General features: G+C 45.0%; 7 protein-coding genes and 1 non-coding gene across 15 annotated transcripts in view; 3 read left to right on the top strand and 5 right to left on the bottom strand.

Moving 5' to 3' along the window:
* The window catches only part of CLEC3B (C-type lectin domain family 3 member B), a 13,986-nt gene extending 847 nt beyond the window's left edge, over positions 1 to 13,139 (bottom strand). Inside the window, exons 1-4 of the mRNA XM_038761489.1 lie at positions 13,121 to 13,139; positions 11,884 to 11,960; positions 7,538 to 7,901; positions 1,166 to 1,264 (exon numbers count right to left, since the gene is read on the bottom strand). Coding sequence (XP_038617417.1) covers positions 1,166 to 1,264; positions 7,538 to 7,901; positions 11,884 to 11,960; positions 13,121 to 13,139 — 559 coding nt within the window. The remainder of the gene's footprint in view (positions 1 to 1,165; positions 1,265 to 7,537; positions 7,902 to 11,883; positions 11,961 to 13,120) is intronic.
* Positions 13,140 to 26,508: 13,369 nt separating this feature from the next.
* EXOSC7 (exosome component 7) lies at positions 26,509 to 73,894 on the bottom strand. Its single transcript, XM_038768548.1, has 8 exons — positions 73,833 to 73,894; positions 52,711 to 52,812; positions 52,140 to 52,234; positions 41,315 to 41,480; positions 36,501 to 36,571; positions 33,016 to 33,139; positions 31,808 to 31,963; positions 26,509 to 26,731 (listed from the first exon to the last, which is right to left on the bottom strand). Exons 1-8 carry the CDS (start codon positions 73,887 to 73,889, stop codon positions 26,627 to 26,629), a joined length of 876 nt encoding a protein of 291 aa, XP_038624476.1. The 5' UTR covers positions 73,890 to 73,894; the 3' UTR covers positions 26,509 to 26,626.
* Positions 73,895 to 74,070: 176 nt separating this feature from the next.
* ZDHHC3 (zinc finger DHHC-type palmitoyltransferase 3) lies at positions 74,071 to 130,348 on the top strand. Of its 8 annotated transcripts, XM_038765952.1 has the most exons (9): positions 76,131 to 76,271; positions 83,416 to 83,553; positions 84,681 to 84,755; positions 89,503 to 89,832; positions 103,589 to 103,713; positions 111,076 to 111,172; positions 112,424 to 112,505; positions 115,077 to 115,207; positions 126,339 to 130,348. In XM_038765952.1, the coding sequence occupies exons 4-9, from the start codon at positions 89,527 to 89,529 to the stop codon at positions 126,576 to 126,578; spliced, it is 981 nt and encodes a 326-aa protein (XP_038621880.1). In that variant the 5' UTR covers positions 76,131 to 76,271; positions 83,416 to 83,553; positions 84,681 to 84,755; positions 89,503 to 89,526; the 3' UTR covers positions 126,579 to 130,348. The 8 variants fall into 8 exon arrangements, with proteins under 8 accessions (XP_038621899.1, XP_038621880.1, XP_038621908.1 ...); XM_038765980.1 differs by lacking the exons at positions 76,131 to 76,271; positions 84,681 to 84,755 and adding an exon at positions 84,569 to 84,648 and having other exon boundaries at positions 83,397 to 83,553; XM_038765943.1 differs by lacking the exon at positions 76,131 to 76,271 and having other exon boundaries at positions 83,397 to 83,553.
* Positions 130,349 to 132,785: 2,437 nt separating this feature from the next.
* Positions 132,786 to 165,226, bottom strand: TGM4 (transglutaminase 4). The gene is made up of 16 exons (XM_038761491.1): positions 165,135 to 165,226; positions 164,851 to 164,885; positions 163,800 to 163,871; positions 161,761 to 161,940; positions 160,384 to 160,490; positions 158,322 to 158,454; positions 157,030 to 157,148; positions 151,849 to 151,956; positions 147,478 to 147,652; positions 147,125 to 147,263; positions 145,545 to 145,648; positions 143,029 to 143,280; positions 140,833 to 141,120; positions 138,072 to 138,241; positions 134,855 to 134,991; positions 132,786 to 133,188 (listed from the first exon to the last, which is right to left on the bottom strand). The coding sequence occupies exons 1-16, from the start codon at positions 165,224 to 165,226 to the stop codon at positions 133,047 to 133,049; spliced, it is 2,253 nt and encodes a 750-aa protein (XP_038617419.1). The 3' UTR covers positions 132,786 to 133,046.
* A 13,563-nt stretch (positions 165,227 to 178,789) lies between these two features.
* TRNAK-CUU lies at positions 178,790 to 178,862 on the bottom strand. The gene has a single exon. It is a non-coding gene; the product is annotated as a tRNA-Lys (tRNA).
* A 3,784-nt stretch (positions 178,863 to 182,646) lies between these two features.
* Positions 182,647 to 188,407, top strand: TMEM42 (transmembrane protein 42). Its single transcript, XM_038761492.1, has 3 exons — positions 182,647 to 182,754; positions 186,031 to 186,177; positions 187,763 to 188,407. The coding sequence occupies exons 1-3, from the start codon at positions 182,647 to 182,649 to the stop codon at positions 187,907 to 187,909; spliced, it is 402 nt and encodes a 133-aa protein (XP_038617420.1). The 3' UTR covers positions 187,910 to 188,407.
* Positions 188,408 to 190,415: 2,008 nt separating this feature from the next.
* On the bottom strand, positions 190,416 to 247,420 carry KIF15 (kinesin family member 15). The gene is made up of 35 exons (XM_038761498.1): positions 247,402 to 247,420; positions 242,041 to 242,083; positions 241,293 to 241,476; positions 239,312 to 239,388; positions 238,005 to 238,042; positions 237,568 to 237,665; positions 237,041 to 237,220; positions 234,946 to 235,155; positions 232,964 to 233,089; positions 232,048 to 232,170; positions 231,471 to 231,591; positions 228,830 to 228,906; positions 228,400 to 228,609; positions 227,929 to 228,106; positions 227,090 to 227,231; positions 224,483 to 224,624; positions 222,920 to 223,117; positions 221,382 to 221,489; positions 220,915 to 221,020; positions 218,206 to 218,371; positions 217,590 to 217,740; positions 215,357 to 215,442; positions 214,265 to 214,334; positions 210,980 to 211,066; positions 208,900 to 209,004; positions 205,314 to 205,436; positions 202,239 to 202,385; positions 199,266 to 199,367; positions 198,832 to 198,996; positions 198,247 to 198,356; positions 196,029 to 196,104; positions 195,094 to 195,131; positions 192,370 to 192,535; positions 191,953 to 192,084; positions 190,416 to 191,684 (listed from the first exon to the last, which is right to left on the bottom strand). The coding sequence occupies exons 1-35, from the start codon at positions 247,418 to 247,420 to the stop codon at positions 191,598 to 191,600; spliced, it is 4,191 nt and encodes a 1,396-aa protein (XP_038617426.1). The 3' UTR covers positions 190,416 to 191,597.
* A 271-nt stretch (positions 247,421 to 247,691) lies between these two features.
* Positions 247,692 to 272,548, top strand: KIAA1143 (KIAA1143 ortholog). The gene is made up of 3 exons (XM_038768337.1): positions 247,692 to 247,815; positions 254,750 to 254,891; positions 271,198 to 272,548. Exons 1-3 carry the CDS (start codon positions 247,708 to 247,710, stop codon positions 271,410 to 271,412), a joined length of 465 nt encoding a protein of 154 aa, XP_038624265.1. The 5' UTR covers positions 247,692 to 247,707; the 3' UTR covers positions 271,413 to 272,548.
* Positions 272,549 to 288,358: the final 15,810 nt, after the last annotated feature.

Here is a 288,358-nt window from a genome sequence, read left to right on the forward strand (position 1 = left end):
ACCCTCCGGCCATGAATTATAAGTTGAAAGTGTGGGTTTTCTTCCCTCTGGCTGCCCTGTAAATTAGCCTGAGCCTAATCCTTGTTTGTTTGTTTAGAATCAGCCTCCGCCTCTAGACTGGAATTTGAACGTCGTACTGGAAACTCTCAGTGGGTCCTTTCTGGGAACCGAATCCAAAAGAGCTGCAAGAGGACGCTATCAACAAAGTTACACTCCGAGAACTTGGGTAACTGGAACACACACATTTGAAGGTACAAAAGGATTAAGGTATTGCTCATTGTCCAGATGTGCCCCAGTTAAGGGGAATGGGTGGGTCTCTTTCTCTCCCTCTCCTAAGCCTTGTACTCGGAGAGGAAGCTGTTCTCACCCTCCGCAGAGGCTCCTTGTTCACATGAGCGGGCTGGCCCACAGCTCTGTGATCTAGGGATGATGGATCCATTTGGAGAACTGAATGGGGCTGTCATGAACCCCCCTCCTGCCTTCCCACCCCTTGGGAAGATGTGGCAGTGGATCCCCTGTCACGGAAACTGAGCAGTGGTCACTATCGCCGGGTTAAAAAGGTCTCCCTGGTCTGGGTGGGGTCAGTCTAGGCATCATTGAGGCCATTTCCTTCTCCAGTGTTCCCTCTGGGAGCAGCAACAACGGTTACAGCGGGGGGTGGCTGGGGGGGGCGAGAGAGTGGCAAGCCCCACCAGTCCCCTGAACACACAACGCCTCACCAAATGACCCCAGTCAGTGCAGGGGCAAGGTTTGGGATGGTAGCAGGCAGTAACTTACTGTTCCCCGCTTCCCCCTCGGTGGGTGATTCCGCGTGTCCGGATGCGCTCTTCCTGCAACAAGCTAGGCACCTCCCCCGTTTCCCTCCCCACCTCTTTCAGGAGCAGAAAAAACTGCCCGTGTCAGGGGCTGGGTACCGTTTCCACAGTTTCTAATGAGGAAAATCAGGCCTGGCCATCTAGGTGTAATGAGTTTAGTTTCAGGCCGATTGCAAGCCGCTGACTCTCCTTCCTGGTCCCAGTCAGTTCGCAACCCCACCGACCAGGGGCTGTCGTGGGGGGGTCGCAGAGGGGACCAGCCTGCTGCCCGGTGGCTGTGGTGGCTGAGTGGAGGGGCTCCCGACCGGCCTCGAGGGTCCCCGGGTGGGGAGGCCGGCATCTGCTCCTACCTGTCTGGAGAGCCTGCTGCTCCTTCAGCAAAGCCACCTCCTGGGTGAGGCTGTCAATCTGGCTTCTGAGCTCTTCGATCACTTTGGGGCTCACGACATCTGACAGCAAACAGAGACGGAGGATAATAATTGTATTTAAGCGCTTACTCTGTGCCAGGCACTGTACTAAGCGCTGGGGCGGATACAAGCAAATTGGGTTGGATCCAGTACCTGTCCCGCACGAGGCTCATAGTCTTAATCCCCATTTTGTAGATGAAATAACTGGGGCCCAGAGAAGTGACGTGACTTTCCCAAGGCCACACAGCAGACAAGTGGTGGTGCCGGGATTAGAACCCATGACCTTCTGCCTCTTAGGTGCGTGCTCTATCCACTAAGAAATGCAGGAATCACTGGGCACTGGTGGAGTGAGGCTGACCCCACCCTTTGCAAATAGGAGGAAACAGTCATTGGAAAAGCCTCCCTTTCTCTTTCTCTCCTTCATACTTTCCTCTCTTCCTGGCTTCCCTCTCTCCTGCTTCTTCATTTTGATCAGGCAGTTTAATCAGTCAGTTAAAGGTGGCTAGCAGAAAGAGCATGGGCTTGGGAGACAGGAGACCTGGGCTCTAATCCCAACTCTGCCTGCTGTGTGACCGAGGTCAAAGTTACTTCACTTCTGTGCCTTATTTTCCTCACCGTAAAATGATGATGATGGTATTTAAGCGCTCACTATGTGCCAAGCACTGTTCTAATTGCCGGGGTAGATACAAGGTAATAAGATTGTCCCACGCGGGGCTCACGGTCTTCATCCCCATTTTACAGATGAGGTAACTGAGGTGCAGAGAAGTGAAGTAACTTGCCCAAAGTCACACGGCTGATAAATGGCAGGGCTGGGATTAGAACCATGACTGCTTCTACAAATGGGGATTTGTTCCTGTTCCCTGTTCCCCTTCTCCCTTTGACCCATGTGGGACAGGAGCTGTGTCTGACCTGATGAATCTAATATCCACTCCAGCAATCAGCACAGTGCTTAGCAGATATTGGAATATTTTCCTTTGCAAAAGCTCTAGCAGAGAAGTTATAGTCTAGTATAGAAGTCTATAGTCTACTAGAAGTTATAGTCTAGTAATCAGGGAAGTGCTTACTTTGTGCCAAGTGCTGGAGCAGAGATTTAATAATAGTAATATAATAATAACAACAGTAATAATCATGGCACTTGTTAAGCACTTACTATTTGCCAAACACTGTTCTAAGTGCTGGGGTAGATACAAGTTAATAAGGTCGGACCCAGTCCCTATGCCACGTGGAGCTCACGCTCTTAATCGCCATTTTACAAATGAGGTAACCGAGGCCCAGAGCAGTTAAATGACTCGCCCAAGGTCACACAGCAGATATGTGGTGGAGCCGGGATTAGAACCCAGGTCCTTCTGACAATCAGGCCTGTGCTTTATCCATTCAGCCAAGATACAAGATAATCAAATCAGACTCAGCCCCTTTCTCAACACGGAATCTGATTTCCATTTTAACAGTTGAGGAAACCAAGGCCTAAGGAGTCGGAATGACTCGCCCGAGGCCTCACACCAGGCCAACGGCAGAAAGGGGATTAGAACCTGTGCCTCCTGACTTCTAGTCCATCTTTTTTTTCCAATAAGCCACCCTGCTTCCCAAGGGAATGTTACTGTCCCTCTCCATCCCCTTCCTCCAAACTCTAGGCTGAAGCCTAGGAAGCAGCCCCTGAGGGTTCCTAACATCGCAACATTCCAGGAAGGTAAACTGAGGCAGGTGAAAGGTGTCTGAGGTAGAGTCCACATTCCAACACTCCCCATCTGCCAGCCAGTAGATTTCCCGGTGGCAGCCTCCCCCTAGACTTCACTGCTTCCTTTGCTCCTCCCGAAGCCAGTTCTGTTCCAGGAAGTGTATGGAATTGGGGCACATGAAACGTCTCACTGATGTTTAACTGGGAAAGCCAAGGGTGCCCTGTTGTTGGTGTCCTCATTCATTTCATTCAGTCAGTCGTATTTATTGAGCGCTTACTGTGTGCAGAGCACTGTACTAAGCGCTTGGGAAGTACAAGTTGGCAACATATAAAGTCCCTTCCCAACAATGGGCTCACAGTCTGATACACTGTGGTCATCCTGTGGGCATCCATGCCAGGGCTGTGGGCTTTGGGATGGGCAGGAAGACGGGCTATTTTCTGGCTGGCCTTTTTCCCCCTCCCCTAGCTGAGTGAGATGGTGGCAGCTCTTGACGAGGACTTGCAGCTGAGCCCTTGAGCTGTTTCTCTTATTTCAGATGCGGTTGAGTTTGGCATTTTTCTGCTACTGGGTAGGCAATTTGGTTTCTGTGCCAAGGGACCCTCTCCCCAAAAGGAATTTCTCTGTTTCACTATCATCATCATCATCAATCGTATTTATTGAGCACTTACTGTGTGCAGAGCACTGTACTAAGCGCTTGGAAAGTACAAATTGGCAACATATAGAGACAGTCCCTACCCAACAGTGGGCTCACAGTCTAAAAGGGGACTATCAGTAGTCCAATTCCTCTGGCCCCTAGTTCATCTCTACATTGGCCTCCACTACGTGTGGCTATAAACAGAAGCAATGTGGCCTAGTGGGCAGAGCGTGGACGTGAAAGTCAGAAGGACCTGGGTTCTAATCCCAGCTCTGTACTTGTCTGTGTGTGACCTTGGGTAAATCACTTTACTTTTCTGTGCCTCAGTTACCTCAACTGTAAAATTGCAGCTCACAGTCTGCAATGCAGCACTTAGAACAGTGCTTTGCACATAGCAAGCGCTCAACAGATGCCACTATTATTATTATTGTTATTATTAGTATGTTGGACATGTACCGTGTCCAATCTGACTACCTTGTCTACCCCATTAATGTAGTACAGTGCCTGGCACTTAACTAATACCATAAAAACCCCAGCAAATCCTCTTCCAGAGGGAAGGCTACTGATCCCCCTGCTGCCCTGCCAGCCCCATGACTCGAATGATTGTGGGTCATTCTGATACACAGAAAGGTCAGCAAGGGCTAGTGCAGTGCTTTGCACACAATAAGCGCTCAGTAAATACAATTGAATGAATGAATGAAGCAGGGGCTATGGATCTCAGTCAATGAATGCCCTCCAAATCAATCAGTTGTATTTACTGAGCACGTACTATGTGCAGAGGCCTGTACTGGGTGCTTTGGCTCACACATATCTACCATCTTTTTTTTTTAGCTGAAGCCAAGCACAAGCACTGAGAGAAGGGAAGGGAAACAGAGTCATAGAGCTCGGAGGATTTTATCCTGTTCAACTGCCTTTTCAGTTTGGGGGAGATCCCAAAGCTGTGGGACCCAGTCATTGAGTTATACAGTGTTATGGAAGGAACCCCAGCCTGACCCAAATATAATGCTCTTAGTACCCACACTCCTTTGTATTTGACCAATTTCCCCCACAGTTTATGTAACCTGAGGCATTTTTTTTTTTTTCTGAAAATCCTGCCTTCTCTCAATTTAAATTCCCTTCCTCCAGTCTTTGGCCCGCCTGAGAGCTGAATTCTGCCTTGGTAACATCACAGTTTATTTCCATGGCATCGGTTCATGTTGTCACAACACAGGGTTGTGACCTCACTGAGCCAGATGAACAAGTTTGACTGTGAGGGAAGGGACTGTGATTCCAAGCCAAGTCTCCAAGAGGACAGCAGAGGGAACTGGAGCCATCCGAGGCCAACCGAAATACCGCTCTGCTGCCTTCTGGGTTTTATCTTCTTTCAGATTCATTCCCAGATTTCCATTTCCCTTTTTTTTTAAATGGTATTTGTTAAGCATTCACCATGTACCAGGCACTGTTCTAAGCACTGGGGTGGGTACAAGTTAATCTGGTTGGACACCGTCCCTGTTCCACATAGGGCTCACAGTCTCAATCACCATTTTACAGATAACTGAGGCACAGAGAAGTGAAGTGACTCAGCCAGGGTCACACAGCAGACAAGTGGTGGAGCTGGGATTAGAACCCAGGTCCTTCTGACTTTCAGGCCCGGGCTTTATCCACTAGACCACACTGCTTCTCACTCGGCTTCCTTCGGTTTTCACCGCAGACAAAGCCCCTCTGATCTCCGGCAGGCCATCCCAAGCTATTTTGGCTGCACAGAAAGACCAGAACAAACTAAAAAGCAGCACAGCCTAGTGGGTAGAGCCTGGGCCTTGGAGTTGGAAGGACCTGGGTTCTAATCCCAGCTCTGCCAACTGCTTGCTGTTTGACCTTGGACACGTTACTCACTTTCTCTGTACTTCGGTTCCCTCATCTGTAAAATGGGGATTAAAGCCGTGAGCCCCATGTAGGACATGGACTGCGTCCAGACCGATAAGCTTGTATCTACTCCAGCACTTAGTGCAGTTCCTGGCACATAGTAATAATAATAATAATGGCATTTGTTAAGCGCTTACTATGTGCGAGGCACTGTTCTGAGCGCTGGGGGGATATAAGGTGATCAGGTTGTCCCACGTGGGGCTCACAGTCTTAATCCCCATTTTACAGATGAGGTAACTGAGGCACAGAGTATGTAATAATAATAATAATGATGGCATTTGTTAAGTGCTTACTAAGTGCAAAGCACTGTTCTAAGCGCTGGGGAGGATACAAGGTGATCAGGTTGTCCCACCTGGGGCTCACAGTCTTCATCCCCATTTTACAGATGAAGTAACTGTGGCACAGAGTATGTAATAATAATAATAATGATGGCATTTTTAAGCGCTTACTAAGTGCAAAGCACTGTTCTAAGCACTTGATGGCATTTGTTAAGCGCTTAAGTGCAAAGCACTGTTCTAAGCACTGGGGAGGATACAAGGTGATCAGGTTGTCCCACTTGGGGCTTACAGTCTTCATCCCCATTTTACAGATGAGGTAACTGAGGCACAGAGAAGTTAAGTGACTTGCCCAAAGTCACACAGCTGGCAATTGGCAGAGCCGGGATTACGTAAGATATGTACAAAATAATAATAATAATAATAATAATAATAATGGCATTTATTACGTGCTTACTACGGGCAAAGCACTGTTCTAAGCACTGGGAGGATACAGGGTGATCAGGTTGTCCCACGTGGGGCTCACAGTCTTAATCCCCATTTTACAGATGAGGGAACTGAGGCCCAGAGAAGTTAAGTGACTTGCCCAAAGTCACACAGCTGACAATCGGTGGAGCCGGGATTTGAACCCATGACCTCTGACTCCAAAGCCCGGGCTCTTTCCACTGAGCCACGCTGCTTCCCATGGTAAGCAATTGGTAAGCACTTTGCCAATATCATAAAAACAAAGAGCTGACTGATAACATTTCCTCCTGGATCCTCCTCCTTTTAATGAAACCTACAACAGGAGCTGAGCATTAGAATCGAGCCTGCCTGCTCATACGCTGTGGGGTCCTTCAGAGCGCAGAGGGAAATGAACTCCATCCTAACCCACGAGCACTGATTCCCCCCTCTTGTGAGCAAGATGCACGGAGAAGTAAGAGGAGCAGTTGAAAAGGCCAGGGAGAGCCAGCAGCTGGACGTGGTGCCCTTCAGGATGATGCAGAGGTTTTGCTCGGGGGAAACTGGGATTTGTCAAAAGGGAAACAACTCGAAAGAAAGGATTGATCTGTGTCACACGAAAGAAGGGCCCACCTTGGACATCTGAGCACTAGAGACGGGGAAAAATTCACCACCGTCCGCTGCCGTTCCGTAAGACACGGTTCTGTTACCTTGCATCATCATCATCACCATCATCATCATCATCAATCGTATTTATTGAGCGCTTACTATGTGCAGAGCACTGTACTAAGCGCTTGGGAAGTACAAATTGGCAACATCTAGAGACAGTCCCTACCCAACAGTGGGCTCACAGTCTAAAAGGGGGAGACAGAGAACAAAACCAAACATACTAACAAAATAAAATAAATAGAATAGATATGTACAAGTAAAATAAATAGAGTAATAAATATGTACAAACATATATACAGGTGCTGTGGGGAAGGGAAGGAGGTCAGACAAACATCAAGATAACAAGGCAATCACTTTGAACTTACTATCAATCATCAATCGTATTTATTGAGCGCTTACTATGTGCAGAGCATGTACATCTGCATGCACTCAGAGCCTTCTGTAGGACGTGACACGATGGCATGTGGATGTCTATCAGACCCGCTGAACCTAGAGGGTTTGCACAGGGTGTGGAGGGGGTGACGCCACCTCCACTGCTCCAAGAGCCATCGTGGTCAGGTACGGCTAACAAACGGGGGCGTGGAAATTTTTACCCACCCCTGCCTCTGCACCGCCAGTCCTTCTGAGGTCACACCCTGTGGCAGCCGCTTACCTCACTGATCGGACGGTCCCCCACCCTCCCCCAGACTCCCAGCCTTGCTGTGCGCCTGGCCCGTACCTTTCTTGGAGTTGGCCGCCTTGGCGGTTTTGGACGCTGACTGCTGGGCGGCGATGTGCACGAGGGAGAAGAGGCCCAGGAGCAGATAGCTTGCTCTGAATCCCATGCTGCCGCGGACGGCCGCTGCTGCTGCTGCTCTCGGGAAGCCTGGGAGTGGACTGGTAACAGGCTGCGAGGGGCTGGACTTCTTAAGGCAGCTGCGATCCCCAACTCCCTGTCCAAGGAACCCTTCCAGGCTGGCTGCTCGCCTGCCAGAAAAATGTGAGAGTTTAAGATGGGGAGAGAGGGAGGGAGATGGAGGACAAGCGGCCCCTAGTCCCACCAGCTCCCAAAATACACCTCGCTCCGCCTCCTGTAAGAAACCCTTTTATCTGGGGCCCTGAGAAAGGAGAAATTAAAACGGTGTGTCAGGGGCCAGAACCCGATTAGGCCTTGGATCCCTTCTCCTGGAAAAAATGGGCTGCTCAGTGGTTCTCTTCTCAATCAATCAATCAATCAATCAATCGTATTTATTGAGCGCTTACTGTGTGCAGAGCACTGAACTAAGCGCTTGGAAAGTACAAGTTCTCGGAAGATCAGAGCCCCCGGTCAGTTATCCAAGCAGAACTCTCCTCTGTGCTCCACAGTGTTACTTTCCCTGGGCACTGAAAACTTAATCGTAATAAGGCTGTTTCATAAGCAGGCTAAAATCGTGTTTCACTGTTTAAGGACTCAGAGCCCAGTGGAATATTTCAGTTGGTTCTCAATCAATCAATCAATCGTATTTATTGAGCGCTTACTGTGTGCAGAGCACTGAACTAAGCGCTTGGGAAGTACAAGTTCTCGGAAGATCAGAGCCCCCGGTCAGTTATCCAAGCAGAACTCTCCTCTTTGCTCCACAGTGTTACTTTCCCTGGGCACTGAAAACTTCATCGTAATAAGGCTGTTTCATAAGCAGGCTAAAATCGTGTTTCACTGTTTAAGGACTCAGAGCCCAGTGGAATATTTCAGTTGGTTCTCAATCAATCAATCAATCGTATTTATTGAGCGCTTACTGTGTGCAGAGCACTGAACTAAGCGCTTGGGAAGTACAAGTTCTCGGAAGATCAGAGCCCCCGGTCAGTTATCCAAGCAGAACTCTCCTCTTTGCTCCACAGTGTTACTTTCCCTGGGCACTGAAAACTTCATCGTAATAAGGCTGTTTCATAAGCAGGCTAAAATCGTGTTTCACTGTTTAAGGACTCAGAGCCCAGTGGAATATTTCAGTTGGTTCTCAATCAATCAATCAGTCGTACTTATTGAGCGCTTACTGTGTGCAGAGCACTGTACTAAGCGCTTGGGAAGTCCAAGTTCTCGGAAGATCAGAGCCCCCGGTCAGTTATCCAAGCAGAACTCTCCTCTTTGCTCCACAGTGTTACTTTCCTTGGGCACTGAAAACTTAATCGTAATAAGGCTGTTTCATAAGCAGGCTAAAATCGTGTTTCACTGTTTAAGGACTCAGAGCCCAGTGGAATATTTCAATTGGTTCTCAATCAATCAATCAATCGTATTTATTGAGCGCTTACTGTGTGCAGAGCACTGTACTAAGCGCTTGGGAAGTCCAAGTTCTCGGAAGATCAGAGCCCCCGGTCAGTTATCCAAGCAGAACTCTCCTCTTTGCTCCACAGTGTTACTTTCCCTGGGCACTGAAAACTTCATCGTAATAAGGCTGTTTCATAAGCAGGCTAAAATCGTGTTTCACTGTTTAAGGACTCAGAGCCCAGTGGAATATTTCAGTTGGTTCTCAATCAATCAATCAGTCGTACTTATTGAGCGCTTACTGTGTGCAGAGCACTGTACTAAGCGCTTGGGAAGTCCAAGTTCTCGGAAGATCAGAGCCCCCGGTCAGTTATCCAAGCAGAACTCTCCTCTTTGCTCCACAGTGTTACTTTCCTTGGGCACTGAAAACTTAATCGTAATAAGGCTGTTTCATAAGCAGGCTAAAATCGTGTTTCACTGTTTAAGGACTCAGAGCCCAGTGGAATATTTCAATTGGTTCTCAATCAATCAATCAATCGTATTTATTGAGTGCTTACTGTGTGCAGAGCACTGTACTAAGCGCTTGGGAAGTCCAAGTTCTCGGAAGATCAGAGCCCCCGGTCAGTTATCCAAGCAGAACTCTCCTCTTTGCTCCACAGTGTTACTTTCCCTGGGCACTGAAAACTTCATCGTAATAAGGCTGTTTCATAAGCAGGCTAAAATCGTGTTTCACTGTTTAAGGACTCAGAGCCCAGTGGAATATTTCAGTTGGTTCTCAATCAATCAATCAATCGTATTTATTGAGCGCTTACTGTGTGCAGAGCACTGTACTAAGCGCTTGGAAAATACAAGTTCTCGGAAGATCAGAGCCCCCGGTCAGTTATCCAAGCAGAACTCTCCTCTTTGCTCCACAGCGTTACTTTCCCTGGGCACTGAAAACTTAATCGTAATAAGGCTGTTTCATAAGCAGGCTAAAATCGTGTTTCACTGTTTAAGGACTTAGAGCCCAGTGGAATATTTCAATTGGTTCTCAATCAATCAATCAATCGTATTTATTGAGCGCTTACTGTGTGCAGAGCACTGTACTAAGCGCTTGGGAAGTCCAAGTTCTCGGAAGATCAGAGCCCCCGGTCAGTTATCCAAGCAGAACTCTCCTCTTTGCTCCACAGTGTTACTTTCCCTGGGCACTGAAAACTTCATCGTAATAAGGCTGTTTCATAAGCAGGCTAAAATCGTGTTTCACTGTTTAAGGACTCAGAGCCCAGTGGAATATTTCAGTTGGTTCTCAATCAATCAATCAATCGTATTTATTGAGCGCTTACTGTGTGCAGAGCACTGTACTAAGCGCTTGGAAAATACAAGTTCTCGGAAGATCAGAGCCCCCGGTCAGTTATCCAAGCAGAACTCTCCTCTTTGCTCCACAGCGTTACTTTCCCTGGGCACTGAAAACTTAATCGTAATAAGGCTGTTTCATAAGCAGGCTAAAATCGTGTTTCACTGTTTAAGGACTTAGAGCCCAGTGGAATATTTCAATTGGTTCTCAATCAATCAATCAATCGTATTTATTGAGCGCTTACTGTGTGCAGAGCACTGTACTAAGCGCTTGGGAAGTCCAAGTTCTCGGAAGATCAGAGCCCCCGGTCAGTTATCCAAGCAGAACTCTCCTCTTTGCTCCACAGTGTTACTTTCCCTGGGCACTGAAAACTTAATCATAATAAGGTTGTTTCATAAGAAGGCTAAAATCGTGTTTCACTGTTTAAGGACTCAGAGCCCAGTGGAATATTTCAGTTGGCTTCATCTCCAAGCCGGCACGCTGACATTTTAGCATCGTTCCCTTGCAGGGCCCGGAAGCAGCGTGGCTCAGTCGGAAAAGCACGGGCTTTGGAGTCAGAGGTGATGGGTTCGAATTCTGGCTCTGCCAATTGTCAGCGGTGTGACTTTGGGCAAGTCACTTCACTTCTCTGTGCCTCAGTTCCCTCATCTGTAAAATGGGGATGAAGACTGTGAGCCCCATGTGGGACAACCTCATCCCTTTGTATCCTCCCCAGTGCTTAGAACAGTGCTTTGCACATAGTAAGGGCTTAACAAATGCCATTATTATTAGAGCTGAGCTTTTTGGGTGGTTTAATGTTTCCCTTGGGGAGAGCTGCCTCTGGATTTTTGTTACTCGTTTGGGTAAAAGTAGAAGATGGTTGTGTTTGGGGTTGACAAGGATTTCTTCCTCCCTCAGAGAAACCAGCTCAGCCATCCACCTCCCCAAGGGGTGTCAGTTGCGGAGTTCTGTGGGCCAGAACCAAGGAAGAGCTAAAAAGATGGACGAGAGGACAACTCCTCTATAGCTATGCATGAGGCAAGGCCTGTGAAGCTTGGAAATACTGTACAGCCTCTTTCTGTCAACGCAGGTAAGTTTGGAGAGAGGAACTAAAACTGAGGGAGCACATGTGGAGGATATGGGGTGCCTGTGTGGGCAGCGCTGTGTGTATGTGTGCGTGAGCACGCACCTGCCGATCTGTCCTCGCTGGATATCTTTCAGGTTGAGCGTTTTCCATGAGCCCTGCTCTTTTCTGCACAGTACTCCCTTCAGCCTCCAAATCAGAATGAAAGCAGAACACATTGACTCCATCGGGCGGGACTCAGAAGTCTAGCCAAATTCCTGGCGTGAATCTTTTTTTGGCTCCTAGAAACCTCATTCGATTAACCTGATGATTCCTACGTCCCAACTGTTAGATCTCGGCCGATTGGGCTCCCGGAGTCACAGGGGCCCAGTGGGTCCTTAATGAAGAGATTTTTGAAAAAATAATTAACCCTCCATCGATTCCAAAGAATGAAATTTTGCCTGGCCCTCTAACTGCCATATTGGGTTTCCATGACAGAGAGGAGAAATAACCATCAAAGTCCTCAGCCCCAGGGTAAATGTCCAATTTGCCTGCGGCATACAAGAAGGGTTCTTGTCTGGAACCAAAGAGGACTTTGAGTTCCCTAAGCTATCTTCTGGCAACCACCAGTAGTGTTTCATGTGGCCCACCACCTCCCCTCCCCGCCTTCAAGCCTTCTTTCTGTGGATTAATTCAAGTCCACAGAGTCACACGGTCCTAGGGTCCACTGACCTCCCCCGAGCCTGAAAGAACTCAGGAGAAACAATGACATAAAATAACTTTAAGTGGCTCTCATCCGAATGCAGTGCAGTGTGGTGGCCTCAGCATTTGTCTTTTGGCATTTATTATTAATAATAATAATAACAATAAGCACTTACTATGTGCAAAGCACTGTTCTAAGCGCTTCCTATATGCCAGGCACTGTACTAAGCGCTGGGATAGACACAAGCTAGTCAGGTTGGACATAGTCCACGTCCCACATGGGGCTCACAGTCTTAATCCCCATTTTATACATGAGATAACTGAGGCACAGTGAAGGTAAGTAAGTTGCCCAGGATCACACAGCAGACAGTTGGCGGAGCTGGGATTTAGAACCCAGGTCCTTCCAACTCCTAGGCCGGTGCTCTGCCCATTAGGCCACACTGTTCCTCATTATCATTGCTACCATCCTTCACTTTGTCTTCTCTTTCCACTACTTAATCCGGGACATCTTGTCCCTCCTAAAGCCTTCAACTAAAGAGAAAAAGGGGTGTGCTCCACCAAGATAATCTGTTTTCAAATTATCCGCATCTCCCTCTCTAGGGAACAAATTTGGAGCGAGACTGGTAGCAGTTGACCACTGGGGTAACCGGACTGTGAGGACAGAAGAAGAAAATATCACAGAAGCAAAATCCATATTACCCAGAGCGGAAAGAAGGTTTTGGATTCCATTTCCTAAACAAGAAAAAGTGAGTGCATTTTGGGTTGTGTATATGACCCATTTTTTTCCATCTCATTCTTGGGGGTACAGGATATTTGAATGACATTTTAGAAAACTGAGGAGGGCAGCAGCAGGAACTGTGGATTTGGAGAGGTAAGACTGGTAGCCGAAGGGCAGTGGAGAGGTTGAGGCAGGAATCAAGGTAGGAAGTGATGAATGCTTGGATCAGTGTGGTAACTATAAAAAAGTTGGACAGTGTCAGAATCAAAATTGCTTACAGTTTTCACTTACTCAAGGTGCCCCGAGTCATGCCCCGTGTCTGATCCAGGACAGTCGATCAGTAGGTATTTATTGAGCATTTAATGAGGGCAGGCAAGAACTCGTTTGAGCGCCTGAGTTTGAGACTGTCTTCCCAAGCCAGAGACAGAAGGAGGTTATTGAGGAGCAAGTGGGCACACCAGGTGTAGCCTATGTTTGTTTTATGGTATTTGTTAAGCACTTACTGTGTGTGTCAAGAACTGTTCTAAACCCTGGGGTAGATACAAGCTTATCGGCTTGGACACAGTCCCTGTCTCACGTGGGGCTCACAGTCTATGTAGGAGGGAGGAAGATTTATGTCGCTCTTTGTCGCTGAATTGAGCTCCCAAGAGCTTAGTACAGTGCTCTGCACACAGTACGCGCTCAATAAATACGACTGACTGAATGAATTTAAATCCCTATTTTACAGTTCAGGAGACTTAGGCACAAGAGAAGTTAAGTGGACTGCCCACACTCCCACAGCAAACAGCTGGTAGCAGCGTTATTAGAACCCAGGTCCTTCCAGTGCTTAGAACAGTGCTTTGCACATAGTAAGCGCTTAAAAAATGCCATTATCATTATTTGACTCTTAGGCCCATGCTCTTTCCACTAGGCCACGCTGCTTCTTGTGCTGTTCTTCCTTCCCCCTAGACTATGGGGCGAGGCTGTGTCCAACCTGATTATCTCATATCTACCTCGATGCTTAGCATATACTTGGCACATAGTAAGCACATAAAGGCCACTACTACTATTAGTACTTCCCAGTGCTCATTTCCTTCCTGGAAGGAATAAAAAGGTAGGTGTCACCAGTAAAGCAGTAGCAGTTTCAGCTGGTAGGGACTGGTTAGAGCATCGCTGGAGTCCAGATGCCTCAGTGGCAGTTGGTGGAGCCCAGGCTAAGACTGATTGAGTCTAGTTCAGAGTTCACGCCAAAGCTTTTGAGAGGGAAACAGAAGGGAAATTAAGTTAGAGTAACTTATGGTACTCTGGATTTGAATTTTTTAAAAAAGAAAAGCAAGTCCTTTAGTGAGTACCGGCAATGGGGTGAGAGGTGGCTAAGGAAATAAAGGTGGAAAAACTCTCCCAAGACCTTGCATTTCCTCAAGAGGATGCATTGAAAATAGCAAATAGAACAACAGAGGCCAAGGAGGGGAAAAAAGTTGCTGAGTCTTAATAGGAAACACTTGGAAAAGCTGGGCTATTGGCGAGAGTTGGGAAAAAAGGGATGAGGCTAAAGCAGTGGGAAGAAAACACAGATTGCAGCCAAGATGAGAAATCGGTCCTGAGAAATGATAGGGCGGGTGAAGCAGAGGAAATGAAGAGTTGTCTTCTCGGCTGCTGCCAGGCCAAAGGCAGCGTTCAAAGAGAAGAGCTAAAGTGTTCGCACTGAGATAGGGCCTGTTGAAAACCAGAGTTCTTTCTTCGGGCTGCAAAAGGATTCCAACAGCAGGTGGAAGTTCCATGAAGCAGCTTGGGAAGCAGCCAAAGAGCACGGGCCTAGGAGTTGGACGACTTGGGATTTGCCACTTGCTTGTTGTGGGATCTTGGGCAGGTCACTTAACTTCTCTGTGCTTCAGTTTCCTCACTGTAAAATGGGGATTCGTTACCTGTTCTCCCTCCTCTTTAGACCGAGCCCCGTATGGGACAAGGGACTATGTCCAACTTGATAAACTTGGATCTACTCCAGTGCTTAGGACAGTGGTTGACACATAGTAAGCGCAGTGCCTCAGTGCAGGCGGCATTAGAATCAGAAGAGGCTCCCGGGGAAATGATGAAAATAGGACTAGAAATTGGCAGAAGCTTCATCACCTGCTCCTGCAGGGGCTCCAGGGGAGGAGCACAGTGCTGTAACAAGGCAGGCGTGTTCAAAAAGCCGGATTACTGGCCACCTGAGTGGGTAAATAATAATAATAATAATAATAATAATGGCATTTGTTAAGCGCTTACTATGTGCAAAGCACTGTTCTAAGCGCTGGGGGGGATACAAGGTAATCAGGTTGTCCCACATGGGGCTCACAGTCAATCCCCATTTTCCAGATGAGGTAACTGAGGCTCAGAGAAGTTAAGTGACTTGCCCAAGGGGTCACAGCAGACGTGGCAGAGCCAGGATTCGAACCCATGACCTCTGACTCCAAAGCCCGTGCTCTTTCTACTGAGCCATGCTGCTTCTCTAAGAGAAAGATCCACAGGTCATTGGAGCTCCAGGACGGTGACCAAGGCTTCAGTTGTTCTGGAACAGAGAGGACAAAAAGGACTGGCTTGGCTGAAATCGAAAAGCAAGGGGATGGACCTCAGGCCCGGGAGTCAGAAGGACCTGGGTTCTAATCCCGGCTCCGCCACTTGTCTGCTGTGTGACCCTGGGCAAGTCACTTCACTTCCCCTGTGCCTCAGTTGCCCCATCTGTAAAATGGGGATTAAGCCCGAGAGCCCCATGTGGGACAAGAACTGTGTCCAACCTAATTAACTTGTATCCACCTCAGCTGTGACACAGAGGAAGCATGTCAAATATCCTAAAAGAAACAATAAAAGCAGCACCCCTTTTCAGGAAGGCCCTGGGCCCTTTGGGGTTGTGTACTCCGGGAGGAAAGATGGGAGGCCAGGCACTAGCGCACTGATGACAAAGCGGGTCAGTAAGGAGGGAATGGCTGGCAGGGAAGGAGGGAGGCTGATGACACCGTCTGTCCTGTAATAATAATAATAATAATGGCATTTATTATGCCATTATGAACCCATAATGTAGACTGTAAGCTTGTTGTGAGTGGGGAATGTGTCTGTTGATTGTTAGTGTACCCTCCCAGGTGCTTAGTACAGTGCTCGGCACACAGAATCACTTAGTAATAATAATAATGGCATTTATTATGCGCTTACTCTGTGCAAAGCACTGTTCTAAGCGCTGGGGAGGTTACAAGGTGATCAGATTGTCCCACGGAGGGCTCACAGTCTTAATCCCCATTTTACAGATGAGGGAACTGAGGCCCAGAGAAGTTGTGACTCGCCCAAAGTCACACAGCTGACAAGTGGCGGAGCCGGGATTTGAACCCATAACCTCCGACTCCAAAACCCGGGCTCTTTTCCACTGAGCCACGCTGCTTCTCAGCAGTAAAAAGATTGAATTGAATTGAACTGATTTGGCCGTGGTTGTGCTTTCAGAGCTGTGGAGGATACTTCCCTGGGAGTAAGGAGGGAACGGCTGGCAGGGAAGGAGGGAGGCTGATGACACCGTCTGTCCTGTAGACTGTAAGCTTGTTGTGAGCGGGGAATGTGTCTTGTTGGTTGTTATAGTGTACTCTCCCAGGTGCTTAGTACAGTGCTCGGCACACAGAATCACTCAGTAAAAAGATTGATTTGAATTGAACTGAATTGGCCGTGGTTGTGCTTTCAGAGCTGTGGAGGATACTTCCCCAGGAATAAGGAGGGAATGACTGGCAGGGAAGGAGGCAGGCTGATGACACCGTCTGTCCTGTAGACTGTAAGCTTGTTGTGAGCAGGGAATGTGTCTTGTTGGTTGTTATAGTGTACTCTCCCAGGTGCTTAGTACAGTGCTCGGCCCACAGAATCCTTCAGTAAAAAGATTGAATTGAACTGAATTGGCCGTGGTTGTGCTTTTAGAGCTGTGGAGGATACTCCCCCAGGAATAAGGAGGGAATGGCTGGCAGGGAAGGAGGGAGGCTGATGACACCGTCTGTCCTGTAGACTGTAAGCTTGTTGTGAGCAGGGAATGTGTTGATTGTTATAGTGTACTCTAAGTGCTTAGTACAGTGCTCGGCCCACAGAATCCCTCAGTAAAAAGATTGAATTGAACTGAATTGGCCATGGTTGTGCTTTCAGAGCTGTGGAGGATACTTCCCCAGGAGAACCGGGCTGCCCCGTGACACGGAGCTGGCCACTTCTGGCCACTCCAGTGTGGGCTCAAGGGGGAAGGGGCTTGTTGGGTAGGGCTCGCTCCCCTGTTGGCAGAGGCTCACCCTACCGGCAGCGAAGTCCACCAGAATCTGTTCCTTTAGACTGTCAGCGCCTTGTGGACCGGGAATAGGGCGTCTACCAACTCGGTTATAGTGTCAGTACTTAGTCCGGTCCTCTGCCCACACAGTAAGTATTCAATAAATACCATTGATTAATTGATCCCTTTCATGTTCTCAAGACTTTTATGAATCTCTCCTGTTTCTATCTCTTGTGCCTGCATCTCTCAATCTCTCTTTCCACCTGTCATCTCTGTCTCTCCATCTGTTTCTTATCTCCATATCTCTTTTTCTTTTTTTTTTTACCACGTCTCTATGTCTTTGCCTTTGGGTGCATTTCCCACGCTGAGAAACAGCCCGGCTCACTGGAAAGAGCCCGGGCTTTGGAGTCAGAGGTCAGGGGTTCAAATCCCGGGTCCACCACTTGTTGGCTGTGTGACTTTGGGCAAGTCACTTAACTTCTCTGTGCCTCAGTTCCCTCATCTGGCAAATGGGGATTAAGACTGTGAGCCCCCCGTGGGACAATCTGATCACCTTGTAACCTCCCCAGCACTTAGAACAGTGCTTTGCACATAGTAAGCGCTTAATAAATGCCATTATTATTAACCTCTCAGCCTTTCCAACTACAGATCTCTGTCTCTGTCATCTCCATCTCCCTCTGCCATCTCTGTGTTCCTCTGTTTCTGCATCTGTCTTTTTTCTCCATCTCTTTCTCATCTCTGCATCTCTCCATCTTTGGTCTCCATCTCTCGCCGTGTTAATACGGTCACTTGTCCTTCCTGGATTACTGCATCAGCCTCCTTACTGGCCTCTCCCCACTCCATTCCATATTTCACTCTGCTGCCTGGATCATTTTTCTACAAAAACGTTCAGGACATGTCACCGCCCCCCCCCCATCAAAAAACTCCCCTGGTTGTCCATCTACCTCCGTATCAAACAAAAACTCCTCACTATTGCCTGTAAAGCTGTCCATCACCTCGCCCCCTCCTCCCTCACCTCTCTCCCTCTGTAACCCAGCCCACACACTTCACTCCTCTAATGCTCACCTTCTCACTGTACCTGTCACCTGTCTCGCCGCCGGCCCACGTCCTGCCTCAGGCCTGGAACGCCCTCCTTCCTCATATCCGACAATGACTCTTCCCCCCCTTCAAAGCCTTATTGAAGGCCCATCTCCTCCAAGAGGCCTTCCCAGACTAAGCCCCACTTTTCCTCATCTCCCACTCCCTTCTGCGTCTCCTTGACTTGCTCCCTTTGCTCTCCCCCTCCACCCCGAGCCCCACAGCACTTATGTACATATCTGTAACTTTACTTGTAATGATGTCTGTCTCCCCCACTCTAGACTGTAAGCTCATTGTGGATAGGGAAGGTCATTTTATTGTTGTACTTTCCCAAGCACTTGGCACAGGGCTCTGCACACAGTAAGCGCTCAATAAATACAACAATGAATCTCTCCATCTCTTTGTCATCTGTCTCTCTGTCCCTCATCTCCATGTGTTTCTTATGTCCGCATAACGCCATCTTTTCACCTATTCTCTGCCTATTTCTCTCATCTGTCTCCACCTCATCTGTGTCTCTCCATCTCTCTCATCTCTATGTCTCATCTACTCATCTCTCCAGTCTCCACAACTTTCCATCTGCCTCACTCATCTCTGCAACTCTGGTCTCTATCTCATCTCCATATCTCTCCATCTCTCTGTTGCCTCTGCATTTCTCCATCTCTCATCTGTTTCTCATCTCCACGTCTGTTTTTCTCTCATCGCTGTGCCTCTCCGTCTCATCTCCCTCTCTCTCTCCTCTGTATCTCGTCTCATCTCTGCATCTCTGTCTTCTCCACATCTGTCTCTCATCTCTGCATTTCTCCATCTGCGGCTCTCATCACTGTGCCTCTCCACTTATCTCTAATCTCTGCATCTCTCCCAACTCTGTCCCTCCATCTTTCTCATCTCTGCATTTCTCGTGTCTCTCTGATCTCTGTATCTCTCAACTCTGTATCTCTCCATCTCTCCCTCTCACCTCCACATCTCCCCATCTCTCTCAACTCGTCTCTCTGATCTCACTGCCTTTCTGTCTTTGTAATCTCCACATTTTTCCATCACTCATTTCCACATCTCTCCAACTGTCTTTCATTTCCATGTCTCATTTCTCATCTCCAGGTCTCTCAGCTGTCTCATGTCTCTTGTCTCTGCATCTTTCCATCTTTCTCTCATCTCTGTATCACTTCACTTGTCTCTCACTCATCTCCACATCTCTCCACCAGTCTCCCTCATCTCCACATCTCCCTGCCTGACTCTCATTTCCATGTCTCTCCTGCTTCTCTTTACGCCAAGTCTCAGCTGTCTCTCATCTCCATGTCTCTGTCTCATCTCCAAATCTCTCTCCTCTCTTATCTCCATGTCTCTGTCTTTTGTTTCTCTCACCATGTCTCTGTTACTCTCATCTCTGCATCTCGTTACTCATCTCCATGTCTCATCTCACATCTCCATCTATCACTTCTCTCATGTCTGTCTCTTGCCTCCATGTCTGTCATCTTCACATCTCTCCATCTCATCTCCACATCTCTCATCACCATCTCCCTCATCTCTGCACCTGTCTCTCATTTGCATGTTTCTCATCTCCCCGTCTTTTTGATCTGTCTCTCCAGCTCTCATTTACACATTTGTCTCTTGTCTGTCTCATCTCTGCATCTCTCCATCTGTCTCATTCCCACATGCCCCAGCTCCACGTCTCTCCATTTGTCTCATCTGTCTCCCCATCTTTTACCTCTCTGCCTCTCCAACTGTCTCTTTCCATCTCACCTTATCCCTCTGATTTCCAGGTCTGTCTCATCTCTGCATCTCTCCATCTTATTATTTCTGTCTTTTGTTTCTACATCTCTCAGCTGTCTCTTGTCTGTGTCTCTCTTTTGTCTCTGCATTTCTCCTCCTGTCTCTCATCTCCATATCTCCATCTGTCTCTTGTCTGTCACTCCATCAGTAAGCGCTCAATAACTGATTGAATGAATGAATCTCATCTCTACATCTCCCCATCTTAGCATCTCTCACCTTCTCTCCTATCTCCATGTCTCTTACCTCTACATCTCTCATTTCCATGTCTCTCATCTCCACATGTCTCGTCTCTGAATCTCTCCATCTCTCATCTGTCTCTCCATTTGTCTTTCATCTCTAATCTCCACAACTTTCCACATCTGTCCTCTCTGCATCATCTTTCCATATCTCTCATCTCCATGTCTATTTCTGTCACCTCTGTATCTCTCCATCTGTCTAATCTCTCCTGTCTCTCTGGTCTCTATGTCTTTTCTGTTGCTTTCATCTCCATGTCTCTTCATGTCATCTCTCCATCTCTCGTCTCCGCATCTCTCTCACCTCAGCATCTCTGCCTGTATCTTTGCATCATTCTGTCATCTCCACATCTGCCTCGCTCTCTCATCTGTGTCTCTCCATCTCTCATTTCTCATCTCCTTGTCTCTCTCCATGTTGCTGTTTCTCTTATCTCTGTGTCTCTATCTCTGTGACTCTGTCTCCAAGTCTGTCTCTCATCTCCACATCTCTCCTTCCCTGGCTTTCCAGAACCATGGGCGTCGGAGGGCAGGAGTCTGTTTGTCTGGTCTGGCCTGGCCCGCTGTCCTCCTCCTCCCCAGCCCCGCCCTGAAATCAGCTTTTCAGGTGTCTTCCCCACCCAACAGATAGAGTCACTTGGTCCCCACATTTACCAGAAAAGGCAAAGCATTGCCAGTCACCAAATCTTTCCAACTCACCTTCACTTCCTGCACCCAGCTTTTGGTCCAAAGAAATGTTCGTGTCCTGCGAAGTTAAGCCATTTTATGGGCCTGGGGAAGCTGTCTGAACAGAAATATCCCCTCTCCCATAAATTGGGGCCCTGTGGCTTCCCGTCCTCTGAGGCCCCCGGGATCGCTCTCCAATTTACGGTCCCCACCGCCCCAAAAACAGGCCTGGGGCCCAGCTCGCTTTCCGCATCCTCGGTTCTCTCTGAGCCACGGGTCAGGCAGCACTTGTTCGTTGAAAGAAAAAGGGATGACTTTGGCCAGCCATCCGAGATGCTTCCGACATCATTTTTCCCCTCCAAGTAAGCCTGAGACACATGAGCTAGAGCAGAGAAAACGCGTGGATCTCGTTTACTATTAAGAAGCCAAGGTAAATGGAAATTTCCAGAGTTGAGAATTCAGTTAACATACTGTAAAACCAGTGTCTTTCCAAAGAACTTCACCTTCATTAGAAGAACCGTGGGAGTCTCACCTAGCGTATTCCTTACAGCTTTTTGCTTTTCCCTGATGGTTGGGTGCAGGTGAACTGAAGAACATCCGCTGCGCCGCTCCTGGTCCAGACGGCCGGCCCCCACCCCTACTGTTAGGGCCGAATCAGCGGATGAGCCCAGGTAACAGCTTTTCATTTTGGATGGGAAAAGGGAGCAGGGATTTTAGGGAGGGTGGGGAAGGGCCAGGCCAGGCAAACACCATTTTGGGCTTTGGAAACCCCGAACGGACGGACACCCACTCTGCAGACCTGGGCTGAGCAAAGCCCAGGCTGCCCAGCTAAGGAAAGTGAGGCAGAGCAGGGGAGAAATGGGGGAAAAACAACATGGGGGATGGAGCTGTTGTCCCCAGCATCCCCTCAGATGCCATCCGACACGTCCAACTTTCCCACTAGTTTCGGCCGTGATTTAATTATTTACCAAAGACCCCCCAGGAGCCATCTAAAATGTCAGTTTGCATAGCTTTCTGTGATCACGAATTCCATTTACCACCTGCTATGGGAAGAAGGGCTTTGTTTGCTTTTCATTCCCCACCTTGAAGCGATAACAGGTGCCAGTACCCGCCTCCTCTAGGGGTTCATTTTATGTTCTCACATGTCTTCTCCCAGACGGCTTTAAAAGGATGAAGCATATGGAGACCACAGCCTGCACGCTTTTGGTTACCATTATGTTCTTGTCCAACAACGAGAAAGGCAGTTTTACAGAGCTGGTGTTGGAACCCTTCAGGTGCCACACGTTTGCTTTTAAAACAAAACAAAACTGCACAGCCTAATCTGTAAAATGCAAAGAGTTGCGAACGTGGGAGAGTTCTACTGGCAGAGTGAACACACAAAAAATTATACAAGGGCTGGGTGAGTTTCTCTGCCCTGAACAGGGATGTCGTGAGGGTAAAAATAAGACAACGGAGGTGACGATGATTGGGAAGACTAAAAACTATATCCAAAAATCAGGTATTATTATTACCATAATACAATTGCTAATTGCTTTTGCGCTTTCACTATTTCCATTTCAATATTGTTTTTCCTTGGCGTGTTGATTTAAAATGTCACAGGCAACTGTAGTTCTTTTAGCTGAGAGTGGTTCTTTTCTATGTATTATTCCCCTCATATTTTCAAAATAATAACCGATGTACTGGTCAAGCTCGTTTCTAAGCTCTGGAGTAGGTACATCGTAACTAAGCTGGATGCAGTCTGTGCCCCTCTTGGGGCTCACAGTCTAAGTAGGAGGGAGAACAGGTACTGAATTCCCATTTTACAAGTTGAGGAAACTGAGGCACAGAGAAGTGAGTTGCCCAAGGTCAAATAGCAGGCAAGGGGCAGAGCAGAGATTAGGAAACGTGTCTGCCAACTCTGTGTAGCGTACTCTCCCACGTGCTTAGTGCAGTGCTCTACACTGTATCTACCCCAGTGCTCGGCATATGGGGCTTAACAAATTCCATAATCATCATCATTATTAATAATCGTTAAGAATTAATAATAATAAGCACTCAACCATTGATTCATTACAACCCATTAGGTCCTCTGACTCCCCTCTTTCCACTAGGCCCCACTGCTTCCCTTTCATCCCCTGCCCTCTGTTCCTTATGGATTAAGGAGCTATGGAGAGGTTTAGTACAGTGAAGCAGCATGGCCTAATGGATAGAGGATGGGACTAGAAGGCAGAAGGACCTGGGCTCTAATCCTTGCTCCACCATTTGTCTGCTGTGTGACCTCAGGCAAGCCACTTGACTGCTCTGTGCCTCATCTGTGAAATGGGGAATAAGACTGTGAGCCCCCTGTGGGACAGGGACTGTGTCAACCTGATTAACTTTTATCTACCTCAGCGTTTAGTAGAGTGCCTGGCACACAGTAAGGACTTAATGAGTACCATTTAAAAAAAAAGTGCCTAGTATAATGCTCTGCATTTAGGAAGTGCTCAATAAATACCATTGATGACTATCTGGTGTTAGTTCATTCTAGAATAATAATAATAATGATGGTTTATGTTAAGCGCTTACTATGTGCACAGTTCTAAGCACTGGGTTAGATATACGTGTCCCACGTGGGGCTCACGGTCTTAATCGCCATTTTAAAGACAAGGGAGCTTGTCTTTAACGTTGCTGCTTTGGTTATTATTACTCTTAATTACTCTAATATTGTTACTCTATAATATTATATATTATTATTATTACTCTATTTTACTTGTACATATTCTATTTATTTTATTTTGTTAGTATGTTTTGTTTTGTTGTCTGTCTCCCCCTCCTAGACTGTGAGCCCGCTGTTGGGTAGGGACCATGTCTATATGTTGCCAACTTGGACTTCCCAAGTGCTTAGTACAGTGCTCTGCACACAGTAAGCGCTCAATAAATACGATTGAATGAATGAATGAACTGAGGCACAGAGAGGTGCAGTGACTTGCTCAAAGTCACACAGTTGACAAGTGGCGGAGCTGGGATTAGAACCCATGACCTCTGACTCTCAAGCCCAGCTCTTGTCACTAAGAGTACAAACACTTTACTCATGAGCGAGAAGCCTCTGCCAACTACAGCAATAGAAGCACAGTTCTGTATTCATATTTGCTCCCTTCTCATCCCTGTAATGATTCCATTAGAACCACAGCAAGTCATGTAGAAGGTTTTTTGTTTCTCCTGGGTCTAATCTCCGTGCCTTTCGGGTGGCTGTTGTGGGCTTAACTGTCCAAGAGTCACTTTGATTAATGCATCTGCAAAAATTCCCGAAATTTATCATCCAAGTCCCGAGACGGCAACTTTTAATACTAGTGCTGACCTTGCACTATTAGGAAAAACCCAGCAAGGACCTAGAGAAGGTCTGTTGATTCCCCCTTGGTAAACTGCTGTATTTGGCGGCAGCTACTTAAGGTGGGGTCTGAGCAAAATGCAGATCAAATGAATAATGTTGCTTTCAACACCGTAGCCTGCACCAGAATTAATCCAGCAAAGTCTCCGAGCGGCTAAGGTGAAAGGCAACTGAACCCAACTACTTTCCTCACTGAAGCGACCCTCGACTCGGCAGACCTGCTATCACAGTGTCTGTGGAACCCGTCAGTCAATAGTATTTACTGAACACCTGTGCCCAGAGCACTGTATTAAGTTCTTAGGAAGGTCCAATTGAGTAACCCACACAATTTACAATCTACCCTAGGAGAGGCTGACACCCACGAGGCCATTCACAAAATGCTACAGCAGTTACTAGTAAAAGTATAGAAAGATGAATGCAACACATACACACTCATATACATGCAAGACTTGCATAATTACCCCCCTTTCCCTGAAGCTTTCAAGCATGGGAGGAGGTAGCAATAAGGGGAACAGGAGGAAAAAAGAAAGAAGGGAAGGAAAAGGAACAGAAAGGTAATGAGGCACTTTCACTAAGCAGTCAAGGAGTTACTATAATCCCCTCTTCACCTCCCTTCCCTTTCTTTCCTTCAGTTGTGCTCACAAATTTTCAAAAAAGAAAACTTCAGTCAGTGTGGCCCACTGGAAAGAACACAAGCCTGGAGGTCAGAGTACTTGGGTTCTAATCCCAACACTCACTTTTCTGCTGTGACCTTGGGCAAGTCGCTTAACCTCTCTTTGACTCAGTTTTCTCATCTGTTAAATGGGGTTCTAATACCTGCTCTCCCTTTCCACTTAGGTTGCAGGCCCCTCTATGGGACAGGAGCTACATCAGAGAAGACCTCCTTGCATCACTCCCAGCACTCGGGACAGTGCTTGAGACATAGTGAGGACTTAAATACCAGCGTCATTATTATCATTCAAGGCCGAAGGCCGTATCCCTGGCCAACCAAGTCTTCCAGTGCTGGGGAATCACTGCTGAACAATCTGAAAAACAGGGCACATGTCACGGCTGCTATGTATCCCTGTCGCGAATCAGCACCTTCTTGACTGCTTTTTTTTGCAGAAAAATACGAGGCTGCACCGATCTTACCTTCACACTGGCATGCATGGACATTTCCAGGAAGTATATTCTGACGGCAATCCGGCCAGGAACTCCTGACAAGTTCCTGGCTTGCATCACGGAAGGAAAAGATCTGGTCATCTCAGGCAGCCCCCCAAAAGAACAAGGAGCTAACAGCCTTAGTGACAGAGATAAATGATATTTTGTGAACGGGCTGTAAGAAGCAGACTCTTTTTTTAAGGTATTTGTTAAGTGCTTACTCTATGCCAGGTACTGTACAAAGTGCTGAGGTAATCAGGTTGGACACAGTCCCATGTCCCACATGGGGCTCACAGTCATAATCCCCATTTTACAGATGAGGAAACTGAGGCAAAGAGAAGTGGAAGTGACTTGCCCAAGGTCACACAGCAGGCAAGTAGCAGAAGTAGGATTAAAATCCAGGTCCTTCTGACTCCCAAGCCTGTGATCTATCCATTAGGCCATGCTGCTTCTCTCCTCATTACCCAAAGGGACCTGGTCCTCCCAGGCCACAATACGTGGGAGCACCAAGTTGGTCGCTGTTAGAAAACCTGGGAGAGATGGAAAATTGTAGGCTTGAACAATCTAGGAAAAAGTTGAAAAGAGCATGATCCTGGAAGAGAGGAGAGCTGAGTTCTAATCCTGGCTTTGCCCCTTGCCTGCTGTGACCTTGGGCAAGTCACTTTCCTTCTCTGAGGCTGTTTCCTCATCTGTCAAATGGGGATTCAATATCTGTTCTCCCTCCCTGTTAGAACTATGTCCAATCTTCTTCGGATTGTATTTACCTGAGCACTTAGCAGACAAGTGCACTCAATGAATATCACACATTTTAATTTTTGCAGTTGTTAGAAGCACACTTCTCATCCCTTTCAACCTTCATTTCCTAACTCCATCCTCCTAATTCCTCTGGGCAGAATTTTATCCACCCCATCCGAAGAGAGCCACCTATAGTCTCATTTTTATAATCTTCAGGGAAGGAATTCAAACAAATCAACATTCATAGCCCTCCCTGTGAATTCCTTTTGTAACATGCACTTCAGACTGACATTTCCACCTACAAAATGGGGCTGGAGTGTGTACTCTGTTTACATTTCACAATAAAACAGATCCGATGACTCACGTGACAGCCGCCCTCCTGAGGTGGAGGGATTCCTTGGAGGTTTGCTACTGAACACGAAACTGCTTGGCCATTGAGTTTAAAAATCTCCTTCCAGTAAGACTGCAACCAACACTGAAGCCAAGATCAGAAAATATACTTTAATATTACATCCACAAATGCTGCCTCGGCTGCACATCTTCCAAGAAAAAATACATTACACGCTTCTGTTCAAAAAAAACAAAAAAGCATTCGGAACTTATCCCAGGAATCCAACCTTCTGTCGCTTAGGGCCCAGGCTTTCTTCTTTGTGTAAGACACTCTGCAAGGAGGAGTGCACCATCTTTCCCACGCGTTTTCCAGTCTGGAGAGCAGCGGAGAGGGAGGGAAGGAAAAGGATACAGGAACGGTGAGGCAGGCAGACGATTCATAAAGGAGAATATTTCCCCCTTCTGTAAATCTGAGACCCTAACCCTCTCTATGCCATCCTTCCCTCTGACCTGTACTTTTTGTATGGTTTCAGTCTTGTGTAAAAGCAGTGGCAGAAAATAGCCCCCACCCCTCCAGGACTCACAGACGTGTCCGGCCCAACTGATGACAGGTGAACACCCTGATCATCCGAAAGCAACTCCGAATATCCTGTGGAGAAACGGCTACGTTTTCCTTTTCCCTGGTAACGGGGGACAGGACAGCAGGGATAATTATTGAAATTCATTCATTCAATCGTATTTATTGAGCGCAGTGTGCAGAGCACTGTACTAAGCGCTTGGGAAGTACAAGTTGGCAACATATACAGTCCCTACCCAACAGCGGACTCACGGAGATTTCACCAACAAACCAAACCTTCTACCAGAGCTGATGACATGCAAGTAGGCAATCTAATTGGAGGCGATCTCTTTCCCCTCCCCTAGACTAAGGAGCATTGGAAGGGCCAAGTGTCAGGCAGAAGACAGGGGAAGGAGGAGTGGCAGCCGAGGCCTGGAATAAAAATAGACCGGCAGCATCTTCGGCTTAGGCGGATTCCGGAGGCGGGAGTTTGGATCTCAGTTGTCCTTCGGCCTCCTCCGTTCCCTTTTGACAAGCAGCCCTGGGCCTCGTGGTTCGGAGACCCTGGGACCCTGAAGCAGTAAGCCCAAGGGTTAGTTCTAGACCCGCCACGGGACTTTGGACCACTCACCCTCTAAACTTTGTCTCTGCTGCCTTAGCTGTCAAACGGGAAGATGAAAATGTGAGCCCTCTCTGGGCAGGGACCGTTTGATCGTACTGTCTTGGATTTACCCGGCACTGGGCACTTAGTACTACTGTTATCAATAAATACCAGTGGTGTTATCATTACAGCAGTGCAGGCTGTGGCTTTCCAAAAGGAGGTTTTGACTTCCTCAAACCAGACGGGGATGGAATGTCTGCTGGATCCCAAAGTGAAACTCTTGAGTGGGATCAGTCCACTGAAGCTAGGACAATCTTTCAGAAGGGCTATAAGAACTGTCGTGTTAATTTGCCTATCCTCTCTGTCCCCTAGCACGGAAGAGTGTAACAATCTAATCAATCACCCAGTCTCCATCCCAAAGTTAGCTTTTCCCAAAAGTTCTGTCTCAGTGAACTGTCTTTAGCAGTTCATTAGGACACTCAGATAAGCACTTAGTCCAGTGCTCTGCTCTGCACACAGTAAGCATTCAATAAATATGACTGGTTAACAAGAAGCAATATAAAAAAGCAGGGGTCAGCAAACCTCTGGCTCAGGAGCCATCTGGACCTGGTTTTCTTGGAACCAAAAGTGGTTTATTTGATGAACTGATTCCCTTAGGCACTCTGATACACCCTCCAACCACACAGTACTTATGTAAATATCCTACTACTCTCCCCTACCCCTAATCTGTTTTAATGTCTGTCTCCGCCTCTAGGCTGTAAACTCCCCATGGGCAGTGATTGAGTCTACCAACTCTGCTTTACTGCATTTTCCCCAAGTGCTTAGTACTGTGCCCCATGCATAATAAATACTCAATAAATACTCATGACTGATTGAGAAATAATGTATCCCTGGGCCATCTATTACAGTCTGTGCACCTACCTGGAGAAATTCAACATTTCCTCCTTTTCCTAATTCATACCCTCACTTCGCTATTACAACTTGAGAGGATTGTGGATGGCGGAGTCCACAAAAGTGGGAAATCGGTTTTGGAGAAACTCAAGGTTCTTAATGACAGCGGGCCTGTTCACACTTCTATTTACGAAGGGCTGTTCTCTGCGCAGCCGAAGACATTTTAGAGACAACTGTCTACACAGAACAGAAGCAATGCCATTACACAAGGTCTCAGTCCATCCATCACCATTTCTTTAGCTAGAGAGTGCCCTTTGTCTGTGTAGTAAGAAACTGCCAAATGCACTGCCCTGCTTCGCCAAACACTGGTAGAATAAAGGGTACAAATCAAAGAAATGAACACAAATTTAACGTAAAACGGGCGCTCTGAGGGATCTAAAAGCTAGGCTTCAACAGATTTTCACCCATTACCCTGCAGGGAGGCCCCATTTGCCTAGTGGATAGTGAGCCCAGGAATGGGAGTCCATTCTCAGAGCTTCAGTCCACACCCTTCCGTAAGGGGCCTCAATCTCTTCACCTGTAAAATGGGGAGAAATGTTACCCAATCACCCCACCTGCTATAGTCAAGATGGCCTTCACCTAGGAGCTTCTAAAGGCACCACAGAGAGGGACTAAAGGCAAGTAAAAGTCCAGCATTATTCGGGGGCGGGGGATGGAGGAGGGTGTCCAGAGGCTTTGGGGAATGAAGACAAAGAGGGGCAGCAGTAGTGTGCTCTCTCTTGCTCTTTCTCCCCAAGCACAAGAAAATAGGAGCGCTGAAGAATTCCAACTGGGAGATTTATAATAATACTGGGCAGCAAATATGTAGAAGAAAAAGGATTAGCTAACATCTCTAATCTGGAAAAACAAACCCAAAACAACAAGAAGAAAATCTGTTTCCAGATGGAGATTCCCTTCCTGCAGGAAGAGCAGTGTTCAAGGGAGACTGTGATTATGTAACAGAAAAGGCGAGAGGTGCCAAAAGATCATGAGGCAAAGCTTTTGGGTGAGTTATGTAAGGAATCAAGAATGAAGGGTTTTGACCTCCCTGCGTGGACCAATGCTGGAGAGTTCAGGGGGAGAGGAGGGAAAGGGAAAACCAGAGAAATGGACAAAAATCTAACTGTAAGGAAACATCACTGTTAGGGAATGGAAAACAAGGACTGGGTTTAAATAGAACGACCCCTGGCAGTTTTTTAAATGCAATCTGGAGAGAGAACTGATAAGATCCATGACCCAAAGCTAGATTTTCCTTAAGAAAAGGAGAGGGAGAACATCAAGACCCGGAGACCTGAACCACTTCAACTCCGAATCTGCTGTCTGTGGAAAAAGGGTTGCGGTCGGCAGCGTGATGGACGAGGTTCCAGCCTGTGCCTTATGAAGGGAGGAGAATGGCCAATTGCTCAGCCTCGTGGCTAGAACAGTATAACAAGTTAAGCATGGCTGGGTTATTTAGCGAAACCAAGTCAAGGTTGAGAAGCAGCGTGGTTCAGTGAAAGAGCCCGGGCTTTGGAGTCAGAGGTCATGACATCGAATCCCGGCTCCGCCACGTCTGCTGTGTGACCTTGGGCAAGTCACAACTTCTCTGAGCCTCAGTTCCCTCATCTGTAAAATGGGGATTAAGACTGTGAGCCCCCCGTGGGACAACCTGATCACCTTGTATCCCCCCAGCGCTTAGAATAGTGCTTTGCACATAGTAAGCGCTTAACAAATGCCATCATCATCAAGGTAACGCAAGATGAGGGAGCGTTTTTGGTGATTTCTGTGAAAGGGCATCCCAATGGCAAATGGGAGGATTGGACAGGAACTAAAGATCACAAGATATGGCAACACAAGATGGGCAACATTTCCATGCAGCCCACTGCTGTGGGCAAAGGTGAGGGAACCCTCAAAATAGTAAACAGGCAGCAGAATTTAGACTGGTACCATGTAGAAACAAAAAAAAAAAAAAAGCAAAACAGATGGCAAACCCGACTGTAGTGCATGCAAGTGACAGAGGCAGAGGGAAGAGGATCACTGCTTTCAAACCTATGAGGAGTGTTGAAAAGCTACTCTTCTACATTTTGTCCGCAAAGTAGATACGAACGGATGCTGTGTGGGTGGGAACTGGCGTTCTTTGTGCCCTTTTCCTAAAAGCACCAGGGTAAGTCTGAATCTACAAAATGAACTTCCTTCCTTTCTCCCAAGACCAATATTGTGGAAGACACAAATGCGCACTAGCAGGAAGGAGAACACATTATCTGTGAAAGACAACTCCCAGTCTCGCCATGAAGGCTGAAAGATCTATAGTGAATATGAGCAGCTACTCAGAGTACAAAGTGAAATAAAAAAAACTTTCTGGGTGGAATACAAGAAATTAGAGTTGGAAGAGGGTACCATGAAGATTTCCACGGTGTATCTGGGTCAAGAAGGCCATTCTAGTCCGGATGGGAAGGGAAGCTAGAGAAAAGTCAGAGAGAGGCCAGAAGAAAAACACGTGGTGGGGGATATGAGACAAAGACCGCTTAGATCAACAGTTTTCAATTCTGCTTTCTAAGCAGAAATTCTCTTGAAAAAATTCTTACTGTCCTATGGAACAGTATTGGGATAAGCCGACAAGTCAGGCCAAGAGGGGAAATGTAGCAGATTATGAGGAGGCTGGGGCTTTAATCCAGAAGGCTTCCTGGAGGATGTGGCCTGGAAGGGACAGCCACCCTCGGGCCACGTACCCTGGGAAGGATAGGGACCGGGTCTTAACTGCTTTGCCCAGTTCTAGTCCCAGCTCTGCCACTTGGCTGTTGTGTGACCGTGGGCAAGCCCCTACACTCCTCTGTGCCTCAGTTTCCTCATCTGTAAAATGAGGACTAAATACCTATTCTTCTTTCCCCTTAGACTGTGGGGCCCATGTGCGACAGGGACTGTGTCCCACCTTATCATCTTGTATCTACCCCAATGCTTAGCTGTTATGCTTGGCACATAGTGAACGCATAAATGCCACTATTATTAGCCCTCTGCTGGTTTCCTCCATGGAAAGGAATGAAAAAGTAGGTGCCCTCAGAACAGCTTTAGCACTTTTAGCTGGTAGAGACTGGTTAGGGCATTGCTGAAGTGGCTCAGTGGCAGCTGGTGGGGCAGACCTGCTAGCTGGCACATTCATTCATCCATTCAATTCAATCGTATTTATTGGGCGCTTACTGTGTGCACAGCACTGTACTAAGCGCTTGGGAAGTACAAGTTAGCAACGTATAGAGACGGTACCGACCCAACAACGGGCTCACAGTCTAGAAGGGGGAGTCACACGTGCCTGTGCCGAGGCCCGGGCTAAGACACGATGACCGCCACTGCTCCTCTACTGGGCCAACCACGTGTAACCCGCTGCCTTACCTCTATCATCTCGAAGATGCTCTCCGGATCCAGGCTGCCCTTCCCCACCTTCCTCATGCACGTGAGGATCCCTTCGCTGGTCACGGACACGAGCAGGCGGGCCAGAGAGCAGGCCTCTTCCTGAAGAGTGGCATCCACCACGTGCCTATAGCCGATCTGGAAAGCAAGCAAGTTCGTCAGAGCCACAACACAGGCACGGAAACCCAAAGCTACTTCTCTCTTCAAGGCAGTGAGAAGCAACGCGGTCTAGAGGCTACAGCGTGGGCCTGGGCGTCGGAAGGTCCTGCGTTCTAACCCGGGCTCTGCCATTTGTCTGCTGTGTGACCTTGGGCAAGTCCCTTCACTTCTCTGTGCCTAAGTTACCGCATCTGTAAAATGGGAAGTATGACTGCGAGCCCCATGTGGGACCTGATGATCTTGTATCTACCTTAACGCTGAGAACGGTGCCTCGGCACACAGTATGTGCTTAACAAATACCATAAAAAAAGGGGAAAAGGGGGTGTTGATTTACCTTCCTCGAGGATAAGGAACGTTCTCTGCAAGGTCTTCAGCAAGCACTAACTTGCAATCTCTGTGTCCTGCCCCACTCCTATTCTCTTCCTTTGCCCTCTCCGTGTCCAACACACTTTAATAACATGCCAAATTCCCGTACAGCCTAGCGACTGGATATGTGTAAGATGATGTACGATAGGGAAAAGGAGCTTCTGAGACACCAGAGAAGCAGAGTGACCTGGTGGAGAGAGCACAGGCTTGGGAGTCAGAGAACCTGGGTTCCAATCCCAGCTCTGTCACACGCATGCTGTTTGACCTCGGACAAGTGACTTAATTTCCCTGTGCCTCAGATTCCTCACCTGTAAAATGGGGATTCTTAGACTCTGAGCCCCTTGAGGGACAGGGACTATGTCTGATCTGATTTACCCCAGTCCTTGGCATATAAGCAGGCACTTAAATATCACAATTACTAGTAATTGAAGAGACCACTTGTTTAAGAGCTTGGAACAAGTTTTCCAAGAGCTAGGGGAAATTAAGACCAGGCATGAGTTTTGCTGGGTACGCCTTCCTAGTTTCCCCGATGCTCTTGGTAAAAGGCTCAGAAAAATGAATTCTAACAGCCCCAACTGAATAAGGACTTCCCACCCCTTTCATGAAGCTACTTCTTTAGCTAACTTACAATAAATCCTCCCACCGAAATATAGACCAAACCTTACTTTGCTCAAAGTAATGATGCAAGGCACATTCTCCACATTCAGTCGAATACAGTCATAAGGGTCATCAGAGAGCTCAATATCCTTTGACCCTTCTTCATCCTCCAAAACTCGGACACGTGGAATGCTAGGGAACCAAAGAATAGGCAACTTTCAGTAGCTTAAACAAATACAATTTTCAGGCTCTTACTGACCCCTAGAGAAAGTCATGTACAAAACATCTCAAGAGAGAAACTAGTACATACAAAAATACTTTAGGAATGAAGGACCCCTCAACGTCTAGAGGAAAATGTGTGTCACTGTAATTTTTCTGCGTGTCGAGTCCTCTGTTACAGAACTCCAGAAGAAATCCTATTTCAACGGCGTAAACCCAACAAAATTCCAAAACATACTTACGACCATGTCAATTTCCACCCCCATGCCACTGTAATGAAATTTTGTTGCTAAGTACTGCAAGTTGTGTACTTCAGATCTTTGCTCAGCACAGCATCCTTCCTACCTAGCTGCTCAACTCCCAAGGTCCTTTTTACCTGGCTCAATCCCAAGAGAGGGAGTGTTTTTTTAGATGAGGGGCACGGTGGAAGGACCCAAAATACGATTTGAAATCCAAGGTTGGAGAAATCAGAGGGCTTTCTGGAAAGGAATGTTAATTATCTGACCAGACGACAACAGTCTTTGTACGTGGCATAAAGGTTGGTCCCTGAAGCGTACAAAATAGTTTTCAAGGTTAAGGCAGTAAAATATTTTCCATTAATAACATCTTTTCCCATTACAACTTTAGTTTTCGATTGTCCTTAACTCTGCCCCTACTTAAAATTGTCTTCCTAAAAGATGTTAAGAAAGAACAAGCCTCCACAAAGATGAATTGAACAGTCTGCTGAAGGGATTTAAATCTCTAGATGGTTTCAATGGGCCCCCTGCACTCATCCCAGTTTACAAAACATATGCTTTCATTTCTGCTGCTTTTACATTCCAGAAACCCTTATTTATTTATTTATTTTATTTGTACATATCTATTCTATTTATTTTATTTTGTTAGTATGTTTGGTTTTGTTTTCTGTCTCCCCCTTTTAGACTGTGAGCCCACTGTTGGGTAGGGACTGTCTCTACATGTTGCCAACTTGTACTTCCCAAGCGCTTAGTACAGTGCTCTGCACACAGTAAGCGCTCAATAAATACGATTGATTGATTGATTGATTAAAAAGATAAAACAGAGCTTACTGATGACCCTAACTATGGTGTCCATAGGCAGGCAAGGAAAAAAAAAATCTACATGCAGGCCCCAAAATCACTCACATCCAGACTCCTTCCCATTTCCATCTTAAACTGAGAGCATTCCACTTGGGTGCTGGAAATCCAAAAGTCATCTAAGGGGAATTTAAACACTGCATTTTCTATGTGGAGCTAGCAATGCCGCTTCAGGAATTCAGATTAAAAAACAGAAGTTAGAGAAGGACAAAGGGATATTCCCCAGGGTGGCTACTTATGACTTACAACTTGTACTTCCCAAGCGCTTAGTACAGTGCTCTGCACACAGTAAGGGCTCAATAAATATGATTGATTGATTGATTGATTTTCTGCTGAGGCTCAAAAACTAAAAGGAAAGGACTCGAGCAAGATCATCCATTCAAAACTAAATGGATTCCTCCCACCACGTAGATTATCATCCCCTATATTCCTTAGAAGATGTCATGGGTGGCTGAAAGAATGGAGGCCAGAACGAATCCAACTGACATGCCAGCAATTTGATTTAGGGTGGAAAGAGATGGTACCGTAGGCTCCGGGTTATGGAAATGACTTGGGTGGTTTTGCCCTGGTCTTCTAACATCACCCTCCGTTTCTGCACAGTTCGAGTGCCCCTGAAGGTAGGCAGGTCTGAAACATCAATACCCAGGGAATCCGAGTCGGGACCGTGACAAGCTGGCAGTGCCTGGGGTGTTTACAGTCTACACACCATGTATCCCCGGCCTTGCTTAGGGATTAGCATGCGACACCTTCAAGAATCCATTTCAAATGTAAAAGAAAAACTAAGCCCTTGGCCTGAATAAATTATATTTGCATTATCTCAGGCCTGAACTGCATATCAACATGTTTGCGTTCGTTCTCTCCCCGCACCCCGCTCTGTTCTTCACCTGTTAGACACTGCCCAGAGAGTATGTAACATTCTATAGGTTTCAAAAATAAAACTTTTTACACTACATCATAAAGAAGTCCAAAGGTGAAGTGTCTCCTTGTTAATTAATAACTGTGACATTGTTAAGTGCCATTTTTGTGCCGAGCACAGTACTAAGTGCTGGAGTACATAACAACGTAGTCAGGTCCAACATGGGGCTCCCATTCTAAGTAGGAGGGCCCACAGGTATTCAATCTCCATTTTGCAGTTGAAGGAACGGAGGCACAGAGAAGCAAAGTGACTTGCTCAAGGTCACACAGCGATTAAGTGGCGGGGCTGGGATTAGAGCCCAGGGAACCCAGGCCCTCCGCCTCTCAGGCCCGTGCTCTTTCCACTAGGTCCCGCTGCTTCCCAAGATAACAACAGGTCTATTTTAAGACTGGACGAAGACCTTTGCTCATTCCCCACACAGGAATCTGCCATGTCTGTGCGCCCGTAATGTATATAACATCCCAACATATGGTATTTACCCAGCAGGTACTCCCACAGTCAAACAGTCTGCTCTGTCTCACATCTCCTCCTCTTCCTTCAGTGTCCATGGCAACAATCAGTGGGGGTGTACGGGGAGAGAAAGGGCAGAGGAATTTTTGGAACCTCGCTCTGCAACAGATGGCCACTCGCTTCCCGTCTCAGATAGAGCTGCTGCTGAAGTCCGTACTTGCTTCCCAATGTACCAACCCTCCGGAGTCGAAGAACTCCGAACCAATCCTCTGAAAGGGCGATACCACTCACCCTGCTTCTGGCAGCTGCAGCCCAGCAGTTGCTCGAAACTACGAAAGCCGAGCTCGAACTGAGGAGTGGCTCGTCAAAGCTGCCCACTTCGGCACCGACAGTGGGCACGGCAGTTCGAAAAGATGAGGCTAATGCATCCTTGTTAACGGCCCAAAGGTTACCGGCTTTGCTTTCAAACTACGGAAAGGAGATTCTAAATTGAGAAGCCAGGACCACACGCAGGTTTTTTTTTTTGGCCAGGACACTGTGCCTTCACGGGGGCTGACTGATTAGCTTAGCTTCTGTCTGCAAGATTGACAGTTGCTGCCCGGAGAGGCTAATGGCCGGTGCTCTCTCCTCCTCTCCCCGTTGCCCACCTGACGGGGGACTCTGGGGGTGCTGCCCAAAGGTCCCTCTGTTTGGAAGTGGAAGGGACTGTCGGAACTTATGCTTTATAACCTCTGTCACAGCCTGCCACCTTCGCCGTCTGCGCAAGAATGAAAATCCTCTCTCACCATGCAGCCTCCTCCATCCTGAATTCATTTCTGCTCCCGCTCCGGCACCGACAGCAACTTGCGGGAGTTCCGGGATGTGGGTCCCTTACCGTGTATTGAAGAGAGCGGCCTTAACAGCAATGGAGATGGCGTCGAATAAATTTCCTCCACACTCCAACAACTGCGGTCAAGACGGAAGGAAAAAGGAGATCGCGGTCAACAGAGGAACCGAGTCCTGCCAATTCCAAACTAAGTCCATCACTGAGAGATGGACAAAATAGCCTTAAGCTGATTAAATGAATGCCCCTGCAATGGTTTCGTCGAGTGAAGCCGATGCTCTTCAGGACTACTGTGTCCCATCTCTCCTTCCCATCCTTAGAATTCATTTAAACACAGAACATCTCCTCTACACAGGTCTCCCAGAAAGCTTCACTTTGACAATTCTTTAATTAGCCTCAGGTGGGCCTGGTGAGAAGAGTTACTTCTTTCTTTCCCCATCAGATGCCTGGTGATGCTTTTGTCAATAATCATGAACCCGACAGAGAAGGGTGCCTAATTTAGATTCTAGATGCAGATCACCCTGCATGATCCATTTTTAAACAGACCAGGTAAGATCCCTGCTCCTCTCTCCCAACCCCTGAGGGTCTTGGATTGATGGACTGGGCCCTTGATCAGCTGGGATCTATATGGGAACAGCAGTTGGGCTAAAATTAGCTTTTTGATCACGTCACCCCTCCCCTCAGTTGTTTCCCAGTGACAACCCTAAGAACCTCAGAGCAGCAAGGGCCTGTCACAAATCACCATCATAATAAACCTGCCCCAGCCTCAAACTCTCACTTCTATGAACACCCAAATATACGGGTGGCTCAAAATCTTTACAAAAGATTCATATTATACACACACACACACACACACACACACACACACACACACACACACACATTCATTCAATCGTATTTATTGAGCGCTTTTCTGTGTGCAGAGCACTGTACTAAGCGCTTGGGAGGTACAGGTTGGCAACATATAGAGACGGTCCCTACCCAACAGTGGGCTCACCCCCCACCCAAACCTTGTAGTTTGAGGGTTTTGTCAAACTACAAACCTCAATGTTTATTCATTAAATTTTAACATGAGAGTAACCCCATTTTACAGATGGTATTAACCCTAGTTATCAATACTATAGGACCAGTATATTAAGCACTATGTTTTTATCAAGAGCAAAAATGTCACTGCTGCACAAAAACAAACAGTATACACCCCATTCTCTCCAGAGCTGATAACCCCTTTTTTAATCCTCTTCTCTCTTCTCTGGCCATCGCTGTTCCCAATTTTGATGGCCAAATTAGCAGATACATTTATAACTGCATTTTGGTCTCAATTCTCTCTTTGAAAAACTACCCAGCCACTAACTGCATACAGTCTTCCGAATTGGAAAGGATTGCCACTACTGTCTCAGTTTTCACCCTCCTCCCCCACCCTTATCGCTATTTACTGGGTGCTTCCTGCAACTTACTGGGCAACTGGGAGCATAAAATCAAAGTAGGAGACGTGGCCCCTGCTCCGGGGAGCTTCCACAACATTGGGCAGAAGCTACCTGGGGGGTCGTTATCCTTCCACAATGTTCACAAGCTCACTTCTTTGGGGTACAGCAATTCCTACAGGGAAATGGCTCTAAAACATCAGCAAACCGCACAGCCCACAAAGCAAGAGAAGAGGCAGACTGCTCTTCAGGGTCCTACCTAAACACTGGCAAACAAGCAACGCATTAATGAAGCATTTCACATTTTGCAATTTACCCAGTGTCATTCTTAGAGAAAATAGCTGTCAGCACTGGAGGGGGGAAAAGTGCTTCTACGTCTTACATTGAGGTGAAGCTGAATTTTCTACAAAACTTTCCTCTGACCAATCAGTGGTCTAACTTGTGGTAAGCATACAAAACCCAAAATACAGTTCCAATCTTTTACTGGAATTTCCTGAAGTTTATTCACACACACACATATACACACACACACACACACACACACACACACACATATCTACCAACACTCACCTATACAATCTGAGTAAGGTTTAGGCTTGTTAATCTGAAAATTTGTCATACTGAAACTAAGTCCATTTAGCTTAGCAACACATTTCTCAAAATGTATTTTAAAACTGAAAAGTTGGTTAGAATCCTTCGTTAACTTGTTTTGGTTTGGTGTTTCATTATACGCTGCTGGGCGGTACGAAGAAATGAATTCCACTAAAAATAAAATGCTATAAAACAAGAAGCACTTGTTATGTCCAATGTCCTTCCTAAGACCTAGCCCAGGCTTGCAAGAGCTGCTTGCCAATTAAAGCACGGATGCCAGGCCAATAGCAAAGAAGGTTGATTTTCTCATTTGTTTCCCGGAAATGGTAACAATAATAGTGATAATGATGATGATGATGATAATAACAATGGTGTCTGTTAAGTACTTAATATGTATCGAACACTGTACTAAGCACTGGAGTATATACATGGGACTCCTCCTTCCTCTCCCCCTCCCCATCCCCCTGCCTCCTTCCCCTCCCTAAAGCACCTGTATATATGTTTGTACAGATTTATTACTCTATTTATTTTACTTGTACATATTTACTATTCTATTTATTTTATTTTGTTAATATGTTTTGTTTTGTTGTCTGTCTCCCCCTTCTAGACTGTGAGCCCGCTGTTGGGTAGGGACCATCTCTCTATGTTGCCAATCTGTACTTCCCAAGCGCTTAGTACAGTGCTCTGCACATAGTAAGCGCTCAATAAATACGATTGAATGAATCAATAAATGAATGACTCAAAATCTAAGTAGGTGGGAGAACAGGTACTGAATCCCCATTCTGCAGATGAAGGAACTGAGGCACAGAGAAGTTAGGTGACCTACCCAAGGTAGGTAAGTGGCAGAGCTGGAATCAGAACCCAGGTCATCTGATTTCCAGGCCTGCGCTGTTTCTATTAGTCCATGTTGGGTAAACTACGTGAGAGTGGACAATTTTTTGCCTTTTTTTAAAAAAAGGTGAGCTATTAGGAACTCAGAATTGCAGAAAAACATTAAAGCTGTGATTTAACTGACTCCATTTACATGGGGTGATATCAGACTTTATGATGGAACCTTCGTAAAGTCTGTTCTGTCACTAATGAAACTTGCATCGCTCCCATCAATACTAACGGGAATCGCTTGCTTTGTCGAAGGGAAAAATAGCATCTCAAAAGAACTCATCACTATTCAGCAGGTATTAATTACCCTTGCGATGACAAGAAAAGGTCTACTTAACATTTATAATAGCTTTAATGCATACTGCCATTATAATTCACCATTAATAAAACATTAAATTACACCTCTAGCAATAGCAGCGGCATTTCAAACCTCTCACAGTGTCCTACAAAGAAAAAAAAAAAGGAACCCCACGAAAGCAGCGTGGCCTAGGGTCCGAGGACCTGGGTTCTAATCTCAGCTCCGCCACTTGTCTGCTGGGTTACCGCGGGCATGTTACCTAACTTCTCTGTTCCTCAGTTACCTCAACTGTAAAATGGGGATTAAGACTGTGAGCCCCGGGGGGGACACGGGACTGGGTCCAACCAGATTAACTTGTATCTTCATCATCGTATAGTACGGCTCATAGTAAGTGCTTAAATACCATTTAAAAAAAAAAAAGGAAAGAAATCCATTGTCTTTCCATTTCCAGAGCCAAGCAGCCCTTGAACCGCATCCAGCGCTTACAACAGTGCTTTGTCCATAGTAAGCACTCAATAAATGCCACTATTATTATTATTATTATTATTATCCTATTTTGCTGGCCGGCGAATCCCTACTACAGAGGCAGAACTGCTACATGCGCAGCCCTACTTGAAGGTGGGCAGCATCCAAGGCAGCAGGTTTTCTGAACAAGTAACGGCAGTGACTGGAAGCAATATGGGGCAGGGCCCGCTAGGCTTCAGAGAGATAGTGAATCTCGAGCTGAATCCTGAAGGAAAAGGGAATGGGCAAGGCTGTGTGGGGAGGGTATTCCGGGAAGAGAACACTTGGGGAAAAACAGGAATGACGATGAGAGCGAGCTGTCTAGCCTGTGAATGTTTTGGGGCAGGGGGAGAGTATAGCATGCCCGTCACCAGCGGACAAGGTGGGAGATGGGGAAAACTGAAGACACCAGGTCCTCCAAAGAAAAAAATAGGCAGTTCAAAGGGGAGGTGTCTATCCTACTACATGGATGACATAGTAAGCGCTTAATAAATGCCATTATTATCAGCGCTTAGAATAGTGCTTTGCACATAGTAAGCGCTTAATAAATGCCATTATTATTATTATCATCATCATCATCAATCGTATTTATTGAGCGCTTACTGTGTGCAGAGCACTGTACTAAGCGCTTGGGAAGTACAAGTTGGCAACACATAGAGACAGTCCCTACCCAACAGTGGGCTCACAGTCTAAAAGGGGGAGACAGAGAACGAAACCACACATACTAACAAAATAAAATAAATAGAATAGATATGTACAAGTAAAATAAATAGAGTAATAAATATGTACAAGCATATATACATATATACAGGTGCTGTGGGGAAGGGAAGGAGGTAAGATGGGGGGATGGAGAGGGGGACGAATGCACCCAAGCCCCCAGGCTGACTGCCTTTTCAGAAGGAAGCTGGGGCCAACCTAAGCTGTAGCTGTCATCACCCCTCAGCCCCCAGGGATTTCCTAGGCTTTCCGTTGTCGCTTTACTAACAGAGAGAAAGCTCTCCAAGCTCTCCAAGTGGGAGAGGTTTTTACGTCATGCTCACCCAGCTCCACTGACCCCGCACAAAGGGATGCACCTATGCTCCCGGCCGGTCCGTTCTGTGGCCGGCGGCGCCCCAGTCCAATCCGGCCCGCCTAGGCTGCTTTTCCTCACGTCCCGGGGTTGCGGAACTCACCAAGACATCCACGTAGAGGACCCAGCAGTGCTCCCTGGGACTGATGCAGAGGGACTCCAGGTCTATGCTGCTTTTGTTGTTAAATAACCGGTACAGGGTGTTGGCGATCTCGGTGCCGAGCTCGTCACCTCCTCGACCTTCGAATTCAGGGGCGGCATTGGCCGAGCTACACCGCAACGCAAGAATTGGGGTTAGGTGCTTTCTGGTGCGATCTGAGGAGGGGGGCACGCGTAGCCTCACCTGAAAAAGTGAGATGAGAATCAGGTGGGCCTGAGATGCCCACTGACCCCCAAGTGGAGTTCTACCCAAGGGAGAAAGAGGAAGCCAGGAAAGGCCGCAGATCCTGGGAGAATCTCACTGCTCGGGAGACCCAGAGCCGTGTGTACTTGGAAACTCTTCGACCAGAGTCTCCGTTAGCAGAAACGGTCCTCTGAGGAGAATGCCATGAAGAAAACTGCAATTTTGAATGGCACAAATCTCCTGGACTGACTCGCAGTGGGCTCCAAAGGTTAAGGAGTTCAGGCACTCCAGGAATACCCTGTAAGACTCAGAGGCCTAACAGCCAGAGATAATGAATGCCACTCGCCCCACCTCGCCCCCTCCTACCTCACCTCCCTTCTCTCCTTCTACAGCCCAGTCCGCACCCTCCGCTCCGCCGCCGTCCCTCGCTCTCGCCTGTCCCGCCATCGACCCCCGGCCCACGTCATCCCCCGGGCCTGGACTGCCCTCCCTCTGCCCATCCGCCAAGCTAGCTCTCTTCCTCCCTTCAAGGCCCTGCTGAGAGCTCACCTCCTCCAGGAGGCCTTCCCAGACTGAGCCCCTTCCTTCCTCTCCCCCTCGTCCCCCTCTCCATCCCCCCCATCTTACCTCCTTCCCTTCCCCACAGCACCTGTATATATGTATATATGTTTGTACGTATTTTTTACTCTATTTATTTATTTATTTATTTTATTTGTACATACCTATTCTATTTATTTTATTTTGTTAGTATGTTTGGTTTTGTTCTCTGTCTCCCCCTTTTAGACTGTGAGCCCACTGTTGGGTAGGGACTGTCTCTAGATGTTGCAAATTTGTACTTCCCACGCACTTAGTACAGTGCTCTGCACATAGTAAGCGCTCAATAAATACGATTGATGATGATGATGATGCAATGATGTTAGGATTAAAGTTTTCCAAACTGCCCCTTTTGCCTCCATTCATTCATTCATTCGTATTTATTAGGTGCTTACTGTGCTCAGAGCACTGTTCTAAGCGCTTGGGAAAGTACAATACAACAATAAACAGTGACAATCCCTGCCCACAGTGAGATTGAACTTTCAAACATCTTGGTTGGAAAAACTCTATTAGTTCCCTCTTCTATCTCCATCTAGCCCAAATGCAGGACAGAATCCAAAAATTATCAGGCTGGACCATTTTAATGGTATCTTTTCTTCTCTAATTTCACTATCTGAATCATTATTGACCACCCGAAACCAGAATTTACAACCCACACAAGCAACTTCATTACTTCTAGACCGACCTTAGAGGTACGGCCACTGTCCACCTCCTGCACTAATTAAGATTCCTGAAGAAAATCCCTTTCGGCAAAACATTCAAATTACCAGGGATGAGGCAGAGTTTACCGCCATCCGGTGAAATGCATTTCTAATTTTGACACGATGCCTTCAACATTATCAGTGGGCATTCTCAAGTGCTTAAACAGGGTATATTTCGGTACTGCCTGTGCTGATGTAACAACTGCCACAAAAATACAGATTGTCTATTCTACGGTTTTTCCAGTGACACTGTATGGATCCAAAAGCTGGACAGTGAAAAAGACAGGAGAGAAAGAACATCGATTCTTTTGAAAGACAAACAGAAACGCCCAGGGCTGGAAATGGTCACATTTACTTGCCAGGGTGAGTAATAATTTGGGGCAGACTGTAAGCTTGTGGGCAGGGAATATGTACTGGCCCAAGCGCTTAGTACAGTGCTCTGCATCAGTAAGCGCTCAATTAATACTACTGAGTGAATGAATGAGCAGCAGGGAAATCTGCCCGTTGCTATAAGGGCTCCAGGAGCCCCTCCAGGGCCCATTTCCAAGCCTGATCCACCTCTCCAAGTTCTGGGGGAGTCCTCCCTCCCCTGGCAGCTGCTGGGGAGTGGAATGCCAGAAACTAGACGGGGGGAAAAGTGGTTTGGTATCGCCAACACCGGTCCGTCCCGAGAGGCCCAACACCCTCGGAGCTCGGCTTTTCTGAACCCCAGCCGGAGGCCGGACAGGGCTGGGAAGCTGGCTGCTCGGGTCGGGGCGGAGGAGATACTTCTGCCACCGAGGGAGACAGGGTTGGGCTCAGAAGGGGCTCTGGGGGATCCTCAAACCAAACTTCTAAGCCCTGGACTGCCTCTTGCGCAAATCGCTTGCCTGGTGGGCGACTTGGGCCCAGAGAAGGGACTTGCCCAGTTTCTTCAGCAGCAAAATGTGGATTTCAACAACTGAACCCCCTCCCGTTTGAACTATGAGACCCATGTGGCACAGGGACTGTGTCCAGCTGGCTTGTCAGTGCTGAGCACAGTGCTTAGTGTGCACAGTAAGCCCTCCATTACCATAGTTATTACTATCATCCTCATTATTAATCAGGTGCCCCAATAAAGACACCCCACCAGGAGGGGACTCCAAGCTGGTTCCCTGCAGTTCTTTGGGGCACCCCGATCCCAACGACACCAACATCTTCTGACATGGCACCCAGTCCATACACCTATTCAAATCTCCTCCACCCTTGATCTATGTCCTTCCGGCTGCCGCAGTTTCGCATCAAGAGATAATACACCAAGTTCAGTTCGTTCTCCGAAGGTGTGGTCAAGTGCTACGGTCCTAGGGTCGCCGAAGACTCGCTGCCAGGGATGAGCCATTTGGGAATATGGATACTGTGGCACAGTTAAGGCTCAGTAGAAAGAGCCTGGACTTTGGAGTTAGAGGTCATGGGTTCAAATCCCGGCTCAGCTGGGTTGCTTTGGGCAAGTCACTTAACTTCTCTGAGCCTCAGTTACCTCATCTGTAAAATGGGGATTAAAACTGTGAGCTCCCCGTGGGACAATCTGATCACCTTGTAATCTCCCCAGCACTTAGAACAGTGCTTTGCACATAGCAGAAGCAGCGTGCAGCGTGGCTCAGTGGAAAGAGCACGGTCTGGGGAGCCAGAGGTCATGAGTTCTAATGCCGGCTCCGCCACTTGTCAGCTGTGACCTTAGGCAAGTCACTTCACTTCTCTGGGCCTCAGTTCCCTCATCTGTAAAATGGGGATGAAGACTGTGAACCCCATGTGGGACAACCTGATTACCTTGTATCCCCCCACAGTGGGGGGGGATACATTGTATCCTTGTATCCCCCCTTGTATCCCCCCCTTGCATCCCCCCACAGTTCTTAGTTCCAAGAACTAAGGTTCTTGGAACATAGTAAGTGCTTAACAAATACCAACATCATTATTATTACCAACATAGTAAACGCTTAACAAATACAATCATTATTATCCAGCACTTAAAACAGTGCTTTTCACATAGTAAGCGCTTAACAAATACCATCATTAATTACAGGGAAACCAGATCTGGGTCGACCACGTGGCCCTGAGCCTGGTGATGTTGAGGCTCTCCAAACTATGGCAGCTCCTGTGGCAAGTATAAAAAACCCCACAGGCTGTAACTCTAGTCACCCGTGCCCTTTTTGTTGTGGTATCTGTTAAGGGCTTACTACGTGCCAGGCACTGTATTGAACACTGGGGTAGAAACAAGCTCATCAGGTTGGACCCAGCCCACGTCCCACATGGAGCTCACAGTCTTAATCCCCGTTTTACGGATGACGGAACTGAGGCACAGAGAAGCGACACGGCAGACGAGTGATAGAGCCGGGACCAGAATTCAAGTTCTTCGGACTCTCGAGCCTCTGCTCTATCCGCTAGGCCATGCTGCTTCTCATTCCTCATTATGCATTACGATGGAGCCTTTCATTTCACAATCAGCCTCCTCTGGCACTCTGCCAAATGCCTTGCCCGCTGCCAATATTCATAGCCCCTCTAGCAGCTCAGCAACACGGTGCTAAACGGAGTTAGCCCTCTTCCAGCATAGTGGTAAATCATTTGTCCGCAAGGACTGCGTAGGAAGGGAAAGGCAATAATAATGATAGTGATTAGACTGTGAGCCCGCTGTTGGGTAGGGACCGTCTCTATATGTTGCCGATTTGTACTTCCCAAGCGCTTAGTACAGTGCTCTGCACATAGTAAGCGCTCAATAAATATGATTGATGATGATGATGTACATATTTATTACTCTATTTTACTTGTCCATACCTATTCTATTTATTTTATTAGTATGTTTGGTTTTGTTCCCTGTCTCCCCCTTTTAGACTGTGAGCCCACTGTTGGGTAGGGACTGTGTCTATGTGTTGCCAACTTGGACTTCCCAAGCGCTTAGTACAGTGCTCTAAACACAGTAAGCACTCAATAAATATGATCGATGATGATGATGTACATATTTATTACTCTATTTTACTTGTCCATACCTATTCTATTTATTTTATTTTGTTAGTATGTTTGGTTTTGTTCCCTGTCTCCCCCTTTTAGACTGTGAGCCCAATGTTGGGTAAGGACTGTCTCTATATGTTGCCGATTTGTACTTCCCAAGCGCTTAGTACAGTGCTCTGCACATAGTAAGCGCTCAATAAATATGATTGATGATAAATATGATTGATGATGATTATTATTAAGTTAAGGACTTACTACATGCCAAGCACCGTATTAAGCAATGGGGTAAATACAGGATAATCAGATCAGACAGTCTCTGTCCCACATGGGACTCACAGCCTAAGGGGGAGGAAGAACAGATATTTCACCCCCATTTTGTAGATGAGGAAATTTAGGCCCACAAGTGACTTGCCCAAGGTTACAAAGCAGGCAAGTGGTGGCCTTCCACTTGTGTTTTCTTTCTATCAGCGAGCTCTTCCCCTACCTCTCCTCCTTCCTGTCTGCTGGGTGCAGCTAATTCCTACATCTGGTTGCAGAAGTAAGGTCTTGAAGTTGCCCCCCTACCGTGCCCTACCACCCTGCTCGGCGTAAAGCTCCCCGCTGCCTCATGGCAAAGGGGCATCATCATCATCATCATCAATCGTATTTATTGAGCGCTTACTATGTGCAGAGCACTGTACTAAGCGCTTGGGAAGTACAAATTGGCAACATAATTGCCATAATTGCCAGGGGCAGGGACTCTGCATAGGATCGGGACTGGGATATGGGGAGTAGGGTGGAGGTGAGGCGACTGCCCATGGCATGAGATTCATTCGTTCATTCAGTCGCATTTATTGAGCGCTTACTGTGCACAGAGCACTGTACTACGCGCTTGGGAAGTACAGGTTGGCAACATATAGAGACAGTCCCTAAACAGCGGGTTCACAGTCGAGAGGGGGTCTGTTCCATCCTGCCAGATAATTCACCACTGACAACTGCCTGGCTGTATGCCACGGGACCCAGGATCTCACGATCGTGTAATGCCAAAGCCCAAGGCCGGGGACTTGGGTTCAGGTGGAAAAATTCCAGCCAGCTGCCATGGCACCCATGAACACCAACTGGCCTTGACTGAGGCACAGAGAAGTTGGGTGCCTTGCCTAAGGTCACACAGCTGACAACTGGCGGAGCAGGGATCTGAACCCATGACCTCTGACTCCAAAGCCTGTGCTCTTTCCACTGAGCCACGCTGCTTCTCAAGTTGACTTAAGAGGGGAATGGCAGCATGTGAAAAAGGGGTCATCTCATAATTTTGCCAGTTAAACGTAGCCTTGGCCAGATGTTCTGCATCTTTGTGTTTTCTCTCATGACCTCCCTGCGTCAGGTTGTTTTAGCCAAAGCATGTGGCTCTATTTTCAACACAATTTTTTTTCCTTGCTAATCGATTACGAGCAGTGTATTGATTAAACCTGTGTATAGGACGTTCTAGACTGTGAGCCCGTTGTTGGGTAGGGACCACCTCTAAATGTTGCCGACTTGTACTTCCCAAGCGCTTAGTACAGTGCTCTGCACACAGTAAGCGCTCAATAAATGTGATTGAATGAATGAATGAGTGAACGGGGAGCTGAATGACTGATATAAAAGGGTGCAGGGGTGCCCACTTGATTTGCTAACACTGCTGAGGCGCATCTCCCCATCTTATAAGGAGCAGCGGCCAGTGCCATACTAAGGGCATTCACCTCTCCTGGCTCCTTGCTTCTCTCTCAATCATCTCTTCCCTCAGTGTTTGCAGGCTCCACGTCTAACACAGGAAGGGACGGGGAGGAAGGGAGTAGAAGTGGCAGAGGGGAAAGGATTCCACTTGACCCTCCTTCACTACCCTCCCCGCCGCCTCCTTTAGCGGCCTCAAATTCATTCATTCAATCATTCAGTCGTATTTATTGAGCGCTTACTGTGTGCAGAGCACTGTACTAAGCGCTTGGGAAGTACAAATCAGCAACATATAGAGACGGTCCCTACCCAAAGACGGGCTCACAGTCTAGAAGGGGGAGACAGACAACAAAACATGTAGACAGGTGTCAAAACCGTCAGAACAAACAGAATAGAGAAGGCTTATTGAACATACGAGCACTAATGGCCCCCAGAGGTGCTTGGAAACAGATTATGAAGTCGTGCCCTCAAGGACTATGGAAGAACCGTGAAAATACTTGCTGTCAATCCAAGGGATGAAAAATCCAAATCCTTGGGTAAACACTAAATTCACAAAGGCCAGGGGTCAGACAATTGCACACTGAGCAGCCCAGCGCTTAGAACAGTGGTTTTCACATAGTAAGCACTTAACAAATACCATTATTATTATTATTATTATTATTACCACCCGGTAGTGGCCCAGAGAGCCATAAGCAACACTGAGAGCCAACCGCTTCTCTTTGGCTTTGACAAACCCTCGCTACTGACACGATCACCTTCTCTGACTCTACCCCAATCAGTCAATCGTATTTACTGAATGCCTACTGTGAACACAGCACTGGACTAAAGCCCTTGGGAAAGGACACGTTCCCTGCCCACAGCGAGCTTACCAGACAGAAGGTCCAAAATTAGCCCCTGAGAAGACACACCTAGGCTTCCATCCTGAATTTCTGTCTTGGGGAAAGTGCTCTGGTTTGGAAGTCTTTTCTGAATCCAATTTCCAGCTCTGTAAATTAACTCAAAGTGGCTATACTAAACAAGCCAGTGACTTGAGGGAGATGTGGAGGTGATCCTTGTACAGACGAGGTAACTGAGGCCCGGAGAAGTGACTTGCCCAAGGTTACACAGCAGACAAGAGGTGGTGCCGGGATTAGAACCCAAGACCTTCTGACTCCCGGGCCCATTCTCTATCCACTAGGCACACAGAAACTCCAGACCACTGGATTTAAGTCACCCCATCAGCTCTCTTTCTTATCCACTCTCTTCTCCCACTTCACCTCAGCTTGCACTCTTCATCCCTTCTCATCGCGCCCCATTATCGACTCTCCCTCTCCGGTGGCTTGCTCATGCCAATCTACTAATCAATCAACAGCACTTAGAGACCACCTACCATGTGCATTGTATTATACTAAGCACTTGGGAGACAACAATAAACATGATTATACATGACCCTTGCCCTCCAACAGTTTACAATCTAGCAGCGGAGGCAGGCTCTAAAAGAAATTACAGATAGGAGGAAGTAATTTAGCATAAAAGATAAGACTATGAGGGCTATGGGGAATTGTGAGTACTTATGTGCTTATTAAGTGGTGCAGAAGGGTTAAAGTGGCAGTTGGGGGATAGGAGGAGAGATTAGGAGAGATCAGGTACGGCCTCCTGAAGGAAATGTTATTTTAGAGGGCTTTAAAAACATGGGAAGAGCTTGTTTTGTCAGAGGTGAAGGGGGTAGGGGGAATTCCATGCAGGGAGAGATAACTGGAGAGAGTGATTTCAATGGAATGGAGGGGACAAAAGCCAGATTGCAGAGGATCAAGAAGAGAGTTGGAGGAAAGCAAGTTTAGGCAGAGGGTGCATACAAGCCATCGGAGATCTGAAGGCTTTGGACAGGAATGGGTGCAGGAGGATGGGCTGATGAGAGCCGGATGGTGCACTGGGCCCACAGAAGGGGTTTGTTTGCTTGTTTATTTTAAAAGGAAAGGGTAGACTGGGCATGTTTGAAGGCAGAAAGAAATGAGCCAGCAGAGAAAGCAATTAAAGATGGAGGTTTGGGAGGGTAGAAGATTGAGCACAAGTGCCTCATCTTCCCACCCATACCTTTACCTCTCCCATCACTGGAGAAGCAGCGTGGCTTAGTGGAAAGGGCACGGGCTTGGGAGTCAGTGGGTTTAAATCCCGGGTTCGTCACTTATCAGCTGTGTGACTTTGGAAAAGTCACTTAACTTCTCTTTGCCTCAGTTACCTCATCTGTAAAATGGGGATTAAGACTGTGAGCCCCACGTGGGACAACCTGATTACCGTGTATCTAATAAGGCGCTTGGAACAGTGCTTGGCAACTGTAAATGCTTAACAAATTCCATCATTATTATTACCATCATCACTGTAGACTCCACCGCTATCCTCCCTGTCTAACAAGCCCATAACCATGGCATTATTTGAGTCATTTTTCCCATTCAATCTGTCACGAAGTCCTGTCGGTTCTATCTTGACAACATCTCTAGAATCTGCCCTTTCTTCTCCTGAACCACCATCACACTGACCCAACCACTCATTTCCCACCGTCACTGCTGCATCAGCATCCTAGCTGACTTTCCCTGCCTCCTGTCTCTCCCCTCTCCAGTCCACATTCTGCTTCGCGGATCATTTCCTGAAAAGCTGTTCAGTCCATATCTTCCCTCTCCCCAAAAACCTCTAATGATTGCCCTCCCACCTCCACATTAAACAAAAACTCTTTACCATCAGATTTGAAGCACTCAATCGGCTCTCTTCCTCCCACGTCCACTCTCTGACCTCCTATTACAACCAAATCTACCCACTTCCACTCCTCTAGGGCCAACCTACTCTCTGTAATTCGAGCTCTTCTACCCAGCCAACGACCCCTTACCCAAGGTCCTCCCGAGCCTGGAACTCCCTTCCCCTTCATATCCGACAATCCACCGTATTCCCCACCTTGAGAGCTCTCCTAAAGATCACATCTCCTCCAAGAGGCCTTCCCTGACTAAGCCCTCATTTCCCCATCCACTCTCCCCTCTGCACTGACTTGGCTGTGTACTTATGAATACACCCTTATACTCTACTATTTCACCTTTCTGAATTTTACTTTAATGCCTGTCTCCTTCTGTAGACAGGGATCACGTCTACCAACTCTATTATACTGTACTTTCCCAAACACTTAGTACAGTGCTCTGCACTCTGATTGACTGATTAACTTGCTAGAGCCAAAAGCACAGGCGTAGGGGGTAGATCTGGAAAACAGGCAGATCTAGTCTTGAGGGTGTAGCAGATGAGAGTGGATGTGGGGGCGGGAGGGAGATTAGGGGCGTTCTCGGACCCGATGAATTTCAATTTTGTCATCAACAGAAGTTGGCTGGCCGAGTCATCGTGGGCAAGAGGTGGTGGGGAAAGATGGGGGGCACGGCTAAAGGTCTGAAATATTTGTGGGGAGGAGGGGGAGAGGAAATGGTCATGTGAGTTGATGAGGGAGGAAAGTTCTGCCCAGAACTCTCCCACTTCATAACCGGAGAACTTCTCTACATATAGATACAAGCTTTTCTACTACTGAAACACTTGTTCATCCACGCCCCTGTTTTTCCATTCTCATTTTCCTTTTATCTCTAATTATTTTGTGCATCTTTCCTGCTAGACTGTGTCTTCTCATTCTACTGTATTCTGCCAAGTGCCTAATTGCTCTGGAAACTGTGGGTGATCAAATAATAATTGTAATTATGGTATCTGTTAAGTGCTTACTATGTGCCACGCACATACTAAGCACTGGGGTGGATACCAGCAAATCGGGTTGGACACAGTCTCTGTCCCATGTGGGGCTCACAGCCCTAATCCCCATTTTACAGATGAGGTAACAGGCATAAAGGAAGTGAAATGACATGTCCAAGGGCACACGGCAGACAAGTGGCAGAGCGGGGATTAGAACCCGTGACCCTCTTGACTCGCAGGCCCGTGCTCTAGCCATTCTGCCATGCTAATTCTACTGATTAATAAATACTAATTATTGCTAATTGATGCTGCTGATCACCTGATATAGCCACTCCCCAACCCTCTTCTGGCAGGAGACTGACTGGGACGGAAGCAGAGAGGTTCCTGATCATCTGTGTGGTGGAGTAGAAGGTCCCGGAGGGCAGGGCAAGGGGCGGGAAGAGAGACGGAGACGGAGGGGGTGAGGGAGAGGGAGACTGACTCTACTCTACACCTCCCGCAAACAGGGGAGTGATGCTCAAAAGGAATAAGGGGCCACAGGAGCCAGACGAGAAGTGTAAGAAAAAGTCACCTCTCAATTTAAGGGGCTTTAAGTGCCCTGAAAGGGTGGGCAAATAATATCAGCCCCATTTTATAGATGAAGACCCTGAGTAACAAGAGGAGTTAGTTATCCAAAGACATACCCGGTGAGTCAATCGCGGTGCCAGTAGGGCATAAATGGCTTCTGCTGCCCCATCTGCTCCCCTTACCTCCCTCGCCACCCTCCTACTGCAAATGAAAAAACCTCAGCTGGCTTCTACAAAGTTTTGAGGAAATATTCAGAGAAATGACCACGGACATGGAGCTACAGCTGTTTCATAAATACTTCTATTCACTTTCCAGAATAATCAGTTACCAACAATAAAGGTTCACTTTTTAAAATGTCTGTTTATTTGGACTCACCCCATACTTACCAGTCCACAAAGAATTCCAAAAAACCTTCTTTTGGCTTCTCCAACTTGGGCGCTCCCATTTCTGCTTTAACTCCAACCAGAATGTCAGTGTGACCCTGTAAAAACATCCATGAATTGAACAGTCTTCATCTCACCTCTCCGGCCGCACTCTCCCTCCGCCTCTCGTCAGGCAGACCGCCACCCTCCCTATCTTCGTATCTCTGACAAAAGGCCTTCCTTGACCGATTTCTAATCTCCCCCAACTGTCATTTTGGCACTTCTGCACCCCACAAGCACACAACTCACTCACAACGCCCAACCCCCAGCACCCAGCACATACGCACACTACCTTAATACTCTACCGTTTCCTCTTATCTGTAATTTTTTTCCGTGTCCGTCTCCCCCATTAGATTACACGCGCTGTTGGTTCACGGAGCTGACTTCGGCTCTTGAGCCTGAGTTTACCCCAAACCAGATGTGGATTACACCACCGTTGGTGTTCACGATTCGCGGAGATTGAGGGCAAAGGGGGTAACTCCCGGTCATCTCATCCCTCCCCTCCTCCTCCCACTTCCAATGCCACCTTACTCACAAGCTTGACTCTTGCCGAGCCACTGGTGTTGGACACCACATCCGTTTCTACTTCAGCACATCGGTAATCTTCGCAACTCCGACCGTCCACCCGGAGGTCTTCCTGGGGGCCAAAGTAAAAGTCTGTTCAAACCAACCCAGCTGTTCCATCAGGCCAGGTCAAATATCAGATTTCCCAAGGAGAGGCCAACATTGAGGGGCAAGACAAAGGATGACCAAGCAGGTAACGTGACTAGATCCAATCACCTCATCTGTTCATCCCCACCGAAAGCCAGAACCTAAGCTTCTCTAGTCAATTAATTAATTCTATGTATTTACTGAGTGCTTACCGTGTGCAGAGCACTGTAATCCAGTAGTAATACAAAAGTATAAAGAAATCGCTTGAGTAGAATGAATCAATCAACAATCCCTCTCGATGGACTCCTTTGTTTTAAAATCCAGAGGAGTAACCTTTCTTTGGAACAGATGTCACTTCACCATCACCCTGTGTGGCTGGCAGAATATATTTAAACACTGTGGGACCCTCCGCAGTGCCACTATGCCCGGAGGAGGAGAGGCTGTCAGGGCCCAAGAGACTTTTGAGACTGACCACAGCAACCTCAGAGTGTGTGTGCAAATTGATGGGATGGTTTCAAATGTGACCAGCTGTGACTAAGGGACTCTCAACCAACAGCCCAGTCCAAGCCAGTTCTTTAGGGATGTTAGCTTCAATACCATCGTGTCTGAGGAGCCAATCAAGTGGAGAAAATTTGCCAAGGTCCCCAAACCTGTACAGCTAGTTTATTCCTTGCACTCTCTCCTGTTGCTAGCCCCAGTTTGCACAAAAGGAAACAAGGCCAGTGCAGGGAAGTGATTCGGCCAAGTGAATTGGTTAGAGAAACCGGACCCAAAGTGATGCCACAGTCAGACACCTGAGCCTCGATGGTTTTCCATGCAAGAGAAACAAAGGGCTCCCAGTTTTCCTTTCCAAATCCACACAGGTGAGCCAAGCCCCGGGAACCAGGAGATGCACAGTGGGACCAAACAAAAGGTAAAAACCTACAGCACAAATGTGTGAATCATTTCACTTGGGTCTCTCCTAGGCTGTTGACACTGAAATACGAAAACGACACGCGGCGTCGCTACAGCCTGGCAGGCCTGGCCCTCGGCCTTACATCTTTACCCCGGGTTCTTGGGTCTGTGCTGCAACTGTGGCAGAGGCACGATGATACACATGCCGCTTCACGAGGTGACGTGCCATCCTGGAGGAGGGTCAGGTCTCCCCGCAGGACTCACATCTGCCCGACTGCTCCACGGGTGGGAGCGAGAACAGGAGTCATCGCACGGACTCGGACCTGGTATAGAATCACTCGACCTCGACGAGGAACAATTTATGCCAATGAAACAGGCAAAATAAACAAGGATTGCATTTTCTAGTGCACTTCCTGGAGCCAGGTGTGCTGATAACGGTATCTGCCTGGCTTTACTCGATGCTTGAAGAAACCTACAAACATGAGGTGGTGAGGGGGGTGATTCCAACATTTATTTATCTGCAATTTATTTATTTTATATTAATATCCGTCTCCCCTCCTCTAGACTGTAAGCTTGTTGTGGGCAGGGAATGTCTGTTATATTGTTATATCATACTGTCCCAAGCACTTAGCATAATGCTCTGCACTCAGTAAGCACTCAAAAAATATAACTGATGGGCTGACCGACTGACTGGATTTGCACAGGGTGAAACTTGAAGCTCAGAGATTACCTAGAGCTCAGGTCAGGATTTAGGCCACACTCTCAGAGAACGGTGATAGAAGAAAGGGGAGGCTTGTGGAGGTTATATCCTCAGACACTTGTAAGTTCTAACTTAATAGAAGGGGTAGGTAACTGTTTTCTGCAGAAGAGCCAAAGTGAAACCCCTGAACATGAGGTGCACAAACTGCCAATCAAACTGTTCAGTAATAATGATGATAAATAATAAGGGCATTTGTTAAGTGCTTATTATGCGCCATGTACTTTACTAAACATTGGGATAGATACAATACAATCAGATCAGATACGGTCCCTAATGTACATCCTGGGATAGGGAAGGGGATGGTTCACCAGCTTTCCCAAAGTCGGTTAATTAATACTACTTCTACTACTAGTAATAATAATGATGGTATTTGTTAAGCGTTTACCATGTGCCAGGCACTGTCCTAAGCAACGCGGTGGATACGAGCAAATCAGGTTTACAACTGCGAGGCAGGGAGTACTAGAGAAGGCCCAATCACTGTACAATGTTTGTAATTTATTCATTTATATTTACGTCTCTGTCCCCTGCTCTAGACTGTAAACTGGCTGTAGGCGGGGAATGCGTCTGTTTATTGTTATGTTGTCCTCTCCCAAGTGCTTAGTACAGTGCTCTGCACATAGCGCTCAGTAAATACAACTGAATGAACATGGAGGTCACAGTCTAACAATAATAATAATAATGATAGCATTTGTTAAACGCTTACTATATGAGAAGCACCGTTCTAAGCGCTAGGGGGATACAAGGTGATCAGGTTGTCCCATGTGGGGCTCACAGTTAATCCCCATTTTACAGAAGAGGTAACTGAGGCTCAGAGAAATTAAGTGACTTGCCCAAGATCACACAGCAGACGCGTGGCAGAGCCGGGATTAGAACCCACGACCTCTGACTCCCAAGCCCGTGCCCTTTCCACTGAGCCACTCTGCTTCTAATGGGGAAGGGGGAACAGGCATTTAATCCCCGTTTGCCGGGTGAGGAAGCTGAGGCACAGAGACAGTAAGTGACTTGCCCAGGGTCACACAGCAGGAAAATACCACAGGTTTCCCAACTCCCTAGTCCACGTTCTTTCCACCGGGCCATGCGGCTTCATGCCAACACATATTAAGATAGCTGCCTTCACTCTATATTTACTGGTTTTAAAGGCTTTGCCCCCTGCTTCCACATTAGCGCCCCATTTCCCCTTGCCCCTGGCTTCCCCGCCGATGCTTGGCAGTAGCTGAGCCAGATTAAACTTCTCAAGAGGCACCAGGGTTATTGCTGGTTGGAGGTCCCCATGCGACGCTATTATGTCACTCTGCAGAGAACGCAATGAGATGGCATCATTGCATCTCATGGTGGCTGCCAGGGTGGAGGGGAGAGGGAAGGGGCACGGTGGGGAGAAGAGGAGAGAGAAGAAGGGAGGCCCGTGGGGCCGGCACTGGCCAAGGTGAGCTCCTTCCCTCTTCCCTCCCTGGTCACAAGTGGGTCACGATGGAGGCCCCCCTCCATTGCCGCAGGACCCGCCAGCCCAGGGCAGGAGCCCCCACGGAGGCACCCGCGAGGCCCGGCTCTCCCGGCTACAAAATGGGCAAGAATACCTGGGCCCCAAAGGTGTAGGACGGGCGTGGTTGGGCCAGCCGCGGACCCCACGGAAATCCAGGGGACTGGGGGAGACGACTAGGGAGCAACGGTACTAAAAAAGAAACTTGGATCTTCTACTGGCTCTGCCACGGACTTTTTGAGCAACCCGGACCACTGGACTCTCTCTCTCTCTGCCTTGGTTTTCCCATTTGGAAAATCGGGACCCTAGTAGCTATTGAAATATCTGGTGTACCTTCCCCAGGACATCAGGAAGGTTAACCAGATGGGGTCTGTGAAGATCTTGCGACTTGGATAAACAACGGTGTTACGTGTCGCTACCATCAGAACTCTAGAAGAGGAAAGGAAAGGAGAGAACGCTGAAAGGGACCAGAGAAAAGGGAACATAATCGCCCCAAAAACCCAGGATGCCATCTGGTGTCGCTGGCACCGTCGGAGAAGACTCCGTAGCAGGGTCATTCACTCGCTCGTTCGATCGTATTTATTGGGCTCTTACTGTGTGTACAGCACTGTACTAAGCGCTTGGAAAATACAATTCGGCAATAGAGACAATCCCTGCCCACACCGGGTTTAGCCCCCTTCCAGTTCAGCTTCCCTGAAAAGCCGGCATGACGGATTCTCTCGGCTCCCTGGGGACCAAAGCAAAACCATTCCCACTTGGTGCTGATGAGAGAAACCGGGAGGAGCAGAGGTGGGAGATGTCAACAAGCTGGAGGAGAAAGAGAAAGACCCTAAATTTCAGAGGAGCCCAGAGAGGCAACCAATCAGGAAAACCAAGATTTGTACTTCCCAAGCGCTTAGTACAGTGCTCTGCACACAGTAAGCGCTCAATAAATACGATCGATTGATTGATTGACCATCTGAGGGCTGGACCTTGCCGGCGATCAGGCTATGTCAATGGACGAGGCTGACTGGCCACCTGAATCATTGGCAGAGTTTTGCTTCCCTAACAGGGAACTTCACATTTGGCCGTCCTTTCTTTTTTACATTTATTTATTTATTTATTAAGTCATTCATTTAGGTATTTATTCATCATTCATTCAATCGTACTTAGTGAGCGCTACTGGGTGCAGAGCACTGTACTAAGCGCTTGGGAATTATTAAGCGCTTACTATGTGCAGAGCACTGTTCTAAGCGCTGGGGAGGTTACAGGGTGATCAGGTTGTCCCACGGGGGGCTCACAGTCTTCATCCCCATTTTACAGATGAGGTAACCGAGGCCCAGAGAAGTGAAGTGACTTGCCCAAAGTCCCACAGCTGACAACTGGCGGAGCTGGGATTTGAACCCATGACCTTTGACTCCAAAGCCCGGGCTCTTTCCACTGAGCCACGCTGCTGGAATATGACAGGGAACTGTCATCTAGGTAATAATAATTATGGTCCTTTTAAGCACTTACCATAGTTCTAAGCACTGGGGTAGATACAAGTTAACCGGATTGGACAGAGTCCCTGTCCCATATGGGGCTCACTCTTAATCTTCCCTTCCCCACAGCACCTGTATATATGTCTGTGCATATTTATTACTCTATTTATTTATTTATTTTACTTGTACACATCTATTCTATTTATTTTATTTTGTCAGTATGTTTGGTTTTGTTCTCTGTCTCCCCCCTTTTAGACTCTGAGCCCACTGTTGGGTAGGGACTGTCTCTATATGATGCCAACTTGGACTTCCCAAGCGCTTAGTAGAGTGCTCTGCACACAGTAAGCGCTCAATAAATACGATTGATTGATTGATTGATTAATCCCCATTTTACAGATGAGGTCACCGATGCCCAGAGAGGTGAAGTGACGTGAGGTGAGCAGGGGCCGTCTCGGCGCTAGGCCGGGAGTCGGGAGGTGAGGGAGAGGTATCCCCGGGGCCAGAGGGAAGATTTTCTACCGCATCTCATCCCACACAGTTCGCTCTTGTAGCGCTAGGCTCCGCTCCCAGCTCCGCTACTTGTCAGCTGGGTGACTTTGGGCAAGTCACTTCACTTCTCTGGGCCTCAGTTCCCTTATCTGGAAAATGGGGATGAAGACTGTGAGCCCCCCGTGGGACAACCTGATCACCTTGTAACCTCCCCAGCGCTCAGAACAGTGCTTGGCACATGGTAAGCCCGGGCTTTGGAGTCAGAGGTCGTGGGTTCAAATCCCGGCTCCGCCACTTGTCAGCTGTGTGACCGTGCAAGTCACTTCACTTCTCTGGGCCTCGGTTCCCTCATCTGGAAAATGGGGATGAGGACTGTGAGCCCTCCGTGGGACAACCTGATCACCTTGTAACCTCCCCAGCGCTCAGAACAGTGCTTGGCACATGGTAAGCCCGGGCTTTGGAGTCAGAGGTCGTGGGTTCAAATCCCGGCTCCGCCACTTGTCAGCTGTGTGGCTTTGGGCAAGTCACTTCACTGGGCCTCAGTGACCTCATCTGTAAAACCGGGATGAAGACTGTGAGCCCCCCGTGGGACAACCTGATCACTTTGTAACCTCCCCAGCGCTTAGAACAGTGCTTTGCACATAGTAAGCGCTTAATAAATGCCATCATTATTATTATTAGGCTAGTCGCCGTACCTCCATTTCATCCACCCTGCCACTGGCTGCGGTCTGCGCCCTGTCTCCGGCCCGCAACGCACCCCTTCCCTTCGTATATAACAGGCCACCACCCTCCCCGCCTTTGCAGTCTTACTAGAAGCAGCATGGCTCAGTGGAAAGAGCCCGGGCTTTGGAGTCAGAGGTCATGGGTTCAAATCCCAGCTCTGCCAACTGTCAGCTGTGTGACTTTGGGCACGTCACTTCACTTCTCTGTGCCTGTTACCTCATCTGTGAAATAGGGATTAAAACTGTGAGCCCCCTGTGGGACAACTTGATCACCTTGTAACCTCCCCCAGCGCTTAGAACAGTGCTTTGCACATAGTAAGCGCTTAACAAATGCCATCATCATCATCATCATCATCCCCAAGACGCCTTCCCCGGCCGGGCCGTCATTTCCCCTACTGGCTCTCCCGTCTGGGTCGCCCGTGCGCTTGGCTCTGGGCCCTTCAAGTGCTCGACGGTCATCCCACAGTATTTGGGAGACGCGGCATGGCTTAGCGCCTAGAGTCCGGGCGTCGGAAGGACCTGGGTTCCAATCCCGGCCCCGCCACACGTCCCCGGGTAGGGGAGGTGAGGCTGAAAAGGCCAGTCCACAGATAGCAACACATTCCAAAATATGTGCATAGAAAGAGAATTCTTTGCTACACAGAGATATTTGCCACTTGTTGTGTCTGTCTGTTTCCAGCGCTGCCTCTTGGAATCTCAGCAATGCTTCCGCTCGGGGAGAGAAATATTTCTCCCTGATGCCGCTAACCAGGCTGGCCCGTCTGTTGGCAACGGGACGCTGTGCTTCGCTACGTCTTTAATACATCTGCTCGGCCCTCCCGGCTTGAATGTCCCAGTTCCGTTCACGGTATCCCAGCCGCTTGGGAGTCCTGCCAAGCTGGTTGGATGCAATTATCTCATTACAGAAGCTGGACAAAAAGGAAAAGTCTTCAAATACTAATCGTATTTACCGAGTACAGTGTGCACAGCATCGTGCTAAGCGCTTGGGAGAGTACAATACAGAACTGGTAGACACAGTCCCTGCCCCTGATGAGCTCACAGTCTAGAGGGGGAGACAGACGTTAATATAAATCATCATCAATCGTATTTATTGAGCGCTTACCATATGCACAGCACTGTACTAAGCACTTGGGAAGTACAAATTGGCAACATATAGAGACAGTCCCTGCCCAACAGTGGGCTCATAGTCTAAAAGGGGGAGACAGAGAACAAAACCAAACATACTAACAAAATAAAATAAATAGATATGTACAAGTAAAATAAATAAATAGAGTAACAAATATGTACCAACATATATACACATATACAGGTGCTGTGGGGAAGGGTTAGCACCTGGATTTAGGTGCAAGAAAATCAGGTCCCACATGGGGCTCACGGTCTAAATTATTCGTAAAGCCACTTCTGTCCATATCTAAAGTGGCCTTCCTCCTCTGCCCGGGTAGCCGATCAAGGAGATGGTCTGGAATGTGCTCCTAAATAGGAAATTGTTTCAGCTGATCTCTCCCCTGAAAGCCAAATATGATGTATAATGTCCCAGATCATATCAGGATGTTCACATCTATTTCAAGACTCCAGAATACCGAAAAGCCAGTTAGGGAGAAGACTCACTTTACTCTTCCAAGATCACCAATGCCCTCTTCTTCCTAATTCTCCTCAACCTCTCAGATGCCTTTCACGCCCTTCTCCTAGAAACCCTGTCCGTCCTTGATTTCTCCACTGTCCACTCCTACCTCTCTGGCCATTCTGCCCCTGACTCCCTAACTGTGGCTATCCCTCGAGGCTCAGATCTGGGACCGTTTCTCTTCTCAACCTATACCCGCACCCTTGGGGACCTCATCCAGTCTCACGGTTTCAACCACCCCCCAAAAACATTCAAAGCTACCTCACTAGCCCTAGCTTGCCTCCTCCGCAACCTGCAATCTCACAGCTCTTCCTGCCTCCAGGCTACCTCTATGTGGACGACCTGCCCGCGGCACCTCAGTTCAACACTTCCAAAACTGAACTCCTCATCTTTTCTCCCAAATTCTCTCCTCGTAACTTTCCATCACTATTGACACCACCGCCATCCCCCTCTCTTGGGCCTGCAACTCTTACGTTAACCTTGACTCTTCTCACTTTCAACCCACATATTCAGTCAGTCACCAGATCTTGTGGGATCTTTCTTCACAACATTCCCAAAATATTTCCCTTCCTCTCCATCTGACAGGCCATCACCTCGTTCCAAGAACTTGCCATGTCTCACCCCAACTACTGCACCGGCCTCCTCGCTGAACTCCCACCCCCAGCCTTGCTACTCTCCAATCCATACTTTCCTTTGCTTATAGATCTTTCCAACCCTCACAACCCTTTAACTGCTACACACCTCTCCACATCAAGCGGAAACTCCTGACCATTGACTTTAAGGACCTTAATCGGTCTTCTCTCCACTTTTCCTCGCTCCTCTCCCACTATACGTCAGCTCAGACGCTTCGTTCTTCTCCAACCAACCCATTCACCGAATCGCTCTCGTCTCTCTCGCTGCCGACTTCTTCCTCAACCCTTCCCTTCTGCTTGGAACTCTTTCTCCATTCACATCTGGCAGACCACAATTTTTCCCATCGTCAAAGCTCTTCTGAAATCGTATTTCCTCCAGGAAGTCTTCTTCCCTGGTTAATTTCTCAACTCCCCACCTTGGGTCCAGTCAACCACAGATAGGTGAAGCCACGAATGACAACGACGACAACAAAAAATCCAGGAATGCCATGGGACTATTGTACGTGCACAGCTGGTTCTTAGTGAAGTTGTTAACATTTACTGCCTGTTTGGGAATTTGTCTTTTGGGATCGTGATCGTCCCAAAGCCCCTGCTCAAGGAGTTATACCTTCTGCGTGCCTGTCCGCTGCTGTTGTCTCGCAAAAGTCCACCATCATAAAATCCTTCACACTGTCCTACCTGTGTGATAAATGGGCCATTTCACTTCACCGGAGGCTGTGTGGCTATTTTGCTCTCATCCATTCCCTTAGCACGGATTAATGGTAAAGAGTGCAGGACTGGGAGTCTGAAGACCCAGCTCTTAATAATAATAATAATGATGGCATTTATTAAGCGCTTACTATGGGCAAAGCACTGTTCTAAGCGCTGGCTTAATTCTGGCTCCCAAGATTTAGCGACAGGTTGAATGAGAGAGATGAGTCAAGGGTATCACCAAGGATACCGGCACAAGGATAATGCAAAGGTTGTGGGCTTGTGAGACAGGAAGGATGATAGTACTGTCTAAAGCGCTGAGAAAAATCGGGGGAAGGACGGGGTTTGGGTGGGAAGATAAGGAGTTCTGTTTCGGACATGTTAAATCTGAGTTGTCGGTGGGACATCCAAGTAGAGATGTATTGAAAGCAGGAGTTAATACGAGACTGTAAAGAGGGAGAGAGATCAGGGCTGGAGATGAAGATTTGGGCATCATCTGCACAGAGGTGGTAACTGAAGCCACCGGTGCAAATGTGTTCTCCAAGGGAGTGGGTGTAAATGGAGAAACGGAAGGAGACCCAGAGTTGAGCCTTGAAGGACTCCCACAGTTAGGGGGTGGGAAGCAGAGGAGGAGCCCACGAAGGACTGGTAATGAGAGACCAAGAGAGGAGGAGAACCAGGAAAGGACAGTGTCGGTGAAGCCAAGGCTGGATATAAAAAACTCCTTACAATAAGCTTTAAAACACTCAATCGCCTTGCCCCCTCTCACCTTACGTCCCTGATTTCCTATTACAACCCAGCCTTCACATCGCTTCTCTAATGCCAACTTCGATCTCTTCTATCTCGCCACTGACCTCTTGCCTACATAATAATAATAATAATGACGATGGTATCTGTTAAGCACTTACTGCGTGCCAAGCACTGTTTTAAGCGCTGGGATGGATACAAGGTAATCAGGCTGTCCCATGTGGGGCTCACAGTCATAATCCCCACTTTTCAGGAGGGGTGACTGAGGCACAGAGAAGTCAAGTGACTTGCCCAAAGTCACACAGCCGATAAATGGCGGAGCCGGGATTAGAACCCACGTCCTCCGACTCCCAAGCCCGTGCTCTTTCCACTGAGCCACGCTGCTTCTCTGCCTCGGGCCTGGGATATTCTCCCTCTTCATACCTTCTACACTGTACGCTTGTTGTGGGCAGGGAATGTGTCTGTCTATTGTTGTATCGTACTTTCCCCAGCCCTTAGTACAGTGCTCTGCACGCAGTAAGTGCTCGACAAATACGACTGAATGAATGACTATCTGACAATAACTCTTCCCACCCTCAAAGCCTTATTGAAGCCACATCTCCTCCACATGAATATACTGTATCTACCCCAGCACTTAGCTTGGTGCTTGGTACATAGTAAGTACTTTAAGACCATAACAATAAATATTATTAGCTACTGCCTTTCTGATCCCTCTGCATTTTTTGATGATTTGGGGGCTTTTCTCACCTGCTCTCTCACTCCCTTCCTCTCTAATCTCTCAACAATCTCTCTTCCTTTCCATCTGAACCGCTACCCTGCTCGTTCAATCTCGCATCCTCTCCCGACTGGATTACTGCATCAGCCTCCTCTCCCATCTCCCATCCTCCTGTCTCTCCCCACTTCAGTCTATACTTCACTCTGCTGCCCGGATCATCTCTGTGCAGAAACGCTCTGGGCATGTTACTCCCCTCCTCAAAAATCTCCAGTGGCTACCAATCAACCTAAGCATCAGGCAGAAACTCCTCACCCTGGGCTTCAAGGCTGTCCATCCCCTCGCCCCCTCCTACCTCACCTTTTTTCCTTCTCCAGCCCAGCCCGCACCCTCCGCTCCTCTGCCGCTAACCTCCTCACTGGGCCTCGTTCTCGCCCGTCCCGCCGTCGACCCCCACGTCCTCCCCCTGGCCCCGAATGCCCTCCCTCCGCACATCGGCCAAGCTAGCTCTCTTCCTCCCTTCAAAGCCCTACTGAGAGCTCACCTCCTCCAGGAGGCCTTCCCACACCGAGCCTCCCCATTCCTCTCCCCCTCCCCATCCCCCCCACCCTACCTCCTTCCCCTCCCCACAGCACCTATATATATGTTTGTACAGCTATATTACTCTATTTATTTTACTTGCACGTATTTACTATTCTATTTATTTTATTTTGTTAATATGTTTGGTTTTGTTCATTCATTCAATCGTATTTATTGAGCGCTTACTGTGTGCAGAGCACTGTAGAAGCGCTTGGGAAGTACAAGTTGGCAACATATTTTGTCTGTCTCCCCCTTCTAGACTGTGAGCCCGCTGTTGGGTAGGGACCATTTCTATATGTTGCCAACTTGTACTTCCCAAGTGCTTAGTACAGTGCTCTACACAGTAAGTGCTCAATAAATATGATTGAATGAATGAATCTTAGGTAACTTCAACCTCCATGTTGAAAATGCCTAACCTCCCTCCCGCAGAGAAGGGACTGCTTCTTTTCGTTCCTCAACTCCAAGCTGATCTCTTTGCTACATGCCAAGGGAAAGGGGGTAGGAGTTGGCAACAGGCAGCCAACCCAGAGACACCCACGGGGTGGGGTGGGTGGGTAAGAACCCCAAAGCCCAAGGACCATTTATTCATTCATTCGATCGTACTTATTGAGCACTTACTGTGTACTAAGCGCTTGGGAAGTCCAAGTTGGCAACGTACAGAGCCGGTCCCTACCCAACAGCGGGCTCACAGGCTAGAAGGGGGAGACAGATGACGAAACGAAACATATTAACAAAATAAAATACATAGAATAGTACCTATGTAGGAGTAAAATAGAGTAATAAATCTGTACAAATATATATACAAGTGCTGTGAGGAGGAGGATGGAGCATGTCACCCCATGACATGCTGACTGGGAAATCCTCACCCCAATGCAACCACGGTCACCACGACGGAACAGCTTCTGGGTGACGAGGCGCTCAGTTCATTCATTCATTCCATCGTATTTATTGAGCGCTTACTGTGTGCAGGGCACTGGACTAAGCGCTTGGGAAGTCCAAGTCGGCAACATATAGAGACGGTCCCTACCCGACAGTGGGCTCACGGTCTAGAAGTTGAGTTTAGTGGTCGAGAGCACTGGAGAGGGAAGCTACAAACTTGGGCTCTGGTCCTGGGGTCACCTTTATCTCCCCGCGTGACCTGAAACAAATGATCCGAATCTCTCCCGGTCTAAACTTCCTCCACCAGCAATTGAAGCAGCGTGGCTTGTTGGAAAGAGCACAGCCCCGGGAGTCGGAAGACCCGGGTTCTAAACCCGGCTGCGCCACTTGTCTGCTCGTGCGACCCAGGGCAGGTGACTTAACTAGTCTGTGCCTCAGTTACCTCATCTGTAGGATGGGGCGGAGTTGGGATTAGATCCCGTCTGACTCCCAACCCCGGGCTCTTTCCACTAGGCCACACTACTTCACTTCTCTGGGCCTCAGTGACCTCATCTGCAAAATGGGGCTTAAGACTGTGAGCCCCACGTGGGACCATCTCAAAGCAGAGATGCAGAGTCTAAACGTGTTGAGGAATGGCGGTGCGGAGAGGAGAGGATGAGGTGCATCAGGAATTGAGGGGACGCTGAGCCAATATGGCACCAGACTGCTCCCACTAAGCCTGTCCATGGTGTTAGAGCTGTTGAGTGCGGAAAAGTTAGTTGACACAACCAGTCTAAGGAGGGGGTTCAGGGTATGCTGAGGGACTACGCGCGTGGGATGGGGAGGGCAAGAAATCAAATACGTCTGCAAAAGAAAATGATGAGGAAAGATTACAGCCCCGCAAACCGGGAAACCGGTAAATGCAGAAGTGGGAAAAAGTCAAAGTAAAATATTCTCCTCTTACACCGATACTATTTATTTTAAGTAGGATAATGGGGTTTTTTTGTTGGGGGAGAAGGGGGGGATGAATGGACAGTCCTGAAGCCCCCACAAAAAGCAAAGGTGATAATTTGGGATTTAAGTCTTGTCAGAGGACCAGATCAGGGACCGGAGCTGTGTGTTATGTGCGAGAGAACCACGCTACGATAGTGACCAAAGTTGAGGATATTTAATCTTAGAGAAGGAGAGTGAAAAAAAAAAATGCACACCCCATTTAGGGAGAAACTAAAAGAGCTAGCTGAAAAAAAGAGGAAAAAACCAACCAAATGACTTTGGTGACTGCTAGAAAGCACTAATTTGCAGAACCACATAAAAAAAAAAAAAATGTGTGTCCAAACAGAAACCCTGCATGACCGAACGGGTGAGTGTCACTTCTACACCAGGCCACTTGATACCATAGATAATTAAGTTTAAGCTCAGGGAGCTCAGACAAACACTGTGGGAAAAACCACATGGCCTCTGTGAGGGGAAATTGTGCCTCGCTAATCTGCTACAGTTCTATGAAAGGGTCAATAAACAGGTGGGTGGAGGACCACCTGATCACCTTGTATCCCCCGCCAGCGCTTAGAACAGGGCTTGGCACATAGTAGGCACTTGACAAATGCCATTATTATTATTATTATTATTATTATTATCATTATTATTATTATTGGGATTAAAGTTGTGAGCCCATGCGGGACAGGGACCGTGTCCAACTTGATGATCTCGTCTCTACCACAGTGCTTAGCGAAGTGCTTGGCACGTAGTAAGCACAACAAATACCATTAAAAATACTCTACGGCCACACCTCTTTCTCCCTACCTCGCAGGGAAGGGAAGAAAATAAGACAATATCCACATAAATGCTTTGAGATGGGGCTCAAGGGAATGCAGGGGTGTTATTGTCTCTCCAGCTTACGATATCGCCAATCGGCAAAGCTGGCTCCATCAGTCGTATTTATTGAGCGCTTACTACGTTTGGAACCGAGAGTGTAATTTAAGAGTTGGCAAACACGTTCCCTAAAGGCCAAGGACCTTAGTACAGTGCTCTGCACACAGTGAGCGCTCAATAAATGATCAAATGAAATGAACCTTCTAAAACTGCAAGCACTTTTTTATGGTTATGCGTTAAGCGCTTACGATGGGCATGGCACTGTTCTAAACGCTGGGGTAGATATCATCATCATCAACCGTATTTATTGAGCGCTTACTGTGTGCAGAGCACTGTACTAAGCGCTTGGGAAGTACAAGTTGGCAACATATAGAGACGGTCCCTACCCAACGGTGGGCTCACAGTCTGAAAATAGAAGGTAATCAGGTTGGACGCAGCCCACGGCCCCAAAAGGGCTCACAGCCTTAATCCCCATTTTACAGATGAGGTCAGTGGGGCACAGGGAAGTGACTTGCCTAAGGTCACACAGCAGATGAGCGGCAGAGTCGGGATCTGACCCTCCAATTACAGTCCTCTAGACTGTACGCTCATTGTGGGCAGGGAATGTGTCCGTTTATTGCTATAGCGTACTCTCCCAAGCGCTCAGTACAGTGCTCCACACACAGTAAGCGCTCAATAAATATAACTGAATGAACGAAGGAATCCAGGTCCTTCTGACTGGCAGGTCCGAGATCAGACCATCCAATTACAGTCCTCTAGACTGTAAGCTCATTGTGGGCAGGGAATGCGTCTGTTTATTGTTATAGCGTCCTCTCCCAAGCGATCAGTACAGTGCTCCTCACACAGTAAGCGCTCAATAAATATAACTGAATGAACGAAGGAATCCAGGTCCTTCTGACTGGCAAGTCCGAGATCAGACCATCCAATTACAGTCCTCTAGACTGTAAGCTCATTGTAGGCAGGGAATGCGTCCATTTATTGCTATAGTGTACTCTCCCAAGCGCTCAGTACAGTGCTCCACACACAGTAAGCGCTCAATAAATATAACTGAATGAACGAAGGAATCCAGGTCCTTCTGACTGGCAGGTCCGAGATCAGACCATCCAATTAGAGTCCTCTAGACTGTAAGCTCATTGTGGGCAGGGAATGCGTCTGTTTATTGTTATAGCGTCCTCTCCCAAGCGATCAGTACAGTGCTCCTCACACAGTAAGCGCTCAATAACTATAACTGAATGAACGAAGGAATCCAGGTCCTTCTGACTGGCAGGTCCGAGATCAGACCATCCAATTACAGTCCTCTAGACTGTAAGCTCATTGTGGGCAGGGAATGCGTCCGTTTATTGCTATAGTGTACTCTCCCAAGCGCTCAGTACAGTGCTCCTCACACAGTAAGCGCTCAATAAATATAACTGAATGAACGAAGGAATCCAGGTCCTTCTGACTGGCAGGTCCGAGATCAGACCCTCCAATTACAGTCCTCTAGACTGTAAGCTCATTGTGGGCAGGGAATGTGTCCGTTTATTGCTATAGCGTACTCTCCCAAGCGCTCAGTACAGTGCTCCACACACAGTAAGCGCTCAATAAATATAACTGAATGAACGAAGGAATCCAGGTCCTTCTGACTGGCAGGTCCGAGATCAGACCATCCAATTACAGTCCTCTAGACTGTAAGCTCATTGTGGGCAGGGAATGCGTCCGTTTATTGCTATAGCGTCCTCTCCCAAGCGCTCAGTACAGTGCTCCTCACACAGTAAGCGCTCAATAAATATAACCGAATGAACGAAGGAATCCAGGTCCTTCTGACTGGCAGGTCCGAGATCAGACCATCCAATTACAGTCCTCTAGACTGTAAGCTCATTGTGGGCAGGGAATGCGTCCGTTTATTGCTATAGCGTACTCTCCCAAGCGCTCAGTACAGTGCTCCTCACACAGTAAGCGCTCAATAAATATAACTGAATGAACGAAGGAATCCAGGTCCCTCTGACTGGCAGGTCGGAGCTGCATCTCGGGGAAGGTGCCTGTTTATTCTGCTGTACTGTCCTCTCCCAAGCGCTTAGTACAGTGCTCTACACACAGTAAGCGCTCAATAAATATAACAATGAATGAACGAACGAATTAGGTCCTTCTGAATGGCAGGTCCGAGCTCCATCCATTAGGCCAAGCTGCATTTCCAGGAAGGTGTCTGTTTACCCTGCCGTACCGTCCTCTCCAAAGCGCTTAATAACAAAAATAATAACGGCGTCTGTTAAGCGCTTACTACGTGCCAAGCCCTGTCCTAAGCAGGGCTTTGTGAGAAGCAGCGTGGCTCAGTGGAAAGAGCCCGGGCTTTGGAGTCGGAGGTCATGGGTTCAAATCCCGGCTCCGCTACTTGTCAGCTGGGCGACTTGGGGCGAGTCACTTCACTTCTCTGGGCCTCAGTTCCCTCATCTGTAAAATGGGGATGAAGACTGTGAGTCCCCCATGGGGCAACCTGATCACCTTGGAACTTCCCCAGCGCTTAGAGCAGTGCTTTGCACACAGTAAGCGCTTAACAAATGCCACTATTATTGAGAAGCAGCTTGGCTCAGTGGAAAGAGCCCGGGCTTTGGAGTCAGAGGTCATGGGTTCAAATCCAGGCTCCGCCAATTGTCAGCTGTGTGGCTTTAGGCAATTCACTTCACTTCTCTGTGCCTCCGTTCCCTCATCTGTAAAATGGGGATGAAGACTGTGAGCCCCCCCTCCGTGGGACCACCTGATCACCTTGTAACCTCCCCAGTGCTTAGAGCCGTGCTTTGCACATAGTAAGCGCTTAATAAATGCCATCATCATCATTATTATTAGTAAGTGCTTAATAAATGTCATCATCATTATTATTAGTAGTAAGTGCTTAATAAATGCCATCATCATTATTATTAGTAAGCACTTAATAAATGCCATCATCATTATTATTAGTAAGCGCTTAATAAATGCCATCATTATTATTATTATTATTCTCTGTGCCTCAGTTGCCTCATCTGTAAAATGGGAATCAAGACTGTGAGCCCCCCGTGGGACCACCTGATCACCTTGTAACCTCCCCAGTGCTTAGAACAGTGCTTTGCACATAGTAGGTGCTTAATAAATGCCATCATCATTATTATTAGCAGTAGTAGTAAGCGCTTAACAAATGCCATCATTATTATTATTATTATTCTCTGTGCTTCAGTTGCCTCATCTGTAAAATGGGGATGAAGACTGTGAGCCCCCCGGGGGACCACCTGATCACCTTGTAACCTCCCCAGCGCTTAGAACAGTGCTTTGCACATAGTAGGTACTTAATAAATGCACTTACTACTATTGTTATTAACAAATGCCATTATGATGATGATGATGAAGTAGACCCAAATGCTGTGGGGTGGGTGAGGGGGGTGATGGGGGATGAGAAGCAGCGTGGCTCAGTAGAAAGAGCCCGGGCTTTGGAGTCAGAGATCACGGGTTCAAATCCCGACTCCGCCAATTGTCAGCTGTGTGACTTTGGGCAAGTCACTTCACTTCTCTGGGCCTCGGTTCCCTCATCTGGAAAATGGGGACGAAGACTGTGAGCCCCCTGTGGGACAACCTGATCACCTTGTAACCTCTCTAGTGCTTAGAACAGTGCTTTGCACATCGCAGGCACTTAATAAACGCCATCATTATTATTATTATTATTCTCTGGGCCTCGGTTCCCTCATGTGTAAAATGGGGAATGAAGACTGTGAGCCTCCCGTGGGACAACCTGATCACCTTGTAACCTCCTCAACGCTTAGAATGGTGCTTTGCACATAGTAGGTGCTTAATAAATGTTATTATTATTATTATTATTCTCTGTGCCTCAGTTCCCTCACCTGTAAAATGGGGATGAAGACTGTGAGCCCCCCGTGGTACCACCTGATCACCCTGTAACCTCCCCAGCGCTTAGAACAGGGCTTTGCACATATTAGGTGCTTGATAAACGCCATCATTATTATTGTTATTATTCTCTGTGCCTCAGTTCCCTCATCTGTCAAATGGGGATGAAGACTGTGAGCCCCCCGTGGGACCACCTGATCACCCTGTAACCTCCCCAGCGCTTAGAACGGTGCTTTGCACATAGTAGGCGCTTGATAAACGCCATTATTATTATTATCTGTGCCTCGGTTCCCTCATCTGTAAAATGGGGATGAAGACTGTGAGCCCCCCGTGGGACCACCTGATCGCCTTGTAACCTCCCCAGCGCTTAGAACGGTGCTTTGCACATAGTAGGCGCTTAATAATGCCATTATTATTATTGTTTTCTGCGCCTCAGTTCCCTCATCTGTAAAATGGGGATGAAGACTGTGAGCCCCCTGTGGGACCACCTGATCACCCTGTAACCTCCCCAGCGCTTAGAATGGTGCTTTGCACATAGTAAGGGCTTAATAAATGCCACCATCATTATTATTATTGTCTGTGCCTCAGCTGCCACATGTGTAAAATGGGGAGTGAAGACTGTGGGCCCCCCGTGGGACCACCTGATCGCCTTGTAACCTCCCCAATCAATCGTATTTATTGAGCGCTTACTGTGTGCAGAGCACTGTACTAAGCGCTTGGGAAGTACAAGTTGGCAACATATAGAGACAGTCCCTACCCAACAGTGGGCTCACAGTCTAAAAGATCTCGCAGTGCTTAGAACAGTGATTTGCACCTAGTAGGTGCTTAATAAATGCCATTATCATTATTATTATTCTCTGTGCCTCAGTTCCCTCATCTGTAAAATGGGGATGAAGACTGTGAGGCCCCCGTGGGACCACCTAATCGCCTTGTAACCTCCCCAGTGCTTAGACCGGTGCTTGGCACATAGTAGGTGCTTGATAAACGCCATCATTATCATTGCTATTATTCTCTGTGCCTCGGTTGCCTCATGTGTAAAATGGGGATGAGGACTGTGAGCCCCCCGTGGGACCACCTGATCGCCCTGTAACCTCCCCAGTGCTTAGAACGGTGCTTTGCACATAGTAGGGGCTTGATAAACGCCATCATTATCATTGTTATTATTCTCTGTGCCTCGGTTGCCTCATCTGTAAAATGGGGATGAGGACTGTGAGCCCCCCGTGGGGCAACCTGATCACCCTGCAATCTCCCCAGCGCTTAGAACGGTGCTTTGCACATAGTAGGCGCTTGATAAACGCCATTATTATTATTATCTGTGCCTCAGTTCCCTCATCTGTAAAATGGGGATGAAGACTGTGAGCCCCCCGTGGGACCACCTGATCACCCTGTAACCTCCCCAGCCCTTAGAACGGTGCTTTGCACATAGTAGGCGCTTAATAATGCCATTATTATTATTGTTCTCTGGGCCTCAGCTCCCTCACCTGTAAAATGGGGATGTGGACTGTGAGCCCCCCGTGGGACACCCTGATCACCCTGTAATCTCCCCAGCGTTTAGCACAGTGCTTTGCACATAGTAAACGCTTAATAAATGCCATCATTATTATTATTCTCTGTGCCTCAGTTCCCTCATGTGTAAAACGGGGATGAAGACTTTGGGCCCCCCCCCGGTGGGCCCAGTAACCTCCCCAGCGCTTGGAACGGTGCTTTGCACATAGTAGGCGCTTAATAAATGCCATTATTATTATTATTATTCTCTGCGCCTCAGTTCCCTCATCTGTAAAATGGGGATGAAGACTGTGAGCCCCCCGTGGGCCCACCTGATCACCCTGTAATCTCCCCAGCGCTTAGAACGGTGCTTTGCACATAGTAAGCGCTTAATAAATGCCATTATTATTATTATTATTATTCTCTGGGCCTCAGTTCCCTCATGTGTAAAATGGGGATGAAGATTGTGGCCCCCCCCCCCCCCCCGTGGGCCCTGTAACCTCCCCAGCGCTTGGAACGGTGCTTTGCACATAGCAAGAGCTTAATAAACGTCATCATTATTATTATTATTATTCTCTGTGCCTCAGTTCCCTCATGTGTAAAATGGGGATGAAGACTGTGGGCCCCCCTGTGGGACCACCTGATCGCCTTGTAACCTCCCCAGCGCTTAGAACGGTGCTTTGCACATAGTAGGGGCTTAATAAATGCCACCATTATTATTATTATTCTCTGTGCCTCAGTTGCCTCATGTGTAAAATGGGGATGAAGACTGTGCCCCCCCACCCCCCTGTGGGCCCTTAACCTCCCCAGCGCTTGGAACGGTGCTTTGCACATAGTAGGCGCTTAATAAATGCCATTATTATTATTATTCTCTGTGCCTCAGTTCCCTCATGTGTAAAACGGGGATGAGGACTGTGAGCCCCCCGGGGGACCACCTGATCACCCTGCAACCTCCTCAGCGCTTAGAGCGGTGCTTTGCACATAGTAGGCGCCTGATAAACGCCATCACTATCACCGTTATTATTCTCTATGCCTCGGTTGCCTCATGTGTAAAATGGGGATGAAAACTGTGGGCCCCCGTGGAACCACCTGATCACCCTGTAACCTCCCCAGCGCTTAGAGAAGTGCTTTGCACTTAGTAGACACTTGATAAACGCCATCACTACTATTGTTATTATTCTCTGTGCCTCGGTTGCCTCACCTGTAAAATGGGGATGAAGACTGTGAGCCCCCCCGTGGGATCACCTGATCGCCCTGTAACCTCCCCAGCGCTGAGAACGGTGCTTTGCACATAGTAGGCGCTTAATAAACGCTATTATTTTTAGTATTATTATTATTATTATTCTCTGTGCCTCAGTTCCCTCATGTGTAAAATGGGGATGAAGACCGTGGGCCCCCTGTGGGCCCTGTAACCTCCCCAGCGCTTAGAGCGGTGCTTTGCACATAGCAGGCGCTTAATAAACGCCATCATCATCATCATCATCATCATTATTATTATTATCATTATTCTCTGGGCCTCAGTTCCCTCATGTGTAAAATGGGGATGAAGACTGTGGGCCCCCCGTGGGTCCTGTAACCTCCCCAGCGCTTAGAGCGGTGCTTTGCACATAGCAGGCGCTTAATAAACGCCATCATCATCATCATCATTATTATTATTATCATTATTCTCTGGGCCTCAGTTCCCTCATGTGTAAAATGGGGATGAAGACCGTGGGCCCCCTGTGGGCCTTGTAACCTCCCCAGCGCTTATGAACGGTGCTTTGCACATAGCAGGCGCTTAATAAACGCCATCATCATCATCATCATCATCATCATCATTATTATCATTATCATTATTCTCTGTGCCTCAGTTCCCTCATGTGTAAAATGGGGATGAAGACCGCGGGCCCCCCGTGGGCCTTGTAACCTCCCCAGCGCTTAGAACGTTGCTTTGCACAGAGTAGGCGCTTAATAAACGCCATCATCATCATCATCATTATCATTATTATTCCCTGCGCCTCAGTTCCCTCCTGTGTAAAATGGGGACGAAGACTGTGGGCCCTGTAACCTCCCCAGCGCTTAGAGGGGCGCTGGGCACATTAGTAGGCGCTTCACACAGGCCGTGATTCGGACGACTAAGTGTGTCTGAAGAGAGGGAGGCGGGCTGAGGGGGGGGCCGGTCTGACCTGGACGCCGTGCACGATGAACACCTTCTCCGCCTCGCTCAGCGCCACCGCCGCCATGACGGCCGGGGGGGGGGCCCGCGCGCCACAGGCCCGCCTCGGCCGCGCGACCCACGCCGCGCCTGCGCCGCCCGCGCGCGCCACGCCTGGGCGGGCCGCGCTGCGTCATCCTCGCGCGCCGCGCCGCGCCTCCTCCCCCTGACGTCATCACCCGGCGCCGCCCGCCCGGCCGGCCGAGGGTCGGTCCCCGCGCGCGCGCGCGTCGCCCCGGAGGATGGTGAGGACGCCCCCCCCCCCCCCGCCCCAGTCCAACTTGCCCTTCCCGAGCAGCGCTTAGTACAGTGCTCCGCGCACAGTAAGCGCTCAGTACGTGCGATGGGCTGACTGACTGGCTGGCTGGCTGGACGGACACACACACACACACACACACACACACACACACGAGAACACCCCGCGCGCGCCCTGTGCCCTCTCCGTGCCCCCCCTCCGTGCTCCTCCGCCCTCCCTGTGCCCCTCCCGCGCCCCCCCTCTCCGCGCCCTCCGCCCGGCCGTCCCGTGCCCCCGGTGCCCGCCCTGTGCCCCCCCCCCCCCGTGCCCGCCCTGTGCCCTCTCCGTGCCCCCCCCCTCCGTGTCCCCGCCCTGTGCCCCCCGGCCCTCCCTGTGCCCCCCTTCCGCCCTGTGCCTCCCCCGAGCCCACCCTCTCCGTGTCCCCGCCCGCCCTCCCTGTGCCCTCTTTCTGCCCCCCTTCCTTCTGCCCCCCCCGCGCCCACCCTCCCCGTGCCCCCCCTCCGTGCCCTCCCTATCAGCCCTGTTCCCTCTCCGCCCTCCCCGTGCCCCCCCCCCGAGCCCTCCCTGTCCGCCCTGTGCCCTCTTTCTGCCCCCCTTCCTTCTGCCCCCCCGCGCCCACCCTCCCCGTGCCCCCCCCTCCGTGCCCTCCCTATCCGCCCTGTTCCCTCTCCGCCCTCCCCGTGCCCCCCCCGAGCCCTCCCTGTCCGCCCTGTGCCCTCTTTCTGCCCCCCTTCCTTCTGCCCCCCCGTGCCCACCCTCCCCGTGCCCCCCCTCCGTGCCCTCCCTATCCGCCCTGTTCCCTCTCCGCCCTCCCCGTGCCCCCCCCCGAGCCCTCCCTGTCCGCCCTGTGCCCTCTTTCTGCCCCCCTTCCTTCTGCCCCCCCCGCGCCCACCCTCCCCGTGCCCCCCCTCCGTGCCCTCCCTATCCGCCCTGTTTCCTCTCCGCCCTCCCCGTGCCCCCCCCCGAGCCCTCCCTGTCCGCCCTGTGCCCTCTTTCTGCCCCCCTTCCTTCTGCCCCCCCGTGCCCACCCTCCCCGTGCCCTCCCTATCCGCCCTGTTCCCTCTCCGCCCTCCCCGTGCCCCCCCCCTCCGAGCCCTCCCCGTCCGCCCTGTGCCCTCTCCGTGCCCCCCTTTCGCCCTCTCCGTGCCCGCCCTCTCCGTTCTCCTCCTCTGCGTGCCCTTCCTGTCTGCGCTGTGCCCTCTCCGTGCCCGCCCTGTGCCCTCCCCGCGCCCTCCCCGCCCGCCCCGTCCCCTCTCCGTTCCCCCCTCTCCGTGCCCCCTCCGTGCCCTCCCCGCCCGCCCCGTGCCCCCGTCCGTGCCCTCTCCGTGCCCGCCCGCCCGGTGGTTGGGGTGGGCAGGCGTTCCCTGGGCCCTGCCGGGCGCCTGCAACCGACCTTCCCCCGGGCCCCCCCCGTACCCCGCCACCAGGCCCCGCAGGCCTCCAACAGTTTCCTGCTGCCCTCCATCAGGACCCGCAGCCCTTCGGAATAATGATGATAATAATAATAATGACATTTGTTAAGCGCTTACTCTGTGCTAAGCACTGTCCTAAGCGCCGGAGGGGTGATACAAGGTGACCGGGTTGTCCCCCGGTCCCAGTCCCAGTCCCAGCGTCCCAGTAACGCTCCAGCAGTCCCAGTAACGCTCCTGCAATCCCGGCCATTTAGCAGCCGGGTGGGAACAGGGCATGGAAAACAACGGGCCTTATTGGAGTCCCAAGAGGTGTGGGATAAGTCAAGTGCTTACTATGTGCCAAGCGCTGGGGTAGAGACTTTGTCATCAGGTCAGACACAGTTCCTACCCTTTATTGGCTCACACAGCCCAAGGGGGAGGGAGGGCAGGTATCCCATCCCCATTTTACCTCGGGGAAACTGAGGCCCGGAGGAGTGACTTGCCCAAAATTACACCGCGGGGAAATGGCGGGGCAGAGATGAGACTGCCCGTCTCCCGACTTCCCATCCTGTGGTTTTCCCGTTAGGGAGCGGTGCTCTTTGTATTCCCCCCCTCAAGGTGAAGTTGGGGGTCATAAGGAGTCTGATCCGCTCAGGAGAGAGGAATTGGAAAAGGATTGAGTCGGTGGAGATAAAGAAAGGCAACCGAGATCGTCGGCTCAGAGGAGAGGCAGTGTTTGAAGTTGGCGAGAGATGTGGGTCTGGTGAGGTTTACGTCTCATTCTAAAATGTCTCATTCCTAAACGTGTCTTTTTGGACACGCATCTGCGCTCGACCCCGGCACCTCTGATGGTTTAGCTGTCCTTGGAACTCCACATCTAAGACCCCGGACCCCCAGGGTTTGTCTGGAACCACCCTTCCCTGGAGACGTAATAATAATAATGCCGTTTATTAAGCGCTTACTAGGTGCAAAGCACTGTTCTAAGCGCTGTGGAGGGTACAAGGTGATCAGATTGTCCCAAGGGGGGCTCACAGCCTTAATCCCCATTTTACAGATGAAGTCACTGGGGCACGGAGAAGTTAAGCGAGTTGCCCAGTCACACAGCTGACAATTGGCGGAGCCGGGATTTGAACCCATGACCTCTGACTCCAAAGCCCGGGTTCTTTCCACTGAGCCGCGCCGCTTTTAGCAAATCGATCAGCCAGCTATTAGACTCACCTTTCTTTCGGAGCCCTCTTTCAAGTGGGTGAACGAAACGTCCCGGGAAAGTTGGGCCGTCAACTGTCCGTTATATTCAGGATCATCCCGGTGTCGTTGCTTTGCTCCTTCTCCCCAAAGATGAGTCCATTGCAGTGCCGTTGTAGGAGGAGGAGGCCTGTCGCCCTCCTTGAGCCCCTGCAAGGTACAAGAGGACGTGACAAGTCATTTGAAATTTTTGCAGGCTAAGAAGATGAAATTAAGGACTGTAGATCGTAGGTTAGGGATTGTAGCCTGCAAATTTGTCTACCAACTGTTGTACTCTCCTAGGTATTTAGTACAGTGCTTTGCACACAGTAAGCAGTCATTACCAGATTGGTAGGGAGGGGCAGGGAGTTTTGGCGCTTCACCTTTAGCACAGTGGGTGGCACAGGTTCCCTGAGCATAGAGAAAGGATCATCGGGCATGAAGAATTTTTATTTTTTTTTCCCTGCAATAATAATAATAATAATAATAATAATGGCATTTATTAAGCGCTTACGATGGGCAAAGCACTGTTCTAAGCGCTGGGGAGGTTACAAGGTGATCATGTTGTCCCACCGGGGGCTCACAGTCTTAATCCCCATTTTACAGATGAGGGAACTGAGGCACAGAGACGTGACTTTCCCAAAGTCACACAGCTGACAAGTGGCGGAGCCGGGATTTGAACCCCTAACCTCTGACTCCAAAGCCCGGGCTTTTTCCACCGAGCCACGCTGCTTCCCCAGGGAGATATAATTTAAAGGTAGTGTGAGCTGGGGGAAAATCGTGATGTTGTAGAGAATCTGGCCCCAATTAGTAATTCAGACACCTGGTAGCTGAAGCCTCATTCAGGATGTTAGCTCTAAAACAGTAAAGAAGGGACCGCAAGGGGAGGCAAATCGTGTTGCCGTTGTTTTGGAAACAATTCACAGGATTCACCGATCCATTTGGACCCACTCAAATTTTCTCAAATTTTATTTATTAAAAACGTGACCTTGAGGAATGCTGTTTGGTGGGCAGCCTGTGTGATCGGTCTAAAAAATGGTTACTTTGTCCATATGTTGGCGGCATTTTCTGAATAATCATCTGAAGTATGATTAGAGGAGCAGCGTGGCTCAATGGGAAGAGCCCGGGCTTGGGAGTCAGAGGTCATGTGTTCAAATCCCGTCTCCACCAATTGTCAGCTGTGTGACCTTGGGCAAGTCACTTAACTTCTCTGTGCCTTAGTTACCTCATCTGTAAAATGGGGATTAAGACTGTGAGCCCCACGTGGGACAACCTGATCACCTTGTATCCTCCCCAGTGCTTGGAACAGTGCTTTGCACGTAGTAAGGGCTTAACAGATGCCATCATTAAGTATCAGGGAAAGATACGGTGTTTGGCCTTCCAGTATATTGGGCCTTGAGAAGTGGGATCCTTAGATGGATCACATTACACTCTGACCAAAATATGACACCCCGAAAGACCGGACTGAACCACGGCCAAACAAGTTTTTGAATCCGTCTGATTCTGAAAAAAATTCGTTTAAATCCCCAACGCATTGATTCCTGTGTTTCGTTTTCACGAAACCGTCACCAATTTAGTACAATATCCACAGAGTTAAACAAGGAATCAGAATGGATTGATTTGTGAACAGCGCATTTCATTTCAGTGTCATTTCGTAGGACATACTCTTACGCCCAGTGGTTTTAAATGTAAAGAGGATTAGCTGCTCCTGTCGTTGCTAAAATAGCCATTGTTCTCAGCAACTCAGCTTTTTTCCCGATATAATTTCAATTTCCTTTTCATTGTCTTCTTGGTAGACACAATAGTCTATATTATCCTATTATTATCCTCCCCGGTGCATTTCTCTGTTCTTTTCTTCTTATTTTTTTTCCCAACTTCCCTTCAGTTTATGTACAGAGAGTGAAGGGTCTGAGTGCTGGGGATCTGACTCTTGTGGATTGAGAAGGGTGATCGTTTGGGGCAGTCCTCAGAATTAGAGTCCACTCTGCAGCAAATACAAAAAGAAATGCACTTGATTCTTCGGATCGCACAAACCAATTAAAAAAAAATATTTTTCATCCCCGGGGCTTTATAATGCAGAGTGAATGATAGAAGTCTGTTTTTGAGTTGCACTGTCTGTCCCATGCTACTACTCCGGGAAAGAGAGAGCAAATTTTTTGGTGTGTGGTTTTTGCTAAGCGCTTACTACATATCAAGCATTGTTCTAAGCACTGAAGAGGTACAGTCCCTGTCCCACATGGGGCTCACAGTCTAAGCAGGAGGGAGGACAGGAGAATTGAGGCATAGAGAAGTTAAGTGGCTTGGCCAAAACCAGTCAGTCAGTTGTATTTTTTGAGCACTTAGGTGTGCAGAGCACTGTACTAAGCGCTTGGAAGAGTACGGTATAACACACTGCAAGCAATTGGCAGAGACAGCATTAGAACCCAGGTCCTCGGGCTCCCAGACCTGTGCTCTTTCCACTGAGCCACGTCGCTTCTCCTGCTCCTCCTTGTACAGGCCGAAGCCCCACGCCGGGAAAGTCTGGGAAGGCCGTGCTGATTCAAAATCAGAAGGGAGAAGAGGAGCAGTTCCTACGTTCTCTCAAAATCTGCCCGCGTGGATGTAGGTCCGCCCTCCGGTCTAGGTATAAACCTTCTATTAAAGCTAAATAATCCGGAGCAGTTCTGAGTCTCCGTAATCCAAGGCCGTTGGCAGTAGTATCGACCGGTAGCGTCCTCCTTGGGGATTCAGATCACTGTAGGGATAATCTGGACTGGCAATCACAGGGTTTGGCCAGATCCCATCCATCCTCCGTTGTGGAGCAAATTGAACGGCTGTTTGACTCACCTCTTTCTCCAGTGAAAGTCAGATGAAAGCAGGATGACCAAATATCCCGTAAAGCCTGATTGTCCTTGTTCCATCGCGTTGTCCCGTTTCATAGAAAGCACTGCCAGGAGGATGCACACCGTAGTCCCAGATTTGAGTGCTGTACAGTCTTCCCCCGGGAAGAGTCGGCGGAATCAGTTGACACCCTGGTGCCCGTATTCCCTAAACTGAAATCTGGCAACCTCCTAGGAAAGCGCAGTCCACTTAAAACGGGTTTCTGTTGCAGGGGCTGTAAATGTGGCCTCAGACTCTCAAAGACAGGCCTGCCCATCTTAAAGCTTTTGGGAAAGATTGCCACCCACCATCAGAGACGGGCAGGTTGTCAGGCAGAAATGTAGGCATTGTGTGCCTCCACAAAGTTAGAGGCCTTACCCCCTAATTAAAGCAATAAAATGCTTCTACTGAGGAGCCCCAGAGTCATGCAAAAGTTGTACCCATTATTGCCAGGAGGCCTTCAGAGCCTGAATAGTTCACCCTTAGAACCGTACTTCTCCTGGGTTCTCCCAGTATTCTCAATGTCAGTCCTATTTATTGAGCCCTTACTGTGCACAGAGCGCTGTACTAAGCGCTTGGGAGAGTACAATTTAACGGTAATAACAGACACATTCCCTACCTACAACGAGCAAACAGTCTAGAGTTTTGACAGTAAAACTCTCTGCATTTGCTACCCAGCACTTTAGGTTTTAAAGAACACCAGATGTGACTGATACTTCAGCTTCTGGGGTTTGAGCCTGCTGTTAGCCTAGCTGTTACTGACACCAGTTTTCTGGAGGTGAAGTTGCTTTCATTGCAAGTGTAGTGAAATATATATAAAGTGCCGCTTCTGTGGGAAGTCCCCATCTCCGCGATCACTTTTTCGGTTGCGTTATTTTCATCGTCATTCTATTTTATTAGTATAAATCTCAGCAAAGGACGTGGCATGATCTTGTGAAAGGACCTGCTTGTAGGAGGTGTGAAATCTGGCCCCTGTCCGTCTTTCCACTTTGTAATAATTAATCCTCCTTTTCTGAAATGCCCCGTGGTATTCCGGGGATTATAATTACGGCATTTACTGAGATGCCGTGTCCTCTCGACTCTTCTTGTCTTTGAAAGCAAGCGTGGTGAAGCCGCCTGTCGCATCGTATTTAGTCATTCCACCGGGATGGGCAGCGTTAGTAAAATCCATCTTTTTCTACTCTGACTGAAAACAGTCTGGTCCTAGAGCACCGCTCCAGCTGGGTAGTCTAGAAAACTCTGGCTGCTTTCCGTTCAGGGTCAGCTGAGAGACAGAGCTAATTGGATATCATTAATTTCTTCACCGTAGGAGAATAAGCCCAAGTATGTCAGTAAATATTAAAGAGACAGACGGTGGTTTCTTGTTGTTGTTGCAATAAATCATGTAGTTGATGTGTTTTCAGTGACCGTTGCCAAAGCATTAACAGTAATAAAGTATCTGAAAGGACAAGCTATCACAGTGCAGCCTGGCTTGGACCCCCGCCCCACCCGATTGCGGTGGAGAGCCGCTATATTCTATCTATAGGCACATTTTTATATTGATTGTATGTTTGTCATGCAACTCATTTAAGTTCCCAGTACAGCCTTTCGCACCCTGTGGTTACTCGGTGGGCACTTGCTGACTAATAAGAAACAGGCTGGGTATTTTGGGGTTTTTTTGAAAAAAAGGAAGAGTGAAAATGCTCAGTAAAAAGTGAGAATTACTGGTGATGGGTATAGAATGAGACACTTCTTGTATTCCTCTTAGCAAGGAATGTCAGAAAGATGAAAAAACAGTTTGGTGAAACTAGAGAAGCAAGAAGTAGACATAGATTTTTATATAGGACAGAAATACTGGATAAAAGCTGTAGCCAGATGCACTGCCAAATTCACTTTTTAATATTTTAATGGACAAATGCCATTTGTATTTAGATTTCCATTAAGTGTGGTGATAGCCTATCTATTGGCCTGTTGCCCTCAAGGTACTTAGCCCCATTAAGCACCTTTGACTTAGTCCACGGGCAGTGGTGGCTTCTTGCCGGAAAAACCTCACAGGTATTCCCAACACGCTTTTCGGGGATTGCCGTGTAGATGCCTGGATGGGACCGTGTGTTTGAAAATCTGGTGTCAGGTAATCTCTTCTTAGAAACAGTGTTCCTTAGAGAATACCTAACCAGTGGATATCAACTTAGAAGTCCATTGATGCCGTCAAAAGTTCTCTTTGGGTAGTGATCCAAACCTGGGGATTGGGAGAGTCTCAAGAGGGAGACAGACATTGCCTCTTGGATAAGGAATATCACTAGACTTTTGAATGTCACTCGACCCCTCAATTTTTGGAGGATCAGAGGTAGGGGACAGATCATTGAGGAGATGTTTTTGGCTGCTGGCAGGCCCAGCACCTCTGATTTCTGGAAGAACCAGACCCTCTGGTGTGAGGCTAGCGGTGGCTCTCAGAGCTGGTGGGCTGGGCTGAGGAAGAGGTCACCGCCTCCTCTTTCTATTTTTCCCAGCCTGCAAAATACGGTAAGGGAAAGTTAGGATTCTTCACGCTCCCAGTTTTTCCCCATGGTTTCTCTGGAGTTGTCTGGAACCCGTGATCAGAACCTATGAGGAAGGGCTTGGCGATCTGTTTGACAAAGCCACCCGTAGCCATCTAGGAGGAATTGGTGACCCGAAAGGACTACAAGTTCATCAAAAATACGTCGTGAATAGTGAGTTTCATTTCTTTTGAGAGCCAGCTTAGTGGATGAAACAAAGAGCACCTGATTTTTTTCATGATAGCGCAAACGAATCTGTCCAGTCTTAGGTAAACTGGAGAACCAGGCAGCTCATCAAAATGTTTTTTGAGGGGCATCCGTGACAGAGTTTAATGTCACACAAGGGCACTTGAGGAGCAAGAGACCCCTTCCTGGGTCTCCTGGGTTCTGGGTTCCATCTTTATGAACGATATTTCCACCTTTCTGGAGGGCCATTTGGGAATCTATGGCAAGCCTCTCTCTGTGGCCAGATTAGCCTATCTGAATCACCCCCACCCATTATCGCAGTTTCCTGAAACCCATCCCAGTTATAATCTGCCTAAGGAAGAGAAACAAAGAACGTAGGGAATTTATGAGTCCATTCTCTCACCCACAGGTGGGACTGCATATAATATTTTGTGAAAACCAATAAAAGGATATTTATACCTCTCTGATCTTCCTGCCTTTGAAGTGCAGTTTTCATTTTTTTTTTCTTTTTTTCAGCGATGCAAAATACCTAGACCGGGGAAAGTTGTTAGAAGGGTAGATTGAAAAAAAAAAAAGAAGAATATTCTTCTTTTTGTCTGCATCCTTCCCAAATACCGACGAGAAATAACTGGTTTACACTGCCACAAGGAGAATCTTGGTTAGGTATTTTAGGAGCCAGAATTTCAGGACAGTTGGCTGGCGGAGCCTGCTATTGAAGGAGTGTGGTATACCTACCTTGATGACCTAAGCCAGAAGCCCATCTAAAATGCTTAGAACAGTGCTCTTCACATAATAATAATAATAATAATAATAATAATAATGGCATTTATTAAGCGCTTACTATGTGCCAAGCACCGTTCTAAGCGCTGGGGAGGATACAAGGCGATCAGGTTGTCCCACGGGGGGCTCACAGTCTTAATCCCCATTTTACAGATGAGGGAACTCAGGCACAGAGAAGTTCAGTGACTTGCCCAAAGTCACACAGCTGACAATTGGCGGAGCCGGGATTTGAACCCATGACCTCTGACTCCAAAGCCCATGCTCTTTCCACTAGGCCACACTGCTCCTCGTGGTGGGTGCTCCCATAAATACCGTTGACCGACTGACTTTCAATCACCCCAGGCTTTTGGGCAAGATGGAATTGGTCCAGTGGATGCACCTTCATTATCGGGTAATCCGTAGGTGGTAAATGGTGTTTTAAAGAAGCTTCTTATGGGACAAGATGGAAAATTCAGCCCCACCAATGTTCTTTTCTTTCCAGTAAGTTTTACCATTTTTTTTTAATCTTTGAACTGAAGTTACGTGTGAGTGTCTGTGTGTGAATGTTATGTTTTTTTGAAACGGGAAAAGTGTCTCAGGCTTGTCAGTACCTTACTCGGCTGGTGTGATATAAATAACTCACCTTTTATCTGTTCGGCAGCAGAAAAAAGCGTCACTTTCTGTACCGCACCCATTCTCTCATTGAAAACTATTCACTATTCCCATTTTTCTGACGGCCAGCCAAAGTGTTGCATGAGATTTGTAAATCCTGTCGACTCCTCAAACAAATTAAAACAGACAGTGGACTTATACCGTGGGTCAGATTAATTTTCTACCTGATCAGATACATTTCCAACTCCGCCAGGGTGTGGACTGTTGATTTCTCTTTGGAAAGCCGACGTCCAGTTGCAAATGCTGAAACTCGGTACCCTCGGCAGGCAGGCTCTGAGGGAAACTGGGCTATGTTTGGCCGCCCCAAGGGTTACTGGGGAGCTACCTCATACTAGGTGCTTGGCCAGCATCACCTGACTGGGTTTGGAGCATCTATGCTTACTCAGAGCCCAAGATGTTTTCAGGAACCACCAGACAATGGCATGGAAGAGGAATAAATAACTCTGCCATCTTAGGAGCCTCCTCCCTCTCCTCCAGCCCCCAGAGAGTGACCCTCTTCACCTACCCTCAAGATGCCATTACTCCTTAAGGACCATGCACTTGAGGAGCAATTAAGTGTATTAATTAATTACACTGTGGGCTGGGATAGAAATTTCAGAAACTATATCCTGGCTTCAGAGACCATTGTAGGGGACGATTCAGGGCCATTCAAAATATTTGATTAAGAATTGTAGTTAACTGGTGGGAGGAAGAAGAAACACATACTCGGCCACGTCCAAACCGGAATCAGACAAGCAAAGGATAATTCAGTTTCTGTTCTAAGATTATGTACGGGCACATAAAGGAGATTTTGCGTAAAGAAAGCTTTGCATCGTCCCCATTAAGAAATTTGTCAACCGTTTAGGTGATGGAACATGTAAGGAAATTAGGAAGAATTTGGTTTTGATTGGGCAGTTGACGGCCAAGGACGGAAGCCTTAACTGGGTGAGGCCCCTTTTTTTTTTTGTCTTTTGCAGGAAACCTAGCTTTGACTTTCTCTAGCACAGTGACGGAAATGGTGGTGAAGATTCAGAAGGTTTTTTGAGGCATCTGTAAGTGCTTGAGGCTTCCAAAAGTCTATGGTAATCTTGTTTTTTCAGTTGGAACCACCGCACCTGGCCTCATTTCGTTCAGGCAGCTTGTGAGCAAGTCTGAGCTCAGGAACTTGGTTGTGTTGTGATTTTCTAATGCCGTTTTAAACCTTCCAGTTTATCCTTGTATGTGCGTATGGGAATATTGAAATTAGAGGGAAAATAGCCCTGCTTCCCCACCCACCCAGACTTTGAAATCATTTATGCACCTGGCAGATAACATTAGTCAATCCTTTGATTCTTCAATCACCCTTTCTACTACATTGTTAAACTGTCCTGTGCCGGTATTTACCTTTTATAGCCTTCTCTGCGAAGGAAGGGATGATTTTTTTGCTAGCCTGTATGGTCCACCAACAACAGAATTCTTAAGTAGACGGGAAAAAGACTTTAAGGTTTGGATCCCAACTTACAGAAATGCAGGGCCACGGCCCTTCAGAGAGAATGTACAGTAGTACATGGATTGATGGGGAAGAATCCACAATCTCAGCACACTTATCAGTCAGAATATTAAATAATTCTGTAAAATCGATGGGTCAAAAAACCCCACTAATAAATATATCCTAGCCTGTTTATTTTTAAAATAAAGAGGGGTGTGCTTTGGTTCGACAGGATGGAATGTGATAAACTGTCTATTTTAGGCATGGGGTGCAGCAGCTGTTTTTTTTTACAAAATTAGCTTGCTTGCCTTCACTGGCTTTCTCTTTTTGTTCTGAAACCCAAGAAATGAAAAGTAAATGATCTCCCTGCCCTGGATTTTTTTCTCCTGTGGCGGTCCCAGAGGCTTAGCAGCACAATGTGCTCTTTATTGTCATTAACCTTGGAGCAGCTCATGGCCTGTGTGCTCCAAGGCAACTGTTCTCTTCCACCACTAGCTCTCTGGTGAACCTGGCTTAACAGACCTTTCTGGGCTTCAGTTTCCTTCACGTAGACATCGTGAAGAATAGCTAATAAAAGTCATACAAGACAACCCTGCCCACAAAGTAGAGTGCAACTATAATTATATCCTCCTAATGGCAAAATAAAAAGGACGGTTTGTACTCCGTCTTTGAGAGCCAGACGGTCAGATGGTACAGTAGTGAATCAGCAATCAATCAACGGTATTTTTTGAGCAATTACTGTATGCAGAGCACTGTACTAGGCACTTGGGAGAGTACAGTACAATAGAGAGAGCAGACGCACCCTGCCCGCAGAGAGCTTGCAGTCTAGAGGAAGATAGACCAGTGTTGAGAAAGGACATTCCTCCCCCCCCAGCACTCTCCCTTTCCCCATTTAAAAATCCAGGTGGGTGGGTGAGAAGGCAGGGGAAGGTGTACAGAAGAAAGCAAGAGAAGCCACCGGCTCCCGATTCAGTCGATGGCTTTTAACAGCAAAAGCGCCTCACTCTCCGAGGCCTCTTCGCTCTCTTCCAGTCCCGTGGTTCCACTGGAATTGGCCAAGTCCCCTCAAAAGCCGTCACTTCGCACAGGCTACTGGCGTGGATTGAATGCCATCGGGGTCTACCGACACCCTTCACCTCAGCAAAAGAGGTTTTGAATTCTGCACAGTTACCAAAGTCTTGGATTTGATTTGATTTGAATATTCCTTGAGGGTCAGGGGCTGTGTCTCATCTACCTGGCCTCAAATCTACCACAGTACTTGGCACATAGTAAGCACTTAATAAATAAATGCTGTTATCGTGCTTCTAAAGACTTTTTAGTCTCCCAAGAACTGTCACAACTATTATCAATCAATCGTGGTATTTTTTGAGTGCTTCACTGTGGACAGAACACTGTACTAAGCGCTGGGGAGAGTGCAGTACTCTCATTTTATCCTTGTGCCATCCCCGTGAGGTAGGAAGAGGCATGTATTATTGCCCCTATTGTACATTTGGGGAAATTGGGGCACAGAGTGGGGAAATAGAGCTAGGAATGGAGTCTTCTCCACTGGGTCACACTGCCTTCCTAGACATGTAGGATGATTCAGGTGCCGTGGTTGGTAGTGGTGTTTACGTTGTTTTCTCATACATAACAAATGATAAAGTAACTTTTAGGCATCTTTTTAGAAAATCATTTAATCAGTGGTGTTTATTGAGCATTTCCTGGGGGCAGACCACTGTAAGAAACGCTTAGGAAAGTACGGTAGAGTTGTTAGACATGATCCCTGCCCGGAAAAATGTAAATATGTTTCTTGTACCTCCCTCAGTTGTAGTGATTTTGTAAATTTTTATTAGAGGTTGCAACAGCTTCTTCAAACTACCTCTAGTCCTAAAATCTGCTTTGATAATTCAATCCAGCTCCATTACTGTACTCTTTGAGAGCTTAACTCCAAACCCTCAGCCTAGACACCTATTCAAACTCTCATGAGTGTTGTTGGAAATCTGGCTTTGACCAGGAATCCCTTGCTGGCCTTGAAACAGCAATCAATCAATATTATTCTATTTAGTACCTACTTTGTTTGGAGTGTGGAACTAACTGCTCATGAAAATACAATAAAATTAGTAGACATGCTTCCTTCCCTCAAGGAACTTGTAGTCTAGCTAGGGAGATATAGACAATAAAATAAATTACAGATAAAACAACGCAGGGAAAGGGAGATATGTAAGTTAATAAAAGGGTATATAAAATAAGAACAAAAGTGGAATAGGAGGTTAAAAGTATTTAAGAACATGGGTGGCACAGAAGCGCTGCAGAGCCAGGAAGGGTGAATATAAAGGAGATTAGGAGTTCATCAGCAAAAGTCTCGTAGAGAAGGTGTGTTTTCTGAAGGGTGAGGGCTGTGGTCTCAGATTTGCAGTGTGGTGGGGAGTGCGTTTGAGGGAAATGAAGGGAAAGAGGAAACATCCTGGGAAATGAAGGCACAGAGTGAAAGCCAGACAGACCTTAGATATAAAGCAGCACTAAAAATGACAGCTCTAAAATTTCTTTTGCGCTTCAGAAGTTTTCCACCCAGAGGACAGCACAGATCGACTGTTCAGCTTTTGAATGGTCCGTGTTTAGCGCAACACACTGCGGTGATCATCGTCGTGAAAATTAGGTAGCTTCTCTGGGCAAAATGAGCTGGCATCACCGCAGCCTTTGCAACAGGTTGAAAAGATGGGGAAAACAGTTCTCTGAGGGAAATCCGTATTCACTTCCTTTTCCTGTGTGGCATTTGATCGGGCTAAGGTTTCCAATTTATTTTTAAGGAAGTGTTAAAGCAAATGAATTCATGCCCCCGGGTCTTTTTCTGTGCTTGTCACTCACTGCGTAGCTGGACTGGGTGTCCATTTTAGCTTTCAGTCAGTCATATTTATTGAACACTTACTGCGTTCAGAGCACTGTACTAAGCACTTGGAAAGTACAATTCAGCAACAGGTAGAGCTTTCAAGTCACCTGTTGGGTTTTTCCAATAAAGGATGTGACTGCCAATTGAACCACGGGACTGTGTTTACTGTAAAAAATGACCTAACTTCTCCTGTGAAGAGGTTATTCATCTTATTAATTATTAACAATAGTAATTGTGTTTGTTAAGGGCTTACTGTGTACCAAGCACTGAGCTCAACACTGGGATAGATATAATGTAATCAGATTGGACTGTCACTGTCCATCCTGGCGCTCACTGTCGTAGAGAGAGGGAGAACAGCTCCTCTTATCCCCATTTTTATAGATGAGGGAGTTGAGTGACTTGCCCGAGGTTTCCCAGCAGGCAGGTGATGACCCCAGGTCTCGTGACTTCCCATGCCCTTTCCCCTAGGCATTCGTTAAACACTTACCGTGGTGTCCAGCACTGTTCAACATGCTGCTGTAGAAACAACTTAATCAGGTTGGATTCAGCTCCTGACCCACGTCGGATTCACGGTCTAAGGAGAAGGGAGAACAGGTATTGAATCCCCATTTTACAGCTGAGGAAACTGAGGCACGGAGGCTAAATCAGTCAAAGAGAAGCAGCCTGGCCTAGTGGTTAGAGCACGGGCCTGGGCGTCAAAAAGGACCTGGTTCTAATGCCAGCTCCATCGCTTGTTTGCTGTGTGACCTTGGGCAAGTCACTGAATTTCTCTGGGTCTCAGTTACCTCATTGGTAAACTGGGTATTAAGATTGAGCCCCATGTGGGACATGGACTGTGTCCAACCTGATTGGTTTGTGTCTATCCCAGCACTTAGTACAGTGCCTTGCCCCTTAACAAATGCCATTAAAAAAAAAATCCATCAATGGAATTGAGAGTTTATGTGCAGAGCACTGTACTAAGCGCTTGTAAGAGTCCAGAACAACAGACGTGTCCCCTGCCTGCAACAGGTTTACAAAAAGTTAAGTGATCTACCCAAGGTCACACAGCAGGCAAGTGGTGGAACCTGGATTAGAACCCGGGTAATAATGATAATAATGATGGCATTTGTTAAGCGCTTACTATGTGCAAAGCACTGTTCTCAGCCCGGGCTCTTTCCACTGGGCCATGCTGCTTCTCCTGTTGATTCCTAGCTGGGATAGGGAAGGAAATGGCCCAGGCAGAAATATTTAGAGGCATTTCGGCTTCTTTTCTGCCAGGGGAGCAGTGTCCTCGGCCAATTTAGGTGGTCACTGCATGTTGTCTGTTGAGTGAGGAAGGAGCCTGTTGTTTAATCGTATTTATTGAGCACTTGCCGTGTGCAGAGCACTGTACTAAGCGCTTGGGAAGTACAAGTTGGCAACATATAGAGACAGTCCCTACCCAACAGTGGGCTCACAGTCTTATGTTTTATCTCCTGTCTTTCAGACGCAAGTATGGACATAAAAGCCTATGATGCTCACTCCAGTTCACCGTTTCAGAGACATTGAGAGGACGCCCGAATACCTCCAGCCGGAGAAGTGCATGCCGCCTTCTCGCCACGGTTCCCGGGGAGCCATGTGGTTTATCCGAGATGGCTGTGGCATCGCCTGTGCCGTGGTCACCTGGCTGCTGGTCCTCTACGCGGAATTCGTGGTCCTCTTTGTCATGTTGGTCCCATCGAGAGACTACATTTACAGCGCCATCAATGGAATAGTATTCAACCTGCTGGCGTTCCTGGCCCTGGCGTCCCATTTTCGGGCTATGCTGACGGATCCAGTAAGTTTGTCTCGCTGGTGCTTTTAAAGCACTCGGTCACTGCCCCCTCCGACCTCACCTCGCTACTCTCCTACTCCGACCCAGCCCACAGGTTTCGTTCCTCTAATGCCAACCTTCTCACTGTGCTGCGATCTCGTCCGTCTCGCCGCCTGCCTCTTGCCCACGTCCTGCCTCTGACCCGGAGCACCCTCCCTCCTCATATCCAGCAGAACTGCTCTCCTCACCTTCAAAGCCTTATTGAAGGCTTATGTTGCCAATTTGTACTTCCCAAGCGCTTAGTACAGTGCTCTGCACATAGTAAGCGCTCAGTAAATACGATTGATGATGATGAAGGCACACCTCCTCCAAGAGGCCTTCCCTGACTGATCCCACCTTCCCTCTTCTCCCACCCCCTTCTGCGTCACCCTGACTTGCTCCCTTTATTCATCCCAGCCCCTCCAGCTGTCAGCTGTGTGACTTTGGGCAAGTCACTTAACTTCTTTGGGCCTCAGTTCCCTCATCTGTAAAATGGGGATTAAGACTGTGAGCCCCATGTGGGACAACCAGATCACCTTGTAACCTCCCCAGCGCTTAGAACAGTGCTTTGCACATAGTAAGCGCTTAACAAATGCCATCATTATTATTATCCCCCTCCCAACCCCACAACACTTATGTGCATGTCTGTAATTTATTTATCTGTATTAATGTCTGTCTCCTCCTCTAGGCAGTAAGCTCATTGTGGGCAGGGAATGCATCCGTTATTTTGTAGTACTGTACTCTCCCAATTGCTCAATTCAGTGCTCCGCACACAGTAAGTGCTCAGTAATTACAGTTGATTGACTGGTGCAGGCAAAAAGCCAATTTAGGCTTCGCTTCCAGGGTGTGGGCAAGGGCAGGGTTGGCCAACGAGCCACCTCAACTTGAGTTACTGGTGCACGCACTCCCGGATGGTGAGAAGTCTGGCCCGGGAAATAAAAGCCACCAGCCAAATCACTGATGTTCCACCTTCCGGCATCAAAGATAGCAACTCTTAAGCAAGTCACCTGTGTCTTGTTCCCGTGCCGATCAATGATTTGGTCATCGGGCTTCCCTGGCTCGAAAATAATGAAACGAGGTTGGATTCTGCAAGCCAAAACACGAATGGGCTTCGTGGTAGATGCGGCCCTTCCTTTTCCTGAAAAGCTGGAAAAGCTGGTTTCGGTCCTCTGTGCCGCTTGGCAAGTGTCAATATCAAGCGCTATCGGGAAAGAGAAAAAGTCTCACACTGCTGATTTAGCTAAATTTACCAAGCTGTGGCATCAGTTACTAATTTCAGTCTAACCTGGCTTTAAATCCTCTAATAGACCTGGTTCCGTATTCATCATCTTGTATGGAAAAAGAGGGTGAGTGGTATAGAGGACCGTGACTCAGTTGTTGCAGTAGGTGGGATGGGTGTATGTTTTTAGTTTTAAAAAGGGAAAGAAAGCCAAGGCCGCTAATGACTCCGTGCAGACAAATTTAGACTCTCCGTGGACGTCGTGAGAAATATATTGTATGCTGTGTCCTTAGCCTATCCTGTTCTTGAAGTCTGTGGCTTCCTGGTAACTCAGATGGTAGATTTTGCATGCCGTCAAGCAGTGTCTTTTCCCTCCGGTTCAATTATATTGCAACTTTTCTGGTGTCAAGTGCATCTCTTCCATCCATACATTGTATGGGATTTCTCTCTTCAGCACATATCCCTCTGATCTCCTTGCCTAAATGATTTTTCAGGCTGCACTAACCAGTTGCTGGGGCTTTTATTTATTTTTTATCTCTGTTGCAAGGAAAGAGAGTACAAAAAGACCTTTGTTTAGTGAATCACCATGGTCAGGAATGTAAAAGCTTCAAAATGCAAGGACTAATGAGACTGTTTTAGAATACTGTCTCCTTGGTCACATCGAAGACATATTATATATGTGAACCTAATAAGCAGTAGATGTTGGTGTGATATGGCAGGATTCCTGTTGCTCTTGGAGGTAATTTCATGGCCGGTGGGTCAGTTTGCAGTGTACATAGCTGAAATACTTCTTCCCTTAGTTCCTATTTGAACTTTTATATATTGCTAGGAAAATGCCATCTGAGCCTCACTCTGGGTTGCTGATTTGTGAACAGCAACTCTGAAATCATTAGCTCAAGTTTAGAAAACTGTGGGCTTGATGGCTTTTTGGCCACTTTAGCTGAGATTTCCCGCGTTGCGGCTCTGTGTCAAAATGGGAGTTTCAGAAACAAAGAAAGGGGTAACGGTGACACAATAAACTGAAAGGCTAGGTAATAGAACCGCCCTTTGAGAAACACAGGCAAAGAGGATAAGTTGTCTTGCAGTACTGGATGGGGAGTTGCTGAAAAGCATAGGAAAGCAGCAGTATTGGAATGTCAGTCAATCAGTCGTATTTATTAAGCGCCAACTGTGTGCAGAGCACTGTACTAAGCGCTTGGGAAGTACAAGTTGGCAACATATGTCCTATTCCCGGGCTTGTGGGCAAATAGGGAGAAAGGGTAAGGTTAGTATTTGATTCTGGTTGTGGGCAGGGAACTTATCTACCAGCTCTGTTGTACTCTCCCAAGTGCTTAGTAAAGTCCTCTGCACACAGTAAGCACTCAATAAATACCATTGATTAAGATAATATTTTGCAGAAAAGCCAAGCCCCAAGCACCCACGTGCCGTAGCCTTTTAGATTGCACAGTGCGGGCGAACTTGCCTTTTCTTCTCTCTTCTCTTCTCTTCTTGTTTCCCCCTTCTCGACTGTGAGCCCACTGTTGGGTAGGGACTGTCTCTATATGTTGCCAACTTGTACTTCCCAAGTTCTTAGTACAGTGCTCTGCACAAAGTAAGCGCTCAATAAATACGATTGATTCTAAAAGAGACTGGATTTTCTCTTCAGAAGTTCTCCAGGTGGCTGAAGTGAGCAACTTATTCTCCTGGCCCACCTCTTAAAAAGATCTCATTTTTAGACATGGGTTCTGTCACGGTTTTCCCTCCTGCTTCTTTAGTCGGCCAGCCCCATCCACATCTCCACTTCCCACCTTTTAAAATGGTATTCTCCTTCCTCCGCCCCACAATCTTTGGCTCGATTCTTTCGTGGCTTTAGTTCCGAAGGAGGCGGGGACCTCGATCCTTTCGCATCTTGGCTCTTGACCAGTGGGTCTTTTGGAGGGATTTTGGCTTTGGGGGTCTGCAGATCACCTTTGAGCTACAGCCCAGGTGGGAGAGGTGGTGGAGAGGAGGTCAGCAATATGTGGAGGCACGTGTTCTTCTTCCCTCAATATCCCCCCGTCCTCTCCCTTCCCAGCAAACCCCTTTTCCCTCCCTAGCCCCCCCACACAGACACACGAACACACCATCTAACTTCCAGTTTCTCCAAAGGCCAGGATCCCGCTCCTTGGGAACAGAACCTGGGTTGTTTCTGAGCTTGTTTTGTTGTGCATCGTCCCCTCTGCCTGTTCAAACCCAATTCTGTGCATTTTGATGGAAACGTTTTGGAGTTTTCTTTTGGTCTTGCTGCCGGTAACTCCTCCTGTGAATTCCTAAGGGTTGGCACAGAGTCAGCATCCCCCATTGATCTAGAGTTCAAATGTCTGGCCATGTCTCACAATAATGATTTCGGTAAAAACGATTCTGATATTTGAATATGTAGAGCATTAAAAAAATCCCAAAGTACTTTTAATAGGACTTTGCTCATTCTTCCTACACCGCATCACTGTGAGGTAGGGACAGAAGGTATCGTCCGCCCCATTTTACCCTAAAGAAAGCTGAAACCCAACCAGATTAAGTGACTAATAATAATAATGATGATAATAATAATAATAATAACAATAATAGTTGTGGTATTTCAGTACTTACTGTGTGCCACACACTGTAGTAAACACTGGAGTTGATGCAGGATAATGAGATTGAACACCACAGACCTGTCCCACGTGGGGCTCACAATCTGAGTCAGAGAGGATAGGTATTTTTCCCCATTTTACAGATGATTTAAGCAATTTGCCCAAAGTCACACACCAGAGAAGTGTCAGCGCCCGGATTAGAATCCAGATCCCCGACTCCCAAACCCACACTCCTTCCACTAGGCCACACTACATCAATTTCCAGGGAAGTTACACTGCTATCCTTCCAAGTAGAATTAACTCTCTTTCTCATCTCCTCCTTGTGTTTGCATCCCTTCCAATTGTGATTCATTTACTGCCCATTACCACAATATTTTTTACACAAGCTAATTAACAAATTGCTAATAAATACATCCTTTTGCCTCTATAATCAGCAAAGCCAAACAAGTAATTATCAGGATCCAGAAGGGAATTATTGGCCAAACATGAATCCAGTTTTAGAAGACAGAACCAAATTCTAACAGTTCCCCCAGAGAAAAGTCAAAATGACCACTAAGAAGTTTTAATGTGCAGAACTATTAGTAATAATCCCCAGTGAAGGCCCAGTGTTTTCTGAAAAATAAAAAATAAACATAAATAAAAATATCCCCAAAGGGATAGGCAAAGATACTGAGAACAAAATCAGTAAGTGAATTCAGTTAAAATAGACCATTCATTGTCAGTCAGTCATATTTATTGAGCGCTTACTGTGTGCAGAGCACTGTACTGAGCGCTTGGCAAGTCCAATTTGGCAACATATAGAGACAGTCCCTACCCAACAACGGGCTCACAGTCTAGAAGGGGGAGACAGTAAAGCAGAACAAGTAGACAGGTGTCAGTACCATCAAAATAAATAGAATTATAGATATATACACATCATTAATAAATACAGTAATAAATATGTACAAATGTACACAAGTGCTGTGGGGAGGAGAAGGGGTAGGGCGGGGGGGGGAGTGGGGAGGAGGAGGAGAAGATGGGGGGCTCAGTCTGGGAAGGCCTCCTGGAGGAGATGAGTGCTCAGTAGGGCTTTGAAGGGAGGAAGAGAGCTAGCTTGGCGGATGTGTGGAGGGAGGGAATTCCAGGCCAGGGGAAAGTACGCTTAGTACAGTGCTCTGCACATAGTAAGCGCTCAATAAATACGATTGATGAAAGACATGGACTGGGGGTCGACGGCGGGACAGGCGAGAACGAGGCCCAGTGAGGAGGTTAGCGGTGGCAGAGTAGCGGAGGGTACGGGCTGGGCTGGGGAAGGAGAGAAGGGGGGTGAGGTAGGAGGGGGCGAGGGGACGGACAGCTTTGAAGCTTGTCCCTTGACCAGTAAAGGGACATCTCTTTTTATAGTTTGACAGTATTCAGTGGACCTTTTTTCCCTTCACCAGAATCTTTCAGGGCTTGAGAACTATTTTCTTATAAACCCATGGTATTTGTTAACCATTTATTATATGCCAAGTGTTGTACCAGCGCTTAGAACAGTGCTTGGCACATAGTGCTTAACAAATACCATCATTATTCCTGGAGTAGATAGATACAAGATAACTAGGTTGGACACAGTCCCTATCCTACAGGGGAGGACTGGTGTTTAATCCCCATTTTACAAACGAGAAAACTGAGGCACAAAGAAGTTGAGTGATTTGCCCAAGATCACAAGCTAGGCCAGAGCCAGAATTAAAACCTAGGTGTCCTGACTCCCAAACCCATGTGCCCTAGGACACGCTGGAAGAATTACTTAAAACTGATGAAAGAAATGTGGTGTGTCTTCCACCCATGTTAAAAAAAAGACAGATAAAAGAAGAATTGGGAGTTGCGTTTGGCTGAAAGACACCTGTGAATTCCCTTAGACCCATTTGGTCCCTGAGTATTCAATCATTCATGCATACAATTCAGTTGTATTTATCGGGTGCTTACTGTGTGCCGAGCACTGTACTAAGCACTTGGTGGGAAAGTCCAATATAGCAATAAAGAGAGACAATCCCTGCCCACAATGAGCTCACAGCCTAGGCCGGGCGGAGACGGGGGGAAGACAGACATCAATGCAAGTAAACAGACATCAATATAAATAAATAAAATTACAGATATATACATAGGTGCTGTAGGGTGGGGAGTGGGGGAAGAGCAAAGGGAGCGAGTCAGGGTGATGTGGAAGGGAGTGGGAGATGAGGAAAAGTGGAGCTTAATCTGGAAAGGCCTCTTGGTGGAGATGGGCCTTCAGCAAGGCTTTGAATGGGGGGAGAGTCATTGTCTGATGGATTTGAGGAGGGAGGGCGTTTCCAGGCCAAAGGTAGGACGCGGGCCAGGGGTCGGCGGCGAGACAGGCAAGATCGAGGCACAGTGAGAAGGATGAATGAAAGTGGTTAGGAAAGTGCAATTTTAAGTATTCTTTGTTTTTGGTATTCTTCAGTATCCAATTTTGTTTATCGAAAACAAATGCAGATTTGTTTGTGAAAATTTATGGTAATGAGCAGAAGTAGACGATTTATATTTCTTCAATTTTAAAGTAAATGGGAAGGTCTAAAATTATTCCTTTTAAAATCTGTTCCATTGAAAAAATGGGTTTGATTTGGCTGCCTAGTAATATTACAGGAGGTGGAACAAAGATATAGAAATGGGATTTTGGGGCCGTGGGACAAGAAGTTTGGGAGCCTTTGCCCTTAGTGACTGTTGAGAAGCCCACAACATCTACTTCTAACCACCAACTACAATTACTGGTTGCAGTCATGTACAACCCCCTAGGCCCCATCACCATTTTCTTTGAGGTTTCCATGCCTTTCTCACTTTCCTTCTCTCTGCTGATCCTTGGAGATTTTCACCCCCATATGGATGTTCCTCCTGAAGACCCCCTCCAGCAGCCCACTTCCTCTCCCCCCTCAGCTCCCCCGACCTCCCCCTCACCCACTGGGACACACAGTGGATCTCTCATCATCAGAAGTCACTGGGCCATCTCTAACCTCACCAGTTTTGAAATCCCACACTCCCATCACAACCCCCTAATGTGCCTTCTCTCCCACAGCCCCCAACTCCACCAGACTGTCTTCTCTCCCAACAGAGACCTCTGATCTCTCGACCTCTATAATCATCCCTGGACACCAAGCTCCATTTGGAATTTCTACCCCTCCTCCTCTCTCTTGACATTCAAATCCACTCCATCCTCTCCGGCGGAGTCAACCGCCTCACCTCCCTGTCCCTCTGTCAGGCCCGTCCCACCGACCCCTCCCACCCCCGCAGCCCCGGATCACCTCCACAGTACATTTCCTTCACTCCTGCCGTTTAATAATAATAATGATAACATTTATTAAGCGCTTACTATGTGCAAAGCACTGTTCTAAGCGCTGGAGAGGTTACAAGGTGATCAGGCTGTCCCACGGGGGGCTCACAGTTCTTAATCCCCATTTTACAGATGAGGTAACTGAGGCACAGAGAAGTGACTTGCCCAAAGTCACACAGCTGGCAGTTGGCGGAGCCGGGATTTGAACCCATGACTTCTGACTCCAAAGCCCGTGCTCTTTCCACTGAGCCACGCCGCTTCTCTAGCACTGTTTGTGGAAATCCTGGCATTAGGTCAACTTTGGCTATCTCAGATTCATCCGCACCTGTCATTACTCTGCCTTCTCCTCCATTCAGCGGCACTATTTCTCTTTTCTTGTTGACTCCCATGCCCAATTCCCTCACCAACTGTTCCAGGCCTTTAGTTCCCCCTGGAAACTCCCCCAGTGTCCCCACCTCCACCAACCCTGATGCCACTGCCAACTACTTTATTGACACAGTTGAAACCATCAGAAGTGAGCTCCCCAAAGTCTCACCCCCTTCTCCTCATTCACCTCTGAATCCCATTTCCACTCTCATCATCCCCAGCCGTTTATCAGGAGGTATTTCCCCAACTACCCACGCCTCTGACCTCACCCTTTCTCATCTCTTAAAAACACAGGCCCACCCTTCTGACACCCCTTGACTACATCCTTCAACTGGTTGCTCTCTGATGGCTCCTCCTCATCACCTTCAAACATACTCATGTCTCCTCTGACCTAAAAAAAGCAAAACAAAAAAACTCTCTGGATTCTACTGCATCATCTAGCTATCGCTCATCTCCCTTCTCCCATTCCTGTCCAGACACCTCAAAAAGATACTATCAGATGATTGACTGACTGGTAGAAGCAGGCTCTGGTGGGGGAAAAAAAAGCAACACATCGTGATCGTTAAAAGTCAGGCTTTGGTCGAGCTGCCACTCTCCTTTTCTCCTGAAATGGCTAAGTGAAAACAGGTTTGCATCTATAAATAGACCCCTTTGGAGCTGAATTTGAGCCAGAGCCAGGTGGAATTGACTACATCTAAAGATCTACTCTCTTTTAAATTGACAAGGTGACCCAGTGGGGTGAGAATCCAATGATTTGACTGCAGTCTCACCGCAGACGCGTGACTGGCTGATAGTTGCATTTCTGGCTGGACAGTTTTGACAGTATCCTTTCCGAGGAGGTGGTCGTCACCCCTACCGGGAGTAGCAGGTCATGGGGGTCCTTTGTCAGAGATTTGATGACAGTAAACTGGGCATCCAAATCAACTTTGAGAAATTTGGCCTCTTCATTCCAAAGATGACAGAGGATGATTGGAACTTGATTGTACTGCTTGAGTAGGGACTGCAGCTATGGCCTTTTTGGATTGGTCTTAACTTTTATTTCTCCTCAGGATTGACTCCCCACTTTGTTATGATATCTGTGCAGATCTGTAGCTGCCAGTAAGTAAAATGAAATTATCTATGCCCAGCTTCTTTCCAGTGGTTTGAAGACATTTGAAATGGGTTTCTGTGTATGCACATAGTCTTCACAACTCTATATGATATCTATGTGATGTGTAAACCTCATTATGTTTACAATGAACATTGCCATTTTTAGTTCAATTTCATTAGATGTACTAAGGAAGTGATTTTCCCCAAAAAAGTCTAGAAGTGGTGCTCCAGGGAATGTAAAAACAGAGTTTACTTTAAGAAAGTTGAGGATGTGACCTAAAAGAGCCCTAAAACCCAAACACTCCATAACTGAGGATTTCTGCTGGTGGGAGTGGGGGGAATGCTTACTCTTTTCCCCCAGTCCACATCACTTGCTTAGAAACATTTTATCGCTAATCAATGAATGGTATTTACTGAGCACTTACTATGTGCAGAGCACTGTACTAAGCTCTTGAGAAAGTTAAATCCAATAGAGTTGGTTGGCACCTGATCCCTGCCCCAAAGGAGCTTATGTTCTTCAGGGGGAGACAGACATTAAAATAGATTAGGGTAGGGCAAATAGTAGCATATAAGGATATATACGTAAGTACTCTGGGAGATTGGGTGAGCATCAAAGTTAATGCAAGAGCTTGGCTTCTTTTCCTTCTCTCCACCTTTCCATCTGCACCCGTCCCTATTTTCAGTCTCCATTTAGTTTTTAAGTTCTCACTTCTTCCTCCCTGAGCCGCTTCTTGCCCCTGTCAACTGCTCTGAGCATACAAGCCCTCTGCCTTTCTCAGGTCCTCTGCATCCTGTCTCTCTGGGCAGCCCTCTCACTTTTATTCTGGAATCCAGATGGAAGTCCTGTGTCTAATTGATTCACTTCTCCCCCCTCGTTCCTGTTCTGTCTGTTTTCCGCAATACTCATTTTAGATATAACATAGCCTCAGTGGGTTACTGGTATACATAACATTCTGTAGTATCACATCAGTTCACAGATATTAATTTAGCTATACTGATTAACACATACATGGGGTCTTCAGGAAAACTGACAAAGGGTCTACAAGAAATTGAATCATTGTTTCCACATCTTGTACTTAAAAGAAATCAATTTTTAGAATAATTTGCTTTTTATGGGAGAACTCCGGGTGTAATTATTTAGTCTGATGTGCAGATCAGCAGCAATGCTTGATTCGAAAGAGGAAAGGAAATGGGATTAGTAATAATAATAATAATAGTGATTTTTGTTGAGCACTTACTCTGAGCCAAGCCCTGGACCAAGCACTGGGGTAGATAAAAGATAATCAGATCGACTCAGCCCTTGCCCCAGACTCACAGTCAGAATAGGAAGAACAGGTATTGAATGCCCACTTCAAAGATGAGGCAGCCGAGGCACAGAGAAGTTAAGTGACTTGCCCAGGGTCACACGGCAGGCAAGTGGTAGATCCAGCAATTAGAACCCATATCCTTTGACTTTCAGGTGTGGGCTCGTTTCATTGTGTCTTGCTGGATCGGTAGGAGATGCACCGTAAGTGGGTTTATGCTGGTGAAAAATTTTGAAGGCCTGAAATGTTTTGACCTAATTTGCAAGGCTGACTAATTAATGAAGCCTTGCATTATGCTTGTTAAGTTGAAGTGTGAACGTAGGGAAAATATCATTGCAGCAACACTGAGGAAAGTTCTGGGGGCTCCCGCTAGATTGCCGGCTGTAATACAGCCAAATTCCAGCACTGGGAATCATTGGTAATTGGATACGTCTTTGAAGTATAGCTTAAAGAATCATCACTGTGTTTTAAAAATCAGTAGGTAGAGGAAGGCATGACAGAACATAGGAAGTAAAAATTGTAACCTTCGGTAACTGCTCAACCTTTAGACACAACTCAAGTGATCTCCAACTGGAGATATAAATTCAGATGTCTCTAACTGGTATGTGCTTCCTGGAATAGTCCCTCCCCCACACCTCATTTATGCACGTTAAACACTATGCTTTATAGTCTGACTCGCTCTCCTCACTGTGCTGCTGCGAAGTCCCAAATTTATGTAAACGAATTCATATTTTAAGGTCAGCTCTTCTAAAAACGGTAAGCATCTGCTGATGGCTCTAATTGTATAAAAGCTGAAATAATGGTGATTAGCCGACTAGATGGTGCTTGTCAGAGGATTCCTGCATTTTCGTGTATTCTGTGTGTTGTCCTTTCGTGCCGATCCATGTAATACTTATCCTCCTTTCCAGAGGCTCTGCTCTTCTTTAAAAAGGAGTTTTCCGTTTTTTGTCTTTTCGTGAAAATTCAGACTTTCTTCTTTACCCTTCTCTAAATCACCGCCTACGTCGATGTGTCCTGTCCAGACTCTCTTTGGAACCTGCTTTCATTCTGCTGCCATTTCTTTTTTGCCTCTATATATGGAAGTCTCCTCACCCTACTCCTCAGTGTTTTTTCAATTCTTTTCTGTTCTCGGGAATTCCTTGCCCTTGCCACTTGAAACACGTCCTCCAACCAATTTGCTTGACCCCCGAAGCCCCCTCGACAGCCCGAGCATGGGTCTCTGGAAAACCTCGCACAGACACTTTGGGAACAGTAGCGTTGAGCAATGCTCTCCGACTTCTGAAGTGTACTTTCATTTAAAGTAGTTCGAGAGCAGGCCAGATCCTCCACTGAAGGTGTGGTTTTGTGAAATCTCTTTATAAGAAACTGGGAAACCTTCAAAATAAGAATTTTAATGGCAGAAATCTGTGTATTCGTACTGCAAAGGAGAAGCCTGAATGAGCAGGGCATTTGAACAAGATCACAGAGGAAAAAGCCATTAAGAGCTTTCCATGAGGATTTGTTCTTGGGCTACCCAGTATCCCTTCGGGAGTCAGATGTCGCCTCGGGTTTCCAGATTTAGAGTGCTGGCCTGAAGGAATCTTTTCACTGCACATTACCGTTACCATACCGTTTGCTTAAATTTTACCCTTCTTTTTTCCTTTATTGCCTAAGTGTGCGCCTTTGCAGTTCACACCTTCTTTTCCCTGCAAGTGGGCGCTTAAAACTTCTCTCTAGATTCTCTAGAGAGGAAATAACACTTGCCGTTTTTCCCCTTAAACACTTTGTTTGGAGGCTGAGAGGTCGCTTGGCTTCATGAGAAGATTTTTCTCATACTGGAGACCCTATTATCCAGAAGAGAAACCTAATTTGACCCCACATTTTCTCTAACCACTTACTGCCACAATTCTCCCCACAGTAAAGGAACGGGAATGGGGAAACTACAGAAACCCCAAAGACAGTGTCCTTCTCTTCTAATAATAATAATGATGATGGCATTTGTTAAGTACTTACTATGTCAAAGCACTATTCTAAGTGCTGGGGAGGTTACAAGGTGATCAGGTTGTCCCACGTGGGGCTCACAGTCTTAATCCCCATTTTATAAATGAGGTAACTGAGGCCCAGAGAAGTTGTGACGTGCCCAAAGTCACACAGCTGACAATTGGCGGAGCCAGGATTTGAACCCATGACCTCTGACTCCCAAGCCCGTGCTCTTTCCACTGAGCCATGCTGCTTCTAAGAGATCATGGGGAAGATTCATGGCCCAGGGCAGTTTTCTCAGAGGGAATGATGAATGGGTTTCTCGGATGAAAACCATTTTATTCAAGTAACCTAACCTAAGCAATGGTCCACTGATCCCAGGATCTGATCTCCGACAGTGATGCTTGAAAGACCATGGTGGTCGTTGCCCTCCACATGGTTGGGAATTGTACCATCTGGAATCCCTAATTTTTCCTATGGACCTCTCATTCATGAATGCATTCAAATGACCCACTTCTGCCATAACTTGTTTTTCGTACACAATTCGTATACGAGATGGAAGACTGTGGGAATATTGTTCCCATGACTCAAGTCTGGTCTGCTGTTACACAACCCACAAGTTGGCACAAGTAATTCAGTTTAGAAAGAGACGCTTGTGAGCCTGCACGTGGTATGAGTCTAGGTGTTGTGCTGCTAAACCTCTCAGCCCTAACTGCACGGCACCATATTGCCCAATACTTGGTGTTTGTGTCTTGGCAAATTTACTGTATTTTATGCAGGAAAATAAGTGAATTTCAAGCATTCTGCTTAGATATGGGCAGAACAAAAATATAGAAATCTGCATAGGAGAATGTCACTCGCAGTGATGTCTCTGAAGCATCTGCTTTCTAACTCATTAATTCCCAGTGAATCAAAGGCTATTATAACACATTTTTTCCCGATAATGGCGGGTTTTTCAAGAACACAACCACGTAATACAAGTTCCTTTACTAGACAGATTTTTTTAAGGTATTTGGTAAGTGCTTAGTATGAGTCAGGCACTATACTAAACACTGGATCTTAGTCCTTAGTGGGTTTTTTCCTTTAACTGAGAAAGTAAGTGGCTCGTCAACTTTTTTGACTGAAGGCCCCATAAATCCTCTCTTTATTTGGGGGTAACACCCTTCCCCTTTTGGACAGTTCTTTTGAAACCCCATTATTTTGTGGGACAGATGTCGAATAATGTTTTACTATTAAAGTTAAACAGATTGTTCATTGCTAGTCGTTGCCCTGCAATTTTTTAAACACATTTTAAGGAATCATATTAGAGCAAGAATGTTCCAAATCATTGCAAAGAACATCAGTCTAAAGAAGTGTGAGTCCACGGGATTCAAAAAATTTAGAAATGTCTTTTAGTCCAAGACACTCCCGTATTCACATTTTCTACTCCAAATGGCTGAAGCCTTCCCCTCCTTTTCCAAGTGTTGAATGGCGGATAGCACCTTTTCTTAATCTAGTTTTTTTTTGTTTTAGTATAAGCAAATTTTCTCCCTGGCCCTTCTTTGGCAGGCCAGTGTTCACAGGCTCTCTTTTGGGACACTACCATGGTAAGATATTTGGAAGTTCAGAAATCAGGCAAACAGAGGCTAGGTTAGAATTCAGGATTTTCTGTTTCAGTTTTTGCTCGGCCTTACATGTGACCACATGGTGATCGATTTGCATCATTGGATGGTTGGATTTTTTTTGTGGCAGTTATACAGGTTCATTTTTAGAAGATTTCACAGGTGTTCACAATCCCTGGTTTCCGTGCACCTCTTCTTTAAAGCAAATTTAATATTGTCTGTGCAAATGTATTTGGAAGTGAGTGTCTTGAAATGAGGGTACACTCAGTTTTTCCCACCACTCCCTCTCAACCTTTTTTATTTGTTTCCAGGGTGCAGTACCCAAAGGAAATGCCACAAAAGAATTCATTGAAAGTTTACAGCTCAAACCAGGACAGGTGGTGTACAAGTGTCCGAAGTGCTGCAGCATCAAACCTGACAGAGCCCATCATTGCAGGTACCTCCATTGGCATCTCCCTCATCCAATCCACGCATCCGGCATTTGGGATCTCTAACCCCCAGGCCCCGTCTCTAAGAGCTTGCATCTTTTAGTCGCCGACTGAAGGTGGAAAAGCTAAGACAGGCATTTATTTTAATGTCTGTGTCTCTCCCTGTAGACTGCAAGTTACTTGTGGTCAAAGGCAAGGACCGGGCCTACCAATTCTGTTGAATTGTACTTTTCCAAGTGCTTATTCCAGTGGTCTGTACAGTAAGTGCTCAATAAATGCCATTAATTGATTGATCGATTAAGAGGCTCATTGTGTTATTTTAGGCCCTCAGTTGCTGTTTCACTCTGTTGCCAGTAATGTGCATGAAAATGGCAACTTTTCTCCACAGCCCTGCTGGTAAAAATCCTAATGCCGATAGCTTGCCTTGAGGTTTTTCCCATGTGTGTTCAATGCCACTGACCTGGAAAATGCTGTTTAGACCTGGAAAATGCTGTTTACATCAAATCAAAGTGAAGGGGCCCAGCCCAGAGAGAAGAGAGGAGGAGGAACTGGGGAAGGGAGAGTTGTATAGACTGACCTTTTCAGCCGTGGAGGAATGCTTGATCATATCTACCCCAACCATTTGTCTCCAGCCTCCTCTTCCTGCTCTTTGCCGTCCTTCTCTTCTGAAGGGCCCACGGTTTAGCCAATTTGGGAGGTATTGGTTAACCTTGGAGGTCTCTGAGGGAATTGAAGCTTTTAATGTTTGACAATACCTGGGCCGGACTGAAACGAGAACCTTAAAAAATATCCCAGAAGCAATGAGTAAGGAATTCAACAAAATCAGCCCTTTTTTTTTTTTTTTTTTGAGAGGGAGTAGGGAAGGTAGAGTTTGACTTTTTTATTTAGAGATGTTGAAGTTTGAGAGACTAGAAACCTTTGGCCATTCGTTACATTTTAACTGTCATTTGGGGAGTTTAAAATTAAATTCCCTTAGTATTAAAAAAAGGGTCAGCCTTCCAAATCTATAAAGGCACGGCTGTGGTTTGTGAAGGCATTGTAGCATTTTTGTTCAGGATTGACTCGAATGTTTGAGGTTTGCCATCCCAAGCTGGCCTGGCACGTGGATGAGGAGGAACTGGTAGAGCTTTATTGGCCAAGAGTTTCCTCGAGTTAGCATGCTTATTGCCAATTCATGGTGACTACTGACAGCAACTTTTATAGTAATTCAGCGCTTTCTTTGTCCCTGCATTGTGCCCACGCTGTTCTCCTCCTCCTTCTCGCCTCCCCCTCTATCCCCCTTCAATCAATGGTATTTATTGAGTGCTTGCTGTATGCAGAACACTGTACTAAACGCTTGGGGAGGTACAGTACAAGAGTTGGTAGACGTGACCCCTGCCCTCAGAGCTTACAGCTTTACAGACAGACATTAAAATAAATTGCAGATAGGGCAAATAGGGAAGAGGGCTATGTACATAAGTGCTGTGGGACTGGGGTGAGTATCAAAATGCTTAGAGGGTAAAGACCCTCTACAAGTTCCCCCTCGTCTTTCCCCGCCAAGTTCTAATGCCAAGTCCTCATTAAACTTTTCTCAGTTTGTGTTTGGGAAAAGGAGGAGTTCAGTGGCTTACTCCTACTTCTCGGGGAGGGAATGCACTCTGTTCTTTTCTAGCTGGGCAGTGGTTCCTAGAAACTGGTGATAGTGTAATCATTTTCTTACAACGTAGTCTGTAGGCTGTATGTGATGGTTTGTTAAAGCATTCTTGTAGGAAACCCCAAAACATTTAGCAGTCTTTCCTGCCTTTAGATTCCAGGTGGTAAAATAAAATCACAGTTTTCTACCTCTGATCCCAGTAATTCACTACCAGTGTCAGGCCAGAGGCGATGGCGATACTTGAAAGTGAAAATATGCCAGCAAAGTGGCTGTTCTTGGAATGCCATGGCCGTGTTAGAAAATATCACTATTCACGGGGACTGGGGAGGGACATTCTGTTGTGAAGCGCTGGCGTTTTAAAGGGAGTAGCCCGATATGTGTGTAACACTGTAACATTTGCCTATGAACATAACTCTTCCATTTTCTCCTCACTTTGCCACCCCTCCCTGATTTACATTCTCCTCTCTGACTCCCCGGAATCTCTCCACTCACTGGGCGCTCCAGATTAGGCTTTCTTTGGCTCTCCTGCAAACAAATCAGCTCAAGCAAAACAAGAGTCACTGATTCAGCCGAGCCAAAACGATGGTGCATGTCACTTATTCATGCCACAGAAAATGTGAGCCGACATCTGTGCAATTCTGAATGGTGTGTCAGAGCCAGAGCAGTTCTGTGGGCCAACAGTTTGGGATAAATGAAAGCCTGGCCTTCTAGTCAAACAGAATCCACCCGCATAAGAGATAGAGCTGCCTTGTGGGTTTGGCATTACAAGAAACCCTCTCTTTGGATGCAGAAAATTTAATGACCCTCTACTCTGCTTGCTTGTGCTCTGTGTTGGGAAACGTGGGCCCAGAGAACGTCTGTCTTTCAAACTGTCTTCGTAATTCCAAGAATATGACCTTTCCCTGGAGCATCTGTGTTTAACGCCAGCCTGTCTCAGAAGTGGAGTGTTTGGAACCTGTTGGGTCTGTCAATATTTGATATGAATTGGGGTCTGTATTTACAGGAAAATACCAAATGGCCAGAAACACACAGGAGTCACGGTGCAACTCTCCGTTCCAGTTCGAAACACCCTAGTGGGCTTGAAGCCCATTGATGGGTTGAGAAGGTCAAAGCTGATATGAGCCACTCAGCTCAGGTGCTCCGACCCGGTGATCCCACCCTTGTCGGGAAAACCTCCTTGTCGGGAGGGATGAAGCCTGGAAGCGGGGCAGGTTTCCAAGAGTTAATGGCCAGAAAGCCATCTGGGGTCTTTTCAGCCTCAGCTGGAAACCCCTAGGCCTTGTCAGAGACCCAGGGTGAGCTCAAAGATCTGTGGGGCCCGTGCTTCCCACCCTGGAGAAGACACAACGGGCAGGCCAGAGGCTTGGAACATTTGTCTTGGGACTTTTTCTTATATCTGGCCTGAGTTTCTCCCGGTTCAACTTACTCCCAGCACTGTTTTTGAACAATGGCAAGGCCAGTTACCTTGAAAGCCACTTCAGAGATGCCATCCGCAGCTTAGGGTAGCCTGATGGGAGGGGCATGGAGTGAGGGTAATAGATGAGACGGGAAGGGGAGGAACACTGAGTGCTCTTATGAATTCATTTCCTAGGATCTAATGATTAGAGACGGGTCCTCGAAAGGGTATTTCAGTGATGGAGGAGCCATGTTGGTAGCCGATCCCAGTGATGGTCTCGCCCTGAAAGTGGACTTTGTCCAACCAAATTCACCCATTTTAATTTAAGCTCATTTCCTGTTGTTGGATCTTTGGGGGCTATGGAAAACGTGTTTCCTGCCTTTCAGGAAACAATGGAGGAGGCAGACAGGCAAACTATGATTTAGAATCAGTAGAAGCAGGTGGGAGAAAAAGAATATTAAAACAGTTATTAAGTTATCCTTGGCTTTCTCTTCTCTAACCTAAACGAGCCTGACTGACATTATTCAAAGAATCTGTTTTCTTTTCCTTTTATCGGTAATATGGTCTGCAGCATTGGACCAACAACATCAACAACGTTATTCGTTCAGTGGACTCTATGAGTGCCGACTCTGTGAAGAACACTGTATTGCACACTTGGGAGACTACAATTAAAGTAAAAAACTCTACTCAAGGTCAGGCTAGTGCAGATTATAGAAGATTTCCCAACTCTTGAATGTTGACATCCTTTTGATACATCCAAGTATTAAATCGGCTTGTATAATAATGACCCTACCTTGCTGATTCCTTTTCAGCTCCTGGTTAGCCACAACCCCCCGGGTCTTTCTTCTTGCGCCCTTGTGTTTAGTTAGTATTTTCCCTTCCGGTATTTTGTGCCGTTTGCTTTTTGTCCTCAAGTATGTTACTGTGCAGTTGTCCCCATTGAATTTCATCTTGCTTTTATAGGACTAATTCCAAATACATCCCTTTGAATTCCATTCCTGCTTGCAGAGTGTTCGAAACCCTGCCAGACTGGTATCTTCAGCAGATTAGATGTGTGTTTTCCAGTTTGCCTAGGTCACTGATAAAGATGCTGAAAAAAATTAGCCCGTGGTAGACACTGAGTCATTGACGTCTAGGCAGGCTGATACCCATCCAGTAGTGCTAACAGTGATGTGAAAGAGCACCAGTCTGGAAGCCAGAGGATCAGGGTTCAGGTTCCAGTACAACCTCTGCCACCAGCCTGCTGGGTGACCCTGGGCAGGATATGTAACATCTCTTTACCTCAGTTTCCTCTTCTGCAAAAAGGGGATAATAATGCTTGCTTCTCTATCTATATCGCAGAGTTGTTGTGAGGCAGAAATGAGAGAAATAGTGTGAGAATGGTTTGGAAATAGAAGTGCTATCTAAAATCCAAGATGTTATTAACAGCATCAATTTCTTGTTTACTGATGATGAAGAAACACCAGTAGTTGCATCACATCTACTCCTCCTCCTATGTGGCCTGAGATTTCGTTTGTTTGGGACAATTTGCTCTTCCCAAAGTCATTTCCCCTCTCTGGACCCAGTTTTGGTTCAGTGCACCTTGCTTCTAGTTTAATCCCAGTCAGCAGGCACAGTTGTGGAGCTAAAACCAACCAGGTCATCTGCATAGTCTGACGGAAATGTCCCACCTTGTCCTGCTTTGCCACTCTGACTTTCCCGTTAGCCTCCAGGGTATTATGATCTTTGGTTATCTGGGCCTGTTAGCCTTGAGCAGGACCATACGTAATAGTGTGCGCAGGCGGTTTTCCCAAGCAATTGGGTGATTCCTTGGTGCCCAAACTTGCAGGGAAAAACTAATCATGTTGGGGGGTGGAGGGGGGGGGGGGGTGGATGGAGGACAGAAGTATAGCCCGTATCCTTTCAAAACGGTGACTTAAAAACTCAGAGCTGAATGGAAGTGACTAGAACTTTACCAGATTTCTCTAGCCCGGTAAGTGATTAAAAATAGCTCATTTTAAAGAGTGCCGGTATTAAATTTCTTCCCAGATCAGAAGCCGTTACTAATGAACACAAGGTTGTCTAAGGTTGAAATGAAGGCAGAATGTAAATGGGGCTATCAGGCCAATCAACTACAAAATTGGAAAACTTTGTTCACAGTTGTAGGCCTGCTCCTTTTCCCTAGAGCTTGAATTTAAGCCAATGTTTGGGCATCAGAGAGCTGGGAATTGGTACCTCAGTTTTGGTTTTCTTTGTTGCCAGGAACTGTATGTATTTTACCAGTTCTCAACCTGCTCTCTTATTGTATCTCATTCTAAAGTATGTGTAGTTGCTTCATCTGGCTGCACTTTGCAACTTGGTTCTGATTGTTGTGAAATCACCCTTTTCCTGTGTTTGTCATTCTTCCTCTTGGTGGGGTCGGGGTTAGGATAGGGGAAGGGGAAGAGAAGGGTAGGTTCCTAATGTCCTTTCTTGTTTACACTCCTACACATCTTCCTCCATTTACAGGTATCCAAAGCCTGACTGCTTGGCACTCACTTGGTAAAACTATTAAGAGATTTTGTAGCAGAGGAGGCAGAAGAGCACTTGGAAACCTAATAGTCATATCTCTTGGGCAAGGGGTGAAAAGATTACCAGAAAATTAGATGAGGCTGCCAACTTTTCTTTCCCTGTTCCCAATTAATTCACCATGCCCCAACTCTCTTCCCAGTCCTTCAGTCCCCTAGACCTTTATCATGTCCAAAACAGAACTCCTCCAACCCTGTCCTCTCCCTCTCTTTACCATCACTGAAAGCAGCAGCACCACCACCCCCCTCCCTATCTCACAAACCCGTAACCTTAGCATTAATCTCGATTCATCTCTCATTTAACCCATTTATTCAGTCTCTCAGCAAATCGTGTCCTACCTTCACAACATCAGTAAAATCTCCCCTCTCCTCTCCATCCAAACTGCTACTAAGCCGATCCAAGCATTCACCGTAAACCCTCTTGACTGTCGAATCAGTCCCCTCGTTAACCTCCCTGCCTCTCCCCACTCCAGTCCCAACTTCACTCTGCTGCCCAGATCGTTCTTCCAAAAAAAAGAAAAAAAAAATTCAGTCCATTTCTCCTCACACCTCAAGACCCTCCAGTGGTTGCCCATCCACCTGTGCTTCAAACAGGAGCCCCTTATCATTAGTTTTAAAGTACTCAGCTCTCCCCATCCAATCTTACCTCACTCATTTCCTGCTTCAACTCAACCCATTCACTTTGTTCCTCTAATGCTAGCCTACTCATTGTTCCTCAGTCTCATCTGTCTCACCGCCGACCCCTTGCCCAAGTCTTTCCTCGGCTTAGAACTCCTTCCCCCTTCGTGTCTGATGGACCACCACTCTCCCCATTTTCAAAACCTTATTAAAATCACCTCTCCTCCAAGAGGCCTTTCCCAACTTTTTTTCCCTCTACCTTCGGCGTCCCCTGTCCCTTTTTAAACACTTGATATTCGCCACACCCTCAGCCCCAAAGCACTTATGGACATATCTGAAATTTATTTTAGTGTCTCTCTCCCCATCTAGTCCATAAGCTCCTGGTGGGCAGAGAACATCTACCAATTTTCCCAAGTGCTTAGCGCAGTGTGCTGTGCATAGTAAGCGCTCAGTAAATATTACAGACAGTGGGCCCAATACCAGACAGAATTGTGCAGCTGCTAGTGGGGATCTGAGGACCATCCTTTTGCTGGCCTTTTGAGTCCTGAAGTTCAGTCAAACACAACTCTTTGATCCGTCTTCTTCAGGGTATTTAGGTAGACTAGCTCAAAATTACCAAGTTTTCCTGTTTCTGAGAAGGAGCACGGCCTAATGGATAGAGCCTGAGCCCGGGAGACAGAAGGACCTGGGTTCTAAACCCAGCTCTGCCAGTTTTCTGCTGTGTCACCTTGGACAAGTCACTGAACTTCTCTGTGCCTCCGTTACCTCTTGCGTAAAATGGGAATTAAGAACCCCATGTGGGACATGGGCTGTGTTTAAATTGATTAGCTTGCCAGCACTTAGTACAGTGCCTGGCACATAGTAAATGCTTAACAAATGCCATTAAAAGAAAGAATGTCGCTCACATTTACCTGCATGCCCTCACTTTTTGTGTGAGTTTGAAGAATGCTAGGTGGCTGAGAGGCAACCGATGCTCTTTTTCAAAACTTGGGATAAAAGAAGATCCATTTTTTCCCCCAGTCAAGGGACTATCTTGTTTCATCCTCCATTTTCCTATTGTGGGTTTATTTTATCCCATCTTCCTCTAATCCCTGGGTTACATTCTTAATTTTCCTGATTCAGTCTAGAAAAGGGGATGGATCCCTGTAAGGCTTTTCTGATTCATTTTTTTTTCCAGCGTCTGCAAGAGGTGTATTCGGAAAATGGACCACCACTGCCCGTGGGTTAATAACTGCGTAGGAGAGAATAACCAGAAGTACTTTGTACTGTTTACAGTAAGTTTCCTCAGAATTTTCCTATCCTTCCCTCCCGAAACCGTGAAATTCGTTTAAAGCTCTTTGTGTGGAATGTTTGAGTGGTAATAATGATCATTGCTATCATTCAGAATAGTGATATTCATTGGGATCACGGTCAATCAAACCAGCCACTTAAAACTCCACAGATGAAGGGAAATGAGTGGGATTCTTGGGAATAGCTTGCCCCGTCCCAGTAAGTGATGTGATTGAAGTACTTCATTTCAGCTAGCTGTTTGTCTTTCTTACCCGTGGGCAGTTGCTCCGTTTTGGGTTACGATCACAATCATGAAACACCAGGTTAAAATCATTGACAACCAGCGCCTGCAGGTGTGGGTTCTTTCCTCATTCGCCTCAGGACACTCCTCCTTGCACCACGTCCAGTGAGAGTTGGATGTTTGCCTGCCTTTTGGTGTTGGTTTCTCTGCTTGTTCTGTACGTGGCTCCCAGGGTATCTCCTTCCTCATAAAGTCTGGACCCTGCGAGCTCTTCTGCCTTCAAGCAGAACCAGAGGTCCACCACGCTTACCCTGTTATTGCGGAGTTCCAAGAAAGGATATTCCACCCCATCCTTCAGCAACCATTGAGAAGCCGTATGGCCTAGTGGATAGAGCACAAGCTTGGGAGTCAGAAGGACCCGAGTTCTAGTCCCGGCTCTGCCAGTTGTCCGCCGTGTGACCCTGGGCAAGTCACTTCTCTGGGCCTCCGTTATCTCTTCTGTGAAATGGGGATTAAACTGGCGAGCCCCATGTAGAACATGGACCGTGTCCAGTCGGATTATCTTACATCTTCCCCAGTGCTTATTATAGTGCCTGGAACATAGTAAGCACTTAACAGGTACCATTAAGAAAACCACATTCCGGGGTCTAACGATCTTTCCCGTTAGGAAGCTCTTAGTTGGAACAGGGACCTGACCTGACTCTATCTATCTATCTATCTATCTATCTATCTATCTATTTATCTATTTATTTATTTATTTATTTATTTATTTATTTATTTATTTTACTTGTACATTTCTATCCTATTTATTTTATTTTGTTGGTATGTTTGGTTCTGTTCTCTGTCTCCCCCTTTTAGACTGTGAGCCCACTGTTGGGTAGGGACTGTCTCTATGCGTTGCCAATTTGTACTTCCCAAGCGCTTAGTACAGTGCTCTGCACATAGTAAGCGCTCAATAAATACGATTGATTGATTGATTGATTGATTGGTGTCTTCATGCTTTTTCCTGTTTCAGATGTATATAGCACTCATTTCCCTGCATGCCCTCATCATGGTGGGATTTCATTTCCTGTACTGCTTCGAAGAAGACTGGACAAGTAAGTGCCTTCCCCCTTTGCCCAGGATTAAAGCCGGTGGTGTTTTTTTCTGGGTCAAGAGGCAGCCTCATCACATCGGCTTTTGCCCCCAGGAGCTTTTATTAAGACAGGAATACGGAGGAGCCGTCATTGTTGGTGCAAAGCATCCTCCCAGCTTTCCAGCCTAGTTTCAGAGCGGTGTCAAATAATGATTTGTCGTTTCTGTTTGGAAAACCCGTGGTGGAAAATGCAGGCAAAGAGCAAAAATTGGTGGGTGGGGAGGGTGGCTGGGTGAGGATATCAACTCAAGGGAAATAAATAAGTGTTCAGAAAGGTAGAGAAAAGAGATGGTTGCTCTTTTGGACGAGGTATCAGAGTATGAGACAGTTTGATCTGATGCCAGAGCACTCTGAATCAAAATGAGTGTCTAAGCAGTTAATTTTCCTTTATATAGGATAAAACTAATTGTTTAAGTTACCCTCACATTTAGCCTTTTTTATTGTGTAAATTAATCTTTGTGAAGAGAATTGGCTAGAACCGAAAGCACTATGGTTTGTTTGTTTTTTGTGAAACCAAAAGGAAAACATTCCCACAGATGTTTTCCAGTTGCCTTGAAATAATTAAATACTTAAGCAGGAAAACACCTAAGTAGGAAGTGTTGCTTGGATGATCGATAGGGCCTGTCTTCCGCCCAGAAACACCGAATGTGAGGAAAAGCATTTCAAAGAGGACTACGGTATTAGTGGCTTTGACTTTAGAAATCCTCTTCAGCCTCACTGGAGTGCTTTCCTTCCTCAGCCCTGCAGCTTTGAAAGACAATTTCCTGTAATACCTGTTTCCCGAACTCGGTAGGTTGGAGTAGGGTTGGTAGTTACCTCCCTGCCATTAAAAAACTGTTTTCCCTGGTCACTGTGCCTTTCCTCGCTCTGTACAAACTTCCCACCCCGCACCACTCCCCTTTCAGTCAATTCGTCTCCGCTGCGTTGATGTGTTACGTTACAGAAAGGAGAGACCTATTTCCATCAGTTGTCATGGACACTAATTTTTCTGGCACCAAGCCCAAGACTTATCATAAGGAAGATGGGAAAAGAATGGGTACAAGGAACCGCTGGGCTGTGGTCTGCGAACACACCCCCTTTGCAGCCTACTCACCCAACAATAATAATAATAATGATGGCATTTATTAAGCGCCTACTATGTGCAAAGCACTGTTCTAAGCGCTGGGGAGTTTACAAGGTGAACAGGTTGTCCCAAGGGGGGCTCACAGTCTTAATCCCCATTTTCCAGATGAGGTAACTGAGGCACGGAGAAGCGAAGTGACTTGCCCAAAGTCACACAGCTGACAGTCGGCGGAGCCGGGATTTGAACCCATGACCTCTGACTCCAAAGCCCGGGCTTTTTCCGCTCAGTGACCAGCCCTGGGGACCATTTCCCACCATCTTGCTTTGGGCTTAGAAATGGCTTATAAAGTAGCACCTCTGCAGTGTGACACAGAATGTGCTCTGACACAGGTCCCCACTGTGCACCCTCAGTAAGCTCATCATGGTGTCTATTGGACACCTAAACCTCTGGGTTACAGGGCAGGGAAAAATTATCTGTTCTCTTGTGTTCCCTCTCACCCCAGAGCTCCGTACCTCACTGTCCCTCCTTTCTTCCCCGGGGCAGCTATTAGGCGGGTCAGGATCATGCAGTGGGGGAACCGAACGTGGCCCCTGCCCTTGGCTTAGCTGGGCCTTCTGACCCTCAGTCTGAGAGTCTTTAGACTTAATGAACTCCCCGTCTTGGTTCAGTTTCTTTTGCACCCGTGGAGGATCTCTCAGGGTTTTTGCTGCTAGTCCGTGTGGGCAGAGGTGGAGGGAGGAAGGGGAAGAGAAGGGTAACAATAAGCAAAACCACGCAGGTGGGGTTGGCCAAAGAAATGTTTGACAAGTCTGGAGCTCCTAGGACCTCCCTGAACTGAGGTCGGGGAGTGGGGGAAGGGAGGAAGGAATAATAATAATAATAGCATTTATTAAGCGCTTACTATGTGCAAAGCACTGTTTTAAGCGCTGGGAGCCAAGATGATGCAGTCCGGCCCAAGGACATCCCCAGTCCAGAGGAGGAGATCTCTGAGGAGATCAGCCTAGTCCTGGGGCTTCTGTTGGAGCTGAGGTTGTCAGGCCTGATCCCGGCCTTTGTCCCATCTGTTCCCAGACTCAATCAATCAATCATATTTATTGAGCGCTTACTGTGTGCAGAGCACTGTACTAAGCGCTTGGGAAGTACAAGTTGGCAACATATAGAAACGGTCCCTACCCAACAGTGGGCTCACAGTCAGCATGTGTTTCACCCAGTCATGGGAGCCCTTCAGCTTAGAGGCGAACCCAGGCAGGAGGGGGCTGCAGGAGCTCCTCAAGGATGGATGGGAACCCACCCCACCTTTCCTTCAGGGTCAGCTGCCCTCCTCCCTCACCCCAAACCAGGGGCAGGACGGTTGGGAATTTGTCCTGCGACCCACCAGGAAGATAGGCACCGAAACCCCACGGTGTGTGATTCTGCTGATTCTGCGGCCCCTGCATTTAGACCCTAAGCCCTTGTTCTTTTTCTTTCCAGAATGCAGCTCTTTCTCTCCACCCACTACAGTGATTCTTCTCATCCTGCTGTGTTTCGAGGGCCTCCTTTTCCTCATCTTCACGTCAGTGATGTTTGGGACCCAGGTTCACTCCATCTGCACCGATGAAACGGTACGTGGCCCTCCCTCTTCTTCCTGCTCTGAAGTTCCGTGGCCTTGAGCTCAGGAGAGGCTGAGGGGGGCCGGGCGCGGTAATGGCATGGCAGCTGCTTCCCCGAGCTGGGGTACTTAGGTGCTGTGAGACCAGCCCAGAAATTACAAGCTGAGCAGATCACCAGGGCCTAATGTCAGCACCTCTCAGGTCTACCAACTTATTGCAACTTAAGTGAAAATGAAGATTGTGCACATGGTACTTGTATATGCACGCACTGTCCTCTTTTATTATGTTGAGGACAGGCCCAGGTGTTCCATTGGAGAAAGCTCCCCTTTCTAAGAGCATTAGTTAGGCTTATATTGCATACATTGGTGGTGACACTGAAGTGCCCCTTCTGCTTCCTCATGAGCAGTTGGCAGCACTTCAGTTCCATGGCAGATCTGTTTGCAAGATTGAACTTCCTTCCTTCTCCCTACCCCTATATACAACGCAGAGAAAGGGGAAGAGATATGTGGAGATCAACCCAGCCATCAGCCTCCCTCTCTGTTTTCTGCATTTACCTGCTGTGGCTGGAGCGTATTCCCTGCCAGAACTGGGCTCGTGGTCCAGAGGGGATCCAAGGTTGTCTCCCACAGGGGAAGGCTTCCAGCGTAGGACGGTCCTGTGCCGTAGGCACTGCAGAGGTTGGGCTCGCCTCCCTCAGGGAATTCTCTGTCCTCCGGAATCAGTGGCCGGTGGAGTCTGGGGTTGGCCTTTCCCAAACCTCCTCTCCTGTCCGTGACCCTCCTGGAGTCCGAGTTGGATGATCGCTCCCAACGGGAGAGACCGTTCTCCCTCCAGCAAGCCAAAAAGGCGGGAGAGGAGCAAGGCATGGCTTTTGTGTTAACTGCCTTCCTTCCTGTCCCCTCGTGGTTCTCTTTGTGGGGCCCGTGGGGATCCTTGGGTCAGCTCTTCCCAAACTGTGGCCTGCGGGGGGGCTTTGCCAGTGTTTCCTGGAGCTGTGTTGACGCAGAGACGAGGATAATTTAGTTCAGGGGCTGTGATTTTCCACTCAGAGTAAACCAGGAATAAAGGTCCACAGGAGGGGACAGTTTCAGCCTCTTCCAAGGTAACTGGCCACTTCCTGTCCAGGTATCACCATATCTGTGTCTGACTAACAGGGGTGTTACTAAGGAGAATGCAAGAACTGAACTAACTGTCCTGAGTATTTATTTTCTGATCACTTATGCCTAATCACCTTTAGACAGGACTCCCCAGCCCACAGGAGTATGGGGTTGCTTTCGTTGTTCAAGTGGCAGACGTTCGTGCAGTCCGTGCTGCTGCTCAGCTGGTACTGTGGTCACTTCCATCATCGTCATCATCATCATCATCAGTCGTATCCGTGGTGTGCTAATGCCTCTAAGAGAGGGCTCGGACAGTTAGGGAGAGGGTACATTAGATGACTACCATATGGTCCCTGCCCTTGAGGCGCTTACAATCTGGGGAGGAGACAGGCCAGCCCAAAATGTATTAATAAATAGTGGGAGCAGAAAGAAGAAATAATGACAGGGTTCAGAAGTCACCAGAGAATGGAAAGGTAAATAAATGAAAATGATTACTCAGGAATTTTTTACACATCATTACATCGACCAGTATTTACTTAGCTTCAACTGTGTGCAGAGCACTTGGGAGAATGCAATAAAAATACAAGGGAGTACTTTGCTGTCTTGGGCCCCCATCCCAGCTGTTTCTCCTTCATGCCATCTCAAGGAGTCACTCCTTTTAGTTCCCTTATGGAGGTTTTCCAATATATATTCACATACGCAGCGTGGCTCAGTGGGGAAAGCCTGGGCTTTGGAGTCAGAGGTCATGGGTTCAAATCCTGGCTCCGCCACTTGTCAGCTGTGTGACTTTGGGCAAGTCACTTCACTTCTCTGTGCCTGTTACCTCATCTGTAAAATGAGGATTAAGACTGTGAGCCCCCCATGGGGCATCCTGATCACCTTGTAACCTCCCCAGCGCTTAGCACAGTGCTTTGCACATAGTAAGCACTTAATAAATACCGTTAGTAGTATTATATGCATGTGCGTGCACGCACGCACACACACGTATTATGAGAATGAGTTGTCTTTGGAGACCCCCTTGCCAGCCAAATAGTTTTAGCTTTTGAGCAGGCAGGGTCTAAAACTGAGAGTGCCTCCTGAGACAGCTGGATGAAGGTATGTTCTGCCCACTAAGGAAACCAGTATGTGGGCCAGAAGTTTGCCTTGAAGCAGCCTGAGAAGTAGTAACTTCATGTAAGGTTAACCCCTGCGTTCCAATTTTTTTTTTTTTTTAAAGGAAACCATCTCCCCTAAAGGTGGAAAGAATCATAGGTCCCATTGCTTGCCTGGAGACTAATCTTGTGTGGATCTGTGGTACAAGGGGCACAGAGGAACTTCCTTTGGAAATATGTGATAGTTAAAGCTTCCCCTCACCACCACCCCACTCTTTGAGGGAAAGGGATGGGAAGGGAAGGGGCAAAATATCCTCCAAGCTCCCCTGCACTCCTCCCTAATTTCTGTTTCCCAGCATCCCAAAAGGAAGCTTGGCATCACCTCCCCTCCACGCTCTTTGGGTCAGGCGAAGGAGGCATTATTCTCAACCCCAATATAAATTGGGGTACCCTATCCTGCCCCTCCCACCCACTGGCCTAGCTTCGGCCCTCTCCCGTAACTTTCCCTCACCTAGTGGGGGGCTGCCTGCCGCCACCTCAAGAGAGAAAACTTTTAATTTCTTTTTTTTATGGTATTTAAGTGCTTACTATGTGCTGTTCTAAGCACTGCGGGGGAGAATACAGGGTAATCAGGTTGTCCCAAGTGGGGCTCACAGTCTTAATCCCCATTTTACAGATGAGGTAACTGAGGCACAGAGAAGTTAAATGACTTGCTCAGAGTCCCACAGCCGACCAGCGGCGGAGCCAGGATTAGCACCCACGCCCTCCAACTCCCAAGCCCGTGCTCTTTCCGCTAAGCCACGCTGCTTCTCTTTCCGCAAGGATGAACCTGGCAGGGTTCATTCCATCAGAGTGACAGTTCCCCTCCTTCTGCGAAACCGTCCGAGCCCTAATACGGTGCTGTATGCGGAACTCGGTATATGCAGTTGGTGATGATGATGATGATGATGATTCGAGGCTCCTGGAAGCCCTCGGGTGAAAGACCCCACCGGGTGTTTGGGATGGAGTCGACCTGCCATTGCTCCTCAGCTGGTCTCCAGCGGCTGTGATATCCCAGAGGGAAGGGGAACACTGGTGGCTATCTGATGGCCTGGAGAGGGCAAAAACCCCAGCAGGACTGGCCTTGATTCTTAGAAGGCTTGGACTCCTGGCTTCCCTCCTTCCCTTCCTGAAGTGCTTGCTTCCCTGCCTGGCAGTTGGTCCCCTTCACTCCCCTGTCCCCCCCACCCCCCCATCCAATAGGGCAAAGGAGGGATTGGAGCCTCCCTGGAGAAGTGACATAAAACAGGAGCAGTGATGGGTCCATTTCTAAAGTTTCTACAACGCTAGATTCTCCTGGAGTTTGGCAGAAGAAGTAGAGAATTGTAAAGAAAGGAGCACAGGCCCTCCTTTCCCACCCAAAGCCAGGATTGGTAGCATAAGGCGGGTCGTAAATTTAGCCCAAGCATCTTTGTCAACAATCATTCAGTCAGCCAGCGGTATTTATTGAGCGTTTCTGGGTGCAGAGCACTGCGGCCTCGGACACCATTCATTTTATTGCGTGCCAATAGTACTGGGGAAGTTGTCAATGTAACTGTGGCTGGTGGATTGGCTATTTGAAAGGTCTACTCTGTGCTGTCCCTCTAAACTTTACTAATCCAGTGTCTTTCCTTTTCTTTTGATCATACCTTCCTCACCCTCCCCCCTGGCCCCCAAGCAAACTCCTCTTCTTAGTTCTTAGCCATTAATGGATGAGCGCAGCAGTTCGAAATGGGACCGACCACTCCCATTCTCACACAACTGCCTCTGGGGAAGATGACAGAACTGTAAAAATGATCCAATTTTTTTTTTTTCTGCAAGCTGGTCGTTGCAGTTTGAAGCTGAGCTTCATGCCAAGTGAATCCCAAGTGATTTTGCATCATCATTTATTATGGTGCATTTATCGAGCACTCAGAGTGCTCCAGTTCTGTGACAAACAGGAAGGGTCGGGTGAACTCATCCAGCCCTGATCGAAATTTGGTTTTCAACATCAGAAAATCAGGATAGTTGTTAGGTGACTGCTGCTTTTGTTCTGGTTTCCCCCCTTTTTTGAGAGTTTCTGGATTAGACTAGAAAAAAAGGTATAACTTCAAGGAAACTTTCCCAAATAATAAGATTTCTGTAAAACAGGAAAAAGAGGACACGATTCTCTAGTTACCTTAAAACACCCAAACTTTGACTCCATTTGCCATAGAGCACTGGAGACCATTTCCCCCGAACCAGGACCCCAGCGGTGAAAGAAAGTGCTTGACTGAAAGTGTGATTGTTCTTGTTTTCAGGGAATAGAACAATTGAAAAAGGAAGAGAGAAGATGGGCTAAAAAAACAAAATGGATGAACATGAAAGCAGTATTTGGCCATCCGTTCTCTATAGCATGGCTTAGCCCGTTCGCTACTCCAGACCAAGGCAAAGCAGACCCATACCAGTATGTGGTCTGAAGAATTCCTGACCAGCATTTCCACTAAAACAAAAAATCACATTACGGCACTACTGTTCAATAGATTTTACACGAATGTTCAAACCGGACGCAAAACAGAAACTATTTTTTTTATGTCAAGAGAAATGGCTGTGTTGCAGAGAGAAAAAAAAAAAGTCCCCCCCCACATCCCCACCCCATCTTCTGCAAAGTTTTTAAAATATCATCCTATATATTTTTGGTGGCGGAAGCTCCTTTTTTTAAAAAAAAATTAACTTTACTGGCCTCTCGTTTCCTCCTTGCTTTCTGAATGGCATAACTAATGTGAAAGGGCACATGACCTCCTGCTAACAGTGGTTTGTGTTGGTGATGGGCATGTACAGCGGGGGCATTAGCAGCCAGTGGTCTGCCGGAGTCTTCATCTGCCTACAGAGACATTCAGGGGACACACGGGCGGCACCGTGCCGGCAACAGGCAGCGGCGGCTTCCCGAGATGTGACTTTTTTCACATGTGGATAAGAGGCCATTAAGGTTAGAAAGGGGCCCTGGACACAGTGGAGTCATATACAAGTGTGGCAGCGTGAAACAAGTCTGCTGACGTCTCTGCCAACTTTTAGAGGGACGAGCAGGGCCCAGCGGGTGAGAGGTGGACGGGGGTTCTGCCCGCTCCCGGGAAATCGACCAAACTTGCCCTGCTGTGGGTAATAAAACAGCTTTGACAGAAGTTTTGTTTTTTTTAACCACTCAAAATGCATTATCAGAATGGGGGAAAAAAAATTCAACCCACAGTTTTTAGGAGAGCAGCATCTTCTCCTTTGCGTACATTTGACTCCCTGTCTCAGACAAATAACCGTTTCCCGAGCCCCGGTGCCTGTTCAGCAGTGTCGTTAATGTGACGAGCAGGCTTGGAGAACGGTCGAATCAGAAAATCCACCACCACAGATGGTCTGCATAGGTTCATTTTCAATTCTCTGCATTCTCCCCCATTCTGGCTTTGTAAATCTGTAAAGTGACTCCATCCTCTCACATATTTATACCTATATAAATATATATATATACATATATATATATATTTTAAACCGGGAAATTTTCAGTGTTAAGGAGCTTGCATGCTTACTGTCTTGGAGTATACATAGTTGGGGGAAATGCAGCAGGGGTTGGGCAGTCCATGCAGTTGGATACAGTTGCACACAGGTGGGAGAGAGGCATTCTGCTCCCAGCTCAAGGGGGGAAACCTGAACCTTTGGGAGGGAGGGAGCTCGTGTTTTATATTGGGGCAGGACATTCATGGAATTTAGTTTCTCTATGAAAGAATCAGTGAGAGTAATTAACGGGGACTGGGGAAACCGGGGGGTTGGGATGGGTAACCCTTCAATCAATCACAAATTTGGGGGGTAGTTTTTTTCAATACTGGATGTCTGTAAATTCTTGTAGACTGAGAAGGTTTTTTTTGTTTCAGTTTGTGAGGAAATGAGGTTCATTAGACTGCAGATCCAAGTCCGAGAACAGAAAAGTTAATAGGTCTGTCTCACTTTTCAGAAAGTCATGTGAACATGCTGCATCTTTTCAATTCTGTTAATGCTTCCATATGGAAAACAAATGCAATAAAACTTTTCCAAAACCTGTTCTTTTGATTTAGCTCTGTGTTCTCTTGCTTTGTAAGTATCTGCATAGACATTCACCGTGTTTATTGTGCACTTTCTCTTCAATGGGCAACTTAAAAACTCGCAGAAACCCAGAAGTGGGTAGAGTAAATATAGTCTGCCAGTGAGGTTTTTCTTGGCTTAGAAACCCTTCCATTGTTCTCTAACCCTTTGAACTTAAATGTACACGGGGGAAAATGGGTGTTTCTGTTGACAAGCCTTAGTAGGTTCTGAAAAAGCTTTCTCTGAACTAAATTCAGTTCACAGTGTTTATAACCTCTCTGTCGCTATAGAAATGGAGTCTGAATGACATGATCTAACTGGAATTTCAATAGCATGTTGCCACAGGGGGAGTGGGAAGGGAGGCTGTGCCTTTTGTCGGAAATGAATTGGAGCAGAGGAATTCGTGCCAGTCCCAGGTACATTGTTATAAAAGGCTTTATGGCCATCTTAAATCTTTACCGAAGTGATCCTTGAGAAAGAGAGTGTAGTTTGGAGGAGAGAGCCTAGGACTGAGGTTTTTCTCCAAGTATTCTGCCAACTCGTGTTACTACCTCACTTTCCCCATCTCTAAAACTGATGTAGTACCATTTCCCAGCAGCTAAATGATTTAGAAATGCTTGAAGAAACCAGGGGTGACTAGTGTTTTAAGAAACAACTCTAGGACTTGTTCTTGTGTTTTCAACCCTAGGTGATTAAGGGGACCGGGTTGATTATCAGTCATTTAGCTCCAAGGAAAGCACGGCATTGGAAAGTTAGTCTTCAGAGCAGTTTTGAACTTCCCATCTTCACTCGCCGTGGCGGGCCTAGCCTGGGTCCCAGAGCCATGATTGTGCTCTTTGACATCCGGATTAAGAAGGAAGATTAAAGACACAGGAAATGCAGTCCAGCATTTGTGCCTGTGTAAACCAGGCAGCTTTCACTCACCAAGTTGGTTTCAACAATTTTGAAAATATACTCTGTTCTAAGAAATTCTCAAAATATCAGCTTCCCATTTAGTTATGAGTTTCCCCTGGGGCACTCTTTGAAGCCAATGTGGTGCTCTTCGACTTTGAAGGGGGTATTTGGCTTTAATGAATTTTCTTCAAGGAAAGTACTGTCTAAACATAAAAGAGTAGAGATGCTTTCGCCTGGTCTTTTCCTCGGGTTTTGCATCTCATTCCCTGTTGATTGCCTCTGAACTGATGAAAATGATACTGGGGCTACAGGGTCAGAAACATTTCCAGAAAATGATAGTGAGTTGTGCTTAGAGCCACAAGACAGCATGTATTTAAGTGGTTTGTGGACATACATTTGTGATAGAATTAACATGATCTTTTTGTGGTGTCCCAAGTCGCTAGCCAATTATTTATCGACAGCACTGGAGAAACGGGATTGCAAGGATAAATGAAACCAGCGATAAGGCAAAAACACCCCAAGTCAGTAGGTAAAGGTGCTTCCCCTCCCAAAGTTGTGACTAATGTAGCCACACTGGTCTGAGTTTTGTCTCCCTTCTCATTTCCTGCGTTGGAGATGCTGACCATGAAGCCAACGTGTCGGGAGCAAGGAGAATGAGAAGTTCAGAGTCTAAATAAACCACAGACTGGATCATCAAAAGTCGATGATAGTTTATCCATCTCTCTCAAACTTAATTATAATTGTGGTATTTAAGTGCTTACTTAATATGCCAAGCACTGGGATGGCTACAAGATAATCAAGTCCACATGGGGCTCACAGTCTAAGTAAGAGGGAGGAGAGGTGTTAAATCCCAATTCTGCTTATGAGGGAACGGAGGCACAGAGAAGCTAAGTGACTTTCCCAAGGACTCACAGGTATGTGGCAGAGCCAGGATTAGAACCCAGGTCTTCTGACTCCCAGATTCATACTTTCTCCTCTAGGCCATGAACTTTCTCTGCCATGTTTCTAATGGAACTGAAAAACCTAACAGCAGTTAAAAGAATTACTAAAAAAAAAATGGTATAAGCATTATAAAAAAAATTGGTGTCAGTCTTAAAGACACCAATAATACCTTAGTTGTTGGCCAGATCTCGCTACATCCGTCTTTCCTCTAAAGCTTCATATGACTCCCGGAAGATTTCCAAGTCAAAATGGAGAGGCAGACGGCACCTGATAGATAGAGGCAGACTGAGAGAACTGGACAGACAAAGAAGAACCAGAAAAGCAGCTTTATCTAATGGAAACAGCACGGGCCTGAGATTCGGAGGACTTGGGTTTTAATCCCGGCTCCGCCACAAACCTGCTGTGTGACCTTGGGCCAGTCACTTAACTTCTCTGTACCTCAGTTCCTTCATATGCAAAATGGGGATTTAATACGGTTCCTCCCTCCTACCTAGACTGTGAGTCTTATGTGAGACCTGATTATCTTGTATATAATAATAATGGCATTTATTAAGCTCTTACTATGTGCAAAGCACTGTTCTAAGCGCTGGAGAGGTTACAAGGTGATCAGGTTGTCCCGCTTGGGACTCACAGTCAATCCCCATTTTATAGATGAGGTCACTAAGGCGCACAGAGAAGTTAAGTGACTTGCCCAAAGTCACACAGCTGACAATCCCACAGTGCTTGGTACATAGCACTTAAATATCAAAATTATTACAATTACAATGTTAGTGAGGGAGACAGGGAAGAAGTAGGAGTAGAATTTGGTGGAATTTGGCTGGCGTTTCATTTTAAAAGGTGGTCAGCAAAATGTGCCCCAATATGCAGCGATAGCTAAACTTTCTAAAGCAACTTTCTAACATTTCTAACTAAACTCCAGAGAGGGTATACCTTCATTTGGCTGCACTATAACTTGTAGGAGGGGTGAATTTGGGTAATAATTTTATATTGATGCATTTTTTTCCTTTATAACTTTAGAAATTATGACTAAATTTCTCAAAAAATGACTTCCAAAGGCATTTCTCAGGGTTTCTTGAGAAAATGTTTGTTGTCTGAGTTGACCCTTGATATTTCTTCTGGGCCTACTCAATTTGGACTTACTGGCAATTTAAATCTCTCATAGAACCTGTAATTGAAAATTATAGATAGAAAGTCGAGTTTACTTGCACTATGCCTGGCCTTTAGACTGCTTCTGCTCACGGCTCACAGTCCAACTAAATGCCCACCGTCAACCCCAGATCCAACTGGAGTGCCCTGAAGCCATTCCTCACTTCTTCAGAGCCCCCGTTTGGAAAAGAAAGCCGGTTCTCCTTTTAATTTCCCGAGAGATTTTTCTGGGCAGCGTTGAATATAAAGACAAAATCCACTCCAGCTAAGTCATTTTTGCTCATTAACCCTCTGGGAAGAAAACGACCAAGCAGGCTTTGGAGACCGTGCTTCTTCCACCTCATTCATTCATTCAATCGTTTTTATAGAGCGCTTACTGTGTGCAGAGCACTGTACTAAGCGCTTGGAAAGTACCCGCTGTCATCTCTGGGTCAGGCCTAAATGAAGTTGGGGTCGGTTTCAAAAGGGTTTTGTTGCTACTGGCAATTGCCAATGCCAAGGATGAAGGTGGGCCACCTTAAAACAGGCAACAGGATCTCCCTGTTGTACTGGCCCCTTCTCTCCACCACATCACAGGAATGTGGTGAGCACTGTTGAGATAATAGGGACGAAAAGTTTTGAGTGTTTTGAAACTTCGGCTATGTAAGGAAATTATGACTGGATTTCTCAAAAAATGACACCCAAAGGCATTTCCCAGGGTTTCTTGAGAAAATCAGCAGCGAGTAGAAATCATCTTAAGGAAGGAGAGTTGTAAATAGGTCGGAAGGTGGAAGTGGGGAGTTCCATTATGTTTGGGACTAGGTGAAGGGGAACCAACCCTAAGGTGTTTTTAAACGCTAGGATGATTTGACTTGCTCCTTTTCTGTCCCCGGGCACCTCTCAGCTTTAACTCCTTTCAGCTTCTCTCCCCCGCCTTCTTATCTCAGGGCTGCCTGGTAAGTACTGGAACATCCAACCTGATTGATAGGTTTGGCAGCAGGTAAGTTGTCAAGTCTGTGAGGCGGAGTCGTCATTTCAGTAGCATGGCAGTATCAGCCTGGCCTCAGTCACCTGCTTTTCACCCTACCAGAACATGCTTCTTGATTTTCCTCTTTAAGTAGTTCAAATGGGCTTTACTTTGTTTCCCTTTCACTCTCACTGGCATTGTCTCTCCGCCCCGACCCTCTCACCCTTTCTCATCCCTTTCCAAATGGCTCTGAGCTTCATGGTTTTCTTCACTGGTAGAGGCTTTTTTTTGCATGTTAGCTCATCGGAGGACCTCCTGATTTGAAAGAAATCCTGGCGTGGTCTACACCAGCAGAGTGAAGTGGAGAACAGAAGCATTTAACTGGATAATTTAGCATTAAAATATATATATGTATTTTGCTTGGAAAATAAAAATCAGAATGAAACCCAGAGGGTTTGCAGAGTTTATTTGAATTGTCCAAATATTTGGCTCGTTTCTCCCTCTTCACTTCGCTAGTGTGAGCAAAGGTTTAGACTGGAGGGGGTGGGAAATTGAGGTACTTGTGATCTTTTTGTAAATGAAGATGATTCAGTATTTAGTGAATGGCCTTTCAACCAATTGCATTTACTGAGCACCTACCACGTGCAGAGCACTGAACTAAGCACTGAGGAGATCTCTACCCTCAGGGAGTTTACAATCTAGGAGGAGTTTACAATCAACTCAGCAGTAAAATCAATCTGATGTCCGCTTTCAGGATGTTTTCCCTTTGGGTTGCCTTGATGGTGTCCCTTGCCCGTAGAGAAGGGGTTGGGGGGAGGCATGGGGCACTGTGGGATGAAGAAGTTTGAGAAACCCTAGAATAAGAAGGGTCAGTGATTGAGAGATTCCATTTGCTTTTAAACCCAAACAGGACTCATATATTTCTCTCCCTTCCTTGTCTCCTGCAGGGCATTGAGCGCCTCAAGCACCAAACCCCAACCTGGGAGAAAACCAGCAACTGGGAAGGGATGAAAGTGACTTTTGGTGGTGATTTCTCACTGAGCTGGTTTAGTCCTTTCTCGGGCCTACGAGACACGAAGACGCTCTCTGAGGGGACAACCGTGGCCTCGGTGGCAGGAGAAGTGCCTCCAGGAGATTTTACTGATCTAAGGGATCACGAAGACTCCGTCCAGGTGATAAATGAGTAGTTTAGAGGCCTCCCCCCAACCAGCCTCTGGGACGTGACTTTGAAAAGAAAAACAATTTCCTCAACATTTGCACTTGGGACTTCACTTAACAAGACAACTGGTAAGAAGAGTTCTCTTAAATCCCAGGCAGGAGGCAATCCAGGTTCCCCAGAACCTCCTGCTGGGAATAATACTTTCAGTCCATTCCCCTTTTCCCCTCACCTCTTGGGCCTTAACCATGCGGGAGTTTCCCTAGCCTCCTGTACTAGTGTGGAACAAATGTGGAAACTCCGTATCGCCGTGGCTGTCCTTCAACACTTACTGACGTGAAAGGAGGAAGTGTAGGAAGTGGGAAGAAGACGGTCGGGGAGAAGCCCATAGGGCTGGCGTGGGAAGTTTTCCCAGGAACTCTAGGGCACTTATCCTGTTTCCTTAGCAAGACCCTTGCAGTTCTTGACTGGTTTTTGAGGGGTCTGAGGAGCAGCCTGGAAGGAGAAGACCATTTAAAAGCAGGTCCCTGAACTTCAGGTACCAGTGACCCCCTTCCACGTTCCCCACAACTTCCACTTCTGTTGGCCCTGGCCCCTGGCATTGGGGTTAACTGGGGCCAGGACTGGAGCAATGAAGCTGCCACTTGAAGTATGTGGGAAGACACACCTGCCTCCCCTGGGAGGAGGAAACATCCCTGCGTTTCCTGGCTCGGTCTCTCAAAGTGCAGCTTAGACACTGGGTGCTCTTGGGTTATGCACTTCAGTTTCCATGGGGCAAGCTGCCCAGGCAGGGATTCTCACCCAGCTACACCTGCCATGCCCACTTCTCCCTTCACATTCTCCTCTGTGTGCATTCACGAGCACAAACACACATTCGGGATTGGGATTTATGGGCCAATAATTCTGGAGAAGGGGCCGGCCTCTGGTGGGTCCGTACTAGGGCAAGAAAATAAGTGACTGAGCCTGTCTTTCTGAGGTGAACTTCTTTTTCTGTTCCCTATGGCAAGGCTGTTTCAAGAAACATCCCAGTAACGTGTTCCAAAAGTTGAAAGTGTTAAGTGAGTACTTTCAGTATTGTTGTAGGTATAAATGCCCACACGTGCACACGCACAGAGGGAAATGTGCTCAAGTTGAACCTCGGAACAGAAAAAGAAGTGACCAAGGTCTGGGATTCTCAAGGATTAGTCAGTAAGACTTGGCTAGGAACAAATCATCTGATTGAAAACATTATCAAGATGAACCACCTCTCAGATTTCACTGTTTGATGCCTAAGTGTAACACTAGGTTCAGAAATCACATCTGTTTGTTGTATATCAATCCGTTCTTAGAACCTAAGGGTAGGCTGAAATCCTTACTTACTGCACCGCATCTCCCTGTGTTCGCCCCACACTCAGGGAATTTCCTTGATGCCTTCCTGCTGGAGGGCATTGAGAAATTCACTGGAGCTGGCTTGGGGACTTTAAAAAAAAAAATCTGGCACAATCCAGCCTAGCTTGGGGACTTAAAAACAAACCTGAAACCAATTCACCCTATATATAATGATCTGGGTCGAAGTTGTAGGTTTGTGTTTTATAAACATCTCTTAAATAGATCTCCCTTTCCCGACAGTATTGAAAGATATCTCCAAGACAGTTGTCTTATCGGCAATGGATGCTCTCTTGCTGGAAGCTGCTGTTCTAAAGCATTTTCCGAGAGCTTCCAGCTCCTGTGAAAGAAGACAATTCCATCTTTTTGAATTTCCATGTTCAAACTGCAGTACGCACCGTGAATCCCAAGGTTCCCAGTCAGCAGCTCTGGCGCAGCCCTGACTCATGGTGTGTTTTCCAAATCCCTTCTAAGAAATGATTGGGTCTCCCCCCACGGATTTGTTCATCATTGTACAAACAGCTCTGTGTTACAGGCCTTTCTCCAGTCCTTCACTCTCTAAAGTCAGCTGAAGCCTGTGGGAAATGTATCTTGATGGAGGCTCAGCCTGGTAGAACTCACCACACTCATATCTCAGTCTCCTCGGCATTAAATGTTGGTTGTCTTTGAAAACCAGTCCAGCAACCAACCCTGCAATGGCTGCATACATTCATACCTCCAAATGCCCAGCTGCCCTATACTGAATGCTCAGGCTCTCTTCAGATCCTTTGGGATTCATCCTCCCAAAGGGTTAACTGAGGTTTTTAAGGAGGGAAAAAATGACAGCAAAACAATAACCTTTAGTTGGGATTACAGTCTTACATATTAATGAAGGATGACAGTTAACATCGGTGTTGGAATCTCTTTGCTATCACTAACTGCAACTGGTGTGCCTTGTTACTGATAATACAGGTAATATTTTCAGGTAGCTGTTCTGCAAGCTATGATTATGAAATTATTTCCACTATATGTGTCTGCAGAGGACTTTCATTTTGCACTGTGGCCGGGATTAAAGAGAAATATTTGCATTGACATAACAAAAAAAAAAAGCACTTAACCTTGAACTTCTAGGCCCCAAGGTCTCTAAACCTATTTCCCTGATGTCAGCTTTAATATTTATCAAATGAGCATATACCAGATGTCCTGAGTTGAATCCGTGTCAGCTGGTTAGAATTACAGATAAAACAAAGCTGAAATTCATTCAGCAAGATTAGGAATTCAGGTAGAAAAAGTTAAGTACTTTCTCTGTGAATGAACTTCGTTTTTGGTGGGACCTGCAATATTTGTTCTAAACAATCAGGAAGCGACTATGGGATGACAGTACAGGGACTTCTCACCAAAGATGTCTGTTTTTTTTCCACTGTACTGTGCTGATTTTGTGTAGAGCAATTATTTTTGTAACAAAGGGAAAAGCAACAAGGATGCAGGAAACAGCAAGTCAGTTAGTCAACAATCATCCATCGAACAACCACTGTTGGCACCCAAATTTATCCAAACTTCTTTTTCCTGAAAACAAGCACCAAAGCACTCCATCGGACTGACCCACTGGGAGGAGGGAAGGGGTAGTTTTTTCCTCTTTTTTCCTCTCGTGTTCCCCCTGAGCCTGGGAAATCAAGGATACTTAACCAAAGAGAAGGTGCTCTCAGATGGTCTTCCTTATGACTCTGGTTTTTCACATTTGGGAAAAAGATCTGGGCTCTGTGGTTACTTGATCTGTTCTGGTTTGCCTATAATAGGACCTCGCAAAGTCTCACTTCGCTAATCACCACCCAGAAATTCTCTTCAGCTGAATCGTCCCACTTCTTGGCACAGACTCAGTAGCTAGAGATGTGCCAAGCCTTCCTTAGCTTGGAAAGTGCAAACGCATTGACTCACGTGCTGCTATGAAGTGTTACCGTGAGTGATGAGGGTTAATCACATTGGACCAGATAAAATGAATTAAGTGCAATTTAGGTTGCTTGGCCTTGTCTTTTGTTTATGCTGTTGATCTTAATCTGTGTTTGTGCAGTCTCCAAATTCAGGCATTTGCCACTGAGGAGGGTCTAGGTGAGGTTTTCCAGCATGTGATTATTATTGGGTTTAAATCAGTGCCTTTTTGCTTGGATCGAAAATCTCTTCGCTTTGCCTCAATGGCCATTTTTCTCTCACCTCCAGCAAAAAAAGACCACTATCCTGGGACATGGCTTGGCCTCTGCAGCCTTCTGAGAAGGCAAGTTATTTTTTTCATTTCAGGTGTGAGAGACAATGATGTGCCTAGGTGGATTGCACCGAAGGCATTCTATGCAATGAAGGATCTGTGCAGCTACAACCTCAGAATGTATTTTTGAGCTGTTGGTGATTATAATGCAATACTCTTTTGTGCCTTTGAGTTACTCTTACTAAACACGTTAATTTCCCTCTCTGCCTCTGGTGTGTCATTTCCTGATGGAGTTGTGAGATTTTTACCAAGATGGTAAATAAATCAATAAATACAATTGATGATGGCCCTGGTCGAGGGTCTGAAATGAAACCTGGGCTGCTCCTTCCTGCTGCTGCCTTGACAGGAGGACTGACCGCAGCCGTCACGTTCATGGTTCCGTGAAGGGACGGATGGTGTCGGAGTGGGTGGATGAAGTGGCTCCCGGAGAAAGAGCCCGGTTCCCCGGCCCCCACTTCAACCTGCTTTCTCTCTTCCACTGCTCCAGACACCTGTTCTGTTTCTCCTGAGCTTCTAGGAAACCCTCCATCACCGCTCCATTACTCTCCTACCCACTCTCCTCCCCAAGTTGCTCTTCTGCTGTACAAAGTAACCGGACGGCTCCTTCACATGTGATGGTCACGGCCATACTTTCCTGGGTATGATTCATGTAACTGCAAAATGCACAAAAATTTAGTTCTTTCCTGCTCGGTCTCAACTTTCCGCTGGGTGTGTGTGTACCTTCTACCCTGTTGGACCAGTCTGTGGCCAGGGACCCATAGACGCCTGCCCATAAAAATAGTCACAGCCACAGCCTAGGTACCTAGGTTTATACTAATGGAGTGTAAATATCTGCCACATTTCTAACTTTGATATATTTATAAGTGGTCTTCAGTAAAATCTCAGTGAAACTGTTAACTCAGATGCACCCCCCTGGCCTGTAGGAGTTTGCCCCCTCACTCCTCCTTTACCTTTCATTAAAGAGGAGCACTGTGCTAGAGGGGAAAGAGCATGAGCCTGGGAATCAGAAGAGCTGGGTTCTAATTCTGACTCTGCTGTGGGGCCATGGGCAAGTCACTCAACTTCTCTGTGCCTCAGTTAGCTCATCTGTAAAATGGGGATTATATCCCCCTCTCACCGACTTAAACTGTGAGTCCTATGTGGAACAGGGACTATGTCCAACCTGATTAACTTGCATCTACCCCAGCGCTTAGAATAGCAATTGACACATAGTAAGCACTTAAATACCAGGGGAGGGGGAAATGAGAAGTAGCTCTAATCATATCCCCACCCCCGACTTTCCACTTCTCATTTCCCCCCTCCACCTCAACGATGTCTGAGAAATATTAGGCAGCCCCTTGGGAAGAGCGGTGATGGGCTTCTGACCTGGAAGGTAACAAGAGCCAAGCACTGCATTTTGAGGCACAGAGAGGCCCCAAACCCTCTCTCTGGGGCAGCAAGACACAGTAATTAGCTTAGAACACTATCCCATCACACCACTCTGCACTAAGAGGCTCTAGGGGCAAGAAGGAAGCTTTCCAGGCCCTTCTGTTGCCTTTCCTTTAGCATCTCTCTCTCTCTTCAGGGTCACAGTCCAGTCAAATTCAGGAGAGCGGGACCCCGGAGAAATAGGAGGCCCTGAGAAGACTTCAGTCTTTAGGCACAGAGTGATTCTCAGCCACGGCTTATAGAGGGTGGACTCTTACCAGACTTGGTTCCAAGGCTAAGGTGGCTCTTGTTTAACTTTCATAGGGTGCCCCAATGAGAGAGGCTCTTTGAAACACTTCTATGTCTAGGGTGCTCAGAACTTCTCATGCAGACTGGTAAACAGACAAGAATGTGAAGCCGCTCTCTCCTTAAATGTCTTCATGAGGCTAGCAAAGGACAAGAGGGGAATGGATCATGCCTGAAAGTGCCCTTCCTTCACTTCTCCCTCCATCTTTTACATATTCTAATGCTGCACAGAGTGGTTTAGGGAAGGAGGATTTAAGGCTTGGACTTGAACTCTGGATTTAAACTCTGCACTTTGGGTTAGGGGCAGGGGATGGGACATATGGGGTAAGGAGAAGGGTCGTGAGGCTCAAACTGAAGGGTAGGGGTGAAAACAGGGCCGGGGAAAACGAGCAGCCAGGAGAGGGTCTTTGTTCCGCTTGATTTAGGCCCCATTGCTGACACAGGAAGCTCCATTCAACTGAGTCTGGAAAGAACGTGCGATGGATCCCAAACAGAAATGTACAGAAACCCAATGGAAAGGTTTCTCACACTCAATCACAAGGCAGAGGTCTTTATGATCAGAGTAACATGAATTGTCCTCAGCCCCAGGCTAACGGTTCTGTGTAGATAGAGCAGGGTTCCTACCTCCTTCCCTTAGTACAGTAGAATGGCAGAGCCAGGATGGCATGGAGATGAGAATCTGGTACCTCACTGCCACCCCCATTAACACAAGTGAGACCTTAGAGTTGTACAGACTTTCATCTGCCACACTTTCATCATTCAGGCCCAAGAGGAGTCAGTTTACCCGAGGAGAAGCAGGCTCTCGGTTGGGAACTGGCATACAGGGCACCAAAGTCAGAGGTGCCAGCCACAAGGGAGGAGTAAATGAGTTATCTTCCAGCACAGAAGGTACTGAATCCGTCTTTATTGTCAAGCAAGCCCGGTTTGAACACCCACAAAAGCCAAGGATGAGATCCTGAATAGGATGAAGAGAAGTGGCACACAGCCTGTTGGTGAGCCCCCAGCAAGCTCATATAAAAGAGCCCAAATCCCAGAAGGTTCCACGCATGCAGATCGGATATGCCTAACCTGCTGAAACGAGATAGTCTGAAGTACTCTAGGGATGAGAGAAGCCTACGGTTTCTAGCTAAACCATTCCATCTCATATTGGTTCCCTGCCTCCTGAACCTCCACTGCAGCAAGAGCTTATTCAGTAACGGTGATCATCTTTTCGGTATAAATCTCTTTTACCTGGGTGGAATTTAGTTTGGCTACAATTGTCTTCTTTCCAGCTTTCTTTGGCGTGCATATGATTCGGCATTTGAAAATCCCTCCGGGTAGGACATCCCTGGAAAATTGGAAAAAAAAAAAGAGATGATAGAAATGAGGCCTAACAGCTCAGTCAAACCCCCTCCCCTGAAACTGTCTTGCCTCATTAGTTGCAGGGATAATATTCTTCTTCAGGAAATCCAGGGGTATTGAATAAAAATGTCACTCCAGAAAGCTAGGGTAAGATTCCACCCTGATTAGGGACCTAATCAACCTGTGATGAGAGCCGCTCAGAAAAGTATCTTCTAGCTACGCGGCTTCCAAGAGTCAGGTTCTGTTCTGCTTTCACAATGAGAGCTCAACATTTTTCATCATCAGAGTGCTGCTGGTGACCACAAACTTCAACCCAGCTACCAATTTCTACTCATGCATCAACCTCAGACGGGAAAGTGGTGGAGATGGAAAGAGGAGAATCTGGTATAGATTAGGTTTGAGAAAGCCCCTGAAATCCAGCTTGGCTTCAGACGTCCTTCCTCTCAACATTCAGACCGATAAGCAGCTAGGCAGAAAACTTCCACCCGGTCAAAGGATGCCTCGTTTGCAAGCATGGCCTAGTTGGAAAGAGCACAAGCCTTGGAGTTTGAGGACCTGGGTTCTAATCTCTGCTCCACCACTTTCCAGCTGTGTGATCTTGGGCAAGTCTCTTTACTTCTCTGTACCCCAGTTTCCTCATCTGTAAAATGGGAGTTAATATCTGTTCTCTCTCTCCTCTAAATGACAGTCCCCTTGAGGGACAGGGACTGCATCTGACCTGATTATCTTTTACCTACTCCAGCATTTAAGACCATGGTTAGCGCACAGTATGTGCCTCACAAATACCAGTTATTATCACAGAGGAGGAGGATGGGGTAGTTGGTACATCACGGCCTGGGAGTCAGAAGGTCATGGGTTCTAATTCTGGCTCCGCCACTTGTCTGCTGTGTGACCTCGGGCAAGTCACTTCACTTCTCTGTGTCTCAGCTACCTCATCTGTAAAATTGGGATTGAGACTGGGCCCCACGTGGGGCAGGGACTGTGCCCAACTCGACTTACTTGTATCTACCCCAGCGCTTAGTACAGTGCCTGGCACACAGTAAGAGCATAACAAATACTGTTGTTATTATTATTATCGTTAATGGCATTAATAATAATAATAATGATAACATTTATTGAGCGCTTACTATGTGCCAAGCACTGTTCTAAGCACTGGGGAGGTTACAAGGTGATCAGGTTGTCCCACGGGGGGCTCACAGTCAATCCCCATTTTACAGATGAGGTAACTGAGGTGCAGAGAAGTAAAGTGACTTGCCCACAGTCACACAGCTGACAGTTGGCGGAGCTGGGATTTGAACCCATGACCTCTGACTCCAAAGCCCGGGCTCTTTCCAGTGAGCCACGCTGCTTCTCCAATAATAATAATATTTATTTTTAAGGATCCAGTAGGCCCAAAATTGCTGAGACTGCCAGGTTTCTTGGTTTCTCTTCTTCCTTTTAGTGCTTTCACTTTTAAGGATTCTCCTTAAAACTCAACTCACCGAATAAGGTAGCTGCAGGGTCAGCAGCAATTCCTGGGACCGGGGACTAGTTTTTGACAGATTTTATCAAAGAGGAACTAGGGGACTCTGTGATTTCTCCTCCCGGCTGGGGCCAAGAAAATATCGAGGCAGTCATTCAGTATAACTTGGCTGTCAGCATTCTCAACTCACCCTTGATCAAAAGTCTCCAACATAAAGATGCCCAATCCTTCCGCATGCAGTTTACAGTTCTCCAAGGGAATGCTTAGGGTGTTCTTGAAGACGAAGGCGCAGGTGAAATTCTGGCCAATCTTGACAGTTTCTGGCACCTTTGAATTCACAAAGAACAATCTCTACACACCTGCTCATAACAGGACCAAGGGTTAATGAGCAATGAGGGCATGGTGTAATAAGCTTATATAACAGTTACATCTCAGCTTAAAACAATAAACAGTTGGACTTATTTTTTTAAATGAGCCACTCAATCCACTCAGCCGATTAAAACCATTCTCTTCTGAATACTCTTGTGTACTGTATTCTGGCTGGGTTTTTTATTTAATGATTCAAGAAATGAGACTTCCAGCTCAATCCCAGAGGGACTGACCTCACCAGTGGAACATTTCAATTTGAAATCTAGCCCAAATTTCCTGGTCTAGTTAGATCTTATCCTTCATCTGATAAAACCACACTTCTCCTTTCTATCCCTTCCTCCTCTTCCATTCTTGTCTAACAAGAAATCTACAATCCTGGGAACCTCTTCAATGTCTGCACAGCTGTAATATCCCTTCATTTTTCCGGTGTACCAACAATAACGTGGAAGGCGTTTTAATCTCAGCCAAAAATCAACACCACCATATTCTCAAGTCTTGTGAGACCGTGAATGAGATTCAGCACTTAGAACAGTGCTTTGCACCTAGTAAGCGCTTAACAAATGCCATCATTATTATTCAGAGAAACAATCATTGGTGCCTATACAAGTTTTTCTTCTATATAACTTCCCTCCCCCCCCACACATATATACATATACCCACCCACCCATATACACACTCTTTCTCTCTCTCTCTTTTTCCCTCCCACTCCCTCCCTCACCCCCAGGGTCTCTTCCCAGGATGAAGCTTTCTTCCTAAGGGTTACACATACTGAGAACCCTACTTGCGTATCTTAGATCCCAGCACGGGCAGCTGAGGGTGTGACCACATCTGGATGAACAATTTCATTTCAGACTGCAGGCTGGCTGTTTTGGTCCCACACTCCTATCTAATCTGGAATTCATTTATTCAATCGCATTTATTGAGCGCACGCTGTATGCAGAGCACTGTGCTAAGTGCTTGGGAAGTACAAGTTGGCAACAAATAGAGATGGTCCCTAACAACTGGATCCTTCATTCCCCCTGAAGAGTCCACACTCACACTACCCACGCATTATTTCATTAATGTGCATACACAACTGCTCCCCAGATGTTCCCCTTTAATTACTTCCCGCCCTTTTTATTGTTTCCCTTGGCCCCTCTCCCATTATTCCTCAGCCCCCCCGGGGATTCACACTGTGTTTCCAATTGCCATTCATGGGCCACGTCCATATCAGGCCCAACACACCCAATCCTCCTCATGAATCAAGGAACAATTGCTCACATCCTTGGAGAAGCATCAATTTTTCAGGGCAGGGAACAGAGGTTCCTATATACTAAGCCTCTTTCCAGCCTCTGGTCTAGTGCTTGCATCCAATAAGTATTCAACGAGTGGATTTGGGGATGTTGTTGGCAGCTACATCACCCTGACTTGCTCCCTTTGTTCTTCCCCCCCAGCCCCACAGCACTTATGAACATATCTGTAATTTTATTTATTTGTATTGATGTCTATCCCAACCCTCCCTTGACTATGAGCTCGTTGTGGGCAGGGAATGTCACTATTTACTATTGTATTGTACTTTCCCAAGCACTTAGTACAGTGCTGTGCACACAGTAAGCGATTAATAAATACGATTGAATGAGCCCATTGTTGGGTAGGGACCGTCTCTATATGTTGCCAACTTGTACTTCCCAAGCGCTTAGTACAGTGCTCTGCACACAGTAAGTGCTCAATAAATACGATTGAATGAATGAATGAGTTAATTACTCCTTTTGGGGCTCAAGAGGTGGCCTTAAAGAGCCAAGTGGAGTTCGATGCTTCTGTCAGGATCAGGAGGAAACTGAGAGGAGGTTAAAAACAACTTAGTACTTAAACATGCTTGCCACTTGGCAGCAAGAACTCCTTTCCCCATCCACCATGGGGAGTGGTGGCCTCAGAATGCCACCACTTATGCTGTGTTTCACCTTCGGCCAATATTAAATCATTATACCGAGGATTTTTTTTTTCATAAGTCAGATTTTCCAAGGCCGCTTATGCAGGCTGCCCGTGAAATCTGAATTAGGCCAGCTCCACAGTCGGTCAGGGAAAGCATCTGGAAATGAGATTTGCCCAAGCTGGTCCCGGGAAACTGTGAGCCCCATGTGGCACATGGGTCAAGTCTCATCTGCTTACATTCCATCTATTCCGGCACTTAGTACAGTGCTTAGCACACAGAAAGCACTTAAATACCACCATCTTTAATATTATTATTATTATATTATAATTATAATATAATATATATATAACTATATTATTATTGCTCTATTTATTTTACTTGTACATATCTATTCTATTTATTTTATTTTGTTAATATGTTTGGTTTTGTTCTCTGTCTCCCCCTCCTAGACTGTGAGCCCACTGTTGGGTAGGGACCGTCTCTATATGTTGCCAACTTGTACTTCCCAAGCGCTTAGTACAGTGCTCTGCACACAGTAAGCGCTCAATAAATACGATTGATTGATCGATTGATTATTATCACTAAGCTGCACACTGAAAGAGCAGAACGTCAGGGGTTCAATGGGCACTCGTGGAACTCAGCTTCATTGTTACTCCAGAGTCCTTTGCTCCTTCAAGCCCCACCCTAGGAACTGGACTCCAACTTCTGCTTCCTTTATCTTGGATTCCATTAGATTGTAAACTCCTTGTAGACAGGGAGTATTTTTGTGTGTCTTTGTTGTTCTTTCCCTAGTGCTTAGTAGAGTGCACTGCACTCAGTAGGTGCTCGCTAAATACCATTACTACCACAGCTTGGCTCAGTGGAAAGAGCCCGGGCTTTGGAGTCCGAGGTCATGGGTTCGAATCCCAGCTCCGCCACATGTCTATTGTGTGACCTTGGGCAAGTCACTTAACTTCTCTGAGCCTCAGTTCCCTCATCTGTAAAATGGGGATTAAGACTGTGAGCCCTCCGTGGGACAACCTGATTACCTCGTATCCTCTCCAGCGCTTAGAACAGTGCTTTGCACATAGTAAGCACTCAACAAACGGCATCATCATCATCATCACAGCTTAAAAAGGGGACTTACCTCCACTCGGAGAGGAGGATACTGGAAGGGCAGGGTCACCTCATCCGAGAATTTCTCCTCGGTCTCCTCGATCTCGGCAATTACGTGGCCTTGTACGATCACCTCATCGTCCACTGATGCCAGGCTCCCGACGTAGCTGGATGCCTCCACATGCACTGGGACTTCAATCACTGGGCAAAGACCCGAACCGAGGGAGGCATGAAATACCAGTCATCCGCTCCACAGACTAGAAAATGGGTCTTTTGACCCGAACCGAGGGAGGCATGAATACCAGTCATCCGCTCCACAGACCAGAAAATGGGTCTTTTGGGGCCTTCCAAACCTAGCTGGTGGCTTGGGTGAATGGGTGAGGTGACCAGGTCTTGCACTCTATCTGTGTAACTTGCTCTGTAGTATACTTAGCATCAAGAACACCCTGCCTTCATCTGGAGGGTGACGATGAACTGGGGGGATGGATATTGGGGGCTTTTAGGAGACTAGGGAGGAGGATTGAAGGGGACAGGGGGAGAGAGGAAGGGAAGGAGAGAGAAAAAGAGGTAAAGAGGACGTAAAAAGTGCAAACGAAGGAGCCCCGTGCCCTCCATCTCCACCGCACCATCTCTGGTCTTCACTGGGCCCTGGGGCTGGATGCCAGCCCCTCCCTTCACTCCTTCCCATCATCAATCATCGATCGCATTTATTGAGCGCTTACTGTGTGCAGAGCACTGTACTAAGCGCTTGGGAAGTACAAGTTGGCAACGTATCGAGACAGTCCCTACCCAGCAGTGGGCTCACAGTCTAAAAGGGGGAGACAGAGAACAAAACCAAACATACTAACAAAATAAAATCAATAGAATAGATATGTACAAGCAAAATAAATAAATAGAGTAATAAATATGTACAAACATATATACATATATACAGGTGCTGTGGGGAAGGGAAGGAGGTAAGATGGGGGCGATGGAGGGGGGACGAGGGGGAGAGGAAGGAAGGGGCTCAGTCTGGGAAGGCCTCCTGGACTTCCCACTTACCTCACCCCCATTTGATCACACACCCCACAGGAACACACAAGTCCCATCACCGCAGTAGCCACGATGTAGTCACGGCTCCACAGTTCTGAGCCCTGATTATGCCCAACACACACTCACCCCGCAGAAAATTGCAGCCCACACCCGACTCGCTTTTTTTAAGGCATTTTTTAAGGGCTCACTATGTGCCGCGCTCTGTTCTAAGCACTGGGGTAGATACAAGGTAATCAGGTTGGACACCGGACCTGTCCCACGTGGGCTCACAGTCCTATTCCCCATTTTACAGATGAGGTAACTGAGGCACAGAGAAATCAAGTGACTTGCCCAAGGTCACACGGCAGACAAGCGGCAGAGCCAGGATTAGAACCCTTTGTTCTTCCCTTCTCCCAGCCCCACAGCGCTTATGTATATATCTGTATTTTATTCATTTGTATTGACGTCTGTCTCCCCCGCTGTAGACTGCAAGCTCGTTGTGGGCAGGGAATGTGTCTGTTTATTGTTGTACTCCCCTGAGCGCTTAGTGCAGTGTTCCGCACATGGTAAGCGCTCAATAAATACAACTGAATGAATGAATGAATGAACTCATGCTCGCACTAGGAAGATCTCCACCCACACCTGGCATTGAAGCAGTGTGGCTCAGTGGAAAGAGCCCGGGCTTTGGAGTCAGAGATCATGGGTTCAAATCCCGACTCCGCCACTTGTCAGCTGTGTGACTTTGGACAAGTCACTTAACTTCTCTGGGCCTCAGGTGCCTCATCTGTAAAAGGGGAATTAAGGCTGTGAGCCCGCCGTGGGACAGCCTGGTCACTTTGTTACCTTCCCAGTGCTTAGAACAGTGCTTGGCACATAGTAAGCGTTTAATAAATGCCATCATTATTATTATATTATTGCAAAAACTCCAGCCTGTGCACATGCTGTATGGATTCCAGCGTACTCCCATCCCCGGGAAGGACTCCAGACCCAACTGACAGGGTACACGAGACGGCAGCATGGGCTAATTATGCTATCCTTCCTGCCCGGAAAACTGCGGGGGCAGAGTTAACGGCATCACTCCCACTGTGCCATGCCCACAGGAGCCATGATCCCCACAGAATGGGCCACTATGACCAGCGGTACTCTTCATGCAAGTGGAATATTAATCGATATTAAGCACTTTGTGGGCAGGGAACATGTCTATCATCTCTGTTGTATTGTACTCTCCTAAGTGCTCTGTACAGAGTAAGCGCTCACCAAATACCACCAACTGACTGATACGTTTATGCTGATGACAACGACTTACGAGTTTTTCATTGAAACGCTGACTCTCTGAAATTCTGGTTACCCAAGCCCAGGGAAGTTTTAATACTCAGAAAGCGTGGCTTAGTGGAAAGAGCCCGGGCTTGGGAGCCAGAGGTCATGGGTTCAAATCCCAGCTCTGCCAATTGTCATCTGTGTGACTTCGGGCAAGTTACTTAACTTCTCTGCGCCTCAGTTCCCTCATCTGTAAAATGGGGATTAAGACTGTGAACCCCACGTGGGACAACCTGATCACCGTGTATCCCCCCCAGCGCTTAGAACAGTGCTTTGCACATAGTAAGCGCTTAACAAATGCCATCATTATTATTATTATTATTATTATTCAAATAGTTGGGTAAAATCCATGCTCACCAATCAGAGAAAGAAACTAATTTGACTGCTTGACTGCCCTTCTGTCAGAATCAACTGATTTGGAAAATTCTGCATCCTACTAAATAACCCGCACCCCAAACCCATACCTGTTTTGCCGGCCGTGGCCACGGTCTTCGAGATGGAGCCGAGGACGGCCACGACTTTGCCTGTGTAGAGCTGCAGCGCGCAGGTGGCCACCAGCTTGATGGTCCATGACTTGGCCGAACTGTTGTTGATGTTGATGCTCATCCCGATGGGATTTCCCGGCCACACGGCCTCTCCGGCCTGAATCTTCAGCTCAATGTTGGCCTCCTCTGCGGGAGCCGCTTCTGGCCCATCCTCGCAGCTCAAGTACGAGCAGGCTTTCACCATGGCCTTCCTTTCTTCTGGAGAGCCTGGACCGGGGCAAAGGTAAATAAAAGATGACCCCCTTGCTGTTATCACATGGACAAGGTGGGAAGGGGCAGTTTTCCCTTCACTGCCACACAACCTTATCTTCTAAGGTTTCCCAGCAGCACGTGGTTGCTTCAGCTGTATCCTCAGATAGATATCCCGATGGATCTGAGAGAAGCCCAGGGAAGGGGAACGGAAGAGGAAGGAAACTCCTTCCTAAAGAAAAAAGAGGTAACACACAAGGCCAGAAATCTTTGGATAATACCAGATCTGGTCTTTATTTGGGGAGCTCACCTCCTCCAGGAGGCCTTCCCAGACTGAGCCCGTTCCTTCCTCTCCCCCTCGTCCCCCTCTCCATCTCCCCCATCTTACCTCCTTCCCTTCCCCACAGCACCTGTATATATGTATATATGTTTGTACAGATTTATTACTCTATTTATTTATTTTACTTGTACATATCTATTCTATTTATTTTATTTTGTTAGTATGTTTGGTTTTGTTCTCTGTCTCCCCCTTCTAGACTGTGAGCCCACTGTTGGGTAGGGACCGTCTCTATACGTTGCCAACTTGTACTTCCCAAGCGCTTAGTACAGTGCTCTGCACACAGTAAGTGCTCAATAAATACGATTGAATGAATGAATGAGTAGATTTTTGTCCTACTCATTAAAGCTAATTTGATCCTGGGGCTAGAAATCCAAACAGAACTTAGCTGGTTTGGGTCATTTTTCCAAGACAGATCATCACATGGAAGAAGGGGCTGGATTTTTCAATACTTAAGACAGAGTGGTGTATATTGTGGGGCCGAATACATATTTGCTGACTTCCTGACCAACTGGCTAAGGGGAAACTTAATGAGCCTTCATTCCTTACCCACCTTATTAGTACAGTGCTCTGCACACAGTAACTTTGCACAAGTACTCTGTATCTTCGCCCTCAAGCACCCGGAGAGTCCGTTTTCTTTTGCGAAATTCTTTGCCACTTCCAGGATGCTCCTGGTCTGTCTGGGAACTAGGATATGAGGCTGGTTAAACCAGGCTCTTGTTTAACACTTGTGCTTTGTCTGGGCCAAAAAACACCATAGGGAACTGGTTCAGCCCAGTTTTGCAGTCCCAAGAGCATCTCTGTCTCCTTAGATGTCTGGACTTGCAATGCCCCCAGTAGATTTCCATTAGGGGACTACCTCCCACCCTAGGTTCTGAGTGCTTATTGGGGATACGTCCTCTGATAACAAATGCCCTTTGAACGAAGGGAAAGTTTCAGGTTAGGAGAAGCTAGCATCATTTTTATAGCTGAATATGGTCAAATAAGTACCTTGGTTCAACTCCTTCTGCCCTTACCCTGAAATAACTAGGGTGGGCTGCTGCTGACAAAGTCTTGGACCCCCTAATTCCCTTTCTCAGCACTTGTGAAAAACATGTATGATCAACTGTACAGTCAATGACTTATTCTGCTTACCTTGCTTATATTCTAGATCCATCTCTCCTACCAAAGTGTAAACTTATGGGCAGAGAACATGTCTCATGCTTCTAGTGCACTTTCCCAAAGGGCTTAATCCAAAGCATTGTACCCAGTGGATACTTAATAGGTTGGAAGCCCCCTGAGAGACAGGGGCTGGGTCTAATTTCCACCACCTGTGAATTCTTTCCCAGTGGTTTGCACAGTACAGTGAGCACCCAATACTACTGCTACCACTCAGTAAATACCATTATGACTTTTCCTCTGCCTCCATTACCATCATTCTACCACATTTCTGTTCAGCTTCAGTATGCTTTCGTGGACCATCTGGCAAAATGTTGGCCAGGGATGGCCTGGCCCCAACTGTGGCCTCTGTCGTGCTAATCGGATATTCTGGCCTCCTGCAAAAAAATCATTTAGCCTGAGGGGCAAAGACGACCTCAATCCCAGATCACCTTCACTGAACTTGTACTGGGCGGTGATGTCTTCCCTGGTATTGCTGCCAACCGCTTTGGTACTGATGCTCCTCCCGATGACCAGGGTGTCTTCCCGAAGCTTTGTCATTTCACTCATTCCGTTCACCTCCTTCACTAGCCAGAAGACCTTGTCGGCATTCACTTCGGCAAAAATGAACTTGGTGTCATAAGTGAGGTAGACGTCACCTTGGCGAATGGCTTTAAGTGGGGCCGGCCCACACTGGAAGACACCTAAAACAGGACACTGAAATTTAGCATCCCCGCCAGGTTTCTCCTTTCCCAAAAAGTTCCACTTCCCTTCCCTCTCCCCCTCCCAAATATAAATAATCCAGCATAAGTAATCCTCTCTCCATCAGAAACAACACACTCCTAAAATCAAGGCAGTCAAGGCTTGGCTATCCTCTTACCTCATTCTCAGCCCCAGATCATTTCTTCTCGTGACACAGCCAATGCCTCACCAAGCAAACTGGCACATCATCTCTCCCTTCCCTAATTTGTCCATCAATGACTCTGAGAAACCCTTTACAACAAAGTTATTTAATGCTTTAGGGTGATTTTTCTGACTTTTGAGAATTCAGTAGCGCGTGATTACCAATTCTTTGAAATCTCTAAAAGACTCTCAGGTTTGTACCGTTTGCAAATCTGATTAATGTTCCTCTCAACTTGCCCAGCCTGAGCCAGGAACAGTTTTCTGCCACCTCCCCATCCCAATTTCATCCCCCAACAGGTGGCTCATCTTTAAGTGACTTTTCTCTAACTCCAAATGAGCCTGGAAATAACTGTTGGGAGAATTCTAGACACCTGGATTGGGTAGATAGTTTCATGGGAAAGAGTTTTCATCAGGAGCACAAGAACTCCTGGAGTACTTAATTTCATTTAACTATGGTACTTACTATGCGTCAAGCACTGTTCTAAGCGCTGGGATAGACAGAAATTAGTCATGTCAGTCACAGTCCCTTTCCCTGCCCCTCAAGGGACTCCCACTCTACATAGGAGGAAGAAGAGGTATTTTGTATGGGCAGTCTATGCCCTTTATGAATGAGACATCGTCAGCATTTGCGGCTTCAGCATTGTTTCCTCCTAGATATTCTCCTACCTCTCTTCTTAGGGATTGTGCCACTTTCCTGATTGTTATCTTTTTCTTGTCTAATGTAGAATATTACAAAGACCAAAGGTATTTTTCCAACTTTGTGGTTGACCTTAGCTATGCCCCAGCCCGTTGATGTCCTGCCCCTGGCCTGAAAAGAGTCCCCTAAGAAGATGCCTAGGAGAGGGCTTTCGGAGGAGAGGGTTCACAGGCTAAATATGGATGCAATTCCCAGACCGGCAGACAAGACATCCGAGGACTCTGCCTGTCCTCTCTCTTGGTAGGTTCCCTGTAGACAGTAAGCTCCTTGTGGGCAGGGATCACATTTATCAACTCCGTTGTGCTTATCCAAACTCTTCGTGCAGTGCTCTGCACAGAGTGAGTGATCGATAAATACCATTGATCGATTGATGGACAGCTTTTCAGCAGATCCCTCCTGCTTGGGCCTTTGTTCTCTCCCTTTCTGATTCTGATCGGCTTGGAAGGAGCCTGGCCATAGTGAGGGGTGCCCTGATAGAAACCATACTGTACTTGATTCTGGCTGTGTTGTCTACAGGATATCTTAGTGTACAGTGCTAATTTGGAGCCTTGTTCCAGACTACTGTTTACCCTAGTTCTGCTTCAGGGACGATTGGCTCTCCTGGTGGAATTAAATGACCTGGTTTCTACTGACTCATCCTGTAAACACGCGCAAGTCATTTCATCACTTTCCTACCTTGGTTTCTCCTTCTTAGCTCAGGTGAAATCAGGCATTTTTTCTTTCAAGAAATTTAAATAGGTTATATGTATTTGTGTACAGCATATAATAGATGGAACCAGACAACCACCCGTACACACAACCAGAATCCTAGAATTCTTGACATGCAAAGGATCTCGAGGGGTCATCTGGCCAATTTCCTGGCACCACGCAGGTAGATGACTAAAACTAGAGATGACTGATTTTCTTCAGCGATCTCTGCAGATGGAGCGGTATGACTTCACTCAGTCTTTGGCACTTTTTGAGTGACTACTGAAGGCAAAGCATTTGGGAGAGTTCAATGGAAGTTAAAGATGCATTCTGTGGCCTCAAGAAACATACTATCTAATGGAGAAAATAGGTCTTTGGCACTTTTTGAGTGACTAATGAAGGCAAAGCATTTGGGAGAGTTCAATGGAAGTTAAAGATGCATTCTGTGGCCTCAAGAAACATACTATCTAATGGAGAAAATAGGTGGCCACGAATTGAAAATAAACAATGGCAGTGGGTGGGGGAAATAGCTTGCACCCATCCCACCAAAAGTATCATAAAAGTGAATAAATGACTAAAAAATTGAATAAATTGATAAATGGCAGAAAGTAAGTGCTTAACAAATACCATCATTATTACTGTTATTATTATTATTGTTCCCTCTGCTGTAGCCCCTCTTACCTTGGCTTATCTCCTGAGGTGTGGCATCGACTACCTGCCAACCTTCGTAACCCTGGGGCAAATCCGGCCTCGTCATCCACACATCAGTCCACACGTGAAAATTCCTAGATGAATTTGGACAAACAGTCCCACCCCCCACCACACCAACGAAAGGTTAACCGGGAATGAAACTGACTTGAAACTTAAAATATGCCCCTGGAAATTCCGCTGAACCCATTCTCCCATAGGACGGTGTCCTGCCTTCCACAACAAGTTTGAGGAAAAAATTGACCTTAAAGGAACTAAGTGACCCCAAACTCCCTCCACTCTAGAAGATTCCTCAACAATCTCCCTAGAGAGAAGACTTGGTAAGAGCAGTAGCAGGCTTTTTCACTCTTGACTATTCTTCTGGATGCAATGGCTTCCAAAGCTCCAACGAGCTTCGCGTTTTGAATTAGTAAGCAGCTGCTCTTCCAACACCTTTTCCTCTGATTTTCCAGTTCATCCCCCACCAGCATCTCCAGTCTTTATCATCATCATCATCATCATCAATCGTATTTATTGAACGCTTACTGTGTGCAGAGCACTGTACTAAGCGCTTGGGAAGTACAAGCTGGCAACACATAGAGACAGTCCCTACCCAACAGTGGGCTCACAGTCTAAAAGGGGGAGACAGAGAACAAAACCAAACATACTAACAAAATAAAATAAATAGAATAGATATGTACAAGTAAAATAAATAAATAAATAGAGTAACAAATATGTACAAACATATATACATATATACAGGTGTTGTGGGGAAGGGAAGGAGGTAAGATGAGGGGGGTGGAGAGGGGGATGGGGGGGTCTTTAATTTCTCAATGTTGAACAATTCAAGTTTAGAAATTTCAGTTCAGAATCGTGAGCTCTTTGGGGGAAAGGCATGCAAATCTATACATCAAAGTCACAAAGAAGAGCATCCTAATAGCCAGTGGACAAGAACTATGTCATTATTACTACTCTGCCACTATTAGCCCAGGGCCAATGTAATTGGAATGGACCTGCTGGTAGTGTTGGACAAGTTTCTTATAGCTCGAGGGGCAAATTTTCATGATGCCCAAGCACTGTGGGGTCTTCCACAGGGTGTTGGGACTCTCTAGGCCATAAGCTCGTTGTGGGCAGGGAATGTGTCCATTTATTGTTACATTGTACTCTTCCAAGCACTTAGTATAGTGCTCTGCATGCAAAAAGTGCTCAAAAAATATGACTGAATGAATGCAGTGGAGCAGGTGGAGCTGGTGGGGAGAGAGAATGAAGGGGTGGAAAGAGCAGCAGGGTCATGCTACATAGCTGGTCATGTCACAGTTGCTTATCCCCTCCCTCACTCCTGACAAAGACCACACCAGAGGGTAAACCACCAAGCATTTGCCAGAATTCCCCACAGGACAAATGCAACCCTGCCTGCTAAGCTGATTTCCCCCTTCCTTTCTATTATGACCTAAACTACCAAAACCCATGGAGAGTCCTAAAAGAAGGGAAGGAAAAGCTCTCTCTGCTGGATGGGCTGCTGGGAGTGAACTCTGAAGAAAGGTGAACTTTCTAAAAGCCTGGGAGATACCTACCAAATAGAATCTGTGCTCAGGTCCTCTATCTTCTGCCCTTTCTCGTTCAGGTAGATATCCACCCTGAGGTTCTGCTCTGTATCGTGGGCTGAAGCAAAGTTGGTCACAGTTCTGGAAGGGATGCCCAGAGATCGCATAACTGAAATACAGAGGGGCAGGACAAGAGTTTTAGGAGCGGCTGGTTTGAGGAGACCAGAGATCGCATAACTGAAATCCAGAGGAGCAGGACAAGATTTGGAGAGACTCGTTTGAAGATGCCTCCCCTCCCCACCCACAACCCCATCACCTACAAGGGAGAAAAACAGACAAAACTCCCGGAATTTAAGTTAAAGATGAGGGGAACAAGGGCTCACCTGTAGTGAGAACTCCAGCGAAAACCCAGCACTGGCCATAGAGGACGGTTTTTTGAGTCCTGAAGTACTGTTGAAGGATGGGGGTGCTACCAGTCCAAGCAAGTGGGGACGTCCCCGCCTTGTACATGCCAGACCAATTTGCCAACAGGACCCCACCGTCATCATTGGCATTAACCTACGAAACACACAGCGGGGAGGGAGTCACCCCCAGATCATCCCCAGTGGCTGAACCAAAGAAACTGAGAGGGACGGAAATGCTTTTTGTTTTCTACGTCTTCATCTCAACAGCTTGCCAACAGACACAATGCCCTACGGAAACAGGAACAGAGAGGTTAAAATACCTTGCCAAAGGAAACACAGACAGGAGAGGCTGACACTCTAACCAGAAAAAGACTAACATCAGCTTGAATTTACTACTGTGGAATCCATATATTCCTCAATGTTCTAATGACATTTGCCTGATCAGCAGGCTAACTATCAGGGGTTTTGTTGCAAACAACTTCCTTTCCATAATTCAGCAGTACAGTAAGCTTCTTGTGGGCAGGGAACATGTCCTCCAACTCTGTTTTATTGTACTGTAGAAGCAGCGTGGCTCAGTGGAAAGAGCACGGGCTTGGGAGTCAGAGGTCATGGGTTCAAATCCCGGCTCTGCCGTTTGTCAGCTGTGTGACTTTGGGCAAGTCACTTAACTTCTCTGTGCTTTTAGACTGTGAGCCCACTGTTGGGTAGGGACTGTCTTTATATGTTGCCAACTTGTACTTCCCAAGCGCTTAGTACAGTGCTCTGCACACAGTAAGTGCTCAATAAATATGATTGATTGATTGATTAGTTACCTCATCTGTAAAATGGGGATTAAGATTGTGAGCCTCTCATGGGACAACCCGATCACCTTGTATCCTCCCCAGCGCTTAGAACATGCTTTGCACATTCATTCATTCAATCGCATTTATTGAGCACTTACTGTGTGCAGAGCACTGTACTAAGCGCTTGGGAAGTGCAAGTCATCAACATATAGAGACGCTCCCTACCCAACAACGAGCTCACAGTCTAGAATGGGGAGACAGACAACACAGTAAGCGCTTAAAAAATACCAGAAATTTTATTATTAATTATTCTCCCAGGTGCTTAGTACAGTGCACTTTCACACGGCGAGCGCTCAATAAACATGACTGATTAAAAACCTGAAAAGTATTAAGTTGAGATCACGTAGACGGGGCTTTTTTCTATAAATCCTTGGTTTAGGCCCTCTGGGTTTCCTGACCCCACTGTCAGACTTTCAGGTCTCTGGGGACTAACATAAGGCTCTCTTGGGTTGGGTGGTGAGAGCAAACGTGAACCCACTGTTGGGTAGGGACTGTCTCTATATGTTGCCAACTTGTACTTCCCAAGCGCTTAGTACAGTGCTCCGCACACAGTAAGCGCTCAATAAATACAATTGATTGATTGATTAAGCCTCAGACCTGAAAATATTAATTGTCAGTCAGGCTGATGCATTAACCTTAGGGTTCCTGCAGCTGGCTCTGATGAGCGTTCCAGTCCCTCGTAACAAATTCACTATGACTACAGGTAATGTTGCTGCTTATTCCCTGGGATTTAACGTTCGTTCAATTTGCAATGTGCACAGGTTGGATTAGAAAGGACCTTTCCACCAGAAAATTCATTTCAATAAATAAGCCTGGCCTGGGCAGGATTTGGCACCTAGTACAGCTCAGGATCTTTATTACTGTCAAAAATGATTGATTAAGCGTGTACGTGGTATTGCACAAGATCTGTTAAAAAAAACATTTAGTCCACAGCCTCTAAGAGCTCATGACTCTAAAAAGGCAAACTCATTTGGACAAATACCACGGAATTTTGGATGAGCCCTTCTTCTCACTCCAACTCAAGAAATCTCAAGGCCAGCAAGCTCAAGAAACTTTGCTACTGAAACACCAAAAACAAAAGAACAAAAAAGAATGTCCCCCTACTCAGTAGCCACTCACTCCCTGTCCCACATGGGGCTCACAGTCTTAATTCCCATTTTACAGATGAGGCAACTGAGGCACAGAGAAGTTAAGTGACTTGCCTGATTTCACACAGTAGGTACAATGCAGAGCCTGGAACAAGAATCCACATTTTCTGATACCTTGGCCTGTGCCCTTTCCACTGGGCCACACTGCTTCTCATACTCAGTTGCTTCCTCCTACTTATAATTTATTTTAGTGTCTGCTTCCCCCTCTTTCCCTACTTGGTTCTAAGTTTCTTGAAGGCAGGAATCACACCGATAAATTCTACCGAATTCTAGGATTTGGCACCAAAAATTGCACAAGGTAGGCACTCAGTAAATATTGCTGATTAATTGATTCTAGGACCCTCCTGGATTCTGGTAAGCCTTCGATTGCTAGTCTTTTGTCAACTGGCAGTAGGCTAATTTTAAAGTTCAACAGATTTAGGGAGTCCCATTTAGATTTTGCAAGTCCAGAAACTGAGGTGGAAAGATGCATTCCCTGAGGAAACTCTGATTTTAGACTCAATTCTACCTTGTTATTTGCTTCCTAGACTGACCTTCCCATAGTTTTTTTGCAACATCTACACGCACACACACACACACACAAATTAATCCTCTTGTCTCATACTGCACTCTCCTGGAAGAAGAGACCCAACCCATGCCAGATGTTCATCCATGCTGTGCTTTTGAGCTGGACCTATTCGCTTCGCCACACCATGTTTTTACAGGAGATGTTCCATAAATGTTATTTCACGAGAGACAATTTTTGCAACGTGCATGTACTAGGATGTGTGTAAAGAAAAATACGATTTAGATGGGACGGGTATATTGGTGTCCATCCTTGGACTGCAGCAGCAAGGCGAAATCGGAGGTGCTCTCGTTCCTCTAACCAGCCAATCTCGTCTGGTGGGACTTACGGTTTCTTGTGTAGTCAGTAGAGAAACATGACTGCTTTTACTGTAAAACAACCTATGAAAATAAGTTCCTCCAATAAAAAGTCCCATAAGGCATCATCTCAAAATGTTTGCTAAAAAAGAAATCAATTATTAAACAATCTTGGCTAAAACTCTATATTCTGTAGGTAGCCATGGAATTATTTGAACTTTACCTCTTAAAAAACTATAAATTAGAAAGTATATGGCAGTAAGATTTCCTTCTGGGTTTATTCAGAATATAAGAATCTTGAGGGTGGATTTAATCTCTACCTTACACATGAATAAAATGAGCAAATGCAATACGTGCTTATGAAAAGACAGAAATCAATGGCTAGCTTTTGTTGTCTACCTAATTCCAGATCTGGATGGGAAAAAAGTGCATTTGTAGAAAGTGAGCACTTGTGGCCCAAAATGGAAAATTCCCTTATCTCATTTTTCCATTTCCTGAAAACCCATTCATCTGTACCTACTGAGACCAAACACTGGCAGGTTTTGTTGGTTCTGCAGGGATTTGCCAATCTGACCCTCTAAAGGGAGACGTAATCTGGAGTCTACCAAGGGTCAGAGTAACAAAGACCACCCGGATCACATTTGTCTGAGGAGCCATCAATCAATGGTATTTATTGAGCGCTTACTATGGACAGAACACTGTACTGAGTGCTTGGGAGAGTAGCAGCATCACTTAAGTGGAAAGAGCACGGGCTTGGGAGTCAGAGGTCATGGGTTCTAATTCCGGCTCTGTCGCTTATCCACTGTGCGACTTTGGGCAAGTCACTTAACTTCTCTGTGCTTCAGTTACCTCATCTGAAAAATGGGGATGAAGACTGTGAGCCCCACGTGAGACAACCTGATTACCTTGTATCTACCCCAGCACTTAGAACAGTGCTTGTCACGTACTAAGCGCTTAACAAGCACCATGATTATTATTGTTATTATTATTATTACAATACACCAAAATTAGCAGACATGTTCCCTGCCCTTGGAGCAATCAGGCTAAATACTCCCCAGCTGCACTTCTAATAGCTGGAGAATAAAATTCAATTATCTGGGACATCTGAGAAGGAGCATTGGCTTCAGCTTGTAAAATCCCAGATAATTTGATTTTATACATAAGGGTTTAGAACAGCCCTGAGGATGGAGAGGAAGAGAAATGCTTCATCAGCATACACACTAAAGTTGTAAAGTATTTAATAGCCAATTTCCTAACTTGGAAAGGGGAGTAAACACCCATAACCAGACTCTAGCAAGAACTCACATACAATGTATTTAAGTCCACTTGACAGTAGGCAAAAGTCAGCGTGAGAGATGATAAATGACCATACTTCATAAACAAATTCCTCCCAAAGTTTAAAATTCATTTCAAAGTGAACTGAAAAGTGATGAACAAACAAAGCTATTCAAGGCAAGAGAAGAGAAGTCACGTGGAAAGTATCCCTCACACCGACATACCAAAGCAGACATGGCTCTGGACACGATTACTGGATTCTTTCGGTCTCTGGGCTTGAGGTTACTCTTGTCCAGCAGAAACATGCAGGAGTCCAAGACGTCTTCCTCAAACTATATTGGGACAAAAAAAAGAACCAAACAACTTCTTAGAGCAGCAGCAGCACCAGAGAAAATGGAAAAAGAAATGGCTTCTGCTGCCAACAGTGGCTCCCCAAAATACATGGTTTTGGGGGTTGCCAGATCACTTCTCGTGAGCTCTGCCAAAAGGCATGAAATTTGGGAAGGTGGAGGTGGCAGCAACGGTTGCAATTTTCCTTCTCACCTGCTCTGACTCTTCTGTTGTTTCTTTCTAGGTTCTTGGGGTTCTTGTATCAACAGGGAGCCTGTAAAGAGTTGGGGCCGCTTCTACTCCTAGAACGGCCCCAACCTCTAGGATATTTCAAGGTAGCCTTAGGGGCACTTGTTTCCCTAATTGAAAATCTCCAATCTACAACAGAATTGTAGAACAATTGACCTAAATGCGGCAGTATAGTTTCCAAAAGGGTCTGGCTTGCTTCCCAAGAGCCGTTTGCACCCTGTAAGAATCTGTCGCCCCTTATTAAGTCTCACAGCGTCTCTTGGAGAGTAGTAAAATAGATAACAGAATCTCCCCGGTCTTGAAGTAAAACCAAGACAGAGGATTAAATGCTTTGCTTTCCCTCTCCAGAGAATGAACTGAAGAACTAGGGAGTGCTCTAGCCACTGGACAAAACTACCTTCCTTGCCATCATTATAGCAGTGATTCACTATAGGAAGGTTTACAACCCATATGCAAGTCTACTCCCTTGCCCACTGTCCACTTAGAAAAATAATTACAGTACTCTGCAGAGGACATGTCCTTTAAAGGATGGTTTCTGCTGTTTCTAGAAAGAGCCAGATTTTGCAGAAAATGGCACTCCATCGGCTTGCCCCATCCTCTCTCACCTCACTGTTCTCCTACTATAACGCAGCCCCCACGCTCTGCCCCTCTAGCGCTAGCTTAATCACCATGCCCCAATCTCATCTATCTCACTGTTGACTCCTTTTCCCCGTTCTCCCCCTAGCCTGGAATCTCCTCCCCCTCCATATTCACCAGACCACCGCTCTCTCCACCTTCAAACCATTACTAAGGTCACTTCCCCGATGAAGCCTTCTTTTCCTTGGCTCGCTCTCCCTTCTGCATCATCTATTCCCTTCAATCTGTGACCTCGGTCATTTGATATTCACCCCACCACCCCCAACCCCAAAGCACTTATGTACATGTCTTCAAATTACAGATTAGAAATCATTTATTCGTATTAATGTCTGCCTCCCCCTCTACTGTGCATAGTGTGTGCTCAATAAATATGATCGACTGATTGATCCCACGTGGCGTAGTGGAGAGCTCGGGCCTGGAGTTCGGAAGGTCACGGCTTCTAATCCTGGCTCTGTCACTTGCCTCCTGTGTGACCTTGGGCAAGTCACTTTACTTCTCTGTGCCTCAGTTACCTTATCTGTAAAATGGGGATTGAGACTGTGAGTCCCACATGGGACAGGGACTGCGTCCAATCCGATTTAATAATAATGATAATGATGATATTTGTTAAGCACTTACTAAGTGCAAAGGGCCGTTCTAAGCGCTGGGGAGGTTACAAGGTGATCAGGTTGCCCCACGGGGGGCTCACAGTTTTAATCCCCATTTTACAGAGAGGTAACTGAGGCACAGAGAAGTGAAGTGACTTGCCCAAAGTCACACAACTGACAGTTGGCGGGGCCGGGATTTGAATCCATGAACTCTGACTCCAAAGCCCGGGCTCTTTCCACTGAGCCATGGGATTTGCTTGTATCCACCCCAGCGCTTAGTACAGTGTCCGACACATAGTCAGCACTTAACTAATTCCACTATTATTATTATTAATAATAATAATCCAGGATTAGCTAGGGAACAGCTCTGCTCCCAAGGCCCTCACAAAGTGGTCTTGTCCTCACAATTTTCTGCCTAGTCATGAGCCCAGGAAGCCTCTCCTGCCAACCTCCCAGGACCTTCTGTCAAACTTTGAGAAACAGCGCACACTTGGGAGCCAGGGGTCGTGGGTTCTAATCCCGGCTCCGCCACTTGTCAGCTGTGTGCCTTTGGGCAAGTCTCTTGATTTCTCTGTGCCTCAGCGACCTCATCTGTAAAATGGGGATGAAGACTGTGAGCCCCACGTGGGACAACCTGATGATCTTGTATCTACCCCAGCGCTTAGAACACTGCTTGGAACATAGTAAGCGCTTAACAAATACCCTTGGATCAGGGCTGGGTAGAGGTGGCAGATTCTCACATCAACCTAAACCGTTAGCTCATTGTGGGCAGTGACTGTGTTGTAGTATACTTTCCCAAGCACTTAGTACAGTGCTCTGCACACAAGTACTCAATAAATACCATGGATTGTCTGATGGATTAAAGCCCAGTCCTCAAATTTGGCAACTTATACAACTTCCCAGGTGGTCCTATGTACTTAAACTCTCTTGTTATGGAGTTTGAATTTACTCAAATCAAGAGCCTCAGTGAGTTCGATATTTTTTTTTGCAGATACATAAGACAAACAGAAATGAAACAATCTAGGGAATGGAATGGGAAAGACCATGGGTAAAACTTGCAGGGGTGACAAGATACTCTAAATCTTCCATGGCGACTGAAAACCTAAAAACCTCAGCCATTTCCAGACCACAACAGCTATCCTGATCCAGGACATTTCCCAAACGCAACAGAAGCTTTGGAAATAGTCACTATCAATTAATCAATCAATCAGTGGTATTTATTGAGTGTCCACTATGTGCAGAGCACTGTACCAAGCACTTGGGAGAGTACAACGGATTTAGCGGACAAGTTTCCTGCCCATTACAAGCTTACAGTCTAAAAATGAGCTTACAGTCTAGAGTCCATCTTATAGGCAAAGCGGGATAGAATAAGTGCTAGAATAAGAAATTCTGTTTTGGACACGATAAGTTTGAGGTGTCAGCAAAACAGCCAAATATACATGTCCTGAAGGCAGGAGGAATTGCCAAACTGCGGAGGAGAGAGGTTAGGGCTGGAAAGGTTGTTATATTGCACTTTACCAAGCGATTAGTATAGTGCTTTGCACATGGTAGGCACTCAAATTCGACGGAATGGACGAATGAATGAATGAGAGGTAGACTTGGGAATCATCTGCATAGCGATGGTATTTGAAGTGAAATTAGTCCTCCAAAGGAGAGGGTGTTTTTTTTCCAAAGGAAAACATCCTTATACTCTTTCACTCATCAGCCTATATGAAGTGTTTTCGGTAATCCTGCTCACTTTGGTATTTGTCATGAATTACCGCCCATAAGAGCTGTGCCTTTCATATGAAATCCTTGACCATGTGAATGAGCCAGAGTGACTCTTCCATATGTGGAACAGGGGAGACGGGGCGGTGCTGAGTTTTCTGGTGATCACCCTCGAATATGTTGCCAACTTGTACTTCCCAAGCACTTAGTACAGTGCTCTGCACATGATAAGCGCTCAATAAATACGATTGAATGAATAGAAAAGCAGAAGCGAGCAATCCCAATAATACTTGAATGATTCTTCGTGCATTAAACAAATAATGAAATTACAGAACTAGACTGGATGCTAAATAAATATTAGTTGGTGAAAGCATTACTTCTATTTACAGAACTGTAAATCCTTCAATAGCTCCTGCTTATAAAATGTTACCACTCAATCTGTTCACCTTCTTATAACCTATTTACCCTGGAGCTTTTCCCTCTTGAATTGTTGGGGTTTTTTTTAAGTGTTTACTGTGCTTTACAAATTCCAGAAACTAACAGCTTTTCAAAGCACTGGGGCAGATATAAACTAATCAGGTTGGACACAGCCCATGTCCCACATGGGGCTCAGTTGCTGAGTTGCTTTCAGATCTTTTGTAAAGTTATACTATTATGTATGTATACCCAAAGTCTAATAAATATAACCCCTCTTTTCAAACAATTGACCTTTTCTATTTCAGGAGTGGGAATGAATATAAAATGAAACAGCGTACTAGTAGAGAAGCAGTGTGACCTAATAGAGCACGGGCCTGGGAATTACAGGACCTGGGCTCTGATCCCAGCTCTGCCACTTGTATGCTGTGTGACCTTGGGCAAGTTATTTAACTTCACTGTGCCTCAGTTCCCTCCTCTGCGAAAATGAGGATTCTTTACCTGTTCTCCCTCCTCCTTAGACTGTGAGCCCCATGTGGGACCTGAGTACTTGTATCTACTGAGAGCTCACCTCCTCCAGGAGGCCTTCCCAGACTGAGTCCCCCTCTCCATCCCCCCCATCTTACCTCCTTCCCTTCCCCACAGCACCTGTATATATGTATATATGTTTGTACATATTTATTACTCTATTTATTTATTTTACTTGTACATATCTATTCTATTTATTTTATTTTGTTAATATGTTTGGTTTTGTCCTCTGTCTCCCCCTTTTAGACTGTGAGCCCACTGTTGGGCAGGGACTGTCTCTATATGTTGCCAATTTGTACTTCCCAAGCGCTTAGTACAGTGCTCTGCACACAGTAAGCGCTCAATAAATACGATTGATGATGATGATGATGATGATGCTTAGTACCGTGCTTGACACATAGTAAGCATGAGAAGCAGCGTGGCTTAATGGAAAGATCCCGATCTTGGGAGTCAGAGGACGTGGGTTCTAATACTGCCTCCTCCACTTGTCTACTCTGTGGCCTTGGGCAATAATAATAATAATAATAATGGCATTTATTAAGTGCTTACTACGTGCAAAGCACTGTTCTAAGCACTGGGGAGGTTACAAGGTCATCAGGTTGTCCCACATGGGGCTCACAGTCTTCATCCCTATTTTACAGATGAGGTAACTGAGGCACAGAGAAGTGAAGTGACTTGCCCAAAGTCACACAGCTGACAATTGGCAGAGCCGGGATTTGAACCCATGACCTCTGACTCCAATAGCCCGGGCTCTTTCCACTGAGCCACGCTGCTTCTCTAAGCCACTTAACTTCTCTGGGCCTCAGTTACCTCATCTGTAAAATGTGGATTAAGACTGTGAGCCCCAAGTGGGACAACCTGATTAGGTTGTATCTACCCCAGTACTTAGAACAGTGCTTGGCACACAATAAACGCTTAACAAATACCACAATTATTATGAGGCAAATCTGTTACCTGTCCATAATTCCAGGGTCTTCCATGTATCTTGTGTTCGGAGCCCACATAGATGTATCCAGTGTCATTAAGGACATATTCTGATCGCTCTTTATCCCCGGCCATAAATACAGCGTCCCCTGAAATGAGAAAACACACACGCGCATACACAGACTTACAAAGAGTTTCTTTCTAATGGATAGCAAGTAGTCCAAAATGCAACTATTACCTCCCAGCTGGAGGACTTGTAAGTTTCCTAGCCAAAGGAAGAATCCTTTCGCACATCTACAAGCTGCAGTTGATTTTACCTCTTAGTTAATAATAATACTGATGGTATTTGTTAAAGCGCTTTCTTTGTGCCAAGCAGTGTTCTAAGTGCTGTTACTGCCTGGCAATTACACTAGCAGGATGGTTTTTCTACTAGGTTCAAACGGCTGCCTCTCTTGCCTTTCTTCCTTCCAGGACTACCCTGGATCCTTGGCAAGGCTTTCTGGAAGGGTCATACCTCATTCCTGCACTCTCCCAGCCACGCATTCATTCAATCATATTTATTGAGCATTTATTGTGTGCAGAGCACTGTACTAAGCGCTTGGAAGTCCCAGTGAGGACTACTCTGACAGCCAATCCCCTCCTGGTTGAGCAATCTCAATCATGGGCTTAGACTGTGAGCCCCCGAGGATCCTGTCTGTCTGTTGTTCACCTGTGTATTCATTCCCAGCACTTAGTACAGTCCTTCATCATCATCAATCGTATTTATTGAGCGCTTACTATGTGCAGAGCACTGTACTAAGCGCTTGGAAAGTACAAATTGGCAACATATAGAGACAGTCCCTACCCAACAGTGGGCTCACAGTCTAAAAGTCCTTCGCACACTAGTGGATGATCACCACAAGAGCAGGCTGGAGGGAGGCCTCTAGTCAGGATGGGAAGACTCAATCAACTGACTTGGCCAATTCTTTAGAAATCTTGTAAACCACCAATATTAATTTTCCAGTGAATCTATGGGTCTTATGAGTTTACAGCTCCCTGGGCATCCTCTGGAAAAAAAAAATAACGAACTGTTCTTAACTTCTTTTAAAATAAGGTGGCACCGCAGAAGGACTCATGAGGGAAAGTTAAAATAATAAAATCTTGAGTTCATAGCATGATTTTGCACTTTTAGTCCAAGCCAACTCCGCTAGGCCACCCAGCCGAGCAGTGGCAAGGCCAGGACTCCTAAATTCTAGCCCTAAATTCCATTAGGCTTTAGTAAAAGAGGAGATATTTTCCTTGATGAAACAAATGGCCTTGGGTTGATTTTATACTTAACTTACCTTCACACCAAGGATTGAAGACGAAGTAGATGATATTGTTTTCCGGGGTATATAGAGGATCTGCCCCACTTTTCACACTCAGAAGGTATTTCCCAACAACAGTATCCACTGGGCTGCTGACACTCAGCAGGCACTAAACAAATCACAAGAGAGTCAATGGCACACCTGCAGTTTTCCAAAGCAAATCTTCATCCTTAAGGGGTAACAATATAAGCAGGTTGTATCAGGGGATCTTATGCTAACCTTTAGGTGGGGTGTGGGGAGGGGGGCAAAATGATCCCAGGGAATGCAGTGGTGAGAGGATGGATGAAGAGGAGGCGGGAAGTACCTTTCCAGCTGGAGTAACCATCTCTACCAATCGATAGTATTTATTGAGCACTTATTGTGCGCAGAGCACTGTACTGACTGCTTGGGCGAGTACAATATAAAAGAGTTGGTACACACATTCCCTGCCCAAAGTGAACTTACAGTCTATCAATCAATCAATTGTATTTATTGAGCGCTTACTGTGTGCAGAGCACTGTGCTAAGCGCTTGGGAAGTACAAGCTGGCAACATATAGAGACAGTCCCTACCCAACAGTGGGCTCACAGTCTAGAAGGGGGAGACAGAGAACAAAACCAAACACACTAACAAAATAAAATAAATAGAATAGATCGGTACAAGTAAAATAAATAGAGTAATAAATATGTACAAACATATATACAGTCATACATATATACATATATACATATACATATATATACATATATATGTATATATGTACATATATCATCATCATCAATCGTATTTATTGAGCGCTTACTATGTGTACAGCACTGTACTAAGCGCTTGGGAAGTACAAATTGGCAACATATAGAGACAGTCCCTACCCAACAGTGGGCTCACAGTCTAAAAGGGGGAGACAGAGAACAAAACCAAACATACTAACAAAATAAAATAGAATAGATATATATATACATATATATATATATATATATATATATATATATATATATATATATATATATATATACATATATCAATCAGTCAATCCATCAGTAGGGTTTATTGAGTACTTACTATGTTTAGACCCCTGTGCTAAGAGCCTAGATGCTGTTAAAGCAAGATTCCTGGAAATTCCTCCGGCATTCATTCAATCCGTTCAATCGTACTTATTGAGCGCTTACTGTGTGCAAACCACTGTACTACGCATCTAAATGCTTACTGGGAATCCCAGTGGGCTGATGCCCAAGTGAATGAGGGAATTGATGAAGGTGCTTTGAGTTACTTCCATTCACTGTGCCACTGTCAGTGGCTCCATAATGATAATAATAATGATGGCATTTATTAAGCACTTACTATGTGCAAAGCACTGTTCCAAGAGCTGGGGAGGTTACAAGGTGATCAGGTTGTACCACGGGGGGCTCACAGTCTTAATCCCCATTTTACAGCTGAGGTCACTGAGGCATAGAGAAATTAAGTGATTTGCCCAAAGTCACACAGCTGACAATTGGCAGAGCCGGGATTTGAACCCATGACCTCTGACTCCAAAGCCCGTGCTCTTTCCACTGAGGCACGCTGCTTCTCCATGTGACTCCCTACTGATCCACACTATAAGCAAGCAAAGGAGCTTCTCAGAGGTACCTGCAGCTGGTACAGTCCACACCCATCACTGGCCCCCTGGGATTTTCCTAGAATCCCGGCAGGCCGGTCTGGCCCTACCTTCCACCCTAGGCCCATAGCTCAGGCCCCGGCTTCTCTGGAGTGGTGCTCCCCTTGCTATCCCAGCTAATTCCAATCAATCAATCGTATTTATTGAGTGCTTACTGTGTGCACGGTACTGTACCAAGCGCTTGGGAAGTACAAGTTGGCAACATATAGAGACAGTCCCTACCCAACAGCGGGCTCACAGTCTAGAAGGGGGAGACAGACCAAGAAACAAAACATACTAACAAAATAAAATAAACAGAACAGATATGTACAAGTAAAATAAATAAATAAATAAATAAATAAATAGATAGATAGATAAATAGAGTAATAATAAATAAATAGAGTAATTCCAGTCTGGATGGGTACTTTACCTCCTTTCCATTCACACCCAAAAGGGCCATCTGCCACCGGTGAAGTTCCTTCTGGCCCCTCAGCTTCATCACCACAAGTGTTTCATTGGATTTCCTTGGAGTTTTCCCTGGAAACATCCAACCATAAAAACACACTGATAACCGTTCAAGCATGTAAATGCCATCATCATTCTAGACAGGGACCTGTCAGAACTATGTTTTGGGGAGCCTCATCCGCTCCTCTGTCTTCAATCTCCTCTCCCCATGGCTATGACAGTGGTGGCCGGGGCTTCGGTTCAAACTCCCGGCTGAGCTATGCCTTCTGGTTTCCAGGGGAATTTGCTTTCGTGTGATTTTTTTTGTTGCTAAATTCCATTGATTCTTCGTCTCAGGTGAAAAAGACCTCCGACCCTAAGTATGGTCAACTTGAGTTCCGCATTCAACAGTGGCTTATGATTGGTTGGCGGGGGTGGCGCGGTAGTGCCCGCTGCTAAAGAAATCTCACAGAAATATTCAATTCTGCCATCCCAGACTACTAACCTGGCTAGTCGACTTCTGAGGCACGCTTTTGGCTACTTGGGGACTGAGTGAGAGACTGTAAACACACTACTGCAGAAGCAGCATGGCTCAGTGGAAAGAGCCCGGGCTTTGAACTCAGAGGTCATGGGTTCAAATCCCGGCTCCGCCAATTGTCAGCTGTGTGACTTTGGGCAAGTCACTTCACTTCTCTGTGCCTCAGTTACCTCATCTGTAAAACGGGGATTAGGACTGTGAGCCCCACGTGGGACAACCTGATCACTTTGTAACCTCCCCAGCGCTTAGAACAGTGCTTTGCACACAGTAAGTGCTTAATAAATGCCATTATTATTATTATTACTGTAACACAGCTCCTCAAGAACATTTTCTGCTGATAGTAGGATATCCTTCCCTATCCTTTACCCCATGTGAGCGAACATGGCCGAAGGTATAACATTGACACTTGACAATAGCCTAGGTATTTCAGCAACTCCGCTAATGGATGCAAGGCTTACCCCAATGAGACCAGCAACTAGAAATCATGCTCTATTCTATTTTCACAGATACACTCTAGAAAAGATTGTCCTTCCGTGGTACCTACACGAGTAAGATCCCCTCATCAGCCTTGTCATTTTTTAATATTATGAAGGCAAGCTATTAAATCTGTTAGAAATATAGCGCTATATCTTCATAGAGGATCCAGCTCCCTCCCACCTCTGTTCCCTAATTTCTCCTCAACTTCTAACTTCCCTGGAGACTTGCAATCAGGCCTGGGATGTTACCATTTCGTTCTAACAGTACCCCAGAGACCGGGACCACTCAATTGTGACATATGACACCACCTTACATTGCTAGACAGAAAACAGAAAGAGAGATTTTTACCCATACAGAACTGCAATTCTACATTGTCCTTGTCTTCCAGTTGTCTGTCCAACACCAGCTTCAGCTGAAATGGTTGCCCGCGTCTCACCACCAGGCTCGGAGTGTTATAATCTTCTGTGTGGTGAAGTCGGGCATTTTGCGTCTTCAAAAAGTCAACCTGGAGGACCCTCAGAGTGGTTTCTGGACAACGGCAGGGAGAGAGGGAGAGGGCAAAAGAGAAAAGGAAATCACATTACAACGTTAGATTAGGGAAAGCCATAGATATCTTCTGGGCTTCCAAATATAACAATTGCCTTAATCAATTAATGGTATCTATTGAGAGTTTATTACATGCAAAGCACCGATACTAAGAGCATGGGAAAGTACAACAGAATGGAGTTGCTACACATGAGCCCTGCTCCTACAAAATGTATTCTTCGAAGCAGTTATCCTTCCTCCTAATGAATGATCATCATCATCATCAATCGTATTTATTGAGCGCTTACTATGTGCACAGCACTGTACTAAGCGCTTGGGAAGTACAAATTGGCAACATATAGAGACAGTCCCTACCCAACAGTGGGCTCGCAGTCTAAAAGGGGGAGACAGAGAACAAAACCAAACATACTAACAAAATAAAATAAATATAAAATAAATGATCATTCATCTCATTTTGGATCCCTATGTAAAGATTTATAATACAGAAGATGGGGTATGCCAACAAGAACAGAAATCCTCTCATGAGTTAGAAAAATGAGTGAAAGAAAAAGAAATGGAAAGTTTCCCATTTCTGTGACTTTAAAATGAGTCCCTACGGGGCACTGAATGCAGACAACAGCAACATTCTGAGAGTTCTCTTTCTCTTTTCTATAATCATCATAATAATAGTATTTGTTAAGCGCTTACTATGTGCCAAGCACTGTTGTAAGCGCTGGGGTAGATACAAGGTTAATCAGGTTGTCCCACATGAGGCTCACAGTCTTAATCCCCATTTTCCAGAGAACTGAAGTGACTTGTCCAAAGTCACCCAGCTGACAAGTGGCGGAGCCAGGATTAGAACCCATGACCTCTGGCTCCCGAGCCCGGGCTCTTTCCACTGAACCACACTGCTTTCTAACCTCTAAAGAGCAGACAGAACCAACACTGGATGTCTGCTTCCTGAGATGCCCTGCTGGTCCCCTAACCACTGCAGGTGTTGGTTTTGAACTTGGTCTTTTTACGTTGTTTCCGTATTGCTCTCACTTGAATGTATATTGTTTTTATTAACTTTACTATCATGTCTGTAACCAAACCTTTCTCCACCTTATCCTTACATTGAGAGGCCCTGAAAGGCCAGGGGGACCCATCATCATCATCATCAATCGTATTTATTGAGCACTTACTATGTGCAGAGCACTGTACTAAGCACTTGGGAAGTACAAATTGACAACATATAGAGACAGTCCCTACCCAACAGTGGGCTCACAGTCTAAAAATTGCCCATCTACTAATTGCCTGTCTTTTGTCCCTGGGGCTTAGTACAGTGCACACGGTAGGTGCTTAATAAATACTTTTGCTATTAATAATAATAATAATAATGGTATTTGTTAAGCATTTACTATGTGCAAAGCACTATTCTAAGCACTGGAGGATACAAGGTGATCAGGTTGTCCCACGTGGGGCTCACAGTCTTAATCCCCATTTGACGGATGAGGTAACTGAGGCACAGAGAAGTGAAATGACTTCCCCAAAGTCGCACGGCTGACAAGTGGCAGAGCCGGGATTAGAACCCATGACCTCTGACTCTCAAGCCCGTACTCCTTCCACTGAGTCACGCTGCTTTCCTTGGAGATGACAGGATGGTGTGTGATATATATTTGAAACACAATGAAAAAAACAAAAAAAATTTTAATAAACCAAAGGATCATTGTTCTACATGTGTGACTTGTGTGATTATGTCTCACACGACTGGGGGCAGCTGACAGAGGCGATCTCCGGAGGGTTTTTCTTCCTGGATATGCCACTCACTTCTCTTCTTTGCCAAGCAAAGGTCCTTTCATAAAGCACCGTTTCTATCATACGAGGCTGAAGTTTGTGCCCCAAGAAGATGACCCTCATGGTGAGATTCACCAAAATCCACAGTTTCAACCACACTGGATACACAAAAAGACTGTCCCAGCATATTGCAGATGTGGAAAGAATTCCAAACAGTAATACAGATAAATCCTGGGTGAGCTTGCTGGCCTGAATCCGGTAAGCACAAGTTTAACTTTCAAGTTGGAAAATGACTCCCCAAAGTGGGATCAAGTGCAACCTCCAGGAAAAACAGCCTCTCCTGCAATCCACTACATTTAAAACATTCCTTTAACATCACTTCTGGCGTGGTGATGATGACTCTCATACATTCATAGCTGGGTTTACCTTCCCTTTTTTCTTCATCTTTGAACAGCCAAAGGCGAGACTCACTGCAGGTCTTTGTTAATTTGTTTTTTCCTGCTTTGGGGTGTTTTTAGGCTATTGATGACAACAGGCTTTACTGACTCTCTCCTACCAGCCCTTCCTGGTGGAATTCTGCCAACCGCCAACCCTTGGTGACCCAGGATAACGTGGGACAGGAGTGGCAAGGTTAAACAAAATCCACAGATCACGCAAGAGCCCCATTTTTGACATTAGGGTCAACCTTTGTGCCCACGAAATGTTTTACTAGAACGCCCAAAAGGCACAAAACTGGCCAATTTGAGCTCCCCCCTCCACTCTATTAGATTGCATCCCACGTCAGCCTACCTGGCAAACTATGAATTACGTAATATATTCTGTGAAACTCTTCCCGACATAGAAAGGAGTTAAGGCAGCTCCAGGAGGGCAGAAAAGAAACACTGCTGACTAGAAATCAAACCTATTCGATTAGCATGCTAGTCGCTAATACCTGATTACCAATTCAGGTCTCACCCCTACAAGCATCATTTCATTTCATCACTTGATCAGCCCTAACATAAACCAGTGCATGTTGGCACTGGAGAATACTCAACACGAGATACGTATGACAGCGCACATGTTTTGCCTGCATGCATCAAATATCTGTGAAAATACGGCACGCCTGCCTGATCTCCAGGGGATCCTTGACCTCCTAACTTGCTCCAGAGTCCTCCTCACTTACGCTGCAGGAGCTAGGGAAGAGGGAGGCTAAGCGTCTAAAATTTAAATCCTGGATAACGGTGTCCAGTGCTAGAGCAGTGAAAAACTGCACAAATGGCCATCTTAGCTTGGTGCCATCTCATTCCAATATATAGGACTATCCACGTTGATCCTGAACCCAGGAGGCCCCCCAGAATGACCGGGATTTGAACTGGGTGACCCAGGCCTGGGTAGGGCTGTTATCCCCTTGGCAACTATCCCTCCAACACCAGAGTATTTACCTGAAAAAGCAAACTGTCCTGCTGGTTTGGGCGAGGGGAAACGAGGAAGGATAAAAGTAGAAAAGCAACGCAAAACTCCTCTCGATGGTCATTACGGGATAAATCATCCCTGGGGACTGACGAACTACAGGACACTGGGCCTGGGTGGTGGCCAAAGACCAGGTGGGATTCTCGGTTCTGTACGTGTCAGAAAGTGGAAGGCGACTGATGTTCCCTGGAAAACTGCCATTCCATTCACCTTTCCTTCCCTCCTTCTTCAACACGTTCCTCCTCAGCCAGCACAAATCCAGTTTCCCAGGGGCATTTCCAACCCCAGAAGCTGGCAGCAGCCTTGCAGAACTCCCTCCCCTTCCTATCCTCTCCACCCTGCCGTCTGCATTTATATTTGCCCAGGGGAAATTGAAAAAATATCTTTCCCCTGGCTTTAGGCAGCTTGGTCGTGGTAAAGAAAGAACTCAGACTGGAGGATAACTTGGTTGTTTCCTTGGGAATCCGTTCGTAAGTACGACATCAAAGTGGGATCGGTGAGGTAAAGGTATTAAAAGTATCAGCCTTCACAAGTTAGCTTAAATCCAACGAACTGGAAGAAGCCTACAGTACAGTTCAACTAAGGTTCAGATTTAGTCCCACGCCCCGGGCTTCTCAGTAAAATAAAGAGACTGAGAGAAGTTGGTGGCCTGGTGGTTAGAGCACAGGCCTGGGAATCAGAAGGACCTGGGTTCTAGTCCCTGCTCTGCCGCTTGTCTGCTGTGTGACCTTGGACATGTCATTTCACTTCTCTGTGCCTCAGTTACCTCATCTTTAAAATGGGGATTAAGATGGTGAGCCCCACGTGGGACTGGAACTGTGTCCAACCTGATTATCTTGTATCTACCCCAGCGCTTAGAACAGTGTCTGGCATATAATAAGCGTTTAAAAAAACCATTAAAAAAAAAACCAAAATAAGACAAAACAAAACAAAAAAAACCAAGTTGACTCCAGGGAAGATTGATCCTCTACATTTCCCTCATACAGAGTGGAACCCACGGGAACAAGAAAGCCAGAGCTTCTGAAATGGGATAAATCCTGTATATATGTTTGTACATATTAATTACTCTATTTATCTTACTTGTACATATCTATTTATTTTATTTTGTCAGTATGTTTGGTTTTGTTCTCTGTCTCCCCCTTCTAGACTGTGAGCCCGCTGTTGGGTAGGGACTGTCTCTATGTGTTGCCGACCTGTACATCCCAAGCGCTTAGTACAGTGCTCGGCACACAGTAAGCGCTCAATAAATACGATTGATTGATTGATCTAACTTGGCTCTTTAATGAAGGTGAAGATGTGATGAATTGCCTAATCCTATGGACCAGACTAGCTCTAGCTGTTAGGAGTAAAGTGACAATTTCCTCCTCCGTCTCGCCCCGTTCCCTGTGGCCATAGAATGCCAACCATCCCTGACACCGTAAATCAGAGTTTCTGCCTAAAGTCATACAACGTCTGTAACACTTACTCTGCGATGGCCCCATTGCTCCGCTGCCGGTATGTTCCCTAAGGACTTGAAAAGGTCTCTGTCCTTCTGCAACCCTCCTCTGGTTTGGGTTGCAAGGCTGGAGGTAATCCCTTTTATGGGCCCTCCTCACCCTCTTAAGGGGTGCGGTTTGGACAGTGGAAGTTGATTTGAAAGCCTGAAATCTCTCCCGGAACCCTACCTGGAATGGCCCCAACCTGCCAGCAGCGGCAGGAAAGTTATCGCAGGTGGCAACAAAAGAGTAAATAGGAATAATAATCTGTAGTAATTCATCATTCTACGGTGAAACCAAAAGTGGGAATGATTTAGAGCCTGCCCTGCCAGACAGTTCATTGCGTTCGGTGGCCTGTATCCTTTACCATCTGAGGTCTGTGGAGGTTCTTTAGAGGAAGTTGAAGAAAAGTTCTCAGAGTGCCCAGCCCGCTTTCCTACGGTTGTGATGGGGGGAAATATTCCTATTTGCTATTCCACAGTCCAGAGGCTCTAGTTAAGATGAATGCAGAGCTCGCTAATCTGGGGGAGTGAGGTAAGGCCCTTTAACAATCAACAAAAAAACCCATAACTTTCTGAAGATAAAATTATCAGAGATTGCAGCTGAGTAAACCTTTCTTAATAATGAAAAATGGTGGGCGGTGCCTTAGTACTTCTATGTGAATGCACAACTTGGTATAATGGCAAACTGAACACATAAGAGTACAGTGCTCTGCACACATGAACTGCTCAATAAATACGATTGAATGAATGAATATTCCTTTCAAAGACCCCACTTCCTTTACCACCCCCTCAGGCCATTTACCTTTTACATATTGGCTGCCTGAGAAACCCCAAAACTAAAATAAAGAAATGTCTTGTTCCTCCATTGGGGGCAAAACACTGAAACTTATTCCAGTATGGTCAATATAATCATTCCTGATACCTCTTTACTCTGCAAACTACTGCTTCCATTGCCTGCTTCCTTTCCCTGCAGTTTGAGTCTCTGGCTTCAATGGTCAGACTCTTCCAGAGGCAATGTTTTTCGTTTTATTCTTCCCTAGAAGTCATATTTACTTTTCTATGTGTCCTGATCTATACCCTCTACACTCCAAAGTGGTTACCATTAAAGTGTGTTTAAACTGAGGGCACTGTGGATTGCTACAGAAAAATGTAATACATCAAATTATACCTATGTCTATATATATATATATATATATAGATATATAGATATACTGTGTGCTCTGCACACAGTAAGCACTCAATAAGTACGATTGAATGAATGAATAATTCTGTTGTATGGTACTCTCCCAAGCACTTAGTACAGCGCTCTGCACATAGTAAATGCTCAATAAATACTATTGATCGATTGATTGACTGCTGGTAGGAATGTTCAAATATTGACTGGTGGCAGCCTAGGTTGCCCACACAGACCCAGAAACTTCATTCCCTCTGCCCGCGAGAGTCCTTTGTAATTTTAAACTAACCTGCAATGATGCTGTCAACTGATCTGGACTGTAAGCTCGTTTGGGGCAGAGAATGTGCCTGTTACATTGTTATATTGTAATAATAATGATGATGGCATTTATTAAGTGCTTACTATGTGCAAAGCACTGTTCGAAGCGCTGGGGAGGTTACAAGGTGATCGGGCTGTCCCACAGGGGGCTCACAGTCTTCTTCCCCATTTTTATAGATGAGGTCACTGAGGCACAGAGACTTGCCCAAAGTCACATCATCATCATCATCATCAATCGTATTTATTGAGCGCTTACTATGTGCAGAGCACTGTACTAAGCGCTTGGGAAGTACAAATTGGCAACATATAGAGACAGTCCCTACCCAACAGTGGGCTCACAGTCTAAAAGGGGGATGACAGAGAGCAAAACCAAACACACTAACAAAATAAAATAAATAGAATAGATATATGCAAGTAAAATAAATAAATAAATAGAGTAATAAATATGTACAAACATATATACATATATACAGGTGCTGTGGGGAAGGGAAGGAGGTAAGATGGGGGGAATGGAGAGGGGGAAGAGGGGGAGAGGAAGGAAGGGGCTCAGTCTGGGAAGGCCTCCTGGAGGAGGTGAGCTCTCTGACAAGTGGCGGAGCCGGGATTTGAACCCGGGCTGACTCCAAAGCCCGGGCTCTTTCCACTGAGCCACACTGCTTCTCACCTATTGTACTCTCCCAAGCGCTTAGTATAGTGCTCTTCACACAGTAAGTACTCGATAAATACAACTGATTGATTGGTTGGTCAGAACAGTGTCGACCGCCCAAGTGTGCTCAACAGACACACGGGCTCGGGGGTGACTGGGTGAATCCAGAGGGAGACCTAGGGTTCGGGACGTTCCCGAAAGAGGTTTTGACAACCAAGGGAGCAACTGACTCGCAGTGGGAGAGCTAGATCTGGGGCAGAAAATCTCAACCGAGCACCGCGGCTCTCGGCACCCTACATCCAGCTTGGCTCGGCCCATTTCAGGAGCACTTGGCTCCCCACTGTCAACCTCAATCAATCAATCAATCGTATTTATTGAACGCTTACTGTGTGCAGAGCACTGCACTAAGCGCTTGGGAAGTACAAGTAACATATAGAGACAGTCCCTACCCAACAGTGGGCTTACAGTCTAAAAGGGGGAGTGTACAACAACAACAATCAATAACAATCCTCAGTCTCCAAGGTCTTCCCGTGTGGCCCAAAGAGGGCTAGAGAGGATGGAAGCACTTCTACCCTGCACCAAGGAGTACGAGCAGCTCCCGACCAGGTGAGGGACAGACCCAGCTCTGACACAGATAATAATAATAATAATGGCACTTGCTAAGCGCTTACTAAGTGTGAAGCACTGTTCTAAGCGCTGGAAGCACTGTTCTAAGCGCCGGATGGACATCCGGCTGATCTCCTCAACCTTTGGTGGTCGCATTTCAATTTAGAGCGGACGGGACACTTACTGCAACTAGTTTCACCTGCCCTCTGCTCTTGCAGAAGGGCAGAGATTTATTAAGCACCCCTCTCCCGGCAGAACTTGCCAGAAAAAAAGGGAAAAAGTAATGAAATGAGAGACCATCCTGCATTTCTGGGGTTCCTGGGAATCCTACCAGGCTCCAGGGCATTCCCGAGCTGCTCGGCAAGGGGGAGGCCTCACTCAATGCAAGATATTAATTAATCCCAAACCGGGAACAGTAGAAACCAGCTTTATTGAGTTCCAACCTTTTTCACCCTACGTCCTTTCTAAAATGACACCTCCTTCCCAAATAAAACCTCAACGTATTAATTATAACTGCAGGCTTGAGCCTTTACTGCTCTGCCCTTAGAACTCTCATCGATCTCTTTGGTTTCCTTCCCTCCTGGGAACAAATATTCCACACAGCCAAGCGATCTGAGTTTTTAATACTAAATCTTAACATTGGTCGCCAGGCTACTCTTTCAACCAATATGAATGGTGGTGGCTGATTACTTCACCTGCAATTCTCTCTCCAGGGCTTCAACTAATGTGTGTATTTCTTAGCTTCTTCCACTGTTCCAAGTTCCTCTCACAAGGCTCCTTTTCATTCACTCGATCGTATTTATTGAGCGCTTACTGTGTGCAGAGCACTGTACTAAGCACTTGGAAAGCACAATTTGGCAACATGATTCTACCTGCAATTCCCTTCAGGCAGCCTGCTCAAAATCCCTGCTCTTCTCACATTCCTAAGCATTCCTCCAGAGAATACAAATTTGGGGATGACACTGTCGTAAACCCCAAGAATAACAATAATAATAAGGTATTTGTTAAACACTACGTGCCAAGCATTATACTAAGCCCTAGGGGTAAATACATCATCATCATCATCAATCGTATTTATTGAGTGCTTACTATGTGCAGAGCACTGTACTAAGCGCTTGGGAAGTACAAATTGGCAACATATAGAGACAGTCCCTACCCAGCAGTGGGCTCACAGTCTAAAAGGGGGAGACAGAGAACAAAAGCAAACATACTAACAAAATAAAATAAATAGAATAGATATGTACAAGTAAAATAGAGTAATAAATATGTACAAACATATATACATATATACAGGTGCTGTGGGGAAGGGAAGGAGGTAAGATGGGGGGGATGGAGAGGGGGACGAGGGGGAGAGGAAGGATACATGATAATCGGGTCCCTCAGGGGGCTCACGGTACACTAGGAGGGAGAATAGGTATCGAACCCCCATTTTGCAGATGAGGGAACTGAGGCACAGAGAAGTTAAGGGATTTGCCCAAGGTCACACAGCAGGTAAGTGGCAGAGCTGGAATTAGCACCCATGTCCTCAGACTGCCAGGGCTATGCTCCTTCCACTCTGCCATGCTGCTTCCCAAAAGAAAAAAAAAAACCCAAAACCCAAAAATAAACACACCTCAAGCCAAATTCCTATCTTAAGGCCACACCAGGAAATACAAGAAAACTTCCTTATAGTTAACAAAAACTCTGTTTCTGGTTTACGTTCCCAGCACCCATGCCCCAGAGTCCTTAGAGAATAACAAACTCTGCAGCAAGCCAAATAGTCTCATCACACAGCCCCACAATCCCTTCATCTTACTTCTTGAACAATACACACACGTCACTGTCCAGTGAATCACATACATTCTCCCCGGCCTATTCATTCAATCGTATTTATTGAGCGCTTACCGTGTGCAGAGCACCGTACGTTCATCCAACTCCTCAAAAACAGAGAAAAATACCAAATATGTTCGCCGCACAGGGTAGGCAAATACAACAAATTCAACTTGATCAGTTATGACTCATTACAAGCCTCCCAAATACAAAGGCTTTTCACACAAGCCACTGGTCCAACCTGATTATCTTGCCAACTTGTACTTCCCAAGCGCTTAGTCCAGTGCTCTGCACACAGTAAGCGCTCAATAAATATGATTGATTGATTGTATGTACCCCAGGGTTTAGTACAATGCTTGGCACCCTGTAAGTGGTTAACAAATACCAATATTATTATCCCCCCCATACCAAAAGCTTCTTGTGGGCAGGGCTGATGTCTACCAACTCTACTGTAGTGGACTCTCCCAAGTGCTAGCACAGTGTACTGGACACAAACTCGCAGTAAATACCACTGACTGATTGTTTTAGCTCTCTGTAACCCAGAGCCCTCCCTGCAACGATGCATTCCTCCCTCTATTTGAAATCTCTCCCTTCTGGATGTTAGCCCGAACCTCCAGCAGACCCCCCCGCCCCCCGGAACAGAAAAAGGAGTCTCTGGTTCAAGCCAGCAGGACTTTATTCAGTCAATCGTACTTACTGAGCACTTGCTGTGTGCACAGCACTGTGCTAAGCGCTTGGGAAAGTACAAGACAACAATAAACAGTGACATGCCCTGCCCGCAACGAGCCAAATGGAGTCTACCGGCTGACTGCGTGTCTCAGGATGCAGCCTGGCCTTATATCCCAACCCTACTCCGCCCATGGGGTGAGCGTGGTCACCCGATTGTCCGCGTGAAGGGGTAACGTGTTGGCCTGATTTGGCAGAATCGCCACACGTACGTGCTAATAAGGTCCCAGTTTATGTCATATTCATCGTCCGGCCTTCAGCGCCGGCTCGGTTGCAATGGTGACGCGGGGACCGGTGCTGAGGTGAGAGTGACCGCGAGAGTGCTTGTTGTGGGCATGGAATGTGTCTGTGATATGGTTGTTTCTACTCTCCCAAAGTACAGAGTAAGCACTCAATAAATACGATTAATCGAGTGATTGATTGGGCTGGCTGCGTCTCCTTGATCTGGTTTTGTGGTCTTTTCTTTCGTCTCTTATTTGGCCCTTTCAGGCTAGGCTGGGCTCCTCTCCACGATGACTTGGTAGAAGCAGTCTCGGGGGGAACTAATCCCTTTCATTCGCAACACATTCATTCGCTGCTTAGAGAAGCAGCGGTGGCTCAATGGGAAGAGCCCGGGCTTGGGAGTCAGAGGCCATGGGTTCAAATCCCGACTCTGCCAATTGTCAGCTGTGTGACTTCGGGCAAGTCACTTAACTTCTCTGGGCCTCAGTTCCCTCATCTGTAAAATGGAGATTAAGATTGTGAGCCCCACATGGGACAACCTGATCACCTTGTATCCTCCCCAGCGCTTAGAACAGTGCTTTGCACATAGTAAGCGCTTAACAAATACCAAAATTATTATTATTATTATTAACACAACAGTTTGCCTCCTTTCTATCCAGGAGCCTTGGGTCTACTCTGCTGCCTCCACCAGTTAAGCCCCCGCCACTTAGCCGTGTGACTTTGGGCAAGTCACTTAACTTCTCTGCGCCTCAGTTCCCTCATCTGTAACCTGGGGATTAAGACTGTGAACCCCTTGTGGGACAACCTTGATGACCTTATATCCCCCGCCCCAGTCCTTAGAACAGAGCTTGACACATAGTGGGTGCTTAACAAATACCAACATTATTATTTGAAGCTTGATCGCTACTGGGTGTCCAAAGGGGTCAGGGAAGCACAGTGGTCAAGCTCCTGCATTTGTCCACCTTTCCCTCTACCTAGGCCCGCTTGACCACTCTGGGGGGCCCCGATGGGTTGAACGATTCCAGGCTTGGTTACTTGATTTACTCAAAGCCAAGCCCAGTCATCTGATTGCCTCAAATAACTTGGCTTCATCATTGACTCAAATCGAGCAGCCAAGTTCAATCTGAGTCAAGCGCATTAAAACACGATAAAGCCACTCCCTTGAACTTATCGAGCTCCTGGCCCTGCTAATCACCTAGAACAAATAATAATGACGGTATTTCTTAAGGGCTTACTATGTGAAAGCAGGTTCGGGGGTAAACAGAAAACACCCAGGGACTACTCTGTCCTGAAGTATTTCTCTTGTATTGTATTTTTCTGATTGTTATGAACGCTGTACCGAAGGCATATAAAGAAACTCTGTATTGCTTGAAGTTGAACTGGCCTTGACTAGCAGGGGGAAGCTCCGCTGCTCAGTGCCTCTCCCTGCTAGTGCTGGATGAAGCCCTAGTAGTAATAAAACTTGTCTCTGACATATCCTTTTCTGAACACAACGAAGAGTCTGTAAAGTTTTTCTCCCACAGGGTCCGGAGGTGAAAAACCTCTGAACTTTTAGAGTCTCTAAATAGCTGACCCTCCAGAGCCCCACTTAAGCCCCCCCATCAACTCTGCTTTATTGTACTCTTCCAAACGTTTAGTACAGTGCTCTGCACACAGTAAGCGCTCAATTAATGTCTGATTAATTGACTGACTGAGCATTTCTCTCCCCATCTCCCCAGGGAAGAGTCTTCCTTCTACTGTAACGTTGACCCTTGAAATCCTTGGGAAACATTCACCTTTATAATAATAATGATAATAATGGCATTTATTAAGCGCTTACTATGTGCAAAGCACTGTTCTAAGCACTGGGGAGGTTACAAGGTGATCAGGTTGTCCCCCGGGGGCTCACAATCTTAATCCCCATTTTACAGATGAGGGAACTGAGGCATAGAGAAGTTAAGTGACTTGCCCAAAGTCACACAGCTGACAATTGGCAGAGTTGGGATTTGAACCCACGACCTCTGACTCCAAAGCCCGGGCTCTTTCCACTGAGCCACGCTGCTTCTCTATGGCTCACTCCACCCTCCTTTCCATCCAAGCTGTCCTTAAAAAAAGAAAAAAAACCTTCTCCAGGAGATATTCCCTGAATAATCCCCAATCTTCCAGGTCTTGTGACCCTATCGAACACTTTAGAACACTTCACCGGTTAATCGATTTTTTCGCTCCCGTCTTTTGTTTATTCCTATTCTTCTAGTTGTAACTACTGAATAGTCTTCAGTTATATCTGACCCCCCCCCTCCATTATACTGCAAATTCCTTGAGGGCAGGGATGGCATCTTTTACAAATTGGATATGTTTTCCAAGTGTCCGAAGGACTCCCCGATTGATTTGGAAGCTTCTGCATAATGAACATGCTCTATTTCCGAGACTCTAAGTCCTATCGTGACCTTGGACTTGAATGCCGGGACTCCGTTTCCCAGAAATTCCTATGGCGGGACAGGGAGAGTTAAGGACAGAGAGATAGTGAGCCCACTGTTGGGTACGGACTGTCTCTATATGTTGCCAATTTGTACTTCCCAAGCGCTTAGTACAGTGCTCTGCACACAGTAAGCGCTCAATAAATACAATTGATGATGACAGTGCACGAGAGGCAGAGACTCTCACACAGCTATTCACCCATTCATAAATACAAACCAACACATGCAAGAAACTCCCCCTCACAGATATACACACGCACACATACATGCACACTCAAACATGCAGGCAAGATTACTTTGTATCCACCCCAGTGCTTAGTACAGTGCCTGGCACATAGTAAGTGCTTAACAGATACCACGATTATTATTATCATTATTATTATTAGAGAAGCAGCGTGGCTCAGTGGAAAAAGCCCGGGCTTTGGAGTCAGAGGTCACGGGTTCAAATCCCGGCTCCACCAATTCTCAGCTGTGTGGCTTTGGGCAAGTCACTTAACTTCTCTGGGCCTCGGTTACCTCATCTGTAAAATGGGGATTAAGACTGTGAGCCCTACATGGGACAACCTGATCACCTTGTAAACTCTCCAGCGCTTAGAACAGTGCTTTGCACATAGTAAGCGCTTAATAAATGCCATTATTATTATTATTATTACAAGTTGATCAGGTCAGACACAGTCCCTTGTCCCACATGGGGCTCGCTAAGTAGGAGGGAGAACAGGTGCTTAATCGCCATTTTACAGAGGAAGAAACTGAGGCCCTGAGAAGTTAAGTGGCTTGGTCAGGATTACAGAGCGGGCAAGGGGTGGAGTGGGATTAGAACCCAGATCCCGGCTGCCAGCATGTTAAAGGGGGACTACAAGCGGCTGGTGTTGCGTGGGGGTGATGGTGACCCCCCCACAGAAGGGATGGGAGCAACTTTACTAAGAGAGGCTCAAGGGAGGAGTGGTTTTTGGTAATCCATTAGCGCTAAACAATAGGTGAGACGGGGCAGAAACCTTAGCTCTGCTACTCCTTGGAGTACTCTGCCTCTCCGGAATTGTTTTCCTCCATTTCCAAAATGTTGGCATTCTCTTGAGAGCTGGACGGGATCACAACCGTACCAACAAAACTGTGTGTAAACCGACAAACCCTCTATGGTTAGCGACAATAACTGCGTTATCATAATAACATTAATAAGAATAGCAATACGGCTCTCACGCAGCCGTACCTGGGAGTCAAGCGGCCTACAGTAAAGCCAACAATGAAGTTCAATTTACCGTGTCAAAACCAGTACAGTAAATATTTATCCTGAATGAAGAGCTTATTCATCCTCAAAGCCGAGGTATTTGTATAGCGAGGAAAAAATCCTTAAATTAATTCCTCCCCACCTTTCTGGGGAATCAGAGAGGCTTAGTCCTCTTGGTTCTAAGAAACGCATAATTTTAAACTTTCTTCATGGTCTGGTAGTGTTACAATTTAGGGTGGGGTGAGACGGGGTGGGCAGGTATAGGTCTTTTAAAATGAAGACAATCGAAACTTGGATCTTGCAAAAATTCCTTGGGTGAAATTTACTCAATGACCTTCCGAGGAAAGACTTTATACCCAAGGAAGATAATATTCATTTGCATGTCTGTGTAGTGATCTCAGAGTGATTTACGGGTATCAAAAAAGATCCACCCACATTGGATATGCTTTACAGGTATCCATCATCATCATCATCAATCGTATTTATTGAGCGCTTACTATGTGCAGAGCACTGTACTAAGCGCTTGGGAAGTACAAATTGGCAACATATAGAGACAGTCCCTACCCAACAGTGGGTTCACAGTCTATAAGGGGGAGACAGAGAACAAAACCAAACATACCAACAAAATAAAATAAATAGAATAGATATGTACAAGTAAAATAAATAGAGTAATAAATATGTACAAACATATATACAGGTGATCATCATCATCATCAATCATATTTATTGAGCGCTTACTATGTGCAGAGCACTGTACTAAGCGCTTGGGAAGTACAAATTGGCAACATATAGAGACAGTCCCTACCCAACAGTGGGTTCACAGTCTAAAAGGGGGAGACAGAGAAGAAAACCAAACATACTAACAAAATAAAATAAATAGAATAGATATGTACAAGCAAAATAAATAAATAAATAAATAAATAGAGTAATAAATACGTACAAACATATATATAGGTGATCATCATCATCGTCAATCGTATTTATTGAGTGCTTACTATGTGCAGAGCACTGTCCTAAGCGCTTGGGAAGTACAAATTGGCAACATAGAGAGACAGTCCCTACCCAGCAGTGGGCTCACAGTCTAAAAGGGGGAGACAGAGAACAAGACCAAACATACTAACAAAATAAAATAAATAGAATAGATATGTACAAGCAAAATAAATAGAGTAATAAATACGTACAAACATATATACAGGTGATCATCATCATCATCAATCGTATTTATTGAGCACTTACTATGTGCAGAGCACTGTCCTACGCGCTTGGGAAGTACAAATTGGCAACATATAGAGACGGTCCCTACCCAATAGTGGGCTCACAGTCTAAAAGGGGGAGACAGAGAACAAAACCAAACATACTAACAAAATAAAATAAATAGAATAGATATGTACAAGTAAAATAAATAAATAAGTAAATAGAGTAATAAATATGTACAAACATATATACAGGTGATATCCACAGACTGTAAGATCCTTGAGAGCAGGGATGACTATTTACTCGATTTTATTCTCCGGAAGTAGTGCTCGGCCCATAGAAAGTGCTTAACAGATACCATCATCATCATCATCATAGTCTTACCTTGTTTCTTCACTGAACTTCAAACAGGAAAAAAAAAAAATATCGAAGACAATCACGGCCCTTAGGGTCTTTGGACGGGATTGCGGTTTCCGGGTTTCGCCACCTGATATTTAGCTTTCTGTATCTTCACGGTCCGCACTCTCTAAGTCGGTTTGACCTGAGAGAAGCGGTGCGGCTCAGGGGAAAGAGCACGGGTTTGGGAGTCCAGGGTCGTGGGTTCTAATTCCGGCTCCGCCGCTTGTCAGCTGTGTGACTTCGGGCAAGTCGCTTCATTTCATAAAATGCCATTATTATCATTGTTTTATTATTATTATCCCCCAGTGTTTAGCACATAGTAAACGCTTAAGAAACGCCATCACCATTATTATGATTGTATGCCCCCAGCGCTTAGAACAGTGTTTGTCACATAGTAAGCGCTTAACAAATGCCATCATCATTATTATTATTATGATTGCATGTCCCCCAGTGCTTAGAACAGTGCAAGTCGCTTCATTTCTCTTGTGTCTCAGTTCCCTCACCTGTAAAATGGGGATTAATAATAATAACGATAACAACAATAATAATAATAATAATGACGGTATTTATTAAGCGCTTACTATGTGCCAAGCACTTTTCTAAGCATTAGGGGACACACAATAATAATAACAATGGCATTTGTTAAGCGCTTACTATATGCCAAGCACTGTTCTAAGTGCTGGGGGACACACAATAATAATAACAATGGCATTTGTTAAGCGCTTACTATATGCCAAGCACTGTTCTAAGTGCTGGGGGACACACAATAATAATGACATTTGTTAATAATAATGATAATAATGGTATTTGTTAAGCGCTTACTATATGCAAGGCACTGTTCTAAACGCTGGGGGACATATAATAATAATAATAATGGCATTTATTAAGCGCTTACTATGTGCAAAGCACTGTTCTAAGTGCTGGGGTACATACAATAATAATAATAATGACATTTGTTAATAATGATAATAATGGTACTTGTTAAGCACTTACTATATGCGAAGCACTGTTCTAAGCGCTGGGGGACATACAATAATAATAATGCACTTATTAAGCACTTACTATGTGCAAAGCACTGTTCTAAGCCCTGGGGGACATACAATAATAATAATAATGATGGCATTTATTAAGTGCTTACTCTGTGTGAAGCCCTGTTCTAAGCGCTGGGGGGGATACAAGGTGATCAGTTTGCCCCACGTGGGGCGGACAGTCTTAATCCCCATTTTACAGATGAGGTAATTGAGGCCCAGAGAAATGAAGTGACTTGTCCAAGGTCATACAGCAGACAAATGGCGGAGCCGGGATTAGAACCCACGACCTCTGACTCCCAAGACCGGGCTCTTGCCACTAGGCCATGCTGCTTCTCAGAAGATTACGCCCAACGTGGGACTCGAACCCACGACCCTGAGATTAAGAGTCTCATGCTCTACTGACTGAGCGAGCCGCACCTGGGACAACCCAGTGGAAAGAGCCTGGGCTTGGGAGCCAGAGGTCATGGGTTCTAATCCTGGCTCCGCCACTTGTCAGCTGTGTGACTTTGGGCAAGTCACTTCACTTCTCTGGGCCTCAGTTACCTCACCTGTCAAGTGGGGATTAAGACTGAGAGCCCCATGTGGGACAGCCTGATCACCTTGTATCTCCCCCAGCGCTTAGAACAGTGCTTCGCACATAGTAAGCACTTAATAAATGCCATCATTATTATTATTGTATGTCCCCCAGCGCTTAGAGCAGTGCTTTACACATAGTAAGCGCTTAATAAATGCATTATTATTATTATTGTATGTCCCCCAGTGCTTAGAACAGTGCTTGGCACATAGTAAATGCTTAACAAATGCCATTATTATTATTATTATTATTATTATTTTATGTCCCCCAGCACTTAGAACAGTGCTTGGCATATAGTAAGCGCTTAACAAATGCCGTCATTATTATTGTTATTATGATTATTTTATGTCCCCCAGTGCTTAGAACAGTGCTTGGCACATAATAAGCACTTAACAAATGCCACCATTATTATTATGATTGTATGTCCCCCAGCGCTTAGAACAGTGCGTGGCACATAGTAAGCGCTTAACAAATGCCATCGTTATTATTGTGTGTCCCCCAGCGCTTAGACCAGTGCTTGGCACATAGTAAACGCTTAACAAATACCAACATTATTATCATTATTATTATGATTGTATGTCCCCCAGCGCTTAGAACAGTGCTTGGCACATAGTAAAGGCTTAACAAATGTCATCATCATTATTATTATTATGAGCGCTTAGAACAGTGCTTGGCACATAGTAAAGGCTTAACAAATTCCATCATCATCATTATTATGATGATTGCATGCCCCTCAGCGCTTAGAACAGTGCGTGGCACATAGTAAGCGCTTAACAAACAAACACCGCCCTTAATTAACTAATTGAGAAGGGTGAGGAGGGGGAAGCGAAAGGTCTCCTGAACTAGGGCCAACTTGGACTTCCCAAGCGCTTAGTCCAGTGCTCTGGGCACAGTAAGTGCTCAGTAAATACGATTGAATGAATGAATGAATGAATAGATGTTGCCAACTTGTCCTTCCCTAAGGGCTTAGCCCAGTGCTCTGCGCACAGTAAGCGCCCAATAAATACGAATGAGTGAATGGATGTTGCCAACTTGTCCTTCCCAAGCGCTTAGTCCAGTGCTCTGCACACAGTAAGTGCTCAATAAATATGATTGAATGAATGAATAGTAAGCGCTTAACAAATGCAGCCATTAATCCATTAATTAATTAATTAATTGAGAAGGGGCGAGGAGGGGGAAGCGAAAGGCCTCCCGAACGAGAGCCAGCTTGGGCTTCCCAAGCGCTTAGTCCAGTGCTCTGTGCACAGTAAGCGCTCAATAAATACGATTGACTGAATGAATGAATAGATGTTGCCTTGTACTTCCCAAGTGCTGAGTCCAGTGCTCTGCACACAGTAGGCGCTCAATAAATACGATTGAATGAATGGATGTTGACAACTTGGACTTCCCAAGCGCTTAGTCCAGTGCTCTGCGCACAGTAAGTGCTCAATAAATATGATCGAATGAATGAACGAATGAATAGTAAGTGCTTAACAAATGCAGCCATTAATTAATTAATTAATTGAGGGGGGCGAGGAGGGGGAAGTGAAAGGCCTCCTGAACACGGGCCAACTTGGACTTCCCAAGCACTTAGTCCAGGGCTCTGTGCACAGTACGTGCTCAATAAATACGATTGAACGAGTGAATGAATGAATGAATAGATGTTGCCAACTTGTACTTCCCAAGTGCTTAGCCCAGTGCTCTGCGCATAGTAAGCGCTCAATAAATATGATTGAATGAATGGATGCTGCCAACTTGGACTTCCCAAGCGCTTAGTCCAGTGCTCTGCGCACAGTAAGCGCTCAATAAATATGACTGAATGAATGAATAGATGTTGCCAACTTGGACTTCCCAAGCGCTTAGCCCAGTGCTCTGCGCCTAGTAAGCGCTCAATAAATACGATTGAATGAATGGATGTTGCCAACTTGTCCTTCCCAAGTGCTTAGTCCAGTGCTCTGCGCACAGTAGGCGCTCAATAAATATGATTGAATGAATGGATGTTGCCAACTTGTCCTTCCCTAAGGGCTTAGCCCAGTGCTCTGTGCACAGTAAGTGCTCAATAAAGACGATTGAATGAATGGATGTTGCCAACTTGGACTGGCCTTCCCAAGCGCTTAGTTCAGTGCTCTGTGCACAGTAAGCGCTCAATAAATATGATTGAATGAATGAATAGTAAGCGCTTAACAAATGCAGCCATTAATCCATTAATTAATTAATTAATTGAGGGGGGTGAGGAGGGGGAAGTGAAAGGCCTCCTGAACGAGGGCCAACTTGTACTTCCCAAGCGCTTAGTCCAGTGCTCTGTGCACAGTAAGTGCTCAATAAAGACGATTGAATGAATGGATGTTGCCAACTTGTCCTTCCCAAGCGCTTAGTCCAGTGCTCTGCACACAGTAAGTGCTCAATAAATATGATTGAATGAATAGTAAGCGCTTAACAAACGCAGCCATTAATCCATTAATTAATTAATTAATTGAAGGGGGTGAGGAGGGGGAAGTGAAAGGCCTCCTGAACGAGGTCCAACTTGTACTTCCCAAGCGCTTAGTCCAGTGCTCTGTGCACAGTAAGTGCTCAATAAAGACGACTGAATGAATGGATGTTGCCAACTTGGACTGGACTTCCCAAGCGCTTAGCCCAGTGCTGTGCACACAGTAAGTGCTCAATAAATATGATTGAATGAATGAATAGTAAGCGCTTAACAAACGCAGCCATTAATCCATTAATTAATTAATTAATTGAAGGGGGTGAGGAGGGGGAAGCGAAAGGCCTCCTGAACGAGGGCCAACTTGTACTTCCCAAGCGCTTAGTCCAGTGCTCTGTGCACAGTAAGTGCTCAATAAAGACGATTGAATGAATGGATGTTGCCAACTTGTCCTTCCCAAGCGCTTAGTCCAGTGCTCTGCACACAGTAAGTGCTCAATAAATATGATTGAATGAATAGTAAGCGCTTAACAAACGCAGCCATTAATCCATTAATTAATTAATTAATTGAAGGGGGTGAGGAGGGGGAAGTGAAAGGCCTCCTGAACGAGGTCCAACTTGTACTTCCCAAGCGCTTAGTCCAGTGCTCTGTGCACAGTAAGTGCTCAATAAAGACGACTGAATGAATGGATGTTGCCAACTTGGACTGGACTTCCCAAGCGCTTAGCCCAGTGCTGTGCACACAGTAAGTGCTCAATAAATATGATTGAATGAATGAATAGTAAGCGCTTAACAAACGCAGCCATTAATCCATTAATTAATTAATTAATTGAAGGGGGTGAGGAGGGGGAAGTGAAAGGCCTCCTGAACGAGGTCCAACTTGTACTTCCCAAGCGCTTAGTCCAGTGCTCTGTGCACAGTAAGTGCTCAATAAAGACGACTGAATGAATGGATGTTGCCAACTTGGACTGGCCTTCCCAAGCGCTTAGCCCAGTGCTCTGCGCACAGTAAGCGCTCAATAAATACGATTGATTGATTGACTGATTGATTGATTGATGAATGAATGGCCGAGGGCAGGGCGTCGCCTGAGGCGGGGCGTCGCCTGAGGCGGGCCCCGCGCGCGCGCGCGCCTTCGGGTCACGTGCGGGCGGCGGCCAATCGGGAGGCGGTCCGGAAGTGACGTCGCGGGGGAATCCGGAAGTGTCCCCCCGTCCCGCTCGCGTTGCCATGGCGATCTCCGGCGGGGCCTGGGCCTCAGGGCTGGCGGGGCTGCTGTCCGCCATGGCCGCCCTGCTCGCCAAGCTGGCCGTGGGGCCCGCGCCTCGGGACCGGCCGGTGGGTCCGCGTCCGCCCGGCTCACAGCTCACCTCCCCCTCCATCGTCATCAATCGTATTTATCCCTTTTCATTCACTCCATCGTATTTATTGAGCGCTTACTGTGTGCAGAGCACTGTGCTAAGCGCTAGGAAAGCCCAGTTTGGCAACATGATTCTACCTGCAGTTCCCTTCAGGCAGCCTGCTCCAAATCCCTGCTCTCCTCCCATTCCTGAGCATTCCTCCAGAGAGTGCAGATTTGGGGATGACGCTGTGGTAAACCCCTAGAATAACAATAATGATAACTAAGGTGTTTGATTGATTGATTGAGTGACTGATTGATTGTTTGTTAAACACTACGTGCCAAGCATTGGACTAAGCCCTAGGGGTAAATACATCATCATCAATCGTATTTATTGAGCGCTTACTGTGTGCAGAGCACTGTACTGAGCGCTTGGGAAGTACAAATTGGCAACATATAGAGACGGTCCCTACCCAACAGTGGGCTCACAGTCTAGAAGGGGGAGACAGAGAACAAAACCAAACATACTAACCAAATAAAATAAATAGAATAGATATGTACAAGCAAAATAAATAAATAAATAAATAGAGTAATAAATATGTACAAACATATATACATAGATACAGGTGCTGTGGGGAAGGGAAGGAGGTAAGATGGGGGGCTGGAGAGGGGGACGAGGGGGAGAGGAAGGAAGGGGCTCAGTCTGGGAAGGCCTCCTGGAGGAGGTGAGCTCTCAGCAGGGCCTTGAAGGGAGGAAGAGAGCGAGCTTGGCGGGTGGGCAGAGGGAGGGCATTCCAGGCCCGGGGGAGGACGTGGGCCGGGGGTCGATGGCGGGACAGGCGAGAGCGAGGTACGGTGAGGAGATTGGCAGCGGAAGGTGCGGGCTGGGCTGGAGAAGGAGAGAAGCAGCGTGGCTCAGTGGAAAAAGCCCGGGCTTTGGAGTCAGAGGTCATGGGTTCGAATCCCACCTCCCCCACATGTCTGCTGTGTGACCTTGGTCAAGTCACTTCACTTCTCTGGGCCTCTGTTCCCTCACCTGTAAAATGGGGATGAAGACTGTGAGCCCCGCGTGGGACAACCTGATCACCTTGTACCCCCCCAGTGCTTAGAACAGTGCTTTGCACAGAGTAAGCGCTTAACAAATGCCGCTATTATTATTATTACTAAGTCATCCATCCATCCATTCAGTCATATTTATTGAGCGCCTACTGTGTGCACAGCCCTGGACTGGGCGCTTGGGAAGCCCAAGTTGGCAGCATCCATTCATTCGATCGTATTTATTGAGCGCTTACTGTGTGCAGAGCACTGGACTCAACGCTTGGGAGGGTAAACTCCAACAACAAGCAGACCCGTTGAGGAGCGCCATGGCTCAGTTGAAAGAGCCCGGGCTTGGGAGTCAGAGGTCATGGGTTCTAATCCCGGCTCCGCCACTTGTCCGCTGTGTGACTTCAGGCAAGTCGCTTCACTTCTCTGGGCCTCAGTTTCCTCATCTGGAAAATGGGGATGAAGACTGTGAGCCCCCCGTGGGACCACCTGATGACCTTGTATCTCCCCCAGTGCTTAGAACAGTGCTTGGCACATAGTAATGACACGCAAATTCGTGAAGCGTTCCATATTTTTATACGTATGTATGTTTGTGCGTATTTATTACTCTGTTTTATTTGTACATAGTTATTCTATTTATTTTATTTTGTTAATTTGTTTTGTTGTCTGTCTCCCCCTTCTAGACTGTGAGCCCGCTGTTGGGTAGGGACTGTCTCTATATGTTGCCAACTTGGACTTCCCAAGCGCTTAGTACAGTGCTCTGCACACAGTAAGGGCTCAATAAATACGATTGAATGAATGAATGAATGAATGAATTTATTGAGCGCCTACTGTGTGCAGAGCCCTGGACTGAGCGCTTGGGAAGTACAAGTTGGCAACGTCCATTCATTCGATCGTACTTATTGTATGTATATATGTTTGTACGTATTTACCACTCTATTTTACTTGTACATATCTATTCTATTTTAATACGTTTTGTTTTGTTGTCTGTCTCCCCCTTATAGACTGTGGGCCTAGTGTGAGCCCACTGTGGGGTAAGGACCGTCTCTAGATGTTGCCAACTTGGACTTCCCAAGCACTTAGTACAGTGCTCTGCACACAGTAAGCGCTCAAAAAATACGATAGATTGATTGGGCGCTTACTGTGTGCACAGCACTGGGTAGCACAAGTTGGCAACATCCATTCAATCGTATTTATTGAGCACCTACTATGTACGGAGCACTGAACTGAGCGCTTGGGAAGCACAAGTTGGCAACATCCATTCATTCAATCGTATTTATTGTACATACATGTATAGATGTTTGTACATATTTATTACTCAATTTATTTTACTTGTACATATCTATTCTATTTTATTTTGTTAATACGTTTTGTTTTGTTGTCTGTCTCCCCCTTCTAGACTGTGAGCCTGCTGTTGGATAGGGACCGTCTCTAGATGTTGCCAACTTGTGCCACCCAAGCACTTACTCCAGTGCTGTGCACACAGTAAGTGCTCAATAAATACGATTGATTGGTTTATTGGCGCCTGCTGTGTGCAGAGCCCTGGACTGAGCGCTTGGGAAGCCCAAGTTGGCAACATCCATTCATTCGATCGTATTTATTGAGCGCCTGCTGTGTGCAGAGCCCTGGACTGAGCGCTTGGGAAGGACAAGTTGGCAACGTCCATTCATTCGATCGTATTTATTGAGCGCCTGCTGTGTGCAGAGCCCTGGACTGAGCGCTTGGGAAGGACAAGTTGGCAACATCCATTCACTCGATCGTATTTATTGGGCGCTTACTGTGTGTGAGCCCACTGTTGGGTAGGGACTGTCTCTATGTGTTGCCAATTTGTACTTCCCAAGCGCTTAGTACAGTGCTCTGCACATAGTAAGCGCTCAATAAATACGATTGATTGATTGATTGATTGCACAGCGCTGGAGTAAGCGCTTGGGAAGCACAAGATGTGATGTGTGGGCATCTAGAAGGAGCTGGGGCAGGAAGCCCTCTGGGCAGGACTTCTGGGAGTCGGAAGCTAATTAGTGACTTGAAATTAGCCTCTTTATCTTCTGTACTCAGTCTCCCCTCCTAAGCACAGAACACCTTTATATCCCCAAGTGAAACAAACAGGACGGCGAATGCTTTCAACACTGAGGGGGGGCACACCTGGGCCTTTCCAGATCTTGTTTGTGAGTATAATCGAACCAGAGACATCTTGTCTGACTGGGCCTGTTTCGTTCTCTTCCCCACTGTAGAAATCCCTGCTGTTCCGGATAGTTTGTGCCATTTTCTTCTTTGTTTCCAATTCCCTGATGTGGACCTTCTATGCCAAAGGACTCAATCTCGCCTCCTCTTCAGCCATGGTTTCCATTATGACGACCACAGCCAACTTCCTGGCCACCGTAAGTAGAAATAAGTGGAAGGGACCTAGCTGACCTTCCAGGGAAAGGGAAGCGTTGTCATTCTTTATGCCATCAGTTCCCTTATTTTTGGGATTTTTAGTATGGTATTTGTTCAGCACTTTCTATGCGTCAAGCACTGTTCTAACACTGGGATAAATACAAGGTAATCGGTGATATTGAGTGTTTACCGGGTGCAGAGCACTGTACTGAGGGCTTGGGAGAGTACAATACAACAAGAGTTGGTAGACACGTTCCCTGCCCTCAACGAGCTTAAGGTCTAGAGGGAGAGACAGACATCAATATAAACAGTTTATAGATATGTACGTAAGTGCTATGGGGTTGAGGGTGGGGTGAATACCAAATGCCCAAAGGCAATCAAGTCAGACTCAGTGCCATCAATCAATCAGTGGTATTTTCTGAGCACTTATTATGTATGAATAAACAGTATGGGGTAGTAATAATAATAATAATGGTATTTGTTAAGCGCTTAGTATGTGCAAAGCACTGTTCTAGGTAGTGGATAGAGCATGGGCCTAGGAGTGAGCCCCACATGGGATAGTGACTGTGTCCAACTCAGTTGGCTTGTATCCACCCCAACGCTTAGTACAGTGCCTGGCACATTGTAAGCGCTTAACAAATGCCAACATCATCATCATTATTATTTTTATTAAGCACTTGGGAGCATACAGTACAGCAGAATTAGCAGACAAGCTCCCTGCCCATAATGAGCTTATGTCTTAAGTAGGAGGGAGAACAGGCAATGAGTCCCCATTTTACAGAGGAGGAAACTGAGGCACAGAGAAGTGAAGTGACTTGTCCAAAGTCACAAAGTTAAGTGACTTGTCCAAGGTCACAAAGTTAAGTGACTTGTCCAAGGTCACACAGCAGGCGCCTGGCAGAGCCGGGATTAGGACCCTGGTTCTCTGATTCCCAGGCCTGTGCTCTTTCAACTAGGTCATGCTACTCCTCTCTTGGGTCCTTTTCTTCTTTTCTTTGAGTTGACAGACAAGTTGGGCATTTCATCTAGTAGAAACAATGGTATTGAAGCCCCTATCTTATCCACCATGTTAAGTGACTGGAAAAAAAAAAAATACATCGGTGGAAATTTGATACAGTCCCTGGCTCACAATCTAAGACTAAGGGAGGGGGAAGGGCAGGTGACAGACATAATAAGGAAGGATGAAATGTTAAAAACACAAACGTAAAAGGAAAAAAGGACAATCCTCTCTACCACAAAAGGGCACTGTGGCTAGAGGAACGGAATATCAGGCTCCTCATGGCTTCGAGTCCAACAGTCTTAGCCACAGGCCAGGTGGCTGCCACCAACCTACCCAGAGTTCACCAACCTGAGCCAAGGTGTTCTCAGGGCTGGCTCAGCCAAGGGAAACTAAGATCAAAGATCAACTAGTCGGTGCTGTTCGAGTGCTTACTATGTGCAGAGCACAGTCCTAAGCACTTGGGAAAATCCAGTACAGCAGAAGCGGTAGATGTGATCCCCTCCCACAGGGAGCAGATAGTCTACAACTGGGAGACAGACATGAAGTTCCTGCCAGCTCACTGCCCTGTGCCACTTTCTCTCATTTAGGCATTCTTTGGGTACCTGCTGTACGGAGAGACTCGCACCATGCTGTGGTGGGTTGGCATCGGCATGACCATCTGTGGGCTCCTGCTGCTGCAGACAGAAGTTTCCTGTGCGGAGGGCAGGAGAGCTGCCAAGGAGAAAGAGAAGTAGTCGACTGTTAGCCCAGACCGGCGTCCCAAGAACCACCGTGGCCCCTTGGACCCGCAGAGCTGAGAGTTGGCCCGGGGCTCGGTGGATTTTCAAACTGAGACTTTGGCAAGCGCCGGGCTGCAAGAGGGAAATCCTCGTCGTCTTCAATCTAATCGCTCTCTCTGAATCTTTGGTTTTCGTGGAGTAGATCGGGGCATGTTGGAGCTGTTTGCCACATCCTCCTTCCCCCTCCCCAGCATATTAGGGAGGCAAACGCATAAGTGTGGATGGCGACATTAACCCATGGGGAGCCTTGGGGGACAGAGAAACCTTGCAGCGGGGCTGTCGTCGCTTTCCACCCTTAAAGGCCAAGTCTAGTAATGCTAAGGGAAATCAGGCAGCCTTCACAACACTTCCAGTGGCCTTGAAAAAGTATTGAAAAAATAACAAGCGGTTCATCAGTTTTAACCACAGAGGGGTGGTGAGAAGGCACTTACCAATAAATACCTTTTCAAGAAAGAATTGTCTGTTTAACTCTTGACATCCTGACATGGGAGGGGAGGCCACTATTGCCTTCAACTGGGGCTAATCTTAGATGGCATTTGGTCCTCCGTTTATTCGGTTTCTTAAAAGTAACTCATACTGTTCTCTCTTCCCTTGCGTCATCCCAAGGATAATGAGAGGGGAGCAGGAACAGAGGTTTTGCCTGCATATCTCACCAATACAGAGTTGCTGGGCTTCCCGGAGGCGATTCCCTCGCCCTGCCTTAATTTACATGATCGAAAGCCTCAGCAGCCGGGTATCTCTTCCTGCATCGGAGAAGTAATGATCTAGGATGCTGAAATGCCCATCAACTTTTAACCTTCAAGACAGTGCCTTTCCCAACCCTCCAGAGGGTTTTAAAAGCGGTTAACCCCGATGTGGATCAAGGAATGGACAAGGGGTGGGCGTGTCAAATCCCCAGTTGCAGTTAGAAACCCGAGAAGCAGAAATTCGGGGTGGTGCCGAACTTTGCAAAGCTCCAGTTTGGCTGCCTTGTTCTGCTGGGGTACTCGAGAGTTAACCATCAGAGCATATACGTAGTTCCGAAACAAAGTCGATTAAGCCTCAAGGATCAGGGTGGCCTTGTGGAAAGAGGGGCTTGAGAATCAAGGACTTGGGTTCTAATCCCAGCTCTGCCAATTTCCTGCTGTGTGCCCTTGGGCTGGTCACTTCACTTTTCTGTGCCTCCTTTTCCTCATCTGGGGATTCATTGCCTTTTCTCCCTCGTACTTAGACTGTGAGCCCCATTTGGGGCAAGGGGCTGTGTCTAACCTAACTTGCGTCCACCCCAGAGCTTAGAACAGGGCTTGATACGTAGTAAGAGCTTAACAAATACCATGACAAGAATATGAATTTGCAGTTATATGTCCTAAAAGACACTCCTGTAGGCAACTGATTTTACACAAGTGCTGTGGGGTGGAGGGAGGGGCGAGAAAAGGGAGCAAATCTAAGGGCAAGGGGGACGTAGACGGGAGTGGGAGAAGAGGAAATGAGGGCTTAGTCAGGGAAGGCCTCTTGGAGGAGATGTGGCTTCAGTAAGGCAATGAAGGTGGGGAGAATAATTGTTGGATTCACTCATTCAATCGTATTTATTGAGCGCTTACTGTGTGCAGAGCACTGTACTAAGCGCTTGGGAAGTACAAGTTGGCAACATAGGAAGAGGGAGGGTGTTGTGAAGGAACAATGAAGTTACACTTGCGTGGGAGTGAAGCATCTTTATCCCCTGGCCTACAGCAAACATCCAGGCCACTGAGGAACAGTAATGATAAAACAGGGCAACACCCCCCCCCCCCCGCCCCCCCCGCCCTTTTTTTAACTTACCAGCATCACTTTGACTCTCCAGGCAGCTTCAGACACAGGATTGAGAGCTTCGTCAATTGAGTTCATTAGGGTAACATTTAAATTCCTAGGTATTTTAGAAATGAAAGCTGGATGAATGCTAAATACAAACGCTTCTGGCCCAGATCATCGTGCCCCCATAAAGGAGGGATTTATTATCCCTTCTCGGAGGAGCTGTTTAACAGATTTGGGAGTCTAGGTTAAGGCAAGGGGAAGGAGGACTGAACAAGTTTTCTAAGAATGCAGGAAGACAAGGGATATAAGGAAGCTGAGGCATCTTGGTAAAGGGGTTTGAAGTACAGGAATTGGCTAGGAAGCAATCCAAATTGTGCTGGGAAGCCACTAGACCACTTTTAAAAAAGGAGGAAGTCATGGTTAAGACAGTGGGCTGAAATGACTCAAACCTAATCCTGCCTCCCTATTTTGTCTCCTAAAAACACGCAAGGCCGCCAACCAACCTGGAACCCCGGGAGATATTTACCTAAATAATTCATTTTCTAAAGTCCGTCACCTTGAGGAGTTTTCACTGACTCTCCAATCACCCTTACCTCCAAAATATTGAAGTACCCCCACAACATTCCCATGTTAACACATACAGATTGTTATAATTATTAAAAAAAAAAGAGTAACATAAAATCAACATTTAAGAGTTTATTTCAAGGTCCTGAGATTTCAGAACGGTTTTAAAATTTAAGACATACACCATAGAAATAGTACGCAGACATAACCAACCTAGCTTTTGCTTTTAAAGCGCTTGGCTTCCTTTTGAGACCAGGGCTCTCAGTTAGGTGCTATGAGGTTAGAAACTCTCCTCTCCTTACAAGGCATTTTTCTGAACTTAACCAGGAACAGAAAACACTGAATCCCACTGGCTGACGTGGCAGGCACTGATTTTCTTAGAGATGGTTCTGAGGGAAATTTCTAATTCACAGGAGACCTTGGGAAAGGGATAGATCGGAGAACGAAAACTGAGTGGCAACCGCTCTCTCCTACCCCATCCACTTCCGTGCCCACACTATTCACTGTCTTTCTAATTCACTCCTGGATAAGTTAAGAAAAATGGTAATGTAACCCCTAGCATCTTTCCACAAGACACCTTGACCAGTTGGCACAACAGACACAGTAGTCACCTCGGACAGAATTTGCAATCTCTAAGTGTAGGACTAGTTTTACGACCCTAGGAACTGTCTGTGATAATAGTACTGAGCCTGTTCTTAAAGACAACCTAGTCTTGTAACAGTTCTAAGATGGATTTTCCTAGGTCTCGCGTCTGAATTATTTCACTACCAAAAGGACACACTAAAAGAAAATGATAAAAAAAAAAAAGAAAATCAAGGCAGAGTGTCCTGAGAGACCTATCAGTACAGGATAAATTTCCCAAGAATGTATTTTGATAGAACAGCCATCTAGCTGAATTTCATTAATAGTACACTTAAAAACCATAACTTTGACTTGGCAGTTTAAAAGTAGGAATACCTTCTAAATTTATACACGTCGATATAAATCGGAGAAAATGAAGCAAGCAGGAAAATTTTCAGAAATATTCCAAATGTAAACTAAAGAGTCACAAATATTGTAAAAAAAAAACAAAACCCAAAACAAACAAACAAAAAACATTGGTCCAATATTTACAGTGGGAGTCAGGTGTTACACTAGAACCTAAGATGTAGGAATCGGAATGGCTTCAGGAGGCTCAAGTAAGGAGCAGACCGCTCCATCAAATACTTAGCTGCCATAACAATGAGGTTTTGAAAATCAAGTCCCCTAATTATTTCTCGGCACGTGCAGGAGTGCAGCCCCAATTTTTGTGGCGTGGAAAAACAGCCTTTTAGCGTGGTTGACCGGGATCCAGGGGAAAGTCACATTTTTTCACTTCCTTCAGAAATGCATTTTCAATGCGTTGCTTTTCTAACTCCTGTGTAAAGAAAAAGAATTAAGTCAAAGCACTGATTCATTCTGCCAGGCACTAAGTATCCCAGTAAAATAGCGACTCCAACTGCTTAACTATAAAACACACAGTTAATTAGGCAGGCAAGAATGAACCCCAGAATGACACGAAACCCATGATGGCTTAACATTCTACCTTTTTCTTCATATTCATGTTGATCTGGAATTCAATTGCTGACATTTCAAACATTTCAAATCTAAATGTGACTGTTTATTTTACCAACGATAGGACATACTTCAACCACTTTTGCGTAGTCTTTTTTCAATTTCACAAGGTATTGAATCTTCTGGTTTAAGTTCTGGTGACCCACTAGTTTTCCATTTTCCTCGGCCAGGAACTCCACTTGCTTCCTTAGCAAGTCCATCTCCTGTAGTTGGAAAAGCAACAGATTGATATGCGGCTTTGATTTTTATCATTCAGTAGCTTACACGGCAGATGAATTTTCTTTACCAGCCACACTAGATTTTAACAAATCATCCTACTAAGCCACCTAAGACCACGATGAATGGAACAGATCAATTCATCAATAATCATGTACTCATTATTAAAGCAGCAACTCACAGTCATTAATAGCAGTACTTCTGCACCGACTCTGAATTCAAATTAATGAAATGTCACAAACCAATGAAGCCAAAAAAAACACTTGAGAGACCTGAGCAATTTTGTCTTTTTCTTCAAAAGTTTCTTCAAGTTTCGATCGCAGCTTTTCTTTTTCCTGGAAAGCTTTCGACTCCAAAGCCCTTGTTCTTTCTACTTCCTCACTCATTTCGACCCAAATCAGCTCTCTGCTTTTAAAGACATTTTTGGCATCCTCTAGCCTGTAAGTACAAACATCATTTCATAGATGTATTATTATTATTATTAAAGTGTTAAGAGTAAGAAGAAAAAATTATTCTGGAATTTTCTGGATGATTTGGGCCCAATATTAACTTCTGCCTCCACACCCTTATGATTTTAGCAGGAAAATAATTAATTTCTGATAAAATGACAGGTAATTTGAGTTAGCTTCTTTAGATCTCTGGAATTCACTGAGATGCTGTGAGCCCATTTTTGGGTAGGGACCATCTCTACATGTCACCAACTTGTACTTCCCAAGCGCTTAGTACAGTGCTCTGCACACAGTAAGTGCTCAATAAATACAACAATGAATGAATGCTTCCACTTTTCAATGGAAATCTATTTTGTTATAGCCCAGTTGATCATGTGCCTGGAAAGAGCAAGATTCTTCAGTGCTCAACCACTCCCTAAAAAGTTTAAAACAAATCACCCGCAACAGATAAAAATGAGCCAAGGAAATCAGAATTTGTACTTGGTCAAGGTGAGTTATAAATAATTATCGGCACGGAATAATGGTCTAAAGTTTTTCGGCCAAAGCTAGGCATGAAAGGTTGTATACCGATGGACGGCTTTCAGTGGGAACACGTCTCCGAACTCTGTTGTACTTTCCCACATGCTTAGTACAGTGCTCTGCACACAGTAAGTGTTCAATAAATACCAGTGATGAGAAGATACACCAGGAGCACTTACCTACTCCAGGATACAGGATGTATTTGTAATAAAATACTAGAAAAGACTCATTAGACATGGATTTTGGGGACACTTGAATGAACTCCCGAGAAGAATCAATTTAATTTAAAATGTTGCTCAAATTTAATAGCAATATTTGAAAAGGCATTAAATAAGGAAGATTAGCTAAACGCAGGACACAACTTAATTATTTGAAAACTTGGCTGCATTTTTGATACACACTTTCAAATGCTTCTTAACTCTTTGCATTTAGAGTACCTGGTGTTAGAGTAGCTCAAAATACATAATTTTAAGGCTAGTCAGAAATGGATTCAGAGGAGATAAAATTAAAAGAAAGCTTCCAGTGCCACCTACTGATACGATGCTCCGAATTACTCTATTTCCAAAATGGCCTAGAATAGTCCAGAGTGATGGAAGTTGCTTTCTTGTTAAACTATTTTTGTGTAACATTTTCCTAACCAAGTTCTGTAATTGATGCCATTTTTCGAAGTCATTATTTTAATACAAAAGATACGTTTATTTGTGGTCCCAGCTGACGAAACAACCTGAGTTCTAATCCTTGTTCTGCTCAATTTGGGCAAATGGAAACCACTAGAGGCTAGGCCAGAGAGGGGTGAGTGTCCTATTTTAAAACCCAAACCCTAAATGGGGTGGAGGTGGGGCGGGGTCTAGGCCAAATCAGCATAGGGAGGAATTGGAGATTTAAAGTCCACCATGTGAAAAGGACGACTACATTAATGTGAAGCCTGAATCCTGAGCCATTAATAGAGGCCATCCACCTGGACTGGTGGTGGTAGGAATGAGGAGGGAGTTTGTTCCCTAACATAGGGAATTCTGAAAAGAGCCAACAGTATAGCTGTAACGAACAAGGAGAAATAGAAAATGAAGTTGAGGACCTGATCTTAGGAGAGAAAGCCAACTCAAAACTATAATTTGAGCAGGAAGAAAACAACGTATTCTTGCTTGTTTTCATAAACATGCCAAGAGAAAGAGGGAAGGCTAATCTATACAAAGTGAAAAAACCCAACAACACTTCGTTCTTCAATAGTGTGCATTTTAATTACACACTTTGGCTGGGGTATTGGTAGGGAATTAGGAAACATTTGTCTGATAATGTGAGCCTATTCAGTTTCAGCATACTACAGCATCAGAAGAAACTGCTTGTGTGCATGTGCAGTCTCAGGACAGATGAGTATCACAATGTGAGTTTTCCTTAACATGAAGCTTTGCAAGAACACAACTCTTGTGTTATTGGAAAATTGTGTCTAGTATGTGGCCAGCTTGGGATAAATTCCACAATAGCTTCTTTGGTCAATGACAGTTTGAAAGAACATGGTGTGGTGGAAAGAGCACGGGCCTAGGCGTTCAAGGATCTGGGTTCTAATTCCTGGCTCTGCCACTCTTCTGCTAGGAAAATCACAACTTCTGTGCTTCTGTTCCCTATCTGTAAAACGGAGATTAAAATCCTACTCCCTCCTACTTGGAATGTCAGTCCTGTGTGGGCCAGGGACTGTGTCCAATATGATTATCAATAAATCAGTGGCATATACTGAGCGTTTACTGAGTGCAGAGCACTGTCCTAAGCACTTGGTAGAGTACAATATAACAGAGTTGGTAGATATTTCTTGCCCATAATAAGCTTTGCATCTACTCCAGTGCTTAGTACAGTGCTTGGAACAGAGTAAGCACTTAAATACAATAATAATAATGACAAAAAATATTTAATGCCACATAAAATGCCAGGCTGCCAAAATTACTATTGCGCTAGTCTACCGTATTTTTGAAGTACCATAGAAGGAGCTATTAGGTACAGAATAGTCTAGCCTCAAAATATGAAAAAAAAACTTACTCTGATTTCAATCTCATCACTTCTTCAGTTGCTTTATTCTGCATAAAAAATAGAAATGAATTATTTAAAATGAAACCAAATAAACTATTCCAATAAGGACAAGAAAACCAATTAATGCACGATTTCATTCATTTAAGAGTTCTTTTCCCCCCCATCACTGTTACAGAGTAAGGCAATAGTAAGCACTCTCTACTATTTGCTCCAGGCTGTAAGTTTGTCGTGTACCAACTCTGTTGTATTGTACTCTCCCAAGCGCTTAGTATAGTGCACTGCACACAGCAAGTATTTAATAAATACCACTGTCTGCTTGCTTGATTTGCTTGACACTCACTGGATATGTTTGCAAAGTTCAAGAATAATTTTTTGGGATTTTCTTCCACAAAAAATTCCACTTCTGGCTCCAAATTAACACAGGGTAAATGTAACACTACACCAACAAGCAAACTTAAGTTTAATAAAGATTTGACTATGCAGGAAAGAACACATTTTTTGAGATGCATATTTACTATTTGTTCTTCATGTTAAAATAAAAATGGGGGGCCACCATGAAAGGGCAAATTCACCAATGTGGGCAGGTGGCTATGGCTGAAAAGGCCAATATGGCACTCAGTTACAACCACACCTTGCACACACCACATATCTTGTGGTGCCATCATTTTTCTTGTTTGCAAAAAAAAAACTGGGGGAAAATTTCACTGATGGCATAGCTAACACTTGGAACTGAAGACAGAGCATTATTTGGACAACAGCCCACATTTCTCAAAATGGTACAAAACAAAGCCTCCAATGAGTTTTAGATCACAATGCAGCAGCATGTGAACTTCAAAATTTCACTGAAATTATTCTTTTACCTTCCAGACAATTTATCCTATGATTTTTTTTAAGGAGAGGGGGTTACTTTTCACACACAAAGCCAAACTAAAACAAGCACATACCTTAGCAAGTCTTTCTTCAACAATTTCCTTTTCTCGTTCTTTTATCAGCTGCTGAATATCTGGACAGTTCTCATTACTGTTAAAAGGTTTAAACCATTTAGGCAGATTTAATCAAGTAGAGAATAAAATACGAAACAGCTACAGAAAATATTCCCGCGGGGAAACTGAATCCTTGGATTTAGAAAGTAATGAAAGGCTGGAGAAAATTCTATTTTTCCAACGAGTCTCAAAGAATATTTAGGATGGCTGGCCTTTTGGTTCCATAAGTGGCCCCGAAATATGTTCCTCTAGCATATGTCAGGAAGCCTGACCATTGATCAATCTGGTATCAATCTTTTACCCTCTCTCTCTCTCCCTCTCCCCCGCATATGGGGACTCTTGAAGAAGCCATGTGTATGCCGAAACACTGCCCACAGGGGTAGCATAAATGGGGCTGGGCTTTTATTTCAGCGCTTGAAAAACAGTGTGGACTAATGGAAAGAGCACGGACTCGGGAGTCAGGGGATCTGGGTTCTAATCCTGGTTCTGCCACTTGCCTGCAGGGTGATCTTGGGCAAATCACTTAACTGCTCTGTGGCTCAGTTACCTCACCTGAAAAATGGGGGCTCAATACCTGTTCCTTCTTCTACTCAGATTGTGATCCCCAAGTGGGGCAGGGACTGGGTCCCAGGCGATTATCTCAGCACTTAGTACAGTGCTTGGCGCAAAGTAAGTGCTTAATGAATACTATTATCATCATCATCATAATGTTCCACTACCCATGTACTAAAATAGTTGAGGTAATTCTGGTATAGGCATGCAAAGCCATCTTTCTATGGCTTCTCATCACTTAATAAAGGTCTGGGATTTCAGGAGGACAATGACACTGTGTTCTGACAGGTTTGAAGGGAGCGGGAGTTCCGGCAAGATCAGAAGGTGGGTCTTGATGCAGGGCCTTAAAGCCAATGGTCAGGAGTTTCTGGTTGATGTGCTTCCTTTGGCGTTATCCTAGACTCACCTCCCTCATCCAACCAAAATATTCAATCTGTCACCAAATCCCATTGGTTCTACCTTCAAAACACTGCTAAAACCTGTCCTTTCCTCTTCAAAGTGCTACCATGCTGATTCAAGCACTTATCCTATCCTGCCTTGACAACTGAATCTGCCTCTTCGCTGACCTCCCGACTCTCCTCACTCCAATCCAGACTTCACTCTGCTGCACGAATCATTGGGTAGGGACCGTCTCTATATGTTGCCAACTTGTACTTCCCAAGCGCTTAGTACAGTGCTCTGCACACAGTAAGTGCTCAATAAATACGATTGAATGAATGAATGAATGAACAAAAATGTTAACTTCAGGTGTACTCACGCAAGAACTTCCAATGGCTGTCCATCATTCATTCATTCAACCGTATTTACTGAGCTCCTACTGTGTGCAGAGCACTGTATTAAGCGCTTGGGAAGTACAAGCTTGCAACATATAGAGACAGTCCCTACCCAACAGCGGGCTCACAGTCTAGAAGGTCCATCCACCTACTCAAACAGAAACTCCTTAACATCAGCTTTAAAACATTCAGCTCACTCCCTCCTACCTTATCTTGATGATTTCCTACCCCAGCCCAGCCTGCATACTGCACTTTTAGTGTCAGCTCTTCATTGTGCCCCAAATCTTGTCTATATCGCCGCCGACTCCCTTCCCACATCCTCCCTCTGACTTCTGGGATTTTCTCTCCCTCCATAAATGCTTGACCACGCGTCTCCCCACCTTCGAGGCCTTATTAAAATCACATCTCCTCCAAGAGGCCTCCCCTAATTAAACCCTCTTTTCCCCTACTCCCTCTATGACATCTATACTTGTACCCTTTAAGCACCTGATATTCACCCCCAACCTCAGTCCCATAGCACTTCGATACATATTTGTAATTTATTTGTTTATATTAATGTCTGTCTCCCCCTCTAGACTGTAAGCTCGTAGTGGGCAGGGAACATGTCTACCAGTTGTGGTATAGTACTCCCCTAAGTGCTTAGTACAGTGCTCTGCATACAGTAAGTGCTCAATAAATACCATCGATTGATGGTATTTATTATTATATATTATATATATAATATATATATATTATTATATATTATTATTATTCCTGACAACTCAAAAGATGCCTCCTTCAGTATTAGAACGAATAGGAAATCTGTGTCATTCTTTTGGAAATCATCTTCCAAAGTTCTAGCAGTTTCTTCTTACCTGCCTTGCTTTTGTCCTTTAATATCCTCAAGCTCACTTTGTAGGGCTCGATTTTTCTCTATTAACTGCTGCACTTCTAGCCGGGTGTTTTCCAGTTCACATAATTGCTCCTAGTATCAAACATATTGACATACTATCAGGAAAGACAATGCTCTTGTTTGAAAGGGGGAGGAAGATCAGTTTCAGAGAATGCATTGGCGAAGTCTTCAGGCAGAAAAATCACATTTGTGCTCAAATGCCCACGTCATATGTCAAACAAACTGGGGAAAACATGGCTTAGAAAGAAAGCTGGCTCCCACACCCCAGCCTTGTAATTTAATTCTGAGACTATTCTGCCCAAATTTTCATCAGTGAAAATAATAATACAGTTCATGGACGTGAGAATTAGTAACTTAGTTATTAAGGAAATATTTCCAAAGGCACTTCCATGTTTTATTAAAATCCTAACTTGCTCACAGCCTGATTTCTTTTAGTTTTGGGCCAATTTCTTTGAAGTACAGTCTCCATTAGGCATGCTCGGTTTTCCAAGGAACCCAGATAGATTTGCTGCTGAATACAAAAAGCTTCACAGCCGAGGTTGAGTACCTTCATTCTCAGGATGTCAACATTTTTTGCATCCCTCTCTTCATTTAACTTGGACACAAGATGTTGCAAAGAAATAGTTGAGGCTCTCCGGTCTTCTATCTCTTGTTCCTGTGTTTCCAGAAGTTTTGCAAGATTTGCTTGGAAAGGTGGTGGCGTTTTGGGACTCTGGAGGGGAAGAAGAAAAAAAGTTCATCTTTAACTGTTTTCCCTTTTCCCACCCGAAAGCTTCTTTCATTGGTTTTGACTTGTATTGGCATAACTTTGACCACCCTGATCGCCTAGCCAGGGGTATGAGAAGGGAATCATTTCTTTAGGAGTATACAAGATTTTCCTTTAAAAAGAAAAGCCTGCTGATGATGTATCAGACAAGTCAGCACACTCATTGAAGCAGGTGTTCACTTGGCCGAAAAAGGTTAGTTTTTCCCAAAAGTTACCTGAGGAAACCCAGTAGCAGAATCCATCACACATTCCAGTTGTCTCATTTTGAGGCCATATTCGTTCTTCCGCTGTTCCAGTTCTTTTTTATTTTGGCTCAGCTATTAACGTAAACAACATATTAAAACTCTATGTATACTGAACTACCAGGCATTAAAAAAGCCCACCCATATTCAACCCTAAACGGAAAAACTCGGTAGTTTTCAGGAGGACGTGGGGAGGCACAGACTAATAATAATTATGGTATTTGTTAAGCACTTACTATGTGCCAGGCACTGTACTAAGCGCTGGGATGGATACAAGCAGGTCACACTCTTTATTCCCATTTTACATGAGGTCTCTCTCTCTGTATACGTATATATGGGCTTTACAACCTCCCTGGGTAACATGGACCAGTTATCACTGACAGTGAAGTCCCTCCTCCTGTCAAGTTGAAATCTTTCCCATTCCCATTTTATTTGCAGCACTCTTCTTCTTGGTTAATCCTCAATGAATAGAGTTAGCAACCTCTAAAGACTTCTCTCTTCCCTAAGCTAAACACCAGTTCTTTCTGCCTTGCCTCCCAATACCAACTTTCCATCCCTTTAACGATTTTGATCAACTTCTCTGGACATTTTTCAGTCTCTCCACATTATTTTTAAAATGTGGTAACCGAAATGAGATCCAAACTAAGCACTGGGAGAGAGAGTCTAAAAAATAAACATAGCTTTTGCCAGTCAACTCTCATTGCTACAGCCTAGCACCGAGATTTTGTTTTTAACTAAGCACAGATAGAGACATATTCAGTCTCCAGTTGGCTTTGATGCCCACGTCTTTTTCTTTGTCCTTATACCTAGTCAGTCTTTCCCATCCTGTATTGGTGGTATTTGTGTAAGTGTACTACCAGGGAACTTATAACTCCTCCTTTGTTACTGTTACTTTCTGAGTAGCTCCTTCCCTACCCACTAAATTAACATCTGAACTTGTTTTAGAGTCAAGGAACACTATTCTTTCTGTTCAAGTATATTGGACCAGGGACCTTCTCCTTACTCAAAAATACTCGGCATTGCAGCTAGTTTTGAAGAAAAATCAAACCCACCGTCGAAAACTCCAATAATTTTCAAGTTAGTTACTTCTCATCACATTCCTGGCACCTCTGGAGAGAACTGTGAAATTCACCATATGCAGCTGTACTCATGGATACAACAGGGTTATGCTCCATGAAAATGTGGCTGTATCATATTTTCCTATAGATTTATAGATCAAACTAAGTCCTGCACCAAAACTTCTGGAAAAATATGAAATTCCTTTATGCGTTAAGTTAACCACTGAAGTACTGTTTAGCCTGTGTTAAAGAAATTCAAAGATTAATGCCACAGCATTAACTAAATGAGGAGTTTTAGTATGATTATTCAGGTTGTAAAAGTAGAAGCTTGTTCTGTTGACTGTGGTAATGGTTTTTTCAACTTTTAAGGAATTTATCCAATTATGTTGAGCCATAGCCTTCCCCCTGCCTCCATAAAGTGCCTTCTAGGTTTCTCCCCTTGAACACCTAGGCATGCCTTTGGGCTTTCCCATCAGGATCATTTTCAATCCTTTTCTATAAACACATCCACTTTCTTTTGCTGATGGTAGAGGCTGCCTAATTTTTCATCTTGTTTAGCATCTTGCATCATCCATTTCTAAATTAAGATGCCTCCTTAGGTCAACCGTTTCTTTGGTTATTTGTTCCGGAGGTCTTTTCTAATTTAAAAGTGTGACACACACCGGGTATGGCTTCCTCCCAAGTCCATTCCTTGCCGACTCAATCTTAGCGGAAGTATTTATTTACCTGTAGCGCTTGGCTGAAATATCAGGGTGATTAGCTTTTGCATAGGCTAAGTTAGCTCCAAGTTGTATGTATTGAGAGGTAGCTGTAATGGAGTAATGGGGGATAAGCTTGTTTGTCTGTATATAGTTGCCCTCTGAATTTGAAGATCCCCTGAAATAAGGTTTATTTATGGGTGCAAAATAGGGCAAAAAGGTCACTGTGGGAGTGACAGTCCTAACCCCACTATGCACACACAAAGACCACACCTTGTGCTGATGTTTCTGCAGTGTCTAGGAAGATCTTTATATTCGTTTCACAATTCTTCTGAAGCTTGTTTGGAAAAAAAAAAAGCCACCCTTTTTGAGAGCAACACTCCAGGCCTAACAGTCTACTGCAGTGGTCTCCTGCCATTCAGTTGTACTCTTCTAAGCGCTTAGCAGAGTGCTTTGCACATAGTAAGTGCTCAATAAATATGACAATGAATGAATGAGCTGTGAGGCTGCACTGTCTGTGCTTTATGGCATTTTGAGACCATTTCCTATGACCCCGATGCTTTCCACTCCCCCTTTTCAATAGTTGCTTAGGTAGCTTACTGTCATCAATGGTGTTTACTGAGCACTTACTGTGTGCAGAGTACTATACTAAGCACCTGGAAAAGTACAGTGCAACATAGGTGGTAGACACGTTCCCTGCCCATGGCGAACTTACAGTCTAGTGGGGGAGACAGACATGACATGAACCACTCAGTAAAGCTGTCCTGGGGTGAATTGTTTCAGTGCTAGTAGAGGACGTGTTTGCGATCCTATCTGGTCACTTGATGTTCAGTGTTGTGTGTAGGTGATGCGGACAGAATTTCCCAAGGAGTCAGAGGTGGTACTTGGGAATCATATCTTAAAACAATTTAAAAGGTTGGACCGTACCCACAAGTCTTTATCCCTTCACTTGGGTCTGAAGCCTGATGTCAGAGTGCTGCCACACTGACTCTTTTCAAAGGCTACGTGGTCTAGATTTGGTTTCCTTCCTCATCTCTCATTGTATCATTGGGCAGTGCCCTGCCTAGTTCAAGAGTTTCAGCATTTTGATCAAGACGGATATAGGGAAGTGACTCTGGAAAATACTCATTTAAAATCGAAACCCTCGGTTCATCTGTCCCAGACCCGTGTGGGAAGATTTCCCATTTTACCTGTTCCTGTAGTTCCTGAATTAATATTTCCTTCTTTGCCAGTTCTTCTTGGGCAGACTGAAGAAGCACTGAATGGTTTTTAGAAGCCTCTGTTAACTTGTTCAACTGCTCCGTGACGTGGACTATGTCTTCACACATCATTTCTCTCTGTTAGAACAGAACACAAAGAGTAGGAGGAATTATTTTTCAATGATCAAGACTCGTTAGTTTGGAAAGGAATAATTAATGAGTCCTTATAGCAACGTCACAAGGAGCTGGAAAAGAGAACTTGTCCTATCAGCCAAACTAAAATTAAGTAGCCACACGGAAGTGCTGGTTCCTAGCTCCACGGCTCCCAGATGTCTTCGGGAGCAGAACAGTTTTATCTGCACAACCCTATCTTCCCAGGAGCAACACACTTGGAATTTACTGTTCCCCCATAGTAATACTTACCTCTGCGTCAGCCATCACGACTGCTCCTATCTACCTTTTCGTCCCTAGTGAAAATTTAAGCCGGCCTTCACAGGAGGAGGAAGGACTAGCATTCACAGCATGTGGAAAACAGCGTGGCCTAGTAGAAAGAGCACAGACCCGGGAGTCCGAAGACCTGGGCTTTAATCCTGACTCTGCCACTTGTCTGCTGTGTGACCTAGGGCAAGTCACTTACCTTCTCTGTGCCTACGTTCCCTCGTCTGTCAGATGTGCATTCATAACCGTCTTCCCATGATCTTCAGGTGGAACAGGGACATGTCCAGCCTGATTATCTTGCAACAACCCCATGCTTGCTGCATAGTAGGCACTTAAAAAAAACCCCACTATTATTATTACTTCTACTCTAATTTATAAAGTTTGAGGTAGCTATAGTTTTCACTGGTTAGCCCTCAGAACTGGAGCCGTGATTCCAATAAAAATAATGGAGTAATGCACTCTCAGTATCCAAAAAACTGACAAACAATATAGCTACATGACCCAACAGCAATGCAAATAGAGAAGCAGCGTGGCTCAGTGGAAAGAGCCCGGGCTTGGGAACCAGAGGTCGTGGGTTCTAATCCCGGCTCTGCCACTTGCCAGCTGTGTGACTTTGGGCAAGTCACTTAACTTCTCTGGGCCTCAGTTACCTCATCCGTATAATGCGCATTAAGACTGTGAGCCCCACGAGGGACAACCTGATCACCTTGCATCCCCCCAGCGCTTAGAACAGTGCTTTGCACATAGTAAGCGCTTAACAAATGCCATTATTAAATATGTACCATTAAAGTCAGTTATTTGCATATGTATAAATACTTTAATTTTAAAAGTGACATTTTTTACATTCTCCTCAGCAAAAAGGAACCTTGTGCTGGAGTTTTGTCATTATTTAATGACAAACTGAAATGGGCTTTTGATCGCTCTACTCAGTTCAGTCAACATACTTACAGGTTGCTACCTAAGTGAAGACCTTTTAGCCATGTTAACTATCTCCAGCAAGGTGCAGTCTAATCAATTAATGGTATTTACTGACTGCAGAGTACTGTACTAAGCGCTTGGGAGAGTACAATATGAGTGTAGAGTCATCTCCTCTGCCCACAAGGAGCTTGGGAACGGGAGGAAAGTGAGCGCATATGGCACTTTAATGAGATGCATCCCTGCTACTTTCCGGTAGAACTAATTTGTGGTTATATTCGGAGTGAAAATGATGGAGCCTGGAGCAAGAACTTGAGCTCCAGTGGCCCTAGGACTTGTAGTCATGGGACTAAAGCAGATACATTACGAGCTACTTATGGATACATTTCAAACTCTAAAGAAGTCAATCATTTAATCATATTTGAATGCTTTTTGTGGACAGAGCACTGTACTCAGCACTTGGGAGAGTGCAATAGAACAGAGTTGGTATTATTATTATTATTATTGTATTTGTTAAGTACTTACTATGTGCCAAGCACTGTTCTAAGCGCTGGGATAGATAGAAGGTAATTAGGTTATCCCACGGGGTTCACAGTCTTAATCTCCATTTTACAGATGAGGTAACTGAGGCACAGAGAAATTAAATGGCTTGCCCAAAGTTACACAGCAGACAAGTGGCGGCGCTGGGATTAGAACCCACGTCCTCAGACTCCCAAGCCCATTCTCTTTCCACTAAGGCATGCTGCTTCTCCATGTGGTAGAATGGTAGACGTGTTCCCTGCCCACAGCAAGCTCACAGTCGGAAATCCAGGGTTTCTCAGGATGCTTGGCTTGGGAAGAACTTCAAAGGTGCCTGGAGAACTGTCGGCAGCAACCCGTGTTCCCGGAAACCTTGAATGGTTCCTAGAGCTCCACTGTGATTCCATCTCCCTTTCTACCTCCCTTCCCTTTAAGTCCTTCTGGTTGATGGGGGAGTTTGTTCTGAGATCATCTGACATGGATCTGTGCTCAACGTGGGCATGAAATGCAGGTTTTTTTTTTCATAGTCAGCCTTTCTTTTCAGATAGTCACCATGCTGCAGAGCCAAATTACTCTCAGATATCGTCAGGTTGCTTGGAAGGGCAAGGACAGAAACAGCAGCAATTCCACTTGGGCTTGAGCTGTACCTGCAAGAAGTGCCTCCCCAGAGCCAACCTTCCACTAAGCTAAAATCAATACAGGTTTCCTCGACTTGCAGGCACTTCAGGGGTTTCCGCAGCATCCTTCCTCATTTTTTATTTCACGGTGAATCAAAATTTGCCTCAGTCTTTCCAAGCAGTTTTAGTCAAGAGAAGGTGATGTAAAGAAAGGGACGAGGGAGAGAAAGGAACAGAGGAAGCGGAACCCATTAACTAAAGTATTAAAAGGACATCCAGGTAATCCTGCATTGAGAACAAAAAAAATGGAAGATCATATCTGGACTTTATTCAAGCCTGATTATTATGGTTACTCTGAGACTACTTACCTCTCCATCCCCAAAACAACCACCCTGGTTTTCTTTAAGATTGTTACCGCAAGGTGGTTCTTTGGGGATATATCTTTTTTTTAGAAGGTTTTAAGCACTCACATCTTACTCTTCTCTAATGTATAAATTATGCATAAGTTAGTATCCAACTAAGATATCCACATTTCAAGTTACCTACAAAAAATAGCCAGAGGGCATTAATTATTCACCTCAATATCCTCAGCCAACTGTTTTCTCTTAAGGGTTTCTTTCAACTCTGCAATTTGCTCTTCTTGTTTCTCCAAGACGGTTTTATAATCTTCTTTGTCAGTCAAGGTGGAATTATACCTGCACTGTGGAGCAAAAATAAAAAAAAGTGGATAGTTAAATGTTTATGGACAATTTCAATGTCTGTTGAAGGCACTTTTAATGACTTACCAGAAAGGAAAACAGTAAAGATCAAATTGACCAACATTTTAGAGAACTGAATAGAAGCATTTGTATGCTGTCAGTTGTATCTTCACAACATCTCTAGCATCCATCTTTCCTCTCCATCCAAACTGCACTGATCCAGGGACTTATCCAATCCTGCCTTGATTTCTGCATTAGCCTCCCCGTTGCCCTCCCTGCCTCCTGACTTTCCTCACTCCAGTCCTTCACTCTGCTGCTTCGATCATTTTTTTTTAAATCATTCAATCCACATCTCCTCACTCCTCAAGACCCTCCAGTGGTTGACTATCCACTGCCACATCATCAATCGTATTTATTGAGCGCTTACTATGTGCAGAGCACTGTACTAAGCGCTTGGGAAGTACAAATTGGCAACATATAGAGACAGTCCCTACCCAACAGTGGGCCACATCATAAAGAAACTCCTTAGCACCAGCTCCAAAACACTCAGTCGGCTTGCCCCTTTCTGTATTACCTCACTGATTTTCTATTATAACCCAGCCCACAGGCCTCACTCCTCTAACGCCAATGTACTCACTGTACCTAGATCTTGCCTATCTTGCCACCAACCCCTTGCCCGCTTCCTGCCTCTGGGCCTGGGACTCCCTTCCCCTTCATATATTATAATATTATATTATTATATTATTATTATATTACAGACCATCACTCTCCCTAACTTAAAAGCCCTACTGAAAGCATATCCTCTCCAAGAGACCTTCTCTGCCTAACTCCTGCCTAACTTCTCTGCCTAACTCTGCCTAACTCCTAACTCCCTTCCTTCCTCTCCCCCTCATCCCCCTCTCCATCCCCCATCTTACCTCCCTCCCTTCCCCACAGCACCTGTATATATGTATATATGTTTGCACATATTTTTTTTACTCTATTTATTTATTTATTTAATTTATTTGTACACATCTATTCTATTTATTTTATTTTGTTAGCATGTTTGGTTTTGTTCTCTGTCTCCCCCTTTTAGACTGTGAGCCCACTGATGGGTAGGGACTGTCTCTATATGTTGCCAATTTGTACTTCCCAAGCGCTTAGTACAGCGCTCTGCACATAGTAAGCGCTCAATAAATATGATTAATGATGATGATGATGATGATGATGAACTCCTGGGAATCGCCCTTCTCAATCTCCCTTCTGTATTGCTTATTACGTGGATCTGCACCCTTTAAGCACTTGATATTCAACCCACCTTTGGCCCCACGGCATTTACGGACCTATTCTTCTACCCTGCCATTTCCCCCGTCTGTAATTTATGTCCATGCTTCTCTCCCCTTCTAGACTTTAAGCTCCTTGTGGCAGATAAAAACCATTCATTGATAGGTACGATACACAACAATGCAAGTGATGTGTATGCTAATCTTTTAACTACAGCAGGATGTTCCATAATGCTTAAAGCGAGGGAGTTAGGGATTACAGGAAGCCCATTGTGACAAACCCCAAGGAGTCCAAATCGATTCTTTACTACTAAGTTATTAGTTCACAACGGCCAATAAAAAAGTTAGAGAGCAAAGGGGCTTTAAGGACGTGCAACTTCAAGCTCCCCCTACCCTCCTCCAGTCCTGTGAGCCAGACCTATGCCTTCCGCCCATTTGGTCTGGGGAATCTAAGGTCTATTCATTCATCCATTTAATCAGTCAATCGTATTTATCAAGTGTTAACTGTGTGCCAAGCACTGTATTTTGAGAAGCAGCGTGGCTCAGTGGAAAGAGCAAGGGCTTTGGAGTCAGAGATCATGGGTTCAAATCCCGGCTCTGCCAATTGTCGGCTGTGTGACTTTGGGCAAGTCACTTCACTTCTCTGTGCCTCAGTTACCTCATCTGTAAAATGGGGATTAAGACTGTGAGCCCCCTGTGGGACAACCTGATCACCTTGCAACCTCCCCAGTGCTTAGAACAGTGCTTTGCACATAGTAAGCACTTAATAAATGCCATTATTATTATTACTACTATTCTGAATCGCTTCAGGCTGCCTGAGTCCAACCCAGTCCTGGGACTTGGCTATGTTAAGCACTCACGAGCCTCAAGAGAGAAGAACATGGTCTCGTCTTGTCCAGAAGGTGCACCCAGGCTACTCCGATGTAAACTGTAACTTGGGGTGACCACGTTCTGCACTTGCATGCCATGAGCTTGTACTTCCCAAGCGCTTAGTACAGTGCTCTGCACATAGTAAGCGCTCAATAAATACGATTGATGATGATGATGATGAAGAGCAAGGTTCAGGGCTGGGCTGGGAGTGGGACCCGAAACATCCGTGAGAAAAAATTTTGTATTCAAGTGCGATTCAGGAAGGGGTTGTTCTTCAATCGGGACTCTTTCTTTGTTTGAAATTCATTATTCCAAACGGAATACAGAGATGAGCTTTCTGTAAGGTTCTCGTGAGCAGGCAACGTGTGTCTCCCAACTCTGTTGCATCGCACTCCCCCAGGAGTTTAGTACAGTGCTTTGCACATAGTAAGCGCTCAAATACCACTGACTTTGATCAGTGTTGCATTTGCTGAAAACGGGTGTTACGTTTTCCAAATATTAGTCAAATTGCACTTCTGCCCCTTAGTCAACTGTAAAATAATTCTCTCAGTCTTATTTGTAAACACTTGTAATGCTCATTATCCAATAATAATAATGATGATGGCATTTATTAAGCGCTTACTATGTGCAGAGCACTGTTCTAAGCACTGGGGGGGATACAAGGTGATCAAGTTGTCCCACGTGGGGCTCACAGTCTCAATCCCCATTTTAAAGATGAGATAACTGAGGCTCAGAGAAGTGAAGTGACTTGCCCAAGGTCACACAGCAGACATGCGGCGGAGTCAGGATTCGAACCCATGACCTCTGACTCCCAAGCCCGTGCTCTTTCCACTGAGCCGCGCTGCTTTCTGGGAAAATCCATTACTCTATGTACTTATGGAAAAAAAAAGACATGCCCACTATCCATATAGAAACAAATTAGGATAAATATTACTCTTTGGACCAACTTTCTAACTTCTAGTTTAGCCGTTACTCATGACTTCAAAATAATTTGGGATCTCCTGGAGTGTACGCATCAATCTATCCTTGCAGGGCTAATCTGAAGAGCATTATAAACAGATAAGACTAGATCGACTCATATCCGTAGCTTAAGAGCTTCAGCTTTTCTTCAGTGACAACACAAATATACAGATATTTGATCAGGGTATCGTGACGTTCACTGGCCACCGGCAAAGATAATCCAGAAAATCAGTAGTACTTTCAAGGAACGGCCTGTGAACTAGCATCAGGAAAAAGTTTTCAGGAAAGCACTCATCATTAACAGTCACACACAGAATTTCAACTGATCAGATTAATTTTTTTTTCAGAATTATGACATCTGTATAGAACGTACGTTTATGTCTTCCAGTTCGCTTTTCAGCATATCTATGGTTTCTGTTTTCTGACCAATAGACGTCCTCAACTCCTGAATCTGGTTCATCAAGTCAGTTACAACTTTCTGAAAGGAAGAAAAAATGTACAATGAATTGTGTGTCAATCTATGTAAGTACATGTTAACAAAGTTTGGACGCCAGTACGTTCATTATTTCCCGTATCCAGAAATGTCTTCCCACACCTCTAGACTGTTGGAGCATACATTCTGCCTGTCAAAAACCAGACCCTAAATGCTGCTCAAATGGTCAAAAGTAAATAGGCTTCAAAAAGAATATACCCACTCCCTATATTGCCTACCCATTTATGAAGCAGCGTAGCCTGGAATTTTAATCCCAGCTCTGCCACTTGTCCGCTGTGTGACCTTGGGTGAGTCACTTAACCTCTTGGTGCTGACCCTAAAAATGCTGCTCAAGTGGTCAAAAGTAAATAGGCTTCAAAAAGAATATACCCACTCCCTATTTTGCCTATCCATTTATGAAGCAGCGTAGCCTGGAATTTAAAGGACCTGGAATTTTAATCCCAGCTCTGCCACTTGTCTGCTGTGTGACCTTGGGTGAGTCACTTAACCTCTTGGTGCTGACCCTAAAAATGCTGCTCAAGTGGTCAAAAGTAAATAGCCTTCAAAAGTAATATACCCACTCCCTATACTGCCTATCCATTTAAGAAGCAGCGCAGCCTGCAATTTAAAGGACCTGGAATTTTAATCCCAGTTCTGCCACTTGTCTGCTGTGTGACCTTGGGTGAGTCACTTAACCTCTTGGTGCTGTAGTTTCTTTACCTCTGTAGTGGGGAATATCTGTACCCTCCCCCAAACCCGCATCCTGTACCCACATGGGAGAGGAACTGTGTTCATTGTGATTAACCTTGCATCTACCCCAGTTTTTAGTACAGTCCTTGGCACTAAAGTATTTATCAAATACCGCAATTATTTAGCTGGAGTTAATTTAAAGATTTTGACGCTAAACTTCAAAGCTTTCCAATAGGATAGGGCTGCTTCTTAATGAGAAAATTGTCTGTTTTGTTACTATCGCCACAAAGTCTGGGAGCCACCAAACTTAAACTGAAATGAGTTTAAGTCTAAAATGTTGTAAGCTATTTTGAAAGCCTAGAGTTGGGGAACTTCTTCTAGGTCAGTCCCAAAGGTCAGTGCAAGAACGTTCAGGAATATATGGTAAAAATTTAATTTTTTTCCCAAGAAACCTGGCATGAAGCTAGTCCCAATCACTCATATGCTTTCATTTTAGCTTGGCGTTTCTCAATCTGGCTGGGAAGTCACAATCATGTTGTAGGGGTAGAGGATTGACTTTAGAAAGCTATCTTATGTAGATGAACTTCCTGACTATTCAGCTGAAGCAGAATATCTGTTGGTTTGAAATGCAATTTATACCCTTTAATGGGGCTACACGGGCAAAGTTAGAATGCCAAGCACCTCTCCCACTCAGTTGTGTTACTTCAGACAGAGGTCATGGGTTCAAACCCTGGCTCTGCTAATTGTCAGCTGTGTGACTTTGGGCAAGTCACTTACCTTCTCTGTGCCTCAGTTACCTCATCTGTAAAATGGGGATTAAGACTGTGAGCCTTCTGAGGGACAACCTGATCACCTTGTAACCTCCCCAGCGCTTAGAACAGTGCTTTGCACATAGTAAGCGCTTAATAAATGCCATTATTATTATTCAGAAGAAATAACATACAAAGCCCTTAAATTTGCTTACAGAAGTCTAAAGTTGAACCTTAACTGCCCCAATACCAGTCTTGGGTGAGAGGCCTGCTTTTCTGTTTCCTCTGGTAAACCATCTCTTTCCAGCATAATAACCAAGGCTTTTATTAAGCGCTTACTATGTGCTAAATGCTGGGGTCAATATGGTTGTCAGATTGGACAGGATCCCTATCTCACACCCTATTTTATCCCCATTTTACAGATGAGGAAACTGAGGCCCAAAGAGGTTAAGTTACTTGCCCAAGGTCACGCAGCTGGCCAGTGACATAACAGGGATTAGAACCCAGCTCTCCTGACTCTTAGTCCAACGCCCTCGTTGTACCTTGTCAGCAACCTTGGTCTTCTCCAGAGAAGCGATCATTTCTTCAGCAGCCAACAAGTTCTGTTCAAGCTTCTGCACTTTTTCAATCTAGGAAAAAAAAAAAACAAAAAAAATCACACACACCATTTAATGCGTTTTTCCCCAAATGTAAACATATTGTCTTCATGGATATTTAGTTCTATAGTCTCAAATGATGGAAAGTGTGTTACTAAGTAAAAATTGCATTTTAATAGATTAAAATTACCATTCATTTTCCAGAATGGGAAACATTGTGTCAATTGTTCTGATGACATGGGGCAAACATTTCTTCTCACCTTCACGAATCATATTTACTATTCTATTTATTTTATTTTGTTAGTATGTTTTGTTTTGTTGTCTGCCTCCCCCTTCTAGACTGTGAGCCCGCTGTTGGGTAGGGATCGGCTCAATATGTTGCCAACTTGTACTTCCCAAGCGCTTAGTACAGTGCTCTGCACACAGTAAGCGCTCAATAAATATGACTGAATGAATGAATGTGGCCGGAGTGAAAGTAATGAATGTCACCAGACAAAACTTGGCCAGATTTCAGCTATACAGTACACATACAGTACATACCAATAAAATGCAGATTTACTGGGACTTTATTTGGAAGTGAATTTTACCTTTATTCATTCAATCGTACTTATTGAGCACTTACTGTGTGCAGAGCACTGTACTAAGCGCTTGGGAAGTTTATTTACCATTCTTTGAGGAGTCCTGCTGCCTCAAACTGGAACTGACTGGACTGGACGGTGAGCCCGCTGTTAGGTAGGGACCGTCTCTATATGTTGCCAACCTGTACTTCCCAAGCGCTTAGTACAGTGCTCTGCACACAGTAAGCGCTCAATAAATACGATTGAATGAATGAATGAATGAATGAATGAACTGAAGTGTGGTGCTCATTACCAGATCAGGGAAACAGCTATTTAAAAGGGACTGGGCTCTACTTACTGTTTTGGCCTTCTGGTGCGTAAATTTAAGACTTGGGGTTTTAGGAGGCTACATCTCAACTTTTTAAGAATTGAGGTCAGACTTAAATCCAAACTGGGTGGGGTTCTACACTGAGACACTGATTAGGATTATCTGTAGCAGAACCTTTTCTGAAAATCAATTTCCAACACCTAAAGCGCTAACCTACAGGGATTACGGTTTATAATCACTTTCATTCCAAATTTCACTCTTGGAAAAATATGACAAAACTCCACTTAGCCCTTAAAAACTTTTGAGCACAGAAAGTCTGCAGTTAATGCTATAAAACAACAACAAAAAAATTAGGAATTTTTGAGGGCTCAATTTCATATTAACGCCAGCCAGAGTAATTTCACTAGTATAAAAACCTACTGGGTGTGCGCATTTGCCAAGTGAACTAATCAGACTGTTTTCAGATATTGCCTCAAGACCAATACGCTATTCTTTGAAGCAACGTAACAAGATAAATTCTCATTCTAAACGAGATAGCAACACATAAAAACCTCAAGAAACTATTATAGAATTTCCATCTTTATAACCCGGAGCATCTCAGCCATCTGTTCATTTTAATTCAATAAGCGAAACACAATCCAAAAAAGACCCCCCAGAAAAAAATCAGAACATACTTTAATAGCCCATTTATGGAAACTCAAGAATTCAAATCATTCTATAAAAAGAGAAAATAGGTACCAAGCTGGATATTATAAAGGCAAAAAGCAGTGGCTATTAAGGAACCTCTTTCAGACATTTTCCACTTTTACCCGATTGCAGAGTGCTTCAGTGATCTGTCTGACTGATTCTGATGCAGTCTTCGGTTCGGGAGGACGGACAGGACTCAGTCCTGAGACATCAGGACCAAGGACATTCATTCATTCATTCATTCAATCGTATTTATTGAGCGCTTACTGTGTGCAGAGCGCTGTACTAAGCGCTTAAGTCGGCAACATATAGAGACGGTCCCTACCCAACAGCGGGCTCACAGTCTAGAAGGGGGAGACGGACAACAAGACAAAACATGTGGACAGGTGTCAGAATCGTCAGAACAAATAGAATTATAGCTATATGCACATCGTTAACAGAATAAATAGAATAGTAAATACGTACAAGTAAAATAAATAGAGTAATAAATCTGTACAAATACATATAAAGGCTGTGCCCCAGGCGGTAGCCGTGGAAGCGGCCCACTATTTTTCAAGATTCCTGCTGGGCTCCTTCTCCTCGTGGATCATCAAGCGCTTAGTACAGTGCTCTGCACATAGTAAGCGCTCAATAAATACGATTGATTGATTGATTGATCATCGTAGGTGGATCTCCGGTCAGAAAACTTTCCCACTGACAGCACAGCCCCGACAGACAAAAATGGGAGTAGAACCGGGGTCACCGGATTCCCAGGGCAGTGTTTTTTTTCCCGCAGGACCAAGAACAGGGTCTTGATCATTCTAGATAATTACATAACCTACGGCTATGGGCAAGGAACGTGTCTACCAACTCTGCTACGTTGTACGTTCCCAAGCGCTTAGTACAGTGCTCTGCACACAGTAAGCACTCCTTAAATACGATTGATTGAAACCTGCTTCAAGTGAGGGACTAACCTGCTCATTCTGGGCAGCGAATGTGTCTGTTTATTGCTATATTGCCCTCTCCCGAGTGCTTACCACAGTGCTTTTACACGCAGGAGGCGCTCAATAAATACGATTGAATGAATGATCTATATCTTAAATTGAACTCTGCTTGTACTTTTACATTACCAAGTCTTTGGATGTCTAATCCATTAACTCCCTGTCTCTATCCTGAATAATAATAATAACAATAATGGTATTTGTTAAGCACTTACTATGTGCCAAGCACTGTTCTAAGCGCTGGGGAGGTTACAAGGTGATCAGGCTGTCCCACAGGGGGCTCACAGTCTTAATCCCCATTTTACAGATGGGGTAACTGAGGCCCAGAGAAGTGAAGTGACTTGCCCAAAGTCACACAGCTGACAGTTGGCAGAGCCGGGATTTGAACCCATGACCTCTGGCTCCAAAGCCCGGGCTCTTTCCACTGAGCCATGCTGCTTCTCTGAATGGTCGGGAACGCCTCTAGGCGAATCCATAGAATGACTCTAAAAGGTCTGCACAGAGATGACAAACTTAACACAGTTGCCAGAGAAATTAGGAAGGATAAAAACTATCAAGCCATTTATCCAGAAACATACAAACTCCATATCATTTCCACTTTTCCAACATCAACCCCAGTTGGCATCATAAAGGAAGGTTATTGCCATTCAATTTCTAGATATGAAAATATGGTATTTACCTGCTGCTCATACTTTGTCACCTCCTTCTGTTTTTCCTGTTGGATATTTTGAATGATTTTCAAAGTTTCCCTGCGAGAAAAGCAATCTCTTTTACAACAGCCACACAAACAGGGGAGTTTGGGAATGCATCAAAAATAATGTTTCTGACTGGTCCATCTCCACCTCCACTCCTCTCCCTGCCGCCCCGGCCCCAAAAACAAAACAAAACACCTCTCCCAAAAAAAGAACAGAAACAAAAAAACCCAAAGCCTCCAAAACAGTCCAGTGCCATTTTTGGCCCACACTGTTTAGTAAACCCTGTAAGTTGCAGGTGGCTGCTATTAAATGATTAAGATGTGTTTATTTTAGTATCTATTAAGTAGATACCTTTAAGTATCTATTAAGTAGATACCTTTAAGTATCTATTAAGTAGATCCTTTTAGAATGTGAGCCCACTGTTGGGTAGGGACTGTCTCTATATGTTGCCAACTTGTACTTCCCAAGCGCTTAGTACAGTGCTCTGCACACAGTAAGCGCTCAATAAATACGATTGATGATGATGATATTAAGTAATAATAATAATAATAAAAGTATTTGTTAAGCGCTTACTATGTGCCAAGCACTGTTCTAAGCACTGGGGAAGGTAATTGGATTGTCCCACATGGGGCTAACAGTCTTAATGGAGAAGCAGCGTGGCTCAATGGAAAGAGCCCCGGCTTTGGAGTCAGAGGTCATGGGTTCAAATCCCGGCTCCGCCACTTGTCAGCTGTGTGACCTTGGGCAAGTCACTTCACCTCTCTGTGCCTCAGTGACCCCCATCTGCAAAATGGGGATGAAGACTGTGAGCCCTCAACAGAGGATGTCAGGAGTGGGATACGAACCCACGCCTGCAGAGGAGTCACCTGGAAAAGTCTATGAAACAGCACTGCTTTATATTTACTATATTGGAATTTATTTTACAGAATTCCCTCCAAAAATCGACGCATTTTTCTATCTCTATGTTATCGGCTCTTTTTAGGGTCAATTTTTTATGGACAAATAGGAAAGACATTAAAAGACATTTTATATATCTATTGTATATCTACTGGAAGCAATGGTTGAATGGCACTCACTTGGAGCTGTTTTCCTTGTCCTCTTCCAGTTGTGAAATCAGCTTATTATTGCGTTCTTTTTCAGTTTCTAAAAGCTCCAACAAATTCTAAAGGACACAATTTGCAAATCCAATTCCAATATTTGATTAATACTAAACTTTGAGACATAACATGCACAGTCCCTCCAATACAGAGCACAGATTCTATTTCCCAAGTGTTGACTGAGTTTTTAATGTATTATTATCCAATTCCCAAAGATCTGTGGGCATTTATGGAGTGACTATACAGAATGACACGGAATCAGCTGGAGTTTCACACCGTCAAAAACTACTTGACTTTTTCAGATTCTCTATCAAAAAAGTTCTCTTGACCTATATGGGTTGTGCCATATTGTCAAAGGAGAGGAAGACTTCATTCAAGAGCAAATTATCCATCTCCTACATTTAGACTTAACCACAGTAAAGAACTGTTGAGATTGTCTTCTGGAAAACCTGGTATGAATAGTCTTACATTTACAACCATCCTGGTCCTGTTTTTCCTAAATTTGTAGGTATATTCGGAAGTGTATAAAAACAAACAGATTTTTAAATTCTGAAATTTGGGGGCAAAAATTGGTGCTAGATTGTAAGCAACTTGAGTGCAGGGATCATGTCTAACTTTATTATACTTTCCCAAATACTTAACATATTCTTCTGCAGTAGTTTTTAGACTGTGAGCCCACTGTTGGGTAGGGACTGTCTCTATACGTTGCCAACTTGTACTTCCCAAGTGCTTAGTACGGCGCTCTGCACACAGTAAGCGCTCAATAAATACGATTGATTGATTGATTAGTGTACAGTCTCAATTTCTATTCACTCCCTTGCAGTTGGCCATGGCTTCAAAAAGAGCATCTAGGTCAGTCTTGCTAGCCTTGCCCTCTCTCTGTCTCTGCTATCTCACATATCCTCCTGCCTCCACGATACTGCTAAGCAGATGCCTCGGTGGCACCTCAAGCCCAACCTGTCCAAAACGGAACTCATCTTCCTTCCCAAATCTTTGCTTCCCCTTAACATTCCCTTCACAGTTGAAACCGCTTTGACCTCTTCCTCTTTCTACCCCCAGTATTTGTTATGTCACCAAATCCTTTCAGCTTTTCCCTGATATTTTCAAAATCTTCTCCCCAACCCCCTCGATCCAAACAGTCACACTGGTCCAGAACCTTGTCATTTGCTGGCTTGATCAGTGCATCAGCCTCTTCGCTGCCTCCAGTCCTTTTCCTCTCCAGTCCAAACTTCACAATGCTGCCTAGATCGTTATTCTAAAACACCATTCTGCACACATCTCCCAAGTCTTCTCAAACACACGCTTGCCCATTCCTCTCCACAATAAGCAGAAACTCCTGACCAGTAGCTTTTAGGTACTCAAACAGTTCTCTCCCCATTTCTTATCCTAGCTCTTCTCCCACTATGCCTAGATTCACGACTTCATTCCTCAAACCAATCCACTGATTCTCTCTCCATCCCTACCCAGAGCTCCTTCCCTTCACGTGCAGCAGATCACTGCTCTGCCCACTTTCAAAGTCATCAATCGTATTTATTGAGCGCTTACTGTGTGCAGAGCACTGTACTAAGCGCTTAAGTCCTTAAGTCCTTCTGAAGTCACATCTCCTCCAGGAGGCCTTCTCTGATTAACCTCATCTCCTCACCCTATTTTCTCCACAACTACCTGTGGCATTTGTGCACATACCTCCATCTTCTATTGCTTCCTCCTACTTATAATTAATTTTACTGTCTGTCTGCCCTGCTGGATTATAAGGTCCTTAAATAGATTATAATCTACTAATTTGATTATACTCTCCATAACTGCCACTCTGGTACTTCTGCATCACCTACATACTTGTGTTCACAATTTCCACACTCCGTACCACTTGTATGCATATCTCTATAGTCATTCTATTGCTTCCTCCTAGCTGTAATTTATTTTCATTTCTATCCTCCCCACTAGATTCTAAGTTTCTTTCGGACAAGGATCACGTTTACTAATTCTTTTGTAGTCTCCCCAGGGTTTAGTACAGTGCTCCGCACAGAGTAAGTGCTCAATAAATACTACTGATTGCTAACAGCAGGCTCAAATTCATTAATATGGAAGAAAGGGGAATTGAAAGGACTCACTGAATAAGGATTTATCAACATAAGGATTGTCTTTCAAACACTACAAATAGGAGAACGAAAGTTATAAAGCTATAGATCTATAATTATCAATTAAAGTTTCTTACATTAAGATCAGCTTTCAGTGTTAGACTTTCTTGTCTGCTGTTTTGGAGTTCCTGTGATAACTGATCCATCTCAAACTTCATTACTTCCTGTAGATTGTCGTAGGAATCCTGAAGACACGCTTTTCTTTCAAGTACCTTCTCGTGCTCTAATCTTCATCATGAAAATATTTTGACAATGTTAATTTAGCATGAAACCTGTTTCAGCATTCATTTCACTATTGTACATTTTTGGGGAAAAAAAATTCATTCTCAAAATCCCTGAAAGATAAAGATTTTGGTCCTTGCAATTTTAAAAAAATATTCCAAAGATGAGATTTAAACGAAATATCTAAAGGAGGAAGAAAAAGGTGCCTTTTAATATGCAGTATTTGCTCTTACCCTTTGCTCTGCCCCAATTTAGTGATGTCAGCTGAAATAAGACAGTTCTAATAAACTACTTACAGGACTATAGGAGTATAAAATGAGGCTATATACGCGTTTAAGCTGCTTTAGATAACTCGGATTTCAAAGTACGGGTCCACAATACTTACAAGGACAAACTGGATCAAGGCAGCTCTTTAACACCAAAGCACTCAAAATATTTTAGTAAACTTCATCTTCAATGAAACCACTATACCTGACATTGTCTAGCTGGAGTTGAACATTCATGTGCCTTTCAGAAAGTTGACTGAGTTCTTTTTCCTGATTTTCTCTGAATGCGCTGTACTCCTGCTTCAGTGTAGATAATTCCTTGTCTGCTGACTGGAGGACCACACGCAGATCAAGGACTTCACTTTTCATAACTTGGGAAAAACGAAAAAAATCACACACAGGATATGTGTTAATATAAATTCAGAATAACCTACCTCACCCCCTAACAGAATCAGCTATACAAATTTCCTACTCGCTCTCATATCCTTATCTTTTCCAGTGTTGGCCACTGGCAAAGTGATGGGACACTTCTGTTCAGGTTGAAAGGGCAGTCAGGCTGACTCCATGGGGGTGAAGAGGGTGACCACCTTTAGAGGTTTGACTCCCCCAGAGCCCTTTGACCACGGTTAGCAGCTGTAGTTAGCTCACCCCAGGGAGTCTGAAATGATGCATCATGTTTATTGAGCACTTATTGGGTGCAGAGCACTGTACTAAGCACTTGGGAGAATAAAACGTGACAGAGTTGGTAGACATGTCCCCTGCCCACAGTGAGCTTACAGTCTAATAATGATGCCATCTGTTAAGCGCTTACTATGTGCAAAGCACTGTTCTAAGTGCTGGGGGGGATACATTGTGATCAAGTTGTCCCACGTGGGGCTCACAGTCTTAATCCCCATTTTTACAGATGAGGTAACTGAGGCTCAGAGAAGTTAAGTGACTTCCCCGAGGTCACACAGCAGACTTGGGGTGGAGCCGGGATTCAAACCCATGACCTCTGACTCCAAAGCCCGGGCTCTTTCCACTGAGCCACGCTGCTTCTCTAGAGGGGGAGACAGACATTGATATAATAATATAATTGAAATAATAATAACAATAATAATAATGATAGCATTTGTTAAGCGCTTACATGACCCCACTGTTTCATAGGGACTGTCTCTATATGTTGCCAGCTTGTACTTCCCAAGCGCTTAGTACAGTGCTCTGCACACAGTAAGCGCTCAATAAATATGATTGATTGACTGCAAAGCACTGTTCTAAGCACTGGGGGGATACAAGGTGATCAGGTTCTCCCACGTGGGGCTCACAGTCTTCATCCCCATTTTACAGATGAGGGAACTGAGGCCCAGAGAAGTGAAGTGACTTGGCCAAAGTCACACAGCTGACAAGTGGCAGAGCCGGGATTTGAACCCATGATCTCTGACTCCAAAGCCCGGGCTGGTTCCCCTGAGCCACGCTGCTTCAATATAAATAATGGATATGAACATCAGTATTGTGGGGCTTGGGAGGTAGGGGGTGGGCAGGGAAGATAAAGGGAACAAATCCAAAAAGACGAGTGGGAAAAGACGAGTGCTTAGTCAGGGAAGGCCTTTTGGAGACGATAAGCCTTCAATAAGACTTTGAAGGTAGGAAGAGTGATTTCCCGTCAGATAGTAAGGAGGGCATTCCAGGCCAGGGGCGGGATGTGGGCAAGAAGTCGGAGGCAGGACGGATGAGATCGAGATATAGTGAGTAGGTTGGCATTAGGGAAGCAAAGTGAGTGGGCTGAGTTAGAGTAGGAGAGCAGCAACGTAAGGTAGGAGGGGACAAGATGATTGAGTGCTTTAAAGTCAATGGGAAGGAATTTCTGTTGGATCTAGACACGGATGGGCAACCACCGGAGGTTCTTGAGGAGCGGGAAAATAAGGACTGAACGTTTTTGGAGAAAAACAATCTGGGCAACAGAGTGAAGTATGGACTGGAGGGGGGACAGACAGGAGCCAGGGAGGCCAGCAAGGAGATTGATATTTATTCATTCAATCAAATTTACGGAGCGCTTACTGTGTGCAGAGCACTGTAGTAAACGCTTGGGAAGACCAAGTTGGCAACATATAGAGACGGTCCCTACCCAACAGCGGGCTCACAGTCTAGAAGATAATGATAATTATGGTATTTGTTAAGCGCTTACTATGTGCAAAGCACTGTTCTAAGCGCTGGGGGGGTATACAAGGTGATCAGGTTGTCCCACGTGGGGCTCACAGTCTTAATCCCCACTTTACAGACAAGGCCACTGAGGCACAGAGATGTTAAGTGCCTTGCCCAAGGTCACACAGCTGACAAGTGGAGGAGTTGGCATTCGAACCCATGACCTCTGACTCCTAAGCCTGTGCTCTTTCCACTGAGCCATGCTACTTCTCCAGTAATCAAGGAAGGTTAGGAAAAGTGCTTGGATTAATGTGCTAGCAGTTTGGACGGAGAGGAAAGAGTGCATTTTAGTGATGTTGTGAAGGTTGAACTGACAGGATTTAGTGACCGATTGAATACGTGGGTTGAATGAGAGAATCGAGTATAATGCCAAGTTTACGGGCCTGAGACAGGAAAGGTGGTGGTGTTGTCTAATGTGCTCCGTCCCTTTAAAAGCCTTGCTCTCTCAAAGCTCTGCATCCATTGATCCAACCACTCGCTGCTCTGCCGTGACACTCAAAATATAAGAGTTGACACCACCAGCTTATTACAGTGAGAAGACATTTCCTCTCCCGTTGTCTATGGTTTCCAAGCATCGTTTTTTCCCCTGGAAGATCTCTTCTCTACAAGAGTGAGGACTAAGAAAAAAACAGTAGCTTGAGAATCAGATCGGCCTCAATCCTATCCTGGTAAGGTTTACTATCCTTTTTATTTAAAGAAAGTCATCCTGAAGCCCCGGAAAATAAAAGCTTACACTCGTTCTTGCTTTGGATATCCTGAATCTGCTTTTCACTGGAGTTCACCTTTTCAAGGAGCTCGTTCTGTTGTTTGTTCCAGTCTGTTCTTTCGGAGGAGAAAAGCTGTGGAAACAGAGAGAATGGTAGGAAAGCTCTGGGGTAAGACAGACTTGAATTTAGAATTGTCCAATAAACTGTGCACAACCAGCAGGAAGCCACATTTTCTAAGGGGAGGTTTCAGCCTCTGTGGTGGCCTGCAGGAGGAAGAGGCTCTTGATTATCCCTCAATCCAGATCCAGTGGTGATAGGAACATGGACTTAGTGTTTGTTTTGTTAAAAAAAAAAAAAGCGAAGCTTTATTTACTCTCCCCAAAACTCACTATACTAACCGAAATTTTACGGATGTCAAACATATCTTACAGATACTTAGTAACGTTTATACAGGGTCTTCAAACAAGGTCTGCACTGTATAGTTTTCTCTCACCTCCTGCATTTGTGCAGAATGATGCTCTAATTTATCGATGTGCTGCTGAAGCTTCATATTTTTTCTTTCCTCTTCATCCAGTTTAGCTTGAGTAACACTCAGTTGCTCCTGAAATAATAAAAATTACGGGATCTGTTAAGCGCTGCAATGTACTAAGCACTGGGGTGGTTATAAGCAAATCGGGTTGACACAGTCCCTGTCCCACATGGGGCTCAAGTCTCGATTCCCATTTTACCGATGAGGTAACTGAGGCACAGAGGAGTGATTTGCCCAAGGTCACACAGTAGGCAAGTGGTGGAGGCAGGATTAGAACCCATGACCTTCTGACTCCCAGGCCGGTGTGAACTTCTGTAATACCTGACACTCCTTTTATCTAACTGACTTCTACAAGAGAACATGGAAAAGGAAGGCTTTCAGGGTTATCTTGAGCCAGAAAAGAAATTCAGAGAGTTATGTGTACATTTTCCCAGACTGCACAACTATATTTATAGCATTTGTTAAATGCTTACTATGTTGCAAACACTGTGTTAAATCCTGAGGAATAGAAAGGATAATCAGTGGGATGGTACTCCTAAGTAAGCATTCTACACAAGACGCACTGATTAGTACCAAAGCGGTAGTGGTGGGTGGTGAAATTAAAGAAAGAAAGAAAAAAAAAGACAGTAACTGGGCAATTTAACCCAGAATGAATCATGCCATGCATTCAAGGAGGTGACTGAGAATGGGAAGGAAAACAGCTCTCGGGGGAAAAAAAAAGGAACAGGATCCGAATAAACTCAGAAGATTCAGAGATTCATACACAAGCTCTTTGAGGACAGAAAGCCAAACTCTTTAGTTCCCTGCAAATTCTTTATAGGTTTCAATTGGAAGCAGTATTTCACAATTTTTAGAACTCAAACTCATTAGTGTAAGGGTTCGGGAATTGCGATTTCTGGGAAAACTGCTACTGCTACAATAGGCAACTCTGACATGGATAGTTGTTAATTACACTGAGTTCTGATAATTTGCTAGGATGTAATGAAGAGTACTTTACTGCGGACTATAAAAATCAAAGCAATTCCCTTTTGAAAAATAACAGGATATCTTAGATTTTCTGATGAAGCAAAATTTCACCCAGCAGTTTCAAACAATACAGTTTGTCTTTGAACTGTGCACTTCCCCCGGAAAATTTCACTATTTATACATGGCTTGATGATGAAACGACTCTCAAATTGTTGTGCCTTCTAAAGAAAATGCCTTTGAGTGTTTTAGTGGTATTAAACTTTTATAAAATATAGACAAGTGCCCTGAAAGAGAAAACAACAGATTTCCATACAAAGAGAAACAATATAGAAATGTCTTTTAAAATTTAGAGCCCTTAGAGAATGAGTATGGCATGCTAACGCATGGTAAAAATTGCCTTGAATAAAATAAGTCCCTTTCAACAATATCAAAGATAAATCAGTTTTGCACGATGCAAAGCAACCCCATATATGAGGAAAATGAAACCTTAAGAGAACAATATCAGCATTTCCATTTCTTCTTAAACAAGACATTACCTGTACTATGCCGAGTTCCTCTGTAATAGCCTCATAAGCTTGTTCACTCATCTCTGGAGGAATTGGCTCACTGAAAATATCAGCCTCCAGATCTTTTGAATTTGGGGTTTCCATAGAACCAAGAGTCAAGATTTCGGGACTTAATCGGGGTACCAGCCGAGAGCGTAGCTGATAGGCCTTTGTTGGGGTAGTTATGATCTGTTGGAAAAATTTATGTGGAATGAAGCATGAATTAAATAGGCAGGCTCACTAATTCTGCATATCAGAGTGGAATTATATAGTCAACTAGCTTGCACAATTCTCAGGGCACAAAATGCAGGAAATTGAATTGGAAATTGTTGAGAAGTAATTGTCCTTGAAAACAGCAGGGAAATGTGTCGGGTCATGACAACCTGAATAACGTCAACGAAAAGCCTTATTCCATTTCTGTTTGAGAACTTTTGCCTTAATATTGTTTCTAAGACTGCACTGGGGTAGACACAAGATAATCAGTTGTCCCACGAGGGGCTCACAGATGAGGTAACAGGCACAGAGAAGTGAAGCGATTTTCCTATAGTCACAGGGCAGGGAAATGGCAGATCCGGGAGTGGAACCCAGATTCTTTGACTTCTTGGCCTGTGCGCTTTCCACAGACTAGGCTGCTTTTAGTACAAGAAATACTGTGTGTTTTCTACAACTCAGCGCCTAAGGTGTGTTTCTAATAAAATGCAATACGGGAGGGAAAAACACAAAACTTTGGAGGAGCTACTTAAGGGGGTGGTTGTGGGGATGTCAGAGGACGGAGGAGGGTGTGGAACGGTTCCCGTGGTCCCGGATTTGGGAGACAGCAGTTCCTTCCATCCCAGGAAACGGTGCGGGAAGCAAGAGATGATGGCTCTGCTCATGTGCAGCATCAGAGGGGGTGCGAAGCCTCAGTGCATCTGTGGATGCTATGACAAGCTGACTCCCCCTTATAGACTGTGAGCCCACTGTTGGGTAGGGACTGTCTCTATATGTTGCCAACTTGTACTTCCCAAGCGCTTAGTACAGTGCTCTGCACACAGTAAGCACTCAATAAATACGATTGATTGATTGACAAGCTCTGTTAAGGGGGGCCTTCTTAAAATGTCTCAAGCAGTGGCTATTTTGGGGGGGTCAGAAGGCAACTGTAAATGTCTGAAGCTGCGCATAACCATTTCTACTTCTGGAATATGGTCTGTCTTTGAACCCCTCTCTTGCAGTTAGACTTTGCAAAGCAATACAACTCACCTGCATAACACTATCTCTCTCTTTTCAAGGGGAAAAACACTTCCAAACCTGAACTGTCATTGCACATGGAGCAGCCTACACTAGAAATTATGCCTCAATTATTCCAGGTATCCAGAGGTTGGGACTGAATTGAAAGTACTCTGTCCAATGCTGCTGGAGATAAACTTCATTATGTCCGATAAATTTGGCAAACTCTCACTATTTTGGAAAGAGTACTCTGTCAAATGCTGCTGGAGATAAACTTCATTATGTCCGTTAAATTCGGCAAACTCTCACTATTTTGGAAAGAAAGCTTAGGTAAATGGTTTCCCTTACCTTAAGTGTTTCTGTGTGAATTTTATTTAGCTGTGAGACTTCTTGGCGTTTGTAGGCTTTGGTTGCCTCCAATATGTTTTCCAGATTCAGGTTTGCTTTCTGAAGTGACTGAAGCTCGGATTCAAGTTCCAATTGCTTTTTCCTAGTCACACAACACTATAAGTTAATACAGCTCTGAAAGTTTCAAATATTTTGGGGCTCAGATAAAAATACAATATGCCTAGAAAAACAAAATTTTACTTCATCCAAGTTTCCAGTTATTGTCCATTTCCAACCTTCATTACCCTGTGTTCCTCAGGTTTTTAAGCCCGGGGAGATTTAATAGCTGTACATCGCTCATTTCCAGAGATCAATCTTTATGATGCTTCGCACCAAGTGAACTGTTGAAAACAGCTAATGAATGATTTACAATCTAATACATTCATTCATTTATTTCAATAATAATAATAATAATGTTGGTATTTGTTAAGCACTTACTATGTGCTAAGCACTGGGGTAGATACAAGGCAATTAGGTTGTCCCACATGGGGCTCACAGTCTTAATCCCCATTTTACAGATGAGGTAACGGAGGCGCAGAGAAGTTAAGTGACTTGCCCAAAGTCACACAGCTGACAAGTGGCGGAGCTGGGATGGGAGACATTTCGGCAAAAAGCCATTCCATCAAGCCAACTATTGGTTTAGTCAGCTGCTTTACACCCTCACATGCACTCCTAGTTGAACTTCACCATCAGTGATGTCTTTTTCAAAGACGAAGGACCAAGACCCAGGTCCTTGTAAAGGAGATCAACACGTTGAAGAAATAAATGAAATGCAACTCCTTTTATTAGTTTGGGAGGAAGACAAACATAAACAAAGAGAGACGGAGCTAACTCCTCAAAGGAGAGGACTGAAGAAGCAATCTATCTGCCCATCAGGTTTATTGTCACTATGTCATTTAATAATCAACACTCCTTTTAAGAGCCAGGACTACTCATCACTAACAACTCATTTGGGCATGCCGGTCCCACCGTCCACCCCCCGGGCCCACGTCCTCCCCTTGGCCTGGAATGCCCTCCCTCCACACATCGGCCAAACTAGCTCTCTTCCTCCCTTCCAAGCCCTGCTGAGAGCTCACCTCCTCCAGGAGGCCTTCCCAGACTGAGCTCCCTTTTACCTCTCCTCCTCCTCATCCCCCCTACCGCCTTCCCCTCCCCACAGCACTTGTATTTATTTGTACAGATTTATTACTCTATTTTACTTGTACATATTTACTACTCTATTGCGTTAACGATGTACATATAGCTGTAATTCTATTTATTCTGACGGTATTGACACCTGTCTACATGTTTTGTTTTGTTGTCTGTCTCCCCCTTCTAGACTGTGAGCCCGTTGTTGGGTGGGGACCGTCTCTATATGTTGCTGACTTGGACTTCCCAAGCGCTTAGTACAGTGCTCTGCACACAGTAAACGCTCAATAAATACGATTGAATGAATGAACATCCATTGAACACTTACTCAGAGGAGATCACAGAACTGAGTACTCTCCCGAGTGCTTAGTATAGTGTGCCCTGCACACAATAAAAAAAAAAAAAGATGGCATTTGTTAAGCGCTTACTATGTGCAAAGCACTGTTCTAAGCGCTGGGTCATTGAATAAATACAACTGATCCTCTGTGCCTCAGTTCCCTCATCTGCCAAATGGGGATTCAATACCTGTTCTCCCTCCTACTTAGACGGTGAACCCCATATGAGGCTCTTGTAATTACCCCAGTGCTTAATACAATGCTTGGCATTTAGTAAGTGCTTAACAAATACCGCAATTATGATTATTTATTAGATGAAGGGGAAGGACATTCAATCTGGGGAAAGACACGATCCATGGGTTGAATATGAGAGAGTGGTGAGTGACGTATATGTAGAAGGCTGGCATGGGAGGAATAAAAAAAAAAATCAATCGATAGCGTTTACTGATAGTTTACTGATAGTGTCTACTGTGTGCAGAGTATTGAACTGAGCACTCGGAAAAGTTCAACAGAATTATTAGGCACGATTCCTTGCCCTTGAGACTTTCCGATCTACCAAAGAATGCAAACCGGGGCATAGCAGGAAAAGAGAGGATAAATACGAGGGACGTAGGTGATGGACAGTTTTCAAGCCACTGGTTAGGAGTTTTTAAGTGAGAAGTGGGAAGCCATTGGAGATTTTAGAAGAGGGGAAAGAGAGGTTCTGAATGGCGTTCAAATATGAGATTTGCAGGCGAATAAAGGTTAAACAGGAGGGGAAAGGCCTGAGGCAGGGAGAACGGTAGGAGGACTGTTCTGGTAATCCACCTGGGAGGAGATGAGGCCTTGAATTGAGGAGGTGGTCATAAGAGTTAGGGGTGAGGGAGGAGCTGTAAAATATTACAGGAAAAACAGTCAAGATTTAGAGACTGAAAGAGGGAGGTAAATAAAAATTAGCGACAGAGCGGAATTAAGTACGACACCATGATTGCAAGTTTCGGGGCCATGGAGGATGGTGTTTTATACAGTGTTGCAAGAGTTAGGAAGTGGAAACTTGAAAATAACGTATAAGCATATTTTGCATTTAGGCTTAAATTGTAGGCAGCTATATTCAGTTAAATCTTACTTGGTTAGCTCTTTGAATTCTTCATATTCTTGCTTTGAACTGGATAACTCACTTTGAGTCTGCAGGAGCTGTACTTTCAGTTTTTCAGCAGAGGCCAGCGAACTGGTGTCCACTGTACCGGTGATGGGATACACTTGCTGATCTAAACAACAATCATCACAGACAGGTATCTTCAAATCATTAGTCGTAAGAGCACTCATTTTACCCTTTGTACTTAAGGACAGAAGGCCATAGGTAAACACAAATGAAATAAAAGTTTCCCTAGCTTAATTTCCCTAGAAATTTCACTGTACAATGGGGACTGAGAATGCGAGCCCTACATGGGACAGGGACTGTGCCCAACCCGATTTGCTTTCATCGACCCCAGCGCTTAGTATGGTTTCTGGCACATGGTAAGCGCTTAAATACCACAACTATTATTTTTATTATCATTATTAGAAATACTAATTGTAATTTGGGCTCTAGGAGACAGGCTTTTTTTTTCCTCTTTCAGTAAGTTTGCAAAATGGGCTAGTTTCTCCTCCATCTGTCCAGTACAGAATTGACTAAGGTAGATTAAAAACTCAGTACCGTACGTGAACCACCTGGTGTTTGGTGACTAATACGATTATTCCACTGTCATTGATTAATGATTAATAAAGTGCCTCATTTTCTCAGCTTTTATAAATACCTGAAATCAGCACACTATCTGATCCAGAATAACATTTCACAGCACTTATAAAATGGCTGTCAACCATGAATAACATTATAAACGTACGACGCAACTTCATATCAAGCCAAAGCACGCTAACAGATTCCTTGAGCAGTGATTTCTAAAATTTCTTAGTGCATTTATTTACCTTCACGATTTTTCTCTGAGCCCATAATTTCCAAGAAAGCATTTTCCAGTTGGGAGATTGTCTGAGCATCGATTTCTTGGGCCTTTTTCACAGACTGTAAGGAACGAAGCCGCTTGTTCTCCTCCCTGAGTGAATGATTTTCCATGGCGTACTTTGCAACTCGGGGGTGCTGCTCCATCTGGACAGGAGAGGTCACAGAAATACGTGTATTTGTCACTGCTTCGATGTCGAATTCCTAAATTGAATTTCTGAAATAAAATCTATTTAAAAGGCCTCGAAGATGCCTAAGAAAAAAGACATTTCCCAGTGGAATTCACTCCACATCTATGTTAGGACTAGAGCCTCTGCAGAGGTCAACTTGCACTGGTAAAGATTCCATTTTATTTAACTGTAGGGGTGAGGGGTCAGGGCCCAAGTGTTGGCAATTTCACTGAGCTTGGAGTTTTAGTATGTGCTTGGAAAGGACCTCACTTGTTCTCTCAGTGTTCTTATCTCCTCCCTCAATTCTGAGAGCAGCTCATCCTGTTCTTCAGGCAAGAAGCTGCCCCGGGCTTCCTTCTGTAGCTTCTCTAGACGCACAATGTGATCCTCCCGGAATTTAACGATCATCTTGTTGGACTGAATGAACTTCTCCTTTTTGATACTCAGATCTTCCAACTGAGCAACTTTTTCCATCAAAGTCTAAAATGAAAATTGATAACGAGGTTAGTGACGGCAGTATCAGGCCCTCCTTAATAAGGTGACTAAACATCTTAAATGCCAATGAGCCATAAAAGCATTTATTTCACAACTTCCAACACTTTTTCTTTTAGCTATATGACCCTTACAAATTAAGAAACAATTAAAACAGAATATTGCCCACATATCTTTGATTTAAACCACTGAAAAGTCGGTTTCCTACCTTCTTTTCACTTTCAAATTTCTTGAAGAACAACATTGCCTCAAGGAATTGACTCCTATAATCAGTGCTTTCTTCATCTTAACAGAAAAAGTTGAAAATGAGAAAACGGTTCCTTTCATACTTCCAAAACGTGACAAATGCCTCCTCCAACTAGTAAAAAATTTCTAAAATGCTTGATAATGCCTTTCTAGCCCCTTCCACATACAGCTACGCCATGAAGACAAGTTCCTTCCGTCTTACTTAGCAAAACTAATAAAGGATCCTTCTACAGATAGCAAGACCTATTCTCTAAGTCATCTCAACGTCCATATCATGTCAATATTATCCATTCAAATGACACATACATAATGCCTGAAAAATCAGTCAGTGGTTTTCAAGAAATCTAATGAACTCTATCTCTGCTTTTGTATTACGAGAATTCATGAAACCTACTAGCTGGGAAACCGCTGTGGGGCTAGAGGATGAGAGTTAGGTAAACCTTCATCCAACAGTTTTTTTTTAGAGGATATTTTAAAAATACAAATTAATTAATGGCATTCTGCTTACTTTGTGCAGAGCACTGTGCTGAACCCTTGGGGGAATATAATACAGTTGGTAGACGGGACCCCTGTTCTCATGAACCTTACAATCTAACATCTAAATATGATGGGAAATATCAAGACTTGGAAGCTAGGTCAACATCTACTCTGGCGAAAAAAACAAACAATTTTCCAATTCAACTCATTCAAATCCACTTTAGACATAAACATAGACAGGCAATACCGAACCAAAATTATATTAGGAAAATAGCTTAAATTCAGAAAGCAATCTTTCCCCACCCCTAAGTAACATAAGAACTGATTTTTGAAGCTGCCTTCAATACTAAATTAACTTTTCAATCTAGGATTCAATTTAAGAATGCCAGAAAGAGGGTGTAAAGTAAATGCTATAAAAAGAACTTTAGGACAGAGGCACCAACTTTTCATTTTGAGCACGGTGACAGAAAACTGGAAATCGGAGATTGGAAGGGGGGAAGCAGCCAGGCCTAGTGGACAGAGCACGGGCCTGTGAGTCAGAAGGACCTGGGTTCTAATTCCGGCTCCCCACTTGTTGGCTGTGAGACCTTGGACAAGTCACTTCACTTCCTCTGTGCCTCAGTTACCTCATCTGTAAACTGTGGATTAAGACTGTGTGCCCTACGTGGGACAGGGACTGAAACTGCCTTGCATCTACCCTGGCGCTTGGTACAGTGTCTGAAACATAGTAAGCACTTAAATACCATTTTATTTATTTGTTACATATCCAAGAACTACAGACCAGAAAGACATCCTATTGTGTTTTTTCCAGCCCTGTTTGGAAACCTGTCAGATCTAGGTAAGCGAGGCCGGGAGTCCCGTGATCAATCATCCCCATGGAGTCAGCACCTATCTTTTTAGGGAACGACAAAGCACCTCGAAATACAGTAAAACCTCCGCGTGGCTCAGTGGAAAGAGCCTGGGCTTTGAAGTCAGAGGTCATGGGTTCAAATCCCGGCTCCACCAATTGTCAGCTGTGTGACTTTGGGCAAGTCACTTCACTTCTCTGGGCCTCAGTTCCCTCATCTGTAAAATGGGGATTAAAACTGTGAGCTCCCTGTGGGACAACCTGATCACCTTGTAACCTCCCCAGCACTTAGAACAGTGCTTTGCACATAGTAAGCGCTTAATAAATACCATTATTATTATTATTATTAATTCCAACCCCACTAATCTGAAAGTTTACAACTCAGTGGTGAATACCCCTGCTTCCTCTGTACTCCACAAAGGAAAACAGGTTTTACTCTAACGCAAAAAAAAATCTGATTTACAATCATTTAATAAAGCCTGTTAACCAGCAACGTGATCTAGTGGAAAGAAAACAGGCCTGGGAGTTGGAACACCTGGATTCGAAACCCGGCTCTGCCAACTGCTTGCTGTGTGACCCGGGCAAGTTACTTCACTTCTCTGAGTCTCGGCTTCCTCATCTGTAAAATGGGGAATACCTGTTCCCCAGCTTACTTCGACTGTAAGCCCCACGTGGAACAGGGTCTTCTATCTACCCCAGTGTTTAGAACAGTTCTTGACACATGGTAAGTGCTGTGATAGCACAATAATAACCAATAGCACAATATGCTGAGGCAGGAGGAAGTACTCTGGAGAACACAGAATACCTCCTATCAATCTAGCAGTTCCAGCTACAAAACATTTGAAGAGGAGGTCAGAGAAGGATTTAAACCAGTAGACACACCAGCACGATAAAACTAAGATGTTAAAAAAAAATTACACAGAGACGTACACAGGGGCTCACACACCCAGAGATACATGCTCACTCAAAATATTTTCATAAGAGTAAATTTAAAAATACTTCTAAAGTTCGGACTTTCCACTCTGACTGGATTTCCACCTTTAGTAGGAATCAATGAGGTTTTATTATATTAAGAAAACGAAGCCACAACTGATTATGTTTACTACTACCACTATACGCGAATGTTCAAATTCTTAGTAAATGGACAATATATATGATATACTAAATATAAAAGTACCTAGAAGTCTGAAGGACCCTCATTCTATACGGTGCTAGGAAGTTTCAACGCTAATCTTTAATTTAAAATGCAGAATACAGACGTCCGCTTCGTTTTTCTTACCTGTGCTCAAAGTCTTGGTGTGCGTCTGTCCTGAAGTGAAGCTAGCAAGCTGTTCTTTGAGCTTCTTTACTTCTGCCTGAAGCTGGCTCACATTTCCTTGAGAGTCTTCATTTACTACAGCCTTGTGGAAAATTATTTTTCCAACGGGAATATTAAAAAGGCAATTTGCATTAGCCAAGTTTAGGTTCACATTAGCTTTCGTGACCCCAAAATAAACGAAACGGCATCCCTAACCAAACGACTAAAAGGATTCCTCATTTAAGGTAAAGTAACAAAGAAGTTTTGGCTGTATCTGGTAGCATAATTTGAAGGGGTTCAATCTCTGAATCTCACTTAAGGCAGAGGAAGGTTAATCTACAGTTGAACACAACAAAGCCCGTCCGGTCCAAACTAAAGGCAAGTTACTCTTTTCCTGAGCTGGGGTGCGGGGGTGAGTTGGAAACCAGGAGAACAGGAAAACATTCCATAAATTTGTGTCACTCAATAATTTAAAAATTTCATTTACCATACTAATAACACTTTCTGTGCATAAGTATTTTCCCAGGATGATCACTGAAAGAAAAAGGCACATCTTTACCTTGTTTTTAATTAGCTTTGCTCTTTGAGCAAAATGAAGGGTAGATAGGGTTTCACCAAAACACTTTGAACCAGGATGGACATTTGCAATTATGGATGTCTTCGCATTACCTCCAAGAGAATCCTGTGTAAGGATATAAACATTGGGGATGATAAGAATGTGGCATGTTTTTAATTAAATATCAAAAACACAGGCATGTAAATCAAAAGCGCCCACAGAACTACACAAATGTTCAGACAACTCAATTTCAGCTGATCTGAGCCAAAATAATTACCCCAACTACTTGAGAATCTACCAAAATGTTGATTTACTTAACCTTTAAAACACAAATGTTTTTCAGAATTATTTTTATTTTTTTTCAGATTATTTTTCAGAAATTTAAAGAAGGAACATACAATCATTTAGTGCTCAATGTGGGATTGAGGCGGCACAGAGACTGATTCTGAAACTCCCTTTTCAGTGACTCACATTAAATAATTTAACACTGACAACTCTTTGAGGATGGAATTAAGTATTGTAATTTAAGACAAGTTTGGAGCTGATGAAAATCCAAACACTTCTCATCTTTAAAAATATAATTTAGAGTACATTAAGAAATTTTACAACACAAGTTAAAGACAATTTCATTCTATGCCTTTAGAGTAGAAAGGAGATCTTTCTATAGTTAATTCCAATTTTAAAAAATCAGCCAAGATTGGAAAGTTTTAGCTCTTCTGCATAAATACAAATGACTTGAGCAAATACCTTAAAAATCAGGGAGATTTTTATTACCAGGAAAATTCACTGTTCCAGGGGAAATGTGTTTTTAGTATCAAGAATAAGCCCATTTCCATCAAAAAGTTTTCTCCCTTTATATTACCGAACTTAGTTGTGAGTTTTAAAAATAAGCTCTGAAAAATCAGATGCTTTACATTACCCGAAGTAAGAATGTAAGCTTGGAGTCTCTGTAGCAAACGTGTCTTTGTTTTCCATTACCCACATCAACCAGGGCTGTAATCACTTGGCCCAGGCAGCTTAATGACCGGTTTATATTACCTGCTTCCTAAAAGGTGAAAGAAAAATAGCAGTCATGGGATTTCAGTAGAACGTGACTACGGTCAACTCTTGATTCTAACAACAGAAGGGATGTTGTACTGATAAAAATAAATTGATTGATTATACAGCACAAGGAAAGACTCCAGGAGGGTGAGCAGGGAGCCATCTAACTGTCCCCTTAGTTTTTTGGGCAAGGCCGGCAGCCCTAGCTAGCCCACTCTATCCCACTCCTTGGGACTGGAACCAAGACGGCAGTCCTTCTTCTTGACCCCTGACAATGGGAAAAAAGAATGGCTGATGTCGCCAAGACTGGGCTCTTAGGCTGGGTGTCAGAGGTTCCTTTTGTTCCCAGTCAAGGCCCCATGAAGAGGAGTTTTCCACCCATCTTATCCACTCATATGAAGTGAAGGAATCCAACGGGGATGGGTGGTGGTTGGAGTTAGAAAATGGCCGGAGTGGCAAATTGAGGATCCTACCCTCCTAGAATCCATTAGGGTATTACAGGGGCCAGAAGTGCAGGGATCCCTAAATCAGAAACCACACTGACCTACATTCTTTCAATCGTATTTATAGAGCGCTTACTGTGTGCAGAGCACTGTATTAAGCACTTGGAAAGTACAATTCAGCAATAAAGAGAGACAATCCCTGCCCACACCGGGTTTAAGTTCCTCAAGGCCACCTCAAATTTGTGGAAGTCCTAAGGTATCCCCCCGCAAGCTTCTATGGACTTCCAGGACCCCCTGCGCTAAAACAAAACAAAAAACCCAAGTGATGTTGTTGGCATAATTTAATAAATCAATCGTATTTAATTAATCGTATAATGATAATAATGGTATTTGTTAAGCATTTACTATGTGTCAAGCACTGTACTAAGACTTGGGGTGGATGCAATCAAATCAGGTTGGACACAGTCCCTGTCCCACGTGGGGCTCACAGTCCCAATCCCTATTTTACAGATGAGGTAACTGAGGCAAAGAGAAGTGACTTGCCCAAGGTCACACAGCAGACAAGTGGCGGAACCAGGATTAGAACCCATGACCTTCTGATTCCCAAGCTCATGCTCTAACCACTAAGCCACGCTGCACCTGTAACTTCAACAAGTTAATGTTTCACCTAGGCCTGGTGCTCTCTTCCAAAAATATCACCATCAAGAACATCCTTTTCTGGCAATGCTATCCACTAAAGATGATCTTCATTTTAACCTTTGTCTTTTGCAATTATCCTTTTTTAATCCCCTTTAAAACTCTAATGCAAACTATTTCCCTCATGCGTACTGACCAAATCTCCACCTACTAAAGGACAGATCCCTAGCCCTTCATTTATTGATTCTAGTTACCAAGCAGTTTTATAGGGGGCAATAATCATCTCCTGAATATTTTACCTTTATGTGAGAGTAGCAGTACTGAAGAGCCAGGGCAAAGTAAATATCACTTACCATACACTATTTATTTGAAAATTTCTCACAGCCCTCCCCCCCACTGCCAAAAACCCCCAACAAAACATCATGCAATTGTACTAAACTACAGGTATACTCTAGACTGTAAGCTCCTTGTGGGCAAGGAACCCTTCTACCAACTCTGTTATATTGTACTCTGCCAAGTGCTTAGCGTAGCACTCTGTACACACAAAGTGCTGCTCAATAAACACCACTGAATGATGAACATAATTTTTATTCAAACCCAGAAATCTAGTTGACTGAAAATTCTTCACTTCACATTTGCAATTGTTCCACTGGAGCTGGTTACTCACTTTTACTATTCCATCGTATTTATTGAGCGCTTACTGTGTGCAAAGCACTGTACTAATTGCTTGGGAGAGTTCAATACATTGACATTCCCTGCCCATGAGCTCACACCTACTTACTTTCAGTCTCACGCCTTCCGTGTGTGTATCCTTTTGTCTTTCGGAACCTGCCAAGTCCACCAAGTTAAGCTGTGACGAGCGAATGTTAACGATTTCATTGCTCTTTTCCATTGACTCAATGGTAATTGTAAAGACAGCATGAGACCGAGAGGACTCTCTGTTCATCGATGTAGACGCCACACGGCGATTTCTCCAACCCCTGGAGAGCACCTGAGGAGATGGTAAATTGTCAGAAAGCTAGCTCTGAAATATAGGTTGTTAAACAATTCCTGAATGATTTTTTTTAAATAGGAGGATGCTATGGATTCGATAAGGAAAGCTATCTATGTTTAAGATGTCCTATTGAAACAGAAGAAAAAAGTAAAGGTTTCGAACTAAACATTTTGGGAGAACTTAACAATATAACAGACACATTCCTTGCCCTCAACAAGTTTGCAATTCACTGGTAAAGTCTGAAGACTGCAGTTGTTCACAAATCCTTTCCCTGTTTAGGAAATAGAACACCAGAAGTTAATGCAGGGATGATACTAGACTCCTCTGGAGAAAAAACTGATCCTATGCCAACTCAGGACAGTCACAGTAAAACTGGGGTCCCAAATGACTAGACCACCTTCCTAATATATATGTACTAAATAAACCACTTTCTTATTTACACAGATTACTACAATGAGTTTGGGCAGAGAGCAATAGGATAAAAAACAAAGAGAAAAATCCTTCTGAAAGGAAATATTGGGATCTGCACTATAAGGTAGCAAGGATGAAAAGATATGGAACCCGACTCTCTCAGTGCCTTTGTTTATTTCCTGTTAATAAACTCGGGTACTTTTCCAGATCATTGCCACCTTCACTGAGCATGCACTGTTGCAATAATAATAATAATAATAATAAACTATGGTATTTGTTAATTGCTTACTATGTGTCAAGCGCTGTTTTAAGCACTGGGGTAGATACAAGTTTATCATGTCAATCACAGCCCCTGTCCCACCTGAGGCTCTTGGTCTAAAGAGAAGGGAGAATGAGCACTGAATCCCCATTTTAAAGTTGAGGAAACAGACACAGGGAAGAGATTTGCCCAAGGTCACAGTACGCAAGTGGTGGAGCTAAGACTAGAACCCAGGTGCTCTGACCCCTGGGCCCGTGCTTTTTCCACTAAGCCGTGCTGCTTCCTGATGCACTTGACCCTCACATGTCTCATATTATCAGGGAGTAAAACTAAAACACCAGGAGAACAGGGTTCATAATTGTGGAGTACCCACTCGACGAGTTGCACTGTACTAAGAGCTTGGGAAGTGCGTAACTAAAGTGATAGATCCCCAGCCTAAGGAGAGCTCACACTACCGGAGGAGATAAGCCCAATATTTACAAATAGAGGTCGCAAAACAAGGGCCATGACACAATATGAGTGCTAAGGAAGGTGGGAATAAATTCATTAGTGTTCGAGTTGGCTGGAAGGAGTGGTGGTATATTAACCATGAAAGGAAAGGAAAACCATATAAGGCTCAGAGTGGTGGTATATTAACAGGGAAAGGTTTGTGGGAGGTGGGATTTTAGGAAATTTGAAAGTAGAGAAGGGCTGTGTTCTGATGTGGGGAGGGAGAGAGTTACAAACTGAGGCAAGTGTTTGCAAGGTGATGGAAACTGGTGGGAATCCAGAGCAAGTACAGCCAGGTGGTGGTTTGAGGGGGAACGAAACAAAGACGATCCAGCTGGGGAATTGTGAGAGAAGACAGCAGATAGGTAAGGCGGGGTCAGACGATGGAGAGCCTTAAAGTTAACTGCGACGAGTGTTTGATGTGAAGAGACACAGGGAGCCAGTGGAGGATTCTGAGGTGAGAAAGAGATGTGGTTGTGCGATGCTTCAGTAGCAGTGGCAAGGGAAGGTTTAAGCTTCTGCAAAGTTTTAAAGACCAGATTATTTTCTCTCCTTTAATAGGAAAACTGTGAGTCAAAGGCCTGACTGGTCCCCTCTTTCACATGCACAGCCCATTTTTACCAAGTACTTTCTGGACTTTTTATCTTTGGCACTTCGGTGCCAACAGTGCCCACTGACTTGCCGGCATGTTGCTCAAACATCACAGGGCTCAAGAAAAGTTACCTGATAAGCTTCAGCAGCCGAGGTTAACACCTGCTCCACAGCACCAACAACGAACACGCCCTTCTTGATGTGCTCCCGCAGAAACAATCCAGTCGAAGCAGAATCCAACAGATCAAATATCTGCTCATTGTAAATTTCAATGAATGAGCACTTGCAGAGAAAACTCTTTCCAGCTCCAGCCTATAAAAAAACCCAAAAACCTTATTTAGATGTATTGCCTTATATGAGCTCTCCTCCAATATACTGGTTCTCATGGTATCCATTTCTTTCACTTGCTTTATAAGGCACAAAGTTAATGTACCATATATTACATTGTAACAATTTAAGATGCCAGAGAACAATTTGTACATAATAAATCTCTTGGGAACCAAGAAGCATATCAACTAATACAAGTCACAAAATTTAACACTGTCTGACAAATAATATGTCTGTAGAACAAAGGAAAACTAAAGCACCATTCCCAAAATTTGACTAATTGTCCCATTAACCCACTAACCGAAACTAAATCCTCTGAAAAGGAATTTTACCTTCTCTTTTTCACGATCAATTAAAAAAAACAAATATTCAAAACTCCGGGGAATTACTCCTCTTAAATTATGAGTGAAATTATCAAATTCAGATGGCCCTAAAGGAATTTAAATAGATAATTATTAGACAAATGGAAGTTTAGAAATGCAGTCATTTGGCTAGTCTTACATAACTATACCAAGCAGCACATTAGAAAAGTAGCCTAAGATAGAAAATGAAAATTTGGATGTCTTCCCAATTGCTTTGGGAAATCAACAAATTTAAAAATCTAAGAAAATGCTATATAACCTTAAAAGTAATCCATCCACAAGAGCAAATATAAGACACAGACCTCCATGACTAAGCCTGAGAAAAAATGGCACATAGATTTTTCATGATTTTCTCAATTCATTTGCCATTTTATAAATTAAAATAACAAAATAAATGCATTTCTCACCCATCATAGTAAATGTTTTTCCAGATCCAGTCTGTCCACTAAGAAACAAAAATCAGAGTTCATAAGCTTGCGTGAGATTTCTCTTCCATAACAAAATTGAAACTTTAAAATACAAAACAAGGTGCAAAAATGGTTTCATATTTTCAGATGGATCAACTTTCATTCCTTCTGAGTAACCATGTCTTTATATGACTACTACAATCAACCTCCTTTTAAACATCTTTTCCCCCACTGTTCTGAAGATGACAAAACATTTCGGTTTCTACCTTTTAATCTTCAATTGAAGGAAAAACTGGTTTGAGTCAGAGCAAGCAGTAATTACCTACTCCTTAGCACTCCTAAAGCCTAAACACTACCTATGATGTTATCTGTCTAAAATTTAGTGAAGCAAATTCAAATGGAAGCAATTTAAAAAAAAATGTTAATAGATGCTCAGGCTAAATGTTACAATTACAGCTTCAAAAATATGACACCTCCAGCTATTATTTCATCTGAAATGAATTTAAAAAAAATCTTCTACTCAACATATTCTCTACAGCAATCATTGTCGGTCTAAAAATTAACATCAGAAAATACCTGGCTCTCTGCCCAAGGATGGATTTTATTATCACCATATTTTTAATAAGTATAGTAAAAGAAATTACTTTGCAGTTTCATTATTGATAGTATTCTAATTATAAAGATTAGTTTCTATAGTGAAATGCTGATTCTCTGCCGTAAGGCCTACAGGATATTAAATTCCAAATTCAGTGATGTCTTAGCAATGAAGCCCACTTTTTCCTCTCCTCCTCCCCATCCCCCCGGCCCTACCTCCTTCCCCTCCCCACAGCACCTGTATTTATGTTTGTACAGATTTATTACTCTATTTTACTTGTACATATTTACTATTCTATTTATTTTGTTAATGATGTGCATCTAGCTTTACTTCTATTTATTCTGACGACTTGACACCTGTCCACATGTTTTGTTTTGTTGTCCGTCTCCCCCTTCTAGACTGTGAGCCCGTTGTTGGGTAGGGACCGTCTCTACATGTTGCCAACTTGTACTTCCCAAGCGCTTAGTACAGTGCTCTGCACACAGTAAACGCTCAATAAATACAATCGAATGAATGAACAAATCACTTGAAATTTAGGGATGGGGAATGTAAATCACTTTAAATCATAATTCAGAGTTTAAGCAGAAAACAAGGTTAGGTTTCTCTTTGAACAAATGGTACAGTCACCTTATGTAGTATTTGCCATTTGAAATAACATTTACGCTCAAAGTAATTTTTCCATTGCAGCTAATGTGAATTAAATTTAACTTACTATGCAAAGATGGTACCGTTATAGCCGTTCATACAAGACTCAACGATGCTTTTGGCCACGCTTGAGAACACAGATTCCTGTAAAAACAGGACCAAAGAATGATGCGATCTCATAAAAATTATATATTAAAATATGTCATTTCCAAAATCAAATAAGAACGGTATAAATACTTGGTATGGTAAATTGCATGCTATTGGCAGTGTTCTATAACCCAAGACAGTTTTGCCACATTAGCAGTTATATAGAAGGATATGGAAATATGAAGAGGAGAGTGAAAAAGCAGTAGAAACACAGCCCCAAGACAGTTTTGCCACATTAGCAGTTATATATAAGGACGTGGAAGTATGAAAAGGCGAGTGAAAAAGCAGTAGAAACACAGTTTACATGTACAAGTATACACAAATAACTGAGACTATCCTGCAGAGCCTGTGATTTTGAAAACAAAAACAAAATCTATTAGAACTGTTTTTGCTATCGTTCAAATACCCCCCATAAAAGTAGGTCTCCTAAGAGGTGGTGGTAACCACTAGCACACTAGGCTTTTATACAATCATAACCATAAAGATCTATCTGTACTTTGTAGTATTTGTTCATCCACTGGGAGCAAAACAGAGCATGAAGTGTTTGAAGAGTACAAAACAAGGCACGCATTCCCCACCCACAAGGAGTTTACGCTACTATTCCTCAAATTAGCGTAGGTGACTCTGTATATACAACCCCAAAACTCAAACCAAAAACAAGTAGAACAGTATTTTCGACTGCTGTGGTGTCACCTTTAGCAAAAAAAGGGCCAACATTCAGATTAAATGCTACAAAACACTTCAAATGGAATTAAGCGATTGTCATCTAGTTTTTAGGCCAATTTTAGCTCATGGAGGGACTGATATTGATTTATTGGGCGGTTCCATCTTGGTATATTAACATACTTCCTGGGGTTTTCTCACACGGCAGCTTGGTATTCAATTAATACCACTGATCGAGTAACACTCCCCCATTCCCTTGTGTCATCCTGATTTGCTCCCTTTATAATAATAATAATAATAATAATGGCATTTATTAAGCGCTTACTATGTGCAAAGCACTGTTCTAGGCGCTGGGGAGGTTACAAGGTGATCAGGTTGTCCCACGGGGGGCTCACAGTCTTAACCCTCATTTTACAGATGAGGTAACTGAGGCACAGAGAAGTTAAGTGACTTGCCCAAAGTCACACAGCTGACAATTGGCAGAGCCTTTATTCCCTCCCACTGCACTTACGTACATATCCAGAATTTATTTATTTATAATAAAGTCTATCTCTCCCTCTAGTCTGTAATCTCACTGTGGGCACGGAATGTGTCTACCAACTTTGTTACAGTGTACTCTCTCAAGTGCTTAGCACAGTAAGTGCTCAATAAATAAGATTGGTTAACATGCAACTATCGAACTGTGTACGCAAGGAGGGTGGCCGGCCCAAAGTCAGCATAAAAGAAATGGTGGCATTTTCAGTTAGAGGAGGGAGGGAAGAAAAGACTAACCAATAAATTAGAAACCATTGATCTAGATTAAATTATTTCTGAGTCTGTGGTCTAGATTTTGTTTATTTACGCTGCCTTTGCCCTTGCTATGACGGATAATCAAGCGTTGGTTATGATCCAGTTCTCCTTTAATGTGGGAGATGCATTCTTGCCGAGTTCCGCATTAAGGAAGATCGGCACTGTCCGACAGCATTTCTTCCAACGTCACGGTAAGCTGTATCTAGGCAGCCAAGTTTGCCTGAAGAATGTTTTCTAAATCTGCCATCATAGGCGACCTAAAAAACGCGTGGCGAAAGCACGCTTTGCCGCGATTAAGTGCCCGTATGTGAAAACCTCCAAAATTCAGCACGAGAAACCTAAAATATGCTTAGCGGATAGCAAAAATTTGAAGATTTTTTTGGCGATACAGCTCATGTAAGAAGTTTGCCATTTTACAAGCGGAAAAATTATTAGAGATATTTTGTTACCTGGGTAGTGTCCGTATTTGCAACATGATCAAACGTGAAGATCTTGGGCTCGGGTTTTGAATTCAGACGGAGGGTTTTTGATGACAGGACGGACAAGCAGAGCCCCGGCTCTCCGTCGGGCAAGTCGGATCCCTCTGACGGGGGTCGCACTCTCACAAACACCTTGATGGCATCACCGTCATTACTAAAAGCCACAAACGGTAAAAACCTCATTAACGATCAAGAGCGTCACTGGACGAGAGCATACTACAAACCCATCTGATCATCAACGATCCTCACCAGTCGCCTAATGTACAAGGCAGACTTCCAATCTCTCCACATCAGGATTCAGACGCAAATGTCCCCCTTCATACCACCCTGGATTTTTGAGGGTTTTCTCTACACAAAGCGCATAGAGTCAACCATCGGAGGGCCCGAAAGGAGCCCCAAGCACTCATTTACTCTTAGCACTGGAGAAATTGCATCTCAAGGGTTGGAAAGTGCACAGATCAAACAAGTTGGAGGCAAAGCCAGGTCAGGGCTTAATTTGCGAGAGCCGTCCTTGAAAGGCATTTCGGTTTTTACCATCTCCTGCAGCTCAGCTTCGGCGTCCCGTGCTTCCCCGCAAACTGCTCCCCTTTGCAACCCCTGCTCTGTTTCAGCAAGGGCCTGAAACCGATCCACACCGCGGAGCCACAACGCACTCTTACCTCCCCCTCCGCCGCGACAACAGAGCGACAACCAGAACAAACGTCGCATTTTTTCTTACCTTGGTGAGTTGGAATTATGAACGGCTGCATCACGCAAGCCAGCTGGAAAATAAAACAAGGAAGTGCATTGGTAAATCTGTAATCATTACGGTAATTACAGTGCTTGTTGAGCGCTTACTAGGCAGCGTGGCTCAGGTGGAAAGATGGGAGTCAGAGGGCATGGGTTCAAATCCCAGCTCCGCCGCTTGTCAGCTGTGGGACTTTGGGCAAGTCACTTCGCTTTTCTGGGCCTCAGTTACCTCATCTGGAAAATGGGGATTAAGACTGTGAACCCCCCCGTGGGACAACCTGGTCACCTTGTATCCTCCCCAGCGCTTAGAACAGTGCTTTGCACATGGTAAGTGCTTAACCAATACCAAGATTCTTATTATTATGTCCCAAGCACCGTTCTAAGCGGTAGGGTTAATCAGGTTGGACACAGTTCCTGTCCCACATGGGGCTCACAATCAATCAATCGTATTTATTGAGCGCTTACTGTGTGCAGAGCACTGTACTGAGCGCTTGGGAAGTCCAAGTTGGCAACATATAGAGACGGTCCCTACCCAACAGTGGGCTCACAGTCTAGAAGTATTAACCCCCATTTTACCATGAGGTAACTGAGGCGCAGAAGTGAAGTGACTTGCCCAAGATGACAGAGCAGACATGTGGTGGAATCGGGATTAGAACCCAGGTCCTTCAGACTTGCAGGCCTGTGATCTATTTACTAAGCCACGCTACATAATATCTGACACACACCATAGGAGTTCCTGGTTCACTCTCAGAGCTACATTACTGTAATCTCTCAGCTGTTGTATCTTCATCACTATCCCAGAACAGTTATGGAATAAGCTATCAAGGAGACTATGGCTATGGCAATGGCATTGGTAGATATTATCCCCACCCTCGAGGTGCTTCATACCTTGCCCAACGTCAAACCCATGGGCACAACTGTCTCTCCACATATCGACTCTCTACTTGTGCCAACTTGAATGAATCCCCCCCTTAACTCCTTCCCCTCCCCACAGCACCTGTATATATGTATATATATTTGTACGTATTTATTACTCTATTTTATTTGTACGTATTTATTTTCTTTTGTTAATATGTTTTGTTTTGTTGTCTGTCTCCCCCTTCTAGACTGTGAGCCCGCTGTTGGGTAGGGACCGTCTCTATATGTTGCCAACTTGGGCTTCCCAAGCGCCTAGTCCAGTGCTCTGCACACACTAAGCGCTCAATAAATACGATTGAATGAATCCCCGCCTTACCTCCTTCCCCTCCCCCGGCACCTGTATATATGTATGTACGTATTTATTACTCTATTTATTTTGTTTGTACATATTTATTCTATTTATTTTGTTAATTTATTTTGTTTTGTTGTCTAGACTGTAAGCCCACTGTTGGGTAGGGACCGTCTCTATATGCTGTCAACTTGTACTTCCCAAGCGCTTAGTCCAGTGCTCTGCACACAGTAAGCGCTCAATAAATACGATTGAATGAATCCCCGCCTTACCTCCTTCCCCTCCCCCGGCACCTGCATATATGTATATATGTTTGTACGTATTTATTACTCTATTTATTTTGTTTGTACATATTTATTCTATTTATTTTATTTTGTTAATATGTTTTGTTTTGTTGTCTGTCTCCCCCTTCTAGCCTGTGAGCCTGCTGTTGGGTAGGGACCGTCTCTATATGTTGCCAACTTGTACTTCCCAAGCACTTAGTCCAGTGCTCTGCACACAGTAAGTGCTCAATAAATACGATTGATTGAATGAATGGAACAAACTCAGGTAATGGGAGAAATGCCTCTACTACAGCTCTCCTCCATTGTAACATCAAATGTGTCCTTTTGCTGTAGCGCTATTGACTTCTAAAGCCAGTACTTCGGTACTCTTACTTTGTTATAAGACTACAAAGTTTGCCTTGGCCTAAGCAATTTCTTTTTCTCTCTCTCTGGAAAAACTTGGACTTGCTTTAATAGGATGATTAAAGCCCATTTCCATTTAGCATTTGATTGCAAGCCTATTTAAGGATAGATACTGAAACATCTCTGAAACCTCACCAATTAAACAAAACAAAAACAAAAATCACAAAACCGTGACTTTAAATGATTTCATCGAAACTCTAAGAACGAAGCTCGACTTTCTCAGGTGCACCAACTACACAATTAAAGGCATAGATAAGATAGGAAATAAGTTCTGCCAAGAGGGGCAAATCTGTACAAAAACTTTTCCCGTAGCGAAAATGTCAATATTAAAAATTCCAAGTGTGAATTAATGATAATAATGGTATTTGTCAAGCACTTAGTAAGTGCCAAGCACTGGGGTAGATACAAGGTAATCAGGTTGTCCCAAGTGGGGGTCACAGTCTTAATCCCCATTTTACAGATGAGGTAACTGAGGCATAGAGAAGTTAAGTGGCTTGCCCAAGGTCACACAGGAAAGGTGGACAGCAGATAGGTGGACAGGTTGGATACAGTTGAGAATCCCTGTTATGAGGGAAGCTGTGTAAGTTTTTCTAGTCCCAAAAAACTAAGCTAATGAAATTCTTAATACTTAGAACTTAGAGAATACTTAATACCTAGACAAGCAGCATGGCACAGTGGAAAGAGCCCGGGCTTTGGAGTCAGAGGTCGTGGGTTCAAATCCCGGCTCCGCCAACTGTCGGCTGTGTGACTTTGGGCAAGTCACTTCACTTCTCCGGGCCTCAGTTCCCTCATCTGGAAAATGGGGATGAAGACTGGGAGCCCCCCGTGGGACAACCTGATCACCTTGTAACCCCCCGGCGCTTAGAACAGTGCTTTGCACATAGTAAGCGCTTAATCAATGCTATCATTATTATTATTATTAGAACTAGAACCTCAAAATGAATCCAAGTTTCTTTCCAGTTCTAAAAGTGAACTACATCTCTTTTTCACACCATCTCTTCTCCTGGAAAATAAGTGTTCTCCTAAAAGACTGCAACTAATTGCATTTTTAGACTGTGAGCCCACTGTTGGGTAGGGACTGTCTCTATATGTTGCCAATTTGTACTTCCCAAGCGCTTAGTACAGTGCTCTGCACATAGTAAGCGCTCAATAAATACGATTGATGATGATGATGATAGAAGAAAACACTTTTGCCCCAAACTATGATGGCTCCCCATGTAAGGAGGGGGAGAAAGAGGACACAGTACCCTCACTTTCTGCCATACCATGCATTTAGGCTAGGATATTGTTAGGAAATTAGAGAAATTCACCCGACTACATAGACCTACCGGGATACAGGATGCCTTGGTGTCAAAATAAAGCACTTACACACATCCATATGGTCTCAGACACCATGAACACCACTGTGCAGGTTTTCCTTCACGGGACAGTTTGCAAGAATGCACCTCATATTTTAGGAGAACTGGGTGCCCGGTTCGTTCTGCTAGAGAAAGTGGTTTCATTCCCTGATCTATATTTCATAAAATGAAAGTACTCCCAAAACCCAGCAGCAGTCTTAACTGGTCAAAAAAATTACTGTTTTTTTTTTTGGCAAAAAAAAAGCTAAACCAAAACCAGGTCCCATTGGAAATAAATTCATTTCATTCATTCAATCGTATTTATTGAGCGTTTACTACGTGCAGAGCACTGTACTAAACGCTTGGGAAGTACAATTCAGCAACAGAGACAATCCCTACCCAACGGGCTCACAGCCTAGAAGCGGGGGGACAAACAACAAAACAAAACAAGTGGACAAGCATCAATAGCGTTAATATAAATAGAATTATAGATATATGCACATCATAAATAGAATAATAAATATGTATATAAATACACAAGAGCTGTGGGGTAGAGGAGAGGGAGGGAGTAGGGGCGATGGGGGTTCCCAAGATCCAAAAAGTGGATCTGAACAATCTATAGTAAGAGTGATTAAAAACACAAAATGTGACATGATCAAACAGTGTAGGTCTGCCACGTCCTCTGACTCCCAAGCCTCAGTTCCCTCATCTGTAAAATGGGGATGAAGACTGTGAGCCCCATGTGGGACAACCTGATCACCTTGCATCCTCCTCGGCGCTTAGAACAGTGCTTTGCACATAGCAAGCGCTTAACAAATGCCAACATTATTATTATTATTATTATTAACTCCCACGTCCTCTCATTCCCAAACCTCAGTTCCCTCATCTGTAAAATGGGGATGAAGACTGTGAGCCCCATGTGGGACCACCTAATCACCATGCATCCTCCTCAGCGCTTAGAACAGTGCTTTGCACATAGCAAGTGCTTAACAAATGCCATTATTATTATTATTATTATTATTATTATCATTATTAGGTCCCACGTCCTCTGACTCCCAATCCTCAGTTCCCTCATCTGTAAAATGGGGATGAAGACTGTGAGCCCCATGTGGGACCACCTGATCACCATGCATCCTCCTCAGCGCTTAGAACAGTGCTTTGCGCATAGCAAGCGCTTAACAAATGCCATTATTATTATTATTATCTCTGACTCCCAAACCTCAGTTACCTCATCTGTGAAATGGGGAGGAAGACTGTGAGCCCCATGTGGGACCACCTAATCACCATGCATCCTCCTCAGCGCTTAGAACAGTGCTTTGCGCATAGCAAGCGCTTAACAAATGCCATTATTATTATCATTATTGTTATTGTTATTAACTCCCACGTCCTCTGACTCCCAAACCTCAGTTCCCTCATCTGTAAAATGGGGATGAAGCCTGTGAGCCCCCCATGTGGGACCACCTGATCACCATGCATCCTCCTCAGCGCTTAGAACAGTGCTTTGCGCATAGCAAGCGCTTAACAAATGCCATTATTACTATTATCTCTGACTCCCAAAACTCAGTTCCCTCATCTGTAAAATGGGGATGAAGACTGTGAGCCCCATGTGGGACCACCTGATCACCTTGCATCCTCCTCAGCGCTTAGAACAGTGCTTTGCGCATAGCAAGCACTTAACAAATGCCATTATCATTATTATTATTATTATCTCCCACGTCTTCTGACTCCCAAACCTCAGTTCCCTCACCTGTAAAATGGGGATGAAGCCTGTGAGCCCCCCATGTGGGACCACCTGATCACCTTGCATCCTCCTCAGCGCTTAGAACAGTGCTTTGCACATAGTAAGCGCTTAATAAATGCCATAATTATGATTATTATTACTTATTGAGCGCTTTCTGTGTGCAGAGCGCTGTACTAAGCGCTTGGGAAGTCGAACATCCAGAGACGGCCCCTACCCTTCAGTGGGCTTCCAGTCTCTTCCCCCAGCGCCTAGAACAGCGCTCCGCACACGGTAAGCGCTTAATAAACGCCACTCTTATTATGATTATTATTAATAAATGACACTATTATTATGATTATTATTGTGTTTTCAAAGGGTGGGGGGGGGAGGGGTCCCTCACCTTTCCCGCCGGGCGCCATGGCGGGCCGGCCGGTCCTGCCCGCCAACATGGCGGCACGTTTGAATTGGGCGCCGAGCGAGCGGAAGCGGGAGGGAGGGCGGTTGAAGCCCGCCTGGGCGCCGCCATGTTGGCCCGCTGGGCGGGCGGGCGGGAGGGGGCGCCCTCGTCACGTGACGCGGACGCGCCCTCGTCACGTGACGGGGGAAAGACGCGCCCTCGTCACGTGACGGGGGAGCGCTCTCCCTACTGCCCCCCCCCCCCCCCCCTCCCCGCTGGGGCCGGGCCTAGCTTAGCCCCGCGGCCGCCATGAGCCAGCCGAGCCGCGTGTCGTACGTGCGGCCCCCCGAGCCTCCTTTCCTGGCCCGCTTCAAGCAGGAGGCCGGCTACACTGACGGACCCACAGTACACACCAAGGTAAACCGACGATGCCGCTGCTGTTGCTGCTGCTGCCCCGCCGTCTCCTGCCCCTCTCCTCTCTGTGCTCCCTGACATCCTTCTCCTTCCTGCCCCTCTCCTCCTCGACATCCTTCTCCTTCCTGCCCCTCTCCTCCCTGACATCCTCACCCTTTCCTGCCCCTCTTCTCCCTGACATCCTTCCCCTTCCCTGCCCCTCTTCTCCCTGACACCCTTCCCCTTCCCTCCCCTCTTCTCCCTGACACCCTTCTCCTTCTTGCCCCTCTTCTCCCTGACACCCTTCCCCTATCTGCCCCTCCTCTCCCTGACACCCTTCCCCTTCCTGCCCCTCTTCTCCCTGACATCCTTCCCCTTCCTGCCCCTCTTCTCCTCGACATCCTTCTCCTTCCTGCCCCTTTTCTCCTCGACATCCTTCTCCTTCCTGCCCCTTTTCTCCTCGACATCCTTCTCCTTCCTGCCCCTTTTCTCCCTGACATCCTTCCCCTTCCTGCCCCTCTTCTCCCTGACATCCTTCTCTTTCCTGCCCCTCTTCTCCCTGACATCCTTCTCCTTCCCGCCCCTCTCCTGCTCCCTGACATCCTTCTCCTTCCCGCCCCTCTTCTCCCTGACATCCTTCTCCTTCCTGCCCCACTTCTCCTTGACATCTTGACATCCTTCCCCTTCCCTCCCCTCTTCTCCCTGACATCCTTCTCCTTCCCTCCCCTCTTCTCCTCGACATCCTTCTCCTTCCTGCCCCTGTTCTCCCTGACATCCTTCTCTTTCCTGCCCCTCTTCTTCCTGACATCCTTCTCCTTCCTGCCCCTCTTCTCCCTGACATCCTTCTCCTTCCTGCCCCTCTTCTCCCTGACATCCTTCTCCTTCCTGCCCCTCTTCTCCCTGACATCCTTCCCCTTCCTGCTCCTCTTCTCCTCGACATCCTCCTCCTTCCTGCCCCCCTTCTCCTCGACAGACTTCTCCCTGCTGCCCCTCTCCTGCTCTCTGCTCCCTGACATCCTTCCCCTTCCTGCCCCTCTTCTTCCTGACATCTTTCCCTTTCCTGCTCCTCTCCTGCTCCCCGACATCCTTCCCCTTCCTGCCCCTGTTCTCCTCGACATCCTACCCCTTCCTGCCTCTCTCCTGCTCTCTGTTCCCCGACATCCTTCCCCTTTCTGACCCTCTCCTGCTCCCCGACATCCTTCTTCTTCCTGCCCCTCTTCTCCCTGACATCCTTCCCTTTCCTGCCCCTCTTCTCCTTGACATCCTTCTCCTTCCTGTCCCTTCTCCTCGGCAGCCTTCTCTTTCCTGCCCCTTCTCCTCCACAGCCTTCTCCTTCCTGCCCCTCTTCTCCTTGACATCCTTCCCTTCCTGCCCCTCTTCTCCTTGACAGCCTTCTCCTTCCTGCCCCCTCCTGCTCTCTGCTCCCTGACATCCTTCTCTTTCCTGCCCCTCTTCTCCTCGACATCCTTCCCCTTCCTTCCCCTCTTCTCTTCGACATCCTTCCCCTTCCTGCCCCTCTTCTCCTCGACATCCTTCTCCTTCCTTCCCCTCTCCTCCTCTCTGCCCCCCGACATCCTTCTCCTTCCTGCCCCTCTTCTGCTCCCTTATAATGTTGGTATTTGTTAAGCACTTACTATGCACTAAGCGCTGGGGTACATAAATTAATTATTATGGTATTTGTTCTTGCACTTACTGTGTGCCAAGCAGTGTTCTAATTGCCGGGGTAGGTACAAGGTAAGTAGGTTGTCCCACGTGGGGCTCACAGTCTTCACCCCCATTTTACAAATGAGGTAACTGAGGCCTAGAGATGTGCAGTGGTTTGCCCAAGGTCACACAGCTGATAAGTGGCAGATCCGGGATTAGATCCCACATCCTCTGACTCCGAAACCCGTGCTTTTTAGAACCCATGTCGTCTGATTCCCAAATTCCTGCTGTTTTCACTAAGCCACGCCGCTTCCCTTCCTTCCCCTCTTCTGCTGTCTTCTCCTGGACGTCATTCCTGTTCCTCCAATATCATCCCTTTCTAATAATAATCATCATGGTGGTATTTGTTAAGCGCTTACTATGTGCCAAGCACTGTTGTAAGCGCTGGGGTAGAAACAAGGTAATCAGGTTGTCCCACGTGGGGCTCACAGTCTTAATCCCCATTTTACCAATGAGATAACAGGCCCAGAGAAATAATGATAATAATGGCATTTATTAAGCGCTTACCATGTGCAAAGCACTGTTCTAAGCGCTGGGGAGGATACAAGGTGATCAGGTTGTCCCACGGGGGGCTCATAGTCTTCATCCCCATTTTGCAGATGAGGTAACTGAGGCACAGAGAAGTTAAGTGACTTGCCCGAAGTCACACAGCTGACAGTTGGCCAAGCCGGGATGAGAACCCACGATCTCTGACTCCGAAGCCCGGGCTTTTACCGCTAAATCACGCTCATTCTCCTAAAGCGCTCTCTGTTCAGTGCCTACTATGTGTCAAGCACTGTTCTAAGCACTGGGATAGATACGAGGTAATCAGGTGGTTCCACGGGGGGCTCACAGTTTTAATCCCAATGTTACGGATGAGGGGACTGAGAACCGGAGAAGTGAAGTGGCCTGCGGTCACACGGCTGATAAGTGGCAGATTCGGCAGCGTGGCTCGGTGGAAAGAGCCCGGGCTTTGGAGTCAGAGGTCATGGGTTCAAATCCCGACTCCGCCAACTGTCAGCCGTGTGACTTTGGGCAAGTCACTTGACTTCTCTGGGCTTCAGTGACCTCATCTGGAAAATGGGGATTAAGACTGTGAGCCCCACGTGGGACAACCTGATCACCTTGTATCCTCCCCAGCTCTTAGAACAGTGCTTTACATATAGTAAGCGCTTAACAAATGCCATTATTATTATTATTATTATTATTATTATTATTATTATTATTATCTCCCACGCCCTCTGACTCCCAAACCCATGCTCTTTCCACTAAACCACGCTGCTTCCCTTCCTCCCCCCTCCTGCTGTCTTATCCCCGACATCATTCCCGTTCTTCCACTATCATTCCCTTCCTTCAATATCATCCTCTTCTAATAATCATCAACCTGATGGTGTTTAAGCGCTTACTATGTACCAAGCACTGTTCTAAGCACTGGGGTAGATACAAGGTAATCAAGTTGTCCCACGTGGGACTCACAGTCTTAATCCCCATTTTTACAGATGAGGTAACTGAGGCCCAGAGAAGTGAAGTGTCTTGCCCAAGGTCACACAGCAGACAAGTAGTGGAGCCAGGATGAGACCCATGTCCTCTGACCCCCAGACTCATGCTCTTTCCACCAAGCCGCACATCATCAATCGTATTTATTGATCGCTTACTATGTGCAGAGCACTGTACTAAGCGCTTGGGAAGTACAAATTGGCAACACTTGTTTCCCTTCCTCCCTCCCCTGCTGTCTTCTCCCCAACATCATCCCCGTTCCTCCAATACCATCCCCTTGTCATAATAATGATAATTATGGTATTTGTTAAGGGCTCATTATGTGCCAAGCACCGTTCTAAGAGCAGGAGTAGATTCAAGGCAGTCAGGTTGGACACAGGCCCTGCCCACACGGGGCTCATCAATCCCCATTTTACAAATGAGGGAACTGAGGCACAGAGAAGTTAAGTGACTGGCCCAAGGGCACACAGCAGACAAGTGGCAGTGCCGGAATCAGAACCCATGACATTCTGACTTCCAATCCTGTGCTCTTGACACTCCTCTCCGACATCATCACCATCATTATTATTATTATTGGTGCAGTGCTCTGCGCACAGTAGGCGCTCAGTAAATACGATTGAATGAATGAATGAATATATATATATATATTTTTGTACGTATTTGTTACTCTATTTATTTTACTTGTACATATTTACTATTCTACTTATTTTGTTAATATGTTTTGTTCTCTGTCTCCCCCTTCTAGACTGTGAGCCCACTGTTGGGTAGGGACCGTCTCTATATGTTGCCAACTTGGACTTCCCAAGCGCTTAGTACAGTGCTCTGCACACAGTAAGCGCTCAATAAATACGATTGAATGAATGAATGAATTATTATTATTATTATTATGAGAAGCAGTGTGGCTTTAGTGGCAGGAGCACCAGCTTGGGAGTCAAAGGACATGGGTTCTAATCCCGGCTCCGCCACTTGTCAGCTGGGTGACCTTGGGGAAGCCCCTTCACTGCTTTCAATCCCAACTTCGCCACTTGTCTCGGGTGATCTTGAGTAAAGCCCTTCATGTGCCGATTTTCTCATCTGTAAAACGGGGATAAGATAAGATACCTAATAAAATATGGGGTTTCCCTATCAGATTGTAAACCTCACGTGGACAGAGGATGGTGTTAAATCCTTTAATTCTGTATCTACCCCTAATAATAGTATTTGTTAAGCGCTTACTATATGCAAAGCACTGTTCTAACCGCTGAAGGGATATAAGGTGATCAGGTTGTCCCACGCGGGGCTCACGATCTTAATCCCCATTTTACAGATGAGGGAACCGAGGCCCAGAGAAGTGAAGTGATTTGCCCAAAGTCACACAGCCGATAAGGGACGGAGGCCGGATTTGAACCCATGACCTCTGACTCCCAAACCCGGGGTCTTTCCACTGAATCTCCTGTTATCTCCCCATTGCAGCATCCCATGCCTTGAAAGGGAGTGGCAAGGCAGTGTTCGTTGTTCAAAAAATCCTGATGATTGTACAGGAATCATTCAATCTGATCTGATTGTATCGTCTCTACCCAGCGATTGACAAATACCTCAGTTATTATTAGGAATCTCCGATATCAAGTATTCCTGTGAATAAAATAGATCCTCCAAAAGGATGAACGAGGGAAATGCATCAACAGCATTGCAACACTCAAACACCAAACTTCAACGCGGGATTACGCAGGACAACTTTGTACGTAGTAAAATCAAATAAGGATGGGAGAAGAGTGAAAGACCCGCAAATGTTTAATTACTGTAAATCCTCAATCTTGCGTGAGCTATTTATTGAGCAGTTCTTTTGCATCTTGGCAGTCCCCTAACCTCTTGTCCTTTTTTTTTTTTACATAAAGTACTTTTCCAAAAATTACATAGTGGGAATATTTCGTTTCTCTGTTTTCATTAAAAGTCCAGAACTGTCACAGAAAAATTTGCTAAGTGCCTAAAGCCATCCAGCAGATGGAGCGCAATAAAACTTTATACCAAATCTTAATCCTAAAAGTGTGTATTATATTGTCAGAACTGATGGCATTAAAATTCTTTTCATTAGGTACTTAGACCTAATTTAAATAGAACCAACACTGCGTGTATGTGAAATTCTGATATCATACTAGAGGAAAAAACAACAATTAAGGTGATAATGTTAATGGTAGACGGGAAACTATTTTCCTGAGCAGCAGGAGTCAGAGGTCATGGGTTCTAATTCCGGCTCTGCCACCTGTCTGCTGTGTGACCTTGGGCAAGTCAGCTTCACTTCTCTGGGCCACAGTTCCCTTATCTGGAAAATGGGGATTAAAGCTGTGAGCCCCATGTGGGACAACCTGATGACCTTGTATCTAGAAGCAGCGTGGCTCAGTGGAAAAAGCCCGGGCTTTGGAGTCAGAGGTCATGGGTTTGAATCCCGGCTCCACCACAAGTCTGCTGTGTGACCTTGGGCAAGTCACTTAACTTCTCTGAGCCTCAGTTACCTCATCTGTAAAAATGGGGATTAAGACTGTGAGCCCTACGTGGGACAACTTGATCACATTGTATCCCCCCCAGCACTTAGAACAGTGCTTTGCACGTAGTAAGAGCTTAACAAATGCCATTATTATTATTATTATTATTACCCCAGTGCTTAGAACAGTGCTTGGCACATAGCGCTTAACAAATACCATCATTATAATTTTGGTATTTGGGAACACCCACAATGTACCCTGATTTAGGGTTATTTTGAAAACTGAACTAGGTGTTACAGACCAGTGTGTGATTAAAGGCCTCTCTTCTTTTCAAAACAGTATATTTCTCGTGTCTTGATGGCTTTTGTGGTCACAGACTATGTCAAATTATTCTTAGCTGATGATTTCAATAGACTCTGTTGAGACGAACCTATTCTTAAGTGAACAATTTCCCCCTTTTGATTTAGGATAATTTCGTTCTGGTGTTTATAAAAACTTAATAATCCCATTATATCATAGCATTGTATCGAAATTAGAAGTGGAGTGCTACAGTGTTTTTTTATCCTAAAACAGAGAAAAGGGCTTGATTTGGCCCTATCTACCATTAAAATACTGTCCGCACCTTTCTTTATCCTGGAAATGTAACTTGCTGTGCTAATTTAGCATTTCTGTGGTTTCCATAGAGAAAAGAAAGTTTCAGAGGCAATCATTATATAATCAAGATTATCTGTTTACCTTCACTGATTCATTTTGCTATTCATAACGGAGCGCCTCAGATCGCGCTGACGTGCCGCCTTCAGCACTTGCTTATTCTTTGATCTCTATTATTTGTCAGGCCAAACGAGAAGGTAATTTGAAGGAATACTGAGATGTGAGTCTCATTTTAATCAGTAGCTAGAAAGATTTTATTGTATTGTATTTTAACAGCCCCAGGTACGCCTTTGCCCTCCTCAGATCATGAAATGATCTGTTTGGTAATAGGCTGCTTGTACCTCCATCTCGTCTGTCTCGCGGCCAACCCCTCGACTCCGACTTGGTTCTGCCTGTGGCCCCGAACGCCCTCCCTTATCGTATCCACAACACTTATGAACCTATACGTAATTTATTTAATTACATTAGTGTCTGTCTCCCCCTCTAAACTGTAAGCACCTTGTGGGCAGGGAACGTATCTCCCAATTCGGTCACATTGTCCTCTCCCAAGCGCGTAGAACAGTGCTCCACACACAGTAAGTGCTCAATAAATATGATGAATCGATAGGTTGATACGGCATGTGGGGAGAAATTAGGAGTTTCCATCATCTTCTTGGGTTTTCCCGCAGAAAGAGCAGCCTCAAATCCCGGAGGACGGTGAGAACAGCGACAAGGAAGATGAGCAGCCCCAGGTGGTCGTGTTGAAAAAAGGAGATTTATCTGCAGAAGAAGTGATGAACATTAAGGAGCAGATAAAATCCTCCAAATCTGGTATGTGCTAGTCAGTTGACTATCCGGTAGAAGCAATAGCTGTAAGTGTTATTTTTAAAAAACTTATTACAGATAATATTTCTGGATACTATTCAGTATTTCTCATGTGAGTAACTTGTGGGAACTAGCACTACATTTATGTGGGAGAGGTAAATTTGGATTATAAGACTTAATAGAAAACCTCTCAAAACTTCCCAAAGGGACGGCAGCACATTACTGAGATTTTTGGCCACCAAACCATTTTGACTGCTCTCTAGAAATAAATGGTTAGAAACTTACCTTTCATAAATTCATTACAGTATGTGTCAACACAGCAGAAAGTTAATGATCATCATCATCATCATCAATCGTATTTACTGAGCGCTTACTATGTGCAGAGCACTGTACTAAGCGCTTGGGAAGTACAAATTGGCAGCAAATAGAGACAGTCCCTACCCAACAGTGGGCTCACAGTCTAAAAGGGAATGAAATGACAGTCTAAATGGGCCCACAGTCTAAAATGATCTGAACTAATGGGAACTGAGGTTTGTGCAGATATCAAGTTTTTTTGTTTTTCCGAATTTCTCATTGTCAAGCTTCAACACCCTCTCGGTGAAAAACAATTCTGTTTGCCCTGCCACACCCTTGGTGATTTAGGATAATTTAATTATGCCCCATCTCAGGCTTCTTTGTCTTTCCAGAATGGAAAGTCCTAATCTTCCTAAGTCTGTCCTTATATGTAAACCCTTATTTTGATTGTCCTTCCTGGTACCTTTTCAGCTCTGTCATATCCTTCCTAAAATATAGTGATAAAGCGGCGTGCAGCTTTCCAGACGCAGATGACTGATGGTTTTATTCACTGGCGGCACTGTTCCACTTTCTCTTCCTGAGTAACAAATGCCTGTCAGTTTGCCAAAAGTTCCCACATTCAGTATCATTTAACTTGGTGTCTCTTTTGCTTCACGTCTTCAAGCCGACTGGGCGCTCTTTGCGTGGTCTCTTGTTTTCGATCAGAACGAGGGAACTGAGCACGTCAAAAGAGGAGCGGGACATTTGAGAAAGAGAAACTGGCCTGGCCCCAATCCTGTAAGGAAATGAAAAATGGCCTTTTTGGAATAAATGAACTAGTGATTCTTTTCAAGCCCCGTTCTGGTGTTTGGGGCAGCAAGTGAGTGGTTGACGCTGTTTATAAGTACCTTAGTGAACCCAGTGCCACACAAGCATTGAAGAAGTTTTCAACCCTTGGGCAGAAGTAAACCTGTCAAAAACAAACAAGCCTCAAACTCTTTTCAGGTAATGTGGCTTGGTTCCCCTTGTTGTGGTTTCTCCAGGCTGTGAGCTAGCGAAAGAGCGTGTCACATTGCTGTCTCTGCCACCTTTCTTTGTAAAACTTAGAGATCATTATTATGACTCTCTCCCTCTTCTATACTCAGTCCATGGTTTGAGCGCTTACTGTGTGGAGACCAATGTACTGAGTGCTTGAGAGAGTACAATACAACAAATTTGGTAGCTAACGTTTGCTGCCCACAATAAGCTTACAGTCTATAACTAGGCATTTGTTGCAGCTTTTCCTAGTTCTTGAGTCATCTGTGCTTTTAAGATTTCCCTATCTCTTCAGTTAATCAGTGCTGTTCAGCACTTACTCTTTGCAGAGCTCTGTACTAAGCACACAGTAAGCTTACAGTCTATAAGTAGGCATTTGTTGCAGCTTTTCCTAGTTCTTGACTCATCTATGCTTTTAAGTTTTCCCTATCCCTTCAATTAATCAGTGCTGTTCAGCACTTACTCTTTGCAGAGCTCTGTACTAAGCACACAATAAGCTTACAGTCTATAACTAGGCATTTGTTGCAGCTTTTCCTAGTTCTTGAGTCATCTGTGCTTTTAAGATTTCCCTATCTCTTCAGTTAATCAGTGCTGTTCAGCACTTACTCTTTGCAGAGCTCTGTCCTTAAGCACACAGTAAGCTTACAGTCTATAAGTAGGCATTTGTTGCAGCTTTTCCTAGTTCTTGAGTCATCTGTGCTTTCAAGTCTTCCCTGTCTCTTCAATTAATCAGTGCTGTTCAGCACTTACTCTTTGCAGAGCTCTGTACTAAGCACACAGTAAGCTTACAGTCTATAAGTAGGCATTTGTTGCAGCTTTTCCTAGTTCTTGAGTCATCTGTGCTTTTAAGATTTCCCTATCTCTTCAGTTGATCAGTGCTGTTCAGCACTTACTCTTTGCAGAGGTCTGTACTAAGCACTGGGGAGAGTACAGTGCAACAGAGTTGGTAGGCATGTTCCTCACCCACAGTGAGTCTAAAGGAAAGGTCACTGTCCAGTGGAATACTGCAGAAAACTCCTGTAAAACTATTCAATTTAAATAGAAGAGCCGATTTGTTACCTGAGGATTGAACGGACTTATTAGACCTTTTGTGCCCTCTTTTAACTCACTGGCTGCTCCCCTGAAGACGTTCAAATAGCAGAGAGACCAACCTCATCCCAGAAAAGGGATGTGGACGTGGAAAAGTTGACGTGGTAAAGCTTTGTAGAAAACAGTAGAACCGCCAGATCTTCATGTGAGCCTTACACCGTTTTATAGGCGTCGTCACTAGCCCTAGTGTAGTCCAACGTACATAGTCCTGAGTGATTCCCCCACCAAACTTAACGTCTGGGAGAACTGTGGAGGAGATTCTGTGCCCATCCTCAATATCAGGATCCCTCGAGTCCTAAATGAGCCTTTAGAATTGTCTAGCTCCCAGCCCTACGTGCAGTTTCCCCATCGCCACCCCTCCCTCCCTCTGCCCTACCCCCTTCCCCTCCCCACAGCACTTGTATATATTTGTACATGTACATGTATTTGTACATATTACTCTATTTTACTTGTACATATTTACTACTCTATTTTATTAACGATGTGCTTATAGCTGTTATTCTGTTTATTCTGACGGTTTCGACACCTGTCTACTTGTTTTGTTGTCTGTTTCCCCCTTCTAGACGGTGAGCCCGTTGTTGGATAGGGACCGTCTCTATATGTTGTCGACTTTTACTTCCCAAGCGCTTAGTACAGTGCTCTGTACACAGTAAGCGCTCAATCGATACGATTGAATGAATTCAATGAACGAATGCGAAGCCCCGTCCCCTCATCAGCAGCTCAAAGAAAGTAGCCCAAACCAAGTGAACCTCTCCCTCTTTCTAGACCTCCTCTGTCACTGGAAAGTAATATTTTATGTGATATCTATCAAATCACGTATATAGAGTACTTAGGGTACTCTAACCTGAGCCCTCATTGGAATGCAGGGTCAAATGATCCTGGAGGTTTGAAGGGATTCATTCTTTGTCTAGTAGATCCAAAGCTTGGTCCATGAATGGGCCCCAAACACTCCAGGGTGGCTCTGAAGGGCCCCGACTTTGGGGTCTAAGGTTTAGCATTTGTAGCACACAAGTGTCCATGTTCTAGATGCCCCTTCCCTCCATTCATTCATTCATTCATTCATTCAATCGTATTTATTGAGCGCTAACTGTGTGCAGAGCACTGGACTAAGCGCTTGGAAAGTACAAGTTGGCAACATCTAGAGACGGTCCCTACCCAATAGTGGGCTCACAGCCTAGAAGGGGGAGACAGACAAGACAAAACATATTAACAAAATAAAATAAATAGAATAAATATGCACAAATAAAATAAACAGGAATAAAATAAATAAATAAATAGCCTCCACTCCACGCCCTTGCTGTAATGGGCAGCTGGAGGGGGCTTGATTAATTAATGATGGCATTTGTTAAGCCAACTTGTTGCCATATGTTGCCAACTTGTACTTCCCAAGCACTTAGTACAGTGCTCTGCACACAGTAAGCGCTCAATAAATACGATTGATTAAGCGCTTACTACGTGTGAAGCACTGTTCTAAGCGCTAGGGAGGATACAAGGTGATCAGGTTGTCCCACGTGGGGCTCACAGTCTTCATCCCCATTTTCCAGATGAGGGAACTGAGGCCCAGAGAAGTGAAGTGACTTGCCCAGAGTCACACAGCTGACAAGCGGCGGAGGCAGGATTAGAACCCGTGACCTCTGACTCCCAAGCCTGGGCTCTTTCCACGGAGCCACGCTGCTTCTCTAATGGTGGTGGAGAGCAACATGACACGCTATTCAGAGGCCTAAGCAGAATTTGCTATGCTTGGGGGTGTGAAGCTCTCCACCTATAAAGTTTTGTCTGGCTCACAGAACTATGATCTTTCCAAAGCAAAGAGCCAGTGTGATTTTCTACCTCAGTAGTGCATTTCAAGCCCCTGGCCATAAAGAAAACCCCTCAAGAGCTTCATTGCCTTTGTAGCCCCCCACTTGTCCTTTTCATTTCAACTTTATAACTCGCATTGTAAACGCTATTTATAACTCCTCTGAAAGGTTTGACCTTATGTTTGGATTCTTTTTTCCCCTCTTACTGAAGTCTTTTTAGAGGATAGACCAGAGTGATTTTTTTTTTGTTGCTTTATTTACAACAACTTGATATATTTTTAATGGGATCAGTTTTTCCTACGGATAGTCTCAGACAACTTTCTAAAACCAAGTAATGTTGGGCCAAAAGCAGAATAAAAAAAAAAATTACCTTCTGAGAAATGACATTACATAATGGGTAAAATGGTAATTGATACGAGATGTCCTCCCCATGAATTCATTATCATCTTTCAGATGGATTTTTCTGCCGCTCTTCTGATTCATCTGGGCCCTGGGATTTCCTGATATATGCAGATGACCCAAACTTGGCAGCAAGTGTCCTTATCCGGTCTAACTGTGTTAATGTTATTCCAATTCTCTTCAATTTGCACGTGTAAAAATGTGCCCCTGCATCTCTCTGCTGGTATTTCAGAGAGGTTCCTAGTGGTCTCAAAGCACTATTTTCGTTTTTTCCCAAATTGGTGTTAGTATTAGTTGACTTACTGTATTACTGTATTTACTAGTACAGTAAATTGCAGCCATTTTAATTGCCGTGTTTTGAACGTCTGTCTTTGTTTTAAAGACACATACTAGAAGAAGCTTTAATTGATGATGCCGTGAGGGTTAGACTCTGAGATTGAGCACTGCCTATTCTTTCTTATATGTTTCAAACTACCATGTAGGTCCTACTTTTAATGTTCCTATCAAACTCACTCAGTTTAGAGATTAGAAAATTGGTCCTTTTTTAGGGATGGCCTGGCCTCACTAATCCATCAATCAAGAGTGTTTGTCAAGCTCCTCTGTGGAAAGCATTGTACTTCATGAACTGAAAAGCCACAAACCCAAAACATAATATGACAGGGAGCTGCAGATCAAAAAACTTTCTGTAAACTGGAAGGGCGGATGGGTGTTCCAAGTAGGCCTGGATTAAGCCACCTCCAGGAGGCCTTCCCAGACTGAGCCCCTTCCTTCCTCTCCCCCTCGTCCCCCTCTCCATCCCCCCCATCTTACCTCCTTCCCTTCCCCACAGCACCTGTATATATGTATATATGTTTGTACATATTTATTACCCTATTTATTTATTTATTTATTTTACTTGTACATATCTATTCTGTTTTATTTTGTTAGTGTGTTTGGTTTTGTTCTCTGTCTCCCCCTTTTAGACTGTGAGCCCACTGTTGGGTAGGGACTGTCTCTATATGTTGCCAATTTGTACTTCCCAAGCGCTTAGTACAGTGCTCTGCACACAGTAAGCGCTCAATAAATACGATTGATGATGATGATGTGCTCTGGGGCCGTTCAATCCGTGGCACCAGCCCGTCACTCCACGCTTGTAGCAATGCTCCCTCCTCTGTTCCTCCTCCTTTACCCCCATCCCATGCTTTCTATTAGAAGCTCTGTGTCCTTCCGGAAAGGATGAATTGTCATATAAGCTTGGTTTAGATTTAACAGTGATGCCTGACGTAAACTGAGCCCAATTTAGATTTGGCTACTATGCCAGCATAGTAGTTCAGAAAGGAATGAAAGCTTGGTTTTGTTGAAAACGTAGACCAGTAGCTGAGTGCCATATTCACTTCTCATTTTTTCCCATCACGTAACTCCACCTAAGTAATCATGTGGGTTGCTTTCCTGATGAACTCCCCACCCCTTCCCATTAAGGAAAATTCATACTCTAGTGTTCATATTTAGCACTTACCACTTTCCATTCTATCCAGCAATTGCACGTTGTCAGAACATTCCCTAGTTCTTTTTCCAAGTTCTAGCCCAAACACTCATTATGGTAGAGCTGACCATCAGTCAATCAGTGATATTTATTGAGTACTTACCATGTGCAGAGCAGTGTGCTAAGCGCCTGGGAGAGTACAACGCAATATAAACCATGTGTCATATTCTTCCAGACCCTTTGTAAATTAGGAGTATTTAAAGTTGCATTAGTCTTTTAGGCCAGCAAGAGTCTGTTGAGTGCACTGATACAGGAACTTTCTGAAAAATGGTCTAATGGTTTGAAGGAGTTAATGCAACCCCCAAAGGTATCTGGTAGAAAATGAGGGTACAGGGAGACTCCATATCCTTGTCCTTGAGTAGAAACAGCTCTTTTGTTGTTTTTTAAGTTTGTAATTTCCTCAATTCATTCATTCATTCATTCATTCAGTTGTATTTATTGAGCGCTTACTGTGTGCAGAGCACTTGCGAAGTACAAGTTGGCAACATATAGAGACGGTCCCTACCCAACAGTGGGCTCACAGTCTCAATCATTACCGCTCCTTGGGCGATGTCAATTAAGACACGGAAGAACCTTAATTTGGGGGTAGATAGACTGTAAAGAACTTTAAAAGCTGAAACTATTTTAATCAGAAATGCTTTAACCTATTTTTGTCCTTTCATATTCGCTTGACGCTACTTTCTGCTACTCATTCATTCATTCAGTCATATTTATTGAGCACTTACTGTGTGCAGAGCACTGTACTAAGCGCTCGGGAAGTCCAAATTGGCAACATACAGAGACGGTCCCTACCCAACAACGGGCTCACAGTCCAGAATCTTCAACTCCTCTCAGCGTTTTGTCTGCCAGACATCGTACATCTCCTGATTTGTAGTCCTGGTTTTAGCTATTATCAGGCTTCAGTTTAAGAACCCTTAGAACAGAGATTGGATCTTTAAATTTCTCTGTCATGAACTGCTCTAGGGAAGATCTTTTTTATTAAATTCTAGCGGTTGTCCTTGCAAATACAAAGCAGGTAGCCTCATCAGTCTTCTTTAATGTGGGAGAGGGCAAGGTGTTCTTTGAATCTGGTTTAAAGGGAGGACTTAGGTTGTAATCCTGCCTCTGTCACTTGTTGTATGACCTTGGGCAAGTCACTCAAGTTCTCTGTTTCCTCATCTGAAAAATGGGGTTAAAAATCCTGTTCTCCCATCCTCTTAGACTGTGAGCCCCTTAGGGGACAGAGGCTGTGTCCAATCTAATTATTTTGTATCTACCCCAGCTTTAAATATCACAATTATTATTATCATTATTCCTTTCAAAGTAGGTAGACAAAACATTCTGAGTTTTTTTTTTCCTACAAATTATCTCTTTGCAGTGTACCTATACTGACAAACACTTGAGTGAACAGGATTATAAAGCAGCCTGAAATTTGTCTCCCTGAAACTTGGTGGGAGCAGAGCTCCTTAGCAACTAAGCCTTCGGGGTAACTGGTGTCTTTCCAAATTCAGCACTAAAATATGCAGAGCTCTGTAATTGATTTTAAGTAGGGTATGAACACAAGTGCCACAGTAAATGTTTATCTTGGATGTCAGTAGTGGAAATTGGCAATCAACCCTGGTGAAATTGGAATATTTGGATCATATGATAATGGAATTTTGTAGCTATTAGATACATTTCAGTGATGGAGTGCTTCAATTCCAAAGTTGATCCGCATACCCACAGCAGGCCTCCTTATGCCAAAATATAAAACTCATTCTATGCTATAATGGAATATCAGCCCCATTAATGTTTCATAGTCCCAACAAACCTGTTGATGAATTCCAAAATACCTCCATGTACCGATTACCACCCCCTTGGTTTGGTTGAAAACATAGACTAGTAGCTGAGTGCCGTATTCACTTCTCATTTTTTCCCATCACGCAACTCCACCTAAGCAATCAACTCACTGCAACATGTGGGTTGCTTTATCAGTAGTTGTCAAGGCACAACTATTTGGTGTTTGAATTTTGGGGTATTTATATTCACCCAAAATTCAATTTATTTTACTTGGCAGGTTGGGTTGAATGCAGGACCAAGATGATTTTGTAGTTTCCGAGGGATGGAATTTCTACTGTGAGTTAATAATTGTTATTATTAGGTACTTGTTAAGTGCTTACTATGTGCAAAGCATTGTTCTACACACTTGGGTAGATACAAGTTAATCAGGTTAGACACAGTCCATGTCCCACATTTTACGGATGAGGTAACGGAGGCACAGAGAAGTTAAGCTGCTTCATTCATTCATTCATTGTAGTATTTATTGAGCGCTTACCGTGTGCAGAGGACTGTACTACGTGCTTGGAAAGTACAATTTAGCAACAGATGGAGACAATCCTTACCCAACAGCGGGCTCACAGTCTAGAAGGGGGAAAATTATTCCTCTCCTTCGAGCCGGAATCAAACCAGCGACCCATGGTCACACAGCAGACGTGTGGCAGAGCCATGATTAGAGCCTAGGTCCTTCTGACTCCCAAGCCTGTGCTCTGTCTGCTAAGCCATGCTGCTTCTCTGGGAAGTCCAGTTTTTGCAAAGTACTGTACCTATAAGCCATCCTTTCTCCTAACAAAGTTAATGGGAACTAAAGCGCATTAATGCAAAAAGTTGCTGGGGTGCTCTGTTTCCAGGCCACCACTGTGCTGGAGTTTACAATTTCAACTGAAACTGGCTCGGGCGGTCCGCCTGGCTTTGGCATACTTTGAAATTGATTTTCTGGATATTTTGGGAGCATAGTTGTGTTGTGATTCTGCACCAGCCCTGATTTATTCCCTTTATTTACCCCTCTCTCATTCCCACAGCACTTGTAAATAAGTAAATTATGGATATGTACATATTAATGTCTGTCTCCCCCTCTAAACTGTATGCTCATTGTGGGCAGGGAATGTGCCTACCAATTCTGTTATATTGTTATACTGTACTCTAAGCACTCAATAAATACATGACTGAGAGTAAGCGCTCAAGAAATACGATTGTTTGATATTCATTCCTTCCTCTTTTGCCCATCTCCTCTCACTTCCTTTGAGTAACGTGCTCCCGGAGACGAGGCAAAACTTGTTCCGTAACTTTCATGCTGCATTCAGGAGGGATCGGTAAGCTCGCTGTGGGCAGCGAACATATCTGCTAACTCTGTTGTGTTATCCTCTCCCAAGTGCTTAGTACAGTGCTCTGCGTAAAGTAAGTGCTCAGTAAATGCCATTGACCAATTACCCTGTGTCCAAAGAAAGGGAATACGTAGAAAAGCGCAATAAATTGGCTTACCTATTTGCACTAAATGAAAAACATTTGGAGGAGGGACAGACATTTAACACAATTCAAATAACTTAAAGTTTTTACAATACATAATATGACTTTATTCATTTATTCATTCAATCGTATTTATTGAGCGCTTACCGTGTGCAGAGCACTGTACTAAGCGCTTGGGAAGTACAAGTCGGCAACATATAGAGACGGTCCCTACCCAACAACGGGCTCACCGTCTAGAACTTTATGTACTTGGAACTCTCTTGGGAAGTTGTCAGAGGGATGCGGGGGGGACTCTCTGTTGAATATGCTAGATCATTTAGGCAAAGAGAACCCCACAGACAGCATTTGAGGAAATTTTGAAATACTGACATGATTTTGGAAGAGATTCCGGATCTTGTCTTACGCCACCGAGTCGGCTCCGACCCATAGAGCCGCCATGAGAAGCAGCGTGGCTCAGTGGAAAGAGCCCGGGCTTTGGAGTCAGAGGTCATGGGTTCAAATCCCAGCTCAACCGCTTAACAGCTTTGTGACTTTGGGCAAGTCACTTCACTTCTCTGGGCCTCAGTTACCTCATCTGTAAAATGGGGATGAAGACTGTGAGCCCCCTGTGGGACAACCGGATCACCTTGTTAACCTCCCCAGGGCTTAGAACAGTGCTTTGCACATAGTAAGCGCTTAATAAATGCTATCATTATTATCTCTCCCAGAACACCCCACCACCATCTGCAATCGTTCTGGTAGTGGATCCATAGAGTTTTCTTGGGAAAAACACGGAAGTGGTTTACCATCGCTTCCTTCTGCGCAGTAAACTTGAGTATCACCCTCGACTGTCTCCCATGCGGCTGCTGCCCAGCCCAAGTGAGTTTTGACTTGTAATGGATTGCCTTCCACTCGCTAGCCACTGCCCAAGCTAGAAATCAAAATGCCTCTGCTTGACTCTCCCTCTCACAGTTGAGACTGGTCTTCTAGACTGTGAGCCCACTGTTGGGTAGGGATCCTCTCTGTATGTTGCAAACTTGTACTTCCCAAGCGCTTAGTACAGTGCTGTGCACACAGTAAGCGCTCAATAAATACGATTGAATGAATGAATTGGAAACTCCAGGTGCAACCCTGAGAGGGGTGATTCCGGATCACCGGCAGTTAAATCTGCTTTTTGCCCAGGTTTTGACTAATTAAGTTGCATTTTTCTTGGGGGCTGCTGAAAGCATCAGCAGTTGGTTTCTTGGAAAGTCATTTTTCTCTCTGAGAGGCCTGGAGCCAAAAGGCAGTTTTCAGAAGCAAGTTTTAAAATCAATATTAATTTTAGTACTGATTAGGTGCGTATGTGGACGTTCCTTAGTTCAGTCAAAAATGAGGGAAATTTGCCATCACTTATTTTGCAAGCTGTCTGTGAGATTGTTGTTTTACTTGAATGCAAGTACCATGACTTATGGGTTCATTGCCTTGATAATAGTGAACTTTATGATTATCAGAAGAATAAACATTTACGAATTGAGCTCACCCTTCCCTTGAAAAGAGACTATAGATCAAAGTTCCAACCCATTTTGTTTGTGTTTGTCTGTTTCTACCTGTTGCAAAATTGCTGTTTCTTCTAAAACTGAAAATCTTGGGAGAGAATCGAATACAAAAGAAATGGCTGGAATTTGAATTTTCCAGTGATTTTTCGTAATTAGTACAGCCCAGACAAACTACTTTTAGCCAAAGTGCATCAGCTCTGATTTGGAAGAGGCTTCTCTACGGATTGGTTTCTGTGGTGGTTCAGCCTTTGGCCTCTCTATTAAAATGTTCCCTTCCTTCTGGTTTGCCACTACAATGATTTTTGCAATGTGTACTTTATTTCTAATAAAACTGAACTAATCAGCTCTCATATTGGTCAGTAAACCCCCATTAGATTGGAAAGGTATGGAATCACTGTTCTGCAAATTCAGACCCGCAATAGTAAGCAGATAGTCTCTAGTTTAACATTCCAGTGTATGAAAAAAAGATAGTTGAGATACAGTTTAAGTAGAAGAGGCACAACTTGATTTTAAATTATGATGACCATTGTGTTCTGACAGGAGTTAGCGAGCACAGTTGATGCCCTTTTATCAGTTCTGTTTTCAGCCTTTGCCTGATATACTCAGAGCTCTGCCAACATAATCAGTACAGCTGGTGAACCGTGATTTAATGTGTGTGTCATGGGCCTCAGTGGGTGTTCTAGAGTTCAAAAATTCCAGGTATTATGAATGGAAAAACCCTATGGAAAGAGGAGGTAGCAACTGAAGCAATCTTTTATGTTCTGCCACATAGAGAGAGAAGGGGATAGCTTTACTGCGTTCTGAAGAAATATTTTTAAATGTGCTTCTAGTTGCAACCTGGTAAAAAGCCTGTAAAAGTATAGGTGATTAAGTACTTTGTAAATTTGTATGGTACCTTTAAAATAAAAGTGGCTTTATTAATAACAGTAGTGTTATTTGCTAAGCATTTACTATGTGCCAGGCACTGGGATAGATGCAGGATAATCAGTTCCCACATAGGGCTTGCAATCTAAATAGGAGGGAAAATCCCCATTTTAAAATGAAGGAACTAAGGCACAGAGAAGTTAAGTGACTTGCCCAGCACATAGCAGGTAAGTGGCAGAGCCGGGATTAGAACCCAGGTCTTCTGACTCCGAGGCCCCAGTTCTTTCCACTAGGCCATGCTGCTTCTCTTAATTATAACTCTTCAAAATAGAAGGAAAGGTGTAATACATCATCATCAGTTTTTTAAAACATTGTTTTCTTGAAAGGATCAATGAGCTACCATAACTAACTTTAAATGAAGGAGCATATTGCAAGCATCTCTCACTACTTCTGAATTAAGTGCGTTGCTACTATTGATAAATTTGTGATGAATAGCGTATCTTTTGTGAGATTCAAGCTGAACTATGTGGTCACCGAAGGAGAATGCGTAATAATTTTTCTTTGGTCCGTGAGGCAAGTTTTAAGGTTTTTAAATCACACTTGGTGTTGATTTCACAGCAGCATGTTAAATGTGGAACTTATCTGATTTGCTTTTCTGAATTAAAGGCATGATTGTCTCATTATTTTAAAAGCAATTTCAGTAGAATTTTGTCAGAAACATCAGCAAATTGTTACCTTTTCCAAACTGAGTTTTGCTCTAGCTTTACAACTCTTAACAATTTAAAACCAAATTTCCTTGATTGATTTGTCCCAGAAACAGGAGCTTTCTTCCGAATATTTCAGATCCTACTTCTGAGTCTGTTCCTCAGATTAATAGGGGCACTGTTCTGTCCATCACACCATCATGAAGTCTGTAAACCAACATTCAATTCTGATCTCCTGGATTTTCAACAAAAATTTATAATTTCGTGACATTAGATAATCGTAGTTATTGCGCACGTACTCTGGGCAAAACACTGTACTAAGCTCTTACAACAGAATTAGTAGACACATTCCCTGCCCATAATGACCCTACTGTCTAAGGAGGTATCTTTGGTGTAAGTTCTCCATTAAGGAGCATTGTTGTGTTGTGATTCCTGTACCAGCCGTTCTGGCACTTAGGAATTTGCCTGAAACTATTTTCATCCATTCATTCAATCGTATTTATCGAGCGCTTACTGTGTGCAGAGCACTGTACTAAGCGCTTGGGAAGTACAAGTCGGCAACATGTAGAGACGGTCCTTACCCAACAACGGGCCCACAGTCTAGAAGGGGGAGACAGACAATAAAACGAAACACGTAGACAGGTGTCAAAATCGTCAGAACAAATTATTTTACCAGTTTTCAAGTGATGCTCCTGAATCTTCTACTTTGACTCTTTTGTAATAAACCTTGTCGTAAGACTGTAAACGTGTCTGCTAATTCTGTGGTACTCTTCCAAGCACTAAGTACAGTGCTCTTCACATTAGTAAGTTCTCAATAAACACCATTGATTAAGTGTTATGAAGGTAGAGGGTAATGTTAAGTGGAAATCAGTAAACCACAAGCTGATCAGACACTACCAAGCTGCCACCCAATACCTTATCTCTGTCTTGCTTTACCAAAAAAAGTGTCTTTATGTTTAGAAAAATGTGTTGTTCAAGAAGACTCATCATCAATCATATTTATTGAGCACTTACTGTGTGCAGAGCACTGTACTAAGCGCTTGGGAAGTACAAGTCGGCAACATGTAGAGACAGTCCCTACCCAACAACGGGCCCACAGTCTAGAAGGGGGAGACAGACAACAAAACAAAACATGTAGACAGGTGTCAAAATTGTCAGAACAAATTATTTTACCAGTTTTCAAGTGATGCTCCTGAATCTTCTACTTTGACTCTTTTGTAATAAACCTTGTCGTAAGACCATAAACGTGTCTGCTAATTCTGTGGTACTCTTCCAAGCACTAAGTACAGTGCTCTTCACATTAGTAAGTGCTCAATAAACACCATTGATTGATTAATTGTTATGAAGGTAGAGGGTAATGTTAAATGGAAACCAGTAAACCACAAGCTGATCAGACACTACCAAGCTGCCACCCAATACATTATCTCTGGCTTGCTTTACCAAAAAAAGTGTCTTTATGTTTAGAAAAATGTGTTGTTCAAGAAGACTCATCATCAGTCATATTTATTGAGCGCTTACTGTGTGCAGAGCACTGTACTAAGCGCTTGGGAAGTACAAGTCGGCAACATGTAGAGACAGTCCCTACCCAACAACGGGCCCACAGTCTAGAAGGGGGAGACAGACAACAAAACATAACATGTAGACAGGTGTCAAAATTGTCAGAACAAATTATTTTACCAGTTTTCAAGTGATGCTCCTGAATCTTCTACTTTGACTCTTTTGTAATAAACCTTGTCGTAAGACCATAAACGTGTCTGCTAATTCTGTGGTACTCTTCCAAGCACTGAGTGCAGTGCTCTTCACATTAGTAAGTGCTCAATAAACACCCTTGATTGATTAAGTGTTATGAAAGTAGAGGGTAATGTTAAATGGAAATCAATAAACCACAAGCTGATCAGACACTATCAAGCTGCCACCCAATACCTTATCTCTGTCTTGCTTTACCAAAAAAAGTGTCTTTATGTTTAGAAAAATGTGTTATTCAAAAAGACTCCTGATTCTTCAATTGTTCTATCACTTATAAATCCTTATAAATTGTAGTCTGCTGCCCTATCAGTTCTTTGGCTTTGCTTGGTGCTACTTTATAAAAGCTGTATTTACCAAAAGGCATGTAGAGATTAAGTATTCAGGTTGGTGAATAAATCATTCAGAAATTATCTCCTGATTCTCCCATTCTTGCTTAAGCACTTGATTTTCTTGACATGTAGGTTGAAAGATACTTTCAAGAGCAACAGAATGTTTTTCCATATTTCATCGTGCTGCTGGGTATTTGTTGATTTTGTATGACTCTCCAGAAAGTGAGCAGCATTAAATACTAATGGTGATACAGTAGTGACAAAACTGAATATTAAAACGTTTGTGTCTGTTAAAAAATACTCACACAGGACCTATTTATTTAGGAATCTGTGTAATCACAGCTACTCATTTCAAACCCGATTTGGTGTATTCCGGTTTTGAGGAAAAGCTGTTCCATGCTAGACAGATTGGGACAGGTGAATTGAAACTGCTAGACAAAGCCAGAGAGTAGCATTTATTAGCCATGGCATTGTCCTTTAAAGTGACGCTACTAAAGAGAGCTTTCATATAATAGATTTGCGACAAAAGGACACATTTTTTCTCTGAAACGCCTTTTTAAACTAAATCCTCCTTAAAATCGTTACTATCGAAGCGAGCAATTATTTAGAAGTTTAAAGTGAAAGCTACTTTCTGCTCTTACACATTCCCAATTCTAATTTTTTTAAGACTTATTTTTTATCAAAATAAACACTTCCAATATTGCTTGTTGTAAATGACAAATTAAAAAAATACCTTAAGTAAAACAAATTTGAGTCATTGGGTATTTTGCCTATCTCCATTCCCTTCCATACTGTCTTTATCAGCTTTGCACACTTCTGAGGATATATTTCAAGGCTGTTGTGGTCCTTTCCCAGAGAGAGGAATCATCACATAAGTGTCTTTAGTCAAAATGTGATGTTGTGTTGTTGCCTTGAGAGCAGTGTGGTGTGTGTGTGTGTGTTTTTATACAGTAAACTGAAGGTAACGGGAGCTTACACAATTTCAGCAAAATGTAGTTGATGCTTAACTCTCCACTTCTTGAGCACCACAAAAACTCCCTGCGTGGCTTCGTGGAAAGAGCCCGGGCTTGGGAGTCAGAGGTCATGGGTTCTAATCCCGACTCCATCACTTAGCTGTGTGACTTTGGACAAGTCACTTAACTTCTCTGGGCCTCAGTTACCTCATCTGTAAAGTGGGGATTAAGACTGTGAGCCCCACGAGGGACAACCTGATAACCTTGTATCTACCCCAGCGCTTTGAACAGTGCTTGGCACATAGTAAGTGCTTAACAAATACCTTTATTATTATTATTTTTATTAATAATAAAAGTCGCTATTTATAAATGCCCATAACCCTGCTTTCTGGCTTAATCTCCTCCACAGCAAGATGGGTTTGGTCTAAAACTGCTGTATACTCTGGTTAATAGAAGTTTCAATTAACTGTGAATTATTCCTGGAAGTGGAGTGGCAAGAAACCTAGTAGTAATGGCAGAAATAGCGATTTCTGTCGTCCACCTAGATTTACAGAGACTAGAAGAGATGAGGCATCAGGAAGGCAGAAGGCAAGACTAAATTCTTTGTACATATTCAAGCACGGAGACATACGCCTAGAGGAAGGTCAGAAAAGCCAAGCAGAAGCACATATGAATATTCATGTGAGAATGTTCTGTCCATAAATACTTGTCAGAGTACTGTGTTTCTAATTGTAAAAATCAGTTTTGAACAAGGACCTGAGAAGAGAGTCCCAGTTTGAAACAACACAGGATGGTCTTTAACATCACTGTCTTTGCTGCAGATGAAGAACCAGCCCCAGCTGATGGAAAAATCATGTTCAGGAAACCAGTCAAACGTTCCTCCGATGAGAAGTATATGGGTTTGACTGCAAGCTCAAGCAAGAAGAAGAAAGAAGAAAAGAAAAATTTGGGCGATTCAGTGGGTCCAAAGAACCCTCAGAAACAAATTAAAAATAGTAGCCTGCTGTCATTTGGCGACGATGAAGAGGAATATTAACTGCTCTATGTATTTTTGATGTAACCTGTTCATCGCTTTGACAGTGTATTCAGCCAAAGTGGGGCTTTCCTTTTAACTCTAGTTTCAAGTTTGGCATGTACTTAACAATGTGGAGTTTGAAGTGTGTAAAATAAAGATGAGCTGATTTTTTTTTTTTTTTTTACAAAACTATAAATGGATAATTGAGGTCTAAGATCAGGACTAGTCTGTAGGTGTTGGTAGTAAATTAGAGGTAAGCATTTAACAATCCTTCCAAGACATGAATTCAAATTTATGTTATCCTTACGACGTGACATTCTTAACATGTAATTGTATAAAAATTGTAGCCCCTCTTACCTTTAAGGTGAGAGACACAAGATTTTATGATAGTGATGTGCAGATTTTAGGATCTACTTCTTCCGAAGCTTGCTGTGTAACTGATCAGGGAGTTGATCCATCACTTTGGTTTGTTTTCCATCTTCAGAGTGAAATTCATTTGTAAAATCTGAATCTCTCAAAATAAAGGTGCTGTGTCTGTATGGTTTCCCTTTCTGAAATAATACAAGAAATGCTAATTAAAGTGTATGATTTGGTTTGTTAAATTCTTATGGCTCACTTTTAAGATTTCTTACACGTATATTTTATAAAATGTGTGTGGTTAATGTTTTGGGGGCTTCAGATCATTTTTATTTTAGGAATTCCATTTTGGCTTTAAAATTTGTTGAGCCTAGTACGTTTGTGAAGTCTACTCATGGTGTGTACAAAGGAGAAAATAAGCTTTGAGATTTTATGGTGATGTTCTTTTCAACAAAAGAAATGTGATAATTCTCAAATTCCTTGAAGCTGTCTAGAAGAATCTATTGTATTATAACTTAATATGCAGCCAGAAAAAAAAACAAATTGTCTTGAAAAGAGTGCCATAAACTTAGTTTTTCAGTTTGTGGCAATACATGTAAATTAATGGGAAATGTAAAGCTTCATAAAGGAGCTGATTTGACGTTGCTGTGTGACAGCTGTTTTTAGTGTTAACTGCTAATGTTCAGTACAGCTCTTAGTAAAGCATACATTGTAAATAAAATAATCCTTGAACATGTTCATAAGTATAAATTAAAAATATTCCATTAAAGATGAAATGGAAATTTGCCATTACAATCCAATCGTCTCAAATGTTTTTATGTTTTGCAAATGTATCCATATATCGGTAACCCTGCCAACGTTTCTGAAAGAACACGTTAATCAGCCGGAGACCGAAATAATCTCCTGGTTCACTGACCAGTTCCCTACTTAAAAGGAGAATGTCAGGTTAGAGGCTTTTGATAGGTTGCCGACTTGTACTTCCCAAGCGCTTAGTACAGTGCTCTGCACACAGTAAGCGCTCAATAAATACGATTGAAAGAATGGATGACAGAGCGAAAGAAGAGAATGTCAGGATGGCCCAATCAAGCAATGCCTATTTGAGTGTGTATTGTATTCACAGCACTATACTAAGTGGTTGGGAAAGTTCAGTAAAAGTAGAAGACAGAAATCCTGCTCCCAAGGATTTCCCGGTGAGATGGATGATAGGAGCAGGAGGAAGAATGTTACAGATTTTGAAGTGTAAATTAATGTGCCAAGATCTGCGTAAGAAATAACGATGTATCTTTCCTGTTGGTTAGTGGAAAGAGTATAGCTCTGGGAATCAGGAGGCCCAGGTTCTAGTCACCCCTTAGCAAGTAGGAGATTGCTTGCTGAGACTGTGCCGTCAAGGGTAATGGTTTCTGACTGAAGGACCGTCTAGAGTGTTGCACATAGTAAGCGCTTAATAAATGCCATTATTATTATTGTTATTATTTCTCGATGAGGAAAGGCCCAGCAGGAATCCTGGCAGGTAACTGGCAAAGACCAGAAGCCAGCAAGACAACCATCGGCTGGATTGTGTCACTTTGGCCGTAAATGGGTCCTTGTATATAAGAACCCGAACCCTTTGCGTCCAATTCTATGGAATGTGTTACTGCTCTGCCCAACATCTTGCTCTTTATTCCCTGCCCCATTGGGAAGAAGACTGGTATGGGTGAGAGACTGCATTGTGTTGGGCTTAGCCGCTAGCACGCTAGTAATGAATTTCTTCACACAGGTTCCAAGCCTCCACTGTCATTCTCCGTGGGGGACTCTGTGTTCATTAATGAGTGTTAAAAATAGGTGTATAGAGAAAATTGTTCAGGCGGTCTGAGTAACAAAGAAAATTCAGAGGACAACCCGTGATAACCCGAAACGTTTGTATACCAAAAACCTGTGGCTCAGAGCGACAGTTAAGATCAAATTGGAATAATTGAGTTTTTGGAGTGCTGGACCAGAAGCAGAGGCTGACCCAAAAAGACAGGGTAAAAGTGTAGGTTAGGTTAGATTTTTGAATTGCTTTTGGAACAATTTCCTGAGACGGAAAATAGAGGAACTAATAGGGGCAATTGCCCTTCTTGATTTTTCTAGCAGAGAAGAATTAGTTGAGGATCTAAAGATGAATGGAAAACTCGGATGCAGTCACAAGTTGCTATTCATCATCCCAAGGTAAGAAAGCAGAGCATTAAACAAGATAATGAAACTGTACTGTGAGATATCAACAAGAATTGGTCACTACGGCTTTCTTTCCTCTGAGTCCCACTTATGAGAGACAAGGAGAGCCCATGATAACTGGCCATTCTTCTCAAAGATGGGACAGGCCATTTAGTACGTTGGTGGGACAAGAAAGATAAGGTTACAATGTACAGAGAGCTGAAGGACAAATGGAAAAATACAAAAAGTGGAAATTAATCCAGATCATCAGAGGGGCCTTTTTTTGAATAATCTCACTCTGAGGAAAAATTAGAGGTTAGCACAATTCGTAAAACAATCAAAAATATTAAGTGAGGAAAAGCAAAGAAAATGTCATTCTCCCAGGTAAGGAGAAAAGCCCACTTTTTATGATAGTTTTTTATTCAAAAGCTCTCACTTTATTAGAACAATTCTTGTGGAAGGTTGAAAAGCCAAATCAGTATTAAGAAAACATTTTAAAACGCCATTAAAAAGTCCTGGGTGTATTTGAATTAGTAGAATCTGATGACGTGAATTTTAAGATACTTGAAGAATTGGTGGATATTGTGGCAGGGCCACAGCAATTCTTTTTGAGATTTCATGGAGCCTTAGGATTCTAAAAATACTAACATGGGTACTTTGGAAGATAACTAGGAGAAATCACTGACCAATCGCATGTCGGAAAATGAAGTACCAAGAAGTGATCAGTCTGGTTTTGTGAAGAGCAAATGGTCCTGAACCACTTTTCTTCTATAATAAGAAAATGTTTTGTAGGCAAGAGAGAAGCAAGTGGAATTTGCCCAAATTTCAGAAGTGCCAAGAAGTGATCAATCTGGTTTTGTGAAGAGCAAATGGTCCTGAACCACTTTTCTTCTATAATAAGAAAATGTTTTGTAGGCAAGAGAGAAGCAAGTGGAATTTGCCCAAATTTCAGAAGTACCAAGAAGTGATCAATCTGGTTTTGTGAAGAGCAAATGGTCCTGAACCACGTTTTTTCTATAATAAGAAAATGTTTTGTAGGCAAGAGAGAAGCAAGTGGAATTTGCCCAAATTTCAGTAAGGTTTATTAGTCCATTACAAAGGATAAGCTTAACTAGAGGGGTGTACAATTATTTATTTTTGAATGGCATTTGTTAAGCACTTACTATGTGCCAGGCACTGTATTGAACACTGGGGCGGATCTAGGATAATCAGGTTGGACATGGTCCATGTCCAACATGGGGCTCACAGTCTTAACCCCCATTTTATACATGAGGTAACTGAGGCACAGAGAAGTTAAGGGGCTTGCCCAGGGTCACACAGCAGCAGTTGAGGGGAGTTTTGGTGGGCATGGTATCAGCTAATGTCCCACAGAGATCAATTGGGAGGCACTTCTATTGGAAATCCCTGCTGATGATTTGGGCAAAGGAACTGAGTTTGAACTGTGTGCAAGGGAGGAATAAATTACGAATTGCCCCTTGCAACCCTAAAATGCCACTGTTCTTTGATAAACTGCACTTTCCTCCCATCCCCCCCACCCCTTATAAAGGAGTCTGATCACACTCTTTAAGTTAAAATAACAAAACTAGGTTAAATTTTAGAAAACTAGAAGAAATTGGTGCTGTTTTCTGAAGAACTGGTGGAAGAGTCTTGATTTTAATGGTTGTCTAATAAGAAAATTTAAACTTGATATAATGCCAAGAAAAAGTGCCATTTAACAGAAAACATGTGTAAGACTATATTATAATTTAAATGCAAGTTTCAAAGTTTTTTTATTTTATAGGGTAATATGGTTAAGAAAAAAAATCAAAGGCGACCTTTTTAAATTTAAGAAGAAAGTCCTCTTTCATGTTAAACACTTTAAAACAAAATCCTGAGTTAATTATAATGAAGGAATTAGACAAATGAACAGTTAATTAGGTTGATAATTAACTAGGAGGCTTTTCCTTTCTGCTCTTTAGTGCAAAATTCTCTTGATCTTTCCTACATTCTAATTTAAAATGTACTATTTTTTTTAAAAAAAAGGCTTTCAAGACAAATCTTTTGAAAAAAACTGATTTAGATTACTAAAATTGAACATATTGATGCTTTTCTTTAACAGCCCCTTTATCTGGAATAGTGGAACTAAATTTGGCCAGTTTTTTCTAGTTTGCAATCAAAATAATTTATCGTGTGTGTGCTGTATGCGGTACACTGTATTAAGCGCTTGGGAGAGTACAATAGACATGACTGCTGTCCTCAAAGAGTATGCAGTGTAATGGGGATGTCAGGAGGAAGGTAAAAAAAGATGTTATGTATGTGAGTAAATGCTTAAGATACGTACATAAGTGTTAAAGGAAGTGTTGATTAAAGTGCCTAGGTGGCTTCAAAGTGGTGACGTGGGAGATGAGAAATGAATTGGGGAATGCCACTAGGAAGTGAGATTTCCAAAGGGATTTTGAAAATGAGGAAAGCTTTGGTCTATTGGATGTGAAGGATGGTTCAGGGAAAGGTACAACAGGGGATGGGAATGAGAGATTGCTGTAGGAAGAGTTGAAAATGAGGCCTCTGTGAGGTAAGTTAGCCTTAGAGATAAGAAGAGCGTGACCTGAGATGTAATAGGAGAAGAGTGTGGATAGTTAGGGAGAAAGTTCCGTGGAGTTCCGTAAAACCAGGACTTTCTGACTGATGCACTGATGAGAGGGAAAACTTGAGAGGTTCTTGAGGAATGGGAAGATTATTATCATTATTTTGCTTTTTGGTAAATGCTTACTATGGTGTCAAGCACTGTTCTAAGCCCCGAGGCAGATATAAGTCTCTGTCCCACATGGGGTTCACAGTCTAAGTAGGAGGGAGAACAGGCATTGAATCCCCATTTTACAGATGAGGAAGTTGAGGCATAGAGAAAAGGGACTTGCCCAAGGTCACATAGCATGCAACTGGCAGAGCCGGGATCAGAACCCAGGTTCTCTCGGCCCCCAGGCCCATATTCTTTCCACCAGGTCATGCCCCTGTGTACAGGAGGTCGTGTACAGAATAAAGTTTTAGAGAAATCTGGGCAGTGGGATGAAATGTAGACTGCGGAGGGGAGAAACTGGGGACAAGGAGACCAGTGAGGGAGGCAGATGAAGTGGGCAAGCCCACCAGGATATTGGCAAGTGCCTGGACAGTGTTGTGGTTGTCTGAATGTTATGTTGCCAACTTGTACTTCCCAAGCGCTTAGTCCAGTGCTCTGCACACAGTAAGCGCTCAATAAATACGATTGATTGATTGGAGAGGAAGGAGTGGATCCTCAAAATGTTGTGGAGGAAAAACTGGCAAGATTTGGCAACGGATTGCGTATGGAGGTTGTGGGCTTCAGAGGTGGGGAGGATGGAGGGGTTTCAACTGTAATGGGAAAGACAGGTGGTGGAAATAAGAGAATTTCAGTTTTGGACTTACTGGGTGTGAAGTGCCTGTGGGACATCCATGTATAGATGTCCTGAAGGCAGGAGGAAGGGGGATTAAGTACCTGCTCTCCCTTATTCATTCAATTCAATCGTATTTATTGAGCACTTAGTGTGTACAGAGTACTGTACTAAGTGCTTGGAAGGTACAATTCAGTGACAAATAGAGACTGTCCCTGCCCACAACCGGCTCACAGTCTAGAAGGGGGCAGACAGACATCAAAACAAATAAACAGGCATCAATAGCATCAATATAAATAGAGTTGTAGATGTGTTCACATCATTAATATAAAGAAATAGAAGTATAACTACGTACATATATACACAAGTATATAGAGAAGCAGTGTGGCTCAGTGGATAGAGCAGGGGCTTTGGAGTCGGAGGTCATGAGTTCAAATCCCGGCTCCGCCAGTTGTCGGCCGTGTGACTTTGGGCAAGTCACTTAGCTTTTCTGTGCCTCAGTTACTTCATCTGTAGAATGGCGATTGAGACTGTGAGCCCCCGGTGGGACAACCTGATCACCTTGTAACCTCCCCAGCGCTTAGAACAGTGCTTTGCACACAGTAAGCGCTTAATAAATGCCATTGTTATTATTATTATTAATAAATACAGGACTGCAGAGGGGAAAAGAGTTTGGGGCTGGCAAGGTAGACTTGAAAGTCATTGTCCTAGAGGTATTTAGTTGAATGCATCCAAACAGATAACTAAACTTGACATAACTAAACGATATAACTAAACAGATAACTCACGGAGAGAATGGGTGAAAAGTCAAGTGAGGGGACCTAGATCAATGTCCTGATGGTCATCCACAGTTTGGGGGGGAGAGGCAGAGGAAGAACCGGTGAATAAGATTGGAGGAAGAGTCAGAAAGCTTGGAGGAGAAGCATTGTCAGCAATACCAGAGCTAGGCAGTGTTTCTAGGAAAGTGGAAATGGTCCAGTGTTGAAAAACAGTCAAGAGGTTGAGGAAGATTAGGACGCAGCACAGTCCATTAAATTTGTCAAGGAGGAATCTCTGTGAAGTGAAATGGATAGAAATGAATTATAAAGGGGTCAAGAAGGGACTTGGAGGCAGTGAGTTTTTACAACCCCTTGAGGAATTTTGGTCAGGAGGAAGATGTGGTGATAGCTGGATCGTGCAGTAGGATGCAGGTCTTTTTTTAGATAGAATCAATCAATCATCGTATTTATTGAGTGCTTACTGTGTGCAGAGCACTGTACTAAGCGCTTGGGAAGTACAAGTTGGCAACATATAGAGACAGTCCCTACCCAACAGTGGGCTCACTGTCTAGAAGGGGGAGACAGACAACAAAACCAAACACATTAACAAGATAAAATAAGTAGAATAAATATGTACCAAAAAAATTCATTCAGTCGTATTTATTGAGCGCTTACTTGTGTGCAGAGCACTGGACTAAGCGCTTGGGAAGTCCAAGTTGGCAACATCTAGAGACGGTCCCTACCCAACAGCGGGCTCACAGTCTTGAAGGGGGAGACAGACGACGAAACAAGTCGGATTAGAACCCAGGTCCCCCCGCCGCCACATGACTGAAGTCAGTGGGAAAGGAGCCATCATTTGATGATTGTGGCTTAGAAGTGTGGCCATAAGTGTTAATAGTTGAGAAGGGATGGGATCAAAAGCAAAGCAGGGAGGAGATGTCTTCTTGAGAGATGACTGAAAAAGATGAGAGTGGAAATAGGGGCATACCGCAATCCATGTGTGGGAGAGAGTTGAGGTAAAGTGGAGACCTTGGGGCTGCTCGCTTCTCATGGGGATTAAGACTGTGAGCCCCACGTGGGACAACCTGATCACCTTGTATTCCCCCCCAGCGCTTAGAACAGTGCTTTGTCCATAGTAAGCGCTTAACAAATATCATTATTATGGTTTCAGTTTTGTCAACAAATTAGTTTTCAAGATTATCGTGGTAAAAAAATAATTATGGTATTTATTAAGCACTTACTACGTGCTAAGAACTGTTCTAAACACTGCGGTAGATACAAGATAATCAGGTTGTCCCACGTGGGGCTCATGCTTTTAATCTCCATTTTACAGATGAGGTAACTGAGGCACAGAGAAATTAAGTGACTTGCTGAAGGTCACACAGCAGACAAGTGGTGGAGCTGGGATTAGAACCCACGTCCTCTGACTCCCAAGCCCGGGCCCTTTCCTCTAAGCCATGCTGCTTCCAAAAGAGGGTAGGTGAAGCCCTGGGGGCTTCAGGAGGGACTTAAGAGGTCTGGAGTAATTGGTGGAGGCAATGGGCTTTGTGAGTCACTGAACAGAAGTGAGCGCAGAATTGTAGTAAATAAGGATGAATTTAAATGTGCCTGGATTTCCGACAGTAATACTCTGCAGCGTGAGTGCAGGAGTGGAGGTGATCCATCGGGAGTGTGGAAGCAGCGTGGCTCAGTGGAAAGAGCCCAGGCTTTGGAGTCAGAGGTCATGGGTTCAAATCCCGGCTCCGCCACTTGTCAGCTGTGTGACTTTGGGCAAGTCACTTCACTTGTCTGTGCCTCAGTGACCTCATCTGGAAAATGGGGATGACGACTGTGAGCCCCCCGTGGGACAACCTGTTCACCTTGTAACCTCCCCAGCGCTTAGAACAGTGCTTTGCACATAGTAAGCGCTTTATAAATGCCATTATTATTATTATTATCATCTATTGCTGGGGCTGTGAGATGGATGGAGGGGGAGAGTGCAGTGATGAGGACATAGATTTGCGCATCAAGATAGGGGAGGTTGTGTAAGCAGTCGAAGTGTGGCCATGATGTTCTGATAGAAGAGAAGCAGCGTGGATCAGTGGAAAGAGCCCGGGCTTTGGAGTCAGAGGTCATGGGATCAAATCCTGGCTCTGCCAATTGTCAGCTGTGTGACTCTGGGCAAGTCACTTAACTTCTCTGGGCCTCAGTTACCTCATCTGTAAAATGGGGATTAAGACTGTGAGCCCCCTGTGGGACAACCTGATCACCTTGTAACTTCCCCAGCACTTAGAACAGTGCTTGGCACATAGTAAGCCCTTAATAAATGCTATCATTATTATATAAGCGCAGGGGAGCTAGAGATCCAGAGTCTCAGCGGAGGGAGAGAATAGTTTTATTTTCTAATTCTCAAGTATTAGCAGTGTCTGCTTTTTGTGTTCAGTCAATGCAAAGATACGTTACAGTTCAAGTGCCTCCCATTTCCTGACAGGTGAAGCATTATTTAATGATTGATTTTTAGTTTTTTTCTTTCTAAGCCAATGAGCTTGAAATTTTGCCTCAAGTATTAGCTGACCACATTTGGATTTCCAGTGAAATTTCTTACGAGAACATTTGCAAGACAGCCTTTAAAAATGTCGTACTTTACTTCTGACTGCAGAATTTCTCAGTTTGCTGCCCTCAATAGGGAGGTAATTACTTTGTATTTCCAGGGTTTTTCTTTGATGGGTCAAAAGCACATCCCCAAATTGGATGTATTCCTCTGGTCTTCCCTATGGGGTAGGCAGGTTTTTATGGGCCTGTTATTATTGATTCCCTGAAAGAGGTTAACAGACTTGTTCTAACCAATATAGCAGGTCAGTAGCAGAGCCAGGTATTTAATTATCAGGAAAATTGCTGACAGTTTTATTCTAGGTAACTTGATTACAAAGTAGCAGATTTTTTCATTAAATCAGTAACCACCACTGTGATTTTTTTTTCCCCGATCGTTCTCTTGGGCTGCCATATACCTGCAAAAGTTGTAATTGACTCTCCTGGTTAGTATTAATTTGATTATTTATAAGAAGGAAATTTAGTGTTGAATAATACTTAGCTTACTTAAAGTTGGACCAGACAAGATGTGCGACAAAAAGAGGCTGCAGAAATGTTGAGTTGTGCAGTCATCATCATTAAAAGTAGTTAGCCAAAATCCAAATTGACCCCAAATCTCTGCCCAAACATAACCCACATATCGTGCCGCTGTTTTCTTAAAGCTAAGCTTTGTTTCAAGTATGGCCAGATTCTTTGGAAGTTGTTTTACATTTACGTCAGACACAGGTTATGTATGTGGAGCAGATAGGTTTACCTGTTTGTCAGGAAGAATTTAGCAGCTGAATTGGAATTTCCGGGCCTTTCTCGAGACTGTTAGCAACTGTATTAATTATGGAAGGAGTGATGCTCATAAGGTTGTGCAATTGTTGTGAGGTAATGAGGAGACTCAGTTGGAGATGTGAAGCCAAGTTCTTCCAGCTCGCAGTAACTGAGATTATTTTTGAGCAACTGTGTGCTGTGGGGCAAGTAAATCCACTTGTACCTCGGAGGGATCTCATTTTCGATTAACAAAATGGTTAATTATTTAATAAACATTTCAAAGAGGTATATAGACTGTTTCCCTAAACTGCATTCTTACAACTTTTAACCATTAAAAATGATCTCTAAACAAATATATATATTTTTAAAAACCCTTGGGTCCAGTCTCTAGGATTTTTTTTTTATGGGATTTTATTCCCTCATCTATTAGGCTTTATTTGGAAGCCTAAATTGCTAGGTCAGTAGAAAGTGACCTCCCTGATTACTAGTGAGACAGATTCCCTAGCGTATAGCAATATGCAGATCCCACATTTTAATTTTTAATTTTCCATTCCCGTTCTTGTACAGCCTACACGGGCACTTCCATCTCTACTACTTTATACAGTGGATGGAAATGTCTCACTCATTCATTCATTCATTCAATCATTCAATCATATTTATTTAGCGCTTACTGTGTTCAGAGCACTGTACTAAGCGCTTGGGAAGTACAAGTCGACAACATATAGAGACGGTCCCTACCCAACAACGGGCTCCCGGTCTAGAAGGGGGAGACAGACAACAAAACAAAACATGTAGACAGGTGTCAAAAACATCAGAATAAATAGAATTATAGCTATGTGCACATCATTGTGGAAATTAGATAGGCATGGCAGGACCTGCTGCTTAGAGGGTTCAAAGAGATGTTCTGTTCTAGGGCCAAAGACTACATTTGGTTTCTCAGGAGAAATCCCAGCAACAGGTAGATTAAATCTGATATGTGCCCAATTCATGCTGGCTATATCAATCAATAGTACTTATTGAGCACTTGCTATGTGCAGAACACTACTAAGTGCGTGGGGCGAGAGTTCAATATAACAGTTGGTAGATATGTTCCCTGTCAACAGCGAGTTTACTGTCTGGCTTCCAAACCACCAAGGTGACTAATTATTAGGTCGCAACAAAGACACTTGTAACAGTATTGGAGCAGCCATGTTAGAATAAGGAACCCAAACCTCAGTTCTCATCCTGAGTGATGAAAGTGCCTTGGTGCTTTTTACTATGTAGCCTTCAAGACATTGGTCCGTGACCCCGCAGAGTCACCAAGATTGGCTCAATGAAATGACTGCCTGTAGTAAAACAATTCTTATAACAATACTTTGTAGTGCCTCATGATCCTGACATAAGGAAGGCTTAAGGCTTACAGAATAATAACAATAATCATAATGATGGTATTTGTTAAGCGCTTACTATGTGCAAAGCACTGTTCTAAGCACTGGGGAGGTTACAAGGTGATGAGTTTGTCCCACGGGGGGCTCACAGTCTTCATCCCCATTTTACAGATGAGGTAACAGGCCCAGAGAAGTGAAGTGACTTGCCCAGAGTCACACAGCCGACAGCTGGCGGAGGCAGGATTTGAACCCATGACCTCTGACTCCAAAGCCCGGGCTCTTTCCACTGAGCCACACTGCTTCTATTGCAATATGCAGACCATGTCAAGGAACATGAATGACAAAAGAGGGTTGAGGCTATTCAAATAGCCATCAGGTCAAGGGTTTCTACTTATCACTAAAGAATTTCTATGACCTTGAAAACTCACAGAACCCCTGAAAAGTGAGGATGGCTCCAGTCTCATCCCAGAAAAGGAAGGAATCCGGAAGCGTTGGCAATAATCACTTCAATTATTCCATTAAACACATCTACTATTAAAGCTTTTCAAAAGACAGAAAACCGATCAGCAGGCGAAGTCAGGGGACCTGTCCCTGACACTTGTCCAATTGAGGAAGTCACCGTGACAGAGCTGTAAAAACTGGGAAAGCTCCTGGGCCTAATGACATCCCCACTGAGGTCTTTAAGGGCACATTAGAGTGTAAACCCAGCAGCAACAATAGTGTGGGCCATCGCTAGAGTCTGGATATATTTCTGCTTGTGCCAGAACCTTTGGGAAATACCCCAGGCAGTGGTTATTGCTCTGGAGCAGAGCTACTGCCATGGACCAATGTATCCGTGCAACAAGCAAAAATAGTGGCTGTAAATGATGGAGAAGGTAGTGATTGGGTCAGTCTTGAGTCTCACCTCCTCCTTTTCTTTCTCTCCCCCCCGCCTCCACATATACACACTCATTCTCTGTGTCTCCCTCTCCTCCCGTCTTGACTTTCTGTCCCATCCCCTGTAAACCTTACCTCCATCCTGCCCTGAGCCATCTCAAATATCATTATCATCATCAATCGTATTTATTGGGCGCTTACTGTGTGCAGAGCACTGTACTAAGTGCTTGGGAAGTACAAATTGGCAACATATAGAGACAGTCCCCGCCCAACAGCGGGCTCACAGTCTAAAAGGGGGGAAGGTCATTTTAATCAAAGTGAAAAAAACCAAACATTTCATTCAGATGAGCGATTCTCTATGCTTTGACATGCTAGGGATGTACAGAAATGAGCTCAAGTATTTCACAGCAGTACCACCATAGTCACGCCCAGTTTGTAAGTTGTTATGCAGAAGGTGGAACAAGTTAAATTTTTTTATTTTAGTAAATTATCGAAGGCAGATGGAATAGTATAGAAAGCCAATAGACATTAAACTGATTATCCAGGGACTGCCAGACAAAATCATTAAAATTAAAAGCTGCCCCAGATGTTTAAATAAAGCCCAAAACACTCATAGTGAAAAAAAGACCACAGGCTAGTGCTTTGCTGTGGGCCTCTTCTTGGTGAGACAGAGTGATGCTTCAGTTCCAAGACATTCCCTGGATAAGATGAACTTTGCTTTCTTTCACCATTGTTTTTATGAGGATTTTGTGGACTCTTCCTCCTCTGACTCTTTATGCCATCTTGTATCAGTGCTTGTTGAATTCTTGCCTTTTCAAAGCCAAGAGTCATTCACTTTAACGTGTACTCGGGAAAACAGGACCCATTTTGTCTTACCAAAGTCGTTTAGACTTACAATTGAAAACTTGCAAATCAGATCCAGTCTGTGATCAAGGGAACTCTTTGTAATTTGTATATTTGTATGCTGCCAAACACGTTGGAACTCTTTCTGGTGCGTTGCGGTCAAATGATTTATTGGCTCCACACCGGAGAGCATCTTAAGTTTTCTTTACTTATTTAAGGGCTTTTTCTCTCCCCCGTTAGCTGTAATGAACAAAGAATATTAATGCTGTGATGTGGTTACATTCAAGCCTGGCTAGCAAGTACTCCACAGGGTAACTTGCTTTATTAGTGATATATAGATCTGTCTATCTAACCGTCCATCTGTCTCTCTGTCTTCAGAGATTGAGAGAAAAAGAGAAGAGGGGAGGTGGGGATGTCAGGAAGCTGAGATTTACATAATAATTAATAAAACAGCAGATCTTGTGTAAAAACGGATGATTCTTCTAGGGAACTCTGGATTTGGTTACAAAATCCTGGTCAGGAATACCATAAAGTTTTGCCAGGTTAACAAAGAGAAAGAACTCTCAAAGAAGAGTTTTCAGGAAAGCAGTTTTGTCTGCAACCATAGTATGAGGAGCGTTTGCTTTGGCAATGAGAGAGCAGGATTTAATGATAAAATCAGAGTTCCCAGACTGGCCCGCCTTTCATGCCAGCCAGAGAGGCTTCCCCTATCTCCCCTGCAAAAAAGAAGCATCAGATCACAGAGTCAGACTCTGCTTAAATATTTGACTGCATTGAGGACGCTCTTAGGAAAAAGTATCCTTCCAATTTATATCTTTGGACCAATTTATGCCAGAATTACAGCCTCAGAAGATGGTTTCTACTGTCTTTAGTATGCCTCTCATGTTTGGTAATGCAAACAGTTGCCTTAGGGCACCGTAAAAGCCTTAACTGTGAATTTAACTGTGTTTTTGTTTGTTTAAAATGGATTTTTAATGATCTTCATTTTTTGCAGTTAATGTACTCTAGGAAGGGTCAGGCTCAAATCCCAAGCCTTCGTGAATATAGCTACAAACCCAACCATCACGCACTCGTTTTTGTGATTTCTTTCCCAGCCTGGTTTTCTGTTTCTGCAGCATAGTGTTTTGCAGCAAACCGAACTTTAAATCACCATTTCATGCTCTCTGTATATTTTCCTCTGCTTTCATCCATTCTGTGTTCCTGCTGTTATTCTGCTTGTGGTTTTTTAAAATTTCTCACCGCAACTCTCATTTTGTTTTCCCCTCTGCATCTTTCCCTTCAAGCTGTGCTTCTGTTGCATGCTGCAGTTCATCAGTTTAGCGGTTGGACCATGTCCACTTAGGCCTCACTAAATGCCAGCTCTTTTAATACCAAGCAGAGCAACTTGAGTCCTCTTCACCCTGGCATTGTAAACACCAAGAGAGGCTGGTTTTGCCTGGGGCAGACATTTGGGGGCAAGTATTTTTTAAGTGGAAAAATATCTAACTTGGCGCTAAAATAGTAGGAGACATGGTGACTATTTGGGGTGATACGGTCATCACTATCAGAAAACACATGCTGCTAATTCGACCGTTTAGCCTACCCATGGAAATCGGAGGTCTGTTCAGTCGCATGATTGACATGCTGCATTTCAAGAAAAACTAGCCGCCCCTAGCATGGACCAATCTGCAATTTCTGCTCTGGGAAGCTCTGAAATACTGAAGGCCCCATCAAACTGGCAAAAGAGGGGAAAATCTACCGAGACGAGGGCTCTAGTCCCAGTTTGGTCTGTCGCTGGCTAATGAGGACCAAAATCGCACCAGCATTTGGCAAAGTTTGGCAGCTTTACGTACTTGCTCGTGGGGCTCTGTGCCCCAGGGACATGAGTGACAGAAAGCAGAGATTGTGAGCAGCTCTGTGCAAACCACAAGCACTACAATCCCACTAGATTATAAGTAAACTCCTTGCGGGGAAGGGTCACGTCTAACAACTCTGTTGAACTTTCCCAAACAATCAGTAGAATGCTCTGCAAGCAGGAAGGGCTCAGTGAATACCATTTTTTTAAAATGATATTTATCAGCCACTTAAGTGCCAAACACTGTACCGAGCCCTAGGTACCAGCTAACCTAGTTGGACTTGCCAACTTGTACTTCCCAAGCGCTTAGTACAGTGCTCTGCACACAGTAAGCACTCAATAAATACGATTGATTGATTGATTGACTTAATCCATGTCCCATGTGGAGCTCACAGTCTTAACCCCTATTTTACTGATGAGGGATCCGAGGCAGAGGGAGTGAGTTGGCCCTGGGCAAAGTCACACCACAGGCAAGTGGTTCCTGATTCGAACCCAGGTCCTCTGATTCCCAGGCCCGTGCTCTTTCCACTAGGCCACGTTGCTTCTTGAATTGATAATTCCTCTGCACAGTTTCTCAGTTCTGTAGTCTCCAAACAGAGGTTCAGCCATCACTCCTGTGAGGGAGGGACTGTCTCTCGATGTGGCCAACTTGGACTTCCCAAGCGCTTAGTACAGTGCTCTGCACATAGTAAGCGCTCAATAAATACGATTGATGATTTATTTATTTTACTTGTACATATCTATTCTATTTATTTTATTGTGTTAGTATGTTTGGTTTTGTTCTCTGTCTCCCCCTTTTAGAGTGCGAGCCCACTGTTGGGGAGGGACTGTCTCTTTATGTTGCCAATTTGTACTTCCCAAGCGCTTAGTACAGTGCTCTGCACATAGTAAGCGCTCAATAAATACGATTGATGATGATGATGATGACCGTTATTATCGAGGGTCTCAGAGTCAACGTAAATAACACAGGGGGCCTTAATGACCGTCCTATGGGAAGAGACATTGTTCCCTGAGAAAAACAAAATCCTTCCCACCCAGAGGGGGGAAAAATAAACAGGATTCTTCTGTTCTCTCAGAGGGCCAACAGTAAAAGAGCAAATCTATAAATGCCATTATTATTAATCTATATTGCTCATCCTAATAAATGCTCAGCAGATAAGAGCAATAACAGTATTGAAGGTGGATCATCTCATTCAGGCATCAGCTGTCAATCAGGCGGATTCTTGAATGAATTAGGATCCTTGTTCGAAGAGACGTTCTTCAAGAAAAATACCAAGTTGTCTGCGTATCCTTAACTGGACCTTCAGCTGTTCCTTGGCGGTTTCGGTAAAAACCACTTGTGGTGAATCCCTGTCTCTGGTTTGACAGTGAAGCGGCAATTACTGGGACCATTAAGAGAGACATGTGGAGATTTAAAAATTATTGTGATCATTCAAATGAGTGATGATTATGCCCTGTCCAAAGCCAGCAAACAATGACATTTATTTATTTTAATGGTATTTTTAAAAACACTTTCTATATGTCAGACAGGGTTCAGAGTGCTGGGATAGGAAAAGTTAATTAGGTCGGATATAGTCCCTGCCCCACAGGGGCTCACATTCCAAGTAGGAGGGAGAACAGGAAAAGGAGAACTGAGGCACAGAGAAGTTAAGTGATTTGCCCAAGGATGCATAACAAGCTTTTGGCAGAGCCGGGATTCGAACCCACATCCTGTGACTCCCAGTCGCTTCCTCCAGGAAGCCTTCCCAGACTGAGCCCCCTCCTTCCTCTCTCCTTCTCCATCCCCCCGGCCCTACCTCCTTCCCCTCCCCACAGCACCTGTATATATGTTTGTACAGATTTATTACTCTATTTATTTTACTTGTACATATTGACTATTCTATTTATTTTATTTTGTTAATATATTTTGTTTTATTGTCTGTCTCCCCCTTCTAGACTGTGAGCCCGTTGTTGGGTAGGGGCCGTCTCTAGATGTTGCCAACTTGTACTTCCCAAGCGCTTGGTACAGTGCTCTGCACACAGTAAGCGCTCAATAAATATGATTGAATGA

Source organism: Tachyglossus aculeatus, chromosome 2, assembly GCF_015852505.1.
Source record: "Tachyglossus aculeatus isolate mTacAcu1 chromosome 2, mTacAcu1.pri, whole genome shotgun sequence".
NCBI lineage: Eukaryota > Metazoa > Chordata > Mammalia > Monotremata > Tachyglossidae > Tachyglossus > Tachyglossus aculeatus.

Coding starts and splice junctions, on each gene's coding strand:
- EXOSC7 (XM_038768548.1), bottom strand. CDS start 73,889: ATGGCGGCGGTGGCGCTGAGCGAGGCGGAGAAGGTGTTCATCGTGCAC. Junction 33,140..36,500: donor GCCGCTCTCTTCAATACACG/GTAAGGGACCCA, acceptor TTGGTTCCCTAG/CATTCCACGTGTCCGAGTTT. Junction 31,964..33,015: donor GCATCATTACTTTGAGCAAA/GTAAGGTTTGGT, acceptor CTTGCTTTCCAG/ATCGGCTATAGGCACGTGGT.
- ZDHHC3 (XM_038765971.1), top strand. CDS start 89,527: ATGATGCTCACTCCAGTTCACCGTTTCAGAGACATTGAGAGGACGCCC. Junction 89,833..103,588: donor GGGCTATGCTGACGGATCCA/GTAAGTTTGTCT, acceptor ATTTGTTTCCAG/GGTGCAGTACCCAAAGGAAA. Junction 112,506..115,076: donor CTTCGAAGAAGACTGGACAA/GTAAGTGCCTTC, acceptor TTTTCTTTCCAG/AATGCAGCTCTTTCTCTCCA.
- TGM4 (XM_038761491.1), bottom strand. CDS start 165,226: ATGACCATCGAGAGGAGTTTTGCGTTGCTTTTCTACTTTTATCCTTCC. Junction 158,455..160,383: donor TGGGTGTGAATGGAAAGGAG/GTAAAGTACCCA, acceptor TGATTTGTTTAG/TGCCTGCTGAGTGTCAGCAG. Junction 157,149..158,321: donor CTTCAATCCTTGGTGTGAAG/GTAAGTTAAGTA, acceptor TTCTCATTTCAG/GGGACGCTGTATTTATGGCC.
- TMEM42 (XM_038761492.1), top strand. CDS start 182,647: ATGGCGATCTCCGGCGGGGCCTGGGCCTCAGGGCTGGCGGGGCTGCTG. Junction 182,755..186,030: donor CCGCGCCTCGGGACCGGCCG/GTGGGTCCGCGT, acceptor TCCCCACTGTAG/AAATCCCTGCTGTTCCGGAT. Junction 186,178..187,762: donor CAGCCAACTTCCTGGCCACC/GTAAGTAGAAAT, acceptor TCTCTCATTTAG/GCATTCTTTGGGTACCTGCT.
- KIF15 (XM_038761498.1), bottom strand. Junction 224,625..227,089: donor GAATTCAAAGAGCTAACCAA/GTAAGATTTAAC, acceptor TTGTGTGACTAG/GAAAAAGCAATTGGAACTTG. Junction 198,997..199,265: donor CTGCTACTGGGTTTCCTCAG/GTAACTTTTGGG, acceptor CTTCCCCTCCAG/AGTCCCAAAACGCCACCACC.
- KIAA1143 (XM_038768337.1), top strand. CDS start 247,708: ATGAGCCAGCCGAGCCGCGTGTCGTACGTGCGGCCCCCCGAGCCTCCT. Junction 247,816..254,749: donor GACCCACAGTACACACCAAG/GTAAACCGACGA, acceptor GTTTTCCCGCAG/AAAGAGCAGCCTCAAATCCC. Junction 254,892..271,197: donor GATAAAATCCTCCAAATCTG/GTATGTGCTAGT, acceptor TCTTTGCTGCAG/ATGAAGAACCAGCCCCAGCT.